The 288358-nt window shown below is 34.8% G+C and overlaps 1 protein-coding gene, 1 non-coding gene and 1 pseudogene across 5 annotated transcripts; all 3 read right to left on the reverse strand.

Moving 5' to 3' along the window:
* Window positions 1–17145: 17145 nt before the first annotated feature.
* Window positions 17146–18088, reverse strand: LOC111757316 (glyceraldehyde-3-phosphate dehydrogenase-like; annotated as a pseudogene).
* A 59665-nt stretch (window positions 18089–77753) lies between these two features.
* Gabra2 (gamma-aminobutyric acid type A receptor subunit alpha2) lies at window positions 77754–213195 on the reverse strand. Of its 4 annotated transcripts, XM_063240738.1 has the most exons (12): window positions 213043–213195; window positions 212503–212565; window positions 211523–211601; window positions 209104–209219; window positions 147757–147824; window positions 129163–129383; window positions 127178–127260; window positions 122620–122763; window positions 121446–121598; window positions 91284–91486; window positions 85271–85450; window positions 77754–80439 (listed from the first exon to the last, which is right to left on the reverse strand). In XM_063240738.1, exons 3-12 carry the CDS (start codon window positions 211594–211596, stop codon window positions 80143–80145), a joined length of 1539 nt encoding a protein of 512 aa, XP_063096808.1. In that variant the 5' UTR covers window positions 211597–211601; window positions 212503–212565; window positions 213043–213195; the 3' UTR covers window positions 77754–80142. The 4 variants fall into 4 exon arrangements, with proteins under 4 accessions (XP_063096808.1, XP_013009998.1, XP_063096809.1 ...); XM_013154544.3 differs by lacking the exon at window positions 213043–213195 and having other exon boundaries at window positions 212503–212922; XM_063240739.1 differs by lacking the exons at window positions 212503–212565; window positions 213043–213195 and adding an exon at window positions 212027–212184.
* On the reverse strand, window positions 135575–135705 carry LOC111757338 (small nucleolar RNA SNORA13). The gene has a single exon (XR_002791709.1). It is a non-coding gene; the product is annotated as a small nucleolar RNA SNORA13 (small nucleolar RNA).
* Window positions 213196–288358: the final 75163 nt, after the last annotated feature.

The following is a 288358-nucleotide window of genomic DNA, read 5'->3' on the forward strand; positions in this document are numbered from 1 at the left end:
CTTAGACTGATAATCTAAGACTCACCAGGAGTGAATCCTATCTTTGGTCAATGCCAAGAAAAAGGAAAATAATGCTTAAAAACATTTTCAAGAAGATAAATTTGTTTTGTCCTCTCTGAAAACACCTCAAGACCTGTTCTATTTTTATGGAATCAAATATTTTGCAAATAATACCTGATGTCATTATTTCTTAATATTGATTCAGGAAAGAAGAAAAATAATACATGATCGTTTTTAGAACTCAGCCTTTAGTTTCTATGTTTTAATCAGTTGGATTGCTAGTCTGTATATTCAAAAAAGTCTTTTTTTTTTTTTTTTTTTTTTTTTTACTGCTTTTGTGAGAGAAGTGGAGAACCTATATTTCTTTTGATAAAGTATCTGGAAATTTATGATTTTTTTGTTTTGCATTTCTCTCTTCCTAGCTTGTCTAAGAGAATGGAAGAAGGATTGTCCTCCAGTGTGAGAGTTTTAACTCTTCACAGTCTGGCAAAGAAGAAAAAAAATGACTAAAAAATTAACTTGAAAATGTGTTTATATTACTTGAATCTTGATTTCTACTTAGCTTTTTTCAGTACTCACTTCTGTCTTTGAATCTATAATCACATTTCTCACAGCTTCATTAACCTAGATTTTCAGTTTGCTATCTAACAAATTCCATGACTTTTACCACTTTTTGTTGTTCAATGTGACATAAGTAAGCATCCCTCTTCTTCTTTTTGAAAACATATTTCTCGTCTGAAAGATATTTTGATAGATTCTTTATTTTTTCCAAGTAAATAATATTATCACGCCGCAGTGTAAGTCACCTTGCTTAGATGATTATTTGTAAATGTCAAAATCTGAAGACCAGGCATTGAGGAAGGGAGACTAATTCTCTTATTTATTTGCTTTTCTGAAAAAGGAACCTTGAACATTACAAAACATTTCACACATTTGGGAACATAAAATATTTATTTTTAATTATTTGTACATGTTATTTAATAATCTTGTTTGTCATTAATGAAGGCAAATCTTGTACAAATTCTTGCTGAAGTGATAATAGTCAGTGTTCCTGTGCACAAAAGAAAGAGAAACATGTCAATTATTAGAATCAAATTTTAGATACTCATTTAGAATCAAATTTTAGATACTCATCCAGTGCCGTTAGGATTTTGGATGGATACAGATGTATTTAATCTGATTGAGTTTGCAATTTTGGTAGAGAAATAACATGTGAATACAAAACATAGGAATTCATAGTACTCTGCAATGAATAACTGATATTAAATAGATTAATAAGATAAAAATTATTTGGGACTTAGTGAAGGAACCAGTAGCTTAACAAGGAACTGAATCAATGTTCAAAAAATATAAAAACCTGCTGAGATTAAAAACAGCAATTGATCACTTTTGTTGATTAAGTCTATTTGAGATCCCAAATAGTGGGTTTTTTATTATTTTGATTGCATATATTTATAGAGTATATTGTTCTAAGTTCATATAAATAATGTATAGTGATCAAAACAGGAGGAGTCCATCTATTCTATCTCCTTCCATATGTATTTTAATTTTGATTAAAATATAATTGTTCATATTTTGGGAATATAGTATGATATTTCTACAAATATATACTGATAGAAGAAGAATAGTTAATATTTTTACTCCTTTATCATTTTTCACATTAGGAACCTTTGAACTCCTTTTTAGATCTTCATAAAATATATGATAGATTATTGTGAGTGCTCTGCAGAACACTAGGACTTGGAAACAGTAACTGTGCTTTGGCTCATTATCTAACTTGCCTCTAACATCTCTCTCCAAACCTTCTTAAACTCTAATTATCATTACTATACATCCCAATCAAGTTTTTTAGCCATGGAAGAGAGAAAAGTGTGGTGTTTCTTTTCCCTCATCTACTGTTCTCCTATTCCATTTTTCTGTAAGTAATAAGATATTGTTATTTTTAATTGCTGAATTATCGTTCATCATATACATGCACCACAGTTTTAATATCCATCATCTGTGAATGGGCGTACAGGTTAATTCTCATTTTATAGTTTTACATGTTGATAACAGATCTGAAGTTAAACATCGTGTTGACTCCTAGTTTGGTTGTGGCTGTTGTTGTTGTTTTAGTTTGTAGAGAACAGATATAGGAGGCTTATTCTAGTGATTCATTATAAAATAGGTAGAATGGAGGGGACAGAGAGCAGTCAGCAATAAACCAATTAAAGTATGTTACTCTTATTGCTGTGTGAAATTATTAAGGCCAAAATTAAAGTGGTAGCATCAATAAATGTGGCAGAAGTTTGTCAGAAATAGGGTATTTCCTGTCTAAAAATGGCAAACTGCATTATGAAGGAATTTGTAATTTAGAACTAATTAGAATCAAATTCTTTTTAGCTGACTTTTCATTTCTATGTGTCAGAAACTATTCAGAAAATTGAAATAAAATTTTTAGTAGCACCTCTTTTATAAATCCAGAAAATGATATTATAGTAGATAGGATGGCAATCCTTAACAGTTAACAATTAGAGTAAATCATGGTGCCTGGCATCTCCTAGACAGTAAGTATATGTTGAGCATTATATCAGGAAGATATCAGAAAACATTACATATATCATGTATCAGCCCCAATATACAAGTCATTTTTTTGCGTATATAGATATATTATTTGTGAGTAGCATTAAATATTGAGTATAATTAATACATACAAATATCCAAACCTATAGAGAATGATTAATTTACACTAGAAGGTTGCTAGTAATGTAGAACTGTAAGTTTTGATTAAAAAACTGTGCCCTCCCCCCCAAAAACTGTAACCCAAGGAAAGCAAGGGTTATTTTTATTACCTTAGTAGTGTAAGAATTCAAAATTATTCAAGTTTGCATGGGTTGTTTAGTCAAGTTACAAAATTCTTCAATGGCATAGTTACATATCTTATTACTTGAAAGTTGAAGAGAGAGAAAAGCTGAAAGTTATAGAGTGCCTATTCTGTTCTTGCACTAGACTAGACAGATACCATGATGCCAAATTGATTTTTTCAACAATACTGAAATCTAGATACTAATTAACATCATCATAATTCACAAATTTTAATTAACTATTCCTTGGAAGTATAACAGAATGGACTATATATGTCTTGTTTTTTAAGGATGAAAATATTAACAATTATTAAAATTTGTAACTTCATGTATGTATTTCAATATTCATAATATAATGCATATACACAAGCACTATCAGTTCCAAATAACTGTGTCAGTCATAAAAGGTTCCATTTTTATTGCAAAAAGAAAATCCAGTGGAATTGGGCCACCATTACATTTCTCTCTTGAGTTCCATGTACAACAAAGGTCAGCAAAGGAATGTTGCTCATTGTAGTCACTCGGAGACCTTGGCCAACAAAGATTCTGTCTCATCATGTCCCCAAGGTTATTGTGAAAAGGGAGTGAAATATGATGAACCATGCATTGAATTTTAAAGCTTCGATCCAGAAAAAAATTTCCATCTATTCCAAATCATTTGCACAGCCACATCAAATTTGGAAGCAAGAGAGCTAAATGTATGTGAATAGCCTTAATGAACAACCCAGAGAGGAGTGAATAATTTCTCAGATGAATTGAAAATTGTCCCTGTATGAAATTGGCTAAAATTAACTTTCCATACCTTCATACTTTATGATATTTTTATTCTTTATAATGTTTCAAACCTTTGTATTTCTCTCAAAAACTAGGTTTCTATGTTTTCTGGCTAACAGCCCAGCAATAAACAATTTATAATCAATGTGAGCAATACACTATGGACTTGTCTCTTTTCTGAAATTTTAAAGTTTTCCTTTTGGAAAAAAAGATGAATTAGATATTTAAACCTGGTATTTTTAAAAAATTTAAAAATCTTCAAAATGGGCAAAAATCACAAAGTATTTGAATTATTTGTTGAAAGAAAATTCTAAAAATGATGTGTTGAGATATTTCTTGTGAGTAACTAAATAAATAATCCCCAAATAATATGAAAATGACTAAATTTTATGAAAATATTTTAAATAGCTTGATAAAATGCTTGTTCCAAGTATCCATGGATTGTAAGTCATCACTTTATAGGATCATTGAACCTGTAAGGTGGATATGCAACCTCATGTTCTCAGCAACCAAAAGTCTCTAAACATTCAGAGCTTTCCAGAAATCTAGGAGGAGAGGTTAGCTCAATCAAACTGAATGTATTTCTTTAAATTTTATACCTCTTAAGTTTATAGGTCCACTGCATTTACCTTTTAAGATCTTAGACTTTCAACATTTTGAGTCACAAATTCAAATAATGTAACAATATTTAAGGTTGAAATTTGTAGGAAACACAGATTTCAAATCTTTCACAGAAAAGATAGTAAAAGTTTTGGACAACTTAAGTGATAACCATCTTTGAGACACAAAAGCCCTTTTCTAGGTCACTGGGGAAAGTTAGCTAATTAATTATATGAGAAAGTAAAAGGAATTTTCTTTCTGATTATACCAGCTCATAATCTCACATTGGTCTGAAAGACAAAAATTTATTTAAAAAGATTTATTTAGCCTACATGGTATATATATGACAAATGATAACATTAATATGGAATTAATGTGTTGGCCAACTATCATCTTACAAACACAGATGTGAAGCATGATAGGCTGATAGATAAAATAATAGATGATAGAGAGGTAGATGGATAGACAGATATAAAGACAGGCAGACAGTTGATCTGGAAAACTAGATATAAGCAGATAAATAGATACTCATACACATACTCATACACATAAATACATGTTTACTATTGTGATAGTCACTTTTTCATTACTATAAAAGTTATCTGAGAAAATCAAATTATATTAAGAAAAGTTTATTTCTGCTTCATAGTTTAAGAGGTTTCAGTTCATGGTGTGTTGGCCCTGATACCCTGGCTGGGCAAGGGGGTGGATCCTAAAAAGAGAACATAGAAGAGTAAAGCTGTTAACCATCAGGCCGGCAGTGGAAATAAAGAGGAAAAGGAAGGAACTGAGATCTACTGTCCTCTTCAAGGGCAGGATCCCAAGACCTGAAGACCTTTTACCGGGTCCCACCTCTTAACGGTTCACCACATGCCAGTAGCACTATGTTGGTGACCTAGGCTTTACCACAGGAGCTTCTGAGTTTCATTCTCAATCCAAACTCCAGGGGGTGTTTTCCAGCCTTGCTTTAAAATTCTTATTTATTTAATGAAAATAGCTAATTTATTGTAATGATTAAATAACATGAGTTAGTAAGTCATATAAGTATTCTTTTTCGTCTTCTTCATTGAAGTCCCCATTTTATGGTTATTCCATTATTCACTCATTTCACTGATTTTTTTGTTTTATCACATATCATCTTGGTTACTTTTCTCTTGTTCTGAGACAAAATACCCAACACTCAAAATTAAGAAAAAATGTTTATTTCGCTCACAGTTTGTGGAGGTTTCAGTCTGTAATCAGCTGGCTGCAAGGCAGAGCGGCATGGCACACCTGTTCAAGGTGGCAGAAGATAACAAAGCAACAAGAATAAAAGGGGAAAGAACAAGCCTCTTCTCCTCCCTTATATAGTAAGCAGGCTACCCCCCCCCCACACACACACACAGTGCCCCACGCCCTGCATGAAGAGCACTCATACCCCCTGTGTTCCCCTCTGGCACAAGCTGAGGATATTTACAAAGTAAAGACACTGGCTCCCTGCTAAGTGACTTAAACTTCTAAACTTCTCAAGTTGACACAATGTATCAACCATTAGACATATGAAATTCTAAGTACTATATAGGCACTGGAAAACCCTTGTATAATAAAGAAACAATGTACAACAATGTATATTGTTTTCAGTGGAAAAAAATTGTGATGTTCTGCCCTATGCTATGAGAACTAATTTTTTTAAGGGAAATTCTAAATAAGTGACTTTCTCCCTCTTTGATGAATGAAAAACTGATGGTCAATAACCATTCAGCTGAACTGAATCAGAGCAGCGCTGAGTAAAGGACCCACCTGAAGATGGCTACAAACATAAAAGGAGAACTGAAGAAGAAGTCAGCATTGTGGGTTCTCCTAAGAGTTGTTGTCTGGAGCTGTTGGTTTGCCTGGAGGAGCTTGTCAGGCTGGCCTCTCTGATATGCACTCAGCTATTGTCATCAGAGGAGCTCAGAACCCTGTTGTTGGTAATGGCCGCAGTTCACTTTGAAGGAGCTTGGTCCTTACTTTGAGCATCACTCCCTGGCTCTGGAGGGAAAAATGGGTGCTGTTCAGTGTTGGGAGCCGCAGCCCCGAGCCCGGTCGCCTCACTTGGCAGACGTGAGGCCTGTAGTAAAGAGTGAGGCCTGAGGTAGATTACCCCTCCCATCGAATATGTTAGTTTCCTGCTTACCGCGTAAACAACCCGCTCAACAATATAGTCTGCCTGGCAACTGATGATGTTAGCCAATCAGCTTGCCTTGCTTACTTTAACATGATTGGACACTGTACCCGTATATATACCGGTGCCACCCCTGGGAGGAAGAAGAAGCCAGATAGAAGCCCGGAAGTAGAAGCCCAGAAGGAGCCGCGGAGAGCGGACCGGTAGAGGCTTTGGGGCAGGCTGAAGCACAAAAGGAGCCGCGGGGAGCGGACCAGAGGAGGCTTCAGCTGGGAGAACCCAGGGCAGGCTGTACGGAGAAGGAAAATAAAAAGAAAAGGTTGTCCACTACCAGACTTTGTCGTGTGTCCTTCCTGCCGGCCGGGAGCGGACATCGACATTTGGAGGTCCGCACGGGGACTGATCACCCCCGAGACGTGACAGCGGACAACGCTCCAGTACAGAGCTGCGAGACAGGTGAGTTGGGGATAAGCCTGGGCTCTGGGTGGCGCGCACCTACAGGGCTTTTAGACTCCCCTCAGGCTCACGCGTAAGTGGCGGATTCCTTGGGCCTCACGCGGTGAGTAACATATTAAAAGATGGGAAACATGTTAGGTAGCAACACTAAGAGCGAGGGTGGTTGTGGAGAAAGCTCTCAAGAGCTTACAAAAGTACGCAGGGTATCTGAGCAGGCCCAGTCAGGGAGCTCCCGAGAGGTGTCTGTCAAGGGGAACAAGGATGCTAAGGAGGAGGACGGGGCTCTAGCCTCGGAGTCGTCTGACTCCGAGGACGAGGGAAAGTTGAATGGCAAGGAGGCCAAAGAGACCAGCTGTCAGGAGCCTAAGTCGCTCAATAAGGAGTCGCAGGGTTCTTTTCCAGCGTCACGCCGCGAATTGCGCTCTGCTCAACCTGGTCTGCGGAGGAGTAGAGAGCTCCTGAGTGCGCCCCGGCGCGAGAGGGAGGCGGTCCCTCGCCACGAGGCGGCCGCCTGGGAGCTCCCTCCCCTTTCGCCAGAACAGGAAGTGATGCACGGGCCCCCATTTTCCGCCCAATCACGGCCGCCGTCTTATGCTCCGCCGCCGGCGGGTCGGTATTTTTACAGGCGGCTTTGGCAGGGGGGACGCTTGTCTCATGAGGTACATCCACCTGGGATAGATAGTGGCCCCTACGAGATATTTCCTGTACAAGTAGCTATGGGCCAGGGACGCAATGTATGGGAGCCTTTTGAGATAAAGCAGATTAGAGAACTTAAAAATGCAGTTACAACCTTTGGGCCGACTGCGCCTTACACCATTGCCATGCTGGAGAATCTGTCTTCTGGGCCCCTCACCCCCGCGGACTGGATTCAGCTGGCAAAGGCCTGTCTGCCCTCGGGCAGTTACCTGGATTGGCGAGCCTGGTATGCAGAGTTCTCTGCCGAGCAGGCTGAGAAAAACGCCAATCGAGGAAACCGGGGGTGGAACAAGGAAATGCTTATGGGAGAAGGTCGGCACGCTGATGACCAGACCCAGTTCCCCGGCGCTGTCTATGAACAAATCAATGCCATAGGGCTCCGCGCCTGGAAACAGGTAAGTGGTGCCGGAACAGCCTCCTTGTGTCTTTCAAAAATAATTCAGGGTACCACAGAGCCATTTGTTGACTTTGTGGCCCGAATGCAAGATGCTGCCGATAAGATATTTCCTGATCCGGGAGTGGCTCAACCGCTGGTAAGACAGCTGATTTTTGAGCAATGTACAAAGGAGTGCAAGGCAGCGATAGCTCCTCATAAGAACAAGGACCTCAACGCCTGGATTAGGATATACAGAGAGATAGGGGGGCCGCTCTCCAACTCGGGAGTGGCTGCTCTCCTGGCCGCGGCTGTACAACAGAGGGGACCTCGCGGGTTAGAAGGGGAATGTAAGGCTAAAGGGTGTTTTGCCTGCGGGGAGCCAGGACACATTAAACGTCACTGCCCAAACAATACAGATGCTAGGCCTCGCCCTAGGAATGAAGAACCATATGTTTGTGGGCGATGCAAGAAGGGATCACACAAAGCTGAGGAGTGTAGGTCGGTCTTTGATGCTCAGGGCAACCGTATTTGTGGACAAGATGCTAGAGAGCCAAAAAACGGCCAGAGGGGGCCCCCTTCACAGGCGGGCCCCCGCCCCAGAGACAGGACAGCTCAGGGTGGCAGCCTTCAACAAGGGCCACCCCTGGGTCAGCAGGTGTGGACCTCAGTGTCGCCTCCAGACTTATACAGAAGGTCACCATTAGGACGGATGGCGTTAGGACCCTAAATGACATGCAAAAGCTATTGGGAGACATTAATTGGATTAGGCCATATTTACATATACCAAATTCAGATCTCAAACCCCTGTTCGACCTTCTGAAGGGAGACCCAGATATAGCCTCCCACAGGAGGCTCACTCCTGAGGCAAGAGCTGCCTTACAGAGAGTGGAAAAAGCCTTAGGTGGGGCTACCTTACACAGAATTGAACCAGGGCGATCCTTTGATGTCTGTTTGCTACAGACTAGTCTACAGCCTACAGCGGTGATTTGGCAGAAAGGACCACTACTGTGGATACACCCTAAGGTCTCACCTGCAAAAGTCATAGAGCATTACCCGGAGGCAGTCGCTTCATTGGCCCTTGAAGCGCATGATAGAGCTGTCCAACATTTTGGCTCAGGACCACAAGCCATCCGAGTACCCTATACCGCCAGCCAGATCAAGACCCTGGCTGCCTGCATAGATACATGGGCCATTCTGAGATGTGTTTTCCATGGGGATATAAACAATCAATACCCTAAAGACCCTATCTTGTCATTTGTCACTCAGCACCCTATAATTTTTCCAAAGGTTACTGCCTCTGAGCCATTAGTCCCAGCAACTACAATATATACAGATGGCTCCAAGACGGGGATAGGCGCCTATGTGATCCTAGGCAAGCTCCCGGTTACCATACAATTTGAACCAGATCGGCCTCAGGTGGTGGAACTGCAGATCGTTAAAATGATTCTTGAACGGTTCTCAGAAGCCATTAACATTGTCTCCGATTCTAGGTATGTGGTCAATGCTATGCAAGTGCTTGAGACTGCCAGTTTAATTAGATCCACTTCCACAGTGGCTGGACTGTTCCTGTCTATCCAGACATTGCTTCAGAACAGACACCATAAGGTCTTCACCACCCACATAAGAGCACATACATCCCTGCCAGGGCCTATGGCACAGGGGAATGCGGCTGCTGACACTGCCACTCGCCCGTTATGGATTTTTACCTTACTAACACCAATCGAGCGAGCCCGTGCCTTCCATGATAAATTTCATGTTAATGCCAGGACACTAGCAAACCATTTCCATGTTTCTAGAGCAGATGCACGAGATATCGTGCGACTATGTGACTCCTGTGCCACATACAAACCTGCCATACCGATGGGAGTAAACCCTCGAGGTTTGATCCCTGGTGATGTTTGGCAGATGGACATCACACATATACAGGAGTTTGGGACTCTTAAATATGTTCATGTTTCCACAGACACCTGTTCTCGCGTCATATTTGCAACAGCAGAAACAGGTGAAAAAGTGTCTAATGTGATCAATCATTGCCTGGCAGCTTGGGCCGCATGGGGCAAACCAAAAATATTAAAAACTGATAATGGACCAGCCTATATAGGCAAAGCTTTCAATGAGTTCTGCAAAATGATGGAGGTTCAATTAAAACATGGTATCCCATACAATCCCCAAGGTCAAGGAATCATTGAGAGGGCTCATAGAAGCCTCAAAGAAATTTTACAAAAACAAAAAGGGGGAGTAGGCCAAGGCCTGGCCCCAAAGGCACGATTATCCATGGCACTATTCACACACAATTTTTTAAATTTAAATAATGATAATCGCTCCCCAGCTGTGGAGCACTGCAACCCTTCCCCCAACCATAAAGGGTGGGTGAAGTGGAAAGATGTCCTGACAGGACAATGGATGGGCCCGGATCCAGTGGTCAGCTGGAACCGAGGCGCGGTTTGTGTTTTCCCACAGGAACCGGGACGAGAACCACTGTGGATACCGGAGAGACTGACACGGACAACAAAGCCCTCGACTAAAGATCAGACCTGCCCTACTGGAGATCCATCACAGACCAACCAACAAGATGAATAGAAATAGCGGTAGCCCGAAATGGACAAGAAGATCCTCAGGCATATGCATGGCTCGCTCGCCTAGCCTACGACCGAGTCTAGGGACGGTGAGCTTCCCACACTCCTCCTCTAAAAAATTATGATATAGCAGGGTAGATGAGTCAATGACGGGTAAGAGCGTGTGTCCCCAGCACGACTCGACCTAAGCCAGGCCCTACCCCATCCTGCACGTAAGCCGCTGGACTGTTAGATGCTGCCCAGGTCTAAATTTCTCTCCGAGGGGATTTCTTTACGGAGAGAGAATGAATGCAAGCTTGTGTGCATCCAGGTTCCGTCCAGTTTGTGCCTGGCCCTAGAAAAAGGACGAGGGCCTCAGGGCCTTGGCAGACCATGGGACGGCCGACCAGGGTCTAAGCCAAGGACCTACGGTGGGCCTACGCATAGGGCATAAGCCTCTGCACCCAGTCCAGGAAGGGCTACGATGCGCACATTCATAAAAAATAAAAAAGGGGGAGATGTTGGGAGCCGCAGCCCCGAGCCCGGTCGCCTCACTTGGCAGACGTGAGGCCTGTAGTAAAGAGTGAGGCCTGAGGTAGATTACCCCTCCCATCGAATATGTTAGTTTCCTGCTTACCGCGTAAACAACCCGCTCAACAATATAGTCTGCCTGGCAACTGATGATGTTAGCCAATCAGCTTGCCTTGCTTACTTTAACATGATTGGACACTGTACCCGTATATATACCGGTGCCACCCCTGGGCGGAAGAAGAAGCCAGATAGAAGCCCGGAAGTAGAAGCCCAGAAGGAGCCGCGGAGAGCGGACCGGTAGAGGCTTTGGGGCAGGCTGAAGCACAAAAGGAGCCGCGGGGAGCGGACCAGAGGAGGCTTCAGCTGGGAGAACCCAGGGCAGGCTGTACGGAGAAGGAAAATAAAAAGAAAAGGTTGTCCACTACCAGACTTTGTCGTGTGTCCTTCCTGCCGGCCGGGAGCGGACATCGACAGTTCAGTGTCCAGGAGAAGCCTGATATGTTGGCTTCCTGATATGGACTCAGCTGGTCTCATTGTTGAAAGAGCTCAGGACCTCATTATCACTGAGGATGGCTGTGGTAATTTTCAGGGGAGCCCTGGTCCTTATTTTGAGCACTGCTTCCTGGCTCTAGTGCAGAACCCTCAACCTACTGGCACAGATCCTTCATCCCACTAGCATAGACTTTCTAACTTCCACTGCTGACCTTTGGGCCTTCCCAGCACAAATCCATGAAATAGACTTAACATGAATCATTGTCTTGGGTTTTAGGCCTCCAGTTGGACTCATGGGGCATTGTCATAGTGTTACCGGCAGCTGAGCTATTAGAAAAATTATGGACAGTAATACAGGGATGGGCCATCAAGAAAGCTAGCACAGAGGATTAGATGTTTTGTGACCTTGGAGAAGACACACACCTCTTGCTGTGGGTCAGATCTCAGATACAAAGCAAATGCAACCACACCCTAAGAGTAAACATTAGAAATTGGGTATGGACCACCTAGAGAAGCCAGGAGTCACCATCCCAAACCCCTACAGGAAGAGTCACTGATCCATATGAATGACCACTTGCTATGGGATTTGCTTCTTTATTTGTTCCTAATTTGGTCAATTCTACCTGAACAGTTAACCTGAACTGGTTGATCATCATTCTGTCCCATCTTATGCCCATCTGCCTTGGGAGTTTCCAGTTTTCCCCACTTTAGATCTGCCTCACTTCCGGGTTTTTCTCTATAAAAATCCCTAGAAAAGACAGAATCTCTGGCAACCCACTGAGCACCCTTTCTATCTCTCTCTCAGACAGAAGTTTTCTTTCTCTCAATAAATATTTCTGTTCTTAACCTCTGCTGTTCCTAAAATTCATTCTTTGAGATTTTAGGGAACATGACCTTGTACTGAACACCTAGTAGGTCAGGAATTCTCTTCCCCTATATGAATGGGCTTTAGGTTTTCAACTAAACTCATGCAGATTTTTGCCATGGGATCCAGGCCTTCAACTAGATTTTCTAGATCTTTAGTGTGTGGACAGATTTTCTTTCCTTCTTTGTATTTAACTCCTTCAGTGATCATTATAAATAATATTATAAATCATATGTACTGTAATTGTCCTTGTAACCAGTGACCACATCATCTTCTCACCAAATTCTCAGTTTCTGCCTTTCAGAGCTACATAGACATAGGGTCACTTTAATGTTGAATGATGCCTAAACATCAATAGAATTATTATAAAAAACACATAGAAAGGAAAATTTTCTATATTTCTCCTCCTTTTCTTTTCATTTTATGGTCTAATATAACCAATTCTCTGTTGGTTATTGGTGGTACCCTGGGAGGATAGTCTGACTTATTATGGTTCTTTGTAAATTATGAAGATCAAATTATACCTGTATGTCAAATGACAAAAACACAATTCATTGTCATTTTCATAAAATAAAAGTGAGCTTTCAAACACTGCAGCAAATGTTTCCTTATTTTCAACGCAAGACTTGACATACTGAAGGGGAGACCTTGTCATTCCAGAACCGCAGTCTGAGGCCTGAAGCTCAAAAAGGGCCCGAGCCCTGTTCTTGCTATTCCTTACCTTTTCTTTAACTCCATGCCTTAGGTTGTTGATGTTGGAAGTAGCTGTGCAGTGAATAAAATAAAGTTGAACATACATAGACTGTAAAAGAGAACAGCATGGAGAATTTCTCTAGCGAGTCGGCGCTGATCATATTTTCTCTTACTGCAACAGGCTGATAATCTGCTCATTAGTATTAATGACTGTTTGGTAAATCGTAATCTTAGCTTTCCTGAGGGCAGCAGTCTAGACTTTTATAAATCTTATTCACAAAATGACTGCAATGGGAGATGTTCTAATCCTCTGTGGTCTTCATAATCTGACTCAGACATTCATTGTATCTTGCATTTCTAAAGCCACCAATTCAGACAGAAATCACTTTCTGCTTTGTTTCCTGTCATCCTAAGAAACAGGAATTGAGCAACATAATAATAATACAAGAAAATCAAAGTTTATAGAACTCAGTCACCAAATAACTATGGTTAGTTAAAATTACATTTAAAGAAAATCTCAGGTTATTGAGTCTTTGGTGAAAAAAAGAGTCATTAAATTAGTGTAGACTGAGTTTATTTTTCTCAAGCACAATCTCACTTACTCTTTAGATTTATTATTGAATAATGAAATTCTTAATTAGTATTGATTACTTTCCAGAAGACATGTCAATTGATTCTGAATCATGTTAGTCTCCTCCCTCTCTTCCTTGTCAAAGGAGATCATGTTATGATTCCTCTGTCTCATCTTGCAGGTTCAGGCTTCTATATTTTTATTCTTTCTCTGTTTATATAGTGCTTCCTTGAAAGAGTGTAAATCATTTTTTCTTCATTCTTCAGCTTAATCTTTCTTCTTTCTTTCTTTTTTTCTCTCTCTCTCTCGCTTTCTTTTTTTCTTTGAGATACAACACAGAATCTTAATGATACTTCTGCAAAGTACAAAGTACCCTGATGCTAAGTATCCTCTGCACCTGATGGATACTACCTATATTAAGGCAAAATCCCTTCATATTGAAACAAAAAGCAATATTCTTGTCTCAACCACTACATTCCATCTTACACAAGGGAAGATTATTCCTGATATCAAAACTAAGCCTCTGAGGCACTAAATAAATATTACTGTGACTGCTATTTTCTTGTAGGAAAACTTCCTTAACCTATTTATCTAGTCTGCACCAGATCATTACTAAAGCATGGGACCAGCCACACAGTCTGCAGGCAAATAAAATATGTAAAAGGTTCTAGAACAGGAAAAACCTATAAGGGCACAATGACAACATATAAGAATATTTCTATCTATTTTATTTTTTAATTAAGAGACGATTTCCTCTAGAATATAATATTCAAAATATGGACTAGTTAATGTGGTTATCATTTTTCTGAAACCTTGGGGCCAGATGTGTTTCAGTAACAAAATTTTTTTACATAAAAAATCCCCTAATATTATACTTTGTAGCATCCCTAATGGAATTTGGGGACTATTTAGTATTTAAACATTAGTATTTCAGAAAGGGATGTAAATATTCACAGAAATTAGTAAATAAAAGAATAATTGCATTTTAATTTGGGTCAGATTTTGCCTCCCAATGCACAGAGGTCAAGCCAGGTTTGATATTTTTACCACACAAATTCCAAGAAGCTTTTTGTTTCCAGAGATGTGGGGATTTTGTAATAGGAGATAAATTATTTTAGACTAACAGAAAACTTTTACTAATTTGTTACATTTTGCCAGGCACCATTGCTTATATAAAGCATATAGGTTTGGTTATATCATCATTACAGCCTTATAATAAGCATACTATTTTATGAGGAAAAGAGAGGTTAAATTCACACATTCAAAGTCACACAGAGTTTAATCAGATTTAACAAAGGCAATCTGGTACCAAAATCCACACCTTTAACAAGTGCATGGAAGTGGTTTTCTGTAAGTTACTGAAATGAAGAATGTTGAAAATGCATTAATAGAGGAAGAGAAATGAATGAAGAGTAGATTAGCCCAGAAAATATTCTAAGCCAGTGTGCACAAGGCATAGTGTGAACAATTTTATACAGCAGGTAATAAACTCAGGTGTCTTTTTTTGTCATTTACTTGGTTTCAAGTGGGTAAACTGGTGTTAGGATACAAAGTACAAAAGTCAGTAACCTTTCTTTTCAACATTTTAAATTTCATCTTCCCATGATTGATTCTAAGGGAAATATTTCTACACAACTGGATAAATGTATAATTTGCTAAGAAATGTGTTTTATTTGTAGGCAGGAGACACCATCAAAGAAATGATAATCGACTCATACAAATGAATGAAGTACAAGAAAACTAACATTTCTAACGAGAAGGAAAGAGAATAGGAAAAAGAAAAAATTCTTGGTGGAATTTGTCTTTCTTTCTTTCTTTTTGAAAATGCACAGGTGGGACTCTGGGCCTCCTCTATTCTAGGCAGATGTTTTAGCACTGACCTACATCCTCAGCTCCACAATAAATTCCTGAGGAACAAAGATAGATAATAAGATAGAAAAGATCAGAAGAAGAAGAGAAATAGTCTGATGTAAAATTTTAACTTAGCATAATTAGAATTGAAGCGGTACTTCAAAAACAACAGCATGAGTAAGAGAAATGTACTAAAATTTAAAAACATGTTATAATATGCTGTAGAATGAAAGGATTTTGCCCTAGATAGGTCACTACAGCAGTGAGAGGCAGGACCAAGGGACATTTACCTTGAAAGCATTTTCCCCGCCCCTAGGCAATTTAACTGTAGAGAGAAATGAATTCCAATCTGCTATTTGGGCACCAGCAATGCCCCTTTAGGCACCACCCCAGACCAAAGCTATATGTATATCCCCCACACCACGTGTCCTGCCCAAAAACCAGGCCCCCAGCAGTCATGGCGTTTCTCTCCACATCCTTAAAATAAAGGCCACTTTATTTTATATTCTGCCTTCTAAAATCCTATAAAATCAACTTCTTAGAATTAAAAATATTGATAAGACATGATATCAAATCCTGCTGAAGGAAGTTCTTTACTCAAATGTTAATTTGATAGATTCTATAATATATAAATTCAGTCTAATTTCTAGCATAATATTTTCTGATGACAAGTAATAACTACTGAAATATAACAATCTAAAAATACTGTATTATCATTTCTCAATATTTTCCTAGTTGTATTTTCTGGTGTCTTATCAAGAGAAAAATAAATAAGAAATAAAAGTGAAAGAGGCAAAAATATCATTCCTCATAGTTTTTTCATTAGACAGTATATTGGATAATTCAAAGTTACTAATGAAATACTGTTAATGATATTTTATATTAATAAATTAAAATAATAATCTACTATAAAACATAATGAAAACAAATCTCATTTAAAAAAAACGTAACAATAAAATTTGAGACATATGCTGAACCAAAAGTATAAAGTTTTAGCAGGACACAAACTCAAATATTCTACAAATAAAATCTTTATTTAAATTGTTTTAAAACTTGAAATATTTCTCAAAAACTGTCATTAGCAGACTCAAATACAAAGATCACACTGAGAAATTTGTAGTTCTCAGAATTCTAATAGGGTCACCAATTATTATTACCTACTAGTAATCAGAAGTTTGTGCACACCTTCCCTGAAGTGTGAGTAGAATTTGTAGCTTGCTTTTAACCAAAAGAGTATGGCAAAGAAAAATGAATTTGCAGATATGATAAAGCACCTAGTCAGCTGACACTGGATTAATCAGAAAAAGGATGGACTTGTTCCTACCTTAGTAAAGGGGGTCCCTGTTATAAAAAGTTCAGAGTTTACATGAAAGAAGAGACAAAACATCAGAGATGCTCCTGCTGGCCTTGAAGAAATGAACTTTCTGGTTTTAAAATGATATGAGAGGGCCATATGGCAGGAAACTACCTGAGGCCTTGGGACCTAATAATGACCTTGATGATTTTACTTTTTTTTTTTTTTTTTTTTTTTGGCTGTGTATAGTGGGCCTTATTGATGGTGCATAGTGAGCCAGGGGTCCTAAACCCTCCCTTTCTCCAGAGGGCCTGGTGTGGAAGCTGGGAGGCGGGGAGATTCTCTTCACTGGGGCTGAGTGGGGCAATGACTTCTGCGACGAGGCCTCCCTGCCCCTCCATGGTCTCACCTGGGGCCAGGTGATGGGGCCATGTACTCCTTGAAGGCCATGTGGACCATGAGCTCCACCACCCTATTGGTAGAGCCAAACTCATTTGCATACCAGGAAGTGAGCCTGACAAAGTGGTCATTGAAGGTGATGCCAGCCCTCCTCGAAGGGGAAGAGTGGGTGTCACTGTTGAAGTCACTGAACACAACTTGGTCCTGGGTATAGTCCAGGATGCCTTTGAGGGGCCCATCTGATGCCTACTTCACCACTTTCTTGATGTCAACATATTTGGCTGCTTTCTCCAAGTGCCAGGTCAGATCCATGACCTAGGTGTGGTCACACGTAAGGCCATGCCATTGAACTCTGGGATGACCTTGCCCATGGCTTTGGCAGCACCAGTGGACTTGGAAATATGTTCTGGCAGTTCCCTAGTGGTCATGACACAGCTTCCTAGAGGGACCATCCACAATGCCAAGGTTGTGGTGAAAGACATTGGTGAGTGGAGCTGAGCAGTTGATGGTGCAGGAAGCACAATCTTGAGGGAGTTGTCTTACTTCTGGTGATTCACTTCCCTAAGGAACATGGGCACATAGGCAGAAGCAGCAGAGATAATGACCCCTTTGGTGCAACCCGTCAAATGAGCCCTGACCTTCTCCATGGAAGTGAAGACACCATGGACTCCACGACAGTGTCGCCCGCTGGCTGTTGTCAGTATCTTGCTCCTGGAAGATGGAGATGGCCTTTCCACTGGTGATGAGCTTCCTGTGCTCAGCTTTGATGGTGCTGTGAAAACTTGCCATGGGTGAAATCATACTGGAGCATGATAGTCACAACATACACTTTGCCAGAGATGAAAGCATCCCTGGCAAACAGGCACCCAACACAGCCAAATCTGTACTCTCCCATCTGCACCCTATCTTGCCTGATGCTGTACTGGAGAAGCTGTGGTCTGTCCAGCATGCAGGAGCAGAGAACTGACAATTTTACTTTGGAATGGGTGTTACACACTCTTTTAACCTGTCTGTAAGGTTTATCCTTGTGTGCATTACTTTCATAATGTGTTTTCTGTGCACTTAAGAGACAAAGACAGAGATAAGAAAAGCTTCAGGAGATTGCAAGGCCCCTCAGAGGAGATAAAGCTAGGGAGTTGTTTTTATGGGATTGGGTTAGGGATGGAGACTAGGTGAGTGGACGGTCATCAGGTAGGGAGAGGACTGAGGGACCTTTTGAAGCAAGGGGTAGAGACTACCTAAGTGGATGGTGTTGGGGGAGAGATTCTAGGACCTTTGGCACGTGAGTGAAAGGGAAGACAGAAAGTTTGTAGTTTGGGGACCAGAAGTCAAGCACCAGGAGTTAGTGTAGGAGAGATATGCTATTGTTTAGGGCTCAGCGGCTTGATAGACTGGCCCCATACTGAGCCTAGCAGAGTCCCATAATAGTCCATCAAATAAGATATTGAGTGTTTTCTTTTTGAGATACTCAATGCTAATAGATATTAAATGAAAACAAGGAGGGTTCAAAGATAAACTGGAAAATGGTAGAAAAAAGACTCTGGGTATAAAACACGTAGTATATATGATAGTTATTCAGTTCATAATCAATTTAGTATTCAGAGTCCTAACGAGAGGTGTTGGCAAGCTCTGGAGAGATTATACCTGTGACACATTGAACTGTGGAACAACACCTTCAAATTATTTTCCAGCATTTTTCTGACTGGATTTTTCCTCTGATAAGTTTTCCATTTATTTCTTTCCAGAAATCATAGCACTGAATGAGAAACTAACTTAGACTCTGTGTGGTCCAGTGATTTTACACACTCTATTGAAAGAAAGAGGCAAAGAGTCCCAACTTAGACACAATGATTCTCAAGTGAGAAAAAAGGTCAAAAGGCAGAGTAACAAAAGATAATTGTATGGAAGCACCCAGCAAGAAAAATTTTTTCAGAGAGCTATCACACTTAAAATCTAATTTTATCCTTAAACAGCCCTGCAGAAGGAGAGCTAGGGCTTACTATTCTTGCATTTCAAAGGAGTACCTGAGGTAACAGGTTAAGTGGCCTGGCTATCTGGCAATGCAGTGTAGTTAGTGACCTTTGTCTACAACATCATGTGAAGACTAAGGGGTTTCAGAAATTTTGATGACCAAAACACCTTTTGGTGGTTTTTGAGAGTTTAAAAGATTTTTATATTTTCTAAGCTTTTATCTCTTTTGCCATTAACTTCAATTTTTTTTTTCTGCTCCAAAGATTTTCTGACAGTAGTTATCTCTACAAGGACAGAATTTCAAGAGATTTTACTTTTATCCTCTCTTTCTCTTTCTCTCTCTCTCTCTCTCTCTCTCTCTCTCTCTCTCTCTCTCTCTCTGTCTTTTTCTTTACAATAAGTATGCGATGTATACATGTGCTCTGAAAATTATAATGGTTATGCATTTTTAACATTTTAATGTAATATTAAAGTTTTTTGCTAATTAAACATGTTTAAAATGTATAATGTAGGACTAGGGATTTAGCTCAGCGGCGTAAGTGCCTGCCTGCCAAGTGTGTGACCGTGACTTCGATTCCCGGTACCAAAAAAAAAAAAAAAAAAAAAAGTATAATGCAAACCAAAATAAATTTAAGTAACACTGTATTTATATCTAAGGCCAGAGTAAACATTTTAAAAACATAATAAGAAATAGCTTAGCACACACATTACAAATATAGACTTTGAAATCCAACTTTGGTGTTCATAATCCGGCTCTATAGTACTAGATAATGCTCAAAAGCCAGGGACTCTGATGCATGCTTAGATAACCAAAAGGATTGCAAGTGTGAGGTCAGCATGACAAATCAGCAATGCCCTCTCTCGGAATTTCAAAAAAGACAAAAATTAAAAAGGCTGCAGATACACTCCTGAGTATAATAAGAATTACTCCAAAGAAATCATCAATAAACCTTTGCTATTATTAGTGATGAAAAAAGTTAGGCAAAATGGTTAAGGCACAAACCTTAGCATTGCTAAAACCTATACCACAAAACTGGCATAACCTTTATTGCATCTATGACCCTCAATAGAGTGCCTGTTTACAGTAAGTCTCAGTGTGTCTCATATGCAAAAGAAGAATTCAATACCGTGCTTATGAAGTTCATCAAACAGTAATGTTTAGTTTTCATTAGATTGCTGACAGCTATAAATTTTTAATTATTATTGTCATAATTGGTAACTACAACTCTTAATTTTCCATGTGACATGATGACATTTATACTAGTAATTATTTTTTGCATTACCCTCACTAAATTATTGTCTGAATCAAGATCAACAAATTAATTCAAAGTTGCCTGAAATATAAACCTAGTCTTACCAGCATCAGTAATAAGAATATTAGAGAGGAAACAATTTCCTGGGGGACCATCATAGGAAGATAGTGTCTTATATATACACTGACGATAAATATCACTCTTTTCCAGTGGATTTTTCACCAAGAAGTGTAATTCATTTATCAATTTCAGAATCACATACTAAGAGTAACTAGAATCGGCTTCTCTAGTACACTAGTCATCACGTGCTGTTTCCTTCCTTCAACAAATATTTACCATACCTCATACTATGTGGAGCACTATTCTTGGGTCTGGAAATGAAAACATGTTGACAATAAGCATTATTGGCAAGTTCACTTTTCTTGTCAAGCGTAGAATAGAATAAATAATGAATATATAATTAAAATAGTTTAATACATTTTAGATACAACAAAAAACAATATCATAGTAATTGGGAGGTGATTAGAATGAAAGGAAATGTACCATATAAAGTAGTCAGAAAGACTACACTGAAAGACTAGTTTGCATTGAAAGACTGCTTTTAATGCAGTTATATTGGACAAAAGTTCTGAAGGACAAAAGGAGCAATACCTGTAAGACCCAAGACAAAAGACAGCTGAAACCAGAACAAAATACCATGAATACTGTGTCCAATGTGACTGAAATGGCATGCAGGACAAACAGAAAGGCTGGCAATGCTTTGATTCTGTAGCCTCATGGAATTGGTCAACGCTCAAGGTAAAAATCTTGCGTGAGAGCAGCTGTAAGAACAGTTTGCTGTAAGTGGAGTGGCTAGAGTCTGTGGAACCTGTGCCAGCTGTGACCTTATAAAGCTGTAGGGTTGGGATCTCTCCATATCAAGAGCATCCACACATGTAGCTCAAATCTTGGAGATTGGTACTTCATAACTAAAGACATTAGCTATTTTTCTTTGCCGACACTTTATTCTCAGAAACATGTATTCTTTTAAAACTAAGTAAATGTATATCTAAATGCATAATGATCTCTCAAATATTTTATTTGAAAATGTTTGAAAATATATATGGGAGTGATTTGTTTCAGAAAGAAAAGAGGGAGAAATTTTGTTCACCCTTCTTTCCCTAACAATCTCAGGATTGTACAATAAATACAGTGATGCCTCAGTTATTGAATGGCTGGAAGCTCAAACTTTGAACTACTTGAACAGCAAAATTTGAAAAAAAAAAAAAAGCTTTGCTCACTGTTTCAATGTTTATGCATTAGCAGATCTGAAAATCTGACTTGAATAAACCTCGATGGGACTGAGTCACGTGATGCACCACTATCCAGATGCAAAGCTTCTGGATCGGCGCCACTTGTCCAGACAAAATATCATGCTTGCGTTAGTGTGTTAAAACATCTGTCAGTGTGCTTTATTCTTTCTCTGCATTATTTGCATAAAATATAACATAACCATGGCTCGAAAGAAAGTTAGTGGTACTGATTTAGGGGAATTTAACTCCCACCTACTATACGTCTTGTAGGAGTTCGTGTTCTCTAAAATCGAAGAATGAATTTTAGAAACATTGGAGGTTAAGAACAGAATATATTTACTGAGAGAAAGAAAGCTTCTGTCTGAGAGAGACAGAAGGGATCTCATTCAGGTGATCAAAGACTGTCTTTTCAAGGGACTTTTTTAGAGTAAAATCATAGGGTGAGATGGGTTCAGAGAGGAGAAAACTGGAAACTCACAAGGCAGAAGGGCATAAGGCGGGGCAGAACTATTGTTAACCAGTAAGATGAATTGCTCAGATAAAATTGATTAAATTGGGGACAGATGGGGAAGCAAGTCATGTAGAAAGTGGCATTCTTACAGAGTACTGACTCTTCCTGTAGGGGGTTGGCAGCAGGTGACTCCTGACTTTCTCAGGGTGATAGAGAATATCAGTTCACAGGATATGGATGCATTTGTTTGATTATTATTATTATTTTTTTTTTTTTGTCTTGAAGTCTGGCCCACAGCAGGTTTCAACTGTGTCTCCTATAGTTACCAGGCACCTGGGGTTCTGCACTGGCTCCTTTGAAGACCTAGCCCTGTCTTACTGCCTGTAATATTTCTAGCTAACTCAGCTGCTTATAAAAGTACCAGCACTAAAGTTAAGAGGAAAACTGAGAATCATGACAGAGTTAAAGAAAGAAATCATTGTGAAATTTGTTAGTCCTCGAAAAAGGAATTTAAGTGTAACTTTTGGGCCTCAATAGAAATTATTTGGTTTTCCATTATTTCTTTTGAAAAAAAATATGTTTAGTTTTCAAAAATTTTTTTTGTTTGTTTGAACTGGAGTGAACTGAGTTCGACAACCAAGGTATCCCTGTATAGAATTTAAAATACTGCATTAAATTGTCATTCTTATATTAGGGATTAAAATATTTCCTTAAGCCATTCTAAAATCTTAAATTTAACTTTAGATAAATATGTTTACCTGGAATTCTCTAAGAACAGCTAAAGAAACATAAGGATATGCTTTTTTGTCTTTTCTGATCTAATCACATATGTCATTTAAAATGACAATGAAGTGTTACAGCATTACCGCAAAAAGAATACAGGGTGTTTATTGAAATGTGAAGGAAGAGGACAATAATGGGCTTATATCCTCCTCCCCACATTTTCTAAATCTCCAAACTCCTTCCCATCAGAGGCTTTGACTCGGATATATACTGCAAATCAGAAACACTCAGCCTCAGATATTGTTTTGATTGCTGGTAATCTCCTGTTTCACTGCTTTATTATAAGCTAATAAATTTATTTTTTGACTTATACAGAAACAGCAGGAACTAATACTTTTGCAATCCTTTGCTATTGGACATATGCCATAATTAAAGTTCCAGCATGTAAAAGCAACTGGCAAACATAACCAAATGCTTTTACTCATTTTTCCATATATAATACTGAACTTTACATTTTACCTTTCCTTAGCAATTAGATTTGGCAATTTGGTACATTTTTTGCTTGCCAATGGAAATGAAAACTGTTATGTGAACTGACCTGTAAGTATCTCTCATATGAAACTTGTCTCCATGGTCAAATTGGTGCAAAGTAACAGTGAACCCCTGAGATCAATTTATTGAAGAAAGGAGAATCCTAAACACCTAGTCATCTGGTGGAAAGGCACTGACTGATGAAAAACAACTATTTATTAAATTCATGTGAGCATGTGTGTAAGGTAACAAAAGCAAAAATAATTTGAAAGTACTGCATTTTCACATCTTTAGAAGTAAGAGCAAAGGAAACTCAAGATGAAATTGCTGACCCTTAGCATCAATGGTAAGTCAGCATCTGCATGCAAATATTCTTTAAATCTTGTATTTCCCTTGGAACTTCAAATTTCTTCATCTAATCTCTGTAGGACACGAATATTATAATAAGCACAGAGCACTGAGTTCTATGAATATACAATATATGTCCACAAACAAAAGTAAAGATCTCCTTTCCAATTATTCATTGAAACTTAACAAGTACAGAGTATTGCAGCAGATGGGGAGATGTTTCCTGAAAAACAAAGAAACTTTCTTAGATCTTAAGGACCATAGAAACAACTTAAGAAAAATTCTTGCATGAACTATATAACTTCAAAATTCTGTAGAGTTGTGGTTTTTTAAATCCATTTTACATCAAAAAGTAAATGTATGAATTTCTAAAAATAAATTTTATATTAAAAAATTTTTAAATTAGACTTAAAAACTTAAATGATAACATTGCATTTAAAAATATCATTAGTATGAGGGCTGGGGATTTAGCTCAGCGGCATAAGCACCTCCTTGCAAACAGGCAGTCGTGAGTTCGATCCCTGGTACCGATTAAAAAAACCAAATTAATATCATTAATATTAATATGCAATTATTTTACAAATATTTTTGTTATAAGCTCTAAATGACCAAGTGATTAAATTGTCTCTTCAACAAAAGTACAACTAAGTAAAGTTTTCATTATTAAATGAGAAATCTCAGAGTTACTATGGTAAAAAAAATTACCTCGTTTATTGCTAAATGATTTAGCTTGGTAAGCATTCATTGTGGACTTATTGGGAAGCCTCTTTCTCAGAATTCTCCAAAGTTATAACTTTATTGTAATTTCCAAATAAAAAAATAAATCCAGGATACTGTGCATGTGTATGCAAACATAAATGCATATATATATATATATATATATATATAAAACTTTAATATAATCATTTTATGAAATAAAATTTATACAGAAATATAAATAGAAACTATATAACCTAATGAATTTGCAGACATAAAGCATCCTTATGTAGCCAAATAAAATAAAACATTAGCATCTAAAATCCTTTCTTCAACCCTACTTAATTTTAAAATGAACTATAAATACTTTAACATATGGATTAGTTTTGCCAACTTTTATACTAAAGTAGTGATATTATATTTATCCATAAAATTGGATTTGATTTTGTTTATGAAAAGTTTTTGCCCTACTATAAATTATTGAACAATTATGGTGGTGGTCTAATGTGGTGGAAGGCCAGAGAGGGAACTTTTACCATGCTTAATACTTCCTGCTTCTTCTTCAGCTCTAATTGCAACTCCCTTCCTGTTTGCATGCACAGAGAATTCCAACGGGCTCCTCACACATCATCGGTAAATGCCCCATGAGCCACTTCAATCAGTGGTCTTATAACCCTCTGCCTCTCTGTGTCTGGTTGAAGGAGACAGCCCAGCTGCAATGGGTTGTGTGCTCCTTTCCACATCCTCAACTCAATAAATCTGTTCATTTTGTACTTTTTGCTCCTCTATTGCACCAGAATACTCTAATAGCTTATTCTTTATCTGAACACTGCTATATGATGTTCACTTCCTGACTGTATCACAATAATTTTGTCTACTCTGGTGTGTATTGGGGTATTCAGCATGTTTAAGTACTACTAAATAAATACTGTTATTTCTGTTTTTAAAAATATTCTTACAAAGTTAAACACATGTACTTTATAAGTACTCTTAAAAACTATGAAAAACTTATGTATGATATAAAATATACGCAAGTGCACACAAGTTTTTCAGATAGTATGATGGATCATGAAAATAATCAATATTTGCACACAATTAAATTACAATTCTATTTTAAATGTTTTTTTAGAGAGTTTTAACAAAGAATTGTAAAACTTCTCCAAGACACTCAACTTAGAAACTGCCTGACAGTTTAAGGGCTTGTTCTGACATCTTATTCATAAATGTTATATTATGCATGATATGTGTAGAATTAGTTTTTGTACTTTGAGCAATTGTAAGGAATCCAAGGACATGTATCATGATAAAAGAGAAATTGAATGGTTAAACCATTAAATATATGTGACAAGGAGTAAAACTACTCCTGTACGTTATCCATTGTACTCTTTGGCTGACTGCCAATGGTGTTCAATCAGACAGAGAATTCTTACAAAACGAGCTGTTTCTGAATTAAAAGACCTGTCTATGGTTCTGGACAAAAACAAAAATGTCAGTTGATATGGTCCAAGGCTTTCAACCAGCTAAAATTACTTTTCCTTTGTAATTCAGATAAAACTCCTATCTCCCCTTGCAGTCGGCGGGACACTTAAGACCCTTCCTTTATCTTCAAGTGCTTGGTTGTCTGATGCAGACTGAGTGGAGAAACTTTTTCGCCACATCATTCCTGGCCCCATGTATTTCTTGCTTTAGGCTAAATAGGCTCTATCAAAATATTTTGATTAAACAAAAGTATGTTTAACTTAGAAGGAAGTTAAGTTACAAGCTGATGCATCCATTCTACTTTTAAATTTTTATTGAATTGAATGATGCTATAAATTCAATAATGATATTTCTTCTTTATATTCGCTACTTTAGGAAATCTGTTATATAGTTAATGATATACCATGTCTATAAGTATTGTTTTCTTTTGTTGTTGTTGTTTTTGTCTTAGTACCAGGAATCCAACTCATGACCTCACACTTGCCAGGCAGGCACCCGTGCCACTAAGCTATCCACCCCTCCACCTGTATTGTTTTCTTTAAAGTAGTTCAAGCCCAAAATTCCAAACTCAGGACTCCTGTGGGAATGTAGTCCTGTGTAAACTCAAAGATTGGAAACTCCCAGAATTATTTACTAAATATTTGGAGCAAATTAATTCTAAAAACTTTCTGTGAGGTTGAAATAATTTACTGAAATCAAATCTCAGTTCTGCCATTATTTTAGCTGATGAATTATCTAAGCTCTCTTTTTATATAAGGAAAGGAAACAATGTTAGGACCTACAATATAGGTTGGAAGTGAGTAAAATACCTAGCTAGTCACTTTTACAAAGAAAGCACAATGTAAAATTATAATTATTATCAAATGTTTCAGAAAGAGAATGCATGAGCCTTATCTGTGAAATTCCAAACAAAAAGAAAATCTGAGAAATGTGGAAGCAGGAAGGTTTTGAATGCTAACTCTAAATTTGATCCTGTGGAGCTTTAAATTATTACATAATCCTCCTAGACTTCTTTTCCTAATCTGTAAAAATAGTTATTCCTAATTTGAAGCATTACTCTAGGGATTCAGTGATATTAATAGATACATATTCTACCAAGTACATATAATCTTCTAATAATTAAGAGCATTATTTATTCTTTCATTTTTTTTTAGCTGAAGTTTTTTAAATAGCCTAAAGGCACTTGATGGGGGTAAAATCATTAGTAATCAAGGAATTGGTAGATTAGAGGTAGAGAAGTAAATAAATTACAGTCCTAAACATGCCACATTTTATCTGATACTCCTGCTCAACAAGCCAACAACAACAAAAAATATCACATAATGTGAGACCTTCAAAACAATGAAATCATATGCACAAATAAAATATGACACTTCATCCTTGAGAGTTTTTCACCACTGCAAGATTTACCTTTAGATCCAGCCAAAAAAAAAAAAAAAAAAAAAAAAGATGGATATGCCTCAGGCTGGCAAGACTCACAAATGTGAGGCAAGGCCAAAATAAACGTCAGGCAATGACTTGGCTTAAATTCCTGTTCCTTCAGAAAATACAGTTGAAAACATTATTTAATCATCTTGTTACTGGCAACTGAGTTAGATAGAAATATTATATGCAGTCAGACAGGGCTAGGTCCTATAATGAGCCAGTGCAGAAGCCCAGATACCTTGCACCTGTGGGGGAGATAGATACCTCCTGCTGTGGGCCAGGCCTCAAGACAAAAGATTAAACAACTGCATCCATATTCCAAGGACTGATATTCTAAGTAGGTCTATATCACCTTGAGGAATCCAAGAGTCACTATTCCAAACCCCTAAGGGAAGAGGCACTGCTTTTTGAACCTGCTGCTTGCTACACTTGTTTCCATTGGTGCCTGATTTAGTCAATTTTACTGAGCAATTAATCTTATTGGTTAACCATAGTTCTGTCCCACCTCATGCCCACCTTGCAATTTCCCAGCTTTTCCCCATCTTGCACCCGTCTCACTTTTACATCATAAAATTCCTTAGAAAAGACAAGAGGTTCCCCGCCCCACCTGCTCTGGGCCCCTTCTGTCTCTCTCTGATAGAAGCTTTCTTTCTCTCAATAAATTTATTGTTCTCTTAACTCCATTGTTCCTAAAATTCACTCTTTGATTGTAGAGAACATGGACTCATACTGAACATATAATAGGTTGGGAGTTTCATTGCCCTGCATCAATCCAACTGTTTTCTTTGCTGATATTTGCATTTGTTGTAAAATGAGTAAGTTGGAGCAAGACAAAACATAATGATAATTCCAAAAAAATTCATTCATTTATGCTACAATAAAGTTGTTGGCTTAAAAAAATTCTTAGCCATGTTCCAGTCACTGAAACAGAATACCCAACACATAAAATTTAAAGAAAGAAAGAAAGATTTTTTTTGGCTCAGAGTTTCAGTCCACGATCATGGAGCTCCAAGGCTGAAAGGCCATGGTAGAGAGGACAGCTGCTCAACCCATCGTAGCCAGGAAGCAGATAGAGAAAGGAGGAACCAGATGCAAGAATGCACCCTTCCAAGTTATACTTCCAAAGACTGGCTGCCAATCACTCTATACTTCTTAACAGCATATGAGTTCACTAAGAAATGAATCCATAGATGACGATTGTAGCTACTCTGGATTCATTCATCTTTCCAACATGAGACTTTGAGGGTACACTTTAGATCTAAATCATAGCAAATATATTTCTGGGAATTTTATATACACAATTGTTCATTGATTACTTGCAATGTTGAGAGAGTGAGAAAGCTAAACATACTGATAAATGCTCCCTAAAATCATCAAATCCAGCACTCTTGTGCAAGTGAAAGACAAGCATGACCCAGTACACACTATTCTGTATATTTCAAAAATGTAACTGAAAAAACAAGTACTGATTTTTTTAAATGTATGATGAGTGAGTGAATTAATAATGATAAACAAAGAGCAAAAACATTGTTTTTCTGACTTATTTTTAAAACCATTAATGGCAATGGTCATGGTGGTGTGTACCTGTGATCCTAGCACTCAAGAACCTGAGGTAGGAGGATTACCACGAGTTCAAGGCCAGCCTGCACTATATAGTGAGACCTTGTCTCTAAATAAGTAAATAAATAAATAAATGACATCTTTTCTTAAGGGAGAAATAGAGCAATAGAAACTACATTAAGGCACTCACATTTTTAGTTTTGCATAATATGAAACCTTTATGTATATGCAATATTCACACAATATTTTTGAAATATTTATTACTAAGTCTACTTGCTCTTGATTATATTGAGGCTGAAGTTCAATTGAGGTAAAATATAAGAACTTGAGTTTCTTGATTGTAACATAAAGACAAAGCAATTTGTAATTTCAGACTGCTCTAACTCTTGCATTCAAAAATTTCATGCCTCTACGTTCCCTAGGGTTAAACCCTGTTAGGGACCACGGTAACCCATGGTTGAATGTTGTCTAAGAGTCATCCCATCTTGGCTCTTCTTCATTAGATTTAGGAACAGTCATGTCTAGTTCATGATAAAACCCAGCATACAACTTTTACTTTCTGATACTAGCAAAATCATCATATTTGAATGGTGTGTCCAGAAACAGTCTACCCAATCCTAGGTGGATGCACTCCAAATTTCAACTCTGGAATGCTGAGGATGTGAAATAACTTCAGTGTCTGAAATGTTTCCTATTAGTAGTAAAGTTTTAACAATGATCCTTCTCTGTCATTTTTAGATATCATTTTATGATATATGTATTAATGCTCTTTTTGTAAGTGACTGTCCCTTCATATTAAGGTGTGAGAACTCATTTATCTCTCTCAGATACATCCCCTTCCATTGTTTCATGCTACAACTATTTTATGATTATTCCAAAATCTTTTAATTTTTTTTTAATTTTTAAAAGAAAAAAAGGATTGAAACAAACTGTTAAAGAGAAAAGACAGAAACTCGTCTATCAAGGAAAGCCCATTAGAATCATGGCAGACTTTTCAGCACAAACCCTCAAGTCAAGATGAGCGTGGAATGAAGTATTTCAATCCTTGAAAGAAAACAACTTTCAACCTAGTTTGATGTACCTTGCAAAACTTTCTTTCAAATTTGAAGGAGAAATAAGATAGTTCCATAACAAAACAACTGAAGACATTCATGTTTGCTAAGCAAACCATAGAAAGAGTACTTAAAGACATATTAGAGACAAAAATGACCACAGTTCCCCATACAACAACAGAAAGAAATCACTGTGTCATTCAAGCAATTAAACAAGGGGGAAAATCAGGAAACCAACAACAGGATAAAAAACATGACAAAGTACATGCCAATTATATCCTTTAACATTCCCAAATCCTTAGAAGTAGCTCACACCATTATAAGGAAATTTGGACTCTGAAGAACTTATTTAAACCCACAAAGAATGAACTTTTTATCTCCTCCCACCCACTATAATCAAATATATATTCCCTATGCTTTCCTAGTTTATCTAGTGTTGTTAAGTATTATAAGCGGAGTTTACAAAATCATAAATTTTATGATTTCATTTTTCGTTTTATGAGCTATATTTGATTGGCCCACTGAGTTTTGTTCATTCATCATCCTAAATGGCACTCAAACTTATTTATGCATTTATGAATGCATTTCCCATATTTAATTAAGGTAATATTTTTTTCTAGCACCACTACATGAATCACCTAAACTGATGTCACAATTTTTTCTTTCCCTCCCTCATTTTTCCATTAATCCACCTTAGTCAGAATGATTCTAATGTGAAAATATGAAAATTGAACGCTTGCTGTCAACCCAAAGTACTTAGAACAATACACACTTCATAATTAACTTACAGAACACTATGACTTGACATTTGCTTATCTCTTCAACATAAATATCTCATCACTTTAGCAATTTATGCTCCACCTACTGCACAGTGCTCTCGTACCTAGCAACACCCAAGCTATACTCATAATACTTCACATCATTGTGTTCCCCATCAAACTCCTACTCATTACTCAGTAATGTCCGTGTCTCAAGGAGCCATTTCCTGTACACTGTTCTCTAACATCATCTACTTGCAGGTCAGACTCATGAGCACCAAGGGAGAAAGTCTGTCACTAAGCCGACAGTGACAAAGTGATTAAAATGACTGCCTAGGTTTACTGTTCATTGGATGAAAATGAAAATCCAAAAAGAACTTTGCAATCTAAATTATATTTCACCGTAAGAGAATATTTGAATAAATAGGTCATCATTTTATTTAACACAAAAAGTAGTAGTCTTTAAATGATCAGTTAAAATGAATCAAATATTATCAAAACCAGGATAAGAAGAAAAAATGAAAAACTATATAAATAGATTGTAATAAAGGAGGCAATTTACAACTATTATCAATATTTTAACTGAGTTTGAATTTCAGGTTCAATATTTATTACCTTGATAAAATAACTTAAATTGTCTGAATTTCAGTGTTCTTAACTGAAGAAAAGTCATAAAGATAATATTTTTAACATAAGGTTATGATAAATAAAAGAGTTCATGCATTAAAAGTGCTAATAACACTGTCTACAACATGTAAGTATTCAATAAATATTAGCAATGATAATTTTAAGTTGGGTAAAATTCTGTTAATGAGAGTAATTTAGAACATTCCAAAACCTTTAAAAATTAAGAAAAACCAACATCTCAAAACAAATATTTTCTGGAGCAATTGAAGAGTTACATAAGTCATTTCTTTCACAGAAGATATTTAGTATTATAAATAAAATCAACCATCATTTTGTAGCTTTTATTCCTACAGTAGTCAATCGGTGAAGAAAAATACACTAACAATTTTAGTCAGGCTCTATCTGGATAAGGATTATTAAAACCTCTAAAAATCTACCTTTTTATTGTGTAAAATGTATGGTTTTTGGTTTTTTCTTGTTGTTGTTTTTGGTTTTTTGCGCTGGGATTGAACTCACGACCTCATGAATGCCAGGAAGACACTTATGCCATTGAACTAAACCCAGGCCCTTGATTTTTAACAAACTTTGATTTTAAGAAACTGTCATCCACTATAACAATAATAGCAGTTCTCCTGGAAAACATTAGTTTCAAAATAGAATGTTTATAAAATCAAAAATTATTTTTGTTTTATACAAAAATGGTTTCTGATGAGCTATCCAAACTTCAATAGTCATTCGTAAAAATGTACTTGATTATTTGCTTTATAATTTAAAAGCTCAATAGTACATTCTGATTAATAAATACGAGCTGCAATTATGACCACTTTTTACTATGATATGTAGAATCTGCTTGCACAAATGTAACTTCATCTCCTCCCATCTCACCCTCTGTGATTTCACTGACTTAAATAATCTATTTTTCTCCCTAATTTTTAGCTGCTGAGTATTCTGTGAGTAATGCTGTTACTCCCATAAAGTTTCTCCTCATGCTTCCAGCCTTCTGTTCAACCTCACCTTTTAGAATACAAACTTGACCAAATTTCAGGAAGAAGTTTCCTCCTGTCTTTTCCATATTCACCTTTATTTCGTTCGTGTCCCATTTAAAACACTATTTTAACAATTTTTTATTTTGACATTTTTTGTTGGTTATTCACTTTGTATTTTTGTTTATTTTTCCCACTTTTGCAGTGCTGAGAAAAGAAATTAGGCCCTTTCACATGCTAATCTGGAGCTCCACTAAAGCAGAAATCAGGAGGTGAGGGGATATAGCTCAGTGATGCAGCACAAGCCTGGCAAACATGAGGTCCTCAGTTCAATTCTCAGGACTCCCCCAGAAATCAGAGAAAACCAATCTTAATTCTGCCCTGAACTCCTCTCCTTAAGCCTATGAGGTTACAGATAAGGTAGACAACCATATTCCTGTAAACAGAGTCCTGTGATATCTTGTTCCCACTGAGATCCGCTTTCCTTCAAGGCTGACCTCTGCTCTGTTCCTGATAAGATTCCTGTAACATCCCCTATCATCCATACATCCAGGTTTATTACATCCTGTCCCCAAGATTCAAAAGGTTACAAAACTATTACTGTGTGAATAACTGCCTTTGTCTGTAACCCCACCTGCTTTCCTGCCTCTAAACAGGCTGATTCCAGGTCACCTATAAAAAACTTGGAACTTCTGTTTGGCACTAAGTCTTTCGTATAGAAGTCCAGCTGATTCACGTGCACTTAATAGAATTCTCCTGCTTCCTAGCAGTCACCCCATTTCTTAAATTCTGCAACACTACTATAAAGCTACAACCCAATCCTAATTTTTTCTTTCTGTAAAGAAGTTAAACCACAAGAAGGGCAGGATAATTTCCACCTCTTTCAGTATTTTCCCTTTAGAAGTTGGCAAGTTACTAATCTGTTTTCTCATTCCTACAATGAAAGGAGGCAATGTAGATTACAGAAAACAAGATTATGGCCTATTCCCTTCATAAATGTTTGTCATTTTTAAAAATGTCCAACCTAATTAAATGGATAAATACTGAAAGAAATCTAGCAGTAACAAAGAAGTACTTATAGTAACACATGAGAAAAATTATTTCAAATTTTAGAAGCAGTTAAGGGATATCCCAAATTCACATCAGTAGACTTGAGTACATATAACGTAAAACTTTTATGTATCCAAAGCAGCGAAAAGCAAAAATTGGAAACAAAATAACATGGGAAAAATTTTGGAACACAAATGATAGGTAAAACATAAATTTTATAAATATTCTTGCAGATTCATATTGTTAAGAAGAGCTCAATTATATTAAGTGTGATGAGTAATAGACTACAAATAAAATTCATATAAAACATGCAATTAAACATTTTATAGGTTATATGTTTGAGATACTGCATTTTGTTTTCCATACATTGTTTTATTTCATTCCTTAACTGGTTTATTTCATTCCTTAAATGGTTATGTATGTACACACACACACACACACACACACACACACACACACATATATATAAAACTACCTATATATATATATAACCACCTATATATATAACCACATGTGTGTGTGTGTGTATACTTATAAACACATTTCATAGAGGAGGATTTCAAGGAATAGAGAAGCTAATTAATTTGCTCATCATTACACTTCTTAGCAGTGGAGGTAGATTCAATGCTAAACATTCTGAAAAATGAAAGGTTTACATTGTCAACAACTCTGGTATATTAACAATTCCCATAGAGAGTTGTATAAATACAATTTCACAAATAATTGCGAAATGTACCTGTTGTTTCTGATCACTTTGACACATTCCTTTAAAATCCCAAGCCTTGCTAAATACAATTGTTCATATATTCTATCCATGACTCAATGCAACTGAACACAATATTTCTATCAGCTTTATACCCAAGACAAAATTTTTTCCTCTTAAAAGCAAAATGCATTTTCTTTACTCCCAAGACATTCTCTCACTTACTTTTACTTATTATAATGAAGTATCAAAGAGCATTTATACTCTTAATATTCAATTTTTTCATTATTGTTTCCTAAATTCATTCATCTGGCTTTGATCTTTTTATTCTTTAGCAAGCATTCATGTAATGTTTCCCAGTGACTTTCATATGGCTACATCCAGTGGTTAACTTTTAGTTTTCTTAATATTAGGTCACTCTATGGCATTAATCAGACATGAACAATCTTGTTCCTTCATGAAAGTTATACATACTCTTGACATCAGGACATCATGCTTTTTTTGTTTGTTTGTTTTTGGAAAAGAACAAAACCAAATGAGAGTAAACAAAATGGAGTGAGTCAAAACAAAAAGATGCTCATAGTACATGACTTAAAACCAAAATACAAGGTGAACAACAGTAGTTACCATAATGGTTCTTGTTATCTTCAGTAGAATTGCCTATATCATCTGGCATAATAAAATTGAACATAACAGTACAGAAAAAAATCAATAAAAACAAAAAATTGGAGACATTATAGAGCTCCAAAAGAAGATAACAGTCAAACCTGAATGGGTATCATAGTGAATCTTATTGTCTTCAGAGTAGTTGCCGACACCCTCAAAGTTGATACTATAAAAAAAAAAAAATGATTTGAGTTAAGCCAGTCAAAACAAGACAGTGATAAAATAAAACAGATTCACATAAAATCAGTCAAAACAAGACAGTGAAAGCAATACAGGGTTTCAAATTAAGTTAAAAGGAAATCAAAAACGGTTATCATAGTATATCCTGCTATCTTGGAATAGCTGTCCATGCCATCAAATCTAGTACAAGTAGCCAAACTGGAACAGAATATAACCAAACTAAACAGAGCAATGAAAACAATATGGGCTTCAAATTATGATAGAAGATTACCAATGTTCTCTGACTTCCCTTTTTAGACAGTTCCTCTTCTTTCACCTTCCCAAGGTGAATTGTACATTTTGTATTCCACTAACTCCTTTAGTTTTTAGATTAGGGAAGCCACCCGCTATTTATCTACATGATTCTGAGCATTTTTACTCTAGAGCATGATCTCAAATTGTATCTGTTTACCTACAAGAGCCTCAAGCTTTTCCTTCCTTATAGCTGAGTAGTTCTCCATTGCATAAAAGTGTTATGTCTTTCCAACCAATCTGCAGCTGATAGGGGAGTTACCCCCACTTTTTTCTGGTTCCCTGCCACATAAAACATTATTTTTTCCTCTTAGTCTTTCAGTTTATAATCCCTCTTTGAGGTTAATTATGTTTCTTATATAAAGTATCTTGATGGACCCTATCTTCTGATCCACTCTTCCTGTGTTTCTTTTGTTAGTGTATCGAGGCCATCTATAGTAGTGATTATGGCCATCCCTTTCTGCACCATCTTTGCCATGCTATTTTTCTGCCATTTTTCCCCTTCATTCCACTGTCTGCTCAGTTCAGTGAGCCCTCTCTGCCTTTTTCTCATGCTCCTTTTTCTCTCTCTCTAGGAATTCCTTCAGTATTTTTTGTAGGGTTAAATTGGTGGTCATGAATTCCCCCAGTTCCTCTTTGTCATGGAAGCATCTTGTTTCTCCACTAATTTTGAAATAGTTTTTCAGGGTACATCAATCTGGATTGGAGGTTATTTTCTTTCAGGGCTTGAAATACATCGCTCCAAACTTTTCTTGATTTAGTGGTTTGTGTTGAGAAGTCTGTCATAATTCTGATGGGTTTTTCTTTATAGGTGGTCTTTTTCTTTTCTCTGACAGCTTTTAATATTCTGTTCTTCTGTTGAATTCCTGGAATCTTGATTATTATATGTCTGAGTGTAGATTTATTTTGGTTGTAGCTGGCTGGCATTCTGTATGCCTCATGTATCTGAATATCATTTCCTTTTTTCCTGTGCTTGGGAAGTTTTCTTTAATTATTTCTGTAAGTAGGCTTTGTATTTCATTTGTGTTTACCCCTGATACTTCACTCACATTTTTTATTCTAAAGTTATTGATCCTCTTGTCATATATTGCCTTTGTATTGTTCCTTCCTGGTTCCTTGTTATTTTTAAGAGATCTTTCCTTTCCCAACCGAAAGTTGCAAACCTGTCTTCAAGATTTGATGATAGTCTATCTTTAGTTACTTTCAAGCAGTTTTGCCAGCTTTTAATGGAGTTTTTAACTTCCTGGTAATCTCTTTGAACCCGTTTTATGTATTCTAATTTTTTTTTTATATTCTTCATTGAAAGTTTCCCTCCTTTTCCTATGCTCCTCTATTCTCCCATCTTTGTCTTTTTGAGAAGTGCTTGGCATTCATTTATTATTTTTCTTATATCTTCCTATATTTGTAATAGTATTTCTGTTTTAAGTTGCTTTATAGTTTCATAAAGTTGTTTCTTTATATCAGTTGCTGTTGCTTCACAAACTGCAGGTGTGCACCTCCCAATATCTTCTGTGTTTACCTCTCCTGGGCCAGTACTGCTTGGGTTGGAGGTTGGAGACGGCCTTTTGTTTCTTCCTCTTGTCATATGCCTTCTTTCTTTCAGACAAGTGGGTAGTGGGGTCTCTGGCACTTACTGTGTTGGTTGTAATTCCTAAGAAGCTTGCTGGCTAGGGATTGCTGCTTTCCCCAATCTGCAGGTGACTACTGGAGTATAAGCAGGAGTGGGGAAGGCTGTCCCCTCCCTTCTGAGCTGGTTAACCACTGGGGCTCTTCACCATGTTAGTGTGTACCTTGTGGTCGGGGCCAGTTAGGGAGAGCTTTAGGTAAACCTTGGCCTTGGTTATTGGACTGAGCACAGGGCAGGACTCAGTCTAAGCAATTCTCACCAATCTTCTCTGTGCTAGGAGGGCCTGAGTGGAGGCAGCTGCAGTTCTGGTTCCAGACTTATCCTGCTTGACTCCAAAATGACACCCAGCCAATCACCCAGTTGCACAGAAGGACCAATTCCCCCACACTCACCATCAGCCAGTGCAGTTCTCCCATCTACTGTTCCCCTCCACCACCACCTTTCCGCCAAGGCCTTTGGGCTGCCATACTTCAGCTTCACTGTGAATGTGCATCTCCAAATTCCATTGGTGCTTTTCACACAGTGGGACTGGCTCCTGTGAAAGTGCCTCTGGCTACTGTATTTTCTCTCTGCGGGCTTCAATTCTCACTTTAGTTTCTTCCTGGGTTGTGGGCATCCATTTGTTTCCTTCTGGTCTTCTCCAGAATGTTATATTCCAGCATCTGGGATGTTTCTTTCATAGAGGCTTTAAACTTTGCTGCTTACTGTCCACCATCTTCCCAGAGTCCCCCTGCTCTTTGTTTTTCCACTACCATCTAAACTGTTCCATTTCTTTTGCTTTTGTTGGCTGTGCCATTTGCATTATTCTCCTATTGTTTCAGTTTAGAGATTTTATGTTCATCAAATGTAGTCTCTTGAAGACACCATTAAGTCTCATCTATATACTGACAACACTCAAATTGATATTTCCATTTTAGTCACATGTAACTATCTTCATTTTTGATCATTCTATCTAGACAGCCAATATTTTAAAAATTCAACATATATATCTCAAACAATCATACTATTTTCCTTTATCTCTCAAAGGAAAATTTATTCTTCACTTGTTCAAAAATTATTTCTTTTGTTTCACCTGTGATAGTTTCAACTTCTATGTCTTCAAGTTCATAAAGCACTATTCTGCTATGTTTAATCTGCCATTAATCCTATTTAGTGTATTTTTCATGGTAGTCACTAAAATTTCTATTTCTTTAAAAGTTACTTCTGTGTATCCATTTCCCTATTTCAACATATGTGGTATAGCTTAACATTCTCAGTGTCATCCTATGCAAATTCAAAAATAAGACAATTTTTATTTGCTGATTATTATTCACATTGTAGATTATGCTTTCTTAAAATAAGTAATATTTGATTGAATATCAGACATCAGGAATTTTATCCTGATGAGTACTGGGTATTTTTACACTTCTTTAAATACACTTAAGTTTTGTTCTAGGAGGCAATTGTTACTGGAAAGGAGCTTGATCATTTCAGGTTTTTATTTTATGGTGTTTAAGTAGGTTTGAGTAGGGATGAAATTCAGGCTAAATTGATCTTCAACACTGAAGCAATATTTTCTGAGTTTTCTATGCAATAGCTTACAAACTGTGAGGTTGTATAGTCTGTCTTGAAAGAACAAGTACTTATTCCAGTATCTTTGCTCTGACGGGAATTTTCAGTAACACACAAGGGATATCGTCTCCACAGTTCTCTCTTTCTGTACCACTATCTCTTCTCAGTACTCTGCCTATCAACTAGAGTGGCCTTGATTTTCCTGGACTGAGTTCTATTTCCTCCACTCAGTGAATGCACCTGGCTCTGATCCCTTGCCCTTCCACACTGCAGCCTGGAAATTCTTTCAAAACTGTAGTAGTCACATCAATTCCATCCGTCTCTCAAGGACCACAGTCTTCTCTTGCCCAGTGTCTACAGTCCTCAGAATGTCATTTCATGTCTTTTGTCTAGGTTATCTTGGGACAGCTGCTTTTCAATAGTAAGAACTAAACTGTTTCTCCATTTTGAAAGCAGGCATAAACTTAATCATGTTTATTTAAATAATAAAAAGAAAGAAGACATAATTTTTTCATATATAGCCAACTAGAATGCATGTATTCCTTAGTGGCATTTTTACTTCTTATGTAAGTTGTCTTTTTAAACTGTTTCTTTTAACTTAATTGCTATGCTTTACTCTTTTTTAATGTTTTTTAAAATTTTATTTAAAAGGAAAAAGAGAAAAAACAAGACAAAACAAAGCGGTGTAAGGGTACAAGTAATACAGAACTACAAAAGAAAAAAAAAAGTAAGAAATCACCAGTTAATAGATTACACATTATCATCTTAGAGATAGTTGCTCAAGTCACAGTATCAAAACATACACAGTGGACATCCAAACAGTGAGACTGCAAACAGTTGTGCTCATGATCCAACCAAAAACATTAATATGGTCATCTATTTAGCACCCCTTAACACACTTGCAGTTGTATCATTTAGAGCACTTTTTCCCCTCTTTTTTACAACAAAATTTACACATTTTGGGTTTTATTACTCCTTAGTTCTTATTACTTTTTTTGGAAGAGAATATTTGACTTTATGCTTTACTCTTAATATGCTGGTATCATTTAAACTTTGTTAATATTAAGTTTAAATTGAATAAATTATAATGAATGGAAAGTAAAACTACTATAATGTTTGCCTTTATTGGATAGACCAATTTCACTTGCTCCTTAGGAATATAAAATAAATGGACTATGGCTTGCTACCTTAGATATTTAGATGGAGAAAGTGATCATTTAAGTTTCACCAAGAAATAAATCTTGTTACTTCAATTTAAATGTCTAATGCTTAATGACACTTGGGTAATTTATCAAAATCATATCCAATTTAAATTATTTTGTAAAATTCCTACAGACATAGTTATGGACAAATATGAAAAAGGATGATTAATTTTCAATCAGAAACAGTACTACCATGTCTTATATAATTTGGAATTCTATTGACTTAGAAAGAAACTAAAAATGACTTAATATAATTTCCTTATTCTTATGTAAACCCATGTGAAAATTATAAGAAGATTAAGTAATAGAGGCAATGCAGACAATAAAAGAAAATGAAAGTTAATGATCCATTTTGATTGGTGTTGTCAGGACAAAATGAATATTTGATGAACTGAAAATAGATGTGCTTCATGAGAATTTAATAGGAAATCTATTCAATCTAGCACAGAAATTCAAATCAGCATATCTTATAACTTAAATAAGTTACTTAAAATCTTCAAACAGAAATATCCTTGCCTGAAGAATGACAATATTAATATAGATCTACCAATATGACATGAAACTAAATGACAATATACATTATAGAATTTTACACATTCATATTTGTAGCCATTTCACATTTAAATATTCCATTATCTTTTTGTGATCTAAATCATTAACAAAAACATTATGAGTTGTGCAAGTCAGAAAGCGTACATTTATTAATTTTGATATTAATTTTTAAGTAAGAAAAAAGTTATCTGATAGGTATAGTTTCAAAAGTTTCCACTTTCAAGGAATGTTAACAAACACGTGCTGTTCTAGTTTGAAACTTCTTTTACCAGTTTAAGAATTATCAGCAAACCTCAAATATTCTGTGCAATATTTTGAAGATTATTTCATCATGCTACATTTTAAGTTTGTGATAGTTAATTGTAGTGCCAACTTGAGTAAGTAATGCCTGGCTAACAGTCTGAGTTAGTTCTGGGTATCTGGGTGATTGGCTTACTGAAGAAAGAAGACTCACTCTGGTGTAGGTGATGCCACCCTGTACACTTATAGTCTAGATGGAATGAAAATAAAAAGGAGGTCTTCCTTCTGCTTTCCAGAGGAGTTCCAGTCTTTGTAATCACCTTTGGACACCAATCTTCCAGTGCAGACTCTTCAGTCTTCCAACACTGACTTTTTCTTCCCCACCACTGACTTTTGAGGCTTGTAGCTTGCCCTGCTCAGCCTTCTAGCGCAGACACATGAGCCTCCTGAAACTGACTCACATGGGACTCTCAGTGACTGCCAGAACAACTTTTAACTGGATTCTTCAGATCCCCAGTTTGTGGGCTGGTCCTTTTTCATTCTTCCACACATGACTCTACAGGCATTCATTTTGAGTGTCTCTTGTAGATTTTTAAAAAATATATTTTGTACTAAATCTGTCCCTCCAGTGAACCCTCACTGATTCAGATTTTGGTACAAAAGTGACTCTAGAGGGCCAGGGATTTAGTTCAGTGGCATAAACTCCTGTGTGGCAAGCCAAGCACAAGGTCATGAGTTCAATTCCCAGATAAATTTCCTTAAATGCTTTACTGATTCCTGGGGTGCCTTGGTCTCTCCTCTGATAATGTGTGGAGTGCTGATAGTTTGTGGTGTGAACTGGTGAAAATAGCATCCAGTGCACATCGATTCGATTAGCTGAACTTATCTCAAAGAAATTAGTGACTCTACATACAATACTTCTGAATAGATTGGGCAGGATTGCAAGTATGATGCTGACTGGTTGCTCTTAGCATTTCTAGACAAACTAGTATAGAAATATAATGAAGTCCAAACATGCATACGTATTTAAAGACTTCAGTAAAGGAAAGAAAAGGACTCAAAGATTCAAGTAACCAGCTCCAAACACACATGAAAAATCTAAAATTTCTGAGTGTGTCCTGCAGGATAGTTTTTGTTAATAGATGCAGGACTCAGATTATAGACACCCAAACACAAACTCTAATAGTTTGATTGTCTGAAATATAACTTCTGTATGACATATATTTCCTTGTTTGAGCAGATTAATCCATCTTTTGGTACCTGACATACAAATATAAATCCTTTCTTCTCTATGTCTAATCATTAGGCTCAACAGAAACAATGAGATTTCAGATAGAAAGTTTAGTAATACATCTTCACTGTCTTATTTCAGGGTCATATTAACTCTCTAGTCTAGTGCCATAAATTAGTTTTCAGGGACCTTGATCATCTTTTTCTTCTAAAAGGTGTCACATTAATCCATGATGTTGATGATATTATGTGATACGGCCAAGTGATAAGGAGGAAGCAGTTGCTCTGGACTTGTTATAAAGCATTTGCAAGACAGAGGATGGGATATAAATCCAAGTAAAATTCAAAGTCCCTCTACCTCAGTGAATTTCTATGAGTCCAACGTGTGGGGGCAAGCAGACTTATCCCTACTAAGGTAAAAGATAAATTGCTTTATTTTTCCCTCAAACCAAAAAAGAAGCATAATGCTTAGTTGGTCTATTTGGATTTTAGAGGCAACACCTTTCTCACTTAGCTATTTTATTCCAGCTCATTTAATGGAGTGACTCAGAAAGCTGCTAAATTTGAGTGGGAGTCAGAACAAGAGAAGGTCCTGTAATAGGTGCAGTCTGCAGTGCAGGCTGCTCTGTCAACAGGGCCACATGATTCAGTAAATCTGATGGTACTTGAAGAGTCCGTGGGAGATAGGGGTGCTTTTAGGAGTCTCTGGCAGGCCTCCCTAGGTGAATCCCAGTACAGGTCTTGAGGAATTTGAACCAAAGTTCTGCTATCCACTACAGACAGTTAGTCTCCTATTGGAAAGCAGGTCCTGGAATGCTATTGGGTCTTGATGGAAACTGAATGTTTGACCATGGGACACCAAGTTATCATGCAAACTGAATTACCCATTATGAACTTGGTATTATGTGATCCACAAATCATAAATTTGAACATACACAGGAACAGTCCATCATTAAATGAAAGTGATTATATATATATATATATATATATATATATATATATGATCACACCTGAACAGTTCCAGAAAGTACATATAAAGTTCAATTTAGAAATTATTTCCCCTACACATAATGCTTTAACCCAACTATCACTCATGGACCTACAAATGCCTTATATACTGTTATAGTATGTCACACAGTGTGGCTCAGTCCAAGGAACACATTTCATACTCAAAGAACTGAGGCAATGGGCTCCTGTTCACCGAATTCTTTGGTCTTACCATAATCCTCACAATCCAGAAGCAACTGAAGTGCTGGAAAAATGCTGTGATATTTATAAGATGCAGTTATGGCACCAATAACGTAGTATTACCTTGCAAGGATAGTTAACATTTTTCAAAAGATTGCATCTATTATGTGGTAACAGGTATCCCATTGTCAGAACTCATGGGAACAGGAATCAAGGGAAGAATTTGGAATGGTACAATTCACTGATACCCCTACGGACCCACTACCACAATTTTTGTTTTCTGTCTCCAAGATCTTAGGCTCTTATTGTCAAGAAGTTTAGTACCAGAATGGAGAAAGATTGTATCAGAAGGCACAACAAAGATTCCATTAAATTCAAACTTAAAACTTCCCCCTGAGCATTTTGGTTTCATCATTCCTCTGCTTAAAAAGTTTTGTCAGGGGCGATTGATCCAGTGTATCAGGGACATAGTTAAAAAATTAGAGGAACACTGCAAAAAGATGGAAACCCTGAATGAACAATATAAGAAACAAATAATGCATGAAGCAGATTCCAAGAAATATACAGGAAAACAAAACTTTCATTGAAATTTGGCAAAACAACTTCAACAAAAGTGAAGAGAGAATTCCAGACCTCAAAGACAAGACTGCAGCTAGTGAACAGGAAGGAAAGGTCTTTTAAAAATAAAAAAGAATCAAGAAATAACAATTCAACAGCTGTAAGATGATGCAAAGGTAAACAACATAAGATTGATAGGAATAAGTGAAAAAGAAGGGGACAATGAAAATGATACCAAGAGGCTATTTACAGAAATAATAGCTGAAAATTTTGCAAACATGAGAATGGAAAGTGACATATGGATCAATGAATCATGTGAAACTCCAAATAGCCATAACCAAAATATTAGACACAGATATATAATAATCACCACCTAGAAATTCAACATAAGAACAGAATATTAAAAGCTGTTAAAAAAGATGGATCACTTGTAAAGGAAAACCTATCAGAATCACAGCAGAATTCTCACTACAAACGAAGTCAAGAAGAGCATAGAGTGAAGAATTTTCAGATACTAAAGTAAAACAACTTCCAACCCAGGCTGATGTACCCTGAAAAACTGTCCTTCAAAATGGATGGAGAAATAAGATACTTCCATGACAAAGAACAGCTGAAGAACTTCATGATCACCAAACCAACCCTGCAAAGAATACTGAAAGACATTCTAAATGCGCATAGGAAAAAAAAAAAAACCACTAAAAAGGCAGAGTGGAAAGGTAAAGAAGCAAGAGCAGAAAGATAATATGTCAAAACTAAACCAATATACAACAGTTATAACTTTTGATGCAAATGGCCTCAATTCACCAATTAAAAGACACAGACTTGCAGAATAGATCAAGAAACAACCACCAACTATATGCTATCTACAAGAAACCCATCTAAACCAAAACTAAACTCACAGACTGAAAGTCAAAAGATGGAAAACAATACTTCATGCCACAGAAACCCACCAAAAGTGGGGGTAGCTATTCTCTTTGCAGACAATGTGAACTTCAAACCAAGAATGATCTGAACAGATAAAGAGGGTCAATACATATCAATTAAGGGAAAACTTCAAAAGCAAGACATAGCCATGTTAAATATATATGCACCAAATTTGGGAGCAGCCAGCTATATTAAACAAGTATTAACAGAAGTGAAAAATTAAATAAGGAATAGCATAATTATAACAGGAGATATTAACTCAACATTGACATAAAGGAACAAACCAACCAGACAGAAAATCAGCAAAGAAATACAGAACTGAATCACACCTGTGAACAAATGAACTTGATGGATATATACAGAGTGTTCCACTCAGCAACATCATAATATACATTCTTCTCAGCAGTACATGGGACATTCTCTAAAATAGACCACATAATAGCCCACAGAACATACTTAAGTAAATGCAAAAGAATAAAAATTTATCCCATACATGTTATCAGATCATAGCACAATGAAACTAGAAATGGATGATAAAAGAAACCTTAAAAACCCCCAAAACACATGGAAGTTTGAATAATACACTCCTGAGTAATCAGTGGGTCACAGGGGAAATTAAAGAAGAAATTAAACAATGTATCTATAAGCAAATGAAAATACAAATATACATTACTGGAATTTATGGGATGCAGTGAAAGAAGTCCTCAGAGAAAAATTTATTACAGTGAATTCCCACATCAGGAAAACAGGGCAAACACAAATGAGCAACCTGATGCTACATCTCAAACACCTAGAAAAAGAAGAGCAAGTCAAGCCCAAAGCCAAAAGAAGGGAGGAAATTATAAAGGTCAGAGCAGAAATCAATGCAATAGAGACTAAAAAACAAAATACAAAGAATAAATGAAACAGAGATTTGTTCTTTGAAAGAATAAATAAAATTGATAAGCTCCTAGCCAAAATTATTTTAAAAAGGAATGAAAAAACTGAAATTCATGCAATAATGAATGAAAAGGGTAAAATCACTACAGACTCTGTAGAAATACAGAAGAACATCAACACCTATTTCAAAAACCTCTATTCCCATAGGTTTGATAACACAGGAGAAATGGACAGATTCCTAGAAATCTAAAATAGAAATATGAAATACCAAGCCTGGGTCAAGAGATTTAAAACTGCTGAATAACCCAATTTCTATTAATTAAATTTAAAATGTAATTAAATCCTTACCAACAGAGAAGAGCCCAGGCCCAGACGGATTTCTACAGGAAATTCATGCAAGACTTCTCAAACTCTTCAACAAAATTGAAAGGGAAGCAATTCTTCCTAAGTCATTCCTGGCAGCAAATATTATTCTAGCACCCCTCTGAGAAAGACCCAACTAAAAAAGAGAACGACCAGCCAATCTCCCTAATGAACATAAATGCAAAAATTCTCAATAAAATATTGGCAAATAGAATTCAGCAAATCATCAAAAAGATTATACACCACAACCAAGTAGGATTCATTCCAGGAATGTGGGGATTCTTCAACATATGTAAATCAATAAATGTAATCCATCAAATCAATAGAGCCAAAAATAAGAATCACACGATAATTTCTATAGATGCAGAAAAGCTTTTGATAAAGACTAACACTCATTCAAGATAAAAACCTTACACAGAATTGGAATAGATGCTCTTTACCTCAATATAATAAAGGCCATCTATGATAAACCAACAGCCAGGATCATATTAAATGATCAAAAACTGAAAATTTTTACTATAAAATCAGGAACAAGACAAGAATGTCAATTATCACCACTTCTATTCAACATAGTGTTGGAAATATTATCCAGAGCAATTACACAAGAGAAAGAAAAGAGTAAGTATAGGAAAAGAAGAAGTTAAATTATCATCATTTTCAGATGACATGATACTCTATATATAAGACCCCCAAAACTCCACTGAAAGACACCTAGGTATAGTAAGTAAATTCAATAATGTATCTGGATACAAAGTCAGCACCCAAAAATCAATAGCATTCCTATACACTAACAACAAAATCACACAGAGAAAAATCAGAGAAGCCACACCCTTCACAATAGCTTCCAAAAAAATGAAATACTTAGGAATAAATCTAACAAAAAAAGTAAAAGATCTATTCAGGGAAAATTATAATACTTTGAAAAGAAATTGAAGAGAACCTCAGAAAATGGAAAGACATCCCTTGTTCATAGATAGGAAAAATAAATATTGCAAAAATGGCCATTCTCCCTAAATGGTTATACATATTTAATCCAATTCCAATCAAAATACCATTAGCATATCTCATAGATCTAGAGAAATCACTCCTAAAGTTCATCTGAAACCAGAAGAAACCTACAATAGTAAAGGCAATTCTAAGCAACAAAGGCAAGGCAGGATGCATCACAACCCCTGACAGAAGTTATACTAAAAAGCTACTGTAATAAATTGGTATTGGAATAAAAGCAAACCTGAAGATCAATGGAATAGATTAGAAGATACAACTACAAACACACTCAACCACCTTATCTTTGATAAAGGGGACAAATATGTCCACTGGAAGAATGATAGTCTCTTCAAGAAACGGTGCTGGAGAAACTGGTTCTCCATGTGCCAAAAACTAAAATTAGACCCATACCTATCACCATGTACTAACCTAATGTCTAAATGGATCAAATATTTGAATATTAAAACAGAAACACTCAATCTGTTGGAAGACAAAGTAGATAGAAATCGTGAAGATATAGGGGTAGGTAAAGAATTCATGAACAAGACTCAAACCACATTGGGAAAACTTCCCAGAATCAATAACTGGGACCACATCTTAGTAAAGATTGTCTTTATATTAAAAGGAATTTCCAGCATAGTGAAAAAAAAACACAAATTGAGAAAAAATCTTGGTGAACTGTCCCTCAGACAAAGGATGTCTGTCTAGAACATATAAAGAATTTTAAAAAATCAGACACCTGAAATTCAAAGACCCAATCCAAAAATGAACATCTGAGATAAATACACAGTGGTCAGATGAAGGAATACAAATGGCAAATAAATACATGAAAAAATGTTCATCATCATTGGTCATTAGAGAAATACAAATTACAATCACACTGAGATTCCATCTCACTCAGAAAGAATAGCCAGGATAAAAAAAAGCTACCAACAACAAATGCTGGAGAGGTTGCGGGGGAAAAATAAACTCTTCTGCACTGTTGGTGGGAGTGCAGGCTGGTGAAACCACTGTGGAGGTCAATCTGGAGATTCCTCAAAAAACTTGGATTGGAAATCCCATTTGACCCAGCTATTCCACTTCTGGGCATATTCCCAGAAGAACTGAAAACATCATATCACAGTGATATATGTGCACCCATGTTTATAGCAGCACAATTTGTAATAGCCAGATCTTGGAAACAACCTAAGTGCCCATCAATTGAGGAATGGATAAAAAAGATGTGGCATTTTTATACAATGGAGTATTACTCAGGTATAGAGTGATCACATTGAGATATTTATAAATAAATGGATGCAACTTGAGACCTTAATCATGAGTGAAATAAATCAAATTCACATGAGTAAATACTATATAGTCTCCCTAGTGTAAGAAATGGTTAGAGTATATAAGATTTTATGTTAATCATGGTTTCTCATTATATTGCTTTGAAGTCTTATAATGTTTTCATTCACTGGTTGGAATGGTTTTATTCTGTTTTATTTGATTTTATTATGTGTGATTGTATGAACAGCTATTTTGAAGAAAATAAGACATTATGGCACCCATTGCTGATTTACCATCATCTTGCTTTGAAGTCCTGCTATGCTTTTTTTTCTGTTTCAATTGGTTCTATCTTGTTCTTTCTTATTAGATTTTAATATATGTGATAGTATAAGCAAATTTTTAAGAAAAATGAGATAGTATCCATCGTTCATTTTCTCTTATTTAGTTTTAAATGTCATGTAATACTTTCATTCTCTTGATTGGTTTTATGCTATTTTGTTATGTTTGTTATTATTGTGTGTGAACATATGCTCAACTATTTCAAAGAAAAGAGACATTGCATTAACTACTGTTGATATCTGGTTGTCTTGTTGTGTTGCAGAGATTGTCTCTTCTGATTTGCTTTGTTCTGTTCTTTTTTGTTTCATTCTCTTTAAAATAAAAAAACAAAATAAAAGCAACATATTAATCTGTGAAGATGTTTCTTGGGGATATGATAGGCTAGGAAATCTGAAGGGAATCATAACATAGTAACTAGATTCTATGTAAAAAAATTAAGGAAAAACAAGAGGGAAAGAATTGATGTCTCTGAAAGCTTCCTCTCCCTGGGAAAATGCACAAAATAATAAATAGCAGTAAAATAAAGGGTGTGAAAATGATTTAACTAATTTTTCCATAGTTGTACAAAACATCAAACACTTAGCAACTTAAGGAGAAGTTTATTTTGGTGCCAGGGTTCAGTCAGTGGTGAGCTGTTCGCAAGGTAGAAAAAGAGTGGCAGAAATGACAGAAAAAAGAGGTGCTCAACATGTGGTAGCCAGGAAGCAGAGAAAATTAGGAAAGAGCCAGGATCTCCTCTCAGAAATCCACCTAGACAGAGGTTCCACCTATTGACAGTACATTCAGCTACTCAAGTCATCAATGGTTGAGTTCCTTGATGAGTTAGTGGTCTCTTGTTCGAACCACCTTTGACTCCCATAAAAATCTTGGAGTAACCAGTGTTATTATGAGCTCACAAATTTAAGCTGGAACCCAAATTATTGTGTTGTATTTTTTTTTTTTTTTGTACTAGGGCTCGAACTCATGATCTTTCACTGACCACACAGGTGCTTATACTACTGCGCAAAGTCTCTAACCCTCATTGGAGATTTAAGGCAAACTTAGCTGTAAGCTCCTGTGAAAAAAATTCAAAAGAAAGTTAAACACTCTCAACCTACAATATCAAACAGTAAACATTACCATTCCAAAGGGGACAAGAAAAAAAATAGGAGGATAGAAGAATGGGATCAAAGCAATCCCAAAACTCAGCTGGGCAAACATTAAAATCTACGGTTCCAAGCACTTTTAACCTCACACCCACAGCTTCATATATTGCCATGTCAGAGGTACACTGTCTAGCTTATAAGGTATTCTTCTGAATTATTGTTGGAATCCTCCCCCTGACTCCACAACTCTTGCACTCTGCATAAATGTAAATCCAGCAACATGTGACTTATAGCAAGGTCTGCTGCCAGCTAGAGCAGTAGCTCAGAACTTTCCCATCTTGATGATAGTTGCAAAGACCTCCATGTGCTCAGGTTCCTAGCATGGTAAAGTGAATTACATGGAGTTAGTTAGTTAGACACATCCTCTCCAACAGACTAAATCTGGCTTTTTTGCTATATTCAAAACAAAGTCATTTTGCCTTATACTGTTAAGTTTGCCAAGCTATCTTTCCTTACCGCCAAGTTTCCCTCAAGCTTCTTTCCTGTTGTCTACCTATAGAGTCTGGTTTCTTTTAAATGCTAGGTTTTGTTTGTTTGTTTGTTTGTTTATTTTTTGATTAACCAAGTTTTCCTCTGCTTCAACTTTACAGGACTCAACATTACTGAGCACAACCTTACTCAAGCTTTTTTTCTAGCCAAACTCAAAATATCTTAAATCATTCAGCTGAGTCATTTGTTTTTGATTCTCAAGACAGAATTGGCTAAACTACCCCAACAATGCCCAAACCACAGCCTCAACATTAGACTGTTTCAAAATTTCCTCTGACACATTAATTAGTCTACTTCTTTTAACCTGAGTTCCCTTCAAAATCTTAGAATAAGATGAAATGCACACATTTTTTTGCCAGAACATAACTCACATGGCCTGGTTGTTCCTAATTTAAGCCTCCTGAGCTCAGTCTTTGCATCCACTTTTTCATCAACATTTTGGTCTTCTGAGCTCTAACTAAAATCTCTGTCAAGCTTAGATTATAACACTCTAAGGCTACTTCTTCAGTTTGCATTTCCAGATTTTCCAAGAACCTCTCACAAGCCAGTTCCAAAAACTTTTGAATTACATAGTGGGGTAGCATCACAGAAAAGACCCAATTACTGGTAAAATCTTTCTTAGTTACTTTTCCCTGCTTGAGATACAATACCCAACATTCACAGCTTAAAGGACAAAAAGTTTATTTTGGCTTCATTTGTGGATGATTCTGCCCATAGTTGTTGATTCCAAGGCCTGGCAATGGAGAAACTACTCATGGCATTGGAGCACAAACAAAGTGAGAGATTGAGGGAGGAAGGAGAGACCTCTCCAAGCCATGCTCACAGTGACCCCTCTCCTTTAACCAAACTGCTCCCAAATCACATTCAGTTATAAAATCATCAATGGACTAATCCATTGATTGGTATCATCCCTCTATGACACATTCACCTCCCTAAAGCCCTAATTTATGAACACATGAGGTTTGGGGGAGCATCTAGATATAAACCATAACAACAAGGAATTGAAATTCCCTTAAACGCTTAAGATAATGGAGCATAAGATAAACAATTAAAATGATGGTATAAAAATATTTGGAAATTAAAGGACTGGAACACATACATTTTAGGAAACTAATGAGTTCAAAACATTGAAAGGAAAGAAAAAGTGAGTCAGAAAAATTTAGAGATGTAAGGCACAAATACTGAAATCAAAATATCAGTGGATTAAACTGTAGATTAGATACAACTAAAAGTGTGAGGAATTGAGAGATAAACATAAGAAAATTGCAATGCAATAGAGATTAAAACATTATAAAGGCAAAAAGTAATCCATAGAAAGGGCAAAATGAAATAGTCTATCATACACAATCACAATATGAGAAAGAGTTAGAGAAAACAAAGAACTGATATTTAGACACATGATTGCATATTCTGTACAATAACAAAATACATAAATTCCTAGACACAGAATATAAGAATGTTTAAAATCTAAATTCAACAAATGTATAAAATAGAAAAGATTAAGCAAAAAAATCAACAAAAGGAAATCCGACTCCAAATCAGAAAATGTATGCATAAACACAAGTTGAAGACATTTTCTGATGAAAAAGTGTAAGAGTACAATTACATCTTTTGAAAATGTAATTCCTATGGAATTATATTAAAAGACATTTTACAGAAAGTAATAAAGTGAAGAAATTAGAGGAGAAATATGTAAGATTACAGAAAAAATATGTATCCATGAAGATAGAATGCATAAGAAAGTAGATAATGTAAGCTCAACATAAAAAATGAAAATATTGAATATGACAAAAGAAAACTAGGTGATACAGAAAAACAAAGTGTGTGGGGAGAAAAATGAAGAAAAATGAGGCCCATACGAATCAAAATAATATGAAAGTAGAAATAATTTATGTTTAAAAATTCAAAAATAGATGTGACTTAGCAATTATGAACAAATGTACATGATACATTCAAAATATTCAGCTTCATATTACAATGCAACTAAATGAAATATAATTCTATATGTTTCTCACCTAAATTGTGTCATGAAAACAAAAATAGATAAAACTATGGAAAAATAATAAAGTTGGTAGCATGTCATCAATCAAGGAACAAAATCATAAAATTTGAATAATCGTGTTAGCAAATTTGTTTAAAAATTGTATGTTGATTAATTCATCAATCATTTTAAGAAGATGTGAGCTTACCACATATTTTCATTGCTGAATTAGCAGCAAAGTAAAACCAAATCTATATTCAACTAACTTCAACATCTTTAGATAAGTTAGAAATCAATAAGAAGTATAAGTTAAAATTTTCCATTAATGGGGCTGGAGATATAGCTCAGCAGCATAAGCACCTGCCTTGCAAACAGGCAGTCGTGAGTTCAATCCCCAGTACCGGAAAAAAGAAAAAAAAACTTTCCATTAATTTGTCAATTTTTTAAAACACATATTTTATAATTGACAGTAAAGAAAACAGTGGAAGATTAAAAATTAATTATAATTGAGTAATTAGGTAACATTCAAAGTATATATGGGATGCACTAACAGCAATATATAAGAAACTAGAAATCTTTTAAACCAGAGAATTCAATATTTAAATAAAAATGGTAGTGAAAACAAAACAAAATTTTGATAATATATTAAAAAACAATGAAGAGTACAGAAATTAACAAGAAGTTTGTGTGTGTCTGTGTGAGCATTTATGCATATGAATTAGGGTCATCACCAAAGCCAAAAGTTAGTTATACTTAGAAAAATTTAATAAATTGCTAGACTTCCATTGTAATAGCTATAGTAATAGAATTCTCATTTATGATTTTATTATGTGGACACAAGATTGTCCAGAAAAATTGCTACTCTTTTTAGCCTTTCTGGCAGCTAGTTTTAACCATGTGATTAAATTCTGTGCAATGAGATGAAATAAATTTTCCTTCTAAGACAGCTGTCATGTGTCATGTCTGTCTTTATCCTTATGCTTTCCTGCTTGCTGGATGGGCACATGATGACTTGGGATGATGAAGCATTTTACTCCATCAAATGCTTTTGAGAGTAAATACTGATAATAGGCTACAATGAAAACAATTCCAGTACCCTTGTATGGCAAAGGCTCTATATCAGCCATTGTCCTCCTGTTTTTAAACCTAAACAAAAGTCAACTAATATATTTCTGTCTTAGAAGTGAACACATAGGAGAGATTTTGTGGGAAGAAAAGTCTCCTCAAACAGTTGTTTTTTCTGATTAAAAATAAAGTGAATGATTAATTTAGAATTCTGGCAGAGCTGAGGTTGAAGTGTTGATCAAAAAAAAAAACAAATAAAATAATGATTTCAAAGAAAAGTCTATTGGAAAATATGCTAGCATTGACAGAAAATGTTAAGTACCCCTTAGTGGTGATAATGTATAAAGTTGTACCTATTTTTCAGGTGGTATAACTTTTCCCTAGTGTGATTTACTTGTTCAGCATAAGTGGAAAGAAGGCAGAGAGTCACAAACACACAGATTTGTGTGTGATGAAATTATTAAGGAAAAAAAATGTGGCAAAATTTGAGAGGTATGCAATAGAATTCTTAAAAATAAATACAGCATAAGATTTAGATCAGTATTAAGAAACGGAGGAGTGCTGGGGTCAGGAGCCATGAGTCTGAATGAAGTTTAAGAATTTTATAAGCATATTCATTGGGAAGATATGTGGAGAGGTTGAAGACTGTCATACGACTATGAGAAGGTTGAATTCAAGACCTTCTGACTTCGCAAGTGATCAGTGCTCACCCTAAAGAACTTACGCAACCTCAACATGAGAGAAAAGTTGGACAAATTGCACCATGTACAGACACATAAAAGAAATACATTTCATAACGAAGTTCTAGTATTTCAGAGAAAAACTGAAGTGATCTTCAGAGAGGCTGCTCTGAATGTTTGTACAAAAGGGCTTCTCAGGATAATTGGAGCTGTTACTGCAGAAATAATTATTCTAGAGATTCACTTGAACATACAGAACACTGATAAAAATAGAGCATCCTTCACTAGAAAAACTTTTGTTCTATGAATTCGTAGACTTATTAAAATTGAATGTTTCTCATGTACTCTTTTAGGGGAAAATTGTCCTGTTAACTATCTAAATTCTTACTATCTAATCTCTGTTTGATATCAAAAACAGGGATTCAAAAACATCTGTATAAGAAAGAAATCCATCTAGCTGGCTATTTAACACTGTTCCTTTCAATTTCGAATGTTTTTATTCTAAGTATTTTACAAAGTACTATTAATAAACCTTAGAAAATATTTTAAAATTTCTCCGTGTCACCATTTAATATAGTTGACAGCCTCAGTGACTTCCTGCTGGCTTCAGTCAAAAGAACTTTTCTGCCCCTTCACACATTTTCTAGTCATTTCTCTTTGATTCTTCATTTTGGCTATTTTTAAAAAGACAATCTTGACAAAACTTTAAAAGATAGAAAAAAAAATCTATGTCTCTGAAGTTTTTTCATGCAAAACAGCTTGCTGGACTTCAACAATTGCATATGTAAGGAGTCATTTCCAAAAAGTGATGTTTAATGTACAGAAGTGGTCAGGCTTGGCTGAGATTGTTACTATTGAGAGATATCTACATCTGTTTTGTATTTCCCTGGTGGAGCTTATTAGCATTGCCAAGTGATTTAAATTGGATATGTTAGGGGCATAAATTAAATGGTTGAAAGTCTTCAGACAAAGGGAGTTCATAAATTGTTATATGTGATTGTGGAAGTTAATTTCATTCCAAGTGGAATTTGAATGTTTGAAACAGACATAAACTTTAGCCTTATCATTTTCATTAAAGATAAAGTAGAAAAAACACAACAGTCCTAAAAGCATGGGTCATGAAGGACTATAGACTTTTAAGAGTTCTTAACGATCTGATATTAAAATGAACTTTGGAAATCTTTAGGCTGTTAGGCTTAGAAATATTGGGCAGGACTTAAAAGATGTACTGTAACCAGACTCAAAATTAAATGCTATAATTAAATAGGTATTGCTCTATGGACCATAAACATAGTAATTTATTTAAGTTTTAAGGAGCCCCGGAAACTAATTGGGAAAATATTGAAAGAATACACTGATATATCTACAGGTAAAGCTGTGTCTTAAAGGCTAGAAGGGCTTGCAGCAGGCCAAGATACGAGGCAGTATATGCACTTTATCAGGAAGAGGAACAACATTTCAGAGAAGGGAGACACATGACCCATTTAAGTCAGGGAAACAGTAAGTTGCAGATACAGGAGAAAGAACTGGAAGGAAGTATAGAGGAATAAGGGAAATAAAATAAACATATAACTTAGGACATGGTCACATTATGAATGGACGATGCTTAGAATTGCTTTCCTTGTGAAATGATTAGGTATGACAGGGTACTCTGAGATGACCAGATTTGGATTTTAGGAAAATCACTGGTAAAACAGAGGGGGTCGATGGAAATGGAAAGAATGGAGAACATTTTATTGAAAAAATTCATAAAACAAAGGAGAGATGGGGATCTAAAAGTAGAGGCAGTGAACAGTGCCTTCACTGGCGTGAAGCAGTGAACAAAATATGAAAAATGTCAAGGACCACTATAGAAAAGGAAACTCTGATTTTCTTTTAGCGAGATGTGAAGGGCTTGTTGATGAGAGTTGATGAGGAATTGAGTGTGAACATGAAAAAGAGCAAAGCCATCAGTGAGTGCAGGTGCTCTTAGACCAGTGATGTGGGAGAGTATCAGATCATCAGGGCCTGTGACCCTTGTCTGAGTGGGGGCTTCTGCAGCTCCTCTATGTTTATGGTGAGTTTTTCATGCATGTGAAGATGTTGAAACACGTCTTCACAAAGACTTTCAAGTGCTATTCACTTTGAGGGAGCTTCTGAACATTTAACAAAATGAAGTAAATGAAAACAATAAAATTAATTGGCCAGATACACTAAATGTAAAAATGCTCAAGGATCCTGACCATAAATGACATGTTGCCAGGCAAACCGATATTGTCAAATCCAGACACTGACTCTAACAGAGCTAGTTTGTGAATGTTATTTTTGCTGCCATTCACACTAAAATTATCAACACAAATATTTCTAAAACATTCACCTGAATGTGAAATGCTGAGGACTGGCCACAACTTATAGAGCACATTTCCAAAAACGTGGTAAAAAAAAACAAAAATCTTGTGAAAGATCCAGAAATGTTCTGCAATGTTTCCTGTAAACCCTGAATTATCAAATTTACTACTGATCACCTTAAAAATGGACATTTGGGGGTGATTTGTAAATTAGAAATCTCCTGTAATCAATATCAAGGTTTATTGACCTGAAGTGAGAATGGAAAGGACACTATTATAACTGCTGTAACTTTCTTCACAAAACAACAGCTTATGTTGTCATGATTTTTGTGCATTGTAAACTCTGAAATTGAGAAAAATAAGGCTCCTCTCAGGATACCAACTCTCTGAGAGAAGATATTCCATCGTAATTCCACACACTCAAGGGAAGCACAGATGTTCTGACTTATTAGTGTTTTTATTTAAGTGATTTGTGTTTCTGTAACTTAAAAATGCTTTTTATGTACTGGAAATATTTCTCATTATACTGTAAGATGATATTAGTGGCTGTATAACAGAACACTACATCATTGTAATATTGCTTGTTTCCAAGTTTCCTTGACCCCCATATACATTTGCAATTAAATCAGGAAGTCCTAGTAAAAGGCTATTTTTAAGAAGGAAAATATTTTAATACCACTACATTTAAAATCATTTCCAATAATACAACTCAATAAATTTGCTTTATTGAAGATGAGCAGTTTATTTTACTTGCATGAAAGAACAAATGGCAGATACGTTATCTTACTCAGGGCTTAGATAAATCAGTGAAATACAGGATATTTCCTATATCCTAACTTTTAAAGGTCAAGTACAAGGCATAACAGTTACAGTAAATAGTAATTTGAGTTCTATTTTTGCTTGTTTTCACATTTATTTATTTATTTATTTATTTAGTGATATTGAAGACTAAAACTAGAGTCTTACCCATGCTAAACAAATGATGTAAAATTGAGCTATACCTTATCCCTGTACTGTGGGATGTTTGTTTGTTTGTTTGTTTGTTTGTTTGTTTTTCACACAGGTTCTAAGTTGCCCAGGCTGCCCTCAAACTTGCCATCCTTCTGCCTGGCATCTTTAGGAGCTCAGGTTAATACTGTGTTGCCACTTTCAGCTGAGTTTTAACTTGACTTAAACATATCGATATTTCCTGTATATCCCTGGAGACATGTTCCCCTGCTTGGTGTATATATGAGTAGGGTTAGATATTCAGTTTGGAAGCAGTCACAAAGACTACAAAATGGATAGCAGTATAACCATAAATGTACACAGGCAAAACCTCATGCTCTCAGGAGATAACTCTGTGGTATAATAATGGTATAATTGGTGTCTAATTTCCTTCATCTCTCCATGTTGGTGTGGAGAGGCCAGTTAATGTGCCACATCCTGCCTGTTAGTAAATTGCACATTATAGAAATACATGCTTCATAGTTTCTTACTAAAATTATGAATTGACCCATGAAAAAATTCTTTATATAGTGTTTATCAAAGAAAATCCAACAAATACTATAAATGTCAATCCTTTATAATAAAAATTTAACTGAGGAGAGATGAAGAAAAGGCACAACTTTAGAAGAAAACAAAGGAGTAGGTCTGGACTGGACCCAGATGGGCTACAAGGGGGCCTGATGAGAATGAAGACCTTTGCATCAGAAAGATCCAAGAGTGAAGTGGGAAATGTCAGGCAAGTTGCTTGTGGAACTTCATTCCCAAATCACAACCTTTGAGCTGTGGCCAAACAACCATCTGATGATGAAATCTGTCTCCAAACACAAAGGATCATGTACATTTGGGCAGCAATCTTGTGATCAAAGAGAGACAGAAAGTGTTCTCATTTGCTGTAGAATGAATATAGCAATCCCTCCAATTCATAGGTTAAAACTTAATGGTCAATGTAATGGTGTTTGGGAGTAAGAACCCTTAGTGAGGGGATAGCTCATGAATGTGGAACTCCTAGGAATGTAACATAATTAGCAATCTTATAAAAATAATGCTAGAAAATTTTCTTGTCCTATGTGTTATGTGAAGACATACTGAGGAGACCAAATAACATTGTCATATCAAGATCATGCATATATACCAGTTCCAAAGATTAACACAATTATTATGTATTGCAGTCATACTAATATAAATAAAATTAGAAATTATTTAATTATGAAATGTAAGAGGTGTACTATTTATAGTCTTTTACCTTAAGAAGCTTAAGAGTTTTACAAATATGCAGAAGTTACAGATTCTATGAAATTCATGGAGTATATAATAATGACTATAAACTGCTTTAAATACACTGAGGTATTAAAAGGAAGAGGTGACCATTAGGAGGTCAATTGGAATGTGATATGGCAAAAATGAATGTTTTCTCTCATTCTAATATAGTGATATAAAGATGGGAAAAATTCAATCCATTCCATCTGAAAGAACTTTCAAGATTTTACCTATGATTGACAATTGTATCCATACCTATTATATGATTCAGAACTAAAAATATTTTCTTCAACAGAGCAGTAACTGTTCCTTCTATAAGTGGCAGATTCTTAACAACCAATAGATGCACTGACGCATGAAATCAGGACAATCATAATGCTGGTTTGCACAAAGAACTAGTTTATAAGCAGGAGCCCTCCTATCTCAAATCTTTAGCACATTATGTGACTATAGGCAGTCCTAAGAAAGAAAGCAAGTTTTCATGAAGAGTTTATTTGTTGTACAAATAACAAGAACAAAGGGAAGGATAGATATTTATGTAATGTAGGCTTAATTGTAGCAATATTCAGGGACCAGAATATTGTGATATGCTTGCATATCTTTTTTAAGGGGGTAAAATTTGGTTGGGCACTGAAAATATTTATATTTCTAAGGATGAACTTCTGTTGGGATTCTGTGGTCAACAAGCAGTCCTTTCAATTTAAAATGCCTATTTTGAAATATTAAAAATGATATTCAGATTATATTCGTGTTACGTTTCATCAGATGTAGGTGATATTTTATCTCTGAAATTTGTTTATTGACTTTTAGATTTGAATCTGAGAGGAGTAAAAATATTTATTTTTATTTCTAGCATTTTGAAACATTGAGGTGTTTATTTTATGAAGCCCCTAAATTTTGAGATGATGTAAAAGACCCTGGTTTTGAGTATATTGTTAATTGCATGATTAGTAAAATTCTTTTTAAGAGATAAATTCAATGTGTCATATACATTTCTTAGTCAGCTCAAGAATATAATATATAGTGAATAAGTGAATTTATAGGCAGCCATGGTTATTTTTTCAGAAGTTTGGTAACATAAATCACTTTTCTTGACTTACATTCTGCAAATGTTATGTAACAATTAACTTCTTTGTGCATTGCTGTAAAAATATATCTGCTTTCATCTCATTACATTTAACCTGAATCAACAGCTAGATTCAGTACAACTGTGAAATTTTATCTTGTCTACAGAAAAAGACATCAGATTCTAATGGAAATATTTGCAATAATATTTGAATAAAATGGCAAGTAGGCAACATGTGGGTGCCTCCATGTGGGTGCTTGCTGTTCTGAGAGCCACTTGTTTCCCAGTCAACAGAGCGCTGTGTTCTTCTTAATGAAGCCCAAGAGTGCTGTGCTGTTGCCCTATAATTTTCTGGACAGAGTGAGCTGTTGCCTGTGCCAAGAGAGAAACACACACTCCATTATCTTTTCAATAGGCCTTAAAATTATTTGTTTAAAAAGCTTTCCCACTGTCACTTTTAAAAGTGTTTGCAAAGTGATTGTTATAGATCACGCCATCTCATTACAATTTCAGAGCCGTCGCACATCTTTTCCTCCCTTGTATTTCAGTAAAAAATGAACTTGAAGCTTAAATGTCAACTATTTATTTCCTAAGAATTGTTCCCTCTTTATCGATCAAAATTTTAGTTCACAAATGTTCTCTTCTCAAGCTTCAATTATTTACTTGTCATCCTCCTGAGAGCACTTCATAGGATATTTTCTGAATGACAGATTGAATGCTTGATTGTTGCCTTTACTACTCATAAAATGATCACCTTAGAGCTCAAGGAATATATTTAGTAAAAAATTTCATTGTTGATGCCTTTTAGCTTAAAGAATGCTGCAAATCTGGGTTACTCTTTGTCACAGTTTTCCAGCGTAAATTTCTAAAATATTTCCTTATCTAATTCAATAAGCAATTTTATTATTTCGAGAAGTCTTACAGAGACTTAGGTGTGATAAGCATATAAACAAATTACAATTTTTAAAATTTTAGTCCATACTTCTCAGTCGACTCTTCATTTTAGATCTTGTAACGAGGGGCTGGAGATTTAGCTCAGCGGCATAAGCGCCTGCCTTGCAAGCAGGCAGTCGTGAGTTTGATCCCCGGTACTGATAAAAAGGAAAAAGTAAAAAAAAAAAAAAAAAAAGATCATTTTAATGACTAATGAGCAAAACCAATCTGAGAGAGTATGAATTCCAAATTTATATAATGTACAATACATATCATTCCAATATGTAGTTTTTTAATGTGGAATATATAAAGGTTTGGTCCCAGGGTAGTATTTTTGGGAGATGCTGTGGATCATCAAAAATGAGAATTCATGGGGTATCTTCTGATTACTGAAACTGGAATTACAAGGGATGGTGTGGGGACCACAGCCTGCTCTCTCTTTCTGATTCCTGGCTCATGACATATTTCTATGATGTGCATTTCCACCATCAGGTGCATCCTCATCACAAATGAGCTCTTCAGTCTTTTTTTTTAACCTGCAAGCCATGAAACAAACAATCGTTTTCAATTAACAAATTATTTTTAATAATTATTTTTAATCTCAGGTATTTTGTTGTAAAGAACTGAAAATGATGCACTGACATTGTCTTTTGTTTTCTTACTATACAAATTCTATTTTCCATAATCATTCTTATTCTACCAGTCTTTCACAACATGGCAGATAAAAATTCCTGTCCTTTGAAAGAGTTAACATATATAATGTCTAACCATTTTTTTTTTCTATGACAGTCTACATCCCTGGCCTGGAAGAGTATCTTCACATCCACCTGCCCGAAACAGGAATAGCAGGGAGATATCAAGAAATGAGTTGAGATATAAGTGAAATACATTTTTCACTGCATAATTTTTTTTAATTTTAAAAAAGAACTATTCAATATAATTAAGCTTTTTTTTTTTAAATTTTGTGAACTACTTGGATCAGATTCTATATCTACAGCAAGTGAACGTGTTCTGACAAATTTAGTGGGATGTTTCCCGGTATCCACCCCACCATATTTTGGGCATTCTTTCCCTCAGGAAGGAGTCATGCCATTAAAACCTTCATTTTTCAGACTCCTATGCATGTGAACATCTGCATTTGATTTAGACTCAGCCACAAGACATGGTAAGTGAAAACTAAGAGAGAGGAAAGAAACTCATCTGTCTGCTCTTAATTCTAGGAATGAAGACACAGAATTTTCTGTTTTAGCAGTAGCAGAGATGCCTCTCTTCGAGTCACAAGACTTGCAGGTTAGTACAGTTTTGCTTATTTGGACTATGGCTAACACATACCATTATGCTTGTGCATTTAGATGCAATACAGAGATGCCTGATTAAAAGGCTGATGTGGTAATAGTACAATCGTTTGTCGTGGCATATTCTTATAAACTCCAGCTTAACACCACATTTTCTGATAGTTGTTACAGAGCACATCTTTGAAAGATTTTACTAAACTATACCTTCTTTCTGCAAATTTTAGTGAATTTGTATGCAGTTTATGATCTGTAGGAAAGTCTTTCCCTATGAAACAGTTGGTAACAAACATTGGAAATACATTAGGTTCCTAAGGAAATGGAAATTTTTGAATTAGTGACCTGATTCAGTTTTGAGTTTAGAATGTTCATACTAGCATTAGAAGATTAAACCATAGTTAGTTCATGATGTTCAATGGCCTAAAGATGACCTAAATTACTATATTAAACTGGTTGAAATTATAGAAAAGAAATTTATATCCTGAATTTGAATCCATATTCTGTCATCTATTAACTATGTGATCCATCACCAACTGTGTTACTTATAGCCTTAGTTTTTAATATATAATAGTATTTTCTCTAGCTTTTAAAAAATATAAAATATATAAAATGAATCAATGCAGAATCTACCAAAATACATATACACACTTCTGAAAAAGAAAAAAGTAGTGTGTGTTTTTATATCGGATGTTCTTATCCTTGTATGGCGTACCCTAAAGGACTGTATATCACTGGATCTTAAGGAAGAATTGAAAATGATGTGCAGTAATCTCAACAACATAGATACCCAAGCAACAGTTTACCAGTAACAAATGTCTGGAAGCTAATGGCCACCACTATGAATATCTCTTGTAATTGCAGAGAACAAAAGTAACTTGTTTTAATCTCATGATATCTCAGTAAATTTAGTATTAAAATACTAATTTTCCTTTTCCTAATGTATGTATACATGTTTTGGCTGACTCTGTATTTACAGAGACTAGAAAGATGTTTGATATGGAGCGTTATGAATTTTAAAAATAGCATCATCATTATTGCTACTATTATTGCTATTGTGGTTGTTGCTTTTCAAAAACTGTTAAGTTTAAAATTTTGCCTTATATGCTTGTTAAGAAATCAGCCTGTTACTAGCAAAAGACACCAGACACCATAGGCAGAGAAAAAAATGAGAATTTATTACTCTCAGCAACATCAATTTCCAGAATCACATTTAGTCCATATCCCAAATCTCAATTCCTATTGTCAACAAAAAGAGATTAAGCAGGAATATACATAGACAATGAATTACACTATAGGGAGGAATCCTTAAGCTTGGGGTATGAGAATATATGTAATGCAGTATAATTACCTAGCAGAGATACTGTTTTTGTCATATTAGATTAGGGATAACCAGACTTTGCTAAATATCTTTATCTTCCAATATTATTGCTCAAAATAGTTCAAAAGATAATCTGTAAAATCCACTCAGTGCCTTTGCTGATAGGATGAGTAGAAATGTGAGACATCTAAAATAATTGTTTCCAAAAGGTTTGCTCTTTGTTCTTAAACTATCTTGATTTCTGCTGAGTTCTTCCACAAGTGTAGACTACTTTAACGGATTACACTGATAAATCTGACAGCTCAGATTATATCTTTTCAATTTGTCTCATGTGGCATTTAATTGAGGCTACTATTGATGGGATATGTATAAATACTTTGCTCCATATATGAAACATGAAACTATTTAAAATTTCAGTGCACAAATAAGACATCTATTCAGTGCAATTAAGTTTAAAAGCATTGATTTTGATTTTGCTTTAGAAAATTGCAAATTTTAAATTGATAAAATCATAATTTTAGGAAAAAATACAAGGCTATGAAAGATAATCATCTTTTATGCTATGGTTGAAATCCAGTGCCATAATTTCAGATCTAGAAGTTCCCTGTAATTACTATATGCTCTTCATACATTTTATTAAATAAATATATTTTTATATTCCAATTAATTCATTTCAAAACTAGAAAATTATGTAACTGATGCATCATTTAATGGATGGTCCTTGACTTTGAAATTCCATATATTAAAATACAGCTTTAAGCACTTCAGTTAGCTGTGTTCCATAGAAGTTACCAGAATTCAGAACAAGTATATAAAAACAAAAAGGAGATTCAAAAATACAGAGGACAGAGTGAGAACATCTAGTCTATATCTAATTTTCTTTCCAGAAAGAGTGAAGAGACAATATGATAAAAAAGTAAGAATGCTATTTTTAAAAATGGCTTGGAGTTTTCTAAGACTGACAGAATGATTTTCAGATTTAAAAATTACAGTAACTTTTTATGAAAAATGATGAAAAAGAGGGGTAACACCGTAGACTAATAAAAAAACAAACACTGTGTGTGAGAAATTCAAAAGTTCAGTGATTGACATGGGAACTTGCAATGATTAAAGATAATTAAAGATGACTTTGAAACGGACACAGTCCAGGTCAGTGAAAAAGCTATGAACAGTGCTTGGCCCCTTTATAAACAGCTGGCCATGCAACACAGCTTCCTGCTAATGCAGGGCCCAACTGTGGGCTAGCTGACAGTGGCACACAAACAGGTCATGGTGTGAAGCCCAGTCTTGCTCAAATGTGCTTATAAAGTTCTATGAAATTTTGTCCAAAAAGTGCTCAAAAGAAAATTACATCAAAATATTATACATTATTATTGAGTGTTTCAGTTCTACTCTTCTTAAAATATTAGCTGGAGCTCAATCATTTTTAAAGTATTAAGAACTAAAGTTTGATATGGAAATTACAATAATGTATCTTAATAATAACAAGTCACTAACAGTGACATTCCATGTAAACAGAACTTCATTCTTCTAAGCAGAAAGTAAAATTATATGAGCTTGTTTTCACAAAGTGGTATTGTTTCTTAAAACATGCTAATCAGCTTAATTTATATTAAATATTAGATATGATCATGATGGCTGAATCAAAATTTCCCACATGGCAGTAAAACTACTGAAATTATAACCTTTGAATAAATCAGCATCAAAACACAAAGTAGGTAATTAGTGATACAAATTAGTATTGATTATAAGTGGCAAAGTCTAGCTCTTGAAAAAAGAATGCTTTTAATCTTGTCAATTACTTATCTCAGACTCCAAGGCTATTGTCTTCTGCTATTCTCTGATAGAAATAAAATTGCATTACTTTTCATAAGTTACACATGAATTATTTCTCTGGATATGGTTGTGATCTAGCATGTATTTATGAGGATAAAAATAAATAATAGAGATAGATATTCTACTTCCATTCTTCATTCTCAGCAGAGACTCTTAATTTCAACATATGTTCCAATTACAGTCTGGTTTGATTATTTCTTAATCTTCTTAGTTTGGTTTTGCTCCCACATTGAACCCCAATTACCAATCATGGCCCACCTGCTGAACTTCCAGTGCCTGCATGTGTCTGGAGGAACCATTTCTGTATGGGTCACTGTGAATGCAAAAGGCCTGTTATCCTTGTATAGATCAAGTACAATTCACTTTGAAAATGAGTGTACATAGCAAAATTTATTTTTAGGAAGGTTTTATATGTTAATATTCTGCAGACAAATAAATGTTGACAATTTAATTAGAAACAAATAAATTACCCTTAAGTAATTTGTTTCAAATAGAAAGGGCAATTGTTTATGAATGTTGACTAGAAGCTATTTTATTTTACTTTTTATTGTATACAACTTCAAATTTACTTTCACTGTTTGAGTTTCTCAAAATAAAAGCAATGTTTTCTGAGTGCAGGGCACAAGGTTTTTAGGTGTATGTGGAACCTTTGCCTGTCTTCTCTGAGCCCCGACTCTGCAGCACAGTCTAACACCTGTTTATCTTTTTATTCAGGATAGTAAGAGAATTGGGTCAAACTGTTTCTATCAAATAATTTTACTCAGGCAGTTGAACTGAGTTACACATGCAGTGAGTTCTGCTATTGCATTATCACATGGGAGAAGTCCAAAGCACAGCTCATGTCTTTCCTGGAAGTTCAGGGGATTTCATGCTTCATTTTTATTGAATGTGGTACGATTCTCATTCTCTGAGTTCATTCTGTGCTTCAGTTTTTGGAATTTATTCTTTCTCTTATTCAAAGGAATCCTAGCAGGCTGGGGACATAGCTTAGGAGAGAAGGACCTGCCTGGCAAGAACAAGGCCATGAGTTTGATTCCTAAAAAATACCTAAATAAAATTTAGAAACAACTAAATTAAAACAAAGGAATTTAACTGATACATAGTTAAATGGCAGATAGAATATGATAGAATAAGATATTTAACCTTAATTTCCACATTTTGTAAAATTGTCTATAAGAGTGATGAAGTTTAATGCAACTATTGGATAAAATAGCAGAATGTCAAAAGACAGCTAGCAGTATGCGGTGAAGTTTAAAAAAAAATAATTAGAAGATTGCAGACGTTTTTCTCCTGATGTGCAGACTGAGGTGCCCAGACTAATAGAATGGACTTGGAAGTGGGCAGCATCACTCCTGTACAGAACTATTGTGAACTTTTTCGGCAGATGAGACTTGTAGCCAGCCTTGTGTAACTGGTAGCATTAACTTTTACCTGTTGACACACTGCTGGGTTTCTCCATTTAGTTGGTACTTTATATATATTTTAATTTTCAGGTAAGGTTAGCTGTGGAACAATTTAAGGACGATTCAAACTCAATATCTTTCAATTATTCATTAATATCTTTTCATTATTCTGTGCCTTAAGAAAAGCTTGAGAAATTTTCATGGCTTCCTGGAAGAAATATGAGTTCAATTGTCCATAAGTGTGAGTATTTCACATAAACAAAGCTCAAATAATTTCCAAGGTGTTACTGATGAAAGAAAGTAAACTTTTTAAAAATTACTGCTTTCTCTGATTTCTTAAACTAAGAATATTTGATGTAATTCCACATTTTCTCAAGGGACATCTGTAAGGGACTAGGTACTGTTTATACTAATTCTATCTAGATTTATAATTTTCTAGTGATCTATCTGTACCTGAACATCTCTAATCATGAATCTGAGGGTTACAAAGCTATTCAAGTCAACAGTGCAAGGAATCTTCACTGTATGCTCTCATTATTTGAATCTTATTGCCTTGTAAACATTTTCTTTGGTTTCACAATTTAAAGCAGAGGTAGGATTCGAACTTCACACAAAGCCCTTGGAAGCCTTAGTGTCTCCTTTAGGGCTCTTTTGGAGCAAAGGTAAAATGAATGTTTCCATTTACGGCACACTTTCTTTTAAATGGTTTTGAGAAAAATGGACACTGAACTGACTGATACCAGGGAAACAAGTTCAATGCTACCGATACATTTAGCATTTTGCTGGCTATTATTTCATCACATGTGAATTTGGAGCAACTAATACCCACTTCATTATTTAAGGTAATCATATTTCCCTCCAGACAAATATTGAAATCATGTCGTTGTAATTTTTAAAAATTTTAATTAAAATTATAGCCTGAGGATGACATTTATAATATCCTCATGTTCACAATTGATTACAACTTTATGGAATATAAAAAGTAAAATGGCCTTGATATTTTCACTTAAATTCCTATACTATGTGAAAACTGACTTAAAATATAAATTTATGTTTAAGGTTGTTTCTTCTGTAACAACTGTTGTCTAAACTAAATGTTACTATTAAACAGAGTCCTCCAAAGAGAAGGAGATTATAAAGAGCCCATAAACAGGTTTTGTAATAAAAATATATATAAACACAACTGTAGAACAGAACAATGAGGATTTTAAAAAACTCTTGTTACTCTTTTTATTTTTTTTTGTCTGTTTTTTTTTTTTTTTTTGTATTGAGTATCATACTCATGACCTAGCACTTGCCAGGCAGATGCTTATGCAACTGAGCTAAATCTCCGGCCACTTACTGTTTGCTATTTTGAATTATCTTACTTTTAATCTAAGTTAACTTTTTTCTTTCTAAGTACCTAGGATTGAACTCATGACCTTGCACTTGCCAGGCAGACGCTTATATGGCTGAGCTAAATCCTCAGCCCTCAGTGGATTTTAAGTGTGAAAAAGGATGAGACTTACTCTACAAATAAATTGCTATGTTGATAAAACTCTTTGTCTTTATATCTTTTTTGATATGCAAAAACATTTTATTTATATGAGAAGTAAGCGCATTAAACCAAAGAGAAATTCATTTTTTTATTTTAAAAAAGATAAAGCATTAAGATAAAAGAGGACATAACAAAACAGATCAGAACAGAACTTTTACACAACATAGTGTTTCACAAGACAACACGACATAACAGTGGCTACCACAGTGTCTCTTTCCTTGAAATATTTGAGTATACCTTCATACACTATAGTATCAAACATAACAACATAATATAAAACCATTCAAGAGAATGAAAGTATTACAGGGTATTCAAAACCAACTAACAGAAAATAAACAATGGTTACTATATTCTCTCCTTGTCTATAAAAAATTTTTGTTTATAATATCACACATAATAAAATCCAATAAGATACAACAGGATAAAACCTATGGATACAGAAGAACAAAACCATGGTAGCACTTTAAAACAAGATGGTATTAAATCAGCACTAGTGATTATAATGTCTTATTTTCTTCAAAATAGTTGTTCATACCATCACAGACAATAAAATCAAACAAACAAGAATAAAACCATTCCAACTAAAGAATGAAAACATTATAAGGCTTCAAAGCAATATAATGGGGATCCATGATTACCAAATACTTTTATATATTCTTACCATTTCTTACGCAAGGGAGACTATACGGTTTTTATACATCTGAGTTTGATTTATTTTGCTTATGAGTATGGTCTCAAGCTGTGTCCATGTATTTACAAATATCTCAATGTGATCATTCTTTATAGCTGAGTAGTACTTCCTAGTATAAAAATACCATAATTATTTTTATCCATTCCTCAGTTGATGGACACTTAAGTTGTTTCAAATATATGGCTATTACAAATTATGCTGCTATAAATATAATATATATTTGCATAATGAGTAATGATGATGAACATTTTTTCATGTATTTATTTGCCATTTGTATTTATTCATCCGAGAACTGTGAATTCATCTCAGATGCCCATTTTTGGATTGGGTCTTTGAGTTTTGGGGGTCTGATTTTTTAAAATTCTTTGTATGTTTTAGACAGAAGTCCTTTTTCTGAGGGACAGTTCACTAAGATTTTTTCCCAGTTTGTGAGTTTTCCTTATACAATGCTGGAGATTTCTTTTGACATGCAGAAACTTTTTAATAAGACGTGATCCCAGTTATTAATTCTGGGAAGTATTTCCCATGTGGTTTGAGTCTTGTTCATGAATTTTCTACCTACCCCTATGTCTTCAAGATTTTTACCCAATTTGTCTTCCAATAGATTTAGTGTTTCTGTTTTAATGTATAAATATTAGATCCATTTAGATTTTAATTTAGTACATGGTGATAAGCATGGGTCTAGTTTTAGTTTTTGGCATATGGAGAGCCAGTTTTTCCAGCACCATTTATTAAAGCGACTGTCGTTCTTCCAGTGAAAATTTTTGGCCCCTTTATCAAAGATAAGGTGGTTGAGTGTGTTTGTAGTTGTGGTTGTATCTTCTAATCTATTCCACTGATCTTCAGCTCTGTTTTGATTCCAGTACCATGTTGATTTAACTACAGTTGCTTTGTAGTATAACTTCAAGTCAGGGATTGTGATGCCTCCTGCCTTGCCTTTGCTGCTTAGAACTGTCTTTGCTATTCTGGGTCTCTTCTCACTCCAGAGGAATTTTAGGAGTGATTTCTCGAGATCTATGAGGTATGTTGATGATATTTTTATTGGGATTGCATTGAATCTGTATAACAGTTTTGGGAGAATGGCCATTTTTACAATATTTATTCTTCCTATCCATGAGCAAGGGATGTCTTTCCATTTTCTGAGATCATCTTCAATTTCATTTTTCAGTGCATTATAATTTTCCCTGCATAGGTCTTTCACTTCTTTTGTGAGAGTAATTCCTAAATATACCACTTTTTTTGTTGCTAGTGTGAAGGGTGTGGCTTCTCTTATTTCTCTCTCTGGGATTTTGTTGCTAGTGTATATCCTCTTCGATTTCTTTTTCAGGGTGTTATAATTTTCCCTGTATAGATCTTTCACTTCTTTTGTGAGATTTGTTCCTAAGTATTTCATTTTTTTTAGAATGCTAGTGTGAAGGGTGTGGCTTCACTGATTTCTCTCTCAGTGATTTTGTTGTTAGTGCATAGGGATGCTATTGAATTTTGAGTATTGGTTTTGTATCCAGCTATATTGCTGAATTTATTTATTATATCTATGAGATGTTCAATGAAGTTTTGTGGGTTTTCTATGTAGAGTAGCAGGTCATATGTAAATAATGATAATTTAACTTACTCATTTCCTATTGTTAGCCCATTCATTTTTCTGTTTTGTCTTATTGCTCTGGCTAGTATTTCCAGTACTATATTGAATAGGAGTGATGATAAGGGACATCCTTGTTTTGTGCCTGATTTTGAGGTAAAGGCCTTCAGTTTTTAGCCTTTTAATATGATTTTGGCTGTTGGTCCTTCATAGATGGCCTTTATCATACTGAGGTAAAGACCATCTATTCCAATTTTTTGTAAGGTTCTTATGCATGAATGTAGGATCTTGTTAAAACATTTTTCTGCATCTATAGAAATGATTATGTGCTTATTTTTGACTTTATTTATATGATGGATTACATTTACTGATTTATGTATGAAGAACCATCCCTACGTGCCTTGTATGAATCCCACTTGGTCATGGTGTATAATATTCTTGATGATTTGCTGCATTCTATTTGCCAATATTTTAATGAGGATTTTTGCATCTGTGTTCATAAGGGAGATTGGCCTGTAGTTCTCTTTTTTAGTTGGGTCTTTTTCAGGTTTTGTTACTAGAGTAATATATTCTTCCAGGAATGACTTAGGAAGGATTGCTTCCCTTTCAATTTTATTGAAGAATTTGAGGAGTGTCAGCATTAAGTCTGCTTTGTATTTCATGTAGAATTCCACAATGAATCTGTCTGGGCCTGGACTTTTCTTTGTAGATATGGACTCACATTTTACATATTAATTACATTTTCAATTTCATTAATAGAAATTGGGTTTTTCAGCAGTTTTACATCTTCTTGACCTAGCTTTGGTACTTCATATGTTTCTAGGAGTCTGCCCATTTCTTCTGTGTTATCAACCTATGAGAGTAAAGGTTTTTGAAATAGGTGTTGATGTTCTTCTGTATTTCTACAAAGTCTGTAGTGATTCACTTTTTCCATTTCTTGTTGCATGAATTTGAGCTTTTTCTTCCCTTTTTAAAATAATGTTGGCTAGGGGCTTATCAATTTTATTTATCTTTTAAAGAACGAACTCTTTGATTCATTGATTTTTTGGATTGTTTTCTTAGTCTCTAAAGCATTGATTTCTGCTCTGATTTTTATAATTTCTTCCCTTCTTTTGGCTTTAGACTTGACTTGCTCTTCTTTTTCTATATGTTTGAGGTGTAACATCAGGTTATTTATTTGTATTCGTTCTGTTTTCCTGATGTGGGAACTCAGTGCAACAAGTTTCCCTCTGAGGACTGCTTTCATTGCATTCCACAGATTCTGGTAAGTTGTATTTGTATTTTCATTTGCTTGTAGGTACTGTTTAATTTCTTCTTTAATTTCCCCTGTGCCCCACTGATTGCTCAAGAGTGTGTTATTTAATTTCCATGTGTTTGTGGGACTTTTGCAGTTTCTTTTATCATTAACTTCTAGTTTCATGGTGCTATGATCTGATAACATGCATGGTATAATTTCAACTCTTTTGCATTTATTTAAATATGTTCTGTGGGCTAATATATGGTCTATTTTAGAGGATGTCCCATGTATTGCTGAGAATGTGTATTCTGATTTTTTTGGATGGAATATTCTGTATATGTCTATCAACTCCATTTGTTCATAAGTTTGACTCGGTTATGTTATTTCTTTGCGGATTTTCTGTCTGGTTGATCTGTCCCTTGGTGTCAATGATGTTAAGGTCTCCTGCTGTAGTTGTGTTATTGCTTATTTGATTTTTCATGTCTATTAATACTTGCTTTGTATAACCTGGTGCTAGGAATTTGATGCATATATATTTAAGAAGGTTATCTCTTCCTCTTGAAGATTTCTCCTAACCAGTATGTAATGACCTTCTTTATCTGTTCAGATCATTCTTGAAGTTCACATTGTCTGCAAACAGAATAGTTACCCCAACTTTTTTTTTTTGGTTCCTGTTGTATGAAGTATTGTTTTCTATCCTTTGAATTTTAGTCTGCAAGTTTCCTTTTGTCTTAGATAGGTTTCTTGTAGACAGCACATGGTTAGGTGTTGTTTCTTGATCCATTCTGCTAGTCTGTTTCTTTTAATTGGTGCATTGAGACCATTTACATTAATGGTTATAACTGTTATATATTGGTTTATTGCTGACGTAATCTTTCTGCTGTTGCATCTTCATCTTTCTGTTCTGTTTAATTGTCTGCTTTGGTTGGAGTTTTTTTCTAAGTGTATCTAAACTGTCTTTCTGTATTCTTTGCAGGGTTGGCCTGGTGATCATGAAGTTTTTCAGCTGTTCTTTGTCATGGAAGTATCTTATTTCTCCATCCATTTTGAAGGACAGTTCTGCAGGGTAAATCAGTCTATGTTGGAAATCATTTTCCTTTAGTATTTGAAATACTTCACCCCATGCCCTTCTTGAATTCATTGTTTGTGTTGGGAAGTCTGCTGTAATTCTGATAGATTTTCCCTTATAGATGATCTGTCTTTTGTCTCTAATAGCTTTTAATATTCTTTTCTTTTGGTAGATTTCTGGGATTGTGACTATTATATTTCTGGGTGTAGTTTTATTTTGGTCATGATTATTTGGAGTTGTTTATGCTTCATTGATTCTAATGTTTCCATTCTCATGTTTGGGACATTTTCAGCTACTCTTTCTGTAAATAGCCTTTTGATATAATTTGTGTTGTCTCCTTCTTTTTCATTTATCCCTATCAATATTATGTTGTTTTTCTTTGCATCATCTTGCAGCTATTGAATTGTTATTTTCTGATTCTTTGTTATTTATAAAAAATCTTTCCTTTCTTGTTCACAGACTGCAATTTTGTCTTTGGTGAGTTCTGAAATTCTGTCTTCACTTTCGTTAAGTTGGTTTTGACAACTTTCAATGGCATTTTTGATTTCCTGTATATCTCTTTACATCTGCTTCATGTATTCTGTTTGTTATATTGTTCATCCAGGGATTATATCTTTTGGGTTTGTCCCTCTAATTTTTTAACTGTGTCTTCTTTAGATGTGTTCAGCATCTCTGTTATTACTTTTAGCATTTCTTCTTTTACCTGGGAGATTATTTCTAGTTTGAATTTCTTTGAAGCTTCCTGGATATGCTTATTTCAGTTGTATTATTTTAGGTATTTTAGTTGTATGACATGTATTTTCTTCTATGTACATAGCTCCTAAGCTTTCTTAGAATGGGCTGGAGATTTGAGATTGCATTTTGGTCTTTTGCATTGTCATTTTCCTATATTTTCCTGTTTCAAGTGTTGTTCCAGGGCTTCCCATGGGACTCTGGCTGCCCAGTTCCCAAGATTGAGAGAGGGTAACTGGGGGTGGCGCAGGCAGGCTGAAAACCTGCAGGAGCTGGAGTTGGTCAAGTGTGGCGGGAAGCTGTGCAGTTCCTTGACCACTGGGAGTGATGACATTAAACTCCCAGGGCTTGGGATGGTGCATAGACACTCACCTCTGGCCGCCTAGTTCCCTGGACTGAGAGAGGGTCACTGAGGGTGGTGTGGGCAGGCCCAAGACCTGAAGAGCCAGTTGAGTGTGGCGGGAAGCTGTGCAGTTCCTTGACCACTGGGAGCAGTGATCTTAAACTCCCAGGGCTTGGGATGGTGCACAGACACTCACCTCTGGCTACCCAGTACCCTGGATTGAGCAAGAAATTCATTTAAATAATATTGCATTAAATGAAGAAAATGATTCAAACAAAAAGCTGTCAGACTTCCAGGTTTACAGATATAATGATGGACTTGATACTATCTAAAGAAAAAAATCTGATTTATTTTATTCAGTAATTTTATGTAAATGTGACACTTTAAGTATATGACATAACTAATTTTTGGAGTGAACATATATTTTCCAAAGAACCACTGCCTTGATGTGTTTAATATATGTAAATTAGTCATTAATGCTTCCTCTAAAATATTTCAGAAGTTTTCATATTTTTCTATCACTCTATATCTTCTCATTTTAAAAAGAAGTTTAAGGAACTGACATTTAAACCTACTAATAAAAAATAGCATGTTATATTCAAAAATAAAAAAAGAACCACATTTACAATAAATTTTATTTTCCTGAAGATTCCCCCAATGGAGTACAAAATTCTTATAATTTTCAGAACAAATCTGTTTAAATCAATTTTAGTATGTACAAAAAGATAATGTGTAGAATTCATTTGTCTATGATTTGTGATGATCTTTTTAAACATTAAATATAAAGAGATGTTCAATAAAGAGATTTACATATGTAAAAGTTATTGGCTTTACCCAGTTACAGCAAGATCAGAAATTATAAATATTGTTAACTCCTAGATTTTCTTAACTTATAGAATGCAATATATAATGTTATCCAGAAAACTTCAAATTTCATATAAGCTATTCAAAGCTTAATGTTGGTGCCTCATCATACATTTTCTATATGTATACTTAAAAATTAACTAGCAGCAAGGGGAAACATTTTATTTCTTTTCCTTTTGCAAATTAGCAAGAAAGATAAAATATTTTAAATTTTTTCCTGCATATCACTTCCAAAGGGAATATTTCAAGGAAGTCCACATTATTCTATTTGGAGGATGTGAAGACATGTCTGTATTCACTCAGGAAAATCTTGAAAACCAATAGAATATCAATATCCTTATTATCAAATGTGTTGCAGATATCCAGGATCAATAAAAATCATGAATTTATTCAGGAAAGGAAAAGTTTAATGCAGGGCCATTGTTTCTCAACAATCGAATTTCATAAACTTCATGAAAGATACTCAGCTTTCTCCAATGCAGTATAATTTGTTGTATTCTAGCAGCAAGTCTTTTAAAATGAGGCACAAAGAAGGAAAGTTTCACACTCATTAAACTAGCTCAATACTTACAGTCCAAAATGACATTTATTTGTGATCAACTTAGACTGATTTCTATAAATAATAACTTAAAACAAAATATTTGATGGGCTCAATATGTAATGAATATATAATCTTTAAAGTGAATGTATATGTGTTTCATGAAAACTAAATATTATCTAACTGCTATCAAAACTAGAAAAGTAAGAAATAATAGAATAAAATACAGTGCAAAGTATTTATTTTTCATGTGCTTAATCAAATTAATTATTTTAATACATGATTACATATGGACCAAAATGAAAAATGCAGTATACTTTCACAGAGAACTAAAATCACAAAAATAGATTCATGGTTGATGCACAGGGTACTTTTCCTAGTTTTGTTATTTAGAAGAGCACAATTTGATGGGTGTCCTCAAAAAATATAAATTTGAACTAAAGCAGAAAAAAATTCCAGTTTTTTAAAAAATTACTTTGCCAAGAATAAGTTAGAATAATATATAGAAATTCTAGCCTTCCCTAACTTTATTAATCCCACAATAATTATGATTAATATAGGTGCATCAGTGGGTAAACTGCTTAGAACATTGACTAAAAAGGAATGAGCTCTCAGAACAGTTTCAATTCAAGAAGTAAAGATTGAATCTTAGAAATGAATATAGATTACATTTGCAAATTATTGCTCAGATATTTAATTTTAACAAGAAAAAGAACATAAACTTTATTACATTCCTAAGGCATGCAACTACTAGAATCCCAGATAATAATTTTTAAAAGAGCTTTTGCAAACCTTTGAGACATCTGGAATTCAAAGAAAGTTCTTTCTTATCTTACTAAGCAGAATCACAAGATCTTTCTGAACTTAATGGCTGAGAACTGTTAATACATTAGAACAATGTATTCATATGGAAAGAATATTACTAATCATATGTATAACTCAAGCACAACTCTAACATTTGTTATCCATCTATTGAAAGAGCTATTCGATTGACTGAGTTCACTGCAAGTTTTACAGGAACCACATTTGTGATTGGATCTATCAATAAATTAAATGCTTTAAACTAAAAATTTATCTGAATTTCTCAAAATATTCTTTCATATGATCTGGGAACTACACACACACACAAAGATAAGACCTTACTAAACATTCTTTGGGACTATCACTATATATTGAAATGTGTTTTATTGGCAATATTAGGTGATGTTATGTGTTAAATACAGTACTGATGGATCTGAGATAAAGTACAAATTATCATTATAAATTGTTGTTTATATAAAAAATGCAACTTTAAAAATTCAACTAAAGAAGAGACAAAGTGATCTAAATATGTTCCTTCATAAGAACTCTAATAATAATGTTATAAATTTATAAGGAATAAATTTTGAATAATTTATTATGGTCAAAGGCCTTTCACATAAATATTCTCTATTTTAGTCATAATACTTATAGTAAGAGAAGCAAACTCATAAGTCCTTCTAATTTGTTCACTATTTTAGTATAGGAGAAAGGAAGCTGCTTCGTTGGATTTACTTAGCAATGCATTCAGTTTTCTCACGGCATCCATTCATTGAAGTTTCATCTCCCTTTTATCCTCTTAGAATTTCATGAAGATGTGAAGGAAAATGTTGATATCTTTAACCAACTTTTGAAAGGAAAGTTCTATCAATATTAAATATTTTATTAAGCATGACTTTCATTTTAAAACACAATTTTTAAAATAATTATTTAATAATTTATCCTGCTTACATGGCACAAGTAGTTTGGTACAGAGCCCACAGTTCCCAAACACACAGATGTTAAGAATGAACTGCAGCCGTCACCAGCTTCAGCTTTCTCCGTCTGTACCCTCACAGGTAAGCAGCAGGAAAGCAACAGGTCCCCATGGGCCTCACTGATAAAGAGTAGTATGGTAACTGGGCTGCAGTAGGGGCGCTCAGGATTCCCTTGAAATTCTAATGATTTTAACAGAAGGAAAATATGTAAATGCATATAGGAGTGTAAGAAGACTAGGAACAATAATAACCTCTTTAGTATTAATGTGTCCTCAGATTTTAAACAAAGTAACGAACATGCCTTTGATTCATAGACCCGTGTCAGAGGGCATTAAGCCTAGAACGTTGATGCAGATGCTAGTAGATGTGAGCAAAAGGTGACTTAAGCCATTTCCTGTCCCCCTGACTGGCAGGTTGACAGCCATGACCAAGTGTATTATTTGTAGAGCTTTGGTGCTGTTCTGAAATTCATGATAACATGATGGCAAAGTTTAGTTTTCTAAAACAGGAATATAGACACACTCTCTCTCTCTGTCTCTCTGTGTCTGTCTCTCTCTCTGTCTCTCCTTCCCTCCTTCTCTCCTCTCCATATATATTTATATTTTTAGAAATATATCATCTTGCTAAATATATTTTCCAATAAAAAAGAGTAAAATAGCAGCTTCTGTGTTATTTTTCAAATGAATAATACTCTTTTTAAAGAACAGTGTTAGAGCTATGACTCAAAGGAGCTTATATACTCAAACGTGAGCTAAATTTGAAATAGAGGAATCCCTGAAACGATTTCTTGAGGTTATGCTGATGCTATTAAAAATAATGGAAATTTTAAAATTATTAAAGTTATATTATTTTCAATTTCATAAAAAAATAGGAACATGAATAGCAGAACAGAGCAAAACAGCACTACCTCAGCGTGTTATCGTAGCTCATTAAACCACTCAACACTAAATTAATTTACATCTCTAATTTACTTATAAGAATGAGAGTTTAATTTTCCACTAAATTCTGTGAATGTGATATGTGTAATTTTTAAGGCCTACATCCACAGATACAGAACACATCTATATTAGCAGGTACAGAACCCAAGGTAAAATGTGTTAAAGTATTTGCAATATGATTTTGAAATGATCTATCTATATATGTACAAGTATTTGTCTATATTTTGAAATACCATAACTCTATGCCATTGTAAAACTCCATAAAATAAGTTATTTTTACTTTTATAAGTGATAGAGACCTATGTTAATAAAATAAAAGTGTGTCTTCTGAAAATTGGACGCAGTGATACATTCTTATCTTTAGTTCAGGTTTTTAAATGGCTTACAGAAAAGTGAGTAATCATAGCACTTCTGCTTCTACAACTTTAATCCTTCACCATGAGATGCCTTGTTTTTGTGCAACAAAAACAAACATGCCTTTTGATTTATCAAAATTTTGAGAAAATTGACCACATAAAATATATCAAAGTTGGAAAAATAATGGAAAATTCTGAAAGTCACTGAGAAACTGAGACATCAGAATGTCATTAGGCTAAAATAAGATTTTAATGAGTGAAACGAAAAATTCCAATTGTTTCTAAGCGTAACAATAACAGCAGCTTTTCTGGTAAATCTACTATAAACACTCATAAAAACAGTTGCCTTAAATGTAGTCACAATCCTTTCCCCAGGGTTCAGATGAATCTTCGGTTTTCCTACAGAAACTGTTATTTACAACTACGTTTACATATGTACATATTTATAACTGATAGACACTAAAGGAGCAGTGCAGAATTTAAAAATATTTTTAAAGTGTTTAATAACATATACCATAAAAAGCATTTTCCTTGCTTGCCTTCGGGCACTAATACTTCCATATACTAAGGCACACATATCTAGGCTATATCAAGGAGCTGTGCTCTATATAAATGTGTAAGAAAATAGGGTATCTTCTATTCCAATGTATGCATAGAGTGAACATTTTAAAACTACTTAGATAACAAAAAATATTCATGGAAAGGGAATTAAAGAAATGCATTTATTGGCTCAGGTAACAATTTTATTAAGGATTATGGATTATTTTTGTGAGGGAATTTTTAATGCCAAAACTGTCTTTACAGGAGACTTGGTTAATCAGATGCATTTGTGACCTTAGTATTAATACAATCATGCACAACACATAATATTTTCACACTTAAAGAAAATAGAAAAATTGAGAGGCAAAGGAAAACAATTTTTGTTAACATTTTGCTTTTTTCCATAAGATACTCTTTTTATTGATTTTGTGAACATACTTATTTTTGCACTATAATCAAATACTGTACAAAATTGCAAGAAATGCTACTATTTGACTACTTATGTTGCTACAAAAACATCATTAAGGTGCGTTTATTATTACAAGTTAACTAATAACTGCTAATGTACACGTCAATTAAAAGTATTTTAGGTTTGCCATAAAACTTTGAATCCAGGCAAGTATTTGTTAATTTTTACTAGCATATTTCAGGGACATAAGGAACATTTTTAAATATTAAAATAAAAACAAATTTTACTATTAATTCATAGTTGTATAAAATTGTGGCTTCTCATTTATTTGTGTGTGTGAATGTGTTTCAGTGTGTGTGCAAAGATTGTCCACAATCTGTTGGTGATGTTTGAAGTTCATGGTTTAAAAATGCTCATCTCTTACCAAAACCTTTTCTGGTATACAAAGCTGTTGTAAATTTGAGTCAGTGAAATTTAAAGTTGCAGTTTACAAAAGCAGATACATATTAATTCTTTTCTTAAAGAGCTGCTTTCAAATCAGAAAAATGTGCCAACTAACTACCCTTTCCTTTTTAATTAGTGGCTTCTGAGTCCTGATGAAAAGAAGCCTTAAGGCAGAATTTGCAGTAAACAGGAAAGAAGAGAATCTTATAAGTGCTCATCTGTAGTCTGGGACACCTATTAATTCTCAGCAATTGGAGTTTTTGGCACAATTTTCTAATCCAATATGAATGTTGCTCAACAGCAACCAAACTGGGTAATTTTTCAGTCTCCAGCACCAAAATGAAGAAAGAAAGAAAGAAGAAAGAAAGAAAGAAAGAAAGAAAGAAAGAAAGAAAGAAAGAAAGAAAGGAAGGAAGGAAAGGAGGAAAGGAAAGAAATAATTTAGCTGATAAATTTTAGTACAACACATACCTGGAAAGAGTAAGACACATTTACTCTTTATTTTTAATTTTAGGTAGCTTGAAGTGAATGAAGTAAGTCGCAGAATTTCAATTATTTTCAAATGAATTCTGAAGCTAAAAATATACTGACCATGACAGTCCAGTAGTTATTAAATTGTAGGCATAATTAACATCTTGTCAGGGTGACTCATAATTACTTGAGTTTGTCATGCTATAATATGTACAAGGCTATAGATATTCTACAGAGTAATTAAAAGCTGATTTTGAATCTCTAGTTTTTCTTTTTATGTACGTCAAGCTTCCAATTATAATAGCAGGGATTCTGAGCACTCATGAGGGGAAGTGATGTTGCAGATATGAGATTCTGCGGAGAATTTATCTTTACCGACATTATCTTCTATTATAATTAACCAACAGTAAAAAATACTCCAAAATCAAACATTCCATAAAGGATTATATAGAATCTCAAATTTCATTATTATTAGAAGAATAGGAAATAAATCAGGTCTTCTGAAAACCACTATAAACCATGTCCTTGGTAAATCTTTAAAAAAGGCAATGGCTCTTTTTAGTTTAGGGTGTTTCTGCTCACATTTCTGTAAATTAGCAAATGCATACCTCTGTGAAAGGTCTACTGATACGCTATATCACTATATACATACTGTACATACTGATTGACAAATTAGCAGTTATTAGTCAACTGTACATAGCAAAACAAACCAAGTTTAAGGTCACTAAATATCCCAAAGATAACCTATGTCTAGATTTAAGGACTGACCCCTAATACAGGCTCCCTGTTTAAATATGTAGCCCAGTAAACTAAATTAAATGTACCAAACAAAACTGGGAAAACTATTCTGGACATTCTATCAATTTTGCTAACACTGTTGAAGGTTTTCTTGGCTTCAGCTGGCTTGTTTTCCGGCTTCTTATTGGGTTCTGGCGTGGTGGCACTCTTGGAAATGGTGGAGAGGACTGGGTCTTTTGAAAGATTCGGGGCGTAATTGGCAACAGCCACTGCATAAGCATTATTCTGTATCATGACAGATGCTTTCTCTTTTTTCTGTTAAAAAACAGAAGAATTAATAAAGCATAGGTTGAACCTACTATCCATCATCTTCCAAACTCCAGTTCAAATTCTGAAAGAGTACTCTGATACTCCCATGCATTAGAAAGAAAGAAAATTGGAAAATAAACATGAAATTATTAAATCTTAAAACCATTAAAACATAAGGTGAAGAAATTCCCAGGGCAAAACCAATGGCACTGTTTACCTGGAGAATTATGCTTGTTGTTATCAACATAAAGAGTAACAAGAAATATAATTTTAATAAATAATACAACTACTTTTATTTTATGGCTCACTTAAATATTTGTTGAATTAATGAGTGAATTGTAGACATTTTTTTAACAAGAAGAATGATAAACTAACATGAATGATCCCAAATTTCTACTTGGTAGTAGGATTCCACTCCACCTCATATCAAAACTACAGTAAGGCTTTGCTTAGATAGTAAGAAATTGTAACTTTATATACATCATCAAGTGAAGAATACTCAAACTACCTAGAGGAAATGAAGTATAAACTCTCAGGTTTTTGTCTAAGTGATTCCCAGTCTGTTTCACTTTATAATCACCATTTGGTTGCCATCAGCTTCTGCCTGGATCATTATTATTTCTTGTCTGGACCAAATAATTCTGTTTGGTTCTTTTCTTGTTTGGCTTGAACATGTGCGGTCATTAGACACACTAGAGCCACAAGGATATTTTTAAGAAACACATTACATCATATCACTTTTACTCTTTAAACTTTTTAAATAGTATCTCATGGAAGTTACAATAAAAATGACATTTTTTTTACCATTGATTTCTTTTTTATATTATGTGCAAGATCTACTGAAATAACTAATTTTATGATAATTTCCATTGTTTGATGCCCTTGCCATTTATATAAGGTACCCAGCCTGGAATGCTTTCTTGTCATTTCATTTTTCACACAGCCTCTTCCTTCTCATATTTTAGTTTGGTTTAAAAGTTATTTGTTCAGAAAAGGCTACTCTAATTGCTACAACTCTTTATTAACCTTGGCTGCTCTTTAAAATATCCAAACTTTTCTCCAGTGTGGTAGTTTTTGAAAGGTGTAAATTCTTTCTTATTCATGTGATTGTTTGATTGATATCTTCTTTTTCTTTAGGTCCTAAACTTTTTGAAGGCTTGTACCACTTCTATATTAACAATTAGTATAAGTCCTTCCACAAAGCAGACACAGACGAGACTACTTAGTGAAACCTACTAATATGAATAATACTTATGAGTTTCAACCTAATAAGAGTCTACAGTTAGTTATCTAAATGCAAATAAAATTAAACCAACAATGAATTTTTAAAAATCGTGATTAGTGTAAAGTCACAGATTCACAAGACAACTTAGAAAAGAATTGCTTGCACTAGGTATTCTAATTACAAATACTCAAAATAAACAAAAAAGAAAGGATCTGAAAACAGGCTTGGATTCCGTATCTTTCACTGAAATAAGTTTATTCATTTCCTGTTTTCCCTACTGACAAGACATCCTTCCAGACCTGGCCGCAGGATAAAGCGATGAGGAAGTACCATTTGTTACTTTGTGCAACTATAAAATGTCTTTTCTTCATCATGGTGATATAGCTCTCCTCTGATGAATGGAGGAGGAGTGTGTGCCTGATTTAAAACAAGAAAAAGACAAACACAGATGCCTAACCCTGGAAAGTGTCAGATCGAGTGGTCAGCCCCAGGTGCCATCTCCACCTCACTACTGAGAAAGAGGTAAATATAACTTTAATCTTAGGTATAATTTCAGAAATGGGAGCTAGTGAAGATTTGAATCCTGACCAGCCCTGGCTACTAAATGACTGAAAAATCATTAAAATTAATGTGTCTGACTTCCAAACTTCTGTGGTTTAGTTGTTCTGTAGGACTTTTGTCACAGTAAGGTATTTTTACTAACATTCTTCCTGCACCTCCAACAAATACCCTTCAATTACACACCTTTATGTTAAGGTATAATACACATGTTTATGGAAGTAGAGCAGAGTAACTGGCTGAGCAGATATTCTGACAGGAAGCTACCGGGGCTACACAGCCTGAAGGGCTTCATCAGCAGGTACAACTCAAAGATTAGCGCCACCTATTGGCAGGCTAGTGGGTTATGTTTCATCTAACACTAGCTTCTATAAGAAACTGTATTAAAAATGGTTTCCAATATATATTTATAGGGTTTGTTGATTTAGATTAAAACATCATCTTATTCTGTTCATTTTTCAAAATGTGTCTTAAACAACTGAATATAACTGGAAACTTCAGAGAAGTGTCAACATTAAACAAAGCAATGGGTTTGGCTTCAGAGTGATCCCTGCAACTTGGAAACTATCCTTTGGGGAAGAGTAGCAATCAAAGTGCAGGTGCCATCTGTTGTATCTGCAGTCAATAAATCAGTGTTGGCACCTGGAACTTCTCATCAGTTCACTGAATGAAGGGCAGAGGATCCCTGCGGTGCCATATCTCCTGAACTCCTGGGCAACACACAGCAAAGCATTTCCGACTGAGAATCTAATAAAGTTTTTTTTTAAGCAGAAAATAATTCCCCTTAGTTACTTGAAAATAATAATGATTGATCTATATTAAAGCAAACTGTGTTCTTGTGTAAAGCTGTGTATATAGAACAAAGATGCTCTTGTATATTTATAACAAACTTCTAATGCTAAGCTTTTCTAAAGCAGTGTACCAGAAAAGTATTCACAATGTATTTACTGGTGTTCCCTGTAAGTCATGGTACTATTTAGTTACTCTATTCTATAATTTGACAAGTCATAGTGCTAGTAAAAGTACCAAAGAATTAAACCATTACTAGGAGACACTACCTTGACCCAGTAACTACTAACTTTCAAAAGAACTGAGCTGAGAGTTTTCCATGTTATTATGGAAAACTATTTGAACATAATGTGGGCTTTGGTTCAAGCAATCTTATCAGCCAAATGAATAAATAGACCACATGACTTTGACCTCTCTAAACTGTTTTTATTTTATTTACTGTAGCCCTTGCCTTATATTCAAATCCATTAAGAGAAATAGTACAAAGAATCCTATTATGTTAGCTATTCAAGAGTATTCACTGGCATGAGGTAATTTTTAATATTCTATAATTTTTATTTCTTTTGAGAATTAAAATAGTTCTAGCAGTTCTAATACCTAATTTACTACAGCAAATTTTGATCTAATGTGACAGGTATTTTGAAACACGTACATATACTATCTTGTACCACGCAGAGTGAAAGACTAGGAGAAAAAAAGCAAAACCAGATTGGGTTCCTAAAATGTTAACAATTAACATTAAAAGTTAAAAGTGCAGTTCACATGAAAAAGGCATATTGACAATGTTTTTTTCTATTGATTTTAAGCAAGTCATAGTTTTATATACCTAAAAATGGATAACTAATAAAGTATTTCTACAAAATCATTGTTTCAATTTATTTGATCATCTTCATGTAATAAAAATATATAAACTCTCCAGATATATACTCAACTTAAATGCTCAGTCACTTCCTGCCCAAATATGTACATTACCCTGGAGTTTCTAACCTGTAAATGATACCACAATTCAGCGAGGAGCTGGAAGTCAATCTCACATTGGTCCTCAAGTCAGATACATTTTTGTTTCTTCCCATTAGCAGCCTAGTACTGTGTCACACCTACTGAGATATCACTTTCTAATGTGCTCATTAAGCAGCCACCCCTTCCATGGCATCCTGGCACCTGACTTTATAGCATATACCTGCATTTTCTTCTCCTTTCACTTAATATGTTCACGAAGACACAAAATGTATTCTGTGTAACTCTTAGTAAGGGTACTGACAAAAAATAGACTCAAAAATAATTCCATAATGATAAATGAATTACAGTTGCTTCAATGGTTACTGTGGTAAGCAACTGTATATAGAAACTATGAAATATAACAAAAGATATTTCATAGAGTAGGATACATATGCTGTTAGAATGATAGAAAAATAATTCAATAGCTTGTTTGAAATTGTACTATGTAATTGTCCACCAAAACGTCAAATTTACCACCTAGAAATGTGAAAGACTGGAAACTAATATAAGAAATTTGACCTAAAAACAATGCCATGGGAGTTATTTTGCTTGTGGTTGGGAACTATATAAGCAAAATGGAGAGTAAGAAAGGAACTTATAAGCAAAATCACTAAATGATGTGTTTTTAAGATACTTTTGGGAGAGAAAGTAAATTATGCTGTTATATAATTTGTTGACATTTCAATTGTCAGTGAAATAGGATGAAAAGAGACTGTAACCCATATCAATTAGTTTTCTAGTTTTTAAATAATATTTTGTAAATTTCAGAATTTACAAAATGGTTTCAATTTATTATATTATTATAGTCATCCAATATACATTTAAAATGTCAAGCTGGACAACCACACTACAGAAATCAAAATGTCATAGACCATGGTGGGAAACCAACCGTGGTTTTGAGGGAGATAAAGTGCTTACTACTTGAACAAATAAAATTGACTAAAACACAGATATCTATAAGTGATTTCAACTGTGAGGTGAATGAAAACAACAATTACATGACTTTAAATTTGGAGATTTCAGAGATTTCCCCCTACAAAAAGGAAACAGGGATCTCATCAAACATTGAATATAACAAACTTTGGAGAAAATCCCAGATCTCCAAAATGAAAGCATATGCTCTTTCTACCACATCAGGTTGCCTTTTTGCAATCATCGTGGCTACTAGAAAGCCCACCTGCTTGTAAAACAACAACATGCTCCCTGACTGTGTAATGCTACTATTAATGTCTGCTAACCATCCTGACTAAGAAAAGTGATACTTACAGAAGATTGTTTGAAGGTTAAACAGTCCATCCACTTCTCTAAGTACTCTAAAGTCTTTCCTTGGGTTAAATTGGGCCATGAGAAAGCTATACACTTGAACCATATTAGTTTAGCTCCTTGAAGAATTGCCTTCAATGAGTTGTATTTTAATATAATGCCTTCAGCTTTTATTGAAGGGGACTACAAGAAACATCAATATGAAATCCATTACTGCCTTTATTGGCAAAAAATTTGACATCACTTGCTACAGCACCCAGCTTTCACTAGTATAAAATTCACATGGCATTTTGATTTAAAAGATCAGTGTCAGCACAATAAAAGCTTTTCACTAATATTCATTCTTTTATTAAAGAAAAATTACTTTCCCCCTCCTCATGTGTTATATTATCACCAAGTAGCTTTTCATTCGAAGCTCAACTACTATAGTTGTGGTCTGCAGTTAATGTGCTAGTCAAAAGGTGAACACATTTGAGTCTATTTCCTTATAATAATATCCTATTTCTATAATATTTAATTATAAATTAAGTTCATACATTTTTTTTGTAAACTCTTTGAAATTTTTTTGGAGCGTGGTTGGATATTTAAAATGCAAATTAAGTAAATATATAACACTGCAAATGGAGGTTTTCTACAAAGTAAGGAGCCACTCACAAAACAATGGCACATTCCAAAATTTGGATATATGTTGCTGTGTCTGGTTCTTAAGTAATCTATTATCCAAGTTTTTTTATGCTTTCCTTAGCCAGTTTAGATTTGTCTCGGATTTAGAAATAAAAGAATTAAAATGAATTAAAAATAAAATTTTAATCTACAGCTCAAATAAGCTATGTTAGATACTCTGCTAGGTAACAGCAGATACAATGATTAATAAGATAAAGCTTTTATTCTCTTAGAGATTGTAACTTCGTGGTAGTCAAGAAGTTATTTATAATAAAACTAAAATTGAATGTGATGATCAAAAGGAATTTGTGCCCATTTCTGTGGAAATACAATGTGGGAGTAAATTATGTCTTGAAATTATTGAATGTAAATAAAGTCACATAGATATTAAAATATAAGTAGAAGTTTGCTATTTAAGAAAGGAAATACAATATTATTGTAATAGAAATCAGCATGTCTAATGTCATGGAGATAAAAATAGGAGTGCTTCAGGAAATAATTGTAGCTTGTTATATTTAGCAGAAACTATTAGGTGTCTTCAATATATGTGTACTGCTTATTGAATGTTTTTGATAAAGTTATTATACTTGATAATTCCTCAACTCTAAAGTACAAATATTCCGAGGTATGGAGGTAAGTACATAATAAATTTAAAATGATATCTTCACTATCCATCCTGTAAATAAGTATATGAGAAAACTACATAGTGCCCCACATTAGCTTAGCTTTTTGAAAAACTGCCTTCAATAACTGACTGAAGAGTAGCCTGAAGCAGATGTGCATGCCTGAAATTCCAGCACTCAGGAGGATGAGGCAGAAGAATCACTGCAGGATCAAGACCGGTCTGGCTCCAAAATGAGTTCAAGGGCAGTCTGAACTGCATAGTAAAACCCTATCTCAAAAAGACAAAAAAGAAAAGAACAATAATTCACTGAAGAACTATGTCTCAAATGATTCGTGTTTTAAAAGGTTAACTATGGGAGCATTACAGAAAATAGATTAGAAGAAGAAGATGTGATTGGAGATAAGAAGTACTTAAGTTATAAAAATAACAAGAGATCATGAAGACTTGATGTAAGGCTTGTAAGAAGGAGATGAGTGAGATTTAATGTTAGACTTTGAGAAATATTTCCAAAATGATGACACGTGAGATTATGTCATGCTTCTCACTCAAGCACAGATTGCTGATGAAGTTTTTAGACACTGGTAGGGTGAAGTTATAAAATCAAATGAAAATCATTTTGTGTATCTGTTATTTCTTCTGTCATTTCTTTTAAAAGATATGTACAGATTAAGGTGTGGTAATTAGATGGAATTTTCTAAGGAAGAGGTTACATAGCATGATCCTAAAATTTATAAGAAAGTTATATGTCTAGTTATAGATGATCCTGGATATTAAAACAAAAATGTGGGTTATAAATTTTGATGTGGCAATACTTCACCCCTTTATATAATATTCATTGTGCACTTAAAATAGGCAAATCACTGTGAAAAGGTTCTGTAGAACAATGATACAATAAGATAAACATGATTATCATTTTCATGATGCATGAAGGAGTTGAGACACAGTGATGTAATCAGAGACAAAAAATCTATTGCAAGAGAGTAGGGTAGGCCAGGATATTTAAGTATATTGGAGATTTAATTATTTTGAGGTATCTGGTATTCAGAAATTTTCCAAAGACATGATATTTGAGTTGAGAATGAGTAGCTATATTCTGGACGGCAAATGATGGACCCTGTGTTTAGTGTTGTAGATTTTCTTGCAAATACTGTCAGTAAGCCATATAAATTGAAAACCACAGAGTGAAACAAAAACAAAAACAGCATTAAGGAAAAATGAAATGACTGTCTCTGGAAAAATATGAGCATAATGCTAGAGAAACAGAATCAATTCGGAACTCTGGAAAAGAATCTCAAGCATAGAAAGAATCTTAGCACCTGTTAGGATGGGAGAGGAGGAAGTTGTTGGGGCCTGATTCAAAGAAAAGAGAAAAAGTGGCTGATCTTAATGTTAAATTAAGGAGCATAACAGCTAAAAGTTTCAGTGAAAATTCTTTAAGAAAAATGGAAAATCATTATCTGGTCTTAAAACATGAAGGTTATTGGTTCACGTCAATTACAGGACAGTAAAAGGAAAGAAAATTCAACAATAAGCTGAAAATTGAACTTAAAGTGAGAAGATAACACTTTAAACAATTCTTTTCAATTGGTTAAATGGAGAAAAAGAGATAAAACCTGATGATGGCAGAAGGAAACGATGTAGGATCTGGAAAGTAATTTTGCTTTTTGGCCAATTAAGAATATTAAGAATCTGTACAGGTTAAAAAGAAGGAGACAGTTTAAAAGGAAAAGATGGCTTTGAAGATATAAGAGAAGAAAATAGTATTTGATAGAATAATTTTTATGAAAGTAAGAGAAGAAAAGAATTTTAAGCGAGGGTGGAAGAGATAGCCTTGGGCTAGGAAAGAACACTGGGAATGAAGGAAGGTTCCAGAAGTACTCACGGGTTGTATAGACAGTTTTTTTTTTGTGTGGAAGGGTATTAAAAACTTGGAATTGAGTCATTCGATCCAGCACTACATTTTTAGAATACTAATTCTGTTGTCCAATTTCACAACTGAGACTAAATTTACAATAAGTCTCTGTCCCAGGTCAGAACAAAAAGTAAACTTTTCTTTTAATCTAGGACTCAAAAGTAGTTTGAACACAAATGAATGGATTTTGAAATTTATTTGTAAAAATTAACTTTAAATATCATCAAAGTACAATCTGCAGATAAACTGTAAACTGTGGAATCCACCTACAATATGTTGAATACTTATTTCTAAATATACAATATCAATATGCATCTCTGAGTAATTATTCTTACTATACAAATAAATGACATTTTATGAGTTTTTAAACAAATGTCATGTATTCTGTATTGGCCGAAAACTCAACTGCATCTAGATTGTATTAGCTTCAAAAGAAAGGATTTGTTATAGACAGAATGGTATAAAAGGACACAGAAAAGCCCCATCAACAAAAATTCTATATTTCAAGAAAATTATTATTTTTTACTAAACCCAAGAAAAAATAATTATAAGTAGCAGGTGTCACTGAAATATCCTTTAAGCTGATAGGCTACTTTATGGCACTTTCTTATATTTCCTTTTAGTTCTACAGATCTTTTATTTTAAGAATGTTTATTCTAAGCTATGTGCTCAGCGACATTAGCTACAGAAAAGTTAAGGGGAATGGGTATCATTACTGATACAATGTTTTATTTAGCTCTACAGTGGAACTAAAATACCCTAAACAATGTTAGGTGCTGTCCTAAAAATTAGAATGGAGCATCATTGTCTTCGACATGGATTTACTTTAGCAACTTATGATTTCACTCTTGGAAAAAATTAAATACAGTATTTGTCAGTACAAAGTTCTTGCTCTTAACACACATTATTAAAAATTTGATTTTTTGCATTTATAGATATCTTTGTCAAATTCAAGGGTTGAAATAGCATATCATTCAATAGCCCGAGTCACAATGACAATGTGTAATTGGTGCCACCTAGCCCTGAAAATTATATATCAAAAAGACTTTTATATGAACATTTACACCAAAAAACAGTTTAAGTTATCAATTGTTACATATTCAAAATAGTATAAAATATGTGGATAACCATTATAGCTTAAAAATAACTGCATAGATAAAACAAAAATTTGTACACTAAATGGGAAATTAAAAACATAAATCAGTCATACAATGTCATGGAAATAGCTAAATAGTTAAATAGAAATTAAGCACTGATCAGATTCTTTCTGGTATTTATTTGTTGTCTTAGGTGAGACATAATTTAAAAATGAAATACACCATCCCTTTCTTTAAACTTTCTATAGTTTGTGCAATTAAGGAAAGAGAGGAGATCTTCAAAATATAATATTCACTGTTTTGTGGTTAAACTGCAACATGATCATAGAAGTGAACAGTTACATATAAACAAGAAAAATCATATCAACAAGTTACTCTTAATGTAATAAAAATTAAGTAGGAAAGTTGTAAGATGGTGTCTCTAAGCAGAAGTCTGCATTATGATTAAGAATATTGTGGATCTCATTTTGATATATCCAAAGTTTTCTGCTAAGGAAGACACTGATTTGCAGAAAAAGCATAAGACTACTGCTATGTCAATGGGCAAAGTTCTCACCAGGTTCAGGACTTGAACTCTTACAATGGACATCAAAATTTTTATTCACTTTTCTATTCATACTACTTGAACAATTTAAAATTCCTAGGTATGCTAGTACCTATATATTTATTGCATATGAAAATGCAATCTGGGCTTTTACAAACAAGCAGCAGGAGCAGGGCCAGGTGAAGAGTACTCAACAATAGATGGAGCATGGTATTATGTAATAAGTGGAGACAATGCCCAGTTTCTTTTCACAATCTATCATAATGCAGTCTGGTAGTTTAAGAATATAAAGTTAATAACAGTGAACTTGAGCTTGTAAATAACTTTACTCAGCTTCAGATTCTTCATCAGTAAAAATTGAGAGTAAGAAGTAGTCCTAGTGATAAGGTTACTGTAAAAACTACTTGGGGGAGTACTATTCAGCTATAAAAAAAGATCACATTGAGGCTTTTGTAGGTAAATGGATGCAACTTGAGACCATACCCATAAGTGAAATAAATCAAACTTGCATGTGTAAATACAGTATTGTCTCCCTGGTATAAGAAACTGAAAGAGAATATAAAATCCAAAATCTTCAATAAATTTTGTGAAAGGGTAAGAAACTGCTCAAAAGAGAAAAATAACTCAGATAGGAAAAGAAGAAAAGAAAGAAGGGGAAAGAAAAAAGATATACATTTAAGATAGCTAAGATGATTGTACTACTAATTCTATTAGTTCTTGGAAAAAACAGCTAACATAGGATTAGATCAATTCTGCATATCTATAGTGGTAATCTGAGTAACTCTTTTGAAGATAACTATGCAAAATTAACAACCTGTGTTAAGTTCCTACCACTTTGTCATTGTTTGGGGATTTTTTTGTTATCCTTGTTTATTTGTTGCTTTTGTTTCTTGTTTTTCTTGTTTTGTTTTGTTTTTCCCTCTTTAAAACAAAAGACACTATTTGAGTGATCACATGAAGCACAACAGACACTGAAAAGTGGCTTCAGCAAGTATTGCTACTATAATCACTCCTAAGGGATTTCAAGAAAGAACACACTTTAAAAAACTAACAGAACACTTGCTCCTATACATCTATATGCATTTTCATGACGTCAGACTTTAGCAACACGTATTCTGTAAGTTGGAGGTCCCAGGGATTTCATTAACTAAGATGAGAAGGGCATTTTCACTCACCTTGTCATTCACTACACTTTTCCCATCCCACGCCCATCCTCTTTTGGTGAAGTAATTAACAGTTGCAAATTCAATTAGGGCAGAGAACACAAATGCATAACAAACAGCAATAAACCAATCCATGGCAGTGGCATAAGCCACTTTAGGGAGAGAATTCCGAGCACTGATGCTTAGAGTTGTCATTGTTAGAACCGTGGTTACTCCTGAAAAAAAGAAAAGAAATTCGAACATCAACAGATGCCACAGGACAGAAATAAAGGTAGCTATTCCCTTTTTTCTTCTCTTTTCCTTTCTTTGTTCTCTCACCTTTTCACTTCCTTCCCTTCCTCTGTAGCTCCCTTTATGTCCCTCCCTCTCTCCCTTCCCACGTCCTTCCTCTCTTCATTCAAAGCTGCTTTCAGTGCTCCATTCACTTAAAAAATGGAAGGAGACAGTGCAAAGTTAATTGCTATAACTTGTTATCATATTTCTTTAAGTAATGACTCCGGAAATGCCTTCGGTTTTCAATTTTTATTCTGTATGAATCACTTCTCTATTTAAGTATTGTTGAGGTTTAAAAGACTGGTGAATCTGAAGTAGAATTACTTATGAGGAAAAGCACTTTAAATTGACTCATTGTTCAATAATATTAACTTTTAAAATTTTACACAAAATCTTATGTTAATTTGTTCATCATTTGCTTGTGTCATACTAAGCAATGAGCCATCCATCCACACCAGAAATCACAGTGGAACTGTGATTAAGAATTTCTTAATTAAGTGTGGCTATGTAACTCTGTGTTGTTCAGCCCCATGAGAGCATTTTTTTCATAATGCGGCTGGGAATCTGTAAGAATTAAAGAAATCCATTACACACAAAACTTTTTGTGCCGGGGCTCGAACTCACAATCTCACGTTTGCCAAGGAGGCACTTACACCACTGAGCCAAACCCCTGGCCCCCAAACAAAACTTTTAAAATATCAACCTATGATTTACAATTAGAAATAATCTAGCTTTTCTTGTCTCTGTCTCTGTCTCTGTCTCTCTCTCTCTCTCTCTCTCTCTCTCTCTCTCTCTCTCTCTCTCTCTCTCTGGTACTGGGAATCAAATGCACAAACTCATGCTTGCAACTATATCCTCAGCCTGAATATCACAAGTCTTAAGAAACAAGAAGTCCCTAACTCAGGGAGTAAATTACACTATCACCACCCCTCATGACTACAATCACATGTTTTATTAAAGTTGTAATAAAAGCTTAATTATGGATATGGCAGATGCATTAAACAATGAAATTGTTAAAGAATGTTCATTTATATCATGGAGGTTTTGGTGCTCCAGTTTTCACTTTTCCTTAGTAAAAAGCATCTTTTTTCTTATCTAAAACAGAATTAGTAATTCAAAATAATTACAGTTCTATTTGAGTATGAATGAAAGTATTTAGAATCTGATGGTAGTACAAACATAAGGTAGAAAAAATCTGGTTCACTTACTGCTGAAGCATTATTAAATAACACAAACAAATAAATTGGGTTTGTAGGAAACAATACGAAAAATGTTAGCCTAGTATTTATAATGATTCTACAGAATAAGTAGAATATGACATGTATACCTATATATAAATGTGTTCATAGGTAAATATATATATGGTTTAAGAAACAAAAATGATAACTTAGTGTAAGAAATAAAGTTCTTAATTTCACTTGCTGCTAGGAAACAAAAAGCAATATTTATTTTTTTTGGGGGGGTGGTTATCAGAGACCAAACATGACCGCATGCTTGCTGGTGTTGCTGAGCTAAATCCCTTGGCTCAGTGAATTGTTTGAAGAAATCACTCTCATGATCAAAATATCAACAAAACTTTGAAAGACTGGTACTGTCCTGATATTGACAATGTGAGACACTGGACTTCCTCTTTTTTTGTTTGTTTTGTTTTGTTTTCATTGTTGTTTGTTTTGGTTTGTTTTGCTTTTTTTTGTATAAGGATTAGAACTTATGACCTTGTGCTTGCCAGGCCAGTACTGTATCACTGAGCTATAACCTGGCACTAAACTTCCTCTTTGAATAATTACAAATTGGAATATTAGACAAGAAACGGATGCCTTATCCAAAATCTCTTACATTTAGTACTTGGTACACTTGGAGTTAATTTTTGCATGCAGTGTTGAGGCAGAGGTCTGAAGTTATTCTTTTGCTTGTGGATAGCCAGGTGTTCCAGCACAATTGATTGAAAAGTTTTATTATCCACTAACTGATTTTAGAATCTTTGTTGAAGTCCATTTGGCTATACTTATCTAGGTTTATTTCTGGAAACTAAATTTGATGCCATTGATCTAAATATCTACCTTTACACAAGTTTTGCTCTTTTTTTGATAATTGTAGCTTTATATTTTTTTGATAATTGTAGCTTTAGTTAAGTTTCAAAGTCAGTATGATTGAATCTTTTCTTATTCTTTAACACTGTTATTCTTTTCCAAGATTGATTTGGCTGTTCTCAGTTCCTGACATTTCTACACAATTTCATGACTAGATTGCACAAACTTAAAAAAACTGGAAATTATGTTTTATATTGAAACTGAATCTGCAGATTGTTTTGAGTGATGCAGCTATCTTAAATGTATTAAGTGTTTTGATCTTTAAATATGGGATATCCTTCCATTTATTTACAGACTTTTTGTTTCATTCAGCATCATTCTGTTGTTTTCAGTGTCTACAAGGGTTTTTTCTTTATCTCCTAAATTGAATTTACGTATAGGCATTTTTGTTTGCATGATAATATGAAGTAAAAAATTCTTCTCCAACTGTAGTTTGGTGATGTCCAAAGTATATTTTTTTGCATTCACTTTATATCTGGCAATTTGCTGATACTCTTTATCATCTCAATTTTCATGCACTTTAATAAGGGGATTTCTATACATAAAATCACATCATCTGCAAAGAGATTATTACTTTTCCACTTTATATACCTCTACTTTTTTCTTTCTTTCCTGATTTCCATGGCGTTCTCTCTTTGCCCTTAATTCTCACTATCAGTCTTTCTAAAGAAGCCAGCAATAGTCATGCCGCAGCCTGCATGTTAGGGAGTCTTGAAATTTCCTCTCCTAGATTAAATAGTCAGACACTCTTAATCTTAATCTCTTACAAAATCTCAGCACATGGACAGCATGTAGACAATCTTCCTGCCAATGTAATGCATTTGGTTTACTTTAAAATCTTTTATCTTAAAGTATTTTCTTGTTTTTCTTTATCTTAAAACATAGTTTCTTGAATTTAATCTTAAATTTTTCCCTGTTTTTTTCTTTTTTCAAATTAGCACATGAAAATATACATATTTATTGAGCAGCATGTGATGTTAGTGAAGCATGTAACACTTCGGTTTACTAATCTCCCTTGTGATTCATTACTCAAATTATAGCTATTTAGAAGTTCTTTTTAATTTCTAAATATTTGAAGATTTTCAAATTTTTTTTCCTTTTACTACTTTCTAATCTCATATTTTGGTTCAAGAACACATCTTTTGGTACTTAAGTATTTAAGTCATTGAGACTTATTTTGTGGCCTAAACCTTTGTCTTTCTGGAGAATGTTCCATGTACACTTGAGAAGAATGTGTATTCTGCCTTTGTTGGTGGAGTGTGTTAGTTTTTGTTAGTGTTTTACACTCTGTTTAAGTTTTCCGAGTCTTGCTGATTTGTCTAGTTCTATTGTTGAAAGAGGGACGTTGAACTCTTTATCTAATATTATTGGATTATTAATGTTTTATCTTATTTTTGTCAGTTTAGATTCATGTATTTTGATGCTTCTTTATTAGGTACAAATGTGTTTATAATTTTATATACTTAACAAATTGACTTTTCTATCATAATGTAATTCTTTCTTTACCCCTCCTATAGTATTTTACAATATTTTATGTTATGATGAAGATATTCTAGCTCTCTTTTGGTCATTGATGGTATGGAATATTTTTCCAGTGTTTTATTTTCAACTTACCTGTGTCTTTGTTGCTTTGAGCTCTCCATTTGAGCTAATTGATTCTATAAGTTTGTGTTTGTAGTTTGCAGCCACTGACACTCTGTGCTGTTAGCGCTATAGTGATACATGAAACTAAACAAGTCTAATCCTTGCCAAGTAGCTCCATGTGCAATTTGGGATAAGATTTCAGCATTTACCCAAGCAGTTTAAAATCAGTATTCACACTCAAGATCACCTAGAGCTGAGAACTGTAAGTGTTTCCTGTGCATAACCACAGGGACAATTGTAGACTTGTAGACAATAGAGTAAGGTCAGATCAGTGCTTTGAAAATTTTTTAGGTGCAACTCATTCCCTAGCCTTTCCTTTCAATGATTTGATAGTCCATTGCTTGCCACAAATAGCCACTGCCTAGGGCAGAACACGCTTCAACATTTTGTATAAATACCTCCATTCAATGCTCCCCAGGTTCTGACTTTCATGGCGCGGGAATTCTGAATAAGTCAAAATAAACACAAGCCTTTTTAGAGGGTCTTCCATGGAGCCACTGTACAGATCAAGCAATGGTGTTTTGAATGAAAACTGTTTCTCTTTATTCTGATACCAAGACAACAGGCTGTTATTGCTATCTCCATGGCTACCAGTTAGCAGGGGATGAGATACGAGACCAGGGTATATTTTATCCCACTCCCAGCTTATTTTTCTTGGCAAGATTCAGCCACTGTTTTTGAATATGCACCCAGTGTTGCTGTAAACTGTTGTCTAAAGTTCTAAAAAGTTAACTCAACGGTTTTTGCCAGTTTGTATAAGATTTTTATGAAAGGTTGGGATTTCAGAATTCTACACTCCACCATTTTTTCTGACAGTGCTTTTCCTAACGTTTAGGATGGGTATCAGACGCAGCATTTCTACTTCTGGATAGAATGGAAGCATGTGGAACACTGAGTTATGGCGTGGCTAAGTCCCCAGTGGTCCCACATTCAGATTGCCTAAGCTTGAATGCCATTATGATTTCGGTCAGGCTACATGACTGTTTTCCATTATTTCTCATCTAAAGAATAGAAACAAAAGTATTTATTTCAGAGCTGAAACTTGTAGCACCCTTAGAAACCTGACCCACTGTAAACACATGAGTATCATCTGCTCATTTTCACTTCACTACAACATTCTCAGAAATCTACCTTTCTGAAATAATACACAAGGCTCTTTATATGAACACTATACACTGTACAAAGTAAAAAGAGTGTCAAACTGTAATATTCATTGATAAGAAGGTAGAAAATTTATTAGATTACCTATATTAAGAATATGACAAGGAAAAGCAGAGCTATACATGAACAAAAGTAGGTCTACTGTTTAAAAATTGTTAAGAAAATGTTTCCTAATTCAGGTTTTAATGAGAATATATATACTTGGATTTGTATACCAATACATGTGTATATGAAATAATTTAGTTTATAAAACTAGGACATTCAACAAGTTACCAGTTGAGTAGGAATATAGTATCACAATTGTATGTGAAAATTAAAGGGCCGAGGATTTAGCTCAGTGGTATAAACACCTGCCTGCCAATCACGAGGTTGTAAGTTTGATCTCCAGTACATTCCCCCCCTACCCCTGAAAAAAGTTAAAAATGTATTGTGGCTAAGTTTTATTGTTTTATATTTTGTAGTATTTTGAAACAAAAATACCAGAAAAATAAAAATATATAATTCTCTCAGGATGCAATCTGAGAGGGTAACACTAGCCACCTATAGGAATTAATACTAAAAAGACTTTTTTTTTTCCATTTTTATTTGCAGTGAGCCTATTTTAATTTTGTGGTAAGAAAAACAAAATTTTAATTTATAAAGGTATATATGACAGCACTTATCATTTCCAATTTAAGTGTGAATTCATGGCTGCAATAGTGTTGATTATTTTTTTAATGTTTAAATACCCTTTAATAAAATACAAGTTCGTGTCAGAAAATCATAAATTGAGTTATGTTTCACAATCTATATTTGTAGCTTAAATTTAGACCAAGGTCTATTTATTCAAGCAGAAATGAGGGTTTGGCAATTTCGACATGAATCTAGTATGAGGCTATTTTTCATCATATTCAAATATTCCCCATATCTAAATTTTGTTTTCTTTCCCCTGATTCTGGAAAATTGAGAACGGCATTGCTAAATTTATCACTAGGTCCCTTTGCCCTACCCTGTATCCATCTTTCCTTTTATTTCATTTCAATAAAAGAATAAAATTCTTATTTGCCAGCTCTTTTGCCTACTAGTTCAGTCTCATTACAGTGCACTCAAAAAGATCTCAGCATCGATTCACAGGTGTGCACTTTACTTATCCGGCAAGCTCAGAAACCTTCCAGCGCTGCCTTCCCACACTGACAGTTTTCTCTGCATCACATGGCAGATGATTGTTCATTTAACACGTCTTTAGCAGGCAGTTTCTTCCCTCAGTGCTTCCATGTGACCAGCACCAGGTCTCTGGGCGGCTTGGTTCTTCTCATTAAATAATGAGGCAGGTACCTAAAAGTGCTGATCAGTCCCCCCTGCACGGTCAATATCTAACATATGGATTTTTTATACTATGGCTTAATTTTATATAATACCATTACGAGGGGTAGATGCCAACAACCTTATCTAATTAATTGATATTTCAAATCCTATTTGAGTAAATGGTGTTTAGGAAGCCAGAGTGTCATGTTGAACCACACACTGAATCAAGGTGAGGAGGGATGATGTCAGCTTGGGACTGACACTGTGGGCGTCAGGCCCAGGTGTCTAAGTTCTGGTTTAGTGATCTCAAGGGATTGTCCTGGCCTCTTTTTGCAGCCAGTTTTTTATTTGTAAAGCAGAGATTAAGCAGTGCTTCCTAATAGCATTGTTATTAGGAACAAAAGGCTTATCACTAGAAAGCTGTGCCTCTTTGTTAAAAAAGAAATACTTCAGTAAGTGAGCAAAAATGCAAAGCTAAAAGCAAACTAAATAAGTGTAAAAAAAGACAGAATGAAATTCTCTTGCATACCTTTGCTCTACCAAATGCCATGTGTCAGTGCAGGAACTGAAGCATGGAGTATAAGTTAGCAAAGACAAGCTCCAGAAATCATACACAAAACTGCAATACAGCGAATGTAAGATTGTTTGATACCACCTGCTGGTTACAGCTAGAAATGGCAGGAACCAAAGACACCCTGTACTTGTCCTCTAAGTTTTCTTTTCAGCACAACTGACAGATCAATACTCAACTCTTAACAAACAAACAAACAATTTTATAGGTCTACGTGCATGATAAAAGGTTGAAATTTTGCCTTCTAAGTATCCTAAATCTGAATAATAGAAGCTTTGAAACTTCTATATGTAAAGAATAATTTTGATACCAATCGTTATCATGAGACTAGTTAGCCAGTGTTCTACTAATTTAAAATATGTGACAACATAGAAAAATTGTGATCTGGAAAAAATGTCTAAAAGGCTATGTACAGTGTGGGCAACACTGTTGAGGTGATGAGAAACTGTTTTTAGAGTTGTGGCATGGATTTAGTATATCTCAAACTCACACTTCCTCTTCCCAAATCCTTTTCTTTCAGGATTCTTTACTCAGTGAAAGATTCCACAATGCATAAGTACTGTGTGCTAACCGATTGCGCAACAGGAGCCTTTGATTCCACAATGTAAATGATGACATTTTCATATTTCAGGTTGAAACGCAGAGACATAAATATTTTGTCAGCCTGCGTAACCATGCATTGTGTTTGCTTTAACTGGAATTTGTCCTCTGTCATTCATTCCAACACATACATCATTACATTGTCGAATCTTTCACTGCGAAAAAGACTTCTGTAGGAAAAGGATTTGGAAGTTGATATGAGTGTTACATACACTGAATCCATGACATAACTCACATAAGCAAAAAGAACAATTTCTCCTTTGCTCAGTTGTGGCACGCACACTGTAGATAGCTTTTCAGACATTTCTTTCTTCTATTCCTTCGTTTAATAAATTATTATTTATTGTCTGCTGAGTATCAGTTTTACAGGCACTATATGGCACACAATCAATGAACATAACAGAAGGATTTCTGCCTTTGGGAGTACATATACTTTTCCCTTTGCCACATACACAGCTCAGGTTGTATAGTTTGTGGGGCTTTTTCTCTGGGGGCATTCACAACTTTCTCTCACATACCCCTATCATGTCTGGTCTTTTTCAAATTGTCTATTGGCTTTCCCAGTTGTATACTCCAATAAGCCACATTAATTAGAGCCTATATGTTTTCTCTCCAAAATCAAAAAGTTGCTTAATAGAAGATAGGAGCTCATGATACAGTTTTTGAAATAATAAATAATACTGTATGACACTCCAACAATAATCAATAATGTATGAACGTTTATTAATATAATTGCAGGAAACCTGTGCTTTATTTTTGTGAAGCAAATCTGCATATCATAGTACTCTGTGCTTAGTATGATGGCAATGTAAACAGAATATGAGCAAAGACAGATACATTTTCTAAGAGAGAGTAAAAAGAAAGAATGAAAAATTACTTAACATTGCAATTAGGCAATATCTGTAAAACCTTCATGTGATAATCTACTTAGACTGTAAGACTGGGTAAGATATCCATTAAGAAATAAGGGGAACAGTTAAAGGGTTCAACAGAGAAGCAGAAATCATGATGGCGCAGAAAATAGTATAAGCATAACCCCGGGTTTAAGGAGAATTGGAAGAAACAGGAAAAAGGTTGGATGTCAGAAAATTGAGATTTAAAAAGGAGACGTGATGTAAACGAAGGAGGGATACAGTATTGAAGACCTATTTGGTTATGAAGGCAAAAAAGGTGATTTCAAATTCAATAACTGGTCAATACAGGGTTAAACAGGACAGCAACAAGACTTGATTATTTTTGGCTTAAAATATGACTTTTGGGTATCTAGTAAGTCTTTTTGCTTTTTTTTTTCCTCTAGTTCCTCCCTCCCAAGATTTTCTCTGCCTTAGTTTATTGCATTGTCAGTCTATGAGTAAATGTGGGGAGGTTTTGTTGGTGGTGGTACTGCCATTTGTTTAAAATACAGCCTTCTTTGTATTCTCTGAGCCTTCTTTATCTGTAGTTTGGTATCTGTCATTAATATTTGGCGAGTTTACAGTCATTGTTGTCCCAAATATATTTTTGGCTTTATGCCTACTTTCTTCTCTTTCTGATGTTTCAACCATAAACATGTTATATCTGTTGCAATTGTACCACAGTTCATGGATTGTTTTCCTTTGTTCAGTTGCTATTTTTTCCACTTGAATTTCAATTTGAGAAGTTTATTATGACTTAAATAGAAGTTTACTCTTTCCTTAGCGGTGCTGCACTTATGTATGAGCCCATTAAATGCACTCTCTATTTCTGTTATTGCATTATTTGTTTCTATAATTCATTTGGATTATTTCTTAGTGTGTATCTTTCTACCAGCATTATACATCTAATGCATGTTGTTTTATTTTCTGTTAAATCACTGATGTCATTATGATTAATCATATTTTAAATTCCTTGTTTGATAATTCCAACACATATATCCTCCATCTCTTCTGAATATGTTTTTATATCTCCTTTTGTTATGTGTTTTAGTTTTTATTATAAGTTGATACTATTCATTTGAGTAAGAGGAACTGATATAAATATACAAGTAATGTAGGATTTATGTTAAATTTTAGAACTTTTCTTAAATGTTATTTGTGTTTAATGCTTGTTGTAGTTACACATAATGCAAGAATCCATTTTCTTTAACATTCTCATTACCTCTCCCTCTAAAATATCATGTTCATATTATTCCTGTGAATATGTATCTTGCATTTTTTCCTACTGTAAGCTTCTGTTACCTAATTAGAGCACAGTGAATGCTGTGGTAGCAGGTTAAGGGAGCAGGACTGTGTTTATAGTCTCCTTCTTGCATCTTAGTCTTCCAGTGGACCTGGGTCTCATGCTGTCATCTTTACAAGTATCTTTTTATTTACCTATTCCCTTATATACCTAACGCATTCCCAGTATAGTCCTTTGCAGGCATGAGCCTAACAGCTGTATGTTTCCTTCCTCTTACTTCCCTTACATAAATCAGTCAGGCTAGCACACTAGATGGGGTAAGACCCAGGCCAAGTGTCTGACAACCTTGTGCTTTCCAGACAAGCACTTACAATGCTGGGCTAAACCCCGGCCAGGGCCTTAATTTTAAAGTGTGCATTTTAAAATAACTCCCTATGCTATTAGTCAGATACTCAGTATTTTCGTTTTTCTGGATTTTAAAAAAATTTTATTTTGGTAGTTGGATTTGACAAATAATCAGAAAAACTAGGTTATAGCTTATTAAAGTAGTGAATCAATATACTGTATGCAACATTTTGGAACTGCATATAAACAAATATCACTGTGTTCCTTTCAAGTGAAAGGACTTTAAAACTGACTTTGAAAGTGTATAGAAATGAATACTACTGCAATGTCTGAAGTTCATTATAATACCACTACCTAGTAACATGCTATAAAAAGGAAAATTAAAGAAATCAAATGAAGGATTTAATTAAAATGCATCTGATTTATTCAGCCAGGTTGCCTAATACCCCAAAGTACTTAGCCCTAACTGACTTGATTATATTTTAGAAATATCAATCACTTGAAGAGTTTAGCCTGGGTGTTTTTAATGTTTCCCCCATAGGCACAAATAAAATCATACTAGAAGCAAGATTTACTTACTTAAAAGTAAGAAGAAAACATATTCAGTAATATTATACAACTTAATTTAATATCTATGTACACTATTAATCAACAAATGTAAAAAGGCATTGTTTCAGACTAAAATTTATTCTTGACCATTACTAATATAAACATGCATCTAAAGATATACACACAGATATTCTGGATCCTAGAGCCTCAAGCTGTGAGAATGAAAGAGTATTTCAGTGTCTGGAATAAGTTCTTCCTATGTAATCAGTCAGGACATGACATATTTCTATAACATAGCATCACAATACGTTGTAATTGTTTCTTACCTCCTGAATTAATAGCTTACTTCCTGAAACAGCCTGTACCCTAGCTGATGGTAGGAATCATCTCTTTGTTGTTTGGCATTGTAAGTGTAAGGCCTAACATAGTCCATTTGAATGTAATTTTAGACAGAATGAATGTAATATATGTAGCAAGAGCACATATTTTATCCATATTTAAATAATAATGAATGGATATGGTTGTACATGTGCATGCATTTGAGATTAAGCACAGAAAGCTTGAAAATAAATATTCTTTTTTATACAGAATTCAGTGTCTAGCAAAAAAAAAATAACAACTAAGAAAGGATCTGAAATTGAATCCATGGTCATTCTGCAAGAGTTCTGAAACATCTTGTGTGCTCATAATACAATAAACTAAGGAATAAAGACTATGCTCTCAGGTGAGCAGTTAGGATACACTGAAAGGTTTATTTCCCTTCCTGTTTCTCATTTATCACTTGTAGTATGAGATATTCAAGTTTAGGATGACCTTGTATGACAGACACAGCTTTCTCTTTCTTACTTTTTGGCCATTTGTAAGGTACAGCTTACGATCTTGAAGTTCAAGAAAGCTAACCAATATTTATCTCCATACTAGCAAATGGGAAAAATGGGGAGGGGCACCTGTGTTTAATTTAAGGTCATATGTTTGAGACTTAAGACGCAAACTAAAATTGTATTCCTATATTTCACTTGTATCTTTTTAAATAAACTCTTGATTTGACGCATGCAGATAGAACTGAGTCTTCTACAACTCTCTAAGTTTACACAAGATAGCTAATTCTCTTTGGAAGATTGATTATTTAGGGACTAGTTGTGTCAATTAAATTAAACTTGGACAGAATAAATGAGAATGCTTTGTATTTACCCTCAAAAGTTCAAACAACCTAAAAAAAATAGCATACTACATGCACTGTCCTTACAAAAGGCATTCAAATATCTTTGCTAGGTTAAATACAGCTTCTAGATAGCTCTTCACCCTTGCTTTCAAACAGATTGGCCCTTTGTAAATCGAAATTCTGGAACTATATTATCCTAAGGATATTTTATCTTTTGACCCCTCCTCTTTCATTCCTTTTCACACTAGTCATTTAATTGTTGATAGATTACAAGGGATATCTCTGTTCTCTTAATTTTGCCATTCTCACTCAATAATATTATTTTCTTTTTCCAGCTTGCTCCCATAGGATGGGTATATTCTAGGTTCTATCTTATGAACTCTGGAGCCAAGTGTTTGCATCTAAATGTCTCCACAGCAACACCACAAAAATCTTCAAGCTTTTTATATGATTTTTACTTACTCATTAAAAGCAAAACAAGAGAAATTTGTAGAAAGTAGAGAAATTTTTCTCACACGAGGAGAATAAATAATGGAAGAGGAAATGAAAATATTGAAGAAAAATGGAAATAGAGCTTTTGTAAATGGGCAGAGAATCAAAAGTTACAGAAGTGTGTAAGAATGGGAGTGGTAAAAAAGAAAAAAATAAGAAATATATATATATATATATTTTTTCCCTGATGAATATGATCATTGTTTAGTGCATACATGTACTAATAAAAGAGCAATATCCACATAAAATTAAAGGTAATAAAATATACATCCTATCATTAGAAAAAAAAATGCATGCAGCCTGTTATATACCAGTCACCTTGTCAGCATGAATTATATTCTTAAAGAGAATAATCCTATTTGAAGATAGAGATAACTGACAACCTAGTTATACAGATAACATAAAATATGACAAAAAAGTAAATGTCACTGTAAAACTACCTGTGCGATATCTAGCAGAGACTGGATTTAAAGAAGTCTTTTTTTTGAGGAAACAATTCATAAAAGGGACTAGAAGTAACCAAGGAGTGTGTTCAATGTGTAATTAAGACACTTGCCTAGATTGTGCACAGCTTAACACAAAAGGATGTTTACAACAAGCAATGTTAGGGAGATTCCACGAGAGTCTGTTAAACCACACAAAGGCCTTAATCAATGCCCTGTGATGCAGAGCTCACCAAAGATTTCATACAGCAGAGGGGTAACTTGATTTGAGTTTTAGAGATCCCTATTGTTACCATGTACAGAAAATTTTGGAAGAGGCTAAAGTTAGAATCAAGGAAACCAGGAATACCTTTTGCAGTATATCAAAAAATTGTCTTATTGAAATCTCATATTTAAAAATGTTTACAACTTAATGTATAGTTAAAATAGAAACCTATCACAATTTCCATAATTATAATAAAGAGCATTGCCTTCTGTAGTCCGTTCAACAGAAACCCAGGAGTACTCTGTCATGTGTGTAGTTCACGCAGACTCCATGTGTGCCACATATTTTCTATCCCTAGTATCCTGAGGTACACAATTTGCTTTCCACTAAAGTGCACTGCCTGATTTCAAGCCTTCTTATCTGGATGATGTCCACTGTCTCTTATCCTGTATCCATTCTTCTCCCATTTCAATCTACTTTATGTGACACTCACCAAAATTGTCCACCTCAACATAAGACCTGCCTGATTTACTTCCTTGCTTGAAATCCCTTCTCAATATTTGCCAGTGACATCAGCATGTGACAAAAGGCTGAACATGAACTGAACTCGTATGCAGTCACTTTAAAAACAAACCAATTCCTTGTCTGAGATGTAGAGGTCAATAACTTCTTGTTCTCCATATACCTTACGTTACTTTTGGATATCATGCATCCTGTGTTCATAAGGTGACCTTTATCATAACACGAATTTACAAAGCCTGATGAGATTCTTTTTACCTTATAGACTTCTCTAACTTCCTCTGAAACATCCACTTCTTTCTCCTTTTTAGTCATTAATTCATTTTGAACTATTTCTTTCTTAGCCTCTGTGATCCCTTACTCTGTGTGTCTGTCTCATGCCTGCATGGGATGAGCAGCTTGTGGGTTTGTGATCTTTTAAAAGATGCTGCCTCATATTCCAGTGATGGTAATTCAAGTACTCATTATTGGTGGGATCCACCAATTTAGTGGATGATGCCTAAAGATTCTGTAAGATGGGATACACGATTTAAGAATATTATAAACTAGAGATTTAATCACAGCATTGTGTTTAAAATTGTGTAAACTGGTGCCTTTTGCAAATTATTCTCATATTGTTACATTATTCCATGGAGACTAATAAAAGTACCATCTAGGAGCATTTACTATACACCATTTCCTATTTTAAAACTTTTCACATAATCATTTATATAATCATCATAATAACTTGGTAAATTAGGTATTAAATCCTTACGTCCAGATAAGGATATTGAAGCTAAGTGAAATTTAACGTTTTACCTAAGACCACACAGCTAGCAGATATTAAAGTTGAAATTTAATCTGGGCAGTCTGACTATATCTTCTGCATTACTTAGCACTAAATTATCCAATAAATGGAATTTCCTTTTTAAGGCACATATATGTTCTATCATATATTTTTCAATATTATTGTCTCAACCCTTGGATTTGACTGGTACAGTAAGAACTATTAAGATTTTAAAATTCTACCATATAATAAAGAGTTTAAAATGCTTGAGAAATGCTTATGTCTAGAAAGAAATGAGCTCTAATATCAGGAAGGGGTTTAGATTCTGCTTTTGCCACAGTAGATATGTGAGGCTGCTAAGTTTCAGGCCCTTCCTTACAAAAATGATACTTTGCTGGGTTGTTGGAAGAATATATATCTATCTATATCTGTATCTGCATCTATATCCATATCCATATTTCCAGCATCTTCTCCTCTTTTTCTTCATTCTGAGACTCAGTCACTTTATCTCTAAAATAAGTTAAAACATGCATTCGTGACATCAATGCTGATATACTAACATTACTGGATTAAGAAACACCTAAAACATTTGGAAGGCACACTGTTGGGTAGTCTGTGTGGGCTGTGGAGTGTGGCCTTGGGAACTGTGTATGAGCCCTCAGGTTTCTTTCTGGCACTCTTCTGCAGGCCTGCTTCCTGCTGCTGTGAACTAAGCAGCTTCGCTCCACTGCACTCTCCCAACATGATCTTTCTGTCGTGGAGCCCCCTGATAATGGACTGAATTCACTGAAGCCATTAGCAGAAGTAAAACTCTCTTCTTCTAAAATCCAGGTGCTGGTGTTGTGTCTCAGCAATGAGAAAGCTGACTAATCTCCATAGCATTTACAAATTTTCACATACTGAATAACACATATGCATTCCCTATGCATAACTTGTGTATTAAAGAGTTCTAGAGCTTCCCTGTTTTTATTTTTGTCTGTTTATTAGCCCCCTCCCCATAAGTTGTGAATAAAGATGCTAAGATTCCAAACTTAGGATGCAAGAGTCCCATCTAGTGGTAGTTGAAGAAAAGTCAAAGGCAATTTAGGGATTACACTGCTTCATGGATGCCAAGAAAGCTGTGGGCAATTTTGTTTTAGTCATTCATTACTCACCATGAGAAAAAAAATCATTGCAGTTCCTAAGAACACAAAAAGGCTAGATTTGCTTTCACTCTTTAAATAAAGTACAAAATATTTTTCAAATAGATTCTTATAATTCTGGCCTCATTAAACTCATCATCTTTTGTTTCTATATTCCTAAAACGATATGATTTGACCTCATAATAAGGCATAATTCCATAGCTTGTTGCTATCAAAATGATTCAGCAGTGTCATTATACCTTAAGACAAATCTGTGGCAAGAATAAACTATCAACTCTCTGTTCCTTGTGTGGTTTAAAAAAAGAATGCCCCCAAAGGTCTCATATGCTCTTGGGCAGGTCTTTAAAAGGTGACTGAACAATCGAAACACATAGCTGACTTACTGTTAGGAGGTGGGGTCTGTTTGAGAAAGAGATGATCTAGAAAATTCTCTCTCTCTCTCTCTCTCTCTCTCTCTCTCTCTCTCTCTCTCTCTCTCTCTCTCTCTCCTAACTTCCCTCTCTACTTTTTTGGTGAGCAGCTTTCCTCTCCTCATCTCTTATACTATACCATTTCTGCGTTTAAGCCAACGGAACATAGACTGAAACTTTTGCAACTGTAAACTAAAATAAATTTCTCTTCCTTTAAATTGTAGATATTGAGTGTTTTGTCCCAGTGATGAGGAGAGTGATTAAGACAGATTCTTTATTCTAGAAGGTCAATCTTGTCTGAGTACTTCTATGTATCACAGTAATATTTCCATTTAATGAGTTGAAAAGAATGTATTTGCTGTGGAAACAAGATAGTAAAAGAACAGGATACCATAAAGAATCCTATCCTGTGTAAACTCCCATTGTTATAAAATCTTTTTTCTATTTCAGTCTTATAAATTGCATTGCTACAAAATGCAGGGTGACTGTTCAAATGTTAATAGTTTTGATGACTTCTTATAAGTCCCTTAGATGAGTTAACTGGAGAGATACTATGTTATTTGTGATTGTTAGCGAGTTTTTATCACAAAAAGTCAATGAACTGGAAATTATTTCTTTGAAATAGTGGAGCATGTTGGGACACATTCAAAAATAAACTGCTTTTCTAAAGTGTTGAAATACTAATAATACATATGTTCAAAATTTTGCTATAATGAAAGTAAATATTTTACTGCTTCATGATGATTTAAAGTGGAAGAACTAACTATATTACTTCCACAATCACATTATAGTCACTATTTTTTCCATTCTGATTTCAATATTTAAGTGAAATAAACAGAAACTATATTTGCAAAATGTCAAATTAAAACAAAAAATAAGAAAAATAAAGTCTAGCACTCTTTCTTTCTCATATATTCTATATATAAGATTATGAAGTTTTCACATAAGTTTCAACAAAATATATCATTGGAGACATAAGATTATAGAATGTAATAAAAAACAGTAAATCAATTTCTTCACCTTAGCATATACTGAAGTTTGTAATGACTAAGGCGATCCTATTATAAGTAACTATACTTAAGAAGAACTGGAATAGTCAAATAAATTTTGCTTCACAAATCCTAAATATGACTTTGAAATCATTTTTCTTAGGCTACTTGCTGCGCCATAATCAGGTGGTTGTAACCTGTTACAGGACGAGGTACTGAAAACACCACAATAAGCAGCTATCAACAGCTAACAGTCAATCAGGAAAGTTAAAATCTAAGTATTTAGCTCACATTTTGATCTACATTTACTAAACCTGATTTACATATAAACATTGCCCATGTATGAAGCAATTTGCCAAGATATTTCTACTTCAGTCTCTAAAGGAAAAAAAAGGAAATAAGGAAAAATAATTTGGTTGGTAAAAAGTACTAGAAAGAGAAGAACAATAAAGTCAGAATTTTTTTCAGAATTAAATAAATTTGACATGCCTGATGCTGCATATGCTATATAGACGGGCCCTATAAATATCTTTTGTTTTTGTCCTTGTTGTTACAACATAGATTTCAGTACAAAAACAGGAGTGGCTCGTATGTCTTAAGTGATCATAAGTATATTAACGTGATATTTATATGTCCTTATCAAATGCTCAAAATTTTAAGGTATCATTTACAAAACTATATAATATGCTTTAACACTCTCCATGTTTTCACTATAATCAGCTTTTTACTCACATCTTGTATTCCTAAAAATACTGCTCAGCCTACCTTGGACCTAGCAAGGCTGTCTAATTTTCCCTGCCACCGCTTATTAATGTACTTTGCTTCAGTCACTTCCCTAATTGGCGGTGGGATGACTGGGACGAGGCTCTGACAGCAACAGGGAGAAGAGTGGCTGCTGGGCTGGCAGGTTGCATCTGATTAGCGTGCGCTGCCTTGTGCCAAAGTCAATTTGGGTTGCCAGGTGCACCTCCTGTTAGTGCTCTGGAGCCCATACTTTCAGGACGACAGACATCAGGAATGAGTTTTGCTGAAATTATTTCTACCTTGTGCAGACTTTTGCTCATTAGTTTTTTTTATTCTACTACCACACGGGCATTCTTCTTCTACTGTTACCTTCTTGCTAATTTCCAAAAAAACAAAAACAAACAAACAAACAAACAAAAAACTATTTATGTCTTCTCCTAACATTACCTCAACTCTTTACCCTTGACCTTTTGGCACTGAAGGCTTTCCCATTTTTTTCTGTCTTTGACCTTGCATGCTTTGCCCAGAATTTGTGTGATGTTCTTTCTCATCTCCAGATGTCTTAATCCATGGCTAAAACTTTACATGCCTACACGGACTAGAGAAGGAAATTAAATAGTAAGTAAGGTGAGCAACTGGCCGGTAAAAGTCACTGTAAGCTAAAGATTGCAAATCTAGACAGAACCATCTTCAGTCTCAGCCAAGAGTTTTTACTTAAGAATGTGCGTCCTCATTTTATCAAATCATCCAATTGTCTCAATAAATGGAAGATGTTAGCATAAATAGATATAGAACACATGCATAAATATTTACTATATGGAATGAGATATATACCTATGGTAATCTCCTCCTTCATCTATCTAGTGAGCTAGCTACCCAGGTATCAGCACCCTTCATGCCCCATGCAATTTGGTGATATTCAGTAGGTAGCCAGATATAGAAAATATAAGTAGTCTTATACTACAGAGGTCCCCAATCCCAAAGGCCAGAGACCAGTAGTCAGTGGCCTGTTAGGAACTTGTGCACAGAGCAGGAAGCAGGAAGTAAGTCGTGGGCAAGCAAGCCAAGTGTCACCAGAAGATGCAGTTGCTCCTCATCACTCCATGCCTGCCTGAGTGCCGCCTCCTGTCAGATCAGCAGACACAATAAACTCACACAGGAGCTGGAACCCTACTTTGAACTGTGCCTGTGAAGTACCTAGATTGCAAACACTTTATGAAAATTTAACATAATAATAAAAGAAATGAAGTGCCCAGTGAACATAATTTGTTTGAATCATCCCAAAACTACTACAGCCAACCTTTCCCCTGAAAGTGGTTTTGGGAGCCCTCAAAACTACTTCAGTGTCAGAGTGACAGGATCTTTGTGGACTGCATTCCCTTTAAATTTCATTCTGGGATTATCTGTTGAAAATGTAATATACTATAATCTACAGATGATTTTAGTTATGGGAGGGACTGAAATCACTTTTACTTACCCAGCGTACGCTAATATTTATTGAGAACATATTATGTGGCAGATACTCTTATAAGGCCTATGTTTCTAAATAAAAGACACAAAGAAAAAGCCATCTTAAAATTTGAACTCGACTTGAGAAGAAAAAAACTATTATATATTTTCTATAACATCATAGAAATGACACGTGATGGAGAAAATGTGGATTAGATGCAGGGAAGCAGAAGAGACAGAAAGAAGGAACAGATTGCAGTATTAAGAAAGGTATCCAGGGAAACCTCTTTGAGAAGATAACAACTGGGAAATGTCCTGTGAGGCAAAGAAGTGAGCCACATGGATATCTGAAGAAAGAGATGCCAGAATGAGGAAAGAGATAACACTAATATCTAAATGTCTGGCATACTCAAGGATAAAAGGCAGCCAGTGAAGACATGGGAGAAGGAGGGATGGGAAAAACAACAGAAGGTGAATCTGGTGAGATCGTGTATGAGATCTAGCTGATTTCTAATGGGCCTTTGGCTGTTCCCTGGATGTGAAAAAATAAATAGTTTGGAGCACAGATGTGCCAAAATTTGAGTTACATTTTTAGAAGACTGCTCTGTCTGTCATATTAGCGAAATGCACCAAAGTGGCGGCAAGAGGTATTTAAAGTCTAATGCATTGTTTGGGACTAAATTTTTGTGTCCGCACCCACAAAGGATTCATTTGTTGAAGCACTGTAACTCCTAATGTGACTGTCTTTTGGGATGGAGCCTCTACAGAAGTAATTAAGGTTATGAAAGCCCTGATCCAAAAAAATTAGTGTCTTTATATTAAACACATTAGCTTATTTTTTTCTGAACACACACACACACACACACACACACACACACACACACACACACGCACACGAGACACAATGTGAACACACAGCAAGAAGGTGATCATATAAATTTCAGGAATAGAGTCCTCACCAGAAATTGACTCTTTTAATCTTGATCATGGATTCCCAGATTTTAGACTACAGGAAAATAAATTTCTGATGTTGAGGTTACTTTTTTGCAACAGGAAGCCAAGCAGACTAAGACGCATAGTAATCTATTAAAAAAGCTTGACAGTGGCTCATTCTAGGTTAGAGTATAAGTAAAGCTACAGTGGAGTAGGTTTTGAGGACAGAAGAACTGAAAGATCTCTTCTCTGCATCCTGAGTTTGTGTGTAGTCATCCAAGTGAAGACGTAGAGAAGACAGCTGGATGTGTGTATGTGGAGTTCAGGGGAAAGGCCTGGACGAGAGCTGTACATTTGGTAATTCTCACATATAAATGATAAATCATGATACAGGCTGTGATTACCAAGAGAGAGAATATAAATAGCAAAAGAAGCATCTGACATTTAAGAGGTCTGGGAAATAATAACCAATACTAAGAATACACAGAAAGATAAATCAAGAGAGTCTGGCTTTGTAGAAAACCAAATGAAGAAACTAATTTCAGAACATTTCTTCTCATCCAGGGAAGGGATGTACTCTATCAAAGGCCACTGTTAGGTGAAGTAAAGTGGTTTCAGAATTAGTTTTCAGATTTAGCAATATGGAGCACCATAGCAGAAGTGGTTTTGGTGGAGTAGTAGAGGCAGAAGTCTGACACAGTGAGTTCAATTGGCAGAGGAGAAAAATTGGGAGCAAGAAAAAAGACAAACTCTTTCAAATAAATCTTAAAAAGAGAACTACTAAATGAGCCCCTATCTAGGGCATCAGTGGAGTCAACAGAGTTTAATTTTGTTAATGCTATATTTGTATTTTTACTAGAATGACAAAGTATCAAAAACACTTGATGACAGAGAGAGGATGAGGACTGCTATGATAGTATTCCTCAAAGGCAGAAAAGGATGCATTGAAATGCCAGATGGAATTGTTAGCAATGTACAGAAGCAGTTAGATGAAGAATGTTGAAAGAAGCCTCTGACTCTCCTTCCATCTAGTGGAGTTCCCCTCTTCCCCTTCAAGGTGGGCTCAACATGACAGCACACACTGACTTGAAGAATGGTCTATGACACAAGCTGTGCTACTGAAAATGTATCTGGCCAGGATCTTGGTAACATGGATGAGCCTGTGCACCAGGTCTAACCACCTCAACCTAGTTGAGGTCCATTTATGAAATTTCAGCAAGAGATGAATATCTAACATGGTAGTTGGATGTGCTTTCATAAGCTCATCATTAATAAGAATGAAGTTCTTATTAGAACAGATATGAGACAACTTGACTTAAACTGAATTTCACTACAATTAAAGAAACTTTCACTAAGACTGAACCCACCCTGGTATATTTCACTTAAAAGAATGCCAGGGAATCTGAAATTATCTCCAGACAAAACTAAACACTGATGATATTATTATGTCCAATGGACCTGGAGTCTAGGTGTCCCCAGACCACCTTAGCAGGATTGTCTCACTGAAGTAGAATGAGAAAGAGGAGGCAGAGAAGACCAATGTGAAGACAAAGGGATTTATGATATTTATGATAGCTGTTGCAAGGGAAAACCCCACACAGCCACTCCAGTGTGTTGAGGGGGCTGCTCAGAACTGTGGTACTGCTAAGTGCAGGGCAACAATCTGGTTTTTATGGGGCAGGGTACCTATCTCACGTCTCTTTTCCACTCTTCCTTTTGGAAATCTTTACCTGATTTGCTATTTGGAAAAGAACATTTGTTACACTAGGTGCTTGTAATGGGAATCCACAGAAGGGCTGTAAAAGGAAGTTTTTAACTGCAGTCTGTACCTGGCTGTGTGCTAAGATGCAGAGACTGGCTCCTTTTTTGCCTAAAGGGCCAACCTTTCTGGGGTAATTCTAAAGAACGGTCCCTCCTGTCCCGACAGTGTAATGTCAAAGAAGCTGGATTCCTGCCCAAATGTGTCCTCTCCAGAGGTTCACAGAGTTCATAGCTACTAAAATAGGCCAGTTTGTAAAGTGATTACTGTTGTTCAAATTAAAAGAAGGTCTGACCATTTTATATATGTGTCATAACAGGAACAGTATCATGTATCAGGTAATAAACAGCAACAATAATAGCAAATACTCACATGTCATTTACCTGCTGGCAAGAATCCTACTAAGTGCTCCATAGATGTATAAATATGATTGTGTGTACACATGTGCAGTGATGTGTTATGTAGAGAGATTGTTGAGGGGGACTTTGGGAACACCCATTTTATGGAAAATAGAAAGGAAGCAATTTTCTGTTCTTACCTACCTCTTCCTGTTTCTTAGAACAGGAATGGCATGGCTGGAATACTGACAATCTAAGAAGCACAACCTAAAGCTAAGAATATCAAAACAGAAGAGGAAAGATTGCATGTCCAACGCCCACACTGCTGCTATTCTAACCTTAATCACTACTTAGAGGAAAAAGCCCTTCCTGTATTCAAGTTGCTTTATTGGGTGCTATGATATTAAAAGTCAAATTGACGAAGAGAAAATACATGGAATTAAGGAGTAAAATGATCAGTCTAAGAATGTTCTTTCAGAATTTTTATTATTTCACCACTTATAAAACATACAGCTAGAGTCCTAGCATAAGCCTCGAGATTTGTACCCAATGAAGTGTTCGAATATGCTGTTATTTTTCATACAACACTTAACATCATAATTAATGTGTGTTATTCGCTTTCATTTTTAATAGAAAAATAATCTGTTATCTATTGATTATAAATTAAGACACAAATCCAAAGACAGAATGCAGATATGCTCATCCAACTCTGAAACAATTTACTTTCAAATATAGGGACAAAATAATTTGCAAGTTACTGACACTTATCTCTTCAAATATAGGGACAATAATTTGCAAGTTACTGACACTTATTTCTGACTTACATGAAGATCTGAGGAATATTAAGCAACTTATGGACTACAAACCACAGTTCATAGAATAAGCTGTCACAAAATGAGGTTTGTATATTGTGAATGCATCACATGCCCTCAAGAGTCTTGAAAACATGACATCCAAAGAACAGGTTAAAAGATTGTGCAAGTGTTCTCTTGTTTGCCAACTGAGAGCTAATACCTTTCCACGAATGCAGTGGTTTCTGCCTTTTTATTCAAGGATGTTTCAAGAGCTGCTAGAACATTGCTGAGAAATAAGTGTCTGTAAGTACTTGCTGTTGGATGAACAGGGCATAAGGACTCGGAGGAACGCCAAGGAGCTATGCTATCATGGCAAAACACAAGGACAGGCATTTTGAAAGACATCAGGCTAGTTCTTCCTGACTATGAAATAAATGCAGTATATACTAAAGATGAATAGATAAAATCCCACATAATGGAGGAAAGTCTCTAATATCAAAGGATACACATAATTTCAGCTTCTCTGCCTACTCTTGTATGTCCTATTTTCTTATGATATTCACAGTGGGAGCCCCAGAAAAATGTTAAAAGTTGAAAATTAGACATCTATCTCCCAGAGTTTAATAATTTCTTAACCATAGGAATTTTTTCGTTGTTTTACTTGGATGGCTTACCTAAGGCCTTAGGCCAGGGGAGGCAGAGATGACTTAATGATCTCTCACCAGGGAAAGAGCCTATGTATCTGACTGCGATTTAAAGGGATGAATTTAGAGAGGGCAGAAACAGCCTGTGTAACTGCTGCATATCAGATGATGTGCACACACGTGGGGAAAGTGGTCAGTCAGATGGAGGTTTAGAGCCAGGAGGCTGGTAGCTTACAAATCCCACTCCAGGATGGTCTTAGCATTGGGATCTTCTAGTCATTCCCAACTCACATATGAGTTATTTAACCACAATTCTATTTACACAAGCCTTACACAGGATAACTGTAGGGATTATATTCAGAGTGCTGTCACTCCCCTAGAGCCTCAATTTACATGCAGATGTGACATTTAGATCCTTAGAACCATATTGTAATTAATTTATATAATATTTGTATGCTCAATGTAGTATTGATTTTTAATTTTATATGCCAAAATTATCGCCAATCTCTAAAAGCTTTTTTTACGTATTTATACTTAAATCTGGCAGCCTTGACACTAATCTTTTGTTGATACAAAGTTAAGCATCTATACATCTATTTATCTCTCCTCTATGCTTCACCAAGAATTTCCTATTAGCTCTTTTAAAATGTACACCTATCTAATTTATGGTAATATTTCATTTTCTTTATATCCTTGGTTGAAAAAATAATGGCAATATGACAATATTTCATTCAATATTTCATTTCATTTTCTCCAAATCCTTTATTGAAAAAATAATGCATTATTTTAATTTATCATATATTTATATATACATTTGATTCATTTTGGAGTATCACTTCAGTCCCAATTTATTTTGTTTTTCATAATTATATGATAATTACATAAAAGCTTTGTATTAGTTATAAACTGAAAACTATGCAACATTAATTTTCAAGTCATATTAATGAAAATTTTTTTATATTTTAAATCATGCCATATTTCATTTTTCTTTGAATTGAGAAATTGCAAACTTTGAAATATGTATCTGAGAAGATTTTTCTGAATTCAAATTCTGGGAAACTTTGGGTAAGACAATTCAATGTAATTTTTTGCAACTCATGATTTGCAAAATTATTTTACTTCAAGGAAATTCACATAACATAAAATTAAAGACTACAATTCATAGAATTTATGTATTCACTATGCTATGAAACCACCACCTCTCTCTGGTTTCAAAACTCTTCCATCAATGCAGGGGAACACCTGCATTAATTAATTATTCCTTGTTTCCTTTCCATTGACAACTAACAAATTGCTGTGTGTATAAATTTCCCTGTCCTGGATAATAAGGATCTAGGGATGAATAATATTCCACTAAAAGTGTACACTACATTTTGTATATTCACTACTGTTGGTAGAAATTCGGGTTTTTACCCACGTTATAACTCTTAACAAGAAGGCTTTTACAAGCATCCATGTGCATGTTTGAGTGTAAAAATATGTTTCAATTACTCTTGCAAATATACTCAAAGGTACAATTTACTGAAAACTCTGGTCATTCTTTAGCATTGGAAGGCAAAGCAAAACTCTTGTTCATAGCGTATACACTAATTTAAAATCCCCACCAGCAACACATCAGAGTTTTGTTCTCTTTTTCCTACACAACATATTTTTTTCTTTTAAAGTTTATTAAAGCCATCCAAGGAGGACATAAAACATACGTGGTTGTGGTTTGGATTTGAATTTCTTAACAATCACAAATGTTGCATGTTATTTTGATCCTTGTCATTTATATTTTTCTCAGCCATTTGAACATGGTGTTAATTCTTGTATAAATGCTTGATAGAAATCACCACTGAAGTAATTTTGTTCCAGTCTTTTCTTTGTTACAAAGCTTTTGATTACTTATTAAATCTCTTATTAAGCAACTGTTGAGATTCTTTATTTCTTTGTTATTTAGCCTTATTAATTTTTGTTTTTTCTGAAAATTTGTCCATTTTACCAAAATTACCAGATTTGTTGATACACAATTGTTGCATTATTTTCATATAATTCTTTTACATTCTGTAAGGCTGAGAGCAAAATCTCCACTTCAATTCCTGATTTTAATTTTTGCATCTTTTCTCTTTGTCTTAGTCTAGTTTAAAGTTGCAGGGATTTGCTGACATTTTCAAAGAGCCAACTTTTGGATTTGTTTATTCTTACTCTTGTTTTCCTATTTTCTACTTTATTTCTGTTCTACACTTTATTATTTTCATCCCCCTACTGAGTTTGTTTTTACAGCAGCTTATTCTTCTATTTCATGAATCTATAAATATAAGTTATTTATTTTAAGATCTTCCTTCTTTTTTAATGTAGGTATTTATTGCTATCAATTTTCTGCTGAGCACTGTTCTCACTGAATTCCGCAAGATTTGGAGTGCTGTATTTCTATTTTCATTTGTCTCAAAGTGTTTCCTGTTCTCCTAAGAGACTTTTTATTTAACTACTTGATTGACAGAGAGTGTTGTTTGATTTCACACATTGGTATAGTTTTCAGGTTCCGTTCTTTTCCTGAATACTAGCTTAATTGCACTAGGTCGAGAGAATTTATATGACTCCAGTCTCTCTGAATCTATTAAGATATTTCATAACTTAAAATCCTGCAAAATGTTCAATGTACACTTGAAAAGAAAATGTAATGGCTTTTCTTGCTTGCGATATTTCCCTTCAATTTCACTTCTATGTAGGATTTATTGGTCAGCATTTTCACTGCTGCAATATTAGTTTCCATAGTTGTGCTCAAATCTTTGTTAATGTCCATTGCTCACATTTCCTACTTAATCGCTTCATACGTTTAACATATCTTCCTCTTACACATATAATCTTTGCAGTTTTAAACACGCATAAATGTACATATCATTGTCTTGTTTTCTTGTACTCATGATAGTGGAAACACAAGTATTAGCCCTTAGAATTGAACATATTTCTACGTCCCAAGTTGTTTCTTTAATGAATTTAATAGTGAGGATTTGCCCAATTACTGTTACCCCTCAACATAGTTATTTTTCAATTTATTAAACATACATTTGTCTAGCACTTACATTTCAACAATGTCTGTGGTATTATGCATGCCACAAGATGAACATCTACAAAACACCGTAAGAAAAAACCACAAAGGGAACTTAGAACACTTAGGTACATAATTGGGTTAAGAGATGTATGAATTAATATATCATATTTAATTCATACTGAAGACATTTATCAACTTACATTAAAGATTGTTATTCTGTTGAAATGGTCAGTGGAATTCTAATAAAAGAACTAAGCATAGTTGTTAAATATAATTTCAGAATTTTTTTCTGGTATCATGAAATGAACCCAGAGTCTTTGTATTGAGCGACATCTCCAGGCATTTTTAATTACTATTGTTTTTATTTTTGTTTAGTTTGAGAAAAGGTTTCGCTAAGTCGCTAATTTACCCAGGTTGTGATCAAATTTTCAGGGGTTCTGCCTCAGCCTCCTAGAGACTGAGATTACAAGTGTATATCACTATGTCAGCCCATGTGTTATTTCTTAAATACATAGCTTAACAAAAGACCATATATAATGAATGTCATTTACTTTTGCATAATTAAATAATGGTTAATGAGAATATTAATTTCTTGTTCAATGAGCAAAAATATTGAGTAAGACCTATTTAAAAATGATCAATACATGGAATACCATGTAATCTATGTCAATTGTTCTGTAAAGAAACAGAATGACTTGATCATAAGCATGTACATTAGTACAAAGTATGCCTGATAAGTAAAAATAAATAAAAATTAATAGTTATAAATTATATATGATTTTGTAGGTATACTTTGATTTAAAAATTATCCTTGAAATATTTATATTTTTATATACAGATGCATGCACTTCAAAAGCAATTTGATGTTCTTATTTCCTGATCTATTGCCTCCTCTTCTTCCTAACTTTTCCCAATGTTGTGTTCACTTAGTTCTTTCTAAAACTTTCTTATAAAATCTAATCTGTAAAATGTTGTTTTTTTTAGGGCTGGACTCAGTGACAGAATACTGGTTTAGCTTACTCAGGGTCTTGGATTTGATTTGAAGCACAGATAAAAGTAGATATTATGGCATAACCAACTTCATAAGCAAAATAATAAGTAAATGAATATATGTAAAACATTTAGTTTGTGGCTTGCCATAAAGTTGCCACTCATGTTATTTAAATGGTCATTTCAATAATTCTATAATAATTAGGTTTACAATAATAATGAATGAGATGTATATTCAGTTATCTTTATCATTCTTTTTTTCAAAAGATTGTATATACTCAATATCTTCCATATCATGTTCTCCATTCTGAATTGAGTGCGTGTTACTCCAAATCAACTTTTCTCCTTTTATTAACTCGTATCAGTAACTTTCATCTAGTCAAATCCATTCAATGTATTTGTATTTCTGTCTCCTCGCTGTCTCCAATATCTACATCTATATCTATTTCTCTGTCTCTGTCAATATCTATGTCTATGTCTGTATCTAATTCTGTCTATAACCACATCTATATCTAGCCCAATATTCATATATAGGTCCAGATAGGGATCTATCTAAAATTTCTCTCTGTGTTATACTGAGATTGTGTTCTCTCATATTTTCCAAATCCTGTCAATTTAATAGTTAAGGATTCTGTCCTCTGATCCTTCCTCCTTTTTTGTAAGTTGTAGATACCTAACTTCTCATGCTGGAAGCACTGATTGCTATATTGATTAACAGCCACTGCTATTCTTCTGTTTTACATGTACTTAGGTATATTGGTCAACTGAAGATCAAATTGGTATTTTAAGGAATTTTAGAATTCATGTAACTCAAAAATCTCTAATTTTCTCATTTTTTCCTTTTGCTTTTCTTAATGGCAATAGTGTTCACTTCAGGAGTCCAAAAACTTTCCTAAACTTCATCATGAATTATTCCTTTTTTTCTAAAGTTGCTCCACATGATCAAGAAACCCACTGGTCCTCTCTTCCAAGAATCTTATCTTCAGTTTCCTTTGCTGTCTCTGTCATCTTTAGGAATAGCATCCTTATATCTTATCTAGACTGCTTCAGTAGCCTTCAACATTTCTGCCTGTCTTTGGTCATTTCTATATTCTAACTCTGCTTCCACAAATAAGCCAGTAAGATCCTATTAGTAGTAATAGGAATATTTAGGCCAGATAATGTCTAGAGATCTACTATACAACATAGTGCCTAATTTAATGGTAGTATGTGCTACGACTTAAATTGTGTTAGAATAGCAGAACTCATCTACTAATTACACATACAATTAATATAAAGAACATGAGAAGAAACATTGGGCAGTAATGGAAAGGTATTGGTAGTGGTGTTGGTTTCATTAGTGTATACTAATCCCCAAATTAATTGAGTTATGTTTGTTAAATACATTTGACTTTTTACATGTCAACCTACAAATTAGTTATTTAAAAAATAATAGCTAAGAATTTTGTAGCATTTATTAAATAACAAACATTATTCTGAGAGTTTTACCTATAGGATGGCCTCAAAATACTCTAGTGACTTACATTTTCTAAAAGTTTAAGTTACATTTCAACAACTCACCTAAAAAGCCTTTTTCATCTTTGCCTCAGACTATTTTTATGGGTATCTCCACTGATTCTGAAATGATTGCCACAGAGCTTAGCATGTTCTTTCATCCAGCCATGTCACTGAATAATTTGTTTTTGACTGGGATTCTTGTCCACTAACCTGTTTTAGAAACTCCTAGTCATCCTTCAAGACTCAGCTCAAAATTTAACTCAGCTACCTTCCCAATGAGATGATGTATATTGTCATTTTCTATAACTCACATATGCCTCTTCTATTACATGTTGTCTTTTATTATCATTCTTTCTTTTTACTCTGTTACTATCCATAAAACTAAGCTATTTGGATGTAGGAACTATGTTTCATTTGTATCTGCATCCCTAGGTCCTGGCACAGTACCTGAAAAACTACATTTTTAGTAAAACCTTCTAAATGAATTGGTGGGCTAAACACAGAATAATAACCTACTTTCTTCCAAAATGTGCATGATCTAATTCACTTATCTCCTCAAAAGTAACTAAATTCCTTTCCATGAATTTAATCATGAAAAAAATTTTGCTATTAGATACACTAATAACCTCTCTATTACTTAAATTACAATTAAAATCAAAACAAAACAACAACAACAACAAAATGCAACCAAAATCTTAAAAAATGATATTCCAGATGCTAATTTTAAAAACTGACTTCCCTTCATTGGTTTAATCAAGCAAACCAGACACATGAATGGAAGAGAATGAGTTCTCTCTCTTAGCTTTCTTCTCTATCAAACTTAAAACACTAATATCATCCTTTTAACCTAAAAGCAAAAGAGAAATAAGCCTAGGTCTAAAAACATGATACAGTTAGACTTTCCATTAAGGAAATTCCCCTTAAGCTAATGCGGAGGCAAATGTTAACAAGAAGAATGATTTAACAGGAATAAAAGAGTGAATTTATTGCCAGGCTATTTAAGTACAGTTTACATTTTTTGTATTAATAGTGTGGCAGGGACTCTGTATTGCACATCTCTGAGCCTCAGTTTCCTTATCAATAAAGTAAAATCAATCCTCCCTGACCTGTACATTACAAAGTTTTGATGTGAGAATCAAGAGAGAGAATGCCTTTGAAACTGTGCTTTGAAACATGATGTGCTTCCCTATGACATGTGCAGCTAATTCACTCACCAAATACGGTTCTTGCAGGCACAGATTCTCTGTTAAGCCAGAATGACACTTGGGAGAGAATGACAGTCATGATGCAGGGTAGATAGGTCTGAATCACAAAATATCCAATTTTTCTTTTCAAGTGGAAATGAGCTGTCATTACAGTATATTCACCTGGAGGAAAAATTTTAAAAGCTTAAGGAACTGTAATAGTCAATAGTTGGAACATTTTGGAAAAGGAAGAGATTAAAGAAAGAAGTCTTTGATAAAAAAATCACATACCTATCATCAGAACTATACCGATTTAAAGCATCTCATTAGCATAGCAAGAGCATTTAGAAGAGAGCACTCATAATATCAAGAAACTAGCTCTGATGTCCCATGATAAGACATTTGTGTATCTTTTTTCAGTCACTGCTCCTAACCAACAGGTTTTAGAATTCATAAAGGCCCTCTGCCAGCAGATTATCTTATTTGTTTTGGCCCCTGGTTCACAGGGACACAAACTTTAAACCTCTGCTATGACTGATCAACTCGATTCTCCTTTGCTCTTTAAAGTTTTGATCTCTGGCCTCATTTCCAGCACAGAATTTCTGGCCCAGATTTTCCACATTTAACCCTGTTACCAACTCTGCATTTTTCTCTGCTGTATGTCCGCTCTAATTTGTTTCAGTCCATTCTATCTGATTCTCCTTATCTACCTTCCTTTTTTTCTCCCAGGGTTTTAATTATAGCCAGATGTAAGATAATTAGCCCACACAGCTGTTTCTTTCTTAGATGGCACTGGCCCTTAGAGAGGGAATAAGCTTTTCCACACAGGCCAGTAGTAATTATCCATAAATCAAGAGTTGAATAATCATGAATTGTCTAGAAGAGGGGGGAAAGAACAGAAAACTAGGCAAAGTGTTATCACTTGTTTGAAGGTAAATTTTAATACCAACTCATACAAGAAAATATACGTTTAAATATGTGATGTATTTAGGTCCATGTTACTCAAACTTTGACACATATGAATCCTCTTGAATCTTGATAAAACACATATTCTGGTTCATCAAGGGGTATAAAGCAAAATTCTTAATATCAGAAAACCTCCCCTGCAGTCTATTTGACTAGTTTCCAGATCTTAAAACAAAATGTTTTAAATCATGCAACATATTTTCAATGACTTTATATTCTGCAAACTTGTTTTACTAACCTGTACTGGATTTAATCGTCTCTTTCCCAATTGATTGGCCTAGTAGATCATACTGATTTAGCCTGGAGCCATCAGGAGCAACCTGTACTGAATCAGATGCATTGTAAGTCCATATATAAGTGACTTCAGAGGTGGTATATGCATCTGTCAAAATCAGAAAAGAAAAATTGTAAACACTTAACTAAGAACTGACAACCGAATGCAATGGCAAAGTTTGTTTACTCATACATTCAATTTACTATAATCTTAATATTTATAAGCAAAATTTTAGAATTTAGAATTTTAAGGCAAAAAATGTGTCCTTAGAATTTACAAATTCAATACAAGTTATATGATGGGAAACAAGAGAGATAATCGTGCATCTGAGAATATTCATTGTAACTTCTTGGAAATATGAACAGCAAACTTTTCTTTAACATCTATAAAAAATGCTGTGTTCTCAGATGGGTACAACATCAGTCCTGACATAGTAGATGAAACTAAGTTATTAATGTTCTATGTCTAGTCAAATAGTTTATTTAGAAATAGTAATCATTCATGAAATAAATATCATAATCTAAATTTATATTGCTTTCTGAACGTGAAAGTAACTTAGTTTCAAGTTAAATGACTTAGTAATCATGATGTAATATATTTTATTAGAAGATTAAGAATTTCAGAAAATGTTCAAAGTAATTAACGCTCATGGGCTGGGAATTACTTCAGCAGCATAAGTACCTGTGTGGCAAGCACAAGGTCATGAGTTCGATCCCCAGTACAAAAATAAAGTTAGTACTCATGAATATCACTCAAAATACTCTCTCGGACTTAGAAAGAGAGAAAACATAGGGCAGACATAACTGTCATTTATTGGGCCAAAAATGGAGAACTAAGCAGAAGTGAGAAGACTCCACAGCTAGAATATAGGTGAGGTGCTCTATCTGGCCTTAGACTTTCTCTGTCCTGGTCTTTCTCTTGTCCTTATGGGCCCTGTGGGAGAACAGGTAAGCTCTTCACATAAGTAGTCTCTCTATAGTTGAAAAAAAAAAAACATAATTTCTGCTATTCTTTTAACCTTTTGTATAACATCTATGCAGTTTTTTTGCTCATATAAATGATTAGAAATGTTAATTACTCCTGATGCCTGTATTGGTATCACAACCATATTCTCAGTGATTGCATAAACCAACTTATTTGCCATCAATAAATTGCATCACTTAGTATCATTATACTGGAGTGATACTTGCACTGAAATTGTTTCAAGACCTTGATGATAAATAAATTTTCATTCAAGCATGGGTAAAAATACATAGAACGTTTAAGAATTTGTCTCTTATTTCCTGTGTAAACTTTTAATGACATAGTTCAATGTTATTTATTTTTTAACATAGCTACTAAATGTTTATATCAGTGAAATAGCATTTTATTTATGCATGTATTTACCTATATCCACAAGCAAATTATATATCATGTGAAACCTTTGATATAGGTCCCTTTAAAAAGTGTATATATATATATATATGCAAATTTATTTATATAAGTGTATATACCGTAAGTAAATGCATATGCTTTTATAGCAGGTAACTATACAGTTTCATATTAATATAATTCATATATGAAACAATATAGTTTTATATTAAATAATTCTAATCATCCAAAGGCCTAAATTGTTTATTACTAATTTCAATTAATTACTAATAATTCATCTGAGAAGATGAAATGATGACTTAGTATTGCAGCTCACTAAAACTTATTTGAAGATCATCAAGTGATTTCTTTTGTTCTGCCCATGGATATCTGTACTGGCTCCTTTTCAACAAAATTAGAAACACTTAAAAATCCAACAGATCAAAAGATGCATTGTACATGTCAGTTTACATTAGTCTTCACCATAATCCCCAGCTATGAACCTTAAATTACTCACTTCCAAAAGTAATTGTAATTACATTGTTCTTGAATTTTGATGTTAACTTTAAGCATAAATAAGAGAAAGGAAAGACTTTAAACATAATAACATTCTTAAAAAATTAGTGAGCTACTAATGGGAGGGACTGTGATTCATCTCTATCAGTAATTCTCTGTTTTTTCTTCTTAGATGAGTAAACACAGTATTTCAACGTAAACAGAAGATACAGAATACAGAAACATGGGGACGTACCCAAGAATATATTGCAAAAAAGAAAGATCATCATTCTTTTTTAAAAAGCAATTACAGTGAATCAGTTAGGAATCTACTGTTTCATTTCTTAGATTTTGGATCTGATGAATGCACAAAAAAGAGTTATAAAGTGCACACTGGTGGGTCTGTGCATGCATGTGTACACACAAACACACACACACTTACACACTTACACACAGGCATGTGCACACATACATGAAGATAAACCAGGAGGCCATCAGCTTTGTTTTTAGTGAGAGTAAAGCAGGAGGATAACAGTTATTTTTTTTTACAAAATTCACTAAAAACTGTACTTACAAATTAGGTCATTACTAAACAGATTTATTTAATTTTGTAAAATAATCTGAGTATTATACTGAATTATACATGGGCATACTAACTCTTAATGTTGGGCAATCAAAAAAATACTCTCAAGCCACTTTTTACTAACAGTCCTATAAGATAATATGCAATGTTTTGGGGGTGCATTCACAGTATGGTGTAATCTTTACTTCAATCCAGGAAGTTTAAAACTGTGTAAAACAAGACAAAAAAATAAAGATATGAGATGAGAAAAAATCAACAAATCAAGGCTGAATTTAAAATTTTAAACACAATTGAGGCTTCTCCTATTTGAGGACAATGATAAAGTAATACAAATTCAATCATTTTTAAGGATAGGAAGGACCTCTATGTGAAAGAGGAATAAATAACTACAACAAAAGCAATCAAAGCTGCTTCTTTCAAACATTGTTTCAAATCATGTGAAGGTATGACTTTGTCCATGTATCTGTTAGTCCATACTTTCAACAATAGGCACTCAGCACCAACTACTAGCAAGAACAAGTAGGAGCACATGCAAATTGTTTGTTCAATGTATCAGAATACATATATGAAGAATGTAAAATAATTGACAATTATTTAACAGGGAATGCCTAACTGAAATTATATGTTGACCATATGATTTCTGGATTGAGAAAACTACTATTCTGTAGTTGAGCTATATGAGATGTTTAAATAAATTTAAAGTAAATATTTTTAAATATTATTTCATGTTCAACACTGATACAACACATCATTTATATTTGATGATAGTCATAATAACAATGCCTTGTGCAAGGCAAAATGCCTTTCCTTCCTATATCACTACTGCATCTTGGGTAAATTCCTTTCGTGATATTAAGGTTTTTCAACTTCTTTTTGATGACACTTATGCAATGCAAATCAGTTTTTCTCTGCTGCATCTGCTGTGGTTTTCTCAGCATCGTGTTTACATTGTATGCCATGATTGACTAACTTAAATAATGTTGGGACAAATGCCATAATTGAGATGATGGTTTCCATGACAGTAAAGAAAGGCATGTGGTTAAACGAAAAGGAGGCTCCAAAGAAAACTGAGAGGTGACACTTTTTGTAAGAATGCACAAGGCAAACAAGACTGAACCCAGTCCACAAAACTATGGTCATCAAAATAGGTAGAGGCTTTGGTATTCGTATTTTTGTCCTTCTTTTCTTTTCTGGATACATCCTATGGAAAGACGCTTTTCAGTAATACATACTTTTTAATCAGGTGAGAGCACTGCATTTCTATTCAACAGAAAAAAAAAAATAAGTCCAAAACTGCCAGAATTTACAAAGACAGAGTTGCTAGCAGAGCACAATTTCTGAAAAGACCAAGCAAGGGCATATGCTCACACAAGAGCAAAGCTGCTTAGCAGGGTTCATGAATTTAATTTTCAGCCTGCCTAGGGAGATGATGTGACCTTCGTCCTTTCCCATTACTGCAGAATGTGCATGCTTCTGCTTGACATACAAGACATAACCCAGTGACCTAAAGAATGGCCAAAGGCACAGAGCTTTTCTGAAATGCTCTGTATACACAGAAGGTGCCTGCATGCAGCAGTCTAATGACATCATATCCTTGAAATTTAAGGGGGAAAAATCCCTCTTAGTAGACACATCGTATAGAAGGCAACTGTACAATTTCAGCTTCTGTGACGGCTTTCTCCAGAAGGCTAAATACAAATCACAAAATCTATTTTTTATAGTTCCTTCTTAGTTGATGAAAAAAAGTTTATTTTATATGTTCTATGTTTTTTGAAAAAGATGGTAAATTATGGTCCTGACCTTAAGGGAGATCTAGGTCTATATTTACATGTGTAAAAAAAAAAAAAATCAGGTACTCTTTCCTAGCAGTAGAAGAAGTAATAATTTAAATGCCACAATCAAAATATGTGAGAGTAATTTAGGGTTAGCAAATTAGTTCCTTCAGTGTAATTAGCATGTCTTTTACTTCTATAGTTTACCGAGCAAGTACAGCATTAAGCATTCCATAATGTGAGAAACAGTTACACCCCAGAGCGAGGCTGCTGCCTATTCCTGATGTTAACTCAAAACATGCACTTTACCCCTTATACTTACAGCTGCCAAATTTCAGAGGACACGAATGAGCATCCATTGGAAAATCCTCCAAGTGCATTGGACATTCAGCTTGAACTGTAAGCCTACAAGTCAAAATGCCACTCTGTGTTTAAATAAATTTACAATTCAAGAAAAATAATTTGTCTGTGTTTCAACAAAATTAATGATGAAGTAAAACTTTTGTTAGAGTATCATATTGGGAAGTTGGCATTTAACAAAAGTCCATTCACATTTAGGAAGGTTTTTATGAATATGCTGGGTTATACTAAATCTGAACATAAATAACAAGTAATTAGAGATGAATTTTACATAACCATTTCATACTCTGTTGTTTATTAAGAAGTAAAGAAATCATTCACTATTTTTGAAGGACTATTTCCCCTTAACCCAATATTAATGTATAAAACTTTCAAAAAATTTAAAACTCTATTATAAAGAGATTGACATGTTCCCTATTATTTTGTTGAGAACCACATAGTAAAGTTGATAACAATTCGGTATTGGTTCAGCAGACTTCTCCTCAACAGTATGTCAACTATCAATGAGTATCACATACAATATATAAATATAAATATGAAACACAGAAATAGATGTAAGTATATACATAAATGTGAGATACTAAAGGTATCTTACTGAGAATAAATTGTTGGCTAAATGATAGGCACAAGTTCTTAATGTTAGATACATTTCTTCCATATTGTTTCTAAATAAAACAAGGGTGACACAAATAGCAATCATAGACAAGATACTCATTTTCATCTTTTTCAATTATTCCATTTTATACAAAGGCAATCTAAACAAAGTGAACACTAAGTGAAACACACAGAGAATTCTGTTCTTACTGGGCACAGCACATGTGACCAAAGGTTAATCGTAGTTTCTATGCTTCTAGGACAGAATTTACATAGAGATCTCTGCAATGTTTTTTAAAATTCTGTATGTTCTTCACCTATAATTTGCTTACATCCTGAATTTCCAACCATTGTCTTAATCTATAGGAACAAATGATCAAAGTGTAAAGGGTCCTGCATCTTAATGTTCTGCAAGACTCAGAGAAAGGCAGAAAGAATAGGCCACACTTGCATCACTTCCCTTTTAGGTAATGACCGTATAATAGTAAACCCTCAAGGGTTTATTTTTTTTTTTTCTTTAAAGAACAGAATTACTATAGAGTTGTACTGCTGCTACTATGAAATACTTTTCATAATGGCAAACCAGCAGGTAAATTTAGTTTGAAATGACAATGTATCAAAGGCATGCCATGCAGGTTCTGTTTATATATAGCTAATAACAGTCTTCTTGCTTTAAATTCTTTATTAAACATTAACTTTTTATTCTACAACATTGACTAGATTTGTGTGTTTTTCATTCTTAATACAAGGAGCTTACTTTAAAATATTAATAGCCAAAATGGAATAGTGGTTATGATCAACAATAGTTTACTTCTTTCAGTAGTTCCATTAAAGTTTGAATAATATGAAATCAATAAACAAGAAAACTTTCAATAACAAAATGACAAGTTCATATGGATAGATCTAGTGCATATGTTTATGGTATCCAATTCACTTATAAGCCTTAATGAAAATTCAGTTTTCTTTCTAGAGTAACTGTATAAGGGGAAGATCAAAATATTAGTAAGACCTTGCTTAAGAAGCAAGGTCTATTTGATGGTATATTAAAGATAATTTGATGGTATATTTGATGGTATATTAAAGATAAAATTATATGCTGATGTAAACATTCAAATTATGATATTAAAATAGTACTCGATTACAATGTGTAATGGTCAGTAAACAAGTGATCATAGTTAAGTCTTAAGCTTTAAACCACTAAGATAAAAATCAAATTCATAGTACTCTTTAGTTTTTTTTTTTACATAGCTAAGTATTTTCAAAGCATATTATGAATATATAATTAGGTTGGCTGTTAGTTTAATGCATTGATTTTTCAGTATCATACACAGCATGTCAGATATAAAAACATACCTCATTGTATATAGCAGAGTTCCATCATCCTGGATTCGAAGTAGTTTATTTGGCATTGTCATATTATGAGCTACGGATTTCTTTCCATTGTGAAAGAAGGTATCCGGAGTCCAGATTTTGCTGGCCATTAAATTATTAAGCCGAAGGATATTCATAGGACCTTTGAATTTTAAACGCTCATCTTTCCATCTTTGTCGAAAAAAAACATCTATTGTATATTCCTAAAACATAAAATAGCACTATTAGAAAATAATAAATAGCTTTTATATACTAAGACTCTATACAATTTCAAACAAACTAATACTCTACTTTTGAGACAGCTATATTGAGAGGATTAAATTTTACATCAGAATTATTCTTTCAGGTTATTAATAAATAGTACTATTGGGATAAAGTCTGCATATATCCACAATTAGCTATATATTTTTATGAAAAGCAAAAATAATTTACTGTCTCGACTTCAGGTGAACAAGATCTAAGACAAGCAGCTTTACTACAATCTATAGTTTAAAATTGCTTAAAAAGGGTATATGCTTTTGGCAGGGTCTAGGTGGGTTGTTTTAGTTTATCCCAAGGAAAAAAATATCAGCAGGTAATCTCTCTTGTAGCATAAATAAATAAATAAGCAAATAAACATTTAGAAAGGAAGAAAGGGATACAACTTCTAAGCACATCCTACTATATGAGTCATCATTTTCTGTTATCAGAAAAACTGTAGAATATATTTCTTTTTTAATCCTATAATTAGTGAGATACAGCATTAGTTGAATATGTTTTGAGATGATTATTTCCATAAAGTTTATATATGAAATTAGTTATGAAGTAATTTGATCACTCAAAGAATGAATATTTTGGAAATAAAATTCCTCATAATTATTTTGCTGTACAACTTCCAGAGAGACACTCTTTACTCTATATTAAGAGGCTGCATGCATTTTACATGAGACATACAACTTACAAAGGCGAAAATCTATTAGGTGTTAAATTTTTTTTAGTGTGTGTTTGTGTAATCATTTGTTTTATAAATAATTAAAACATCTGAATTATAAAATTGAGATTGGAAATTCTGAAGCTTCAAGCTCAAAATCACATTCTTTACATGTTTCAAAATAAATAACTGGGCAATTGCTAATTTTACTAAGCCAAAATTATGCTATAGAAAAGTTAGATTAATAAAAGGGTAATGTAATAATGAAATATTACTCTCATGATTTTTTTTTCTTTTTTCCGGTACCGGGGATCGAACTCATGACCACCTGCTTGCAAGGCAGGTGCTTATGCCGCTGAGCTAAATCCCCAGCCCCAGGTAAATTATTCTCAATGACTCGTCAAAATTTGAAGGAATGATGGTAAGAAGTACAGATTCTAATGCCATATATGTAGGAGGTAAACAGTTGCCTTGGGCTGCACTCTTAATTGCTAGAAGTTTTCACAACCCAAAACACCCTCATTCCTGATGGCTTGACTACTCATTTTTAATGTCCAATTTCATCTAAATGGAATTGCAAAAATGAATTTATGCAAATTTTTCCAATAATACAGCCTCAAATTCCAACATAATGTGTATACATTTGGATTTATTTTTCCAGGCCATTTAAAGATGTTTAAAAAACTATTCACAAAAAACCTCAAATTCAAATATTTGCTTCTTGTAAAGTCAGCAAATGTCTTATCTGCTTAAGAGGTTATTGGTATGACAATCATTTCCTACAGGACTATCACAGAGGAAATACTTCAACTTTACACCTTTTTGGTTGATCTCTTCTCAAAAATAGTTTTGAAGGACATTGTTTGTCTTCATGGTTCACAGGGTCCCCTATGTGTCCTGTCAGTCTATACAACATGGTCTGTATCTTTTTCTCCCTCCTACAAAGGCAGACTCATGTCATGCCACAGGCAATTTTAGCAACCCACATTTCTTCTGATTCCTCAAAATAAGGCAAGTTCTCCACCTGCCTGGGCTGGAAATTCTACTCACAACCATCAACTCAGTTCCTTAAGTATTTGGGAAGAGAAAAAATATCTCTGTATCTTTATAAAGCTCTCTGTTACTGAAAAATCATTTCTATTGCAATGACGTTTGCCTTTTTGCCTCACAGCCACTTTGTACGTCTTTAAGAAAAGAAACATGGCTTTTATTTGTGGTTATTTCATTTCAAGATATATAAAACAGTATAAGGACTATTACAGACACTTTAGAAAAATCATGTAGGAGAAATATTATCACAGAGATTATCAGAGCCCTACATCCTCTGTTTATCTCTCCTCAATTACTTTTCCAGTTCCCTGAGGAAAGAGTTACTTTAAATTTGGTGTTTATCAGTTCTACACCTGAACTTACAAATTTACTACGTAAAAATGTACTTAGTGGCATGTTTTAAACATTTATATAGATGATATCGCACCGTCTACCCACAATTGCATTTTTCAGTAACTTTATTGAGATTTATTCCTGTTAATATATCCAGCGTCTCCATTCATTTTCACTTTTACACTGCGTTCTACTGGAAAACTATTTCACAATGTGGTCATCTTTTTAGCTTCTTCTTAAATATCTTCTATCTTTCCGGTCTGTCATTGCCACAAACAATACCGCTATGTACATATTTGCGCAAAGGTATGAGAAATACTTTAGATCAGAGATTAGCAAACTTTTTCTTAACTACTAGATAACAAATATTTTAGGAGATTTGGTCTTTATGGGTAGTGTCACTGCTACTGAACTCTGCCAGCATAGTGTAAAAGCAACCAGAAACTGTACATAAGTGAATGTTTGTACACAAAAATGAACAGCTGACAGGATTTGGTTTTTTAGTCGAAAGAGAGCTGAACACAGCCCTAGACTAAATTTACTAGTGAAATCACTGGAATCTGTTATATATCCACATGAAAATATCAAGATATTTTGCACTGAAATACCACTATGTATGTAAATTAATATTCTCAATAGCATGCAGTATACTTCCTTGTCTACAGCTTGGTACTGTAGGAACAAAATATTTCGCATCAGCCATTAGAATCAGTACAAAATTATTCATAGCATTAGCATGCAGATTTCTCTGCTAACTTTTAAAACGTAATACATTTTTATGTTTACTAATATTTCATTTTATGAATTATCTTATTTTTTATTTACTTATTCCCTTTCAGGTTTCCTATGTTTTCTTATTGAGTGATGATAATAATTTATATATTATATATACTATTACTTCCTCATAGGATATATAGCTCAATAACAATGCCCACACATATATAAAAAGTATATTCCTTTACTTTACAGAGATTTAAATGTAGTGTTGCTCACGTTTAGGCTTTTCATCAACTATATTTACTGTGAATCATATAACAGTCCAATTTTCTTCCTTTCCTAATGGAATTTTAGTTGTATTAGCACTAATTATCGATTGATCCATTCCTCATACAAATATACAATGCCATTTGTATAGCGTATCTAGTGGTTATAGAATTATGGTTCAATATTTAGTGTATGTGCTGTTAAAGTCACCACATAGCTTAATTTTTTATTTCTGCTTTTCAAGTATTTGTCTATCTGGCAACCAATTTCAAATTCTTGAATGCAGTTGTGTGATTTTCCATTCACTGTATTTCCCCTATTATTCAATTTAAAATGATTTATAATATCAAGTATGAATTTTCTTTACATTGGAGACATTGTGGTCTGTGCTTCTAATCCATTGTTTTCTAATCCATCTGTGTTTTCTAATCCATTGACTTCTTTTATTTATTTACTCTTTACCACTAATCCCTATATTTTCAACAGTGCTTGTAAGACATGAATTCTTTAAAATTAAAATTTATTTTTAAAATTAATTTTATTGATACAATTTAGATATACATAGTGATCATATTCAACATAAGGAATTTGTGCCTGTATGACATACCTTAGTTGTTCTTTTTTCCCCTAAAGAGATGAGTCCTTTTTGTGCCCTCTTCCCCTCCTTATTTGCAAAATTTTGTTTCCATTTTATCCTGTTTTTCTCATTTTTAAATTTTCTCTTCCATCCCTCTCCTCATCAACTTCCCTTTCCTTTTGAACAATTACTTTCTATTTCACAATATCTATTATACATTTTGGTTCTTATTTATACTTTCAGTTTCTCACACCAGAAAGATAATGTAATATTAATATTAATGCTTATGTTTCCAATTTATTTCACCTAAGGGTATGAACGCAAGTTCTATCGAGTTAGCTATAAGTTTAGCCTTATTTATGGTTGAGTGTACACCACTGTATAAAAAAAAAACATTTATTTTATCCATTCACCATTGATGGGCATTTGGGTTGTTTGCAAGATTTAGCTATTACAAACTGTGTCGCTATCAACATGGATGCACATATAGGGTTGTGGTATGATGCTTTGATTACTGTGGGAAAAGCTATGTCAAATAGATCCTCAAGCTTTAGTTTTTTGAGGAATCTCTGCACTGTACCAGTCTACACTCCCATAAACAGTGGAGAAGTGTTCCTTTTTCCTCACAGGCCCACCAGCATTTGTAATTAATTGATTTGTTGATAATAGCCATTTTTTCTGGCTTGAAATGAAATCTTAGCATTGTTTTAATTTGCATCTCTCAAATGGCCAGTGATGATGAACATTTTTTCATGTATTTATTTGCTGTTTGTACTTCTGAGAGTGTCTATTCATTTCACGTGCCCATTTTTGGATTGAGCCTTTAAATTTGGGGATTCTGGCCTTTTTTCAATTTTTTATATGTTCTAGATATTAGTCCTCACTCTGAAAAACAACTGGCTTAAGATTTTTCCCTACTCTTCAGGCTATCTTTTCACTGCGTTGGTGATCTTTTTCATTGTGCAAAAGTTTTTTAATAAGAGATCAAGTTATTGATTCTTTGTAGTATTTCCTGTAAGGTTAGGGTTTGGTCAAAGGCTATTAGAAAAATGGAAAAACATCCTTTGTTCTTGGGTAGGAAGAACCAACATAGTAAAAATGGCCAAACTCCCAAAATTGCTACACAATTCCTACTAAAATACCATTAGCATATCTTACAGAACTAGAGAAAACGTTCCTAAAATTCATTTAGAACCAGAAAAGATCTAGAATAGCAAAAACAATTCTGGACAACAAAGGTAAGGCAGGAGACATCAAAATCCTTGATTTAAAAATTCTTACAAGACTTTTTATTATTGAATCTAGCTATCTCAATCTTTTTATAGTAATTCAGCCCATTTACATGTATTGTGATCACTAATATTGAATACATTCTTAGACTATATGGTTTTTAATGGTGACAGTAAAATGATGCATGCAAAAGAAACAACACATAGATTTTAGATGATTAATTGATAAAAACAAATAGGGGAAGAACTCAAGAAAATTAAGAGGACCCATAACAGAACAAGCACAATTTAACAAATCCAGTACACAAAGTGGATTAAAAGAAATGTTTAATGTCAAAAAGAACTTAAGAAAAATACAAAGATTAAGAAGGTGAAATTGTACTAAAAGACAATGAAATCTTAGTAATGGAGAACACCAAAGCCAGAATTCAAGGAGTTGAAGAGCAAACAGACTTCATGTAGGAAAGGACAAATTAGTCTTTGCTCATTATCAAATATGTAAATGCTAGTAAGTGAAATTAGAGTTTAACTGGTAAAATCTAGACACTGGCTAATATTATCCAATGCTACATTAAAAAAGTCAGTCATTTAGAATTACAACCACTCATTGTTAACTTTGAAGTCATGAGGCTGGTGTTGCTGGATCCCACCCAGACTCAGGCCAATCATAGGTGAATTTGCTCATGCCTCTGTGGATTAGATGGCCATTGGCTCTTATAGTCTACCATCCTGTCAAGATACTTGGCTCTAAGTGTTCCTCATCCTCCTCCAGAGTGCACTGAGCCAACAGAAACAACTGCTTCACACTAGTTCTAAGTGAGAGAAAACTAAAAGTGTTTTTGAATAAGTAGTTTGAAGACAAATTTCAATGAAAGTCATGTGAATTTAATCTCTGAGAGTCAAGCACATTATAATTTGTAAAATATTGCTATAATCAACTTCACTGCACCTAAATGAAGAGTTAACCTGTATGCAGAAGGAGAATATTCATTTAGTTTAGATACTGGTTTTCAAATTTTTCCCTATATAACCAATTAGAATAAACTACTGGAATTACTATTATATTTTTTTAAATGTAAAAATGAATGAAGCTTTGGTAAATGATAATTATAAGATCTCTTATATAAGATAATATGATATTGGTATTCTCATTCTGTCCACATTTAAACCAAAATCATTTTTGCAAGGTATACTATGGGATAACTATGAACAATAATAGGGAACAATTGATGAACAGATGCTTTATTTATTTGCTTGTAGAAACTGTGACTATGTCCATTTAGGTAATTCATAATACCTAGTGTTTTAATGAGTTGTTACTATGCTGTTCCTGCACCAAATATATCCAATATAAGGTCAGGAAAATAATTAAGACATTTATTTATGCCTGTTTTGACACCGTATTTACTAGTTTTTAAAAGTAAATGGGCAATACAAAGACTAATTGTACCAAGTTTTGATTAATCTAACTCTAGTAAAAAAAAAAAGGAAAAACATTAATATATTATGGAAGAATACATTAGTAATCACATACAAGTGAAAAGACTATCACTTCTATGCCTAATATGGGCTGTTCACTAGCAATGTTAAGAATAATAAACTCAAAAAAGCTTCTGAAAAAGCTTTTTTTTAATTATCAAAGTGTTTGTTTGAAAAATAGGTTTATATCCATTGTTTTTAATGATAAGCTTCATTTTGAGCACTGATTAATGATAGTCTAAGGTCAATCCAAAGAGCAAATCATTTTAAAATTAAACTAAACACCCAAAGTGTGCAGACAAACAATGCAAAATTGGACAGGTTTTTGAAATGAGTATCATAATTCAGTGACCAATAGAAAATGAAGAACTTGTTAAATTTGAACTTCCAATTTTTTTTCCACTACCACAGTCATTAGAACATATGTTAAATAATATGAATTAGAATCAGATTTTTGAACTTCTATGTGAAAATATAGGAAAAATATTAAACATAACAAACTAAATTTCAAAATACTAATTATTAAATTTTATTCTAACAATTCAAGTGAAGGCAAAATGCATTTTATTATTACTTCATGAAAAAATATTTATTTCAACCTTATCACTTTTCTCTTAAATGATATTTTCCTTTATCTTATAATATTATACAATAATACATACACATGTAAACATGTAAAAACAAATATATGGGTATTTTTATGTGCTTTACTTCCTCATTTAAAATAACAAGGAAAGGAGCTGTTTCAATCAAGTGAAATTTATGATATTTTTAGCAAGCATACAATTTTAAAAGTAAATTATTTGCATGAGATTTTCTTGAACACTTCTAAAATGTATATTCTTGGTATCTGAAAGAATACTCTGGGAAAAGTTTCCTTAATTTCAAATGTTTCAGAGTATATACTAATATAGTAATTATTTGCTTTGTGTTTTACTAGAAAATTGCTCCCCTAAAATAACCAAACAGTGTAACTTCATAAAATTTAAGACAGCCCCACAATTGGAGATTCTAAAAGAAAAAGCAATATATAATGAATAATGTGTCAGAGAACACAGACACACTAAAGTACAATTTAGCAAAAACAAAATATCTGCAAAATATCAACTACTGTACAGTCTATTTACAGGAAAAGTAAGATTCTTGGGTGATAATAAATAGTTGAAGATCCAAGATTTGAAACACTCTTTATGAGAAATTTAATGCAAATTTCTTCTATTTCTTTATAGATGTGGTCATAGACAAACTCAGTGAATTTCCTGTTTTCAAATGTGTTAGGGGCAGAACTCAAATAAAGATGGCATTTCCGGTCTAGTGTTCTACTCACCACTAAAAATCTGCGTTTATACAATGAATTCCTTCAGTGTTGCTCAATAATTTGTTCTGCAAGCAAGCAAATCACTCTTTTTTGCACAACCTATTATATAAACATGATTCCAGTGATACCATAACTTAGAGAATACAACGTATTCTTCATTGTAGAATTACATTAATTACGCTTCAGTGCTTGTAGCCAAATACTGAAGACTTATTTTTCCTCACTAAAACACACCCAAATTGCAGGACTGATCTTAGAGTGATCTCTCATGTACTATCATTGAGTAAGTGTATTTAAAAGTAGTAAATTTTATTAGGCCCTTTTCGCTAATAAAGAGTAATCTCGCCTGAGTAAATCCCAATCAGTGCTTCTTCTAAAATGAAGAAAAACATAGTTTATGAAGCAGGTAAGTAGCAATTAAACAAGCTACGTTCTTGGACTAGATAAGAATAGTTAGGCTCAACATCTTGCAGTTGGTGCTTAAAGGGAGATAAAACAACAAGATGTTAGTATTGAAAACCTCGCAAAACATTGGGCACTTTAAACACATTATCAGCAGAGGGTCAATAAAACCAATTAGTAGAAGAAAATAAATCTCTGTTATACAAAAATGCTCAAATGAAAACTGTACACATAGCTACTGCATATCCTAACTATTGTGAAGGTAAGATGTTTGGCCTTCCCATTTAACTAGAAGGCAGGCAAGTTTCACTAGTAAATTAGAAACTGATCTAGAGATTAAGATTTTAATAGCATAATATTAAAGCATATCTAATAAAAGTATTCAAAATAATAGAGAAAGTCAGAATTAGTGATATAATTTGTTGTATTTAAATTTCTAACAACTTCATTAAATATAGTAAGTTACCCCACTTCCTAGGTGTGGACTATTTCAAAATTCATATCAAAAAATTTGTTTTAATGACAAATTTTCAGTGTAAACTTTGTTTTCAGATACTGTTCTGTTTTCATTGTGCCATACATAAATATAATCATTGAAGGCCAGCCATCAAAGTGAAATGTTCTTCTGGCATAGACCAACAAAGGGACACTTGTCGAGGATTACTCACATTTACAGAAAGTATCAAACAGCAGGGCTAACACTGGCATTTTAAATTTTTGGAAAGGCTACTCTTTTCAAGAAGTAGTGTTAGACAAATGAAATATTTGCATGCAAAAAACAGAAAGAAGAAAAGAAACAAACAACTTGGCCATTTGCTTACACTGTACACAAAAATCAACTGTAAGCTTAAGACCTGCACCTGCAAACCTATCGACCAAGTTATAGGGGAAAAACTATTGCCCTTTGTATTGGCAATGAGCTTCTAAATAGCAAATACTGAAGTACCACAACAGCAATAACTCTGGCAACAGAAACAAAAATAAACAAATGGGACTTACCTAACTATAATTAAACAGTCAATAAAGAAAAGACAACTTTGAGAAGCAGAAATACAAATTCAAGCACATAAAGACAAAATGTTTGGTTTTAAAATAGACAAGGGGGGCTGGGAGTACTGGTGCACTGCTGTAATCCCAGAAGTCAGGTAAGAGGATCATTGTGAGTTTGAAGCCAGCCTGGGCTACACAGTGAAACTCTGTCTCAAAAGACAAAAAAAAAAAAAAAAAAAAAAAATAGACACTTCTCCAAAAAAACAATAAAAATGGTCTTTAAAAATTTGCTCAAAGCACTAATTGTAAGAAAAACCCAAATAAAACCACAAAGAGATACAACCGTATAAGAATTAGAATGCGTATAGTAAAAATGGTAGGCTCAGTGGTAACCCCAGCACTCTGAAAGTTGAGACTGGAGGATCTCAAGCTATAAGCCAATCCAAGTCATCTGTGATTTAGAGACCACTGAAGGAAGAAGGGGCAGGGGAGAGGTGAGAAGGGAAGGAGAGCAGGATGGAGGGAAGGAGGGGAGGGGAAAGACAAAAAGAGAAAAGGTGTGGGGGAAGGTAGGTCTAGGGATACAGCTCAGTGCAGAAGTCCTGATAGTAACACGCACACACACACACACACACACACACACACAAGATAAATGTTGACAAGTATGTGAAGAAAAACCTTACACACTATGATGTGCATGTAACACATATGATAAGAATGTAAACTGACGTAGCCTTAGCACAGGGATTTTTTGAAAGAATAAAAATAGGAATTCCATAGGACCCAGCAATACTTCTGCTTGGTACACATCCGAAGGAAATCAGACCAATGCCTCACAGAGGTATCTGCATGCCCATGCTCCTTGTAACACTCTCCACAATAATCAAGACACAGAAGTGACCTAAGCATCCACTGACAGGTGGATAAAGAAATTGTGTGTGTAAATAGTTTCAGTCTTTAAAAAAAAGGAAATACTTCGAAATAAATAGTTTAGTAGTATTTTTCAGCTTTAAAAAGGGTCTAATGCCATTTTTGATAGCATAGATATGCTGGAGAATATTATGTATGCTAACTGACAGAAAGCTAGACATAGAAAATACTGTATAACCTCACCTGTGTATGGAATTTTTAAAAAGTTATAATATTAGAAACAATTAAATGTTGGACTCTAGAGACAGGAAGGAGGATATAGGGAGAAGTAGGTCAAAGGGCATAGTGACAAAACTGTAAACATTAAGTGTATGGGTAGGTATAGAGATACAAGCTACAACATGAGGACCCCAGGTAAAATATTGTGTTTTTTTATAGGGAATTTTCTAAGAGAGGATCTTAAGTGTTCTTACTGCAAACAAAAATTAACTTCCAAAGATGATAGACGTGTTAACTTGCTTGAGTATATCAACCACTTCTCTGAAAGTATACTGAAATACATAGTACTTTATCAATACATATATATCAAGAAAATATCTTCTTTCCACATTTACAATTGACTCAAATACAAAATCAAACAATAAAGCAATGATAAGCCAAAGAATATGAAATAGATGCTAAGTGTTTCTTTTAAATTAGGTAAATCTGGACACCTAACTTTGGGGAGATTATTTATTTTCTCATTTCATATGACTTACCTGAAAAAAATGCTAATAATAATGGAAAGGAACTGCTAGAATTTTTGTAAAGATGGAACAAGAAATATATGTAAAGATTTTAGAAAATATTTGCACACCAAAAAGATAGCTTAGCATAAATCCCCAAAAAGAATCTTTCTCCCTCCTTTAATACCAACCACAAGCTGAGGGCAACAAAAAGATCCTTGGAAAGAAATCACAAGACTTCCCCATGAAAGATCCAGAATTTACATACAACACAATCAGCACTGATGTCAAGAAGAACCTACTAACATAATTAAGCTAGTGAAAAGATGTTGCCCCCTTTTTCTAATTTCTGTTTTTCTGACTTAACTGCTAAAGACCCAAAAAGCGAAGACAAAGTTTAGATTGTGCCGTGTCACTCATAGGACATTCTGCAACCATGAACCAGGCTGGAAAAGTTCTTCTATCTTACTTCTCCAGCATTATCTTCAGTAATTCCCCTACCATAAACAGATTTAAACACCACACACACACACACACACATACACACACACACACACACACACACACACACACACACACACACACACTGCTGCAGTGACACTAGCTGACACATAGGCAACCTCTGATGGGTCACTCTCTATCACCTCCAAAAGTCATTTTCCTTACCAGCTCCCTGCATCTGGCTGGCATCTACTCCACACTGAAAACAAGGGTCATAATTTTCTCCCTGAATGCCATGTCACCAGCACCTAACAAACTGCAACATGGAACACGTACAATAATTAGTCCATAGATGATTGAGGAAGGGAGTCATTAGACATTTAATGTATTAGCAAGAATTCTGAGCAACAAAGTAATGGGACATAAGGAGAGACAGATGGCAGAAAAACTCTCAGATGTCTTAGGGTAAACACTCTTCTGTATGGAATAGCCTAATCCTTCCACTCACAGGTGTGAAATGTCTTTGCGTGTATCTCTGTAGGTGTGCATATCTGTGTATGTGAATCAGCATGCTTTGTATGTCTATTAAACTAGTCACAGTAAGCTTTTCTTCTGTATAATAGTTACATTTTTAAGAATGTAACTATTTGATATGTGTACACACATATCAAAAAAAAAAACACTAAGCTACGCTCAAATGAAAATTTAAAACCATAAATTTCTGATACCATAATATTTTTCCATGGATCTTTTTTGGTATGTGCATAGGAAGAGACCTGATTGTGAGTATCTTCCAGTTCCTTTTCTTACAAAACCCTTTCTAGTTTATGCTAAAATATTCTTTTTTCTACTATCTAGCTAATCAATACTTCTTTGTCTTTCTCAGCTATCTTTTATCCTAGAAAACTTTGCAAACAGTAGATCTTCCACCCATATGCCCTCAGAAACCATATACATCTATAAATACTTTAGCAAACGCATTTTCAGGTTGTTTTAAATAGATGATTTTTCTTAGCTGTTCTTGACTTTACAGGGAACAACTAGAGGACAGCCACTGGGCACAGCCAGACACTTAGCTCCAATACTGTGACACACACGCGCCACATACTTAGTAAATCTTGTTAAAATGCACAGACACTGATGCCTTCTAGAAGCTGAGAGTAACAAAGCGAGGCATGTGAAGATTTTCTATAATTCAGCGTGCAACTCATGAAGTACGAACACTGTGAAGTGGCACACAAGGAAAAGAAGGATTAGAAATTTGAAGGAACCTAAAAAGACATTAGAGAAATAAAATTTGAGCTTGGCCTTGAATGCATAAAAGATCTCCAGTTGGCAAAGGAGGTGGGAAGCATAATAAGAACAGGAACAAACATGTGCAAGGCCAGGGAGCTGTTAAAGTAATGGCCCATTCTGAGAACAGTGAGAAATTCAATGCAATCTTTAAAAATAAAAGCCTCACAGAGAGTTATAATGTCTTATAAATGCCGCCCTCCGTCTCGCCTCTTTCCTCAACTGTATTGCTTAAATATGTTGCCCCCACTCTTTATCTGCCTCTCCACCTCCCACGTGCCTCCACCTACAGCAATCTCCTTGCTTTTATCTCTACCAGCAAAACACGGCCTTGTTCTTAATCTAATGACACATTTAAACATTTTTCTTTGTTTTCCCATAATGTAGCACATGGTTATTGTCTCCTTACTTTTGCAATGTTCTCCTGTATTCATAGTTTTAAAACTGCATTCGCCCAGAGTTATGGGAAATGAATGGGAAAATTCTAATGAAAGATTCTGAGACCTCGTCTGCCAACCAATCTTCAGGTTGCCGTATATCCTAAAATGTACAGGAGTAACATCAGTGAGTATGATCTATTATTCTTAAATGAGGCATTCTGAAAACTTAAAACTTTGGGCTTGGAGCCTGGGATAACTGCTTACAATATGTGCAGTTTTTATTTTAAAAATAACTTTATGTTCAGAAATCATGGTTGTTTGATATGTTGTTTATACAAGTATGACAATGTAAGGCAATGCCACTCTCTCCCTAGAAAACTGGGACACCTAAGACATATTCACAAATTAAGGTCCTAGAGGACGGTAGTGTGTGGAGTTGATCAACTTCTGTCTGCCCTCTTTGCTGAACTGTTATTCCACTCCCCAGATGAGGTTTTTTGTTTAGTTTTGGTTTTATTTGTTTTGTTTTTGTTGCACTGTGCCATTGGGTTACATCTCCAGCCCAAGGTGAGGTTTTACTTTGAGCCATACCTGTGGATTCGTGCATTACCAAATAAACTCTATGAGCTTCATCTATAGAATCTCCTTACGACAGAGGGCTACGTTGCAGACTTCTGACTACTGCGAATCATTGCCTCTGATACGGTATAAAACTGATGGTTTTTGACATTTGTAATTAAGGATCAAAGCACAGTCTATTTCAGTGATGGAAATCATCACTCATTTTGACAAATAAACATGATTGGTCTTCACCAGGCTACACTGAGTTATTTTTAAGTTTCTTGCTGTTGTTTAAGTATTGGCGTTACAAAATTTCTGCAAAAGTATGAGGAAACTTTCATTCCAATTTCTTTTTTTTACACAATTTTATATTTGCCTGCGGTTTCAATTATCAGCAGACAGCCTCCAGCCATGTCCACTGTAATCCTCTTCTGAGCTACAGATCTATGCCTTCTACCTTGATGTCTCCAATTAAATACACATTAGTTTAATAAATCTAAAACCACAAATATTCAGCAATCAAGCAACAAAATGAAGACAAACTTTCACTCCTGTGTTCCACAGGCCTTTGAAAGATACCACTTCTCACTGAATACGTCAAAGCCTTTCTTCTATATGTCGTGTTCAACATCTACGGTGAACAGATTATTGAACCCAGACAATTCCTCCACATGGAAATACTTCAATCTTTTCTTGTCTCTCAGCCTTCAGTAACTCTACTCCAACACAGTCCACAATCATCTCTTGGTCTGGAATATGATTTTTCTGGCAAACATTTTTTTGTTACATCATCTACTACACATTTTTGGACTACTGAAAATCTAACTCTCTATATATAGTCCTAACCCTTCAACAATCTTATAATAAATTTTTTTTGCCATATTTAGATGAAGTAAAACACTTAAATTTTTAAAATGCAGCCTGCCAGGCCCTCAATTAGCAACAGTGAGGCCACTGATTTTGGAAGGTGCTCAAGTAGTTTAATACAAATTCAAGTTCACCCAACACAGATGTGTATACATCACATTTTGAAGAAAAGTTTTTACAGATTCTAGGCACAGACTGAAAAATGGTTACTTAATGAATGAATGAATGTTATCTGATTATCTAATTCTTAAACTTCTTAAATATCAAGAACCATTCAGTGGCCAACTTCTGTATACTAGCTCTAAAGGGAGTAAATGTTACTACTTTACTTGAGATATACAGTGTTTGATAGTTTTATAGTGTGTTTCCTCAGCTAACCACATTTGCAAATGAAAACCTCTGATAAAGGATAGCAGATAAGTTCTGTGTAAATTTCTAACCAGATATTAAGATCTAAAAACTCCCTGACTCTATGATGAGATTAACTACTGAGCTAACAGTATCCATGGTTTCTGAGGATTCTAAGACATAAATACTCTCTATGTTTTCATAGAGAGACAAAAATAAGGAAAAGGAGACTAATATATGTAATAGACCAAGGTTACACTCATTTGACTGCCTGTTCCTTAATAGACTAAGCTAAACTCTGGGATAGAAATCCCAGTGTTACTTCAAAAGTTCCCATTGTTCAAGTTCAAACTCTAACAGTCATCAAAAGTAATCATTTGAGCTGAAGTGCAATAATTTAGTAGTTGTATCACTTATCCCTGAAGAATATGGGTACACAGTGAAAATTTCTACTAATGTAGGAAAATGCACCCTACCCAGAAACACAGGAGAAAAAAAAAGACACGTAAGTTTGAAACTGCTATAATGCACACAGCTACTGCAAACTTTGTCAATTGCCAGCTACTACTGCATTCTAAAGTTTAATTACCTTCTTGCTCATGAATTTTTTAAGTGTTGAAATAAAAAATTTTGTAACTTAATTGTAGACACTGCAATTAGAATCTTTAATCGTAATTTAGATTGGTAACTTTCTTCAGGCAATTTCATGGGTTAATGATTCTGAGATGGCTGTGTGTGCTGGTGTGTGTTGGGAGCAGGGATTGTGGCTGCATGTGTATGTGTGAGTGTATGTGTGAGCACACGTGTGTGTAGGTGCATGTGAGGGGGAAAGTGTTTGTTCTTTCGGTTCTTAATTCTTTTTGCTATGCTGCTTTTTTCTCTTAGGCTAATGTCACAACAAATCCACATCACTGAGCTGAACAGGGGAACTTAAGAGTTTAGAATTTACTATGCACCTGCATAGAAATGAATGCATCAACCTTGTTTCTCAAAGCATAATTAAATGTATTTTTTCAGTAATAAATGGCTTTTGAGGTACATTAATTAGTTGTCTCCTTATCCTTCCTTATTTGTGGGTAATAATACGGATGTGCCTTCTCTTCTCATCCTCATCATATCTGTATTTATAGTGTTACAGACAAGAGCATGTACTAAACAAGAAAAAGAATTCCTCATACATTCCAGCAAAAGTTACATCAAGATTAAAAGAATGTATTTCAGTCATTATGAAGGCTGAACCATTTATAATTATAATTTTTTAATTGAGCTTCCTATTCCCGGGTAGACTGTAATTAGTTATATAATTATATGTTCATGTGTGTTATAAGTGTACAAGGGTTACCCAACATTGACATTCATCAGTTCCCCTTTCTTCTGTAATCTTAGAGAAAATATCAAACCAAACAGTCAATTAATCAAATTATTTCCTGGTCCTCATTTTTAAGTCTTCTCTATGTCATGTTGTGTATTCTGTGATCAGTATACTTCCTCTAAAAATCCATCCTCTTTCCAGATACTGATCACAACATAGACAGGTGGAGAGGATTAGTCAAGTACTTTATTCCTGTTGGTGCAAAAAATCATAATACATTTGGCCAAAAATTTTGACTCGATTTTTTTCTATAATCTTCACATAAAAAAGACATCTTTTTAAAAAATGTTTTGGTATTTTTGGTAAAATCATTGAATGTGTTAAAAAATTCAATGCATTCATTATTACTACTAATATCTGTAACAGGCACACACAAATCTTTATCATTACAAACTTATTGATATTTTGGGAAGATGTACAATTTACCTTTCTGGTTTGGCTGATAACAAGACAACAAAAGTAATCACATAAGCACCATCATTATATTACATGTTATTAATTTTTCAGTGTAATGCTTCATAAAATTCTGACTGTACGCACAATTCTATGCAGAAGTTTGAGATTTATGATCACCGTACCTTCCTACTACTTGGAAGGAGCTACTAAGACAAGTTGTACAAAGATGAAGATAATTTACTAAGAAAAGATTATTTTTGAAGCCTAGAGAATAACATTTGGGCTACACAAAATTGCTAAATATGTCTTTCATATCACTTCAAAGTCCTGTCAACTTAATTGATCTACAGAAAAAAAAAAAAAAAAAAAGCAGAGTAATATTTTAGATCAGGGCCTGGTAGTGTAACTCAAAGGTAGAGTACTTGTCTAGCATGTGGGTCCTCTTAACCTCCCCAAAAAGAAAGACAGACAGACCAAACTGTAAGCTAAAGCAAGTGAAAAAGAAGGGTTTTGTTAACACGGTGTTGTTGTTGTTTTTTTTTTTTTTTCCAGAATTGTGCCTAGCACCCAGGATGAGGTACAATCCTTATTGGGAAATATTTGAATAGCAGAAAAGTACAGAAAATAATATGACCAGCTTTTATCATAACAAACATTTTTGCTACATTGGCTTCAGTTTTTTTTTTTTTAATAAAATAGCAATTTAATGTGGGACTGCACATTCCTCTGGCATCCAAAACTCTTCCCCATTCCCATGTCTGTTGTTGTTTTGTTTTGTCTTGTTATAGCTACAGAATATAGCTAGAAATCACACTGCACAATCTTTCAGCAACCTGCTTTTTTTTTTTTTTCCAACTCATTTCTGGGTCTGTAAAATTTGTCTGTAACTCTAAGATGACTTCTTAACCCCATAGTACCTCACATTTTCAGCCACCCAGGTCAATATAATGAAAGAATTATGAAGTGAGAGTGCTTCCAATGGAAGAAAAGCAGATTTTTGACTAAAAAATGTCATTTTTGCTTCTTAATGGAAAGGAGTTCCTGCAAAATCAAATAATAATATGTGTAAGTGCAAGTAACAAAAAAAAATCTTTATTTTGCTTGTTTATCAAAGAGGAAAATATCTAAGCTTGCAAAGTTGTCTCTTGAGTTGCCAGCGAAAGGTAAGAAGCTGGGGAGAGATGACTTGTTAAAGAATGACTAAGCTGACTCCGTGAGGAAGATGTTTACAGAGACACTGAGCCATGAAGTGGAGTATGCTGGAGTGATGAATGAATTTATGAGACACAACCTGGCCAAGGAAGTAGAGGTATCAAGGTACAAGCAATAGGCATATAAGGGAAGCCAAAGACAGCCAAGTGCCACATGAAGGATTTGACAGACTATAGTAAGGTACTCGTGATTAGAACGTAAAGTCAACAAAAATATCTATTACAGATCATGACAAGGAACATGAGAAATGGACTGATTTTTAAATTTTCTAACACATCAAATACAGTCCCCTCTACTACCCGTCTCATTTTAAAGAAAAATAATCAAACACCAATTGTAAAGATCAAGAATATCAGTGGTCTAACTTTCCTTATGCTGAGTTATCGGTGCCTTCTATTGATACAGACTGCCCAACAAGGCATTCCATTTGCTCAGTGCCATTTAGAATACTATCGTTCATAACAACCACCGTGACCACATTCTGTAGGAAGCACTTGTCTATGAAATACATAAACTTACAGAAGTCCAAGGAGGTGCCTGAATACTAGAAAATTATTCTCAGTAATATGACTATTGGCATTGACATTTTAATTCTTTACCACACTGCTGCTAGGTAGACAAGTTTTGAGAAGAACCTAGAGAATAAAAGATTAATCTGAAGCTCAAACTGCTATCATAATCCAGACAGCAAACATATTAGCATCCTTAATTCTCTGTATTTGCACAGAGTAGATAGGACATGAAACAGACACGTGGTTCTACAATAAAAATAATTTTTATTCTAAATTAACCCCCATTTCCTATTATATGAGTAAAAGATTCTCTAGTAAACAACTCACCATATCTGTATCTGAGACAGGGCCAAAACTGGTCACGTAGATGTTAGTGAAGACTTCAGTAATGCTGTCTAATATGAGAAGAAGAAATCAAATATAAATTTTATGTGGTGAGAGCCAAGAGAAAGGAAGAGTTGAGTATATAATATGGTTAGAAACCTGGGAAATAAATTTAAGAGTATTGGTGTTACTTTAGTGCAACTCTTATAACCAACAAAAATGTTTAACTGAAAGTATTAACACATTCTTATTTGAAAATTATACCTGATTATAACTTACTTTTTAAAAATAAATTGCTCAGTATGAACTATTGTGAGTAGTCAAATAAGTATATCGCTACTATTGATGATAAATTATATTTATAATTATATATTATAATATATATTATAACTATAATATATATTATAATTATATTTAATATAATTCTAAACATAATGTTTAAAACTTTTAGATGTCATCTCACACTGATAGGATTTATAATTTGTAAAACAATATACCTTTTTCATATAGCACAAAACAAATTTTTAATCATTATAATATAGTTCATATTGATATAAAAGTCCTTTATTAATCAGCAATGTAACAATAAAAGAAAAAATCTTTCATTAATCACAGTGGATTACTTCAAAAGGGCTTGCCTTTAATTGTATTTACGACTGCTTGGAATGTTAACATTGACATGAATTGGATGCTAAAATTACATACTTTATTAACTGTAAGATGACTAACTCAATTGCTTTACTAACCAGAAAATTTAAATCTTTTGTTCAAAATAAAATGAACATTTGCAGTGAAGAAAAAGATAAGGATGTAAAAATGAAAATCCTTTAAAATTTTAATAATATATATCTATACTTACATTTAATTGATTTCTATTATGATGAACCAAATGTCTTACCTATTGCCAAATTTGTAATTCCACACAAACAATCTTAGGAAATATTACAGCTGAGTTTACAAATATCAAAGAGATTAAACCATGTCTAGGATACTGAAAATGGTTAGGCAAACAGTGAAAGGTAAAAATAACTTTTTAAAAGTTCTTGCTGTTTAAAGGACTTCAAATATAGTAATTTGTCTAAAAAATCTACATGATGGAGTCTGTCACATCCCCCATGCAGCTATACAGAGGAGACTAAGTCAGCGGGCTTCATTCTACACCTACTAGAGTGCAGGATGGCAGGTTTTTAGAGTAATCTGGCTTCCAGTCTTCAGGCTAAACCAAAACACAACAATGAAGATAAATTTGAAACTTGAAGTAGCTTCTTTTTAACTACATATTCCTATTCACCAGGACAACCTGTCCCAAATATATTGCTAGAGTGAGCCAAATAAATATTTTTATTTGACTTAATTTTATATACTATTTCATACTTAAAACTGTATTATAAAATTATATTGCAAGCTACTTGGAAAGAAATATTTGTTTGTTCACTTATCTGTAGGTCCCATGTACCATGCCTGGGTCAGCCTCTTCAACCTGAAGCTTATGCAACCCTTCAGGACCCATGCTCAGAAGACCCTTGTGCTCAGTTCAATGTTCTGTTCCTGTGCTCTTCAAATTCTTTATCATTTTTTAAAACAAAAGCCCTATATTTTTACTTTGGACCAGGTTTCAGACATTAAATTATATATTCTGATCCTGAATTTAATATGGTATTAGAAAAAAGTCCACAAATGTGACTTAATTTCATCTTTTATTCATAACAAATCAATCATGCTATTATAATAATAAACAATTGAATAAAATTTCAATCATTGCAGATATCGACATAATATTCCAGAGAGGAGAACTTAAAATGTGAAGACAGTTCTCACTCTAAAACAGGTAAGTGAAATTATTCTCCTTAGAGTAGCAAAGTTAAAAGAAATGACAAAAACTGATGATGCTAAGAATATGAATAACGACCTCTATATGTGAAATAGCCAAAAAGGTAAAGGGCGTCTAATGGCCACTGCGAAGTGTCAGCTAAAAACTGGAACAAGAAAATAAGGTTAGCATCAAAAATCACGGCAGCAAGTTTAACACCTAAAGATGTCAAGTTTAGATACATATAGCTACCTAAAGATAAGACGTGATGTCGTGATTCACCGACTTTATAACACCTATAGCTAAAGAAAAGAATGCACGTGTTGGAATGGACCTTCTCCTGCCAAGGATGCACAGAACAAAGGGGGACCACCGTGTCATTAATGCCCATGAATATCAAGTCAGTATCTGAGCCTGGGAAAGGGATTCTTGGTGTTAAGATTTTGAAGATTTCATTCTGGACAATCACACTGAGCTGTCATTCATCAACATGGGTTGGTGAAGTATTTCACTATGATGACAAATATTTAGTAACTCTAAGGCAAATTTTCAGAGCTTTATTTCAAAGAGCAATATTTAATTTCGATTTGGCTTTCCATGAGGTAAGAGAAAAGAAGGGAACAGCAGGAAAAGGAAATATGGACAGAATTACATGAACAGAAGCTATTTGTAGTTATTGAGACACTGACTTATGAAAGACAGTCTATTGTATCTTCTGAATATGTTTTATTTTCTCACGTGAATTTAGAAGAGGATGGCAGTGTGTCCTGTGTGCATGATAAAATATTCTGATTCATTCGATACATGAATTTCCACACAGAGTAAAGAAAGGGACCTGTAATTGATGGCAACTGTAGTCCATGCATTTTAGAAATCGTTAGTCACTTCCTTAAACTCTAATAACACTTAGTGGGCACACTAACTGCAGTCTTGACTCAGTCTCTCACATGAGCTCTTATTCTTTTCTTTGCTGTTCTTGGTTGTTTCTCTACCTTTAAGTCTCAATTTAAAAGTTCTCTCCTCAGAGCAGGGGATTAGTGTTTCCCTTTTCTAATGTAAGTACCTGTCTTGATTACCTTTCTTTCCTTGATAGGACAAAATACCTGATGCCCAAAATGAAAGAAGGAAAGGTTTATTTAGCTTACAGTTTGTGAGAGTTTCAGTCCATACTTAGCTGGCTCTAAGGCAGGGTGGCAACAGTTACCAAAGCCAACAAGATCAAAAAAAGAAATGAAGAGCATAGCTCCTTCCTTCCTTTCTATTATAAGCTGGCTATCTGACCCAGGACCATTTATCTCATTTCATCTCTGACAGTTTATTCTGAAAAGATTTTTAGAATATGCCACTAGTTTTATGTGGTAATTTATTTCTACTTGTTTGTGTTTGGTCTATGTACCCAAGCAGAGCTCCATCTACTTAAAGCAAAGAGCCAATGTCATTTCTGTTCATTGTTACATTACAAGCCTTAATCTATAGTCTGTCGTGTATTAGGTGTTATGTATTTGAAAAAAATAAATCATTTATTGTTAAAGTTCTTGTATAACAATTATCTTTTTCTGAAATATTTATTAACATTAAAAATGGCTTTGTATAATTGTCATCGTTCATAAGAAGAAGACACGTCATTTGTGAAGGCAGAGCCTCAATTTTTCCCTTAACAAAGGCAAGTTGAAACTTTAGGTCACAGGAGCCTATTGAAGTAACAAAGTTGAACAAAGAACAATGTAGTTGAAGAAAGCATTGGTGCAGGAGACATCAAAGTTGCATTCTGAACAGTAAACAGCTCTTAGCTGAACAACCACCCTGGGATATCTCCAAATATTTAGTTATCAGCTTAGTACTTGGATTTAGAAAGATCAGAGAAATAATATGTAAAAGTAAGAGTATTGTCTGTATAAATTTCTTCAAACGCAAAACATCACAAGTCTGCTAACAAGTGCTTTAGGAGAACAAAGAAATTCATGTGACAAATATACTTCAGAGTTATCAACAAAGTCTGAATGTGGACTACAATTGGAAAGAGAGCAGGGGTAATAATCACATATAATAACCTGGAAAGGAACATAATGCATTTCTCAAATTCTCTTTCTTTAAACTTATACGTGATCAATTTTGAAAAAAAATCTTAAGATTTTGAAAAGGTTTAAGAAATCTTATTACTCTCTTTACTTTTATGAACCTCTAAAATGCCTACCTTTTCCCCCCAAAAAAGACCTGGAGAGATATCCAAATTGAACATATACATAATCTCAAGATTGGTGAAAATTAACAAAAGCTATTCTTAAATGAATAATGTTGCTTGTAAAGCATATTTACAAATACCTTTGAAAAACTATGAAAGGACAGATAAAGCATGACACTAAGAATCATTTAAAACAGATACAGTATTTGAAAATACAGTAAGTAAAGAAAAATCTTTGCTATAGATAGATAGAAAGGAAAACTACTAAATCTATAATAGAATAGCAATCTGCTCTTCCTCGTATACTATATGTAGATCCTTGGAGAAGCAACTTAAAATAAGATCCCTAAGTAAGTTTCACACTTGTATGATTTTCGTAAGTGTTGATAAGCATTCTCTAAGCCAACAAGCATAGGGAGAATATTCAGGACAGGGAAAATCCTAGATGCAAAGATGAAGTGCCCCAAATTACTGAATTTGTTGCTTGAACATGATTAGCATGTGTACATGGGGAAGTACCAGGTTGAAAATAATGGTAGATACTGCATCCAGCTGGACCCAGTATGCCAAAGTCATGAAAATATTGTCACTTATTTTACGGCAGCAAGGAATTCCCTGTTGGACTTTGAATTGGAGAAAAGCTGACAGTGCGTTTGTCGTTAGGAATGTTATGCTAAATTTGTAACAGCGGGAAAGCTATGGAGGACTCAGTGTCCAGAATGGAAACTGTGCAACTGTTAAAAACCATGGGAGAGGACAAGACAGAGCCTGGGAAGAGGCAAGGATCAAAGGAGGATCTGTTTCATCTTTTCTTACAATATTCCTGAAATGATATTTTGCTTGATTATTAGAGGATCTTGAGAGCCTAGAAAATGGGCCATTTTAGTAGAACTGTGCACAGACACACAAAAAAATGAAAGGGTTGAGGATTGAGAAGTAAATGAATGGTAAGAAGATGAAGAACGCACGTGGAAATTATGCTGTGGAAAAGCCTGTCAACTGCACATTTTCCTTCCATTTCTCGGTATCTATCATACCAGGTGGATGTGGGGGAGAAAGGACAAGCAAAAAATGAATAGAAAAAAGTGGAAACAAGTTTAGCCTTCCTTGTCCTTTGTTTCCAGGATGCCATACATTGAGCAACCTTCCTCTTTCACACCCTGCTACCATCGTGTTTCCCCCTCTAGAGAGCTGACCATGGACTGAGAACTCTGAAACTGTAAGCCAAGCAAACAAAACAAACTGTTTTTGCTTTAAACTGTATCAGGTGTCTGTCTGTCTGTCTCTTTGTTTTGATACAAGGTCTCACAGTACATATAAACTTCAGACTGGCCTCAAACTCACTATGTAGCCCAGGCTGTCCTCAAACCCCCAGCTACCCTTCTGCCTCAGTCCCCTTCCGGGATTACAGGCAGGGACCAGCTCACCAGGCGCTGCTATCAGGGTTGTTATCCCAGCGTTAGGAAAGCAGACTAATACAGATGTGAGACCCCCGGAAGATAACTGTGCCCTGAGTCATATGCAGCTTCATAAACGAGTTTCTAAATACACAGTTATCTATCTTTATCTTTGTTTTGAAAGAAAGAAGTTTGACTTACTGTGTTAACTCACCATCAGTAATTGTATTAAACAGTGGTGGGAATGGGGAGATTATATTCATTGTTATTTTCTAAAACTTCAAATTAATGAAGGCACAGTGAGTGTAGCACTTCCCCGAGTGAGCTCACCACACCAATGAGAAGAAAACTGGGCCTCCCTGGTTTCTTTGTACGTAGTGGAGACTGGAAATCTTGGGAGTGATCATCTTTCTGTTCAGTTCTCATCTATAGGATTTTCTTTGGATGAACACTTAAGGCCACAATTTTTTATAGATATTCTTTTCCAAATATCTCTGATTTTTTAACAGTATTACTTTTCCAGGAATTTGAGAATCTAAACAGGCAGCTGTTGGAAAGTTAGAAAATTTGGACTAATTTTCCACTTTATAAATACTGCATTTATAACAAATAAGGAAATTAACATGGGATGAAGTGTTTTTTTTGTTTTTTTTTTTTTTTTTTCTTTTTTCCACGTGCAAGGCTAATCAGGAAATTTCTAGTCTTTTAGCTAGGGGAATTTTTAAAACAAGTAAATATAGTGCCATTTTATCATTGCTGTTACTATCATTGCTTTTGCTTAATCTCCTCAATGAAGTACATTTGATTCATTTCATGTTAAATGGCAACTACTCCAAATCTTTCTCTGTATCCGTGTTCCATTTATTTACTGCATTTATTGTTTTATGTGTGTATCTACTAATGCAGTAGACATAAGTCATGGATGGCTATGAAAGTTAAATTTCAATTAAATAAAATTAAAAATTTAGTCCCCAGTCACCCTAGTCACATTTTGTCCATATGTCAAAATGAGTACCACAAATGAATATTTTCATTATTGCAGGCAGCTCTGTAAGAAAGCACTAGTCTGTATTTCAACACTAGAATTTAAATTCCATGAAATGGAAATATTTCTTTGCTTAAAAAAAGTAAAACCACAGCAAAAAATTAAAAAGAAAAGAAATCCTTGACATTTTCTTTGATCTTAGTAAGCACTTGTTAAATACATGAATAAATAAATTCTTGCTCTTGGCTTACAGTCATTTAAAGTACATATAATCTCTGATACTATGGGAGATATTATGAAAAAATAAAGCAATATACAAATAACCAAATGTAGTCTATGAATCTATGTAACAAGAGAACATGCCTGTAAATACTTTCTTCACTTGATCTACAGGGCATAAAAATCTCAGTTTTATTGAACTTTACCAGTTGCTTCTCTGAATTTGTCAAATCTGTCCCTTCAGCCAATTAATATTGGATTGTTCCAAATTTATTTTTGGTTGTCTTTGTTTACACTTACTTCTTTGATGATTTGTTTTGTTTCGTCAAGAACTCTTACATTTCTATGGTTAGGCCTGAAATCCATACTTCTGTATCCAGCTAACTATTAGGTATCTCCATCTGACTGCACAGAAGATTTTCAAAGTCACCATCTCCCAAAGAAGCCTGAATTTCTTCCCCAAATTAACTGCTCTTGTATACTGTCCCATTTTATCTTGTTATTTAATCCATCTGCCCACAACACTTGGCTTTATCCAGAATGTGTTTCTCTTCAATAGACAAATTTCTCTCAAAAAATAGCTACACTCCAAATATCTCACACATTTTTTCTTGTTGTCATTTTTCTCAACTCAAAACCTTTACAATGTGCTACATCTCAATTAATGTGCTACATACTCGATTCATAGTTGCCATAGCCTTGAAGAGGGTGATACTAAATGACAGATTCTGGTGATAAAGGGAATCTGACAAAGGATGTCTACCTAGAACATATAAAGAATTTCATTTTTAAAAAATTCTGACACAGGGTTCCCCTAAGTCACTGAGTTACCCATGTTTGGCTTTAACTGTCAGTACCCTGAAGTTTTCATATTACCCCACCAATATGCCCATCTTATTGTTACCACGCTTAAAGCTCTGTTTGTTGTTGTTGTTGTTGTTGTTGTTGTTGTTGTTGTTTGTTTTGTTTTGTTTTGTTTTTCTCTCTGGAAACAGGGTTTCCATTCAGTTGTCCCTATGGTCTCTTTTTTAAGTATCAGTAACAGATTTATTGAGATATAATTTATACAATATGAAATTCAAACTTTAAAAGTATGCAGTTCAGTAGCTTTTCATACACCACAAAGTTGTATAATGTTACTAAAATCTAAACTTAGACCATTTTTTATTTCATTTATTTATTTTATATTTTAAAGAAATAAACAATAAAAACAATGTTACAGAATTTCAAATCAGTCTAATAGATTATTAACAATGTTTATTATATTGCATATTGTTATTTTTAAAGTAGTTGTTCAGATCACACAATATAGGCATGAAAATTTGATCAAACAATAGAAGCAAAACTCTTCATTGGACTAAAACAAATCAGTAGTATAACTATCTTAGTTCACTTTTGTAGTATATATGATATATACATATTTTTCTTTTCCTTTCCTTCTTCTTTCCTTTCACATCCCAGCTGTTCTTTCCTTGAGCATTTTCTTCTCATTTCACAATATCTAATGTACATTTTGGATCTTATTGTTTCAGTTTATTACACTAGGGAGACAGTGTCACTTAAACATAAAAGTCTGCTTTATATCACTTATGATTGTGGTCTCTACTTGCATCCATTTACCTATAAAAGCCTCCAGTTTATCCTTCTTTATAGTGCGTAATACCATTGCATGAAAAGACCACATCACTTTTATCTACTCCTCAAATGATGGGCATTTGAGGTGTTTCCAAGATTTAGCAATTACAGATTGTGCTGGTGTAAACATGGGTGCACATGTTATGATGTATTCAGTTCTTCTGGGAAAAAAAAAAAACCCAGAATGGAAATAGCTGGGTTGAATAAGATCTCTAATTCTAGTTTTGTGAGGAATCTCCACACTGATTTCCACAGTTGTTGTATAAGTCCTCACTCCCACCAGCAGTGCAGAAGGGTTTCTTTTTCCCCACAACCCCAACAGCATTTGTTATTGTCTGATTGCTTGATGATAGTCATTCTTTCTGGGATGATATGGACCATCAGCATTGCATTTCTTGAATGAGCAATGATGTTGAACATTTTTTTGTGTATTTATTTCCCATTTGTATTTCTTCATCTGAGAAGACTATATTTATCTCAGATGCCCATTTTTGGATTTGGTCTTTGAATTTTGGAGGCCTGATTTTTTTTTTCAATTCTTTATATGTTCTAATCAGATGTCATTTGTCAGATTCTCTTTATCACCAGAATCTATCATTTAGTGTCACACACTGTATCCTTCCTATTCAAGGCTATGACAACTATTAATTGAGCTTGTTTTTCTATAAGCTTCCCTGTTCTGTGAATTTCATTATATGCAATCCCTTCAATTCCTAGTTTTAGAGAATTTTTGTGATGAATGGATATTACATCTTTTCACGTTTTTTCTCCATTTAATAAAATGATAGCACTTTCGCCTTATTCTGTTCACACAGTGTATTGCATCAATATATTTTTAGATGATAAAATTTAAATTCCTTCAAAAAATCTCATTTAGTTTGGTGTCTAATATAACAATGTTGCTTGACTGGATTTTCTAGAATTTTTTGAGCATTCTTTTTCAATAGCCATAAGAGATATTAAACAATGGGTTTTGGATTTAATATTTTTCTCTGGTTGGCATCAGGATGATGCTATGTTAAAAGAATGATCTGGGAAGCGTCTTCTGCATTTCTATTTTTTTAGAAGTATTTATGAAGGGTGAGTGCTAAGTCTTCTTTACCTGTGTGGTAAAATCCATGAATGAAGTTACCTGGGCTTAGGTACTGCTTTTGTAGGAAATGCCTTATAACTAATTTAATCTATTTATTTAGGGAAATCTATTCAGACTTTCTATTCTTTGATTAGGTACTATTAGTCATATGTTTTTCCTGCAATTTGTCTTCACCTACGCTTTGAATCTGTTGTCATAAAAATGCTCATGGTAGCCCTTGCAGTATGATCAGTATTAAAGACTCTCCATTTTAAGATATGTGATTCTTCCTGTGTTTTCCTGGCCACTCTAAAGTCTGTCAGTTTTGTTGATCTGTATCAGAGATCCAAATTTTGATCTATCATTTTCCATTTTCTATTCTCAACTCTAATATTATCTTGCTTTTTTGTTTTGCTCATTTTAGGCGTAGTTTGCTTTTCTCTATGCAGTGTGATAAGGTAGAAATTGTAGCTGTCGATTTGATGTCTTACTTCTTTTTAAATATAAACTGTTGCAGCTTTAAATTTCTGTGAAAATGGTGCTTTCACTGCATCCTATTAAATTTTGTGATACTATGTCTTCATGTTCACTAACATCAAAGCCTTTTAAAATTCTCTTTGTGAATTTCTCTTTGAGCTACTGCTCTTTTGAGTGCATGATGGATTTATACATGTTTGTTGAAATACCAAATTTGTTTCATTTTTACTTCAAATTTTAATGTTTTGTATTTGAAGAATTATAGTTTATAATTCTAATCTTCTTAAATTTATTGAACTTGATGCTTTGGTAGGTTATATAATTTACCTTGGAGAGTGTTAGACACACATGCATGAGAAAAATTTGGATTCTGTCATTTTTGTGTAGACTTACTTACAGATGTCCGTCAGGTGTGACTAATTTACAGTTAATATGCTACTAGTCGTCCTGCCATTATTGAATGTGAATTACTCTAGGACTTCTACTGTTTTGCTGAATATCTATGCCTCCATTCAACTTTTATTTTCCTATTTTTATATGTCATGTCTTTTGCCTTTTCTTTTTGTAGCTTAGATTATTTTCAGGTATATCATTTTAATTCCTTTGTCATTTCTTGTTCTGTATTTTGTGTTATTTCCTTAATAGTCACCTTGCCGATTATAAACTAAATGTCTAAAGTAATCTAAGTTGAACTAATAACAATTTAAGTTTAATAGTGAATAAAATTTATTCAATTTACAATTTTTTCCATACATCAGGCATGGAATTTGTGTCATGTAATGATGTGTTTATGTATCCCAAGCTCACCAACACATGCATGTACCTCTCTTGAATAGAACAGAAAAATAGTTTTAAATTGTTGATTATATTCAATTATATTATTACCTTTAGGAATATTCTTTATGATTTAAACTTCTTTCCAATGTCTTTACTTTAGGATAAAAGAGTATTTTCAGTGTTTCTTAAGTGCATATCTGCTAGTGAGAATGCCTTAATTTATCCTTTATGGTTGATAGGTAGTTTTGTGAGTACAGCAATGTTGACTAATGGATTTTTTTCTTCAGTAACTTGACAATTTCATTCATTCATTTTGGTCTAATGAGCACCTGTTTATGAACTGAAGAGCCTTGTACATGATAAGTAATCCTTTCAAGATTTTGAATCTTTCTTTAGTTTAAGTGTGGCTTTCAAATTTTCCTTTAATTTTACCAATTTTGCTGCATTTTTAGATTAATATTTTGGATCAGAATTGGAAATTTTCTATAAGTTTTAAATACCATTACTTTTTCTTCTCTTCTAATGGGATTTCCATATGTGAATGTTACTGTGCTTTATGTCTTATAATTGCTTGAATCAATTTTTTTTTTATTGGTACCAGGGATTGAACTCATGACAGCCTGCTTGCAAGGCAGGTTCTTATGCCGCTGAGCTAAATTCCCAGCCCCTTGAGTCAATTTTGAATTTTTATTTTTTCTCCCACCTATTGCTTATAATAGTTGAAATTAAATATATCAGCTATTATAAAGTTTATTTATTCTTCTGGACGATCAAATTTGGAAAAATTTTTTTTTCATTCCATTTATTTTTGAAACCAAAATTGCTGTGTAGCTTTTAAAAAAAATTATATGTAGCTTTTTGTCTATATTCTTTTCATGAGCTATTTTTAAATTTTACTTCTTAAGATATTTTTTCTTTAATTTATTGAGCAAACTTATAAAAGTTTATGTTATCCATAGACTGATTCATGTTTACTCTATGTATGTAGTATATTCCCCTGTTTCCTTGTATGGGCGATGACTTTTAATAGAAAACTCAAAATTTTAAATATTATGGTATGATAACTCTAAAGATTGCAGAATTTTTCACTCTCTAGGATACAAGGATGTATGAGTTTGTGTGTGCTTGTGTGTACGTGTGTATATGGGGAGGACTCTATGCATAAATATGTGTACATGTGTGTGTTGCTATTTGATACTATTGCTATTTTTGGTTGAGTGATCTCATGAGATTATTTCTTTAATGTTTGTGTTCTTTGTCTTTTGAATCTGCTAAAGTCCCTGCTCAAAGAGCTTAATTGTCAGGTTATGATTATGCAGTGATTTCTAAATGCCTTAGACCAGAACATCTCCTACCCTTTACTTAAAGGCTTGGAATTGCAGGAGGAGGAGTGGGGTGAGTGTCCTACATTCTAATGCACTTTGTAACTGTGTCTTCATCTTCACTTCCTGCTTATGTGGGGTTTCAGAGCTACATTAAGGTGAAAGATTATGGGCTTCTCAGGTACTCTCTTCCAAATATATTCAACAGTTATGCACTTGTGCCTAGTCAATTAGAGTTTTCTGAAACATATTATCAGTTTTTAAGAGCTTTTATTATTATATGAGTCCAGTTTTTCCTTGTAAGTGTTTTGCCTAGCTTATAGCATCCCTATTTATAGTGTCCACAGCACTAACACTACAAAATAGTCACTCGGTTTTTTTTTTTTTTTTTTTTTTTCAACACATGCCCTGGGAATAGTCCAGTCTACATAGAGCAAGCAGAGTCAAATCAAATGAAGACAAGACCTGAAAAGTGATATAAAACTCCCATAGTAGCAATTCAGCAGGGCTTTGGGGGAATTTCCAATCCCATTATGCTCTATCTAGTTGTTCCCAGGCTGCTTTCCAGAGTTAGAAAACCGCTAGACTGTTGGTTTTTAAGTTGAGTATGGAAGAACAGAAAAAGACAAGAAATAATGAAAAATAAAATACAAATCAGAAAACTCAATGTGCTTACTGATATTTAGCCATTTTTCTTATAAATATCCCTTGAATTTTTGGGAATTTCCAGTTAATTTCCAGAATTCTGTGAATGTTATTTATATAATTTGTGCCCCTTCACTTACTATTATGGAGGAGCAGATTTTAAGGAATCTTTACTGTGCTGGTAGGGAACAGCTTTTCCAGTCTCTTCTTAATTCAGAAGTCAGAATGTGCTACATTTCATGAAACTCTAGCACGGCTCTTTATGCCAATAAAGGTAAAATCTATATAATCCTTAGATTCATAGAAAACATGGCACATCGAGGCTTTTTTGCTCAATGATTATGTGACTTTTTCTATTTTGTTTCCTGCCATTTTTCTAACTTTTGCACCACTGATATCCTGGTGTTCAGCAAATAGTCTTGCTCTTTGTGGATGTTATGTCCATGTGCATGTATCCGCATTTTAGCATCAGTACAGTACATGAGAGACACACATGTACACTTGTCCCTTTTACTTAATCATTAAGTAAGCTGCCTTCCTAATAGACCTTCCTCTTTCACTTATTCATTACAAGGGGACAGGCAGAAACGATGTAGGGCAACAACAATCAAGGAAGAGATCAGAGAGAGACAAGCCCCCACTTGAGGGGTCAGAAAAACACTAGTTCTCAGTAAAAGGAGCCAGCGATAAGAGCTCCTGGGCTTTCAGCTCTGAAGTCCCCTATCACCTCAGGGTAGCTGTCTATCCTTTCTTTTTCCTCTTTTTCCCCAAATAAAACATCCTTTGTTATACTAAACTTTTCCTATTTTTAGTTCTTTAATGGTGCCAGGATCTCTGGGAGTCGCGTTTTCAGCAGAGCAGCGGTGTGGTGTGACATGACATGGTGAGCGTCCCACTCCTGGATGTAACTATATGAGAAAGATACATTAAATAGCTAGAAAATCACATAGTTTGAATGGAGATACATCAAGGGATAGATTTTACCAGCACAAAGAAACTATTCAAAGATTTTGACATGAAAATAATTGGATTACATAATAAAATGAAATAAAGTACAATAAAAGATCAGAGAAGGAATAGGAGAATAGCACAGGTAGATTTAGAGAAAAAGCTACAGTGAAATCATGTGTACTTCATAATTACGTGGTTTTGGACCAGCAATTTAACCTGTGAAATATAAATCATATACCTACCTTCTACTTTTTGATAGGTTTGCTATCAACATTAAATGAATTTTCAAAATTATTTAAAGTAGGCAAACAGAGAGTAATATAAAAGTACTACTTATTTCAATATCTAACTGAGAAGTTACACTATGGAATCCTTGGCTATACTACTGAATCCTTGATTCAACTAAATAACAACTGGTCGAATTACCAAACTTTCATGCAACTAAGTTTCTTCATCTCTAAAAAGACACAATAAAAACCACTTTAGATTCATGTGAAGATTAAGGGCTTCCATGAATACAGAACAATGCCAGAAGATACCACAATATTAACTATTAGTTTTATTGAGCTATTATTATTATTAATAATGCTATTATTATTATTACTATTGAAACTGGATATGTATCTGGAGTTTGAGAATTTGATGATCTAGGTCAGACAAAGAAAGAAAAGATCCTACAGCACGAATTTTTAAAGCACTTAGAAAATAAGATGGGAATTAGTGCAGGAAAGAGGATCCAGAGAGGTAGTAGAAGAAAATACAGTGTCCTAAACACTTAGGATTAGAGTGTTATAAAGGCAATTTACACTTCCAGGAAGAAAGGAGCACAGCCAAAACTGCTGAGAAAACGCGCTGGGTACAGAGATCTGCAGTCATTCACAGAAGAGACAATCTGTGCCCAAGCCACCTGGAGGGAGAGAAGTGAGCAAAGACAAAATGGCTAGAGTGATTTTAATTAAAGAAACCTTGAGAAGATGGCCGTGAATGGGAAGAGGATTCTAGCAAAAGATCAGCTAGGAAAACAGAGACAGCACTGATGCTTTGTTTGTTTGTTCGTTTGTTTTTCTTGCTGAAGGTTAGATAGTTGAGTGCTGGTAATGTAGTTGAGAGGGTTGGGGAAGGCTGAGAAAGAGACTGAAAGAACGAATATCACTGACAAAACATGACCACTGAGTAAGCACTCCAGAACCTCATTAAGGACAACTGACGATAGGTATCTGAAGACAAGGAGGAGGTGAACGGCCTTGATTATACTAGAAATAAAATCACAAATCTACAGTTTTTAACCCTCACCACAAGGGTCAAGGATGTACAATGGGGAAAGAAGAATGGTGTTCTCAATCAATGGAGTCAGAAAGGCCTGCTACTCATGTGTCGAATGAAACTCGAGCCTTTATAACCCTTTACATTAAACAGCTAATTTTAATTGTGATGGCTAATCTTAATTGTTTACTGGATTAGAAGACAACCAGAGAGGTGACCTAATCAAGGAGGCACTACACTCTTCAGCGGATTAATCCAAGGATGTGTATGGTCAAATGTGCTCCTATGAGACAGGCCCATTTGGAAGAGGTTAGTTGCTGGAGAGGAGCCTTTAAAGGCCACATCTTTCACTAGGGCTCTCTCCCGTGCTCTGCACTGGTCATCGTGAAGTGAGCTGCTTTACTTCATCTCACCCTTCTGCCATACTATTCCTCCCTCGCATCCAATTGACCATGAGCTGAAACATCTGAAACCATCAGACAATTCTGAGATATACGCAATCATTTCTCACTCTAAGAAAAACAAAAATGACAACAGTTACAGATATAGGAAAGACTATATTCAACAGAGCTAACCATCCAAGCAAAGAGCTGTGCTCTTTCCATTCCTATAATTTAGATATTAACAACGATGCCAAAAAGAATAGAAATTTGCAATACTCAGAATACATCAAGCAGTAGCTGACAGCCCCTTAAGAAGTTAGAATGCTAACAACTTTCTTCCACACGTATCATAACCAGAATGTTACATGCAATTTTTAAGACAAGTTAGTTATTACTGTGTTCTGCTTTATTCTTTCAGCAATAACAAAGACATTTGCTTCCTACGATGACTCCTACAAGTGCATTTGTCATCAAATTTTTTTAATGCCAACAAACACTAAGTAACTTCTGTGAATATGGTACTTAGTGTTCCCTACTGAAAACTGCTGCAAATGTTAAATTTGAAAATAAGTTTTCTATGTTTTATTACAAAGGAGTTGCTATATTTTACCTAATATCTTACTCCTAATAAACACTCAGGACACATAGGATTAAAAAGATAACAAAAGACAATGCTGCATTTGGATGGCCAACGGAGTGCCAAAAAATGGGAGAAGAATCAATGACAATAACAAAACCAGTGTATATTTTGTTTTGGCTTTCATCATTTTTCACTACACTTCTAAGTTTTAGTTTTGATGCATTGTAATGATATGAAAAGTTAAGGCTCCTCATACTTTGAAAAGTTTTAAACTTCATGTATTCTGCTGTTGTAGTTTTATTTGTATTTTATTCGAATTTACAGCAATGCACTGGTTTTAGAAAGGTATCCTATTTTGGCTTTCTGAACAATAAAACCTGTATTCTTACTCTATGACTTCTATTTGCCATGGTACTGAAGTCCAAGAGAAAGAAAATTGTCAAGAGAAAGAATAAAAGTCATACAGTGGGGAAAAGAAGAAGTGAAAATTTCTGTTTGTTGATAGTGCCATCCTGCATACACAGAACAGTAAAGACCATAAACGTAAGCACCATAAAACTGCTAGAACTGGTACATTCAGGAATGTGACAGATAATGAAATTAACGTAAACAAATCAATAGCATTTCTATTCATTAACAGTGAACTATCCAAAAAGGCAATCAAAATGATCCTAATTACAGTGGCATCAAAAGAAAAATAACTAAGGAGTTCAAAACTTCAAATAGTGCAAAGAAAGTGAGGATAATAGCACAAATAAATAGAAAATCATGCTTTGCTCATGAATTGAGGGAAAAAATGTTGTTAAAATATTTACCCTATCCAAATCAAAATGCAGTGTAATTGCTGCCAACTTTCCAAATTTGAGGGGAAAAGGTCTTAAAAATCTTATGAAACTACAAAGTAGCCCAAGTAGTCAAAATCATCTTGACCAAAGAATAAAGCCAATGGTATCACGTGACCTAATTTAAATTATATTGTAAAGCTGTAGAAACCAAAACACAAAATATGTAGTAGACACTAGATAGAAACTGATTCATTAGCTAATGGAAAAAGAGAGCACTTAGAAGTGTACAAGCAACTGAGTTTCAATGCAAGTTCCAAGAGGACCAAATGGGGAAAGAGCAATCTGATTAAGAGATAATGTTTGAAAACCTGACTACCTATATGCGAATCTAAATTTGACTCCTTATACCAGATTCATTTCAAATGGATTAACAAATTAAGTAGAGGACTTTAATCTATACAGCTATTAAATGAATACACAGGGAGAAACTTCTCAACATTGGATAGGGCTATTTTTTTCTTTTGTTTGTTTTGTTTTGTTGGTACCGGGAATTGAACTCATGAGTTTGAGTTTTCCAGGCAGGCACTTACCCTGCTGAGCTAAATCCTCCACCCAGGACTATTTTTTTTTAGATATGAAACCAAAAACACAAACAACAAAAGCAAAAATGCACAAATTGCATTAAACTAAAAAGCTTCAGCAGAGCACATTAAGCAGTCAATAGTGAAGAGACAATTACAAAATGACAGAAGATATTTGCAAATGATATACGACAAGAGACTTATACCCAAAATATGTATGAATGTCAAACTATTCAAACACAGTAGTTTTATTAACAAAAAAACAAGTAAAGGACATGGATAGACATTTTTCAAAGCTATACAAATGATCATCAGATACATGAAAAATACTCAACATCAGTAATCATTGGGGGAAGATAACTTAAAATATCCTCTCTTACCTACTGAAAGAGATCACACTCAGAAAAACAATGATAGCATATTCTTCCTAATATGTGCAATCTAAAAAAGATGATAAGAATGCAGGAAGGAGGCTATTACAGACAAGAGGAGATAGAGAAGGAAGAAGTAATAATAGATAATAGGGAATGTGAATATGACCAAATATATTATATATGGTACTTTGAAACCCCCCAAACTGTGAAAATAGATGGGAGGGTGGGAAACAGGGACTGATGTGGAATGATCAAAGAAAGATATCTGCACATAGAAATCTGTCAAAATGAAGTCATTAACCTATAACTAATATGCACTGATAAAAGGTGAAAATAGATGAAAGGTAACAAGTGTTGATGAAAACGTACAGAAAAATGAACTGTTGAATTCTATTGGTAAGACTGTAAATTAGTACAATCGTTCAAGAAAATAGAATGAAAGTTGCTCAAAAAATGAAAATGATCATAATAATGTTTCACTTGAATATATACAAAAAGAAATCAAAATGGTGAAGAGATGGATGTCTTCACTCCTGTATTTATTTTGGCACAATAGGCAAGACACAGAAATCTACCTAAGTCTTCACTAATGCATACCGAGAGCGAGAATGGAAAACTACTAGGCGGAAAAGCTGATTAAAGCCTGAAACTTGTGACAACAAAATGAATTCCAGGAGACCTTGAAAGAAACCAAGCACAAACATATAAATATCGCATGATCTCACTTATGAGTTTCAATCTAAACAGTTGATAGTACGTAATAAAGAACAGATTGGTGATTACAAGACTGAAAGGCGGGAGGAGTGAGGAGGAAAGGGGGAAGTGCTGATGTAAGTGTGGTAAGTTTTACTTACACAGAAAGAAACTGTACATTAGTTCTGGTATCCACAGCAAGGTTACTCTAGTAGTAATGTTTTATATGTTAAAAAGTACTAAAAGAGTAGGTTTTGAATGTTCTCAACACCAAAAATTCTGTGAAGTAATGGATAAGATAATTGGGCCTGTTTGTTTATTCCTCAATGTATGCATTGAAAAGGTGTTGTATCCAAACAATGTCTTTAGGTTTGTCAATTAAATTTTTTTTAAAAAAAGAATGCCTTAAGGCCACTGGTGGCAGACTATCTAGAGACTGCGCCCAAACTGTACCTCCAAATCCACTTACTTATCACAAATGTCAACATTCCAATTAATAGTGAGGCTTTAGTTTAGAAAAAAAACCAACCCATACATTAACATCTTTTGTCATAAAAGAAAAACACAAAACCAGAGCTTTCAGGAATACGACGACACTTCTTCATTAAAAGGTGAAGGTTTGTATTTGGTATGATCTTTGCTGTTGTGTCTGTCCTGATAATCTGTCAGACCTTGCCTGGGTGACTTGGCTCCTATGCCAACCAAGAGGGCTATGGATTCCTACTTAGGCACACAGGCTGCAGGTTTGCTACCACTATTTAAGGCTTATGACAGAACAAAATGCCTTTGAAAACAAAGCTAGAGATGTCCCATCACAATATTCTTTGGGTGTGACAAATAAATTTGACTTTGAAATCATTACAGGGTCTAAATATTTCCCAAAAATTTGGCGGATGTATGGTTCTTACAATAATTACCTGAGTAAAATATTTGAAGTGCTTTCTATCTCTTTGAAACGTCTTTCTCCAACATATGATGATCCATTTTGCATTGATGAGGGAAGTGAAGCTACCTCCCTCTCCATTACTAGGAAGGAAATCCACAAGGAAAGTCAAGAAGAGACTAAATGCACATTGATTTTTGTCAATTTAGAGGGACCATTTGGTTCACTCAACAAATATCTACCAAGGGCTTACTAAGTATAACTCAGAGACATCCACTCTTACAGACTAGAGAGAGAATGTTTCTAAAGGGAGACTATAGGCTGTAACATAAGCAATTTACATCCCTCAAGGTAATGTTTCACCAAGCAATTGCACACACTCTTCTGGGACTCTGAAGAGGAAAAAAATATTTTCAAAGATATCAGTTCTATTATAAACTAGGTTCTCCTAGAAGGAGTCTGTAATGAGTTCGCTCAACCAAGGCTGTTAAAGAGGGCACCCAGAACACATGGAGTATGTTAGGATATGAAAAGTCCGAAGTTTATTCAGAGTATCAACCAGTGTAGATCCGGTTAGTATCAGTTTGTTAGTAATTTGTAGCTCAGCCCACAGTTGTTTCCAAAGGCACTCATAAAAACCAAATTAATAAAAGATATATAGCAATTTAAACATAAAAACTATTTATATAAATTTATATCTTGCTCCCAATATTTATGTTAATGAGACATAATTCTTACAGCTAATATGTAACAGGGATAAAACTAGTTTTCTTAAGATAATGGATTCACAAATCAACACACATTGTAAACTCTTAGGTACTATAAGATGACAATACAAAATAATTTCATTCATTTTGGAAACTGCACCTTGATAATTTTTCATTTTCCTTTTGCCCAACTTCTACTATCATTCCTACATCCCCTGCTCATCCTAATGTACTAGAAAACACAATTCTTATATATTACTAATTAAAGGATTGGAAAATCTTACTGTATTAATTTTCCTTATTATCAAGGGCAAATAAAAGTACGCCAATTGACTTTTTATGGTATTTTCACCACCCCAGCATAATATCACTGTTAGTAATATTTTTGTTTGCATTACAAATTAATTTTAATTCCTTCTGTAATATTTTTGGAGGAAAATCATTTCAATGTAAGAGAAATATCATTTTTGAAAATACCACCCAAACAATGTTTAGTGTGTATATATAAGTAATGGCTTTTGAATATTCAAAATTCTGCCTTTTTTATTTTTAATCTCAGTAAAAAGCACCATCAATCACCAAGGCAGTTGTCAAGTGTAAGGATTGTTAACATGTGTGTAGATGAGCACTTGCTTGGGATCAAACCTAAACTCCTGCACATGCTAAATGTGCATTCTGTCAATGAGCTATACATCCAGTCCCTCCACCTGAACTTCTAATTTATATTCCACATTATAATTTTACTTTATTTTTTGGATGTGCTTTCTATATATTTCTTGAATTTTTGTTTCTTCAACATTCTTATTATCAATAGTGAAGAAATCTTGTGCCAGACACCTGGTCTAGAATAGGCCTACACTTCCTGGTGTGCCTAGGGAGAGGTGGAGGCTGATTTTACCAGCCCTAGGCGGGATAACAAATGAAGTGTCTCATGTTAAGTAAAGGTAGGAAATGAAAAATAATCTCTTGGGGCTCATGAGGAAGAGAGGAAAAAGAGACACCATGCAGTCCAGGCAATGTCATACAACATATATTCTACTAAGATGGCATTCTTTTAGAGAGTGGCAAATTTAAGTAAAAGTTTCTTCATGTCATTTAATGATGCCATTGTGATTGTCATACTTAAATATGACCTAAAGTATTCTTAGTGAGGCTTCACAATTGTAATCTGTTAACATTCTACAGGGATTCAACTTCTAAAGCTACCATGATGGATATGAAAATAACAGTTCTCTGATCATATTGTATATATATTTCAAGGTGCTTGATATCTAATTAAAACAATTAATTTCCCAGATTTTCAACAACTGAGTTATAGAGGCCAAAGCTAAAAATGTGAATGAGGGAAAAGGACAGCCATTATTTTGACTCTGACCCTCCAATATAAAGAAGGACCCAGGACATGAGGAGACTTTTACTGCTTTGATAAGTCTCCCCACATCCTGAACACAGAGATTGTTGGACTCCAGAGGCCAAGAGACAACCACTGTATACTATGCTGAATGAAGGTTACCAGTCATGCTTACACAGAAAGCCTCATGGCCAAACAGGACCGTGCCCATCCTGGTGGCTGACACTGACAGAAAAGCTGAGAGGCTCTGCGTATGGTTTCCAAAGTAAAGCTTGAGGAGCCTTGACTGACCTTGATAGATGGCAAGAGGTTAATTTTGATTAACATAGGTCTTACTTTAACATGGTCTTGAACACCCAAAAAAATTGATAACCAAAACTATATTAAAATAATAATAATAATAATAATAATAATAATAATAACAATAATATAGGATGAACATTAAAAAGAGTCTAAAATAACTGACTTCTGCTGACAGTTTCTAGCTACAAATAGAAGCCAGCTAGTTACAATTACTATTCTAATCCCTTACAAATAGTGTCTGGAAGTAATTCCTTTCTCAGTCTGCCTTTCCATTCTGGTGCTCATGCTTTGGTTAGACATGCTTTAATCTCTCGGTAAAGTTTTTTCATTCTTGCCTAAGAATGCCAAACTATTAGTGATCATGCAATGGAACCAACAATAAAAATGTAGGGATCTACTACCACTACACAATGTCCACCCAAGAGGTGTCATGCTTCATATAGCATCTATATATTTATTCCAGGTAATTATGCTGCTCTGTGGGAAATATATTCCAAGGTCTAGGCAGTAAAAGAGATGTCTCAGGACCCCCTGCAAAGTTCATGAGATTCATGGAAATTCACTACCTTGTCATAGGATTCTTCTTTCTATAGTGTCCACTCTCCTCTTTTTTATTCACCTCATATTTATTATGGTGCTAATTATCTATTCCAAAGATTTATCCCCAACAGATTGAGGCCATTTCATAGTGTTATTAAGGACCATAGCACTATGTTTCTCTTTCTTCAGTCCAGGATCCTCTCCGCTGTTCCTGACAGCCATCCTGTCTAATCAGCAGGAAGCAGGTAAGAAACAGATACACTGTCCATTTTCTTTCTCTAACCATGAAGTCTGGGATGAAGGAATCTGACCACTGACATCCTGCTCTAAGAAGCACTTTTAATGCCTTCCCCCTGCTGTGCTTTTATGCCTGCTGTAGACATAACATCACGAGTTGATGAGGCCCAAAAGGCCAGCTACACTAAAATTCACAATCACTGTTCAGTCTTGCTCTTGACAAACAACAAGCAACTCCTTGTACATCATCAAGTCCAGTCCTGAGTGAATATCTGCAACTCATACGTCCTTCTGGACTTTTTTTTGTCTAGCTCCCTCTTTCATGCCCATGACCCTATAAAAGATCTTTTAATGAATACATAGTCTGGTCTCTAGTGCCAGCGTGGTCACCCTTAGGATTTTTTAATGAAATTAATCTGTCCTGTTGAACTTATAACCTTGCTTCATTTCTTATTTTGTTCTAACAAATTACCTCTGAAAGAGTCTTTAAAATTTTCCTGATTCTAATGTTGACAATTCCTAGAATTTTGGTGTTTTTTCTCTGAATAAAATCTTCTCAATGACCCTATTTTTCCTAGAGCAGATTGTTGAAGATCTTGGCTGGCATCTAAAGTCTTTCAAGATATGTCAGTCCAAACACAAGTGCAGGGTGCCAGAAGAGGGACACCTGTTCTATCCCTTCCTATCAATGTTAGAACCCAAGCAAGTCACAACAGGGCAGCCCCTCTCTTTTATGTCACCACAACTGAAGTAAACTATTTGGAATGGCTCAGAGCCCAGAAGAAATGCCAACAGTACAATAGGGTCCCAAGTAAAGTCAACAGGATGGACAGGCAAGATGAGTGGTCCCAAAGTCCAAAGTAACAATAAAAATATGAGCCAACAGGTGACCAAGGCCTTCACAAGACCGTCAGCCAGCTTGGGAAGAATTCATAAGCAGCCCTTTTATTTCAACTATTTTTTTTCTTCTTTTGCTTTTTCATAGTCTGTTTTTTGTTCTTTTTCTTTCATTTTTGTTCATTATTTTTCTTTCTATCTTACAATCTTTTTTCTCCCTTTCTTAGACAGTTGGGGGAGAACTCCAACCATAGAAAATTAATCCCATCTTCACACCTAAAGACTAAGTTCAGATAATCCCTCAAGTTCTCCTTTACTCTTTCTTTTCTACCCCTTTCTCTAGGTTCCCAAACTTTGCAGGATCAGGATCATCCTTTGTCTTCCAGAGAGAGAGAGAGAGACAGAGAGAGAGAGAGAAAGAGAGAGAGAGAGAGAGAACCAGGGACTGAGCTGGTTCAAGATATCAACATCCCACTCTTAATTTATTCAGGAATGTAGCGTCTTGTAGCGGACACAAATCAAGAATCTCCTATACACAGAATACATTCCTGAAGAACAGACTTTTCCTAGAGAGGTATTGATACTAGTGATATATCTACCTACTACAAAAGCCCACAAGGATCATAACAGCAAACAAACTAATTTTTTTTAAATAGAAAATGTTAAAACACAAAAGCAAACTGCAACTTCAGACCTCCCACCTACCCAGAAGTCTAGGTGACATCGACACAGAAGAAACTGAATCATGCACACCTGAAATTTCTAAAATGATAGCAGTCAAAATAAAGAAACAAATCCAATACTCTATAGAGGAAATCAGATCATAATTAAGCTCTCAGGCAAAAAAAGATTTGTAAACATTTATAAAGGAATTGCTCAGGAAGTCTAGAGTATAGATAGATAAAAAAATTGATGATGATAGGAAGAAGAAAGAATGATCAACTATAGAAAGGAAATGCAATACATGAAACAGTTTAAAACTTATTCAGGAAATTAACAATTATGTTGAAAACTGAAAAACTGCTTGAAAGAAATTGAAGAAAGGTTTTCAGACCCTATAGACAGGGTCTTAGCTAGCCAACATGAAAGGAAAGATTTCCTGAAAATAAAAAAAAGATCAGGACATATCAATTCAACCACTGCAAAACGATGCAAAGAAAAATAATATAAGGATAATTGGTGTGAATGAAAAAAATCAGGAGTCAATACAAATGACATAAAAAAATACTAATTGTAGAAGTAATAGAGAAAATTTCCCAAGCACAGGAAAAGAAACTGACAAAACAGGTAAGTGAGGCATCTAGAACTCCATTAGCCACAACCAAAACAAATCTATACCTTGACATATAATAATCAAGATCCTAGATAGTCAGCATAAAAACAGAGATATTAAAAGCTTTTAGAAAAAAAAACAGATCACCTATAAAATAAAGCCCTTCAGAATTATGATAAAGTTCTCATCACAAATCTTCAAGTCAAGAAGATCCTGGAGTGATATCTCAAGTCCTGAAAAGAAAATTTTCAACTCAGACTTATATACTCTGCAAAACTATCTTTCAAAATTAATGGAGAAATAAGATACTTCCTTGACAAACAACTGAAGAAATTCATGATCATCAAACCAGTACTACAAAGGGTACTGCAAGACATTCTAGACTGAGACAAAAATAGCCACAGTTCCAAAAACAACAGTAGAAAGAAAGAAACCACAAGGCATGGCAAACAATAATCAGCGGGAAAAAGTAGGAAACCAACAGTAGGAAATCATGTGACAAAGACAGGCCAATACATATTGGTTATTTCCATCAATGTAAGTGGATCAATTCTCCAATCAAAAGAAATAGATGTCAGAATGGATCAAAAAACAAGACCCAACAGTATGCTGTATACATGAAACACTTTTAACTCAAAAAGAATTTCATAGACTAAGAATCAAAGGATGGAAAACAATACTCCATGCAACAGGAACCCAGAAAAAAGCAGGAGTAGATATTCTGTTTGTAGACAGTGTGAACCTCAATGCAACAATGATTAAAAGACATAAAGAAGTCTGTTACATATCTGTTGTGGGAAAAATGCACCAAATATGAGAGTGTCCAACTCTGTAGGACAAATATTAATAGATGTGAAAAATCAAATAACCAATGATACAATTATAATGGGAGAACTTAATACTCCATTGTCACAGAGAGACAAATCAACCAGACAAAAAATCAGCACATGAACTAAACCTATGAGCAAATGGACTTAGTAGACACTCACAGAGTGATCCACCAAACAGCAGCACAATACATTCTTAGCTACCTGGAGGACAGTCTGTGAAACAAATCATATACTAGTGTATAGAACATACCCAAGTAAAAGCAAAGAAATTGAAATTATTCCATGAATATAAGCTGACTATAGTGCAATAAGATTGGAAATTAATTACAAAAGAAACCACAAAAAACTCCATAAGCATAAGGAAATTAAATAAAACACTTGTGAACAACCAATGAATCATAGATAAAACTAAAGAAATTAAACAATATTTATCATCAAACAAAAAATGCAAATACAATTTATTGGAACCTGTGGAATGCAATGAATGCAACCCTAAAAGGGAAATTTGTGGTGGTGAATTCTCGTATTGGGAGAACAGAATGAGCACAAATAAACAACCTAATGTTGCATCTCAAGCTCCTATAGAAAAAAAAAAAAAAAAAGAGCAAGCCAAGCCCAAAGCACATACAAGGGAGGCAATCATAAAGATCAGAGCAAAAGTTAACACAATGGAAGCTAACAAAACAATATAAAGTATTAATAAATCAAGAGGATCATTCTTTGAAAGAATAAATAAAATTGGTAACTCCATAGACAACCTGATCAATAAAAAGAAAGTAAAACACAAGTCATGCAATAAAGAATAAAAAGGGTGAAACCACTACAGATCCTGTAGAAATTCTGAATATCATCAATAGCTAGTTTGAAAATCTTCATTCGCATAGGATACAAAACACAGAAGAAAGGGATAGATACCTAGAAACGTATGAATTACCTAAGCTGAATCAAGGAGATATAAAAATGCTGAATAACCCAATATCGGTTAATAAAATTGAAAATGTAATTAAAACATACCAACAAAAAGAATTCCTTGTCCTGATGGATTAACAGCTGAATTTTCCCGGGAGAGAATATATAATGCCAACACAACTAAAATTCTTTAATGAAATTGAAAGGAAGCAGTTCTCCCTAACTCATTCCTAGAGGCAAGTATCACCCTAATACAAAAAAAAAAAAAAAGACTTAATTGAAAAACAGAATGAGAGGCAGATCTCTCTAATGAACAAAGATGAAAAACTCCTCAGTAAAATGCTAACAAACAGAATGCAGCAAATAATCAAGATTATACATCATGACCAAGTGGGATTCATCCCCAAAATTCTGGAATGATTCACCATACAGAAGTCAAAAAATATAATAAACCATATTAACAGAGCAAAAAATAAAAATTACACAATCATCTTGATAGATGCAGAAAGCTTTTGATATAGTCCAACACTCATTCATGACAAAAAAAAAAACATGCAGAAAATTGAAATAGATGGTCTTTACGTCAATTTGATAGAACTTATTTATGACAAAGTAAGTCAACGTCAAACTAAATGTTAAAAAACACAAAACTTTCACTCTAAAATCAGGAACAAGACAAGAATATCCGCAATCACCATTCCTTTTCAGGATAACTCTGAAAACATTAACCAGAACAGTTACACAAGAGACAGAAATAAAAGGACTAAGGATTGAAAAACAGAAAGTTAAACCATTATCATTCACAGATCACATGAAACTCTACATAGAAGGCCCCAAACACTCCACCAAAACACTTTTGGAATTAGTAGTCAAATTCAGTAGCACAGTTGGCTATAAAGTCAACACTTAAAAATCAGTGCCTGTACACAAACAATAAACTCACCGAGGGAGAAATTAGAGAAATGACACAAAATACAATTCACAAAAATGAAATACTTAAAAATCAGTCCAAAAAAGGAAATAAAATTATAGCACTCTGGAAAAAGAGATTGAAGTGGATGTTAGAAAATGGAAAGATATTCCTTGCTTATGGACAGAAAGAACCAACATTTTGAAAACAGCCATACTCCCAAAACTCATAAAGATTTAATGTGATCCTGATCAGAATACCAGTAGAGTATATCACAGATCTAAGAAAAATAACCTTAAAATTAATTTTCAATCAGAAGAGACCTAGAATAGCAAAGGGAATTCCATGCATGAAACAAAGCTAAGGCAAGAGGCATCACAGTACATGACTGGAAATTTCTACAATGCCACTGTGATAAAATCAGCATGGTACTTGCAAAAAAATGGACCTGAAGATGAGTAGAACAGATTAGAAGATGCAGACACAACTACAAAGACAGTCATCTTCGCTTTAACAAAGGGGAAAAACATATTTAATGGAACAGAGGCACCCTCTTTAAATGGTACTGGACAACCTGACTTACCACATGCCAAAGACTAAAACTAGACCTATGTTTATCAGCATGCACGAAAATAAGAGAAAATGGATCAAAGATCTGAATTTTAAAAGAGAAACACCAAATCTACTAGAAGAGAAACTAGGTAGAAATCTTGAAGACATAGGGGTAAGTAGACAGTTATGAACAAAAACCAAAATTGCACAGGAAATATTTCAAAGAATCAGCTGGGATATCATCTTATAAAAAGCTTTTGTAAAAAATGAAAGCCCCAACAGAGTAAAAAAAAAAAAAAACCCATGTAGTGGGAAAAATTTTAGCCAACTGTACATCAGACAAGGGGCTTAGATCTAGAATATATAAAGTATTGAAAAAAATCAGTCCGCCAAATACAAAGACCCAATCCAAAAGCGGGCATCTGAAATGAATACACACTTCTCAGATGAAACACAAATGGCAAATAAACCTATAAAAAAAGTTCAACATCATTGGCCACTTGAGGAAGGCAAGTTAAAACAACACTGAAATTCCATCTCACCCCAGATGGAATGGATATCATCAAAACATCAACAAATAACAAATTCTAGGAGCTGTGGGGGAAAGGAACCCGTCTCCACTGTTGGTGATAGTACAGGCTGATACAACGATTGTGGAAATCTGCAGAGCTTCCACAAAAATCTAGAATTAGAGGTCCCATTCAACCCAGCCATTCTCCTTCTGCATAGTTTCCCAGAAGAATTAAAAACATCACTCTACAGCAATATAAGTATACTCATGTTTACAGCAGCACAATTTATAATAGCTAAATCTTGAAAAAAAAACCACAATGGTTATAAAAAATGTGGTATTTTTATGTAATGGAATACTACTCTGATATATAGAAGTATATACTTGAAGCTTTTACAGATTATGAATGCAACTAGAGACCACACTCCTAAATGAAATAAATCAACTTTGCATGTGTAGACATCACACTGTCTCCCTAGTGTAAGAAACTGAAAAGTAATTAAGATCCACAATGTACAATAGATATTGTGAAAGGGAAAATAATTGCTCAAAAGAAAGAACAACCGAGATAGGTGAAAGGAGAAAAAAAGTAAAAGAAAAGATACATATATATATAAAACAAAAGATAGCTAAGTTATACTACTGCTTTCTTTCAGTTCACTGAAAACAAATGGTTTGTGCTTATAGTTTGATCAGTTATGCTACCTATATCTTGTGATCTGAGTAACTATTTTAAAGCTAACAATGAACAATATATTAACCATTGTTAATTGTCTATTATCTTATTCTGAAATTCTGTATTACTGTTTTATTGTTTCTTTTTCTCTTTAAAATAAAAAGACATGCCAGTCCACACTGACATCTTGACCTAGAGCCATTCTGAACTGTGCATCTTAACCGCACTAAATTTCCATGCCATTCTCCTTCTTACCTTTTGTCTTAGTTCTTGCTCATATTTCTGTGCACAATCTTCATTCATTTCATTTTGGTTCTTTAAAAATTCAGCTCAAATAATACTTCCCTTGAGAGATTTCTGTGCCATTTTGGGGACACTTATTCTCTCTGTCCCTCTCAGGAATTTTTACTTAGACAATCACAGATAATCTCAGAATTATGCACAGCAAAATCCTAAAAACTTTATTTCAGCTATATTGAAATGTTTTCCCTATTTCAAATCCAATTTTATGACCAATCACAACTGTAATAAAATACCTTTTAAAAACACAACCAGGAAAAGCGTTTTCATTTACTTTGAGACCAAGTATGGAGTAATGCCAGCATAATCAAATCATATGGACTTACTATCCATCTCTCATGGGACAGCTTTATGCCACGCATATTGTTAGATACAATAATGTAGAAGTAACAACAACTATTTCAGTAGTCCCTTTAAGTAGTCAGTGCTTGCTCTGAAAAATTTTAACATATTTTAACTTTGAAGGTATCCTCTACTAAATAGATGATCTGGAAATATATCAAATATATATGTTTTATTTTAATGTTGAATTATCTAAAATTTAAATCAAAAAAATTATACATTATTCTCATGAATCTGCAACTTTCAAAGAAGACAGCATATAAAAGATACTGAGAAACTGATAATGAATTTCCTTCCTTTTGTCTGTTTTTCCTCTATCAAAAAAAAAGCACTTAGTGACTATTTTACTATACCATATACTCAGATAAAAGACAAAGAACATGGTACGTACGTGAGGAAAAGAAGTAAAAGATTCCAGTAACCAAATCAACCCCATAAAATATGCATAATTGTTAAAAATAAACAAAATTGATAAGGGATGCTTTAGGGATACAAAAGAGAGGTAATAAGTAAAGAGAAAGTGATCCTGAACTCAAAATTGGGGAATCAGAGAAGTCTACTTGGAAACAGGTCTTAGGCCACCCTTATGTCTGTAGTACATTTTGGTGTTTTTTTTTTCTGCTATAGGAAAATAAAAAAACACTCTACTCATTTTTTTTATGACCGCATATTTGCAGATTTAAAATAGAGAAAGATAAAGAGAAAAATTAGTAACTTCCAAGCATATCAGTATCTTATGATAGGTCACTTTGATGAAAATCTAACAGATTCTGCGTTTTCATTTTGTTCTAAATCTGCCCCCAAATTTAATTATGTTTGTTTTTCATATCAATGAAATATTTTTATCTTAAATATTTACCTCTGAAAAAAGAAAGTGAGATGTTATAAATTTTGACACACAAAGGTTTTAAAGTTGGAATATCTGGGAAGATATATTAATGAGTAATAATATTCAAGACTTATGTATGTAAAACTGGCCTTCAAGGAAAATTTTTACATACTATGTTTAAAGTAAAACAAAAAAAATAGATTTACTAGATACTGGGCTAAAATATATCTTTATTTTTTCTGTATGATCATATCTCATACAAAATATTATAATATAAATTTTCAAATTGTTTTATTGGTTTTTCATTTGTAATTTAGACTTCATCCCTTTTCCTCCTCTGCCCCAATACAGTGTTAGAAAAAATGAGATTTTTCTCCCCGTGGCTTACACTTAACTTCCTCAGTGTTTCTTACAAAAGTCTTTGTTATATAAACTTGTAAACTGATACATTTGGGATTTTACCAGAAAAAGATCCCCACCTGTTCACCCTTGCTTGCTCCTGCCTTTTTGGTAGTCTTCTAAACTGCTGGTTCAGGTCTCCAGGTAGCTTTAAAAGACGGCTGTGATACAACCCCAGCTCATAGATCAAAGAGATTCACCTCATGTTTGCTTTCACTGAATTCAGGATGTAGAACTGTGAGGCTTTTACTGTAAAGGCAGAGAATCACTATAAATGAGGCTTTGCATCGCCTGCAGTAAAACACATCCAGTTTGTAGTCTCACAGACAGTCGTGGCTAAATCAGGGTACTCCATTTATGCCCTGGCGTTCCTCACTCACAGCTTTTCTACTTGGCTCTGGCACCATAGCTCTGAACTCTATTTACAACAGTTGAGCCTCAACAGTTTGCTTATAACTCACAGATTATGAAGGAAAAAAAAATCAGAAAGATTAAGTAAGCTACATAATTTATTTTTCCTTTGGTCTTCCAAGATATAATAATATTTGTTTCTCTCCTCAGTGTAAAATTTTTTATGTATCTCTTCTGTAAATGTTCACAGGAACATAAAGCCAATATAGAAATGAAATGCCTCATTTTTTTGAAAGCATGGAGGCAATCCTTAGCTCCTGAGGATGTGCCACCACATAAAGAGCAGGACTGAGACCCATTTTTGCCCTTGCAAGACAGACGTTAGGTAGACATTTGGGGGTTAGTTATTTTATCATTGTTCATCTCATCTGCTGTATACTATTTATTTCTGTGTGTCTGTTGGTATCACATCACTTGCAAAGATATTAAAAAGTAAGCCTGTTTTTGGCAACTAAGAAGTCTGTGGGCATCCACAATGATCTGTACAATGGCTATCATAAAATGCCTGAACCAGAATTTTTTTTTTATTTTAAAAAGATTAAGATAAAAGAGGACATAACAAAACAGATCAGAACAAAACAATTTAAGCAAAATAGTGTTGCTTAAAGAAAACCTGACACAACAGCAGCTATCATAGTGTCTCTTTCCTTGAAATATTTGACTATTCTTCATACACTATAGTATCAAACATAACAAAATAGTATAAAACCATTTGAGAGAATGAAAGGATTACAGGGTATTCAAAACCAACTAACAGAAAAGAAACAATGGTTACTAAATTATCTCCGTGTCCATAAAAAATTTTGTTTATACTATCACACATAATAAAACTCAATAAGATACAACATGATAAAACTGATGGAGATAGAAGAACTAAAGCTTGGTAGAACTTCAAAACAAGATGGTATTAAATCAGCACTAGCTATTATAATGTCATGGTTTCTTCAAAATAGCTGTTCATACCATCACAGACAATAAAATCAAACAATCCAGAATAAAACCATTGCAACTAATGAATGAAAACATTATAATACTCCAAAGCAATATAATGGAGAATCATGATTACCACATACTTTTATGTATTCTTACCATTTCTTACACTAGGGAGACTATGTGGTATTTGTACATGTGAGTTTGATTTATTTCGCTTATGAGTATGGTCTCAAGCTGTGTCCATTTATTTATAAATATCTCAATGTGATCATTCTTTATAGCTGAATAGTACTCCATTGTATAAAAATACCACAACTTTTTTTTATCCATTCCTCAGTTGATGGACACTTTACGTTGTTTCCAAGATTTGGCTATTACAAATTGTGCTGCTATAAACATGAGTGTGCATATATCACTGTGCTATGATGTTTTCAGTTTTTCTGTGAATATGCCTAGAAGTGGAATAGCTGGATCAAATGAGACTTCGAATCCCAGCTTTTTGAGAAATCTCCAGACATTTTAACAAAGGAGAGATTAGAGCCAGACTTAGCCTCCACAGTAAAAAATATAAGGTTTCTGTTTTACTCCTCATGTTTCTCTTTCCCCTAGGCAAAACTGTCCCCATGTCCCTCAGTGTTTCATCTATTGCAATTTTACCATAGCGCCAATTTTTGTATAAGACATTTTCAATAATTTCTGTGGAGGAATAAAGAAGTGTGAATGTGTTTAGTGTTATTTCTTAAGTGTGTAAACCAAGAAGCCAACATTTTAAAAATAAAAACAATCATATTTATTACAATCCTTCTGATGTTAAGCCAAAACCTTGTAATTATTCTTGAATTTTCTTCTTTAATAACCATATAGAATCCACCAAGAAACCTGTTACCTCTGTCAGCAAAATACATCCCCAGTCCTACCATTTTTCAAGGAGTCACCTGCCACAATCCTGCCCTCATCAATCCACCATCTGAGAAGGCGCAGGTCTCCCAGATTCCATCTGTGTCCTGAGACAACCTACTCTCATTAGAGCACAGAAAACCAAGTCAGGCCACGGCTCTGCTCAGAATCCTGCTGCAGATTCCCATTCCACTCAGAAGCAAACTTCACACCTCTCATAATGGGCAGCGCGGGCCTGAGTGATCTGAGTCATCCTCTGCTTGCTTATGAGGCTCTGTCTCCTGTACCCTCACCGCCCATCATGCTGACCTCCTTTCCTGAGGCATGCTCTCACCACACCCCTGCACACTGACTGCAGTGCGTGTCATCCCAGAATAAAAGCCTTGTTCCTGTCATCCTTACAGTGCCTTCTTCAACCTTCAAGTCCTGCTCGAAATGTCACCATCTCAAGGAAACAAACAGGAACAGCCCCATGAAAAATGCATCTGATTCCGTTTCCTCACCACTCATCTTATTTTACTTTTACTGGTTGACTTTTAATTTTCTTCAAGGAATTAACCTCTTTTATACTATATATTTTACCTCTGCACCGTGTTCATTGCTCGGCTCCATTCATGAAGACATAAATTCACTATGTCAGGAGCTTGTTTTGATTACTGATGGAGATCACTAAATTAGAACAATCGTTGACACCTAACTTCATACACAACACAGTTTACATAATTAAATTTATGAAAAATGAATCCAAGTACTACTTTTTTAATGATTATACAATACATGCAGTGCTTTATCAAGCAAATCATTTTATCTCCTTTCATAAACTCTGTGAGGTAGGTGGTAATGTTCTTGGCTAATACAGAAACACATATTTTAAAATCTGTAACTTGTTTAAGGTTGCAGAGTATGTAAATGGCAAAACCGGGATTGAAACTCATATCCAAGCCTGAAGCTTGGATGTTGTCCACTATCACAAGTTGAAAGTAGCAGCTTGTTTTCACTCTATAGTTCTGCATAATCATGAATCTATGTTGAGTAGGAAAGGATTGCAGCTTTCTGGAGTGAGAAGCAGAAAGTAATTATCAAGACTTAGACTCTTCCAGGGTATCATCTTAATTTAGAAAACAATTTGCAACATGACATTAGCCCATAATTTCTATAGATAAAAGCAAGGGAACCTGAGTGAATTTCAATTTGTTAGCCTTGTAATTTACTTCATCATATCCTCATTTTCAATTCTCCCCTAGGGATTACTTCTAAGTTTTTCTAATAGTTGACCTCTGAGTTTTTGACGCCCAACTGGCATGAAACCCTAACTGTTTGGAAACTGTGAATGTTAAAGTTAAGTAGGTGATTTTTAAAGTACACACAGTCAAGCTTCTGGCGTTTTTTATTTTGGTTTTTGTTTTTGAATCATGCAAACCAACGCACCAGCTGATCCTCAGCAATTCTCACTGGTTCTTCTTGAAACCTGAAGCCTAGAATATCATGCAAATCCTGTTTAATGAAGCACGGGAGTCTTTTAACCCCTTTGCTCATGGTGCCAGTGGCTCTATTTGCCCCTTTCTTTTACATATAACCTTATTTCAAGTTTGAGTTGTCTTCCAGTGGGATGGGAATTTGTCCCCATGTGTGTCATACCTACCTTCATCTGTGTCTTACATTATAAACTTCCATGGAAGAAAGACCTGGTTATAATTATGCACAGTGACTTTCTACAGTGCTTACAGGAGACATGAACTGAGGAGACTCTTAACATGTACATTCTGATAAAAATACCCTCGTCTACTCCCTGCTGAGGCACCCTCCTCCCACTCCCACACTTCACTTTCTTTCTCATTTGGCTGGTGAGTCATATCAGTGCTGGAAATTTATATCGAATGTTTCAATTCTCATGTCTTGCTTTCTTTTTTTGCCAGTATTTTCTTAACCTGAATAATCCTTGTAGCCCAACTGTTCATGTCTTGTGGTATAAGCACAGTGGAAGACAGAGGGAGTCAACAGACTTTGAGCATCTTAATGCACTAAATAATATTTTTTAGGTTTAAGCATCCATCATGCTTTAAACATACTCCAGCAGGCTGTCTTTCTAAACGGTGCCTTAGATAGCAGTTATCCCTCCCTCAGCAAGCTTAGGGAAGAGATAATACATCCTTCGGGGTCAAGATATGCTCCATTTCCCTCCATCAAGTCTTTTAACTGCAAATAAGTTTTTATAAGTGGATTGTCAAATTTCTTTTTAAATTAAAATTATTATTAAATGAAAGAAAACAAGATAAGTTTGCCATGTGTACAAAACATTCACTAAGTAAATTCACTAGACTACCTGCAGAGTAGCTCATTTAAATATGTAGGTGTTTTTTATTTTTCTTTCACAAAGATCCTCCTAGGGACAAGGACTCCCAAATAAACAAGGTTATGCTCAGAAGAGAACATAATTATTACTGGAAGAAAATGCACTACATCCTTACCTTCTATAAATTTTCTATCTTGCTTTCATTTACTTATCATTTTCTCTATTACTTTAAGCTATCATTGGATTAATTTAAAAGATTCTTTTTTTTTCTTTCATTCCAGGAATTGAACTCACTACCTCGAGCTTGCCAGGTGAGCACTTTAATGCTGCTGAGCTAAATCCCCAGCAACAGAAAGATTCTTTCTAAACACAAGCCCTATTAGATTCTCGGACCATTTGAAACAAAATGTGATTTTCAAAACTTTTATTTACATTTTTATTCATTATTCTCATAAGGACTCTGGTTTATTATTTATTTTAAGAGGCGTGTGGACTCACTTCCACTTCCATAGAAATTATAGAAAGGTGACATGTCTTGCTTCACATAAGGTACTGACAACACACCCTCTTGATCATTAGTTGGATAACAAAACTCAGTGCCCTCACCCACATTAATCCTCATGGAAAAAACTCCACTTCCTTCCAAATTCACCCCATAAACTCCCAACATCAATTTTTCCAATCATTTCTCTTTTTTTTTCTCCTCACAGTTTTATAATTCTGAGAGTCTTCAAAATTCAAAATCAGTATTCTCTTGCTCTGTTTATAATCTCTTCTCCCAGGACTTCAAATCTTATCCTGATGTCCAATTTGTCTTTGTGAATGTGCCACAGTCAATCCCCTTATCAATTTTTTTTTTTTTTTTTGGTTTTCTCTCACTCTCAAGGACCAGATACCAAAGAAAAGAAATATATTTGCAATTTTCAGCAGCTATGGCAAACTCACTGAGCACAAAACAACACTGCACTTCAGCATTCCAAATTTAAGATATCAAACAGTTCCTCTCTGTGATGTCTACCAAGCAATTACCTGCCAGCTATATTAGAAAGTATGCCTTTGAGAAATGTAAGGTTTGTAAATGAAAATCAATTCCAACGTTCATGTGAATCTGGGGACTGCAGAACTTGTCACAAGGCAAACAGGAACTAAACTCATAGCTTCAAGGTCCTGCTAGTCTACTGTTTGAATTGGACAGAAGGAAGAAGGCACACATTCGCTGCCCTCTGAAGATCTGGCCAACGTTAGAGAGAGAATTCCCTCATGCCTTTTGTTTTCGTGGACATTTTCCTCCCTAGGGGGGAAATAACTGAGATAACACCCCTGGCTCATTCACCCCTTAGTCATATTTCCTTTGAGACAGGAGTAGGCATTTAGCGACAATTGAAAAAAGAGTTGAATATGATCATCTTTGCCATTTTGGGGGATGTTTAGGATCATTCAGTACTGTTCTTTTCTTGCCTTCTGTGATAAGCACACAAGGGCTCCTAGGGATGGTTTTTCCAGGCTGTCCTGAAGGAAACTGGCTTTCTGGTTGCACACATGTAAGGCAGGCGCTGGCACTCTTCACATGAAAGCCTCTATGACCACAGGCTAGGCCACATTCTCCAACTAGTCTTGTTGGGAATCAGATTGAGGTTCTGATCTACAGAAGTTTCCCTTTTAATGTCTAGTTTTTATTTGGATGGAGATTTCAAAGAGGAATAAAAGGATCTTAAACAGGTCCCATACAGCCAATATGGAGCAGTTAGGCACAGCTTTCACTCAGGACTAGTGGAGCAAAAGGACTGCAATTTGAGTTACACTCTCTGTACAATCTTAGGCAAATAATTTAACCTCTTAGTGCCTGTTTCCTTAGCATGAGGACCTAAAGATTTCTAAGCACTGTTTTGGAATCTGGGGATACACAGTGAACCAACAGACAAAAACCTCTCGTTCATAGGGTTTTCGTTGAGTAAAAAGAAATAACCCTGTGACATAACATCAGAATGAGGACTATAGGCATAGCATGTGGCACTGCCTTCAAGTGCAGTAAGCACTGAAGAGATGATGATCTTTACTTAAGGGCAGCAAGACTATTTTAAACTGAACAACTCTTGCTACTAATGCAACTCTTATTCTGTGATTGTCTCTGAGCTTCAGGTTAGCCCATAATGCAAGAATAATTTTCAAGTGAAAATATTTTACACCTTACCTAGCAAACGCTGCACTCAGTTTCTTAGGGGATATTGTTATTTAATCTGCTATGTTGTGTCAGAAACAACTAGTTTCTGCCTTTGAAAGGACAAGGATTTCATTTTGGTTTTGATTTGTGTTGCAATATTCAGATAAAAGTGCTTTGTATAGTATATCATATTTTAGCTGCATTTTAGTATGCAATATTGAATTTTTTTCTCTTTTCTTCTTTGCAATGGTAGGCCACTGTTAAATTATTAAAATTCTGAAGTCAATAAGAATGTTGTCAGAATTGGAACCTCTTTAAGAATATCTGAATTACTATCTCAAAGGCATGCATAGGATAATTAGGGATTCTGGGCTCACATGTACACTGAGTTGATTCTAAGACAGAAATGGCTACAGAGAACATTCTTGTTCCTAGGGCCGCAGTTCCAGAGCAGCCAATCTAGACTTACTCTCAGACTGAACCTCTCTGCGAAGTCTTCTGTCACAAAGTCCTCTTATTTACATGTCTTGCTGTTTATTTATCTAATGTACTTGTTACAATTTGTCCCTTTGGATCCTACCTATCTGTGACCAGTCCATTTACCTCTTCCACATTAATACTGTATATATAAGAAATGATGAATTATTTTCACGGGTAATCAATATGAAACACAGTTCATTTCTTCTGTCACTCATGCAGCCATCATAAACATATGCCTGTTATTTACCAAATATTGCATTCTACAACTTTATCATCATTTAAAACAGAAGAACAAAATGCGCAGAGTTTAAATGTTACTTTATGCAGGTCATAAAAATAATAAGTAGCAGAGTCATTAATCAAAATATTTTCCTTCTGGCCCAAAGTTTTTCAAACTATAGGCATTGGTATGTAAAGTTTTATCAAAAACGCCCAAATTATGTTTTATATGCTATTGCAAATCACTTACTTCCTAGGTAAAATGACAGTGTTAGTCTAAAACCTTATGAGATCTAACATTTTGCAACATGTTATATCCATTTATGTTGTAAAGTTTAATGAAAATTACTCACATCAAATTTTAAAACAAGATGCTCTTAACCTAAATCTCCTGTTTTCCAAAAAGATTAAATTCAACAAGGAAGGACTCCCTCACTGAATGGCTTCTATTTTTACATTATAATAACGGGTGAATCTGAAAGTGTAGAAGTCTTAAAGCTGCAGGACATCTATTTATATCTTTGAAAAGAGAAGGATGGGAAGAAGCAAATGAGCTGGAGTAAACAGGATCCCTCTTTGGTTCTATTATCAGGAAGCAATGAAGAAGCCATATTTTCTGGCTTTTGGGGAATATGACTTATTCAAGAAATTCAAAACTAATAATATAACATTTCTAAAAATTTACTTAGCATTTTATTATGATAATGATATTACAAGTGCATGCTTAGTATAGTATAGTTAGTATAAACAAATTTATGCTAACTGCGCACAATATTATATCAACTATAGTTCATTCAAGCCAAGCAAACAAGCAAAAACACATAAATTTAAAATTACTGTTTTATAAAGTAGAAGTAAATTGGTATTTCATTGATGAGAAAAGAATAGTTTATAAATAGAAGCAGCCTTGTGAATATTTAGATCAAACCATCATTAAAGTAAAGCATTAGTAAATAAAATATTTAGGATTATGTCTGTAAGCTTTTCATGACTGGTTGTAAGTGGTTGTCATATGGTTATTGGTCATTAGTAACAGAGAAATTAAAGTCTCAGCAGACTTACATGCAGGAATCCAATGATTTGCAAAAGGACAGGAATGGTTAGATTAAGTGACTGACTCAGTTATTAAATGTTTTCTGAGTGATGCTTCATATAAAATGCTGTACTGAATTCAGTAGGTATAGAGTAATCAACAAGATTTAAAACACACGGTAAAAAAATCCAAAATCTGCACAAGAAACTGAAGCATACACAGTAATGGCCATAATAGAGATCTTTCCTAGTTACATAAAAATCAGTCACTTTCATGCCTTTGCCTAAGTGAACAACTGCTATGACTTGGATCTGGAATGTTCCCATGGGCCCACACATTAGGACACTTTAACATTTGGTGCCTCATTAAGTAACCTGTACCTTACTCTCTCTTCTTTTTTTGTCCTGAATGAACAGTTAAATAGACATCCCTTGCCATGTGTTCCCACTATGATGTGCCCCCTTACCACAGTCCTAAAAGCAGTAAGGTCAATAGACCATAAACCAGAACTTCTAAAAGTGTGAGCAACAGAAATGTTTCTTCAAGCTTACTTATCTTAAACAACTATGACAGTAACTGAAAGCTAACGCAACAACCTGGGTTTTTCTATTCTTCTCATCTTACAGTGAGATAAACAAGTTATATTTCTACTACTTAAAAAGCCATGTCCCAAATCACCTGTTTTAGAAAAATGAATAAAGCAGACATGAATAGAAGAGGTAATCATGGCTGGTAGTATACATCAGTGACAGAGCTATTGTCAAACATGCATTACAAAATTACATGAATAACAATGACAACAAATGCATGATCCGGGAGGACTGCAGAATGTCAGGAATGAATGAAAAAACGTTTTCAGTAGATCCCAAAGGAGATGATTGGCAAGGAGAGTGTTAAGAGTGAGTGTAAGTATCTAATTGGTAAATATAATGATACGTAGCTACATGTTTCTACCTGTAGAACAAAGATAAGAAGCTAGAAAAACATTGCAGTGTCAGAAGACTGTAGCTGAACTCCTGTTAAAGGATGGAACCACCAAAACTGAAATTAGAGCAAGAGGTATCTACATGATTTAAATTAAAGGAAGAGGTTACCACAGAGAAAAGAAAGAAATGCACCAAACGAAAAACAAGAGAACAAGAAAATGGTCAATTTGAGAATATGTAATGACTTATGAAAACATTAAAGAATAATCTATCAATTAAATGCTCACAAAATAAAGTTTATTGTATGGAATGGACAATCATTTAGCCCTTTATGTATAAAGTTTGTATTTGTAGACTATTTCATAAGATATTTAATAACAATACAAGAACATTTAAAACCATTTAGAGTTATGGTTTTAAATGGCACTTATTCATTACAGGCAAGAGTAATAAAAATAAAATTAAACATCATGAATGTATTTATAATTCATTTTAAAATCATTTTTGACTATGTAACTTTATTTATATTAATAACTTTGAGCTTTAACTGAAATAAAAAATTGTTGAGTATAATTCAATATTTCCATAACATTTTGAAGAGGTAAAATACTCCACATAATGATTTAAAATGACAATGCCCATAGCAATCTTGTCACATAAAAAATGAAATTAAATGTCTTCATTTCTTGCAGAAAGTTTAAAACTGAAATTTTATAGGTCAAATGTCACAAAAATGTCATACTTGATAGTTAGCGTGTTGCCACCTCTGTGAAATATCTTCTTCTACATAATTGAGACACAAGCAAGACTCCAAGCCTTTGAGTAAGAAACATCTGAGTTATGCACTAATAATTTTGGGACTCTATGATCATTGCTTAACTTGTATTGCTTCAAATTTTTCATCTGTTAAGTAGGGGTTCATAATATCCAAATTATAATATTTTACTTTATTTTTATTTTAAAGTGAATAAAATCAAACAAAACAAAACAGGATAAAGCCAATCAGAATGGAACAATGAAAATGATACAGGATTTCAAAACAAAATAACAAGAAATCGATAATAGCTACCATATTATTTCTGGTTTTCTTCAAAGTAGCTATCCATATTATCCTGCTTTGAAATCCTGTGTCACTTGCATTGTCTTTTTTTTTTCTGATCTGCTTGGTTATGTTTTGTTTTACCCTCTTTAAAATTAAACAATTGGCTAAAGGACATTTCAGAGAAAGAGAGGAAGGGATACCAGGATTCCAACAACAGTGACAGGGAGGCCTCAATGAACGGGGCAGAAGGTGGAATGAGGGAGTAGTTGGACAAATTATAGCAGTAAAGTGGAGTAGCAGACATGAGGCAGAGATGGTAAGCTATAATCTTTATATAAATAGCTTGGATATACTATAAAAAAAGGCAGAGGTCATTGTTAATAGTGTATCAGGATTTAAAAGACACAGTAGTCTTATCGTTCTGTTTAGTTTGAATTTATTTTGTTCCGGTCTGTCCACTCATATCAGATTTGAGGGCACAGACATCTGACACAAAAATAGCAGGTTATACCATGGTAACTATCCTTAATTTCCTATTAACTTAAACTGAAACCCTGTATTACTTACATTGTCTTACTATGACTGATCTTATTTGAATCTGATTTGTTAGACCGTGGTTTTAAACTGTTTATGGGAACAGATTATATAATGTAAGATGTAGTGAACAGATACTCTGAAGAAGAGACCCTAAGAAACCCAGTGCTAATTCTGTAGCATTATGATATAAAATCTAGCAATACTATTATTCACTGTTCAGAATGACATTGGTCTAGTCTCTGACATTCAATTTCAGTATACATAAGAGAAGAACAGCTACTATGAAGAGAACGAGAGACACTATGGTAGTCATTAGTGTCTTCCCCAATGTCAGATCTTGAAGACCTAAAAAGCCTTCATCATCATCCTTCATCATCACTAATGACTACACTATGGTAGTCATTAGTGTCTTACCCAATGTCAGGTTGAAGACCTAAAAGCCTTCATCATCCTGTAATGATTTGATTAGTTCTATAATATGCAGTATGTATTCAATGTGTGTGAAAATGGGGACAACTATTTGGAAGAAACTACAGACAATAAGATAGACAGTGAAGATCTCCAGTGGACTTGCTTTGAAATCTGTATTTCTTTATTTTTTTTTTCTTTTTGAACTGTTTTGTTCTATTTTGAAAGGTTTAATCTTACTGTCTTTAAGATAAAAAACAAATGTGTAGGACTGATAACCATATTACTAACTTTTGTTGGATCATTGAGCAGAACTGTTGGCAGTGTCACTATTTAAACGTCACTTTGTATGCTTCAATTTTGTAACCTGAACAACTATTTCTAAGATGACAATATGTAACTTATCAAATGGTGATTTCTGTTTATTTTTCGTAATTCTGTATTATTTCTGTTTTTTTTTCTGTTTCTTTCTCTTTAAATAAATAAATAAATAAATAAATTGTCTAGTATATCAGTGTTGGTAAAAGTCTTAATAGGTCTCTACTATATAACACTTCTAATCACTTTTAAACATTTTCTTTTCTAAAATTTGAAAAAACGGTATGTAATTATTACTAGAAACCTAATACAAACTCTCAATTTATATATGGGAGATGACACATTTTAAAGTTTAAATTTCTTAAGAAGGCCTGAAAAAACTCGACTGTCATTTACTTGCCTGCTAAGGTTTTCTTAGAAACACCTTATTCCCTCATTAGGTTCTGTTCTTCAACAGAGGTAATCCTGAAACATAGCAATTTCCTTTCTTTTAATTGTAATGTATGACAAGAAGTGTCACGTTATTCACGGGCTCTATAGAGAGTTCTACGACAAAGTCTTTTAGGAAGAGTCCCATAAAAGAAAAGTTTGATCACAGGGCACCATAGGATAAGAACTTACATGAATATTATCAAACTCTATGAATTCTCATAATAAACATTATCTCACGTACTACTTCTAAAGAATCTCTCATTTTAACTCATTTTCTAAATTGTGAACAACACTGTATCTTACATTACATTGACAAAGTCAAACAGCAAGTGGGAAGGTAGTCACTAATGAACACCTACCACTTACCGAGTACTTTAGTAAGAACATTACACACATAGTTTCATTTAATCTTTTTAACCTTGTCATGAATGTTATCTATTCTCTACCTATTTTATAGTTTTTATTTATTTTTTAGATTAAAAAATTAAAAATTTAGAGAAAATACCTAATAACACGTGCTCAAACCAGCATATAAACATGTTTAGTAGAATTCAAAGTCTCATCCTTATCCAAAGGATACTATACTGTCTCATAACATTAAAACAAGTGAAAATGAATCACTCTTAACCCGATATATGTAGGAAAAGGATTCTTGCATCCAATAGGCCTTTGGACCTTTCGCCTACACGCAGCTTTCTCTATTTTACAAACCATATTTTTCAGTATTATTTATAATCTTATTACAATGAAAATTTAAGTGACTGATTACATCACTCTATCATTAATTCCACAAATAAGTAGCAGTTGATTAGAATGAACTACAGTTGTAGTTAACTTCCTAGACCAACTATTCTTGTGTTCTTTCATTAGTTTTCTTGCATGAAATAACAGCAAAAGCTCTGATTCAAATCCAGTAAGGAATCAAACCGGCAGAGTAAGAATCAGAGAGTCTGGCTTTTGTTTACAATGTTCTGAAATACTTTCTACAAAATATCTTGCTTTTTGTCTCTTCATATCTAAACCCAATCCAAATTTGTGATAAATGATGATGAGAATCTCTAAACAAATAAAACAGTAGGGCTGCATATTGTTTTCCTCTTTCACATGTATTAATTTGGTAGCTAGTCATCAGACAACTGTAATAAAGAATAATGTGACAGAGATATACACATTCTCACTTGCTGTCTTTGTGGGGCCTTGTGAAACACTTTTTGAAGAAATTTTGGCCAAAGAAGCATGAAACAGGTATACCATACAGAATGCCAACTCACAGAATGACAAAGGACAACCAATTGGTTTCTAATTCTTTTTTTTTTTTTTATTTGTAAAATGCAGAACTGTCAATTTATCACCTCATGGGACTTACAGTGAGCACCAAACTATAAGGAACATGCTACCATTGATCTTAGCCCCTTTTCTTGACTCTGAGACAAAACACTGGACATTGCAATTTTAAAGACTGAGAAGAGGTTTAGTTTGGCTCATCGTTTCAGAGGTCTCAGGCCATACTTCTTAGCTGGCCCCGGGGTGGGAGGGACAACAAAGTAGGAGAGCTTGGTAGGGGAAAGTTGTTTACATCATGGTGACTGCAAAGCCAGAGAGGGAAGGGAGGAAGTGGACGGGAGGAAGTGCCCTGCTAGGTCACACCCTGAGGGACCCCTGCCCTTTCCAACAGGCCTGGCCTCCTAAAGCACATTCAGCTGCCGAGCTCAACAGATGAAACCACTGAGGAGTACAGTGCCCATGACCAATCACCTTCCTAAAGCCCCAGCTCCAAACACAAGAGATGTTCAAGGGGTATTCTTGAACTACATCATAACAGCACCATACCTGGAACTCAAAACATGTAAGTATGTTTTCTGATACTTGATACATCTGAAAACTTTTAGATGATCTAAATAAAACTAATAGTTTTTTTTTTCTTTTAATAATACTGACACAGACATACATTTTAGGCCTATGCTACTCAGAAATATGAAATATTTTTAGTTTGTTTATTTATTTCTACCATATGCAGTCAGTGGCTCTTACAGAGATTTTATTTTGTTGCTAAAAATGCAGTGACAGACAACTTTGTTCGTGATCACTGCTCACATGGACTGAAGTTCAGTGAGTCCAGTGAATTAATCCATCTCACTACATTAAACTCAAGCTCATTCTAGTGATTCTAATTTTATGTGCTTCTGAATTTAAGGTTCAGCATGGCAACTGAACCCATCTATCATCATTCTTTTTGAAAAGGATGACTCATAGCTACCAGTGTCAGAAGTCTAAACCACTAAAATTTAGAAATAAAATTGATTGTTAAATGCCAAGAATGAATCTAAAAACCCAAATAAGTAGCTATTCAAAGTACAGATGTGGCTGTGCATTTTTATGTATGTGACTGTCTTATTCACAGACATAATCAATTAACCACTAGGGAATTCAGGTGCTGCTTGACAGGCGCTAAGGACACAACAGCAAGCCAGGAAGAAATAAACTGTCTCTGCTTCTTTCCCATATAATCTACTTTCCTTGGCAATTACTGTCACCCAGTTGTAAGATTTTAGGCTCACACTTCAAAGACTCTTCTTTTAAACATCTGTAATCAGCTGTCTTCACAGCCTGAATGGCAAAGCTTTTATTCCTGGTAGCTGAGAAAAAAATCTTTTGGAGGTATAGCAAATTAATTGAAGAACAAAAGGTTAATAATTAACTTAAAAAGCACAACATGTATGTTATACAAAACAGCATAGTTGTGGAATTACATATTTTAAAATGAGATATAACCTGTGTCATCAGTAAATCACTACTGAAAATGACCTGTACGTGAGAAATGGGTCCTTCTTGCTAAGTGTGTTAGTCATTAAGTCACTTGCCAAGTGTTTTCAGTTCTTGAATTTTTGAGTAAATGATAGGGTTGCACTTTTCTCATCGAATTTAGGCACATCAGTGTGACCTCTTTTCAACAACAGAATGTGATCAGAAGTGAGATTCTGTCAGACCTAGCAGAAGCTTTGAGTGACAGTATACACCTGGCCACTTGTAACCCCAGCTCCCTGGAGAGTGATGAGAAATTATTTAGATGGCAGGAGACCATCTGATTGAGACTTTTTGTGGTAGTCACACGTAAGAGAGTCCATCCTCACACACCTGTCTAATCTCAGTGGATATTGTTAGAGCAAAGGGGATGAGAGTGAAGTAAAACTAGACATCTGTCCCTGCAGTGCAAGCCAATTCACCGGGGAACACACACCAAAAACAGATCTTTATGAGACTGAGACAGCCTAGAAGAATGGAGTCCAAGGCCTCTCTTGGAGGTTACTGAAGAAACCGCTAAGCAGCTTCATCTTCATAATGATCAATATTATTGTACAAATTCACTATTTTCCCTTTTAATTAAAAAAGGTACAAATAAAGTACTATGAGAGAAAGGAAGACACCATCATTTCAAGCCTGAAACAAAGACAGATGACTCCGTCTAGTGTTTGGGCATCAGAATCAAGAACACCTGCTGAAATTGAGATAATGAGACAAAACTAAATCTAACTAAATTTTGAGGATTTCTCAAATTTGTTATTTCACAAATCCTCCAATTGATTCCTTCATACTTTTAAAGAAAAAAAAATTTTTAGGCCCAGAGAATGCTGCACAGTAATGCTCTGGGGTGTTTTGCTTAAGCTGCAAAATCTTTGGTTGTTTCAATTTGAATGAGAATTAGCTAGCAATTAGAAATTTTTAACTGCCCATAAAAAAGCCATATTTCCAAAAGCTTTTAAAAATAACTGGAATATCTGGCAACTGTGATCTTCAAACATTCATGAGTCAAAAATTAGAGTGAACTAACTCCCCTTTACATAGAGTATATTCTCCAGTGCTTCAGACTTGGTAATACTGAGCACTTTCCTCTGTGTGTTCTGTCTATAGAGCTCCTGTGTACTGGTTTTTGAATCTTATGCCACACACACCGGATTATACTCTGGGAAATGTAGAAAAAGGAAGTCTGTGAAGAACATACATAAAAGAACTATATAATCAAATTAATTAAATGGTAGAAATCTGGTAATTTGAAAAGAAGAAAGGACTAGGTCATACATCCAAATATTTCTCGTGAAACATTCATTGGTCAGGTATAATTTGACTAATGAATGTGAGCTGAATGAAATCTCCCGTGAAATGTAATGTAAATTACTGTCATCAGGAATTTCATATATAACCCAGGTCTACCGGGAAGACACAAACCCATATTTTTGCTGGAAATATCTTGATTTCTAAATGTTTCAAAGTAATTATTTATTTAAAAACAAAAGCAAGCCAATAGAGAAGATTGATACCTATGGATTAGGGGCTAAAAGGATTAGAGTTAGGAGTATAAGTAAAGAGGATTTAAACGAATTATTCACAGATATGTTTTAGCTCCTGAAACTTGACAGATGCTGATAACATTAACCATCCAAATGCAACACAAGAGTTTCAGGCGGTGAAATTATGAGTTTAATACCTAGACGTTACATTTGAGAAATTAATTTACAAAAAGAGATAGGTTTTCATTTGGCTATTCATTTATTCAACGAATACTATAATTACTATATATCTCCTAGAAACATACATGGTGTTATGGATAGAACAATAGATAAGTAAAAAATCTGTGCCTTTTAAGATTTTGGATTCACAAAACAGAATGTTAAAGGTATGCCAAATATAGTAATAGTTGATTTACTATGGGGGTAAGGAGTCATTCATCAAAAACGTCTAGAAAGTAGTGATAATTAAGCCACAACCTGAAGAAAGGAAAATGTCTGCCCAGTAGAAATAGCAGCTTGTACAAGGGCCCACAGGCTATGAAAGCCAGATGTAATACAAAATAAAATTGAAATAAGGTCAGTAAATCTGTACCACCACAAAAGTGAACAATGATGAGTATTAGAGTTGAGGTCTGCAAAGTGAACTGAAGCCAACAGCGGTCTGAGTTACTTTGCATACTGAATTCAATCCTGAAAGCCATGTTTGGTCATAGATTGGAACTTCCCTAGGCAACTAACAAGCACATTTCTATCTGAAAATAATGTAGGGACCAGAGATTGAAAGTTTTCAATTAGGTACATAAAAGTTAATGTTTGAGGTTATAGAATGAAGTGAAAATTGCTCTAGAAAAACATTAAAGTGAATAGCAAGGGAGTTATAAGTTCATAGCTTTGAGGCAAAGCCACATTAAAGAAGAGAGAAAATGAAGCTGAACCCAAAATGCAAACGATGGAGGAAGGCAGACAGACAGCAGGGCCAGCAGTGTGTTTCAGGAGGAAGGAGATCCAGGCTGTCAGACAGATCCAGGAAATTCAAGAGTGTAGCTCGCAAAAGACGTTACTATTCACATCACAGATACACAAATGCCTCTGGAGTAAATGTGTGGGGTGGGTGTGTACAGGAAGATTTAGAAATACTCTGTAGTAAGTGCAAGCTTCATACATTGATTAGTGTCATTATGTTAGCAATCGCGTCACCAAATTTTATTCAATTTTCAGAGAAGCTCTTAATTCAAATTTTCATGCAATGGGTTTTTGTTCGAGCTTAATTGCTAAGGGTCAGAAAACCTAGCCAGTCTTTGTAGACTTGCAGGATGGACAGATTTTAGTGGCTAAGAAGCTTTATTCTGCCTGCTTGTATTCAGCAACATGCTCTGTCTCTGTATTTGTCTGCAATGAAGTAAAAAATTGGTTTTAGAGTTCTGTTCCAAGAGCCTTATTTTCTACCCTATTTACTTTGAAACAAGCCACAAAAAAGATGGCAGAAATTTTAGATGGAAGGAACACTGTAGGTCATTGACCATAAGCATCTCATTGTTATATTTGGGAAACTGAGGCACAGATATTGGCTAGACAAAGTTCACACAGCTTTAATAAAAAGGGAAGCATTTCACATAGATAATTTTTTGTTTTTAATTCTTGTACACTGTTTTTATATCATAGCCTCCTTTGATCAAAATAAAACTCTCCAGGTTTATAATCTAGTCTTTGTTAGACATTCTATAATATTGTTTTAAAACTCACTTCATGTCTTGCCAAAGAAAATTTGAAACATCTTTAAAAGGACATTCATTCACTCAAGGAGCCCTATTATTTGTCAGTCTCTTCACTTGTGGCACACTCTTATTTACCGTGATACATACCATATTTGGAAATTAATTTTTTATAATCCATTATTTCTGCATGTTTGAGTTACAGTCTTTGTGTCAAGTTTATTTTCCTACAAATAGTTCATTACAATGTGCAACAAATTTTTGTCATAGCAAGCACTACTATAGCATTTTCTCAGACTATTTTTAATATGTACAGATTATTTAGTGTGATATAATTAAACTGTACTCAGTTGTATTAACAAATTATATTTAACACTATTTAGTATATCTATGTAAATTAATAGCCAGTCTAACTGTAACCAGCGATTTTGCAAAAGTCTATCATACGGAATAAATGAATTTATGTTTGTACTGTTGAAAGAGCATGATCACTACCAAATTTTAGGAAAAAAATTATGAATGCCGAATTGTCAAAAAAATGATATAATATTAATAGTAATAGTATTTAATGAGAATATAGAGTAGCTTATCTTTTTGCATCATATGCCTCTTGGATGTGCCATAAGGCAGCCTTAGCTGAACACTTCCTTGCTGCCCGAAACATGGATTAAGGACGAGCAGCATTGGCATCACCAAGGTGCTTATTAGAATGCAACATCTATCGATCCCCAGTACCGATAAAAAGGAAAAAGACAAAAAAAAAAAAAAAAAATGCAACATCTAGAGCTTTGAGTAGACATCATGAGTCAAAATCTGCATTTAGCAGTCACCATTCAGGTGACTCATGTGCACATCGTATAGAGGAGGAAACTGAGACAAGCAGAGGTTTAGCAATTTTCTATCATAGCATGAATAAATACAGCGCATACTGCCAGTAGCCTATTCATTATTCAAGGCATCCTCCTTCTTTCTAATAAAATTCCAGTTTTATGTAAGCCAGAAATGTGTACAACCTCAGGGAAGATGCTCGTGGTTCCAGTTGCATATCTAGCTGGAAAATCAGCACCAAGTGCTGAGAAGTCATGGTTCCAGTTGCATATCTAGCTGGAAAATCAGCACCAAGTGCTGAGAAGTCATAGTTTTCTGATGAAAGGAAAAGGTCAGTTTCTTCAAGCTAATTATGGAAAAGATAACTGTAGCTAGAGTAGAAATCCTGGGACCAAGAGAGTAAAAAGTAAGAATACAAATGCACATTAAAGTTGAAAAAAATAAAAATTTTGAGAGTTTTATCCCATCATTTGAGAAGAACCAATACTGGGAGTCCCTTATCTCTTGACTTTTTGTTTATGGGAAAATGTGAAAATGGATCAAGTCACCAGAGATGAATTTGTATTCTCATCAGGCAAGCTTTCCTATTTGATGAAGGCTACCATAATATCCTTCCTTCTCCTATTTCTGAGTTTCTTAGCTCCTTGTTGGCACTAAATTTGCATTATAAAAAAGACATTAAAGAATATTATATCTCCTAATAATATCTTCAGACAAAAGCAAAGAAGTGTCACGTCATCCTTTCTAAGTGAGTGGGGGGAAATACAAAGATGACAGGCCATAAAACAGTTCCCTAAAGGAGAAAATTTTGATGAGGAGACAGTTGCTTTCTGTCAAGAACTTCCATATCTACTCACTTAAACATGCACTACCTAATGTCCTTATCCCTTGATAGATTTTGCTTAATATCCAGAGTATTCTAAGACAGCACAATAAAGGCTGAAATTGCAGCTGTCCTCTGATGCAACTGGTGGTAGTCAGGAATCAGGAAGAGAGAGAGAGTGAGAGAGAGGGAAAGAGACAGAGACAGAGACAGAGAGACAGACACAGAGACAGAGGCAGAGACAGAGATAGAGGGAGATTCCTGTATTGGAAACTGTCACCAAAAATGAGGAAGACCAGACTGGATGTGATAACAGCTGAAGGGGAATGACAATGGCAAGCAGGGTTAGTTTAACAGACCTGTCTCCTCTAAACGTCTCCATCCTGAGTCAGCAACTGGATCCCCTGGGACTGCATCATCCTGCATTTCACAGATAGTAACGCAAATCCCAAGTGACCCTCCCTGCTAAAGTTATGAGTCATACCATCAATTTGGTGACAGACTACCTGGGAAGTTAAAAGAAATGAAAGTTAAAAAGGAATTCTGCTACCACAATATTCTCCTCACTACTACAACTGTCTCACTGTAAAGAATTCAGCTACTGTTTTTTTTTCCTGAGGTGTATATTTGAAGTCAGTCTTTCATACTCAATCTATTTTAAATGGTGATATACTTTAACATAAACACTATGAATGATAGGGATCTTTATACAGATTTCTTGCTACTATGCCAAAGCTACTCCAAATGATAAAAATGACAATTAGTTTTGATCTTTAGCTATGAAGGGAATTGAGTGTTGTCTTACTAAAATTCTAATAACTATGTCCTTAGGAGTGACTCTAAATTATTTGCTCTCATAACATTTTCACCACCTAAGCTCATCCCTTTTGTTTCTTATTGTAATAAAGTTATTCTTATGGGAATCTGTCAAACAATTCTTTTGCTTTTTCCCAAACATAATCATCAGTTTCACATATTTTGCTTTGACAATTACCTTACGTGTCCCAGATAATTAATTAAATTTGCACTCCTACTGTATTACCCTCTACTCAGCCTAAACATCAGCCTTGCAATTCCATTTTCTCATAACTAAGACTTCTGTCTTGGTATGCAAATTTTAATCATCGTTACAAACCCAGCTAACATTTTAGTCCAGTAGGCCATTTGTTGAGAATTTCAAGAGTTTCCCTATATAATCAGCACTATAACAATTCTTTGACTATGGCTGACTTGCTTAATTTTGTTGCAATTACTTCTAAAAAGTTCATGTAATTAAACAATTTGGGCTGTCTGCCTCCAAAAATGTGGCTAGTGACCTACCATCTTTTGTTTCAAATTTTAAAATCTCATAAGTAATTAAGAGTAAACAGGAAGCATTTCATAACTTTCTAAGTCTCCCATGACATCTGTCTTTCTCCTCTGACCTCCTCTTCCAACTCAAGTCTGGAGTTCTCTACCGTTCTCATAACCATTAACACGCATCTTTCTGAAAGAACTTGACCCTATTTCTGCTTCAAGGAACACAAAACACCTTACACAATACCTAAGAGAACACTTTAGGTACCACTAAAGATGTATCTGAATGGTTCAGGAAACATTTATAGTTTTTATCCTTTCTTCTGTCTTTCTTAATGTGGTGATTTAACTCTAAGCCTCTACTCATAGATAAAATCTATTTTATTTCTCATTATACCACATTCCTGAAAAAGTCATAATACGTATTAGACTTAATTAAAAATCTCCACAAATAGCTGAAAACCGAATAATCTTATTTTTGACATGTTACCTGAATATTATTATGAATATCATTTGAACAGCTACCTGAAAAAAGAAAAATTTATCTTTTATTATTTTGAAAACAAGTTAGTTTAACTAAATGTTTCTTCTAAAATCACTAAAATGTTTCTACTTAGAAGGTATGACACCAGATACGTTTCTGAAACATTTGCATTTATTGAATTAAAAAGCAGATGACAAAAAGCTGCTGACATCCCAAACATTAATAAAAATATTAATAAATAAAAGATGCTCTTTGAGTACTAGTCTTTAAGTTTTGTGTGAAACAATGTTTTAAATGGTGAAGTAAATTAGAAGGAAGGCGAAAAACATGAAGTAAATTGAATTCATCTCAAATTAAGATGGAAATGAATCATTTTCTACATGTTATTTTGTGAGTTTAAAAAATTATAAATTAGCTGGACGTGGTGGCTCATGCCTGTAATTCCAGCACTTGGGAGGCTGAGGCAGGAGGATCTTTGAGAGTTCGAGACCAGCCTGGGCTACAAAGTGAGCTCAAGGCCAGCCTGAACTGCATAGTGAGAATCTGTCTCAAAAAGACAAAAAAAAAAAAAAAGTTATAAATTAAATATACAAAGATATCAAAACCACAACCTTAATGGCAATTATTAAAAGTGCAAAATCAAATGGGAAATTTAATGAATCTCTACCTCATGAGAAAATGATATTCCTAAATTAATAGGCTTCTACATTAAATGTTTGATAATTAAGTATTAACTTTATTCTTATCAGAACTTATTTGTAAATGATGAGATCTGTAACTCTAGGAATAAGGGTTTTTCAAGTTAAAAATATACTTCTGGAATTCTAAATTGTGTCAAATATTAAAAATTCAAATACAAACTTACTATACCTTACATTATTCCTTGCATCATTTTTTTTTCAATTTTGTACTGAATACATGGACATTTCTTCTTTACCATGAAACTCAAATTAAGATAAGATAGAAATAAAAGATAACTCAGGAGAACCCAGAATTGTAACTGGAATGCATGTTACTGTCTCTGGGAATACCGCCTATAAGAACAAACTCAGTGTCCCACTCCAAACCCAGAAAGACCTGCTTTCTGACCATTTCCTCTGGAGGGGATGCCATGATCCTTAGCTTCAAAGCAAATGTGCTAGAAATGACTCTTCCATTTATGATTAAAGACTTCTGTTTCAATAAAGAAAATATATTGAGCCGAGGATTTAGCTCAGCGGCATAAGCACCTGCCTGGCAAGTGCGAGGTCGTATGTTTGATCCCCGGCACAAATATATAGTACAAGATATATATATATATATATATATATATATATATATATATATATATATGAGATTATATTTATTCTTAATTAAGAAGTGAAAGAAGAATCCGATGTCCATTACACACAAAAGACAGAAAGAGCCAAAATATAGTATGACATGAATTTATATATAGACTGGGTCTTGTTCATCACAGTGGTTTCAGCATTTCAAATAGTACCCAGCAAGTATTCAGTGCTTCATAAGAAGTATTTTAATGACTGGATCATATCTATAGATACCAAAACTTGGCTAACTGCAGTTACATGTTCTGAACAAAAAGATTATTTTTATTTATATATTTATTTGTTTACAAGCCTATATTTCTCCCTATGAAGCACGCATGGTAATGTTTTAAATTATTTTGATAATGATACTGGGCTCATCTTATATGCCCTGTGAAGATCAGCATCATACCTTTGTATCATCCAGCAGGCCGAGTATATCATATGCCTTCGATGCATACGTTTAGGAAAAAAATGCTAGAATAATTTCACTTGTCTCATCCTGTGTTAATACACTGAGCAGTAATTAATAGCTGACTGGCTAAGCTGTTCATCTGGCAGGCTCCACTGCCAATATAGATTTGTACAATATGATCAAACTGTGGTAATAAAAAAAAATGAACACTAAAATAAATAGATTGGCTGAGCCTATGATTCAATCTATCCACTGGGTATTAAGGTGGTATATGATACAGGTGGGTATGGTAGGGGGAGTCCCTGCACCTGAGCTTAGGTGCTAGATGAAAAAAATCCAGTGAGGATATCTTGTGCCTTAAAGAGCCAAAAATAGCAATTCTTCAAAGTGATCACAGAGAGTAGGAGCTTTCTAGAAATAACAGGAGAAATCACAGACAACTACTAACTGAAAGGTTTTCAGTGAAGACAAAGCCCTCCTGTTAGCTGATTAAAACATGAGGACTATTTCCTGATATTACCTTCAGTTCTGCCTGATGTTTGCTCTATGGGGAGAGCCACCATCTAATTCAATTCAAGTCAGTGCTGTCTTACACCCAATCTGCTTTCCCCATAAAATAATCACAAGCTATATATTTAGTTAAAATAACAAACTGAGAAAAATATCTGATAAACTACCTCAATCTAGCCATTTCTGGAGACGCCTGTGTTGGTTATGACTCTGCTTCAGGGACTGAGCTACCAACACACAAAGTCCCTGAGGTGCACACAAATGCTAAGACCTCTTCAGGTTACACACTGCTATAATGAAAAGTATCCCAAAATCTATACGGAACATTTCCACTTCAACCTGGGATGCACCATGATGAAGCTCATCAGTACACTATTTTCATACCAGATGATGAGATTAGGAAAGCACCCCATAAAATCGGAAGAACCAAATGAAAACCGTGTGTAGGGTTACCCTGCCATCCTTCCACAGAAAGCCAGCGGTTTCTGCTTTCTATGTGTCACATGTACCACTGATTGAACAATTAATAAGTCACTTGATATCAGTGATGTAAATTTTTATCAAGTGCTATTTATACAGCTAAGTGAAATCTCCCCAATTTATTTCCATTTTCTCTTACATTAAATCTCAAAAGTGAATTCCTAGTGAACTTTAGGCAGGCTTCAGTGAGTGGGTCTGGTGATGAACATGAAAAAGCACTGAAATCTTATGGCTAACTTATTCTATCCTACGACACAGGCTCTTTGTTAAATCCGAGGAGTCTGAATCAGCTAAGAAAAAGATTAGATAGATTCTCAGCTGCCTCACACTTTTGCAAAACCATCAGCACTAAGTTGCCTGTATGTGGAGAAAGCCAAACATAACATCTCCTCAAACCAGAGATCCTAAATTTTGGAGTTTACTCTGCCCCCATCTGAGACCAGAAATACTAACTCACCTCAGATTCCTCCTCTCTGCTCATCTTGCCCCCCAACTTGCCTCTTAACTTTCTGTCACCTTCTCAACACTATATGTCCATAGAATGTAAGCTATTCCAGGAGTGTTCTTTCCCTCTGGATGTCTCTGGCAGCCCTCATCTTCAATACAACTATGATGAAACCCTCCATAAGTAAAAGGCACAATTTTTACCTTTAAAGTGCTTGGTACAGCCCATTCAGGCTGGTGAGTATGTTTCCAACTTTATGTCTTCTATAATTATCATCAGTGAATCACTGTGTATAGTTTTTATTGTGTATTTGCTTAATGAGAAAACTCATTTGAAGAATTGATGACCCTGAATTGTTAAATGGAAGCAATCCTGAATGATGACAAATTTGTTATCCTTCATTTGGTATTTGTTTGGTTTTCATACATTGTGTAGACCTATAAAGGTTTATCTTCAAAATGAGACTAAATGAATAGGGAACACACAAATGTCTTTCTTATGTGCTCCAAATTTATTATTTTTAAAGAATGGCTTTTATAAATTAAGTGTTATACTGGAGTTTGTCCTCTTTGCATTTGTAGTAAAAGTAATGATAAGACCAACAATAATGATAATGATATCTACATTTATTAAACTTCTACCTTCTTTGCTAAATACTGTATCAAGAATTTAAATGTAAAAAATAAATGAACACCTAACAAATCAATGTCATATACTTTTTGCTTTTATTTTGCAAATAGAGAAACAAAAAGAGTTTGTGTAACAACAGAATTTAAAATCCAAAGCAGACACTGACCTTAGCCATTACTTTATAAGGTAGTAGATATTAAAGTCAAATGCCTTAAGTTCTGAGAGGTCATTCTTTTACATAATAATTTTTGCCAAGTGAATATCATATATTTTCATTTTATAAATTTGAGAGTAATGATGTTAACATGCATCTCTTTATAGCCTGATGATCAATATCCAAAAATGAAGTAAAGGTTGACCTTCAGGCCCTAAGTTTATGATCTGGTCTTGCATTTTTCATGGCTTTAGGCACAAACCTGTTTCAAGGTATGCAATATGAACACTACAGTAAAACATTCTTTCTATACAACTTCCTGGAAACAGTTTTTCAAAATGTACTTATGCATAGTTTTGAATCTAGATTTTCAAGACTAAATCTATAATTTAATACCAAGCCTTATGATTTCTGAGAACTATCACGGTTGCATTGCTGATTTTAGCTGTCATAAATATACGAGGCCTGTCTGCACATTCCCTAATACTGGCCCCAAAAGCAAATTTTGCTTCCTGTTTCAATTAACAGTTTGAAAGCCTCTGTGTAAAAGTAGATTCCCATGGGTGGTCTCTAAAACTGTTAGTTCCAAAAACTAACTTGAAGACAAAAAAAGAAAAAACTTGATTTATTTATTGTGGAGTCTAATTTTAATATATGGCTTTGGAATATCAGATTTCAAGGCACTCTCATCACAGGTTCCCCATTTTACAAACAAGTAAACCTACCAAAAGCATAAAACTTACCAAAACTTACTTGATGTTTGTCAAATACTACGTCCTAAGAGGCTATTTTACTTTCATAAATCTCTTTGTTCTTCCTAACCATATTCATATATATCAATTTTACATACTTAAGAGTCTAATGCATTTATTTTAATTTATTTCTGCAAGACAAAAATAGAATAGAGTCCGCCTTCCCATTTCATAGATGATAAAACTACAAATGGGACAAAAGAATCACATAAATCATAAATTTAGAATCACGCTTAATACAAGTCAGGAGTTTGAGTAACTGGTTGAATAATTTTTCCAAATCATCCAAACACCGTCAAACAACCCCCCCCCCCCGCCAAAAAAAAAGTCAACCAAAAACATGTTAACAGTGAAAGGCAAATTTGGTACTTAAATTTTAATCGTTTCATTGATTTTGAAGACAATGTAAATTCTACGTGTGATTGTTTTCCTGCTGGCATATTAAAAAAATAATCAACATAAAATTTAATAGGCGCCATTCTACACGGTTAGAGTTGATACAGCAACAAACCATCAACAGTCAAAATTTCCAAACTCACAGAGCCTACATTTGTCTCAAAAAGAGACAAAGAAATGAGCAATTAATATGCCAGTAATACACAAGTGATTTTGTATATTAAAAGATATAGCTAAGAAAAAAACAGAAAAAATGAAGCTGGATAAGGAGGGTCATGATTTCTGGGGATGGAGTGACTGTACTATTTATTAAGTTGGTCAGAATAAGGATCACTGGAAAAGGAGGATCAGTAGATATTCTAGCAAAGAGGCAATACTCAGGGAAAAAGCCCCACAAATGATCCTGGTGTGTTTGAAGAGTAGGAAGGAAGCCAGTCTTACTGAAGCAATGTTAACTTGCAAGAGACTTGTGCAAGTTAAGGTCAAAGAAAGAATGAGAAGACAGACCCTGCAGGGCTTTGGGGACGACCACAAGAAATCCTATTTGGAGTGAATAAGACAGCATTGCCAGGTTTCGAGTGAATCAGTGTGTGCTAACCTACATTTTTAAAGGATCTGTTATTAATAATCATCGTTAATCATATGTTATTAATATTTTAAAATTTTATAATCTGATGTTATATAACTTTTGTCATATATCTGAATCCTGATATATTCTCTCCCTTAAGAATGAAATATGATTCTCATTTTCTCAAAGAAAATAACAAATTTCAGGAAGTATAACTTCTTTGACCTGTGATCTAGTAAGTAGTAGAATCATGAAAGGAAAAAATAAATAACTTAAGAGTTAAAGACCGCTTCTTCTTTCCTAATTACGCATTAATTATTGAGATTACTTACCCAGATTAGCCATCAATAGATGGTCATTTTGTTATATTAAAATGGAATTGAGTTTAATCTCATTTTTCACTTACTATTAAATTGTGGGATAGAATAATAGAAGTGATTTCCTGAGCTTTCTATTACATACATACAGTCAGGCTAAGCATTTGGATGCAGAAGATGCTCTCAACTATTTAAATTTGCAACAGTATATTTTGAAAGTTTTTCAAAAAGTTTTTTTAAACTTTATTATTTCTTAACTACAATATGACACTATGATAAATTTACTCTATGTATCATATTTATCAAGACAATGATAAGATTACAAATGTGCATCAAGAGAAGCATATTAAAAAGTCACACCCTGCTAGGCACAAGAGCTAGGATTTTACCTAAATCTTTACAGTGTAAAGCCAGGTTCTCTCACTGAGCCATGCTGTCTTTCTGCAGCATGATACTCTACATGTCACTCAACATTCCTAATTAAAAGGTCAGCCAGACATGAGTAATCCCACTTTCCAGATGATTAACTGATCATAGAAAAGTTAACCAAGCAATCAACATCTATTTTATGGCCATTATATGCAAATCAATATTTAGTTGCTGAAATCACAGATGATTTATGATGCAGTATCTTGCCTCAGTAAGCTTAAAATCTTAAGTAACAAGAGACACATAAAAATGTAATAAGTAATAAAAGATAAACATAGTAAGTCCCAAATGAGATAGAGAGCCAACAACTGCTACAGAAATTCAGTACAGAGAAAACTGAATCTGGATGCTTCTTTTCAGTTAAGAAAGATCTTAATAAAAGGACTAGTGTTAAGATGATTTATGCATAAAAGATATGTTTTCAATTGGGAGAACACAGGAGAAACAATTATTCCAGAGAATAATGTGGACAAAAGCTGGAAGAGTAGACTGGATTATTTAGAGAAAAAGAAGAGGGATGAGGATGTGGCTCTGCAGCACAAGTGCAAAATCATGAGTTCAATTCCCGGCACAAAAAAAAATAAAAAATAAAAATAAAAATAAATAAATAAAGAAAGAGAGAGAAAGAAGAGATATATTTCAAATGTAAAATGGATGGGAGTTGATGTGAACTGGGAAATGAAGCCAGGGAAGTAGGTTTTGCAAGTTCTTCTTTAATCGGGATATTAAGGGAAGAGGAAAGGAATCGATACATGTTGAATTGCTAATCTGGAGCACAAGCTTTGTGTACTGTACTTTTGTTTGTGTAATCTTCTCAGTAACTATATAGAGCATAAAAGTAAATATGCCATGGTCATTTCCAATCAGAGCAAACAGACATCTTGTAGCCAGGGCACAGCTTTGTGTGTAGGAACGGAGTACAACTCTACTCAAGATCTACCTGCTCCCCAGCCTACGTTCCTTTCACTGTTCTTCACCGCCATCCTCCAGCAGCAACGCAGAGCCACCCTCGGTACTTTATTCAGGAAGAGTGAGTACTGTACGAAAGCAACGTGCAGCTAAATGGCTAATCAGGCTACGGGATATTAACGTACATTCAGCATCAGAGGATTGGAGAAGGAACACAGGGAGCCGAGAAAGCCACTTAGTATGTTATATAAGCTTAATGTAAAAGACTCTTAAAAAGAAACATGAAAAGATCAGTGAGACTACCCATCTCCTGAAACGGGTACTGTAGTTTCTACAACTAAGCCAGGTGACAAATATTTCCTCAAAAAATGAAAGTCCAAGGTCTAGATTGAATGTTTGATGATTTGAGACTTTATTTATTTCAAAATAATAAAATGTATATAAAAACAGATATGATCTAGTGTAATATATAATTTAAATCATCAATATAATATAAATTATGATAGCTATATTCTAGGCTTTCTTCGTTTACAGGATTTTGCCAACATTTCATCTGCTAGCATGGAGAGCAATTTTGTATTTCATGCTTATTACACACATTAAGTTACTAAGGAGGTGCTGTGTTCCTTTTGAATTTTTCTTATAGAAAGTAGTGTATACTAACAAGCTGAATTTTCCACTAAAAATATGTGCCATAACTGTGAACATTATTCCTTCCTGGGACTGCTCACTTAAAATGTAATGTACCACCCAAGGATTCAAGTCAAAATTTGAGAGCAATTAAATGACATATTATTTAACAACAAACTCAGTGTTCTTAGTACTGGAAAATTCAAATGGTATAACTTCCAAAGATAGACAGACAGATAGATAGATAGATAGATAGATAGATAGATAGACAGACAGATAGATAGAAAGAATTAACAGCCATCTGTATTTTTCAAAGTAATTATTTACATCAATATTCAGGCACGTACTCAATACACATCCCTTTAAGCAATTTAGTATCGCAAAGTCACCAAACCTGGCAACCACCAGGCTGACTGCATAAATCATTGATCTACACCAAATGGTCATTCAACTCCTGTTAGTATTTATAAATTGTCAAACTAAATATCTTATTACACAAATGTACATTTATAATATGTAGTCTTGTAATTAAGGTACTTGATTAAACAAATATTATATATTCATATATTCATGCTAGAATTTATGAGAAACAACATTTTGACTCAGAATCTCTCCAGGAATTGCACGCCTACCCTATTTTTTACCTACCTCTTTAGCATCACCTGGCAATGTTAAAGGATGATAAAGTTTAACATTATTAGCCAGGGATAATTTGCTTTTGTTTCATTACTAAAAATATACTTTTTTTCTAAGTTAAAAATGAATCTTTAATTTTGAACTCAAATGGTACCACAACCTAGTAATTTAGGCTTATAACCAATGTACATCTAAAATATATTTGCAAGTTTCAAGAAGGTAAACTTCTGTAATACTTCAGAAATCCAACTTTTCATGTAGAAAGACACATTATTATATAACGCTAAAAAATGTATTTGTTGAAATACAACCTAGATATTCTTTTATATTTATAAATCTTATTTGCATATCTAATGAGAACAATCATCTGTAAAATATTATGAAAATTACTAAACATACTACGCAAGTATATTTGCTCAATAATGTTACATTTTTAACATACTCTAAAAGAGAAAAACTTAATCATTAGACGTAAGTTAATTTGAAAGCTGTGCCTAAAATATCTGTGTTCCCTATGAACTTAGGCATTCTATAAAAGATGCATTAAATACATTATATATACGGAAAAAGGAATCACAGATAACATTTATTAAATATACCTTACTTTCTGTTTTTTATGATATTTAGTACATAGCAATGCATTGGTGGATAAAAAGCATTTAAAAATGAATATTAACCTTAACTTTTACAAAGTATTATTCTGTGAGAGTTTTTTAAGGAAAAGTGTTTTTACCTCCCAGGCCTGGTCTAAGCCGATTATCGTAACCATCCAGAAGTCGGTCTAGAATTCTTGTGAAGATGGTAATATTATTTTTAGCCTCATCTTCTTGGATGTTAGCCAGGACCAACCTAAACAGATAATTGCACAAGCTGATACATACACATATGTGTGTTTTGCAAGTGCCAACACACTCTTCTTCCTTGCTTGGAATGTAAGGTCCCTTAAGCTAGTAGTACAACTCATTTTCTCCTTTTTCATTTCTGTAAATGTCTACAGGGAAAGTAATCCTGGTGTAGTAAATAACAGAGTATCAGGAGTTTGATGATGAAGCTAGTTACTATTTCTACAAGTTAGCATTCTACGTGGATGATTCTTTTTCTAAAGTCTATTCTCTAGAATAGATAATGATCATGGATTATCACATGTAGAAATGATTAGTAATGTTATTTCACAGTGCAATAATCAAGGGAACTCCAAAATAATTCTTCAATGTTCTAAATGTTAATCAGGAAATAAATTGCCTGGTGGAGTGTTCCGAATGCCTCTATCTTCCTCATAAATATCTTTCTGATTCTCTTTATATCTTGTGCTCTTTAAACCAAGATTATTTCCTTTGGTATACCTCCACCCAATGGCCAAGTGCAATATAGACATCAGGGAAACTCCACTGGCCCTGTGCCAGCTCCGTAGCTGAAGGGGGGGCGGGGTAGAGAGCTTTCAGCCACACACTCTGCTGTAGAAAGCTTTGCAGGCTGGTCCCTCACGTTTGGTGCCAGAGAGCAGTAAGGAACAACGTAAAGATTAACACAGCCCACTATACTTTTTTTGGTGGAAAAATTGTAGGAAGAACTAATGGTCTTAAAATATCATGTTGAGAAACAGTGCTATTCTCTATTATTTCTCCATCATAAAGCCAGAGACCTGATTTTGTGACATCCAGCAATTTGGTGCAGAAGGAACTGGATGTATAAAACAGAATGTTTCCTTTCACTGTCAGTATTTTTTTTTGTCTCAGAATGATTCAGAGATTTAAATTACTGCCCCCAAAAAGGAATCATTTATATAATAGAATAAAATACTGGCATGAGCATTACCGGTCAAATATAGAACACAAACCTAGTAGAAAAGAATGTAGTTAAGCATTAAGATTTTTAAGCCTTTTTGATTGATCATAGATTGTTCATGTCTCTCAAATCAAAGATCAAAGGTAATTACATTCTGATCAAAGTGTATTGTGTAACACAGCATTAACAGAATTCACCTGCATTTAAATGAAAACAGAGCTAGTAGCCAAAAATACTCATCACACAGCAAAAATTTGGTAATCAACTTTAAACAAGCATTATTCAAAGAATAAATATTAAAACAGTAATATGAACATAAGACATTTTCAAGTTATATAAGTAAATCAGTTCATACATTCTAGCCTCAAAAGTTTCAAGACAATGTACATAACCCAATTTTTAAACGAATCACTGATAATCACAAAGTTTCCCATAGAAATTTTCAAGTTCGTAGTTGCTTTCAATAGTCAATACTAAGATGTTAAATGAGATATGTTACAGTCTGATGCAGTTTTTATAAATGGATTTTAATTCCAGAAGATGCTTTCACACTTTTACCATTATTTGAACAGGAGCATAAAAATTACAGGGAATTAAATGAAAAAATTTAAACAATAGTTACAAAAGCATTTTTATAAACTTGGTTATTAATTCCTTTTATATCATAAAGGTAGTAAACAAAAACCTTCACAGGTAATTAAAAATCAGACAAAAATTACAAATAAGATGAACTTATTTAAAGCAATAAAATTAATTTCAAGTTTTTAGTTACACATCCGAAGTAAGAGCTCCCTGGGGTGGTAACATTTGAATAATAGCTGATCTCTAAATTAATGATATGAAAACCTGATGAATAAATCAAACTTTTGTTTTATTTTGTGATTGTGAAGTTGTATACTACCTCCACCTAGAGGTTTAAGACTTGACATGTCATTTGAGGTTTCTATAGTGACTAAAAGAGCCAAAACCATTTTTAAAAAGAAAGAAAAAAAATTAAGTTACCTCTCAAATCTGTTGTACCTTTCTCACCTTAAGAAAAATTTGGCTTCGTTACTGAATTGTAGGATTATGGTAAGTGCATAAAACTTAACCACTGCGGTTCCATGTGGGAATTTGCCAATGAAAGCATAATCTTTCCTTCAGTGAATCAATTTTGTACGAAAAATGTTTCTATTTACTTTTGCATTTGATCGCTTAAAAACAAGAAGCAGTGAACTTTCTTTTACAGTCTGCCACTTCATTCTTCACTTTCCTAGTACAATTCTTCAAAACACCCTGATTTTCACAAACCACAGCTGCATTGATGGCATCCAAAAACCACAACTTCGCCCTGAATTAAAAGAATCAAACACCATTGAGTGTCTCACCTGGCTGGATCCCACACCAAGAAAACAAGAAGAAGCGACTGCACGTTGGAGAGGTACAATGTCGTCTTCATCATCCCTCCTTGCAAAGCCATGGAAGAAAAACAGCATATATTTAAAACTGCTTCCAGTCCCACCACCCAAGTAATCCAAAAGAATGCGATTTCATCTGGGAATTGGAGTTAAAGCTACGTAAATGACTTCTTTGGACTGAGTGTAGGGCGTGATGATGGACGGAGGATGATTTCTTTCACATGCCACGGTGACCAGGGAATCAGTCCATTTGCTCTGCCAGGAACCCCCCCCCCCCCAACTCCACCATCAACAAATCCTGTTTTGTGCACACATGAAATAATACCAGACTCCAACCTGACAGACAAACTGGACAAGGGAATAAGCTGAAGAGCAGAGCGGAGGCGAGGAGAGCTAGGTACTACACATCACCGCCCCCTCCACCAGGACCACCCCCGCAAGCACAGCGCCAACAGCCGGGGGCCATCAGCTCACTTTTTCAATGATTATTTTTTCATGCCAGTGAATCGCGATCCTCACGTCTTACTTCCTTCAGGATAAATCAAATCAAAATCTCCCTGCCCATCCACGGGTGCCCAAGACCACGTCTTGGAGGCAGCGCGGCTGGGATCAAGTGCTGCGAAACGATGCGTTTGACAGCTGCTCGGGAGCCAAAGACCACAATAAGCGAAGAGCGTGAGGCTCCGGATCCACCGCGGCCAGGCAGGCTCCGCGGAGATCCGCGTGCAAAGTTGGAGACTGTAAACGAGCCAGCCAGGCGCTTGGCTCTGGTTGTAATAGTTGCAAATATGCTTCAGCGATGAGTATTGAGGTTATTTTGTAAAGAAGCTGGGGAGGACAGGGGGACCTGAACCTCCCAGGCTACCCGGGAGCTCCCAGAGTGGGTGGGGGGAGAGGAGACGTGCACGCCAGGCGCAGGCAGCCCTCGGAGCCAACGCGTGCGACCCTACCTGAAGCAGCAAGCGGGATTCGATGTTTCCGTGCCTTTGCCCTGATCGTGAGGAGCTAGAAAACTTAGAGAGAGAGAGAGAGAGAGAGAGAGAGAGAGAGAGAGAGAGAGAGAGAGAGAGAGAGAGAGAGACTGAGACTGCAGCAACCAGCTAGGAGCAACGCGCTGGAGGAAGCCGGAGGGAGCGCGAGGAGGAGCGGCGGCTGCAGCGCAGGGAGTAGCGAGCGGCGAAGGCGTCTGTAGTGGCGATGACGGGTAGAGGCGGAGGAGGAGGAGGAGACGAGGAGGAGGAGAGGAGGAGACGAGGAGGAGGAGAGGAGGAGAGGAGGAGACGAGGAGGAGGAGAGGAGGAGGGGGAAGCCAGGGCAGGAGCTGGAGGAGGGGGCGGAGGAGCGGTGCGCGCAAACGACAGCGGGCACGAGCTCGGAGCCTGGAGCCTGGAGGAGGAGGAGCCAGGCTGGGGAGGAGGATAAAGAGGTTCTCGGGAACGCAGGAGCCCCCACCCCCTCACTCCGGATAAAGACAGCCGCCCTCCCTGCACCTGCAGCGGCGCAGCCCGGGTGCGCCCCGAGCGCGCTCCCTGCGCCCACGCTGAGCCGGAGGAGCGGAGCCCACCCGTGGCCGGGCTGCTCCCTCCAGCCTCTGAGGGCTCTGAGGGCTGCGGGTGGAGGCTGAGCTGAGTTGTGAATGCAACGTGTCTGTGATTGCCTAGATTCTCAGGGCCGCGCCCGGCCAGTTGGCCCCAGGATCCCCCCGCGGTACGGCGCTGAGGCTGCCTGGAAGCCGCGCCGAGGTTCCACTCCCGCAGGAGAGCGAGGCTAATCACGCCTTTCCTTAGTCATCAGCGCAAACACGCAGGACCAAGTTGCGTGGAATCAGACAGCAGGAAGTTTCTTTGATTGCGTGAGCCCTCCCACTACACCACTCTTTCCTCCGCACTCATGCAGTCGGGACCAATCTCCCCTCCGAGCTCAGCGGACTGGAGACCTGCGCGAGGCTGTAAGGAAAGCCCTTTGCAGCGCACACACCTTGAGGCACCTCCCTCTCGCTTTCAGCAATCCCTTTCCCCAACCGCTTTGCCCAGACCTCCTCCTTACAGAGTGATTCAACTCCATCATCAACTCTAAAAGTTTACATTACCCCGGGCAAAAAGGGACCTGCTGTGCCTCTACTTCCAAAGCGGTTCATTCCCCAGGGGGCAAAATGTAGCCAGGCTTGAGGTTTCCCCCCGTTAGGGCTTTTTGCTTGTAAGAAACTGGTAATTCTAGTCTCATTCCCCCCTTTTTCAGCAGTGTGAGTTTGTTCTGTGTGATTTCCCTTTTTTATCTGAGGCTATAAAAAATCCAAACATGCAACCTGAGCCTTGGGCAAGAAAGAGAGAGAGAGAGAGAGAGAGAGAGAGAGAGAGAGAGATTTTTGCACTACATATCAAAGTCATGCATATTCTGCTAAGGCAAAGCCGAGCCCTTTTTTGTCTCTTCTAGAAGTTGTTGTAAACATTAGACACTTTAAGAGGAACAAACAATAAAATAAAAAAAGAAAAGTATACTGTTTCTATCATTTTACCTTGAGTATGTGCCAACACGTCAATTTTGTCAGCTATGCACCAAAAATTTAGATGTTTTTCAGGATGATGCAGTTTTTATATAAAAGCAACCACTCTTACTCTATAATAAATTTTAGCTCTGATTTGAAGATTTGTGATCCAAGTAAAACCTTTACATAGTAAATATATCAGGCTGTGCTTTATACACTATTAGCTATCATTTTGTGAATGAGCATTAAATATGCTACCACCTAAACAAATATTTGCTCTCTTATTTAGTTGGGGTTCTGAAGAACAGAATACCAGCCAGCTTTCTCCTCCATCATTAATATTCCTTTCCTGACTTTCCTCATTGTAGAGTCTAATTGAAATTCACAAAGATAAAAAGCATACCATTTAAAACCATGCAACCAGGGAGTTTTAACGTCTTATATTTGGCTAGAGCACTTCATTTCATACTGTATTTTCCTAGTCTGTATCTCTGAGTACGTAAAATTGCTTATATGCTGATAATGGAAGTTGAACAGGGCATAATTTCTTCCCGTTCTTAATTGTTGTATGGTTCACAAAGTTTCTATTGCATGAATGTTATAATTTTTATAGATATCTTCATATATTATTTTCATTCCTACATTATGGTCTTTTTCCTGGATACTGTTTTTAATTGCTTTATTGCAAAATTGTAACAAATGGAACGATTTTTTAAAAAATCAGTTTTCCTATTTGTAACTTTATTAAATTTGAAATCTAATTGAAATAGGATCTACTTACATGGAACTTAGTAGAGTCCAAGCTATACTGGATGATTTGCACCTTTTGCTTTTATTTCAAAAAGTATATAACTGATGTAGGGAAGCAACCTGATTTTTATGCTGTTTAATATACTTTACAGGCCAGAAGCAGGTGGGTAGTCTGAGTAACTAGAGGATAACAACATGCAATATAGTCACAACAGTGAGTCTCCTACTGCCCTATCACTGTTTTGTGCTGTTTCATGTTACTGTTCTGTTAACTCCCTTTAAAATAAATAAATAAAAAGGTATAAGCTAGAAGCTGCACATATACCCTATAAGCTGCACATTTACTGATTAAGTTTAACGCACCATACAGACTAGCTTTTAAACGTCATTATAAAATCCTAAAATTTTATGTTTCTGAATGAAATATTTTTGGTTTTTACTGAGGTTGGGTAGCTATGATTTAAATGTCAAAGTGCATTGAAGAAAACAAGTCAGAATAACTGATTGCAGGCAGTGAACCACTACTTTACTTCTGTGGCTGTATTGATATAGTGTTTTACTATGTTATTAATTCAGTCAGCTTTCTTTCAAAATTTAGAGGATTATCCAACTTCACCACAGGAGGGACAAATCCACCCTGCTGTCCTCAACTCTGTTGTGGAGTACAGTTCAACTGCCTGAGATCTGAGGTTGTGGGTGGTGCCTAAGCTTTCTCTATACTCAGTTTAAATCACATCCTAGGCAAATAATACTGAAGATGTGATAGTACTTAGTGGCAGCAAATTCATTTCTACCAGGTCAGGACAGTGTAAAACCTTCTGTGTGAGTCTATTTGATATACTTGCCCACAAATTGGATTTGGAAAGTCATGCGTCTCCACCCAAACTCTCACATTACTAAGAAAATTTCCATATAAGGACTAAGAGTAAAAGGAGGCTGGAGAATTAAGGGGTTTTGGTTTTTTCTGATATTTTCTTATTCCTTTTATCCTACATTATTTTACAGTTTTATATTTTTTTCTAAAACCATTCATGTTTTTGAATGCATATTTAATGGAGCTTCTTCCATTTTAAGGGCCATAGGGAAATATTACTACATGTAACTTAAAGGGCCTCACAAATCTTTGAGCTTTTATAATATCTATCTATCTATCTATCTATCTATCTATCTATCTATCTATCTATATACATTTATATATGGATATATATATATGTACATTTATATATGGATATATATATGATAATATGAATTTTTAAGAAAATAGATTTGAATATGGATTATAATATACAGATGTGTGTATGTGGTGTATCTGTATGAGCACATGAAAAAATAAAAATAGATGAGTATGTTAATAAGAATACCATTTAAGTGATACATTTCTACAAAATTAATTTGTTTTTACTACTACCCAGCTTGATTGTAATGATTTTTACATACTTTGAAGAAAACTGTCAGAATTATTTCAACAAGATTCTGCCATAACTGAAATTTTTTAAATATTGGTATATAATAAATTTGTATACACTCCAAGTACATACTTTTTATGTAATTATTTATTCAAATGAGAGCTGTTTATATATAAGTTTAAAAAAAAGTTAGGAACTAAACTAAAGCAGATTATTGTGCTTTCACAAAATTAAATGCTATCTGATACTGCCTCTTGCTGAGTGTCTAGCTGATTTCCAAATGTGCTTGGAGTATAAACCTCATTATCCAAACAAGCAAGCAAGTAAACAAACAAAAACAAACAAACAAACAAAAGCAAAACTGGATCAAATATGCTTTTGAGAATTTTAAAATCAAAATCATGGCTTGATCAAGCTCTATTTTTTTCTCTAAGCTCAAATTAAATGGATGCTTAGACCAGCTGGAAAGTAGGACTAACTAGTGTTATAAACAAATAATCTCAAAACTATTCACTTGCATTAATGTATCTAGGTCACATTTCATTAGAGCTAAATATATCATGTATACTAGGTAAGTAGCTATGCACACTACCTTCTTCAAATAGAGTAACTGTTTTAAAAACAATTTTTAGAAATCTTTGTTCAAATTACAAACTTATCAAGCATTTAGGATATCGTTGAGGTTTTTGATACTTTAAAATTTAACTGTTTACACTATCACATGCATGCATAATCATTTGAAAGGAATTTCTTTTGTCTTCCTTTTATGAAATGATTGATAAAATTTATTCTCAGACCATACAATTATTTCCTAAAACAATGATAAAGCTCAGTGATTCAAATAAAAAATATACTATGCATTTTGTTGATGATACACTACTACATGATCAGCAGCTTTTGTCTAAGATATGTCTCATTAATGGCAATCATAATCAAGAAAATAACAAACATAAATCTATAATGTCTTCATTTGTATAACAAATTACATCTTAAACATGTTGTATATATTATTTCTTTTAATCTTCAAAGGCAACAATTAGACTATCACTATTCCCATTTGTTTGATGAGAAATTTCTAGCTCAAGATTTCTCATTGATAGTAAGTAATAAATCCAAGCAATATGGCTCCAGAGTTTGCATTTTTAACTACTTTGCCATTTGTAATAATACCTCAAAGGGCAAAATTATATGTAAGAAGCCAGCAATTTTACTAAGAAAAAATCAGTGGACAAAAAGGGTCTAGGAACGAATTGGAGCTCATTTTCAAGGTCAGCAGTACCTCAGCTCACAAACCTAATTTGTCCTACAGCTTTGATTAAAGGGCCATGTGTCTGTTTGTGTGGAGAAGATGGCTGTAGTCATGTTTGTCACCCAATGCAAAGTTTGCAAACAAACAAAAAGGTACCAACCACTTCTGTTTGTGAACCAAGCTGTTTGCAGATAAAAGTGTTTGTGAATCAAGTTGCTACTGTATTTCAGGGAGGATCAAATAGACTTCAGCTGAAGAATTCTTGTAATATTATTTACACCATCAAACTCTCCCATTCTGAGAAGAAAAGGAGACTAGACTGAGAAGAAGTAAGTAAGAATATAATAAGGCTATGAGTACTTCATGGTCACTCCCAGACAAGGTACAGAAAACAGAAATCAATTATTGCTAAGAAACTGAATAATTCCATGGCAAATTAATTATGGATATCAAGTGATTTTAAATATAGATCAGTTTTCCTTTGTAGAGATTCTTTGTATTTGCCAGAGAGGCTTGCTCATGGATGCTCAATAAATAATTACTGATTTTGTAGAGTTAAGTACTTTAGAATGCAAAATTTGGAAAGTTATTCTTGAATTAAATATGATCAGACTGTGGGTGGGTAGTCTCAGCGATAGCATATGGCAGAAATTCCAAAAGTGTTAGCTCAAAACTCATTGTCCATCTATATGGATGTCTTTCTTTCTAAATTCTCTTTTCTGGTATTCTCTCACTTACACCTTCCCCTGAACCAATTCCTGAAAACAAGGAGCCATCCTGGACTCTTTTCTCAGCACCCATCAGGGCCACAAAAATACACTTAATAGTGATTTTAATAACAGTACCTCCGTCCTATCCATTATATGAGTCTTCTCTCCATTACCAATTCCTTAGCCTTAGCCTTAGTTTTATCCTAACAGGACTACTGCAGTATCAGCAAGCAATACTGTATCTAGTCTCTCTGTCTCTCATCCCTCCTTCCCACAGGCCAACAGAGTCTTGGTAAGTGAATTTTGGTAGCATCACATGTGTGCACACAAATACACACACTTGCGTGCACACACACACAAACTGCACTGGTTTGTCAAGAATCATCCATCTTTCTCTTTCCCCAACAAATATAACTCTGCACGTTTTCATAATCAATGATCTCATTATCTGCTGTCTCCGGGATCCCACTTTCATACTTATCTACCTTGATAAACATTTTATAATTTAGTCCTAGAAACCATACTTAAGCAACTTTAAATAAAAGTGACCATATCGTATTTTTTTTTTTACCACAGCAAAAGTGACCACAGTTTAATTTAACATTAAATTTGGAATATTCAACTGAACTTAGCATTTTGCTGTCTATCTTGGTCATTTTGAGTTGCTACAACAAAATACCACTTATTGGGACGCTTTCAAACAACATTATTTTCTATAGTTCTGGGTCCTGGAAGGCCAACAGCGCAGTATTTGAATATGCAGTGTAGAGTGAGAGACCACTTGTGGTTCATAGATGGTACCTTCCTACAGTGTCTTCACATAGCTTTACAAAACTGAGCTATTTCTCTAGTGCCTCCTTAAGGACATTAATTTCATTTACTTGGGCTCTACCCTTATGATCTGAGCCCCAAGCATAGAGGGCCAACTGTCTAGTATCCTAGAAGCTAGATATTCAACCTATGAATATGAGAGACATACAAACATTTAGATCATAATACTTACCCTATTGTATTATGAGTACTTAAAAGGCAAAGATTTCACTGGAACTAAATTTACCTTTCATGTGTGTAAACAGAGCTAAGGGTATATAATGGTACAGGAAATGCTTGGGAAGTAAATAAAATAATGAACAAGTGAGTCAACAAATTAATGAAACAAGAAAAGAAAGGAGCATCAATATGTATCTGAAAGTATATCTGTATGCATATATGTGTGTGTAAGTATGTGTGTATCTATGTATCTATGCTTGTAACTCCATAGGAAATGAGGTGCAACAGCTGTGATTCAGACTCTGGTTTTTATTTTAAAATGATTTAAAATGTATATCAGTATATTGGTACATGCCTGCGCTACATAATACTTACATTCATCGTGGGGAGTCAGTATACGTACATAACGCATCTTAATTTCTTCTACTTTGCTGTCCACTTCTTTCCTTTCTTCTTCCCTCCAACAACTTGTCCTTTTCCCATTTGATTTTCCATTGATTTTACACACATGAAAGGTAAATGAAAAAAAAGATAAAACAAAATCTCATGACAAGACAATTGAAGAATAACAATAGTTAACACATTGTGTATTGTTATCTTTATAGTAGCTACTCAGAGTACAAGATATAAAAAATTCTCCAATCAATATTAGCACAAATCTTCCTTTTATATGAACTAAGAGATACTAATTGTATAACTAACATGTATTTTTTCTCCTTTTTTCCTTCTTTTTTGTTCTTCTTTCCTCATTCTAGTTCCTTTTTCCTTTTAAACAATGTCTTCCCATTTCACAATATCTATTTTACATTTTAGACCTTATTTATTCTTTTAATTTGTCACATCAGGGAGATGATGCGATGTTTGCACATGTGAGTTTATTTCACTTATGAGTATGGTCTCAAGTTGCACTTATTACTTATATAAAAGTCTGAAGTTTCTTTATTTATGGCTGAGTAGTACTCCACTGTATAAAAATATCACATCTCTTTTATCCATTTCTCAAGTGATAGGCATTTGGGTTGTTTCCAAGATTTAGCTAATACAAATTGTGCTTTTATAAACATGAGTCACATTGCTGTGATATGATGTTTTAATTCTTCTGGGAAAAACCCAGCCAAGAAATAGCTGTGTCAAATGGGACCTCTAATCCTAGCTTTTTGGGGAATCTCCATACTGATTTCCAATATTTTTCTGTTTCATATTATCAATTTTTAAATTTTTTCTTTAAATTACTTGTAGGTTGGTTTCTCCTTTAAAAACATCAGATAATGTTTATGCATGTACATCTCAAGGTACAGACTCTAATTCTAAAAACCTAGGTTCAAATCCTAATCCTACTGCTGACTCATATGCAATCTTGAATAAATTCTTAGGCCGCATGTTGTCTTAGATTTTTTAGGCTCAGAATAAAAACAAGTGAAAAACCTACTTCATGTGGCTAGCCTGAGTGCTCTGTGAGTGAATACATATAGAACAACTGTATCATAGGCAGCAGTACATATTTTTGTTACATTACTGAAATTTCCTAAAGCTATAAGATCACTGCCTCTACATTTATGAGATATAGTTGTACCCTCAGCCCTGGAATATATTGAATTGTTTTACACTTAATTTATCCTGTGAATTTGTTTCCACCTCTCTTTCCCACACACATTCAGGCCCCTACCTGTGCTGAGTAATCCATCAGAGCCCAGCACACCAACCCACATTCTTTTTGATTTAGTTATTTTTTATTTCTCATGAGTGCATTGTTTTCCTCATCCTTTCATTTTCAGCATTTCCCCTGCCCTCTTTTTAGTGTACTATGTCCTTTTTATTTTACCAGCCCAGCCTACATTTCCATCTTTTGTTAGTTCTGAGTGTCCTCCTTTCCTCATTCATATTCATATATAATGTAAGTCTGCATTGTGTAAATGCTTGTCATTTGGCATAGTGAAGCATGTGTGTTTTTGAGTACATAAACCAATGGCAAGGTATTTCTCTAGGCCCACTGAAGGATCCATGTTGGTGCTGCATGGATGTGGGCCTTCCTGTCTATGTTTTTTTATATAGATGCCTAAGATCTCTGATAAAGTAATAGTATGAAACCCATCTAACATATCATACTGACACATTGCTTTAATTAAACTGAAAATGTGACTTTTATCTTTAAATTGTCTAAGGGAATTGCCACTTGTTGGATATTTTGGTTGGTTTGGTTTGGTTTGGTTTGGTTTGGTTTGGTTTGGTTAATAAGTTCCACATCTGTAGAATCTAGAAACCCCAACTCACTTGCTAATATTGGGACTTCCAGCTGTCCCCTCCTACTCATACCCTCATGTGAATGATAGTTAGATGTTTTTTCTTATTTTCTGTAACTTCTGGGATAGCCACTATCTTCAAGATACTCAGTTGGAAGAGCAACATATCAGAAATTTTTTCAACATGAGTTAAAAAGATGAAATTTTAAAAGATGCTAATAACAAACATTAGCGAATCTCACCAGCCTAGATACATAAGCTTGGTTAATTTCTTCACTCTCCTTGAACTTACAGATGCCAATGGAATTTGCTCTTATTTAAACAATGAGGCTTTTCCAGAAGGCAACTGGATGAGTATGTTGTTGGTAGTTTTCTTGATCTTGGCCCTTCTTTCTTGAGTGAGATGGAATCTCAGTGGGGTTTTAATTTGCATTTCTCTAATGACCAATTATGCTGAGCAGTTTTTCATGTATTTATTTGCTTTTTGTATTTCTTCATCTGAGAATTGTGTATTCATCTCAGATGCCCATTTTTGGATTGGATCTTTGAATTTGGGGGTCTGAATTTTTTTAATTCTTTATATGTTTTAGACAGAAGTCCTTTGTCTGAAGGATAGTTCACTAAGATTTTTTTCCCAGTTTGTGGATTTTCTTTTCACTATGCTGGAGATTTCTTTTGATGTGTAGAAACTTTTTAATAAGAAATGATCCCAGTTATTGATTCTGGGAAGTATTTCCCGTGCGGGTTGAGTCCTGTTCAGGAATTCTCTACCTACCCCTATGTCTTCAAGGTTTTTACCCAGTTTGCCTTCCAATAGATTTAGTGTTTCTGTTTTAATATTCAGATCTTTGATCCATTTAGATTTTAATGTAGTACATGGTGAGAGGTATGGGTCTAATTTTAGTTTTCGGCATATGGAGAGCCAGTTTTTCCAGCACCATTTATTAAAGACATTGTCGTTCTTCCAGTGAACATATTTGGCCCCTTCATCAAAGATAAGGTGGTTGAGTGTGTTTGTAGTTGTGGTTGTTTCTTCTAATGTATTCCATTTGTCTTCAGCTCTGTTTTTATTCCAGTACCATACTGATTTTACTACAGTGGCTTTGTAGTATAACTTCAAGTCAGAGATTGTGATACCTCCTGCCTTGCCTTTGCTGCTTAGAACAGTCTTTGCTATTCTAGGTCACTTCTGGTTCCAGATGAACTTTAGGAGTGATTTCTCTAGATCTATGAGGTATGTTGATGGTATTTTCATTGGGATTGCATTGAATCTGTATAACAGCTTTGGGAGAATGGCCATGTTCACAATATTTATTCTTCCTATACATGAGCAAGGGATGTCTTTCCATTTTCTGAGATCCTCTTCAATTTCTTTTTTCAGGGTATTATAATTTTCCTTGTATAGATCTTTCACTTCTTTCATGAGATTAATTCATAAGTATTTCAATTTTTTTGGATGCTAGTGTAAAGGGTGTGGCTTCTGTTATTTCTTTCTCAGTGATTTTGTTGCTAGTGTATAGAAATGCTATTGACTTTTAAGTATTGATTTTGTATCCACCTACATTGTTGAATTTATTTATCATATCCAGGAGACTTTCAATGGAGTTTTGTGCATCTTTCTATGTAGAAGAGCATGTCATCTGCAAATAATGATAATTTAACTTCCTCTTTTCCTATCCTTACCCCTTTTATTTCTCTCTCCTGTCTAATTGGTTTGGCTAGTATTTTCAGTACTATATTAATTAGGAGTGGCGATAAGGGACATCTTTGTCTTGTGCCTGATTTTAAGGTAAAGGCCTTCAGTTTTTGGCCACTTAATATGATACTGGCTGTTGTTTTGTCATAGATGGCCTTTATCATATTGAGGTAAAGACCATCTATTCCAATTTTCTGTAAGGTTCTTATCATGAATGAATGTTGAACCTTATCAAGAGTTTTTTTGCACCCATAGAAATGATCATATGATTCTCATTTATGGCTTTATTGCTACAGTGTATTACATTTATTGATTTATGTATGTTGAAGCATCCCTGCATGCCTGGGATGAATCCCACTTGGTCATGGTGTGTAATCTTCTTGATGATTTGCTGCATCCTAATTGTCAATATTTTATTGAGGATTTTTGCATCTGTGTTCAATAGGGAGATTGGTCTGTAGTTCTCTTTTTTTAGTTGGACCTTTCTCAGGTTTTGGTAGTAGAGTGATATTTGCTAGGAATGACTTAGGAAGGATTGCTTCTCTTTCCATTTCACTGAAGAGTTTGAGGAGTGTCAGCATTAAGTCTTCTTTGTATTTCTTGGAGAATCTGCAGTGAATCCGTATTGGACCTGGGCTTTTCTTTGTAGGTAGGGACTTAATTACATTTTCAATTTCATTAATAGAAATTGGGTTATTCAGCAGTTTTACCTCTTCTTGACCTAGCTTTGGTACTTCATATGTTTCTAGCAATCTGTCCAATTCTTCTGTGTTACCGAACCTATGAGAGTAGAGGTTTTTGACATAGGTGTTGATGATCTTCTGTATTTCTATAGAGTCTGTAGTGATTTTGCCTTTTTCATTCCTTATTGCATGAATTTAAGATTTTTCTTTCCTTTTTTAATAAGGTTGGCTAGGGGCTTATCAATTTTATTATTTCAAAGAACCAACTCTTTGACTCATTAATTCTTTGGATTGTTTTCTTAGTCTCTATTGCATTAACTTCTGCTCTGATTTTTATAATTTCTTCCTTTCTTTTGGCTTTAGGCTTGACTTGCTCTCCTTTTTCTAGATGTTCGAGGTGTAGCATCAGGTTGTTTATTTGTATTCATTCTGTTTTCCTGATTTGGGAATTCAGTGTAATAAATTTTCCTCTGAGGACCGCTTTCATTGCATCCCACAGATTCAAATAAGTTGTATTTGTACTTTTGTTTGCTTGTAGGTATTATTAAATTTCTTCTTCAATTTCCCCTGTGACCCACTGATTGTTCAAGAGTGTGCTATTCAATTTCCATGTGTTTGTGGGACTTTTGTAGTTTCTTTTTATCATTAATTTCTAGTTTCATGGCACTATGATCCGATAGCGTGCATGGGATAATTTTGACTCTTTTGCATTTCTTTAAATATGTTCTGTGTGCAAGTATATGGTCTATTTTAGAGAATGTCTCATGTACTGCTGAGAATGATATATATTCTGATGTTGGATGAAAAACTCTGTATATGTTTATCAAGTCCATTTTTCATATGTGTGATTCAGTTCTGTTATTTCTTTGCTGATTTTCTATCTGGATGATCTGTCCCTTGGTGTCAATGGTGTGTTATGGTCTCCTGTTATAATTCTATTATTGCCTATTTGATTTTTCATGTCTATTAATACTTGCTTTCTATAACTAGGTGCTGTGGAATTTGGTCTATATATATTTAAGATTGTTATCTCTTCCCCTTGAAATTTTCCACTAAACAGTATGTAATGACCTTCTTTATCTCTTCTGATCATTCTTGGTTTCAAGTTCACATTGTCTGCAAACAGAATACTTATCCCCACTTTTTGGGGGGTTCCTGTTGCATGAAGTACTGTTTTCCGTCCTTTGACTTTCAGTCTGTGAGTTTCCTTTTGGGTTTGATGTGTTTCTTATAGACAGCATATGGTTGGATGTTGATTCTTGATCCATTTTGCCAGTCTGTTTCTTTCAATTGGTGAATGGAGATCATTTACATTAATGGTTATAACTATTATATATTGGTTTATTGTTGACATGTTACCTTTCTGCTCTTGAACCTTTATCTTTCCATTCTGTTTAACTGTCTGCTTTGCTTAGTGGTTTTTCTCTTAAGTGTATCTAAACAGTCTTTCAGTATTCTTTGCAGGTTTGGCTAGGTGATCATGAAGTTCTTCAGCTGTTCTTTGTCTTTGTTTGTTTTAATAACAGCAGTCATTGATGAAGGAACACTAAAAGCAATTTCTGGCAGGGATCTAAAAGATCCAAAAAATTACAGCCCCCAAATAGGTGTACACTGAAACAACTAATTTATTTGATCTTTGGTATCATCTGAACTTTGTTTCCATCTTTCAACTTTAAGCTGTTCTTTGTTTCTTCACCTAAACACCTGGAGTGACTAAGACAAGCTAGGATGAAGTTGTTTTTGACAAAACATTTTTCTGAAATTCAGTTTCCTACCTCACCATGGCAGTGTATACATTGCGTGGGTGGAAGCTATCCAATGAGTTCCAGCAGGAGCTCTGATTGTTAAAACATAAAACAAGTGCTGGACATGGCATGGAATACGATAAGAAAACACATAAGGAAAAGAAGCTTGCCACGATAGCAGTTTCTACATGTGTAAACTAAAAGAAATGGATAAGAAAAGGTGTTCAGAGTAGGAATTTGTGGTAAGAATGCATCTCCATATCTCTTTCAGATCACAAATTACAAAAAAAAATTGGCTGTGACCTAAAAAAACAGTATAAGAAATGTAAACCATTTTCAGAAATTTCTGACAAAGTAGAAAAGACCAGTTAGTACAGATTTTAATATGAATACTATTGTGATTATCGCAAAGTTGATTGGAACACAAATGTCTAGGTTTAAACTGCTTTTAGCTAGTCAATTAGCAGCTTTCAAATACAAGTCACTGCAATTATTTAACATTCAAATTATGAAAAGAGAAATTTACTCATCTTAAATAAGCTCTTGAAGAAGCAGAAAGTGATTTATGTCTCTATCTCTCACATTGCTTCTCATATGAAAGGTGCTCAGAATATATTAATAGAAGTGAGGATACATGAATGGATAAATATATAAGTAAATTAGTAAATGAATGCAGGACTGATCAAAGAATTCCTAAATGTTCATTGTAGCTCACATTCCATTTGATCCGTGCTTGCTTGGTCTCTGTGCAGGAGTCTCTGTGATATTTCCACAATGCAGATCTGACTGTATTGTTGCACAACTCAAAACTCCTCAGACATTTCCTATTTCCCTTAAGTTCAAGAATCACCTCATTATCATGGCCACTGTCACATATACCTTGACTATTGCCTCCTATGGGTTTTTTAGCAATGTTCTCTTCCCTGGAGGGCTTTATCTGATTTGCAGTTATTCATTTTTTAAAAAATTATTGGTACATTTTATATATACATAATGATCACATTAATCATAGGAATTGTATCCATCTATCTATCTATATATATATATATATATATATATATATATATTCATCCTTTTTAGCACATTACCCCCGTCCTTTAACTCTTATTTCTCTTCTTTGTTTATAAAATCTTGAAAACATAGGTGTAGGTAAAAACTCTGCAAACTAAACCCTATCACATGGGAAATAATACAAAGAATCAACAAATTTAATCTCATCTTATTAAAGAGCTTTGCACACCAAAAGATTAGGAAGCACTTCCTTAAGATTGCAATCTGTGCTCTTCCTTTGTTGTGTGTTTTCTCTTAGATGATCTTGTCTCTGTTCTTATCATCTTTTGTGATGTAATTTACATCTGTCAAACAACTGTCCTGCATATCCTATGATTTCAGGGACCATCCTAATTTTTACTTAAAATTGTACTCCTTAAATGAGTTCATTGTTTGATTCACAATAAATACACAATAATTGTTGTTGATCAAAAAATAGAGAAACAAACTATGTGTACCAAATGAGAATTTTCAAAACTAGTGTTTCTTAGCCCTAGTTAAATCTTCAGACCAATAACTTGGATTAATGCCAAAGTCATAATTTTTTTAGGGAAAAGCAAGAGAGGAAGACCTTGTCACTGTCTCACTGTAGTGTGAGAAAGAAGACAAAATTTGTGCTGCTACAAATGGAGGGGAAAGGGGATTCACAAGAGAGGCCAGCAAAAAGATGCGTTTGGAACTATAAGCCAGGAAAGGTAAGATCAGATGTAAGGCTTTGTCAGTGCTCAAGAGTGACTGCCTTGACTAACCATGCCTTTGTATTCTCCACCTAGAATTAGAGGATCTGTTCCTATTTAGCCGGATGTTAAACTAATCGAGAACTCCATATGAATCATATGATTGTGGAATCTAAAAGTATCCCTAGAAAGTTCTTTGTCATGAAGGAGTTGCAGTCAATGAAATATAAAGTGTCTTCTCTATTACATTCCTAATTGATGGCAATTCTTACAAGGAAATTGCTTTCTCTAAAATTTTATGGTAACTGAGAATTTTCTTTTTGTGTCAGTTAATCCTGAATCCTAACTTTTAGAGTCAGATGAATTTTTTTGGTCTAACTCCTTACAAATCCAATTGTATACCTATAAATATATTTTATATCAAATAGTAAATAAATGTATATTTGTACACATGGGTTCCATATGTTTATAAGTCATGACAATTAATTGTTTAAGACCCAAAGGTCAGCCTGGCTTATCATGTTTTGGTATATAAAAATTTATGGTGTCATATGTGTGAATATTTTATAATGTGTTGTCTAACCGCTGATTGTGTACAGTGGCAGTGTAGTTACAATGACAGCATGTGACCAGAAGCTTAAAACATTTCATCTTTACTCTTTCTTATCAGGAACTGCTATACCCTGAATTAAGTCAAAAATTTAATATAAAATCTGAATGACAAAATGCAGAAACAGCAGACTGCATAACAGAGTAGTTCTTTGTGTCTTTGTGTAGAATGTTTTTGCCTAGGTCCAGAAAATTTTATATAATTAATATAAAAATGTCTTACTGAGTTAAATAATTACCTTTTTAAAAATTATAAAGTAATTTATGAAATGTAATCATCTGTAGTATACTTTAATTTAGAAGCAGAATAAACTAGAGTTACTACAACTCATAAAACAGTTTAGTGAAAGATCATAAAATCTGAATGAAAATGTTTTTTTAAAAGGCCTTGGATATGAGGCCTCACCCAGATGGAAGGTGCATTTCTCCCATGTTCTTATCCACCTCTGATTGCACTGACACACAGCATTGAAACCATAGCCTCACCCTGCTCTGCAATGGCCACGGGAAGTGTTTGAGGGTGATGGATTCTTTTTTTTTTTTTTTTTTAATTTTTTTTTTATTTAAGGAGAAAAGAAAAAAAAACAACAGTGAAGGGGTACAAGTTATACAGATTTACAGAAGAAAAAAATGCGCAGTAGGAAATCACTAGTTAATGGATTACATATTGCCATCTTAGAAATAATTGTTCAAGTCACAAAATTAAAGCTTGTAGAGTGGACATTCCAACAATGATACTGCAAACAGTTCTGTTCAATGATCCAATAAGACTCTGTGATATCATTTTCTATGTTATACACTTAAATATACGTGCAGTTATATAGTTTAGAGCACTTCCTTTTCCTCTCTTTTGTACAATGACTATTACACATTTTGGGTTTCATTGCTCCCACGGTTCTTATTTCTTTTTTGGAAGACAGTAAAACCAAATGTGACATAACAGAACAGAATCGGTCAAGTCAAAAGGGTGGACATAATAGATAATATAAAAACATAATACAAGGTGATCAACAATGGTTACCATAATGCCTCCCGCAATCTCTAATAGAATTGCCTATATCATTAGTTGTAATACAATTGAGCAAAACAGTAAAGAACAAAACCGACAAAACCAAAACATTGGAGACATTGTAGGTCTTCAAAAATAGATAAAAGTCAACGAGAATGGGCGTTATAATGAATCTCATTATCTTCTCAGCTGATGCCTAAACTTTCAAACCTGATACTATCCAATAAAACAGAATAGAGGAACCTCAGTCAAAAACAAGATGGTGAGAGTAATACAGGGCTTCAAATCGAGATAATAGAAAGTCAAAGTGGGTTACTATATTATATCCTGCTATTTTTCCCTTTAATTAAACGGATAAAAATGAAAAAGTAAATAATGGAGTGGAGATTGAGAAAAAAAGAGGGCATAACAGTGAAACAGGGCAGATCGAAACATAACCATTTAAGCAGAATAGTGTTTCACCACCAGATAATTCCGACCCAAAAGTAGTTACCATATTGACTCTTTCCTTGAAGTCCTTGAGTACAACTTCGTATACTGTAGCATTAAGTATATCAAAACAATGTAAAACCATTTAAGAGAATGACAGCATTATAGAGTATTTAGAATCGACTAACAGAAAATGAACAATGGTTTCTGTATAATCTCCTTGTCTTTAAAAGGTTTTCGCTTATACTATCATACATAATAAAATCCAATAAGATACAACCTGTTTAGACCATTGGAGACAGAAGAACAAGAGCTAGATGAGACTTCAAAACAAGATGGTACTAAATCAGTATTACCTATTAAGATGTCATTTTCTCCAAAATAGCTGTTCCTATCATCCAATCTTCTCTGTCTCATTTCTGTTGAGCTCTTTTTCTGTCAGTAGCTGTCAGTTTGTCTTCTTCATTTTGTTCTCTGCTCCATTCGTTGTGGCCTCCCCGTCACTATTTCTGGGTTCTTTGTATTTTTCTTTTTTTAGAATATCCTGCAATACTTTCTGTAGGGTTGAATTGGTGGTTGCAAATTCCCCCAGTTCCTCTTTATCCTGGAAGCACCTCGTTTTTCCATCAATTTCCAGGGACAGTTGTGCAGGATATCTCAATCTTGGCTGGAGATTATTATCTTTCAAAGCTTGAATTATTTCCCCCCACGCTCTTTGTGATTTGATGGTTTGTGCAGAGAAATCTGCTGTAATTCTGATGGGTGTTCCCTTGTAAGTGGTCTGTTTCTTATCTCTTACAGCTTTTAATATTCTGTTCTTGTATTGAATTTCTGGAATTTTTATTATTATATGCCTGGGTGTTTCTCTGTGAGGGTTGTAGGTAGCTGGGGTCCTGTATGCCTCATACATCTGAGTATCTTTACCTTTTGCTAAATTAGGAAAATTCTCCTGGATTATTTCTGTGAGTAGCTTTTATAGTTCACTTGTTTGTGTCCCTACTTCTTCTTTTATGTTCTTAATCCTTAAGTTATGGCTCCTCTTATCATCTTCTTGTCTTTGTATTATTGCTGTTTGTTTCTTTGTTATTTTTAAGAAGTTTTTCATTTCATTCTCCCATATTACAAGTCTGCCCTCCAGTTCAGATAGTCTGTCCTTAGTTTCTTTCAAGCTGTTATGCCAGTTTTGGATAGACTTCTTAATTTCTTGATAGTTCCTTTGAACCTGCTTCACATACTCAATGCTTTCTCTGTTTTCTCCATCAAGCAATTCTCTCCTCTTTTTCTGTTCTTCCATTCCACCATCTGTTTTTTTCCTGGGTGGTGCTTAGCATTTCTCTAACTATTCTGCATGCTTCTAGCTTCAGGTCGTTGATAACTTCATTCCTGAATTGGTCTATGAGGCTCTCTATATGGTGCTTAATGTATATTGGTGCGGTGTCCACTATTGCCTGTTTCTCAGAATTGAGGGCCGAGGAGCCTTTCTTGTTGCTTCCCTTCCCCATATTTTCTGTTCCTTATAAAATGCAAGCTTACAAGGGAGGCCTGGCTTCCCTGCCTGTCAGCCACAGCCTGATCAAATTGCGCTGGCTAGTTGTTCCCGCCCACCGCTGCGCACCAGGGAGTTGCGGAGGAGGCAGCCCACGCGGGAGTCAGTCGCCCCTCCGGGCCACTGTCAGGCTCTGGGATCTGGGTTAGGCTAGCCTACCAAGTCCGCCCGCAGCGTCCCGCAGGCCAGGCACTTTTCACCAGTCCTGTCCGAGAGGGGAATGTGTGGCTGGAGTCGCCACCGCGCCCTGCTCTTACAGGACTGCCCGAGCCCAGAAAGTCCTCCGCTGGAGTCAAACTGTGGTAGGGGGTCAGTTTCTCTCAATCACCTCGCCACCAGTCAGTTTTCGTGTACGCCTCTTTGTCCGTCCTGTTTCCGACTCCATTCGCAGACTCCCGTTCCCAGAGCTCTCCTTGCCGAGCCGCTGTGGAGGCAGCCAGCTGCCAGGTGGTGGGAAATCCAAACCGTGATTTCCAATGGCGCAGGGTCAGCCTCCACACCGAGTCTTTTCTGTTCCTATTTTAGCGCCAGGACTGTATTCTAAGTTGGTTTCTCTCAGCCCAGTTCGTTCCTGAGTCAGCAGAGCATATCTCTACCGGTTCATGTCTCCTTAGTCCGCATCATTCCTGGCCTCTGAGTCGAGCCTTTCAGAGAGCCTCCGGTAGTTGCTGTTGTCTGTCCGCCATGTTCTCCCGGAAGAGTCTGGATTCTTATTTAGTTCTGAGTCCCTTTTTCTGCAGCACAGTAATAGGTCCTCAGTGAAAATGTATTGGAATAAATATTTGTTTAGCTTTGTATAAGAAGGACTGTCTCAAATTAGCATTGGAATTCTGCTTGATTATACTTGGTTAGAAAATCCTCAAAAAAAAAAAAAAAGCCTAGAAATGTGGAAACATGTTTTGTGGAGATACACTCCTTACTGTTTGGTAACTCAATGAACTGGTTACCATATTCAAATTATCTTTCCTTGTTTACCTATCCTTAACGGAAAAATTTTGATATTTTATGTAATTAATATTTAATTGATATTTATTTTTATTGATAATTAATTGACATTTTAGTCTAGTTTATGTTCATTTTACTTACTTATTTAAGAGAAAAATGACACAGAATAAAAAACAAAAAGCAAAACAGACAAATAAACAACAAGTCCAAAACAATAATAGTATAGGTTTTTAAAACAAGATGATAGGAATTTTAAAAAGGTTATAATATTGCATATTGTTAACTTCAAAAGGGTTGCTTAGATTACCAGATATAAACATGCAAAACTGACCTACTCATATGAGTATTAACTGTTCTTTTCCAAGAACTAATAGAATTAGCAGTATAGTCATCTTTGCTATCTTATTAGCTTACATTTATTAATCATTACAGGGTTGCATTAACCATTTCTACAAAGAACATTTATACCAGTTAAGTTTTATTGAAGTTTCTTAAAGTCGAGATACAATTAAATATAACTAAAGGCAAATTGAATTGTTTTTCAGGTATCATTGCCAATTGTCAAGCAATTGATTGTAAGAGAATCAAAATCTAATGTATCTAATCTAATCTCTCCAAATGAATGTGAATTCTCAGCCTTTGAATTTTATATTTGTTAGAAGGTGGACTTTCTATATAAAACATGAATGTGGAAGAAGGCAGTGGGAGGTGGAAGAAGGGAAGGAGAGAAATTTAGATAAGTATATAGACAGACATAAAAATCTCCTTAAACAGTACACTAAAACATGATTTGCATAAAACTATTAGTGTAAATAATTGCCTAATTATTCTTAACATTAGTTAGGGGCAAATAAAACCAGAAAGTGCGTTTTACGTCATTTAACTGTTCCCAAGGATTGATCTCATCCTAAGCTCTTAATATAAATCAAACAGAAATATGTGGACTCCTCTGGAAACTGAATTTGATAACAGACTTCAAATCACTCTTCCTGGGTTCCTCTCTAGTCTGGCCTTGTAGATGTAATGGCAGAATTTTTCAGTGGGTCTTAAATCCTCAACAACACGGTAAGTCCTCAAACAATGAGCTTCACCTTCTTCCTCTACTCCTGAATTCTGCTAAAATTCACTCTTTAATATCCTTCTTTTCTGATAATTTCTTGTTACGTTAGTCTTCCATGCTTTTAGTTCTGCAGTTATAATCTTGAATTCTAATTCCATTTAGCTATGCTCTCATTTTCTTGTTTATTCTCTTTCTTTGCAAGTTTGTCAGTGACGGCAGTATAGTAGGCACTATCTGGGGCCTTTGACTCTAGGATATCTTGTCACTAGAACTAACTGCAAAGCTGGCACATCCCGGAGTAGAATGTCTGTTGTACCACTCTGAATGAAGGCCCAGGGGAAGACGCAGGCCCACTGATCTACGCAGGAAAAGAAAAAAATCATCTTGAGCTAAAGCATTTCTGTGACTTTGTCTGCTTATTTAAAAAAGTATCTTCTGCCTTACATATTTTGGCCTAAAACCTACTTTCAATGTGATTTAACATTTGGTGAAGATGTTGAACAGCAGGGGTTGCCTCCAACCAGGGAAGGTTACTGATGTTTGCAGAAAGCTCCTGACATACACTAAGATATAAGGCTGAGGTTGTCAGGAACTTGGTCTTTCCAAACTGAGCAAGATCTCCCTGTGGAGGGGGAGAGGAGGGATTTTAAAAGTCCACATTACACACCTGATAAATGAGTTTGGGGCACAAAGGATGTTTTTATTTCCAGAAAACTTGTAAATAATATGGAGAGTAACTGGGGTTTTTGTTTGTTTGTTTGTTCGTTTGTTTTTGTCTTTTTCCTTTTTATCGGTACCAGGGTTCGAACTCAGGACTGCCTGCTTCCAAGGCAGGTGAGCTAAATCCCCAGCCCCGAGAGTAACTGTTGAGCATGGCTTTTGCCATGTACAAGAATAGCCAGAAATATTTTGGTATTTAGCCTTTTTCTCTAGAAGAAAGTTCAACTTGCACAGGATAACATGAATATAACTAGAAAGTGAAGATCCCAGGGTTAATGTTCTGGATTAGAGTTTAAGAAAAAGGTGAAAGGTTAGCAAGTCTAAGCTACCAGTCAAGGAATCATTAGACTGTGTTAAATTCTATACTGTTGGGGGAAAGCACAATCAATGAGTTAATACCAAGGTCTGAGATGGCCAGAACATTACAAGAGCAGAAAACCAAGCAGATCTTTATACCGTCTGGTTGAGTGAAGTTCTACATCGTGCCCACTTACAGATCTACATTTACATCAGACTGTGTTTGGAAAAGACAAATGCTGAGACTCCTTTCTCTCCTTACTCATCTTTTCCTCCAGAAAACAGCAGATAAGATTGGAAATTATTCTGATTATTTCCCTTGGGCTGAAATCCTGTCTGTCACCACTGTGTGTCAAAGGAGAAATATAAGAGCATTGCTTTCATCATTGAGTTAATTTTTATATGAATTCTATGGTGATTCATATTGAGTTACAAGGCATATGAATCTAGTCTTTTTCCTTTAAAATGGTTTATTAGTTGCCTGCCCTTTTACGAAATATACAAAGTTTTAAAAATGTAAATGGACACAAAATGCAGGTAGTACAGGACCTCTCTGTAAGTCAAAGAATATGATCATATAGACCAAGATACAGGAATGTTGTAGTCATGGCCTACAGGGGAATAGATTTAACACAGAATACAAAATTTATGAGATTGTTTTGTAATATTCATCAAAAAAAAATCAAGTGCAGAAGAGAGTAACAGAGCTAAGCATGCACTAGAGACCCAGCGAATCCAGCTGAGGGTCTGGGTCTCACAGCAGTGTTCTGCACAAATCTAGCTGTGGGCCTAGAGCCTGCAAGTCTGTTTCAAGGATCTTACTGGAAAAGCCCAAAGATCAGAGGTGTAGAAAGTCTTCGCCAGTGGGATAAAGGGCCTGACCCAGCAGGCTGAGGGATCTGCACTGGAGCTAGGAAGCAGTGCTGCTTAAGGACAATGCTCTCCTCCGAAAAGAACCTCAGCCATCCTCAGGGACAGGGAGTACCCCAGCTCCCCCAGTGATGAGAACAGGGAGTTCATCAGGAAAACTAGCCTGATAAGCTTGTCCAGGAGAATCAACAGCACCCCACCTTTCCCTCTAGTTCTGCTTTTACCCTGTGGCAAGGACCTTCAGGTGGTCCCCACAGAGCCAGCCTCACAATGATTCAGTTCAGCTGCTGGGTGTTGCAAGCTGATCATTAGTTAATCCACCACAAAGGTCAATGGAAAAGCTTGAAGAATGTTTAAACAAATACAAAAAACTTACTACTATAAAGTACGCATAAGTAAATATGTTAATAGCAAAAAGAACTATTTTGAGGGAGAATAATGGCAAGTGTTTCTTACTATGCTAACATTTTTATTATTTTAAATATTCACATTGTATTTTGATTACTCTAATACTATTTATAACTATTTATGGCAATTTCCGTCAAATAAAGATTATGGTGTGTTCTCAGCTACTTCACTCATCAGATGTAACTGATGCAGATGGCATGGTGCAATTTCTGGCTGTCCTGTAATGTCAGAAATGACTAGGAAGGATAAATGTTTTGAAGAGGTTCAGGACATTGAGGTAGCTGTGACAGTGTAATAAAGAAACTCAGGGCAGAACTTTCTGAACTGCTTCAGTAGTTGCTAGAATAATGGGGTAAGTTTCTTTGAATTGAGAAGCAACTATTTTCTTTCTTTTTTTTTATTTTATTCTTTTTATTTTTTGGTACAGGGATTGAACTCACGACTGCATGCTTGCAAGGCGGGCGCTTATGCCGCTGAGCTAAATCCCCAGCCCCTTTCCTTTCCTTTCCTTTTTTTTTTTTTTTTAAAGAAGCAAATATTTTCAATGGGATTAATGGTCATTACCTTTTACTATAAAATGTTTTTATTTAAACATTCACCTTAACTTTCTACCACACCTCATATTTCAGTTTTATGTCTCAATAGTGAAATAGCTAACTTATTAAGCCATCAATTGCCTTTACAAGGAACTATTGCTGGCTGCGTTTGTCAGATTGCTCAGTTTCATTTCAGTAGCAATGTAGCAAGGAATACCACCTTCATTTTAGAGAAAGAAAAGAACCACTTTGACTGTGATCACAGAGTCAAATTTCCCATTTTTAGCAAGCCTTAGCAATAATTCACATTTATCAAACCATTACTTTGTGCATCCTATGGTACAGAGAACTTTAAAGTACAGCACCTCATGACTTTTTTCTAATAGCTTTCTGAGATATTATCTATGGTTTAAAGGTTAGGAGAATAAAGGACAGCTTGGTTCAGTTATTTTAAGCTGTCACACAAGATGACTAGGCACTCAGCACTGCACTATGATGTTCGTGAGCTCAGGCCACATTACCTCTGCTGGCTCATTCTCCCATTTAGAAATGGGTATCTTGTAGCTGTGAAAATATAAAAACAGGGGCTGGGGATTTAGCTCAGCGGCATAAGCACCTTCCTTGCAAGCAGGTGGTCCTGAGTTCGATCCCTGGTACCGATAAAAGTTAAAAAAAAAAGAAAATATAAAAACAGTCACAATACACATTGGATTTACTGTCACATATTCGACTATTGCCTATTGATTTGAAAACAAGTTAAAATAAGAGTATTTTTTGTTAGTCTATAAAAGAATCGTGTGCCCCAGACAATACCTACTGCACCTGGAACACAAATCAGCCCTGCAGCGATGTGATCCACTCTCAGGCTGATGAAGTGAGACAACAGCTATGGCCTTCCATTCTCTTCTCTCCCCTTGGCCACCTCAAATCACAAGGCTCACAGGTGTGTTTTCTTTTCTATTTCTTCCCAATGATTTTGAAAATACATGACAAACATCCTAAATTCTCCATGTTTGTGGAACATTAATTTCTTTTCTTCCAAAATGTAACACTCCAGAATTAGCTCAAGAATTTGTAAAGAAATTGTTACAGTATTTGCAGTGCTGTAAAGGGAAAGGAAATATGTTATTCGTGTTTATTTGAACCCGTAAAGACATAAAGAATGAAGATGCCTAACCTATCTTTATCATTCATTGCTGTATTATTGAACCAAAACTGCCTGCAGGTGCACATGGCTATTTAAAGGAAATTGTAAATCCCTTTCATATCTTTCTAATGTAGTGAGGAAGTATAAATAGTTTCACATGGCAGATAATTAGTTTATGCCAACACATTATTGTGCTTAGGAGCATCTGGATATCAACCACTTGGCAAAGGAGCCAAGGATGTTATTGCTAACAAAATACTATGAAGTCATTTGCAAAACGCTGAATGTTGAATATTTCAGTGACAAAAGGAATGTGATAAACTTATGCTAATGGTAAGATCTAAGTTAAACAAAGAAATTCACAGTAAAAGTAACCATAACACAGAAGTAGAGATATGCTTAATATTGTTTCCTGTGACCTTATTTTTTTCCTTTTTATAAAACAGAAAAATGAAGCATTGACTATATAATTATTTAGCACTACCTTACAAATTATATATATATATATATATGCATGTACATAGTTACAAGATATGTTAGTAGAAAACATCATTACAAAGTTTATTTCTATAAAAGAATATTTACATATATAATACATAAAATCCTTAAAGTATACTGTACATATAAATGCTAAAATAAATTCTTAAATGCGTCTGCATGCTTTTTCTTTCCAGACAAGCTGAACTTGCTATCTTCAGAGAAGGCTAAAGTGCCTGTACCTGCACAGGTGATGGTGGCCAGGCTTCGTGTTATATCTCAGGCACCAGGTGGGTATATGCATGTTTGAGGAGAAGTGCACAGGTCTCCTTTTGGATCCATACTCATATAGTGTCCAGCCCATTGTTCTTCCATTTTCTGTTTGTCAAATTTCTGTTCCCATAATTAAATATCTGAGAATATCAACATAGCAAATGAAAAGGGTTATCTGGGCTCACGGGTCTGGAGGTTCCAGTGTGTGATCAGTTAGCTCTGGGACAGACCTTGAATTTTCATGTAGCAAAAGAGAAGTAGACTAAGAGACCAGGGCTCCTTCAAGACCATGCTCCCGCTAATTTAAGGTCTTTCCACCAAGCCCCAGTGCTCATTTAGAATCTTTCAATATGGCCATGAGGATTTTGCCTTTAACTCATAGGTTTTGGGGGGATATCTAAGATCCAACTAAAATACATTTTCATAATTATATTTTAGCTCATAGTTAATTATATTTTGTTATACTTTAGTTCATTTTAGTTATACTTTAGTTCATAAATAGGGTTCATATTTGTGATGTAATAGGTAACAAATTATCCTTTGTGATATTTATTTTATTATCAGGAATATCTTCTGAGTTGGGGACTTATACGAAAGGGTCACACACACTGACCACTGATCTCTAGCCAGCTGTCCCCCGTCCCTTGTTAGAATGATGAGTCCTCATGTTGCACCTTTTTCTCTTGGTCTGTTTGTTCTCATTCTTTCTCTTTGCCTTCCTCTTTCCATTGCTCTTCCTCTTCCCTTTCTCCCTCTTCTTCTCCATCCCTCTGCCTCTTCCTTCTCTTTCTCTCCTCTGTTCACCCTCCTCCTCATCATCATCATCTTTTTCTTGTCCTCCTTTTTGCAAAAGCATTTAAAAAATCAATCCCCTGATTCTCTGGCCCACTGATAAGCAGAAGAATAATGCAGGGGGATTTACCCATTCACACAGACCATACCTGAAGGTAGGGGAAAGGTCAGAGCAGATTACAGAAACCAGCCCTGCTTCAGAACTCAACCTGTTGCCATTCCAACAGGACAAGATCCTCTGTATCCATCCACAACGTTCTTTGAGAAAGGTTAATAAACAATAAGTAACATTTGCAAGATATTTAAATTTTATTCCATTTGGCCTACTCTAGGGAGAGCATTATATCCAGTCTACAGAAGAAGAAAACTGAGACCTAACTAATTATGGTAACATCACATAGGTTAGGGTGAAGTATATAGCCTTAGCATAGGCAGAGAGCCCACCCAAGCCTGTTCACCAACTACTGTGTATTTGGTCCCTTTATTAGCCTCTACAACTATGTAAAACATAGGGATGACAGTATTTACTTGGATGGATTTTTAGAAAAGTTAAGTGGAACATTATAATACCTGGCCTAAAGGGTAATTAAAAAGGATATCTATCACAAGGAGTTTATGATAAAGATCAGATAGAAACTGGCCTATTCTTTCAAATTACATAAAAATCAGTTAATGAATATTTTCAAATTTTAAAAAAAATACAGAGCTGCACAATTCTCTGCGTGACCAGACATAAATCTACTTTATTCTGCCAATTTGAAAATGACACAGAAACCATTTCTTCTGCCTTGTAGTTCTTTCAGCTATTTATTTTCTCCTTATAAACCAGTTTTTTCTTTCCTTTGGGTCTCATTCTATTCTTCAAATAATCATTTTTAAAAGTTACTTTCAATAGGTTTTTCACAATTAAAAATAGAAAACCATTAATATTGTTGATCTTATACTGACACACTCAGATCTCTAAAATGTACTATGTATATTTTTAATTAAATTTACACCATATTTTGAAATATATTTAACATCACAAATCAAATGGAACATTTAGAAGGATACAGGTCAAGTGATCCTCAAATTCTGTCATTATTATATGCTATTTTGAAAAGAGATAAGTATTTTGTCTGGGTCATTTTGCAGCCATTTTGACCTTTTTAAAATGATACAGGTCAGATTCTCTGAGTCACAAGCACACGAAAACACTAACGTAATGAGAGAAACAGTGATATATATCAAAATCAATTTTATTGTGCATCCAATAAAGATGATACTGTCTTTACAAGAACTTTCAGTTTAGTGTAAGACGTATGCAGAAATGTGCACTTACTTGTCAATAGTCTGATATAGAAATGCACAAACATGGTATTCCCCTTGGGTTTACTGGAGTATTTCACTGTTTCCTTACATGAACCACATCCAAAAGACATCTTACAATTTCAATTAATTTCTTCTTAAATGCCTCCTCTGCTTATTTTTCTCTTTATGTATTTCTTTTTGCTTCCTTTCTTCTTCCCTTCTTTACTTCTATCCTTCTTTCTTCTTTTCGTCCTTCTTTCCTGCCAGGGATGAAACTTGAAAAGGCAGGTTAGCAGGTTAGACTCAGCACAGCTGTAAATCCTTCTATAAGGATTTGTCATTTCGCCCTAGTATTTGGTTGCCTCTCCAATATCAAATCATCAGATGTATTTTAGCAATGTATACACATCAACGCATAGCATTGTAAATTTTGTTTTTGTATTTTATCAGTTTACAACTATTTCATCAAGTCTATTGCTCTGGCAATTAAAAGTGGCCTGAATAAGTATTGAAAAAGTACATTTTGAAACCATCCTCATCAAACAAGGAGAGAAACCCATTATTGGGAACAATTAATATGAGCCATTACTAAGAGCACCAGTCAATAAACTTTATTTTATTTTATCTTTTTCTTTTTTTATTGGTACCGGGGATCAAACTCATGACTGTACTCTTGCAAGGCCGGCGCTTATGCCGCTGAGCTAAATCCCCAGCCAGTCAATAAATTTTATGAGAGAATGGGAAGAATTGTCAGTCAAGTGTGTTTGTGTGCGTGTGTGCATGCGTGTGTGTGCATGTGTGTGTGTGTGTGTGTGTGTGTGTCAGAAGTCAAACTCAGGACCTTGGACTTACTAGGCAGGCGCCAAATGACTGGGCTACATCCTCGGCCCCTCAACTGATTATTGATGCAAAATGAGAGGGCATTTACTCCAACTACTTTCAAATCATTTATAAGTTGTAACAAAACTGATCTTAATAAGCTGCTCTTGCAAGCCCATGTCTGAGTAAATCCAAATATCTACAGCTCCCCCCCTATCTATTAAGCTACAAGGCTAAGTGTGAGATAGGATGGGTGCAGCACAGTGAATAACTCAGACATCACTCTACGTACTGGACTGTTTGACTGTCATAGTTTCAGTGTAAATAATTCCAATACATAGGTTGCATCACAGTAACAATTCACCTTTTGAGATTTATGTAAAGTGTAGAGATATTCAAAGCAGAAGATAAATCAGGTCATCACTTGATTTTTTTTCTTTTCTTTTTACTTGTATGATTGCAGGTGATCACCCTTGATTTTTCTCAATAGCTACTCAATAGCTACTCAATACAATAATACTCAATAGCTACTCAGGCTCTTTGTCTGGGTGAGCTTCCTCTTTTTGACTCACAAATTGGGATCAACTCATTTCTCCAGTCTCTTCCATCTTTTCCATTTTTTCATATACTTAATCCCTAAATGAGTCCATCGATTCCACTGCTTAGAGTCACTGACAACTCCACCACTTAGACCCTTGAACTTTTTCAGTTCCCTAACATCTAGGATGTACCATGTAGTTTTCTAATATGCATCATAAAGTCTCTTATCTGCTTGAATATTCTCCAAAATGCAATTGGGTTTGCCCATGTGATAATATTAAGAGGCAATGATGTCGGTGGGCCCCTTCCTTGTTAATGGATTAATAGCCTCATTAAAAATAAGCAAGTAAAAAAAATCTTAGTGTTCAGCTCTTATCATCTGCCTTCAATCAGTGAGGACCCAGAAAGGACCTCACCAGGTATTGGTCCCTTGATCTGAGAACTCCTAGCCTCCAGAACTGTGAAGACTGTATTTTTGTTTTTTTTTTTTTAATACTAGTCTCTGGTATTTTATTATAGCACTGTAAAGGACTGAGTCACTCTTCCAAGATGAATTTATGAGTCTCATTGTCCTCCAAAACCAGCCCCTTGCTGCCTCCTTGTTGTCTCCCCCACAGTATTCCTTATCTCCCTAAAAACCACTATCTTTCTACCAGTAGCTCAGGAAAAAAACTCATGGAGACATTATTCACTTTTCATTTAATTCATCATCATTTCCCTTTGGCTCGCCATCAAAATAGATCTAAAAGCCAATCACTTATCACTAATTCTCTATTAGTATCCCAGGCCCAACTACAATCATTTTGAATTTGTCTGTCTGCTCTCCCTCTAGCTATCATCCAGTTTATAATTCAGAGGCAATTCAGAAAAATCCTTTAAATTAAAACATATCTAGACAATTTACTGTTTCTAGGAATATAAACTTTCTTATATTACGTTAAAGTCATATAGAAATAAATTGACAAATGAGTTAGTATAAATATGTTAGAATGCTCTCTGCTGCCTTACACCATCAGGTCCTATAATATAATCTACAAGATCCAACACTATCAGACCTCTTCTCCTTCTAACAACCATAAAATACTTCTTATGGGTGACTGTGGTAGTTCACATATATAATCAGAACTACTTGGGAGGCTGAGGCAGGAGATGAAAAGAAATTCAAGGTCAGTTTGGATAAGTTAATAAGCCTCAAAATGTACATATGTATGTGTACATGTATATATTTATATTTACATTTATATATTGCTGAGGTGTAGCTTAGTGCAAAGTCTGGGTTCAACTCTTAGTTATGGCTAAAGAGGAGGAAAGGAGAAAGAAGGAAGGAAGGAAGGAAGGAAGGAAGGAAGGAAGGAAGGAAGGGAGGGAGGGAGGGAGGGAGGAAGGAAGGAAGGAAGGAAGGAAGGAAGGAAGGAAGGAAGGAAGGAAGGAAGGAGAGAAAGGAAGAGAGTAAAAGAAAAAGATTCTTCTTTTGATGCGCCAGGCACGTCGTCTGTGTGCCACCTTGGGTCTTTATCTTAGTGTTCTGTTTGCAGCATTCCAGCCCCTAGATATCTACTGTCTCTGATCAACCCAGAGAGGTGGCTTGACTACTTTATTGAACAACATCTCTTAAAACTTTTGTTTTATCTTCTTCACTTTTCTTTATAAAACTTATGATGATTACCTGATATCAATGAGATATCTACTTCTTATTGGTCTACTCTCTGTACATCTAAATTGATGGCTCCATGAGAGCCATCTTTCATCTGTTTCATTCATTGGTGTGTCTGAGCATGAAGCAGAGACTGGCATAAAACAGACATCTAATAAATATATTTTGAATGGCTGAATCCAGGGTCAAGGAAGAACAGAACAAGGAAGCACTCTCATAGTGCTTATTTAGACTATAAAAAAGAAAAATACAAGCTAAGTATGGTGGTACATGCCTGTAGTTACAACATTCGGAGAGACTGATGCAGGAAGATCTCAAGTTTGAGCCCAGCATGAGCTATGCAGATATTTAACAAGATCTTGTCTCAAGAAAAGAGTGGGAGGAGAGACGGATGTAGCTTAGAACAAAGGCCTTGAGTTCAATCCTCAGTATCACAAGAATTCTAAAATAAATAAATAAATAAATAAATAAAAACAAAAGGGAAAAATACAACACAAAAGCGTTGATAAAAGTGGCATTAATGTCCTACCATCATATTTTTTCATGGGCAATTCAGCATTACTCCAATTCTAACGAAGTACCTACAGTAATTCAGTTTAGGAGCCAAAGATGAGCACACCATTTCTAATGGGCATTGAACACCTGGTGTGAGCTTGGCACTTGGCTATGCATTAGACACTAAGACACTATTCAGAAATGTTCTCTCAGTTCTAAAGGTTTGTAGTTTAAGAGAATCTACAAATAAATGCACTGCACTGTGGTAAGTGAAATAATTGCAGTATGAGTTCCATAAATACTTTGTAGAGACTCATATTAGGAAGGAATCATACTGTGCTAGATATAGTAGATATGTCACATTAGTCTTTTGGGCAAAACCCACAGGTAATATATGATTTTTTTCTTATCAGTTGGCTAAATGAAGAAATGGAATAGAAATATTCATAGAAAATTTATCATTTATTCTATTGAAAATCTTGTGCTAATTATTATTCATTCCCCTTAGGAGATTAGAAGCAAATGATTTTCTTAGCTGTTTGTGCAAGGTAAAAATAATACAGCCAATCAAATATAATGTATCTTAAAAATATGACATAATCTGAGTTTAGATTTTAAAAAATGTATTCTTACAAAACTAGGCAATTATGTACACTTCAGCAATGTTTGCTTTTGTATATATAGCTCTTATGGTTTAAATCTAAATGTCCCCTAGATTGTACATGTGCACAGAGTGGGTTTTTGGAAGGAGTTTGGGTGATGCATGGGTCACTATACTCAATGAATTAATCCACTCATGCATTCTTAGCTAAGTGTGTGTCAGGAGTCTGGGCTCAGCTGGAAGAGGCAGATGACTGGTGCAGTGCGTATTTGTCTCTCTTTGATTCTTCTTACATTTTTCTTATTTGTTTCTGCCATGAGCTAAGCAGTCATGGCCTTCTTCTATCTCATTTCTGCCTTGAAGCTTGTCAACCATAGACTTAACTCCCTGCAACCATGAGTCAGTAAACATTTTTACTCAATCAGATCACAGTTTTCAAATACTTTTTTCTAGCAAGGAAAAACTAATACAGTAGCATTAAGCTCAGCTAGGTAGATGATATAGTTTGAAATAGATTTCACATAAAAGTGGAAATATTTTGGTGACTTTTTTTCTGTAATCTTTGAAAAGTATATTTTAGAAGCAGTTGATCAGAAGCAAAGTTACTTTCAAATGACTGTAAACATACTGTATTCTTTCGATACTCAGAGCCTAATTTCTTGGTCAATGCACTTAATAAAAAAGTTCTAAAAATTAATAGATATAGATAGTATACACAAAAATAATAAAGATCACAATATGAAACATTCATCTCAAAATTGTGCTCTCCATCCTACCTACAAACACACACACACATACACACACCACACACACGCACACACCTTTTACCTTGAAATATGATTAAGATATATTTTCAACAGCTTCAAATTGATATTGAATAACTTAGAGATCCAGAAAACTCTTAGAATACCCCAAATTTTAGATAGATAGGTAGATAGATAGATAGATAGATAGATAGATAGATAGATAGATAGATGCAATCATATTTAATACCTACACTGTTGGCACATAAAAGTACATTCTTTCTACCACCAATTTTTAATCCAGAAATTAAAAATTATGTGGAAAGTTCCTCTCCAATGTAACTGACAGCAAAAGACTTTTAAGAACAAGTTTAATTTGGCTCTGAGCCTCCAGAAAAAAGTTTGATGTTACCTAGTTAATTGAAAGAAAAGCGAAAGAAAGAGAGATGGGAATAATGATTTCCTTACTTTACATGTTGGCTCAGAAAAACATCCATCCATTCTAAATTTAACTATTTTTTAAAGTGCCCTAGGAAATCCTCTAGGCTTACCGACAGCAAATATTTTAATGTGAGCTATGCATATGTACCCATATAAGTTTATGGTCATTAACTATTGAAATGTTTGAACAGAGAATTCTAAAACAGTGAACTGGGTGACTCGTGCACCTGGAAGTCAGGAAACGCTCAAACCTTTGGAAACAAGTAGGAGTGAGGTGATCTTTTTAAAGGAAGTTGTTATCTAACAGCAAGTTGGATACTATCAGGTTGGTGACTCATTTAGCGAGTATTACCCCTACTTTTACACCGAGGAGTCTGAGTTTTATTCTGATATATATCCTCTCACCCTGTATGCCTGGAATTATTTTAAATGAATCTTATTAAGGTATATTTATGATTAATACTTGTTCACATTTAAGGTATGCAGTTTGGTGATTTGGTACATATATAGTGAAATAATCACAGCTATCAGGTTAATTAATGTATCCATCATTGCAGATAGTTATTCTTCTGAGAACACTTAAAAGCTATCCCATTAGCAAATTTCATGTATACAATATACAATAAAGATCATGAGCCATAAAAACACTAATGTTTTCATGATCTCTAATGGGCTGGTCCTTCCTTTATCTATGCAGGGTTAAGCACAGAACAGAACACAAGCGAACGAATAACTACGTTTGCAGAGGTTACCAGAAAAGCCTCCCTCGCTCCTGGAAACAGCAAAGAAAAATGATTCTCATCAGTCTCATTCACTAGACACTGCTGTTTTCAACAAAGGGATGGATTTATAGTAGCCCTCAGCAATTCAGGAGAGATGCTACATGAGGAGTTTAAACTGTGTAGTACAGAAAAACAAGAAAATTTGACCCCAACTTTATCACCAATTTACAAACTTAACTAAAGATGCAACTATTGCACCTCTGAACTTTTCCTTCTGTGTTTCCCTTATTACTAAACGTATTTCTATTACTTGTAACCAAAACAGTGTTATCTGTTTCAGAACCAAAAGGTTCTACTAACAGCATTTATTTTAAAAAAATGAATCCCTTTGTGTATATTTGTATACATATATATGTACTCATATGTACACATCTAACCTTTTCCCTTCTTTCTTTTCTCCTTTCCCCAGTTGTTTTTTCCTTTTGAGCACTTTCTTCCCCATTCATTTTCACAATACCTATTGTACATTCTGGATTTTATTCTTTTTTTTTACACTAGAGAAACAATACTGTATAACTAATCTGTTCATCAAAAAGAACAGTTGTGTTTTCATTATCTGATAGTCTGTTTTGTGCATGCCTAATTCTTGTAATCTGAACAACTACTTTCAGGATAACACTAATCAATATATTAACTAATATTAATTTCCTATATATTTTTTTGAAATTTTGTATCATTTTTATCCTTTTTAGGTTTGTTTTTAAAATAAGAAATGAATTGTTAAGTTCAAAGGGTGCAAATCCCATGTTTATCCACTATATATCAAACTGAAATTTCTTTATTCCAGATTCTCACAGGCATATAGAGATCTATTGCAAACATGCTGCAGCTGCTGAGTGACTCAGCCTGGCAAGTTTCCTGTCTGAAATTACGTGCTGAGCTGAGTACCTCTCATCAAATATTCACCCCAGGAGTACAAGGATAAGCAATCAACAGAATGAGCACGTATCACTAGAAGTAGGGATCATATATAATAGAAGTTTAAGGAATGGTCTCTGCCTTCACAACGTTGACCATCAAATTAAGGACAAAAATCAATAAATGAAAAAGAAGAGTACATTAAAAGCGTATCAGAGATAGCATAATATCAAATGCCAAATACAATAACTGAATTCTACAAGTTAAATGGGGAAAATCAGCAAAATCTGGAGCATTTAGTAGACATGATGGAATCTATATACAGAGGACTGGACAAGTAGAAAATGAAGAAAAAGATATGTTCAGTGATTTGTTTTAAATCTGTATGCTACTAAGTTAGAGAACATAGGAAAGAAGAATTATAAAAGGAAGAATCATAAATAAGGGTCCACACAACATCAAATTGACTATGGAAGGTCTTGAATATCAGGCAAAACTCTGACTTTGAGCCTGTAGGTGAAAAAGTAATTAGAGATTTTATACAGGCAAGGGCCATGATGAAAGCAATCTCCAAAGAGAAATCTCTTGTCTACCTGCAGCATTAGAAAAGGATAGGAAGAGGTGACACCACTGTCACCATTTGTTGTCATGAGAAACAAGCCATGGTCACAGTTTACATCATTAAGCAAGACTGTCACAAATCGGAAGTTGACATGAGAGATTAATGACAATAAAAGAAGAAAAGCCAGTGCAGTGTATTTGATGCCATGTAGATTAATAAATGAAACATGTATTGGCTTTGCTCTTTTGGAAATAATCATTATTTGTGACAGAATCTCATGTTCAGTATGTGAACTTCCAATTTTTCAAAAGAAAACAAAAATGGATATCAATGATTTATGGTTCCTCTTTTATTGTTTTATTATGTGTATGTGAGGAATATAAAATGATATTTAGTATACTTACATATATTGAAACAGTTATTATAATCAAGTATTTAATGTGTTGATTATCTTATGTAGTTACCCCTTTGTATATATGTAAAAGAACATCTAAAATCTGTTCTTTTAGCAAAAAAATAAAGTACAATACAATGTCATTTACTAATCTTCATCTTGTGCATTGGACCTCTAGTCTTATAAATTCATATCTGCAACTTGTAAACTTGTGGCCTGTATCTCTCCGCTTGCTCTGTCTCTTTCCTCCACCCTGTATCTCTATTAATTATCATTTTATCCCATGTATTCCATTTTTTTATTGATTTGTTTGTATTGTGCATGAAAGTGAATCCATGCATTTTTCTTTCTTTTTATAATGTCTCTAGGTTCCATGTTACGGCAAACAGTGGAATCTCATGTTTCAAAATGTAGTAATATTCCATTCTGTGTATGTTTCACAATTGCTGCATCCATTCATCCTTTGATGGACACTGAACTGGTCTCATACTTTGGCTATGTGTAATGCTATAAATGTGGGTTGTAGGTATCTTTATCAAGTAGCAATTTTATTTCCTTTATACTTATATCTAAAAGGGGGCTAGGTGTCATAGTGATAGTCATATTTCTAATTTGCATAGGAATTGCCATACTGTTTTCTATAATGATTTTACAAAAGCACATTCTCTCGAAGAATGGTACAAGATTTCCCTTTTCTACATGCCATCAATATCATTTATCTCTTGACTTTTTGATGATAGCCATCCCCAAAACTGTGAGGTACGATATCATAATGGTTTTATTTCCATTTGCATTTGTCTAGTGATGTTAAAAATATTTTCATGGACTTCTTGGCCATTTCTATGTCTTCTTTGAAGAACTCTCCATTCAATTCATTTGAATATGTTATCAAAAATTAAGTCATTTACTTTTATTATGCCATTGAATTATAAGAGTTTTTAAAAATACATTTTAGATATTAACCTCCTATCAGATATATCAATTTTGAATATTTGCTCACAATTTGAAGGGTATGTTTTTATTTTGTTGTACATTAAGGAAACTTTAATTAGGTTGATGTGATCTCATTTAGTAATTTTTGCTTTTGTGGACTGAGGTAGTGTGTAATATATGTCCAAAAGTTTACTGCCTACGTAATGTAGGGTAACTTGTTGTCTGTATTTTCTTCCAAGAGTAATAGGGCTTTAAATTTTATTTAAAGATTTTAAAAATATTTTTATTGTTTTTTCCCTATGTTTGGCTTTCAGATATATGTCAGGGAGTCAAGTTAACTGCTACTTTTTTGTTCTCTATACAACAGAAATAATCCAAAAATTAGTCAAGTTCAAAAACAAAGACACTTTCTTCCTAACAGGAGATTTTGTTTTTATTAATAGTACTTAATGATAAAGTTCATTTATTATACATTTTATCAGATAATTTTTAATCATGTAATTTGTTCTTTCATCAAAAATTTATTTATACGTTTGTATTAAAAATATTTACTAAGTTTCTCTTTTTTATTTTAAAGCACATAAAACCAAGGGATATAAGACAGAATAAAACCAATCAAAAGAAATCAGTGTGAGGCAGAACTTCAGAACAATATGAAATCAACAATAGTTACTATAATACCTCTTGCTGTCCTCAAAATAACTGCAGATACTCTCAGATATAGTGAAAATCAAACAGAACAGAACCAACAAAAAACAAAACAGTAAGTGCAATAAAGACAATGGAAATCCAAAATGGCTGCCATGATATATTTTGCTACTTTTGAAATAGCTGCTCTTGCCATTGCATATAATAAAATCAAACAAAACAAAGCAGAACAAATCCCAACCCGAAAAAATAATGAAAGTGATACAGGACTTCAAAACAAGACAATAGAGAATTAATGATGGATACCACCCTCAGAAGAACTCCCCCTAGATGTCATACTTAGTACCCACCATCCTCTGAATAGCTGATCAGACCACCATTCCCTACACCTGCAAAGTCAGTGAAACACCAAAACACCACAAGCATCAAATTGCATTTCACCTCAATGGCTATCATCGCAGCCTGTGTGACTATGTTTTTCTTTTAAGCTTTTATGTGCTTATTAATAAAAATATGAAAAACATGAGTGAGATGTTTTCTTTTTCCCTGGAGTTCACATTCTAGTTGGAAAAGTGTCCCAAAGAAAATAATTTACTATAATCTATTGTGTGGAAAGTCTTTTGACAAGAAAAACACAGTACGTAGGAAAGGAAATGTATCTTGCAATTCTTAGTAAATAGGATATCTCCATTCTACTTCTACAATTTAATACCTATGCAATATTGAGCAAACTAGTTAACATTTTTGTGCATCATTTTCTTCACTTGTGTAATGGTATATCTTTAAGGAGCTATTGCAAGAATGAATTTTATGTGTGGATGTGGGTAGATAGGGTTATGTGTGTGGTGACTGCCTAATAGTTCCACAAAGAATGTTAACTAAAGCTATCACAATTATTTTTATCATCAACATAAGAATGCTCTATCATGAAATATGAGTAAAGCTCACTAAGCACATTTTGGCAGGAAAGAGGCTATTTTTTGCAGATGAAATAGTGAATGAACCTAGTGGGAATGATGGAAATTAAAAGCAGAGCCTAAGGAGAACGAGCAAGTTTTTCAAGACAGCTGCTGAGAATGATATTTGCTAAGCAGTCTTTTTTCCTCAGTTTGCAAGTTGAATCTTTCTCTTCTTTTATCTATTTTTCCATTTCATGTAGGATGTACTCTGTATATTTCTGGTCCCAGCAGCAACCTCAGAGTCTAATAAAACTGTGGCGAGACAAACCATGTTTCCTCAGAGTTTCACCGTATCATGAGAAAATAATTCTGTGTCAAGGTTAAAAAAAACTCTCATTGCACAGAAATTTTAATGCCAAAAGTAATCCTGTGCATGACTTTTAACCTGACTACTGCTGACTCAAATAGCAAACATCCTCAAATTATGTGCACCTACCTGTTGCTATGTATGCATCTTTTAAAATATGTTGCTAGAGAAAGAACTGTATTTTATCAGAATTTCAAAGGGACATATGATTCCTATCAAAGAGCAGAGGCTGACACTGGACTTCCCCTCACCATAACCTTTGTGGAAGCATGATGTTCCACCCACTTTAAAAGGCTGTACATATCACTTATATATATTTTGATTTCCAGCTCATGATACCGTCTGAGATACTGAATTCCACAAGAATACTCTCCATTTTAAAAAGTAATCACTGTATTTCCATTTCCCTGTGCTAAAAACCCTTCAAGCATGAAGTTCTACCATTGCACGTGTCATGACTATTGGAAACAGCCTGAGCAAGAAGCACTGTAGGAGGGGCTTCTCAAAGTAACGGTAAGGTATACATTTATTTTTATTTCCCTGTAAACTATAGCATTGTAACACTATCTGAAAGTAAGAAAATTAAGGGCTCACATTGTCAAATCTCTGTAAAAATTTCTATGCACATACTTTCAATTTTTATACCTATCAGCTAAGTCACCAACAGCCAGTTCACTGAGCAGCACTGCTCTTGGACCCCAATTTGAGCAGCTGTGGTAGAGAGCACAAAAGTGATAATATACTACGTTTTAGGGTTATGGAAGTGTTATAGATAATTTATGAAAATTTAAAGCCTTTTCAAAGAGTTATAGTTTTCCCATATTAATAGTCATGTAACATAGATCAGCTTTCTCAACATGATTTTAAGTGTACAGTGCAATATCAGTTGCAAGAACAGTTTTGTGAAATGAATCCCTAAAACTTTTCTAACCTGCAAGATTGAATATGTACATCCACTGCATTGTAATTCTATTGCTTCTTTACTCAGAAAGAGATTTGATGAGTAGGTGTGTGATTTTGAGATTGAACCTAGCACATTTCCATTGAGTACATCACAAGTTTTCTTTTAAAAATTTCATTTGATGCAGGGTCTGAAAGTATCATGAAGTTGCTCAACCTCTACTCCAACTTGTAATCATCCTGATTCAGCCTCAAAGAAAAGATTTTTAATGGTAAAAATTTTACCAATGAAGGAGAAGCAAATTTCCAGCCTTACTTATGGAATCATAGAATCAGATAATATATATTATAAGATAATAGTATTCAAATGAGTAATGATCAATAAAAGTTATTCATGATGATAAAAAATTCTCTATTCTTTAGTCATATAGCAGATCAGTTATCACACATAGTATACCCTTCTTTTTAGAAATTTTCATTTAACTCTGGAACTCTTAAAAGAAACATGTTTAAAATATACTTTAGTAAATCATTATATGATGATCAATAACTATACAGGAATGTAGGAAATCAAAAGTCAGATTTCAAGGCACTTGCTTGTTGCAGGGCAGAAAATATAAAATTATTTCCAGCATGAAACACTGGAGGATATGCATTCTATGAGGCACAAACAACAATTTGTATATTTTGGAAAGATTAAGTATGTTTTCCTAAGGATAGTATTGAAGGCAAATGTGAATCATTTTCACTTGCTTATTTTGCTTTACTGTAAACTTATTCTGTGGATTTTAATCTTTTAGTGAGTAAAATTTCTAATTTTCATTATAAGATGTACAGACAGTATGCACATATGCTAGGCCAGACATTTTGAAGGGCAAAGGCAATGAGACTAAAGAAGCTAGAATTAAAAGGTAGACCTTAACAGAGAGATCTGGGGAGAAGGGTACCTTTGGAGTCATGTGTGTTATGGAAAGCGGAAGAGAAAATCATGAATTATCTTTAACCAAAGTAGTCACTGGAGATGTGAGAGATCACACCAATCATCCTACATAAAATAGGCAAGATTCAGAAATTATTCTTAATTTTTGTAAGAAGACAGAATGAGGTAATTTAAAAGGGATAGATAAAGAAGTGGAAAGAGATACGGGGGTGGAGGAGAGAGGGGCATATCAGGATATTTACTAAATCGCCATGTTAGTAAATCACCAAGACACAAATCTGTTAGTTTTTGTTGGCAACCCAACTAAAGAGCTAGACAGCATAGTTCAATTCTTGGAGCCATCAACATTAGGACAATTCCCAGAAATGAGTGTGAGGAGATTCCCTGAGTCATCTTTGGTGCTAGGTAATTAATATTTTTTTCTGCAGATGAAAAAAATTAACAAAATTATGTTCGCCTAACTCTTACAAATAAATATTAATATAATTACATAAGTGTAGGAAATGACTCAGAGTCTGCATCTATTAAACCAAAATCCTTGGTTGTGAAATAATCTTTGATTATATTTTTTAAAAGGTAAACTTAGATTCCCACATGACAAGTATGATTCTTTTAGCAAACTCCACTGGGTGAAAAATAAGACACTTTAAAAAGTACCTTATCAGATCTTGCTTTATTATATTTATATCATGGTGAGCTAGTGATTCACTCCTAAGTACTAGGTCAATAGTTTTAACTATCTCCAGAATGCATCACACCTGGACATTCCATGAACCCCACATATAAAAAATGTAACTAAATGCTGGCTTATTATCTTTCCTCCTCTAGCTCTTTTGCCTGCTGTGGTCTCACAAGTTTTGTTGCCATTCTTATTCCAGGCACTTGAACTAGAAAATTGAAAGAAATTCTCTATTGTTTCCTCTGTCTTAAAAATCATATCCAACTGTCACTTTATAATATGTATATATTATATATTTTATTATATATAATGAAATAGGTAATACTCCTTACTGTGAATTATTCTGTATGCTAAATACTTTGCATGTCTTTGTAAAATAAATCTTTATCTGCATAAAAACCTATAAGAAATATCTTTATTGTTCTGTTTACAAACCGAGAAAACTTGTCCACATCTATACAGCTATTATATAGGAGAATTGAAATATGAATTTACTCTTCCCATAACTTTTATGTAATATTTCATCTATTTTGCACTCAAATGCATTATCCTTATTCAATACCAGATCCATTTTATCCCCTCTAAACTTTCTCACAGCCCTCAACTTCACTGATATTTTCACAGTCACTTTCTTGCTAGAGAGTATCATGTATGATGTTTAATCATTTAATAAAAGAAATCCAAATGTTATAATCAACAGGCCAAAACTTTCACAGTTCAGATCCAACTTATTTCCCAGCTATATGTTTCTGCTTTTCCATCTCTAAAATTGATATTTCAGCCACTTAAAAAGCTTTTCTTTTCTTTTCTTTTCTTTAGAATTTATGCATGTGTAAAAGCTGGAAGTGTTGAGTTTTTGAGAAAGTTCTATCTGCAGAGAAATAGAGACCAGTCTACAAAGGTGGCTTTGGTCACACTACAATCAAATTTGAGTCTGTGCAGTCTGTTTGATTTTAAGCTTAGAATTGGAATAGAGAAGAAAATGGATGAGAGAGTGTGTGTGTATAAGAATGGTTTTTATTCTCACAATGTTTTGATGACATTCTGTCTGAAGAAAGACACTACCTTTGTGTTTAGAATGTTTTACATCAATATGATTAGAAATAAAACAACCAGCAGGGTTAGTTTGCTTCAAATTACTCAGTGGTGAATATGAACTATGAGACAATCTTGAACCAAAATAATTTCTGTATCATATTTTTTCAAGATTTTAAGAAATATCAAGATGGGAAGATTTGTCAAAAGAACTTTAAAGAGAGACTAATCACAATTATTTTCAAAACTGGTAAGAAATAATGATTGACCTATACATATTTGTTTAGATTAAATAGGACAGTAATTGAATCTTTTGAGGGCATAGGCTACGATATTGGTGATTATCAGTTTTAGTAGCTTATTTGGGAATCTTAGTCAGATTTTTTACTTATCATGCAAAAAGTCACTTAATCTGATTATTCCTTCACTTGTATTTTCTTAAAGGTTGACAACACAAGATATTTACTTTTTTGCATGTAAACACACATACACACACACGAGGTTTGTACAGATTATGAAATAAAGCACAAATATAAAAACATCCCAATTGGTAGGTAGGCTCACCTTTTATTTCTAAAAAATAAAATATTATTTATTTTAAGTTTTAAAAATATTAATGTTAAAATTATAAACACAATGCTAAATTTCATTAAAAAACTGTTTGCAAAATCTCAATTGCTGGGTGATAGTAACTTCATGGGACAGCAACAATTAGCTTGCATTTCATGCATATGAGAAAGAAGACTTACTCCCAAAAGTGCATGTATTCGGAAGACAAAATTCGATGGGCATGACATTTTCTAGCCAGATAAAAATACACATGCATATGTCTGTATGACTCATGCTACACAACTCAAAATTGCCAGAGAGTGGGTGTAGCTATGAATATTACTGCACAACATAGTTTTCAAAAAAGAAAACAAATTTGGCATCTTCCAATCTTTCTGGATAACTTAAGATTAATTGCAATTTCAGTTAATAAAATTCCCATGTAAAAATGCATCAAAGACATATCAAGTGCTGGAGGAAAAATAAGAGACTGAATAATACAAAGCCAAAGTGACAACTATTCTCCAAATGCACACAGTTCTTCTGTCTCACTGCTAAGTCAGGCCATGTTTCACCCAATAAATTGAAATAGGAATTTTTTTTTTTTTGGTCAGTACTTCAATTTTATTTTATGTTAAATTCAAATTGTAAGATCTGAATTCTCCAGTGTTTTTCCATTTCAAGCATTATATTGTGACTTGATTATTGTGGAGGATCAAGGTCTTATAAGTATGAAAAAAAGATTATTTTAACGGTAATCACGTTTTATTATTTTATTTTATGCCAGTTACTGTGATTAATGACAGGCATGACCTTACAAAAATGAATTTCTAGCTGTTCCAGTGTAAGAAAATACGAATAAAATAGTGTAGCGTATGCCACAATTGACATTTTCAGAAGTCAGTTTCAGTTTTGTTCAATACTAAATCCTATCTCTAAATTACTACCTTATTAAACAAAATTAGTACATTATCAAACATCTTTAGAAATGATTGACCTCATTTTAATGAAAATAATGTTGCGATGTATAACAAAGTACAAAGGAGAGGCATAATGTAAAGGCATTTTCTCCAAGGTTTCCAGCATGAGTACGAAAGCTAATACATCAATAATCACGGATTTATATACATGTGGTTTATTCTATGCATAATCCTATTTTATATAATTTACTAACCTATAAAAATTCACTCAATTTTACATGTAGCAAAATCAATATCATTCTATTTTTTCACAGTGGTTCATATAAATACAGTAATACACAGAAGTTGTGCAGGAATCTTATTTTTGCAAAGTTTTTAAGCAGATACATTTTTATCTATAACAGACACTTGTGTACATTTTTCTTTGTTTTGTTTGAAGATTTTTATGCAAATCATTACATAGAACTTTTTTTAAAAAATCAAATGTCTAATAAATGTAAAATCCAGTCAGAACCAATAGTAAATGAAGTTACTTCCTGAAACATGGATATGTGAGGCGGAGAACATCCATAAAAACACCAGACCAAAGCGTTTCATTTCTGTGCACCTTAATGTGAATCATTGAAACTTTTGCTCCAGCTATCGACTATGAAATTGGCATTGTGCTCTGTAAGGACTCTGCTTGCTGACTTGTCATTATTTTATTGACTTACGTACAATCGAACTTCAATCTGTAGTTACTCGTTTTGTGCATATTGAATAAAGAAAACAGCAAACAAGTAAGGACATCACTGTGTGGTAATATTGGCTGTATCCTTGTACCATAGTCTGTAAGCCCTTATTCACAAAAGCACACTTACCTCTATGTTTGTGAACGAAAGACTATGGCTTATTTTGGTTCACTCTTATGATCTCATAGGTTCCTATTTATCTAAATAATACATTTCATTTTTACTACTAGTCGTGTTTGATTTTCCAAATTTCTTCCCAGTATATATCTTCTTTCCTCAGACACAAATGTTTCCGTGTTGGTAATTTTAAGTTTCTTAAGGGCAGACTTGTCAAATTCACTCAATTTTTTTCATGTGTTCACTCAGCATTTTCATTCATTCAAACAGTTAAAGATATCTTGAAGGACTGATTATCGTGAAATTAGTGCTACCTTTTTTAACCTATGAAATATGAGCTAAGCAACTTGAAACTATCTAACCAGAAAACTGTGTATAGATGGGAGACCATTAGAGAACTGGAACATAATTGTCTTCTACTTTGAGCACAGAGGAAAAAGGCTGGAGGAGGCAGAGGGATGGCATGTTGCAGTTCTAGGGAAAAGTTTAGACAGCTAAAATTAAATTATTTACTTGAGCATGTACCAATCAACCATATGAGGCAGGTAAATCTTGTGTTACTTTAATTGCTTGTATTGGTGTTTCGGTGAATAAAAATAGGGTAAGCCAGAGGCTCAAGACTCCTCTTCTAAGAGAAGAAAGCTCCCTGGTTGCCCACATGTTAAACTGATGGTGTCTCTTTGTCATTCACTATTGTTGGTCACCATGTCAAGGTAACAAAGTAGCAGGACTAAGTCCCTGTGAGTGATGATCTGGACAGGGGTATCTTAGAAGAGTCAGCTGGCTCTTCACAGGTAGACCAGGGTAGGGACCTGGGGACCAGCATAGCTCAGTCTCCATGTATAATGAAAGAGAATTATAACTAGGGTGAAAATAAAATTTAAAAAATTCTGGAAAGTGACTAAAACTTGGCTTAGGAGATGGTCCATGCATGGTAATACCTGCATTTCTTGGACTAAGGTTTTATAAAATGCATAGCAACAATAGTAAATTTAAACAGAATGATTAAATAAGCCATAAGATCAGATATAGTCATTTAATCTTCTAATCATCTGACTCAATAAGAAAAGCAGATTTTAAAAATGAAAATAAACTTTACCCAGCTGCTATGTTCAAGGAAGATGCCCTATTACACTGATACATACATATCCATCTTTATAGCAGAACAGGTCATTACAGCTGTACCTTGAAAGTATTCTGTATGTCCATCAACAGATGAATGGAGAAAGAAAGTTTGGTATTCACGTATAATGGAGCACTACTCTACCATAAAGTAGGATACAATTGAGTCATTTGTAGGAAAATGGAGGCAGCATAATATTAAATGAAATAGATCAGACATAAGCTTAAATATTTCATAGTATTTCTTACATGAAAAACCTAAAATATCAATAAAGAGCAAACTAATACAATAGTCAGAAATAGGGATATAGATCTTTGCAAATGGGAAAAAAGAATTCTGATACATTATATACATGTAACATCTCCTTATAAGGAATGTAAGCATTATGTACCTCAAACTTATAAAATATAAAAATGGAATACAAAATCCTATCAAAAGTACTGTAAATGTGTTGTATCTTTAAAGGAGGGAAAGTGAAGAGGGATTAAAAATGGTATGAACTCACAGGACAAGGACCTTATATTGGCCACTGAGGCACAAGCCATAGTCAGAAGATTGTTCAGAACTGCTCCTGAGAAATTGAGGGAGAGTGGAGAACAAAAAAGAGAAAACAAAAATTCATTCATCTTTTTGTACACACCAAAGTAAAACAATGCTATATACCCACAAGTGAGTGAACGAAGTGAATATGCTTATTTGAAGAAAATACATTATCTATCTATCTATCTATCTATCTATCTATCTATCTATCTGTTATCTACCTACTATCCATATATCTGTGAACCTGTTAAGGCTGGGAGATACAAGAGAGTCAAATTGCGATCTCCTTTAATATGAACAAATCTTTCAATCTCATTGACACACATCTTCAACCTCCATATACACCAAATAAACTTGTAACTCCTCAGCATATTACAAACAATTATGAGAAGTGATATTTTAGCAAAAATGATGTCTTCCAAAAATGACTTTAAACTACAGAGTGACATATATAAATATTACCACAAAAGATAATTTATAGTTAAGTTACATATTTTAAATTCCAACGTAACTTTAAGACTGAAAATGCTTTCCGATAGTGACTTAAATCATAGATTTTAGAGGAGGTCAATTATTTCAATGGGAAATGAAAGATATAGGAAGTATAAGGAGTGTGAGTAGTCAGTTAAAATTATGTTAAACCAAAAAGAATGTTTTGAGATATAACAACAATGCTATTTTTACATCTTTACAAAGAGATTTTTAAAGCAAAAAATATGATTTACATTTTCTTGATTAAAATTGCATTATTTATTATTTTAGTAGTAATTAACGTCCGTGATTTCTACTGTATTTAAAATGATTTAAAGTATATTCTTCATCACATGTCAGTTAACAGTTGAAATGTCAAAGTCCTCTTCTAGAATGTAAAGAAGTCCTTCAGTGAATATTGTTTTTTAAAATTTATTTTGTTTCATTTCTTTGGTACCAGGAATTAACCCAGGACCTTGTACTTTCCAGGTAGCTGCTGTGCTGCTGAGCTATATTCCTGGTCCTTTGAGTAATATTTCATTAAAATAATATATGAATTCTGTTTTTATATTCCGTGCTTATGCATTTTCAAGAAGGACTCAAATTTTAAATATTATTTAGATAAATATACAAAGCCAAAGATAATCCTTAGATTAATTTTATTTATTTTCTAAATATTATAAAAGAAACATCAGCTGTGCCTCTGCATAATTTCAATAAAATGAATCCCTATAGGAATACATATTCATATATATATAGGATGACAGATATATTGATTTAGATTGAAGCATGGATTTTAGATTTGCTTAAGAATAAAGAAATTATAAAACATTATCACAACTGTAATAGTAAGGAATAACACATTCCTTATAAAGTTATTACTTACAATTAAAGAATTATACCGAGGTTTAGGACTTAATATTTGATTATGTACCAATTTTCTATGGAACTGTAAGTTTTATAGCTGCATTGTGAAAAACAAATTGCTAAGATTGGGACATTACCAAGAGAAGTCAGATAACTGGCAACAAAAAACATGTAAAATGGCCTTGACTTAGCAGTCTAGGGACAAGCCTCCTTTACCTGTTTTAGAAATGAATATACGTGCCAGGAATTAGTGTATTATAATCACCCCACAACCTTTACCAGATCTAGACAATAAACACTTCTCAAGGTGAGTCTCTGTACATTGTTCTTTGGCCACAGTTTGACAGACACAAGTTTAAATTCACTTTCAGAATGCTAAAATTATTTTCTGTTCAGCATAAATCCTGGGTTTTTTTTTTGTTTGTTTGTTTTTTACTTTGTCGTACACAATATTTGCATTCATCTTAGGGATTAGGCACATGTAAATATCATAGTGTTTTGCTTTTGTATTCCCCTCCTCCTCCCCTTTTTCCTCCTGCCCTCGGCCTCTAAATCCTTTTATTCTTTTTCTTCTTTTTATGTTTCAGTTCATGTTTGCGACACATAATGATTACATTCATGGTGGGAGGTTGGTATATATGCGTGACACATCTAAATCTGTCTGGAGCAGATTTGTATCTCTTACAAAAAATCATGTTTATCATTCATAATTACATAAGTTTAAGGAAAGCAACATACATCAAGAAATAGATATGTAGATATTTAAGTTAAACAGAACCATGGCTTGCATGAACAACAATATAACTAGGCCACTAAGGCAAAGCAATTATAACTGGAAAGCTGCTTTAACATATTTTATTTAAAAAGATTATATATGATATTCAAACAAAGTGATATCAAATTATAAATTATTAATCTTGCAAAAAATTGTGTTACACAAATTGTTCTACCTCAATCTTTATGAAAAAGTATGAAATATAGAAATGTATAATATGAACAGTATTCCTTTATATTAGCAAATGTTAGATACGTAATATATTCCCACCTCATGTATTTTAATGTATATTAAGTATTAAAATGTTACAAAATTTCCTACTCACTTTCCCATTGTTGGAACACACTACCTAATAGCCACAATTTAAGGAGGTAAAGGTTTATTTTGGTTCATTTTATTGCGTAGCTGGCTGGCTGTAAGGAGTGATGGAATTGCACTGGGGTGTGGGAGAGGAAAAGCTGCTCACTTCATGGTATCCAGGGGCAGAAAATAAGGGGAGGAGCTTGGAAAGGAAAGATGCCTTTCTAGGTCACGTTCTTTGTGACCCACCTGTTCTGAACAGGACTCACTTCCCAAATCCAAACAAGCTGTGGTGTTCCCATAAGTCCAAACACCTTCCACAACCTCTCTCTGAGCACATGAGGCTTTGGGGAGACATCCATATATTAACTACACTGTTATGCCTCCCCAAAGACTCATGAATACTCTTTATGCAAAATACATTTAGTCTGTCTTTTAGAGTCTCTCAAGTCTTAACAATTTCACCATTGCTGAAAAGTCTAAGTTCAAGGCCTCCTCTAAGACTTAAGGCAAACTCTTAGCTGCAAACCCTTTAAAAAGAAAAAGGAAACTAAATATTTCCAACATGAAATGTCGCATGGTAAACATTCCCATTTCAAAATGGTGAAATAAAGGTATAGGAACCAGTGGAACCAGAGCAAGACTGAAACCAAGCAGGGTAGATATTAAGCCCTGTACTACCATCGGTAGTAGCTGGGGCAAGCTGTGGAAAGTAGATAGGCACCTTAAAGTCTTGAGCTGCCTCACTCTGGATTTGCCAGTTGTATACCACATGGCTTTTCATTTGGGGCAGCTTCATTCACTCCTGTGACATTCCATATTCCTACCATCTCTGACTTTCTGGGATCTCTGCTGCATTTTCAAGTTCACTCTCACAACTTTGGCAGAAGTTTCTCTGGCCCCATAACTCTCGCATTCTAAATGCCTGTAAAACCAGTGTCATGTGGATGATGCCAAGGTCTTCTGCCAACTAAAACAGTAACCAGAATCATGCATGCAGTAGGCTCTTATCACCTGGAGTGCAAGGCACTGTGAAATGAATCCAAACAAACTAGTTCTCCAGATTGTCCTTCTGCAGCATGCTGCCCTGGGGCTTTCTTCTCAAATTAAAGTTAACAGCTTTGTCCCTTATGCCCCCATTGGTAGGTCTTGCTGATTCCTTGCATCAATTCCATTGTCTGACTATAAGCAATGTTAATTTTTTTTTTTCAGCAAGCAATGTGTCCTTGGTCAAAACTTTATAGGACTCAACTTTCTAGGACCTTCATTCCTGGTGCACATCAAACCATTTAAAGTTGTTGAACTGTAATATTTTCTTTTGATTCTCAACATGGGACTGAAGAAAGCCCCTCCTCTAAATCATGCATGATACAACCTCAAAATTGGGCTGCCTTGAAATTTCTTCCACCAGATTAATTAGTCAGCTACCCTTAGTCACAGTTTCATATATGTCAGGAAATGAGCTAAGTGTAGACGAATTTTCCACCAAACCATAGCATATAGCATATTAGGCCTAGACCCCAAATGTCAGTGGAATCATTGATCCCATCTGAAACTTCTTGAGTCGGACTTTATCACCTGCATTATTATCAGCATTCTGGTATTTTGAGCTCTAAACACAATCTCCTATCAAAGTGTGCTTACAGAACTCTAGGGCTTCTTCAGCTGTCATATCTAAACCTTTTCAGACTCTTCCTGGGAACCAGTTCAAAAAGCTCTATTGTCCTTCATCTACAGATATGCCCTGAGCTTCACTAATCTGTTGAGTAGTTTTTATTCAAGTCAAGTTGACATATCACAGTTGATGGTAATACACAATGTATACTATGTTCATGATGAACTTGTGAATTGTCCCTTTGCTCAGAAAATATTACAAATGAATAGTGATAACTATTAGCAATATTGAATACTTGAAATTTTCTAAGAGCACAGATATTAATTGAAATTTCACCACACACAAATGATAATTATGTGGAGGTCATAGATAAATTTTGCATTCCAGTGACATTTAAATAAAGCTGCTTAAAATACAAATAATATCTCAGGTGAAAGCCATTTAATATTCCCGTCAGTATGTTTGCAGGCTGTTATCTGAGTTGTACATAAGCTATAAGAAATAATATTGTTTTATGTAAACCTATCAAGGTGCCTTCAAACTGTCACTGTGAGCTATTGACTGACTGTCACCAATGTTCTCTTGCAGTAGATTTAGGATTACTCATGACTTGCACACTCAAAATAGCAGCACGAGTAGTATTTTACATATGCAGATACAAGTACATATTACATGAGGAAAATATTAGCATATCTATAGCTAATATATATCTAATATACTATTGAATAACTCATAATACATATAAACAGATATAATTAAACAAACAAAAGAATTAGAAAGGTCACATACCAAAGAGAAACTCCTATTGTACAATAAAAATTTAATGGTGTGGAAGAAGACATAGTTCTTAGATAGGTGAGCAAAATTTCAATACATCTGTTATGGCTCAAAACTTAAAAAATGATAGTATACGATGAAGATAATTACCAATGTCTTTGGAAGTTAGGAGAATTTTGAACAGAATTAGAATTTTCTTGAGAAAAAAATGATAGAAGAAGAAAAGAGAGGAGCTTAGTGGGTTGTTTTGTTTCATTTTGCATGGAATACAGCATAGGAAAAATCACAGTATAAGTAAATAAGCGTGTGTAGACCAAATTAAAAGAAGATTTAGCCTGTGGCTCATGGTAACTGTTGAGTAAATTTTAAAATATGAGTAAGCACTTAAAAACAGAATTTTAACAATAGCTCTTTCAGAGTTATCTTCTATTTAGCATTCTATCCATGGTATTTTATAAAATATTAGTACTTTTGTAGATATTAATACCATTCCCTTTTACTTCCAAAGTAATACTATTTTCCACTTGGGAACTTTTACTTTAGTAGAAGTTATAATGTCCTTATAGAAATTCATAATTCATATTAGATGTGCCTTTTTTCTATGCTATTTTATGGCAAAGACGATTCTTTATATTTATTCCCTACCTGAGTCCATTTTCTATTATCATAACTAAATACCTGAGCTGGCTATTTATTAAAAAATATAGTATTATTTAACTCACCATTCCGGAGGCTCAGGGGCTGTCGATGTCGCTCCCGGCCGGCAGGAAGGACACACGACAAAGTCTGGCAGTGGACAACCTTTTCTTTTATTTTCTCTCCGTACAGCCTGCCCTGGGATCGCTCCCAGCCGAAGCCTCCTCTGGTCCACTCCCCGCGGCTCCTTCCGTGCTTCGCTCCGAAGCCTCTACCGGTCCGCTCTCCGCGGCTCCTTCCGGGCTTCGCTCCGAAGCCTCTACCGGTCCGCTCTCCGCGGCTCCTTCCGGGCTTCGCTCCGAAGCCTCTACTGGTCCGCTCTCCGCGGCTCCTTCCGGGCTTCGCTCCGAAGCCTCTACCAGTCCGCTCTCCGCAGCTCCTTCCGGGCTTCTACTTCCCCCCAGGGGTGGCACCAGTATATATACGGATACAGTGTCCAATCATGTTAAAGTAAGCAAGGCAAGCTGATTGGCTAACATATTATTGAGCGGGTTGTTTACGCGGTAAGCAGGAAACTAACGTGCTCGATGGGAGGGGTAATCTAACTCAGGCTTTACTCTTTACCACAGGCCGCATGATCGCTATATGCGGGGGCTCGGCAATGTGGTGGCTCCCAACATCTCCCCCTTTTTTATTTTAAATAAGTCTACGCATCGCAGCCCGTCCTGAATTGAGTGTAGAGGCCTATGCCCTGATAGGAGGCCCACCAAGGGCTCTTGGCGTCGGCCCGGGTCGGCCGTCCCCGAGTCTGCCGAGGCCCCGAGGCCCTCGTCCTTTTTCCAGGGCCAGGAAGGAACCGGACGGAACCTGGATGCACACAAGCTTGCACTCATTTCCTCTCCGTAAAGAAATCCCCTCGGAGAGAAATTTAGACCTGGGCAGCATCTAACAGTCCAGCGGCTTACGTGCAGGATGGGGTAGGGCCTGGCTTAGGTTGAGTCGCACCGGGGGAGTACGCTCTTACCCGTCATTGACTCTCCTACCCAGCTATGTCATAATTTTTTAGAGGAGGAGTGTGGGAAGCTCACCGTCCCTAGACTCGGTCGTAGGCTAGGTGAGCGAGCCATGCATATGCCTGAGGATCTTCTTGTCCATTTCGGGCTATCGCTATTTCTATTCATCTTGTTGGTTGGTCTGTGATGGATCTCCGGTAGGGCAGGTCTGATCTTCAGTCGAGGGCTTTGTTGCCCGTGTCAGTCTCTCCGGTACCCACAGTGGTTCTCGTCCCGGTTCCTGTGGGAAAACACAAACCGCGCCTCAGTTCCAGCTAACCACCGGATCCGGGCCCATCCATTGTCCTGTTAGGACATCTTTCCATTTAACCCACCCTTTATGGTTGGGGGAAGGGTTGCAGTGCTCCATAGCTGGGGAGCAATTATCATTATTTAAATTTTAAAAATTGTGTGTGAATAGTGCCATGGATAATCGTGCCTTTGGGGCCAGGCCTTGGCCTACTCCCCCTTTTTGTTTTTGTAAAATTTCTTTGAGGCTTCTATGAGCCCTCTCAATGATTCCTTGACCTTGGGGATTATATGGGATACCATGTTTTAATTGAACCTCCATCATTTTGCAGAACTCATTGAAGGCTTTGCCTATATAGGCTGGTCCATTATCAGTTTTTAATATTTTTGGTTTGCCCCATGCGGCCCAAGCCGCCAGGCAATGATTGATCACATTAGACACTTTTTCACCTGTTTCTGCTGTTGCAAATATGACGTGAGAACAGGTGTCTGTGGAAACATGAACATCCACGCCTGCTGACCCAGGGGTAGCCCTTGTGGAAGGCTGCCACCCTGTGTTGTCCTGTCTCGGGGGTGGGGGCCCGCCGGCGAGGAGGGCCCCCTCTGGCCGTTTTTTGGCTCGTTAACATCTCGGCCACAAATACGATTTCCCTGAGCGTCATAAACTGACCTGCAATCCTCTGCCTTATGTGGACCCTTTCTGCATCGCCCACAGACGTTATATGATCCTTCATTTTTAAGGCGAGGCTTGGCGTCTGCACTATTTGGGCAGTTGCGTTTAATGTGTCCTGGGTCTCCGCAGCTGAAGCACCCCTTGGCTTTATGTTCCTCTCTAGGCCCGCGAGGTCCCCTTTGTTGCACTGCCGCAGCCAGAAGAGCTGCAACTCCCGAATTAGAAAGCGGCCCCCCTATTTCTCTGCATATTCTGATCCAGGCGTTAAGATCCTTATTCTTATGTGGGGCTATTGCTGCCTTACATTCCTTTGTGCATTGTTCGAAAATCAACTGCCTAACCAGCGGTTGAGCCACTTCCCTATCGGAAAAGATCTTATCGGCGGCATCTTGCATCCGAGCCACAAAATCAACGAATGGCTCTGTTGTGCCCTGGACTATTTTAGAAAGGCACAAGGATGCCGTTCCGGCACCACTCACCTGCTTCCAGGCGCGAAGCCCAATGGTATTGATCTGCTCATAAACTGCACCACGGAACTGAGTCTGATTATCAGCGTGTTGGCCTTCCCCCATAAGCATGTCTCTATTCCACCCCCGGTTCCCTCGGTTAGCGTTTCTTTCCGCCTGTTCGGCAGCGAACTCGGCGTACCAGGCTCGCCAATCCAGGTAACTACCCGAGGGCAGACACGCCTTTGCCAGCTGAGTCCAGTCCGCGGGGGTGAGGGGCCCAGAAGACAGGTTCTCCAGCATGGCAATGGTGTAAGGCGCAGTCGGCCCAAAGGTTGTAACTGCATTTTTAAGTTCTCTAATCTGCTTTATTTCAAAGGGTTCCCACACATTACGTCCCTGACCCATGGCCATCTGTACAGGATATATCCCATAGGGGCTGCTATCTATCCCTGGGAACGGGTGGTCTTCATTAGACACACGACCCCCATGCCACAGCTGTCTGTGGAAATAACGTTCCGCCGGTGGCGGAGCATCGTAAGATGGCGGCCGTGGCTGAACAGAAAATGGCGGCCTGTGCGTTATTTCCTGTACTGACGGAAGAGGGGGGAGTTCCCATGCGGCGGCATCGCGGCGAGGGACCGCTTCCGGGAACGAGTTCCAGGGCGGAGCAGAAGGTTCTGTCTCCCTCCCCTGCCAGGGGGCGCTCAGAAGCTCTCTGCTTTTTCGTAAGCCTAGCTGAGCGGAGCGCAATTCGCGGCGCAACGCAGCGAAAGAGCCTTGCGTTTCCCCATCAAGCGACTTAGGCCCCTGACAGCTGGTCTCTTTGGCCTCCTCACCATTCAACCTTCCCTCGTCCTCGGAGTCAGACGACTCCGAGGCTTGAGCCCCGTCCTCCTCCTTAGCATCTTTGTTCCCCTTGACGGACCCCTCTCGGGAGCTCCCTGACTGGGCCTGCTCAAATACCCTGCGTACTTTTGTAAGCTCTTGAGAGCTTTCCCCGCAACCACCCTCACTCTTAGTGCCGCTACCTAGCATGTTTCCCATTTTTTAATATGTTACTCACCGCGTGAGGCCCAAGGAATCCGCCACTTACGCGTGAGCCTGAGAGGAGTCTACAAACCCTGTAGGTGCGCGCCACCCAGGGCCCAGGTTTATCCTCTACTCACCTGTCTTGCAGCTCTGCGTTGGAGCGTTGTCCACTGCCACGTCTCGGGGGTGATCAGCTCCCCGTGCGGGCCACCAGATGTCGGTGTCGCTCCCGGCCGGCAGGAAGGACACACGACAAAGTCTGGCAGTGGACAACCTTTTCTTTTATTTTCTCTCCGTACAGCCTGCCCTGGGATCGCTCCCAGCCGAAGCCTCCTCTGGTCCGCTCTCCGCGGCTCCTTCCGGGCTTCGCTCCGAAGCCTCTACCGGTCCGCTCTCCGCGGCTCCTTCCGGGCTTCTACTTCCCCCCAGGGGTGGCACCAGTATATATACGGATACAGTGTCCAATCATGTTAAAGTAAGCAAGGCAAGCTGATTGGCTAACATATTATTGAGCGGGTTGTTTACGCGGTAAGCAGGAAACTAACGTGCTCGATGGGAGGGGTAATCTAACTCAGGCTTTACTCTTTACCACAGGCCGCATGATCGCTATATGCGGCGGCTCGGCAATGTGGTGGCTCCCAACAAGGGGCATCTGCATTCTTGGTGGCAGAGTTCCAAGGTCACAGAGCACATTACATGGCAAAAGACCTTGTGTGTCTTCTGGGCTCCTTTTATTAAAACTATCAAAACTTATGAGCACACAACCCTGAGAACATTGTCTAATTGTAGTCACTTCCTGAAGGTCTTACCTCCACTGGAGTCAATTTACATTTCAGCCCCAATAGGGTAGACAATTTGACACGAGCACCTGTGGGGAGCACACTCAAACGATATCCAACACACAGCATTCCCTTAAATCACCGGACTTTTGTCATAAAATGAACCATGTTTAGGTTGAGAAAGCTTCCGGAATAAGTATATATATTCTGAATGAGGGAACACGCTTGTAAACTCAGATCGAAGGCTCAATTCAGGAGAAGTGGTGAGTGGAGGTGGACAAAAGAGAAGAGAATTGGCAAGTGTCCTACTGAAGTTATGAGGAAATAAAAACGAAAGCTGCATTGGGCAGAGGAAATGATGAGAAAACAGATAATAGGCGATTATACAAATAGAACATCCTGATGGCTTAGACATAAAGGAAGGAATAAAGCAGAGGCACAAAGAAGCTGTGTGTTAGGAAAAGCTACGTAACTAGATTTTTCTCTTATCTTTGAAAAGTAAAAGGAGCTTAAGGAAATTGCTGGGAGCCAAAATGAAGTTCTAGGTATGAGTATAATAGATGGAATTAAGAATAAAAGAATGATTCAAATGAAAGTTGAATATAGTTAGCTAATCAAGAAGATAATCTATGTAAGTTAGACACTCTACACTATTGTATGTGTATATTTATACAAATTATATAAGCCAATTCTATACTTTAATATGTATTTAATAAAATGTCAAATGATATTTTTATTATTTTAATTTGAATTTGTTTTTATTATTTTGAATTTTAAATTCTGCAACTCAAATGAAATATTATTATTAATTCAGAAAACATAAGTTGAGGGGTATATATATATATATACATATCGTATACTAAAATTTCTATAATTCATAGGTTAATATTCATAGAAAAGATATTTCTATAATTTTTCTTGAAGCACATGATACAAAACAGTGAATGAAAAAAATTAGTTAATTCTGTACCTACTGCCAATGTCAACTTCCTGTGGAATGACACAGTGAGAGAAGTCAGGCAATAGAGATTTCAATCACCTTGAGATTTATTTATTTTAAGTTGCAACTTTAGTCTGGGGAAAGGTGTTATAATGGCAGTTCAAGATTCCTGAAGTAAAGCAGAACATGAGAAGCAGTAATTTCAACTGTTCCACATGCAGACTTCTGTCTTGATCTCCAGAGAGTTGCCATGGGCATTCAATTACTGGTTATATTAAAGCTATATTAATAGACAGCATTTCTGCTTATATTAACGCTACTTAACTATAATCTTTTCTGTATATTGAACTCTCCTCCCCATTACTACACATACGAGCATGCGCGCACACACACACTGCCTCATAGCACATATTGGATTTATAGATTAATGGATTTCGTTTGAGCAGATTTGTATATTCGCATAACATAATTTAATCATTCCTATCATCACTCTTTGCTTTAAGAACCTTACCAAATTTGCACATGATCTGGGGGTAATTTCAATCTGTATAATATATTTTGTTCATATTTATATCTCCTATTACTTATCCTCCTAGTATTCACACTTCCTCCCTCCTTTCTTGTAATTTCTCTGTATGCCTCACATCACGTTTGTTTAATGTTGCAATCGATCATTGTCTCTATGGCATTAGGAAATGTCAGACATTGGTGTAGTTGATATTGTCTAAATTGTATAAAGCATTTTACTAAGTTACAGAGTAAGTCCATATTATTATCACTTGCTATTTACCAAGAGTATTATGACTAAATTGACAATGATTAATTTAGTATTTACCTTATTTGTGCCAAACACAATGCAACTACACACTTTTCAATCGTGGATTAGTAGTATCCTGGGTGACTGTAAGTTAGTACATTTTTGCTTGTCCGTTTCACTTTATTTCATATCATTGATAAATGGTATAAACTTATCTGGAGTTATCTTAATGAGTTATCTTTAATATACTGATAAATTTCAGTTATTGTTTCATAATTTGAATTTAATAATGCAGATTGTTTACTAAGTGAAACTTAAAATAACATTAAGCATACTGTTAAACAATGATCCTCAATTTAGAGTTCAAAAGCTAAAACATTTGCAGTTATATTTGAAAAGATGAATATTTGGGGCTCAGGTTTCAATTTTAGAAAATTGTGTACTAAAACTTGCAAAAGCACAAAATGTTTTAGTACATAGTATTATGAAATGGCTTGCAAAGTCTTGGGAATTCTAAAGCACTATGTCCCAGTAGAAATAATTTATCCAAAATGCTATTGAAATAAGCAGCTGAAGAAGCTGTCACTATTACACCACAGAGAAGCTGACTGCTGTGGCCTGAAAACCCACGCTACTGGCTGTGGAAACATACAATGTTGGCTAACATGCATAATAGCATTCATGTGATTTGTCTTTGTGTAGCCAATAGACACTGTTTATAAGGGGTAAATGTTAAGTTCTTATCATTTGAAAAATCAATGAATATTGTATTATACTATTGCATACATGCATTTTTACTCAGTCTTTGACAAGTCACAAGAATTGCAAGTGGTAAGTATGATCATCAAGAAGATCTAGAAATGTTAGGAGTACCAATAGGGTTTGAAATATTCACTGTAGTATGACATTATGATAAAACAAATCCTAGAAATCTTAATGATTATAAACTGTTTAGATACTACAGTAAGATATACTTCCTAAGCAATGGGTGAAACTAGGGATAACTTTGATATATATATCATTTACAAATACAGGCTTTTGGGATAAATCTTCAGGAGCCTGGATCAACACTCAGGTGACAAATGGCAAAAGTGTTGTGCTTAAGACCTAGACCTATAAATAGGTCTAGGTCTTAAGCACAATGCAATTTCCTTCTACACATGCAATTTCCTTCTACGTCTCCTTTGACAAGAATAATCATATCACTCCTTCTGACTACATCAGAGGCAGGGAGCACAGTATAGTTGTGAATTTTGCATCCAGGAAGAAATATAAAAATGTTATAGGGGACAAAGATGATTCTATTACACTGTTGGAGACAAACTATTCAGATAACAGGAATCATGATATCAAATTTTGCTATAAGTGTTACTTTTGAAAGAAACTAAGTACTTTACACCAAAAAAATTACATCTATAATTTAATGAGACTTTAAATGTCCTTCTAAAACCACCATGTTGAAATTCCAAATATGTTTGCATGATTCATCATTCTCTAAAAGATAGATCATGGTCATTTACAGTGTGGTCCTTTGTAAGTAAACATTTTCTGAGGGAGGCAAACCAGATCCTCTGATTCTCCTGAAATAAGACATTCTTTAACATTAAAAAGTACAGCACTTTCCTTCCTCACTCATCTCTGTTTCATGGGAATGCCTGCTCACTGACGCTGATGTGAAATGTTTAAGAATGGACATTTTAAAAATGAGAACTGTGAAGAGCTGAAATACAGGAGCTGGAGCAGAGAAAGATCTTCAAAAAGTGGGCAGCATTTTGTAGGTACTGTGCAAAGAAGAAGATTGTTTCCTTCTATTCATTTTTATTTCCTGAATTCCTCCAATCAAGTAAAATATTTCCTGAAAGCTAGTTTTATATGCTAATTTAAATGATGTCATAAGAAAATGCAGTATAGGAAAAATAAAGAAGGACCAGATAATATTCTCAAGACTACAGCTTAAAGAATAGAATCAGGTTTTAGTACATATTAAAGACTGAAGAAAACTTACACTGGGGGTAAGTTATGGAGCCTTAATCTGTCATCATCTTAAAAGTAAAGAAAATTCAGAAATAAGATAAGCAGAAGATTCACTGATGGAAGTTTAATTTTAGTTTTCATATTCAAGAATATGTGAGCTTCTTCCATTAACAGTTCAAAATTGGAAATGTGATTCATATAATATAAATTTGTTATTCCAGTGTCATAAATTTATATTGATAGTACATTTATAATAGTTACTGTCATAGCTTTCTCCTCGTTTTTCTATATATGAATTGATAGTAGCATTTCTCATTTACATTTTCACAAATGAAATATGTAATATAGGTGTCTTATTGATGTTATTTGTGTACATAGTCGTATATTTTAGCATTCAACCAGAATGTATCAAAAAACAACCGTAAAGCTTTATTAGTGGATCCACAGATCATGATTTAAGAAATTAAAAATGTTATTTTCATTAAATGTTCCTAGAATTGCATAGTTTTCTCAATCAGAAGTACATCATATCTAACATAAGAGACTGAATTTTTCTATTGTCATTACCAATAATAAATTCAAATTTCAATAATACACTAACATGAATTTATATGTTTTCAGAGTTGAGAGAATATTTCTCCATCACAAATTTGGTTTGCATTGGGGTTTCTTAAATGTTAATTTATAATGTCTATCAACCCATCTATATATTTGCTGATAGATAAAAATATATAGTGTTGACAATATAATTATTCAACCAATACTTTTTAAAAATCATCTACTATTGATTGTGCCATATTCTGGGATATGATAGTAATAAACGACTAATATTATTTTCTTATAATAATTTGAATCTCACAACAGAAAAGAACAAAGAATGAAGAAAGAGAATAAATGAAATAAAGCAGACAGTGATTTGTGTAAAGTAAAGAAATAGAGAACTTTGACAGAGACTGACTGTGGTAGCACCCAGCATTACATAAAGAAGTCAGGAAAGATCTCTGTTAAGGTGGCATTTATACTAAGATCAGAATGACAAAGTTGTCAGCCATGTGAAAATCTGGAGAAAAGGCTCTCTAGAGAACAGCAAGTGAAGAGCCTGATGACAGAATGAGCTTCATTTATTAGCAGAACTGAGGAAGAAAGTGTGGCTAGAGATTGGAGGGAGTGAACGAGAGCAGGGGGGACAGACTGAAAAGGAACCTGAGGCCCTATTATTACTAATAATTCCTGTGTCTCCTGGCTTAGATTCGATGTCTTCAAGTAGAAAGCAACTGGCTTGATTTACTGATGAAAGAATATTCCTAGAGTCCTACATATGAATTATGCTCATTTGCTGAGTGTTTGCTGAGTTTTCCATTACTTTCCAAGTATGACTGTAATATTTAATATTCATCCTGGAAGGTTTAAAAAATAGCAGTATGAAAATGAAATACCAAATCTCCAAGATACCAAACCGACAAGCAACTACTATGAGGAAGTGCTTGTTTGTGTCTAGTTTGCAGGAGGAGGGTCACTGGTGATGTCTCTAGTTTGCACGAGGAGGTGGGTCACTGGTGATGTGTCTAGTTTGCAGGAGGAGGGTCACTGGTGGTGGGGCCTCCAAGGCTCAGTCTCCTTCCTGCCTTCGTTGCTCACTCTGTCTGTGTCCCAACACCATGCCATCATCTTTCTCCTCACATGCCTCCCTGCCTTGGAGTGAGCCAACTAAGAACTAAAACTTCTGCAAACTGTGAAGCAAAATAAAGTTCATCTCCTTAAATGTGTGGATGTTAGTTATGATATTCCAGAGACAAGAAAGTAACTAGTACATTGGTCTTATGAATTTTGTTAACTAATAATTTGTTCATAGATTTATTCATTTTTGTTTGGGGACAGTCTCCATTTCTTAATGTTATTAAAGTATTTTATTACTAATTAAGTTTATTTATTTACTCTTTGCTCTATTTGCTGCATCTATTATTCTAGATTTCATTTGCTTGTTATAATTATTTAATGTGATAGTTTCCCAGTGTCTGTGGGTTTTTAAAATTTGTCTTACACCTTCCAGTAATTTTTATTATATTTTCATTGGGTTCCATATATACAAGATTTTTCCTCAGCCCAAGACATAGTCATATCTATGAATATATTTGTTCTTTTGTATTGCTTTGTTTTATTTACTATAGGCAGTAAGCAGAATGCTGGATTCCCCAAATTTTCTGTCTAGAGATATAATAATTTACAGAACACAGAGGACTTTGTAGATTTGAGTTAAGGATATTGTGATGGGGAGATTTTCCTTAGTAATCCAAATGGGACCAATATAATTATAAAGGTCTTATAAGAGGAACTATGAGACTCAAAGTCAAGAGAAAAAGATGGGATGAAGAAAGATGTGGGAGATGCAGTAGCCAAGCAATGCAGGCAGCCTCCAGAGGCAGGGACAGGAAAGCTGCTGACCAATCTCCTTTCGATCCTCCTGCAGGAATCCTTGATTGCAGCCCCATGTGGCCCACTCAGACTTCCAACCTTCAAAATTATAAGGCAATAAATTTGTTGCATTTTAAGCCACTGTGTGGTAGGTTTTATGTCAGCAAAACTCAAAACAAAACAAAAACAAATGCTACTGAACCCAATTGGAAATTACTCTTTGTAGGTATAAAAAAAGGATCTTGCTTTTAGAAAAGCAAACAAAAAATAAGCCTCAGAAATATTGTATAATATTTGAAAAATAAAAGATTTGCTAAGAATCCTGAGTGGTCATTAAGGGTATGATTTAGTAACAAGAATGATAATTTTGAGATTCTCAGGTATCTATATCATAAGGCCAGTTTAGACATTCAATCACTGTAAATTCAGCAATAGAAGAGAGAGCAAAAAAGAGAGAGAAGATGGCTTGGGGACTAGAACCCATCAAGTTGAAATACCAATTTGTTTATAACAGAGGCCCAATGTCAGAACAAAGTCCACTCCATGGGGGCCATTATGAAAGTGACCTGCTGACCGTGAGGCCTCCGAAATCCTTTCTCTCTTCCCGACTGCTCACCTACGTATCTCTACCCAAGGCTGCTTATAACAGCCTGTAAGGTTGCTAGCTAAAAGTGTCCAAATAATTCTATATCTGTGATTTTATTGGCAATTTTATTATTTTATGATATCTGGTATCCGATGGCAATTTTGGAAATTGAAGAGCTATCTGCCCTTGTCTTCATGTGTGTCTACTTCAGCTTCTGTGGCTATTTAAACTTGGTGTTCATCTCTTCTGCACAGTGCTTTGTATGTGCGTATATGTTCTTATTCCTTTCTTACTTAGGGTCCCCGTGAAGTTGAAATACTTCTCCTCAGCCAAGAGCAACTGTGTGCAGTGAGCAACTGGAGCTCTGTAATCACAGTGCATGTTTTCACTATTTATCCACTGGTTAACTGATCTGTGATCCTGAGCAATGCATTAACCCTCCCTGAGCCTTAATTTCTTCTTATATATGGTAGAGGAAATGATCCCAAGTACTTTAAAAGAATCATTTGGGTCTTAAATTAGATGATAAGTGTAAAACATTTTGACAGTGTTAAATGCAAAGTCCATGCTGAACAAACATTTATTATTTTTTTCTCATGCCAAAAATTTTTATCTATGCTTTGTTGCCTAAACTAACCAGAACATAAATTTATTCTTGGGCACCAGGTGACATAACATTCTCCTCCTCCCTCTACTGGTACTTTCAATAAGCAATATATTGAATATCAGATACTTTTGCCTTATTGTATTCATTAGATTGGCTGCTTCGTTTTAAAATTATTTATATCTTTTTATTTATCAATGTACATTTGTTAAGAAGTAATTTTCAAGTGATCTCTGCATCTCTGTGACTCAGTTCTTTAATATGTAGAGATGCTAGTATATTCACGGGCTTATCATGAAAATTAAATGAATTTATTTTTCTACAACGCTTTGAAAATGCCTGGAACACAGGAAGTGCTATTAAGATTAGTGTTTCACTTGAATTATTATAATTATATAATGAAATACCATATTTTAGCATGACAAATAGACTCCACTATATACTTTTTAAAAGAGGCCCATTCTTAAGCTTTCCTGATAACACAAACGTTTTTAATAGATATCACATTAGTAAGTGAAAAAGCACTAAAATTGATTGAGAAAAATTAATGTTTGAGTACAGAGTCATTTCACAAGAAATTTGACATGTGGTTAGCATGTGAATATATATCTGTTTCAAAAGTAAAAAGAAAGGAGGAGGATGACACAAACAACCTGTTTTATTGGGTTCAGCTGATTGAGAGGCCTTGGGCTCCCCTCCATAAGGATGTGGGAACAGCAAACAATTTGCACACACAAAAAAATAAAAAGGATCTCAAAAGCATAGGATTGTAAGTTATTTATTTGCAGAACCATGCTAATATCCTGCAACACATTTAGCAAAAAGGGAGAAGCAACAGAGGAGTTGATAGGATTTGTGTATGAAAAGGAATTTAGCTTGTACAATATGAAAGTAGCTCCCTTTTCTTATAATGCCATGGAAAAAGCAGAAATTTCTCAAAAGCTGAGAAACTTGGCAGAAGTATAGTATAGGAAGAATCCAGAAGGGAAGTTTCTGGAGATAACAAAGGATATCTCTAAAGCTCACATTAATTATCAGAGCCCAGCTATTTTTAGGTGAAGTTTCCTTTGGAAAGGCTGTCCCTTTCTAGATATATCTGTCAGGCAGAAGGAAATGAAGGAGAGAGAGAGATAGAGAAAACCAAGAAAGTATAATCCAGAATCTGGGATATTCCTATTCATATACTGTATATCTACTACTGCGATGCTTTTATTATTTACGAGAGTATATCACTTTCAACACTTTTAATTCATTCATCTATTCAGAAAGCACTGAAGCAGCACTACTCTAAGAATCATTGTGTTAGATATCCAGGAAAAGTGTCTGAGACCAAGAATAATCACAATGATCATTATGTGATGATTATAGCGAACTTTATGCTAGTTTACAGTGAATTGGACTGGAAATTGTACTATGTATTTGATTCTCATTAACAAAAAATTGTACAGCAATGCTAAAAACTTGAGGAGTTGAGTGATTGTCTCAAGTCTCCCCTTGGAGAGTCACAGCTGGCCTAATTCCAGTCCATACTTGCTGTCGTTTGTATCAAAAAATGTCCCAAAAAGACTCATACACTCAAGAGGAGAGATTTTAGAAAGTAATTAGATCTCGGGTCACTAACTTCATCAATGAATTAAACCATTAATGTGTGCCTAGCTAAGTGAGCAGCCAAGAGTTGGGACACGACTGGATGAAGTAGGTTGCTGAGGCATAACAGAGAGCCTGATCTTCGCCCTCCTCTTTCTCTGGCTCTTTTCCAATCATCTCTGGCGTCAACAGGTGAGCAGTTTTCCCCTCCCATGCTGTTTTGACTGCAAATTCACAAGCTATCGGCTGAGACTTCTGAAAGCATAAGCCAAAATAAACCCATTCTCTTTTAAATTGTGTATAACAGAAAAGTAACTAATACAGTGCCTTTAGTAACCACGATAAAAATGTCTCTGTGATGATCCCGCACTTTTGTAAAGTCAGTCTGGCACATGGTAACAGATTGGCTATATTGAAGCATGGAAGGCACAGGAGAAATATCCAATTTAAGACAACACATCAGGGAAGAACTCACTGAAGATGCAGACTGGAGTATAACAGAGTTCCTCAAATACTGGGGTTGGAGGTCAAAATGTTCTGAGAATGAGAAACAGTGTTAAGGTAAAAAAAAAGTGTAAGCTCTGGTCCAATTCAAAAGTGAAGTTCAATGGACCTGTAGAGAAAGTGATAATGAAAATGGTGATATAAGTAAAATTATTGTTAGAGTTAGGGTACCAGAGCCACAGATTAAATTTTCTTTCACTCATCTTTCCAAAGAGGAATAGTCTAACTCGCCTCCATGACCTTACTTGGTTTGAAATTCACATGTGAATTTAAATGAACTACTACCTCTCCAGGAAGACACATTCAAGTTCAGGAAGCCAGGGAAATTTAATGTGTAAAGCAACGATGGGGTTCTACTCAGCCATAAAAAGGGTACACTTGAAATATTTGTAGGTATTTGGATGTACCGAGAGACTACATTCTCAAGAACAATAAATCAGAAACATGTAAATATGGCACTGTATCTCTGATGTAAAAAAACTGGAAGTGTAAATGAGGACCAAAATGTATGACAGATACTGAAAAATACAAAGAAAATGATAAAATCAGAAGGGGCACAAGGGAGGGAAGAGGCAGGAAGAGAAAAGAAAGAAAGAAACAAAACTTTTGTAAATAAGAAGGAGGAGAGGAGCAAAAGGGAGGGAAGGGGAATTGGTAAACAATAAAATCCGAGTACATCATGTGTGGGGACAAGATGCACATGATGAGTGTGATCATTATGTACGTTTAAACTGTGCCAGTAAATAATGACAAAAAGAAAACTACTAAAAAAGAAATTTAATGGGAAATCTACATTTCTGACCTACTACATTGCCTTCTGGAGAATTTTTTTGCTTGCTTTTTCATACAGTTAATAGCCAACAATCACTTTGAAAATATTCTATGGAGGCTGGGGTTTAACGGCACAAGCACCTGCTTGATGAGTGCAAACTTGTGAGTTTTGATCCCTGATATCAAAAAGAAGTAAAGAAAGAAAGAAAGAAAGAAGATATTCTATGAAGCCAATATAATAGGCAATCTTAAAACTAAAAGAATCAATTTTTAACAATAAATGAAGGGTAAAATGTTAGAACAAGAAGAATTTATAAAAGGATTATGGAAGTGAAGCAGTAAGTGGGATGTCAGAAAGTGACTGAAAAATAGTGGTATTGTAATAGAAATGCCCCCATCACCACCAATCAGCACATTTCAGTTAGTTAGTTGCCTAGCTAATAGTTCTTGATCCAGCTTTGATTGCTTCTGTCTCTTAGAAACTGTTTGTCCCTGGGATGCAGAGCTGGTCACTATGATGCATAATGTAAGAACCAGTCCCCAATTGACAAGCCATTCTGCTTCTGTACTTCCTGCTTGCTTATCTCATACAGGCCACAGACACCAGAGATCAGGATGTGATATTCTGGGAATGATCTTGATCAGTGCGTATTGACATAAATAAGTCTGTCTCCAAATCCTGGGTGTTGTTTCAGTATTTCTACTTGTTGTTGCAATATGAAAAATGATTTCAAAAGGAACTAAGTAAAAGCAAAACTTTCAAGGAGAAAGTCAATATTGCATGAAGCTGTAGAAATATTTTGTGGAGAAAGCCAGGTTATAAAAACAACAGAAAGGAAATTGAATCTAAAATACCAAAAATCAAAGTGCAAGTCGAAGAAACTGCTGTATCATTAAGGTAAAAAGAATAAATAAAATTCCAGACAAGAGTAAAAACAGAAAACACAGTATGCTTTTAGAAAAGAAGGTTAAAAATGGATTTATGATATTAAAAATAGACAATGATATAGCACAGAAAAAACTATCAATCAAGGAAATTTTCTTTAAGAAAGGAAATTAGAAGTCATATCAACAGAAATAATAAATGCCAGTAGCAAGGAAATAATCAATGGATTAGAAATTGTTCTGCAGGAAATGCCTCAATTCAGGGACTGAATGGATCGATTAAGGTAAAGTTTGAAGTTTCTTGGGGATTTCATTTTCATTTTTGGATTTTCATTTTCTACCAAGTCTGTCAGCCCTTTAGAATAGAATTCTACAAAGACCTTCGGATTGAAGACAGATGGAAAAAGGTGAAAGAGTCAGTACAAGTAAAATTACCAATAATAATTTTATTATAAGGGAGAGAAGAAAAGCATTGGAGCCTGGCAACCACTAACATTACTAAACACTGATCACAAGACTTGCAAAGACATCTCTCTGGGAAGGTTGGCAAGCTTAGCAAAGGCGTGACATGCAAGGCAAATGATATGCCAGGGAGCCAAAAATAGCTGATTGTGAATTTCAGAGCAGTGCTGGCACAGTCCAAAATGAAGAGGTGGGAAACATTATTAATTAGTTTATTCCAAAATACGTCTCAGTGCTTAACCGTAAATAATGTCCTTTCTCAAAACCTAGATCTAAAATAGTGTTTACGAGATAAGCTGCTGAAATACATGTGGATGTCATATTAAAATGACCCACATTCTAACACAGAATGGGTGGGCAAAGAATTAAATTAATGTGACAAAGACTGTGAGGTATCTACTCATGCAGTCTTTTATTATGATGATTGTTCTGTAGAATCTGTCAGAAGAAAATAAATAACAAACCTGAGAGAAGATAAACGAAAATGATTTAAAAAGAGATGCTATCATTGGTTAATAAGCCTACGTACCATATGCAGATAACATCTCTTTGACAACACCAGGCAGACCAAGATGAGAATATTTAAAAATCTATAAAGTATACTCTATGAAAGCTGACGCAAGAGGCAGCGAAACAGTGCTATAAACCAAGACAAAGGCAGATCTGACAATACAGATGATATCAACGTGCAGGCTAGGCCGCTGGCAATATTTGACTGTGTTTCAGAGGCAAGAAGATGCAAAATGATATTAGTGTAGTGATAACAAGAGAACAGAAGATTAAAATAAACATAGGGAGTTTGAAAATTATTAAAATTATTAGGAGGCATCATACATATAACTAAGCATTGCCTAGTGCCAGTTTGGATTTGCACACTACAGCTCCCTTCACCTGCATATGACTCCTGCAATAATCGGACATTTTAAAGTCAGAGCAGAAGAAAAGATGCAAAAAGATGTAACAAGAACCTCTGCGTTTCTCATGAGAAGACAGAATGGTCAATGTCAAAGTATCTTATCAATGTTTCTTTCTTCCATTTTTGTCTTTCAAACGTACAAGGGCAGAAACTAGCAAATCCTAGGGGAGATGTGCAGGCATGCTGGGAACTCTTTGGATTTGGAAACCACAGTGCTTTATAAGCATCAGCTGGCTGAAATTCTGGACAGTTACTTACCAAACTGGAATCTGCTTTGTTTTCATAGATAAAAGGTGAATAGCATGTGTGTGTGTGTGTGTGTGTGTGTGTGTATGTGTGTGTGTGTGTGTGTCCTAAAGTTACAGTGACAATTAAAGGAGTGATACGTATTAGAGGAGTAACACATAGGTGTTCAAATATTTTGATAGATTTTAGTGGAAGTAGTATTTTAAAATCTAAATACCAAAGGAAAGCAAAGACAGTACTGAAATAGTCACAGTACTAAAATAAGACAAAAAAGATTTTGAAACTGTGTGCTTCAGGAGTGTTTCTGTGCAACTACTAAATAATATCATGTGGACTATTTTAAAAACAAAAAGAAAACAGAATGGATGATCCAAGGATGGGAACTATGAACAGAAGAGATAAAGCAATGCAGCCATTTGGCAATAAAGGAGAAAAAGAATAGCGTGAATTACATCTGCAATTATAGTGTGTATGGGACCTGTTTAAAATAGGAAAGAGCAAACAAATGTGACTAGCACTCTTTGGGAGAGCAAAAAGAGCCAAATATATGCTCTTCATTCACTTATGCATAGTATTAAAAACACTTCGTATGCTATGCATTGTAAAATAGGAAAACTGGGAAAATAAAGTACAGTATGTAGGGAAAATGATTAGTTTATAAAAGAGAACCATACACATTTTTTGCATTACTCAAGTTTATGATATGCTTAGTGGTAATTGTAGTAAGATAAGTATCTCTGTAAAGGAAATTAGTGTACTAAATCTCTGTTATAGCCTTAAGTGAGCACAGACTGATCCAGTTTTATAAATATGAGGAAAGGTTTAAGATATTCTGACTCAATCTGTATTTTGCACAGGGCAAATAGGAAGAGAGATATGCTTCTCATGAGCTTCACATCAGTCCTTGAGCTGATTTGCACAACTGCAAACTGGAATCTGGATGGAGAAAAGGGAGCAAAAATGAATGAGTGTAATGAAGACTGGTGCTTCTCCCAAGAATGCCTAGGAGACCAGGTAGTTCTGAATTATATACAGTACACTTTAAATTCTTACACTTGATTGTTATTTGCTACTTACCTATGACCTGCATAGGGGCAAACTTCTGCATAGTCATCTGTGTGTTCACAACCAGAACCTAGTGCAGTACATGACACAAATGTGATATTTAAGATTTGTGCAACTTGTTTGTGCTTGTTTTAGTATTATTTGTATACTTTTGATTATGTACTATAGTACTGTGTCTAGACTAATATGTTACATACTTCCAGACTAATAAATTAAATCCCAGTGAATTCAGTTAAAGATTTTCCTTACTGACAAGAGTACATTGAAGTCTTATATTTTTTAACTTTCTCTAACAGGAATATGATTAGAAACAATTCTCATTTTATAAAAGATTGGACCAGATTGTGAAATTTCAGTAAAGCAGCATAGTTTGAGTAATCATGTTAAATACCATTTTGCAGGCTTCTGCCCACCACAAGAAAACCAGATAAGAAAAGAAATAAACAAAACAAGTATTAGCTGTATGAAGAAATACTTATAATGTCAAGATGACACCCAGTGTCTGTAGTCATAATGTTGCTGTCACTCAGCAAGTAGCTGAATAAATTAGAAATAAAGCACAATATTACCCAGTTTTTAAAAATAACCCAACACAAAAGGTTGCCAAGATACTGAGCTTTTATCATTTGGAAAGCTTGTTCTCCTGGTTACTTTTGTTCTGTCTGCCCTATGTGATGATGTTTGTTGCTATAGTTAAATCCAATTTTCATTTTTAGGGCTGCTGCCCACTGCTGAGATGCACAAAAGGCTAACAACACTGTGTCTTTAGACAAAATTCCTCTGTCATGGTGAAACTTCAACTTAATTCCTGTAGTCATCTTTAAAAGTCTAAATGGCCTCAGGATTTTTCAGTTTATGCCAAAGCCAAATGCTTTACAAACCAAAAATGTATTTTAATTTATAGTTGTGCTAAGGAGAAGGACAAAGATTTGCTCCTTGATCAGCTTTAATAAAGTTCTTCTGAATTCTTTTTCAATTGTGCTCCCTCCTTCAGTTTTCTCTAGAGTCAAGTTTTAGCCAAAATCCTGCGAAGTTGATTTAGCTAAATTCCCTCCCCAATTTTTATGCCTATCATTCTCCATATATGGTCATTTTTTTAGTTTCACCATTATGTGGTGATATTTGATCACCCTAACCTGCTTTTAGCAAGAATTCTATAGGTCAACTGTTATGGTTGATACATTGAGTCAACTGGAAAAGTTTAGAACTTTAAGAAACTGAGCAGGGAGCCAAGATCTTTATTTGTAAATATCCTCATCCTTTGTTGGAGGAGGGCACAGAGATTTTGTAGGTGCTACATCTGCTTTGGGGGGTGGGAATGAAGAGGCAGCCTGCTTACAGCCTAAAAGAGGAATGGATCTAGACAAGAGAACTGCAATAGTTCCTAGAAATGAAAAGTTTTGTTTTTGCCCTAAACACACACACACACACATTTGGACCAAATGTGCTTTTATATAATTTCATGATTTTTTCTAGTAAATTGATTTTAAGTTACAGAAAAGTGACAAACACTGCATACTGAGAACTGGAGTTATTGTGGACTGAAGTGCTATGGGGAGAAATTCCTCCACCACGAACAAGGGGCTGCAAAAAATATTTTTCACATAAAGAAAGGACTCGAGTAATAGCTGATTCAATATTCATCTTTGCTTCCTTCCTACTGACAAGCTATTGGCAATCGCTCTCTCTATGCTTTTCTTTCCTCCACATTGCTATTAGAAATATTCATCATTACAGAATCCTTCATCTGTCCTCAAACTAAACTCATGAGACACCTCATTGTTTTGTGAGATGGCTAAAAATATTTCCTTTTTGAAAGACTTGTCTTGAATTATCCCAACAATTAAGTTCTGCTCTTAGGAACAAAAATGCGGCAAAAGTCAAGGTGAGAAAAATTCAGATTCCTATCAGCATTGTTCATGAGGCAAAAGTGTAATGCTTCATTATGGCTTATCACATTAAATATAAAAACCATTCAGTGTGAAACTCTCAACAGCCTGGTCTTTAACTTTAGTTAGACTAAGTGAATTTTCTTTTCTATTGAAGAAAAAGTAAAACCATGGAAAGTTTTTGCCTATTAGTATATGAACCCCTAAATTGGTCCATGTTTCATATTTTAATAGATAATATTATGTTCATTTAAAATAACTAGAAAAAAGATTTTCATTTGGTATGTTTTTGCTATTAGGTAAAGTTTATTTTAGAATACAGATATATTTTCCTTTCAAGGTGATATAGTTTATTCTCCTTTAGGTTTGCAATTTATTGACCCCAAATCTAACATGCACCACATTTTCTCTGCATAGCTTTAGACTTAACAAGATACGAGTAATTTCATATTCTATAATTCTTTCTGAAGTCCTGTTCCACTGAGATTATTTTATCCCCCTAGGCATTTTTATGTTTTTCACATATGGATGGCTTTTAATTTAATTGTATTACTTCAACATGATGATGATACAGTTTCCTGTGCTATCTCTTAGTACAGGTGATAGAATTTGGGCCACTGGACTATTAGTCTACCAAACTTCTAGCCAATATATTAGCAATATCTGTTTGTGGAAATCAGTTTTATATAGTGTTAATTATGGAACCTAAATATTTAGGCACAATTAAATAAGCGCATTAGTACCTCCTTTCCAAAATAAATTATGGTAGTATTTGGAGCCAAATCATTTAGCTAATTTTAGGAGGAAAACAAAGCAACAACAACTAGAGAACAATGGAAATGAGTGTCATTTTTCTGGATAGTGCACTTAATAAATAATTTATTTCATTTTGATAGAATTTCTAACATTTGCTGGTAATTTCACAGTGCTGGACTAAAAGCAAACAATAATAATTTTTAAAGTATCTACTTGAAGAATGGAAACTAAAATGTTACTTTTAATTATGCTTTAAATTATTGCTAATAACTTAAGCAAAAGCAAGCATAATGCTGGAGAGTTGTTTTTACAAGAATGTGAAAAATTACAAGTTGGGCTTTGTTAAAATATGTGACTCATAGGAACACAGGAAAAATTATGCCTTTCCAGTCCTAGTGATGCTTAATTTCAAAGCTAAAAGCCCGTACTCACATTACATTTTGGATGGGATGAAGAGAGGGGTCCGTGGAGCTTCATTACTGCCTCAGGGAAGCAGTTTTTGGAAGGAAGGGGACATATGAAGCATTCCTTTGAGTAAATTATCCCTGTTTCTGGGTTCAATACTGTAAAGAGACTATGGTAAGAAAAAGGGGAAGTCTGCCCAGCGTGGAGGGGAATCGTTTTTGAGAATTATATTTGTCTTAACCCCCCAAAATATTTTCTTCAGGAACAGTGGAAAAATCCAGAAAGCTTTGACAAGTTTTGTTTTATATCTTCTGTGTTCCATGGAATGAATATCTCATAGACCAATTAGAAAATGGAAAGAATACTGAGTTTAAAATTAAAGGACAGACTTGGCTCTGAGCATCTGTCATATTCTAACAGGGCACCCTAGCAAATTTACCCTCATCTATTTGTAGTTATCCTCATCAGTAAAGGAAAATGGGGGTATAAATATTTTCTTTTAATTTGGTTTAAAGAGCAAATAAGATATAGAAAAATCATATGAAATTATACTAAATCACTAAGCTTTTGTACGGACATATATTTGACATGGAATTAACTAGAACAGATATCTACATTTAATTGTTTTGATTAAAATTTGGAAATCTCCTTTTCTTAATGTAATTGTCTCCTTCACTTTTCCTTGTTTTAATGTCAATATATATTAATTTAGTACTGAAATATTATTTCTGAGCCTAATTTTTTAATTTGATTCTCAATTTTGTCTCATAATGCCTCAAGTTTTGCTTTCTATACATAAAGACAGTAGTAAGAGTCCTCCACCAATTAAATTATTTGAATGGTTAAATGGCATTGCCCAAGTTAAGTGCTCCCTACAATGCTCCACACAAAATAAGGACTTAATATGTATTGGACATGTTTTATTTATTTTCACACAAATCCAGAGCCACTACTCCACTTCAAGATACCAAGTCCTTCTACCTTTATCCCTCTTTTTTCCTTTGAAACAAAGACACATTCCCTTTCCTCATTATTCATGTTCCCTTCCCTCATTTCCTCATTACCCTTGAATTCCAGGGCTTAGTGAATGCTGTACTTAATCTTTTTTTTTTTTTATTTAAGGAGAAAGAAAAAACAGAAAAAGGATACAAGTTATACAGAATTTTTTAAAAAGGTAGGAAATCACTAGTTAATAGATTGCATGTTGTCATCTTAGAAATAGTTGTTCAAGTTACAAAATTAAAGCATACAAAGTGGACATTCAAACAGTGAGACTGCAAACAGTTCTGTTCAATTATCCAACAAAAACTCAGTAACATGGTTATCTATCTTATACACTTAAATATACATGCAGTTATATCCTTTAGAGCACTTCCTTTTCCTCTCTTTTTTGCAATGACAATTACACATTTTGGGTTTTATTACTCCCAGAGTTCTTATTACTTGTTTTTGAAGAGAATAAAACCAAATGTGACATAACAAAAGAGAGTCAGTCAAATCAAAAGGATGGACATAGTACATAATATAAAAACAGAATACAGGGTAATCAACAATGATTACAATAATGCCTCATGCTATCTTAAAAAGAATTGCCTATATCATCAGTTATAATAAAATTGAACAAAAGTGTAAAGAACAAAATGAGTAAAACCAAAACATTGGAGACATTACATAACTTCAAAAGAAGATAATAGTCAAACCAGAATGGAGATCACAGTGAATCTTATTGTCTTCACAGTTGTTGCCTATACTCTCAAACTTGGTTTTATCAAGCAAAACAGAATAGAGGAAAATCAGTCAGAACAAGATGGTGAGAGCAATACAGCATTTCAAATCTAGTAAAAAGAAAATGGGTTACTATAATATATCCTGCTATTTTTTATTTATTTTTCCCTTAATTAAAAAGATAAAAAAATAAATAATAAAACAGGAGATTGAGATAAAAGAGGACATAACAACAAAACAGCACAGGTCAGAACATAACCATTTAAGCAAAATAGTTTTCACCACAAGATATCCCGACATAAAAGTAGTCACCATGGTGTCTCTTTCCTTAAAATCTTTGAATATAACTTCATATACTGTAACATCAAACGTATCAAGACAATGTAAAACCATTTAAGAGAATGACAGTATTACAGGGTATTTAGAACCAACTAACAGAAAATGAACAATGGTTTTTGTGTTATCTCCTTGTCTATAAAAGTTTTTGTTTATATTATCACATATAATAAGATCCAGTAAGATGCAACATGTTAAGACTGATGGAGACAGAAGAACAAAAGCTTGATGGGACTTCAAAACAAGATGATACTAAATCAGCACTAGCTATTATGATGTGTTGTTTTCTCCAAAATAGCTCTCCATACCATCCAACCTTCTCTGCCTCATTTCTGTTGAGCTCTTTTTCTGTCATTAGTTGTCAGCTTGTCTTCTTCATTTTGTTTTCTGCTCCATTCATTGTGGCCTCTCTGCCACTGTTTCTGGTATCTTGGTATTTTTCTTTTTTAGAATATCCTGCAGTATTCTCTGTAGGGTTGAATTGGTGGTTGCATATTCCCCTAGTTCCTCTTAATCCTGGAAGCACCTTGTTTTTTCATCAATTTCCAGGGATAGTTGTGCAGGATATATCAATCTTGGCTGGAGGTTATTATTTTTCAATGCTTGAATTATTTCCCCCCATGCTCTTCTTGATTTGATGGTTTGTGCTGAGAAGTCTGCTGTAATTCTGATGGGTGTTCCCTTGTAAGTGATCTGTTTCTTGTCTCTGATGGCTTTTAATATTCTGTTCTTATACTGGATTTCTGGTATTTTGATTATTATATGCCTGGGTGTAGTTCTGTTTGGATTATAGGTGGCTGGAGTCCTGTATGCCTCATAGATCTGAGTATCTTTTCCTTTTCCCATATTAGGGAAGTTCTCCTTGATTATTTATGTGAGTGGCCCTTGCAGTTCATTTGTTTGTATCCCTGCTTCGTCCTTTATATCCTTAATTCTTAAGTTATAGATCCTCTTATCATCTTCTCTCCTTTGTATTGTTATTACTTGTTTCTTTGTTATTTTTAAGAAGTTTTTCCTTTCATGCTCCCAAATTAAAAATCTGTCCTCAAGTTCCGATAATCTATCCTTAGTTTCTTTCAAGCTGTTATGCCAGTTTTCGATAGAGTTTTTAATTTCCTGGTACACTCTTTGAACCTCTTTATGTATCCCACATTTTCTCTATTTTCTCCATCAAACAATTCTCCCCTTTTTTTCTGTTCTTCCATTCCACCATCTGTTTTTTCTTGGGAGGTGCTTAGCATTTCTTTAATTATTCTGCTTATATCTTGCTTTACTTGGTTAAATACTTCACTTTTGAACTATCTATGAGGTCCTGGAGATATCACTTTATGTCATTGATGCCATGCCTGATAGTGCATGTTTTCTGTCCTCATCCTCCTTGCATTTGCATTTACCTTTCCTGGATCAGTGTTCTCAGGATTGGGGACTGAGGACCCTTTCTTGTTGCTCCCTCTTCCCATATTTTTTGTTCCTTCCATACAAGTGTATATAGGAGGTCCAGTTTCTTTCTTTGTTTGTCACAGTTTGTTTGAATAGCACTGGCTAGGTATTCCAGCCCACTGCACTCCACTACTAGGGAGACACGGACCTGGGCAGCCTATGCTGGGCCCGCCCCTCCAGGTCAGTCAACCTGCCAAAGGCTTCACTGCATTAGGGTGCACCGCCAGGTGCAGGTACCTGGTTTGGGCTAGCCTACTGGGTCTTAGTCCACGGTGTCACCCAGGTCAAGCACTGCCCACCAATCCTCCTTGAGAGGGGAGTGACTGAAATCACTTCAGTGTCCTGTTCCGGCTATTCTGCCTGGTCCCATAATGTCCTGTGTTGAAGCCTCCTAGTCTCTAAAAGGGTCCCCATCCTCTCACCTACTGCGGGCCAATGCAGGGCTCCATGCCAGCTCTGCTCTCAGCTTGGTTCACCGATTCCCACTCTCAGAGCTTTTGTGTCTCTATACCTGC

This window comes from Cavia porcellus, unplaced genomic scaffold (genome assembly GCF_034190915.1).
Source record: "Cavia porcellus strain 051 isolate PalLab524CR breed Dunkin Hartley unplaced genomic scaffold, mCavPor4.1 scaffold_30, whole genome shotgun sequence".
Taxonomy (NCBI): domain Eukaryota; kingdom Metazoa; phylum Chordata; class Mammalia; order Rodentia; family Caviidae; genus Cavia; species Cavia porcellus.

What these genes read in the sequence shown, in the direction of transcription:
- Gabra2 (XM_063240738.1), bottom strand. Translation starts at nt 211,596, where the DNA reads ATGATGAAGACGACATTGTACCTCTCCAACGTGCAGTCGCTTCTTCTT. An exon ending in ACTCTGCTATATACAATGAG is followed by an intron (nt 127,261 to 129,162) that starts GTATGTTTTTAT and finishes TTTGACTTGTAG; the next exon opens with GCTTACAGTTCAAGCTGAAT. An exon ending in GCCTGCAAGAACCGTATTTG is followed by an intron (nt 91,487 to 121,445) that starts GTGAGTGAATTA and finishes TCTTTTTTTCAG; the next exon opens with GAGTAACCACGGTTCTAACA.